Consider the following 288,358-nt stretch of genomic DNA (forward strand, 5'->3'; position numbering starts at 1 on the left):
CAAATCAGGCACCCGTCAGTCTTTTAATCTGCTCGGCAAATCGCAGATCTTCATTAAACCAAATGCCCAGATTCTTGGCAGGGCCCCCCTCAGTGAGAGGACGGGGGAAATCGAGAGGCCAAACCAATTCTATAAATTGGTTTGGAAAGTGACCATATAGTATAATTTTTCCCTCGTTGCATTTAAGCCTGGCCTGTGCCAACCAAGTAAATACGGCCGTCATTGACCTTGGTATTGTGGCCGTTTCAAAATGTGTTTTACCCCAAGTGAACAAGAGCTGGGTGTCATCGGCGTAAGCCAAGATTTTTCACCCAGCTTCTCGGCCAGGTAGATCAGAGGGGTCATATAGATGTTAAAAAGAAGTGGGCTCAATGTTGAGCCCTGTGGGACCCCCGTCTGAACTAACCTGGCCAAGGAGGAATGAGGGGGCATCCAAACTTGCTGATACTGTGAGTCCAAAAAGGACTCCAGCCAGGACCATGTAGCCCCAGTGAGGCCGATGTCCGTGAGGCGAGCCAAAAGGAGTTGATGAGGGACCGTATCAAAGGCAGCAGAGAGGTCCAATAAAATTAGTACCGCTCTGCCGCCCTCCGTCCGTACAGTCCCTGATGGCTTCCACCACTTCAACCAAGGCTGTCTCTGTGCTAAAGGAGGCCCTAAAGCCCAACTGGGCTGGGTGAAGCGCCCCAGATTCTTCAACAAAGGCGTTAAGCTGACAAATGGTCACCTTTTTGCAGACTTTAGCCAGTGCCGGGAGCAGAGAAATGGGGCGGTAGTTTGCTGCGACAAGAGGGTCTGCTGAAGGCTTTTTTAAAAGGGGCAGAAGTTTTGCTTGCTTCCACTGTCTAGGTGCCATTGCCGATTGCATTGACCAGTTCACCATGGCTGTAACTTCTGTCACTACACAGTCCGCTACTCCAGCCAAAACTCTTGCCGGACAAGGGTCCGCGGGGGAGCCTGATTTAAGAGCTTTCAGCAGAGCAAGAATGTCTGTTTGATCAGCCATAGTAAATTTGGCCAGGCAATTGCTTGGGGGAGTACCTGGCGCCTCTGCTAGAGGAAGAGTGGCAGCTGCACTTAAGGCAAATCCCTCTTCAATTAACTTAATTTCGTTAATGAAAAAGGATGAGATCTCCTCACACCAGTCTGCGGAAACCGGAATCTTTTTTTTTCCCGCTAGAGGTGACCGAAAGCTTTGGACTATAGAGAAGATCTCCTTATCATTAATCTCTGCCTTTAGAATTCTTGTTGCAAAATAAGCGCCTTTTGCAGTCTTGATTGCAGCATAGTATTCTCTTTGGACTAGGCGGAGGTCGGCTTTGGCTTGAGGAGAGTAGGCAACCCTCCAACGCCGCTCAGATTTTTTACATGCTCTCTTTAGCTCTCCAAGCGCAGGCGTATACCAGGGTTGAGATGGCAGACCGCGTTTGTGGTTTTGCGGGGCCGGTTTGGAGGTAGCCTTTATACCTCGGCTGATCCAGGCATTGAAGAGGTCAACTTGGCCCTCTAAATCACTAGCGAGAGCCATCTGGGAGTGCGTAAGGGTTTCAACCAACCCAGGGATATTAATTTTCCGTACTTGGGTGCTAGCATTGGGATAAGAGCAGATCCCTGTGACACTTTGAAGGAGAGTGGGTGTGTGTTAGATGCAGCTTTTGTATAGAAAACCTGAAAGGTGTGGCCCATCAGGATGGAGGACAACCAGGACAAAGCAGTGACCTGGAATCCCAGATGGATCAATCTTTCAATAAGGCGGCCATGGGACACAGTTTCATACCCTGGACCTAGTCTTTACAAACATCGACTTTGTTAGCTGTGATGCCCGGCGCCCCTCACGTGGACAGATCACGCATTGATCAAGTTCACGCTGGCCCACAGCCTGTCGAGTATTTTAGGTCATCCTACGGGGAGGGGAAAACAGCCTCAGCGCCAATGGAATAAGCTGTTGCTGCAGAGTTTTGAAACCGAATTCCAGGCGTTGCCCCCGCCGAAGGACCAAAATGTTTCAAGGGCCCTGAAGGGTTTCGGAGAGGGCCTAGAACATGTATTGGATACTATCTTACCTGTAAAGAGACAGGCCAGACCCAGTCGAAGCCGTCGCTCAGCCCAATGGTACTCGCTGGAACTCAAACAGGAAAAAGCTTCCTGTAAAAAGCTGGAAAGAATATGGCGACATATTAAGTCCTCACAGTTGAAGGCATCATTTAAAGCTGCACAGGTGATTTATCATCATAACCTTAAGGCAGCTAGATGTCACTTTATCGTGAGTCAGATCGAAAGGGCAGACAATTCATCCAAAGCCCTTTTCAATATTGAAAAGGACTTCACTGCTCGGCTGCCTGTAAACTGCCACCCATTGAATCGCAAGAGTTGTGCGACTCTTTGGCTGACTTTTTTTAACAGAAAATTGACAGAATATATGCCAATTTCCCAACCCAGGAACAGGGTTTCCTGCTACCGGATTGCAGGTTAGGATACCTTATGGGGCAGTTAGACTGCGCACTGGAATATTTTACCCCGATCTCCCTTCTGGAGACACAAAGAGCTTTAAAGGCGGTGAAATCAGGCTCCCCGGTAGATCTCTGCCCTCCAAAGGTTATGTCACTTCTCTCTAATATTATGGCCCCCGCCATCCAAAGCATCTTTAATCTTTCAATCCTGGAAGGTGTGGTTCCACTACCTTGGAAGGAAGCCTTTGTTCACCCCATACTTAAAAAGCCACCGTCGAACCCTCAGGAATTTATTTATTTATTTATATGCTTCTATAGCGCCTGAATAGACCCCCGAAGGGGTATCTCTGCGCTTTGCCATCCAGGGGAAACCTGCTACTGTACCCGGACAATACCAATAGATAGTGGGGGAATAAAATTAAATGCTAGAAAAGAGGTAGGTTTTCAGGGTTTTTCGAAAAGATAAGTGATCAGAACTGAGCTTTAGTGAGAGGGGGAGGGTGTTCCACAGAGCAGGCCCAGTATAGGCCAAAGCCCTACCTCCTTGACGGGCTTTTTTAATCTTGGGAACCTTGAGGAGTTGGAGATTGCTTGATCGTAGTGAGCGGCCCGGAACATAGGGTGTAAAGACTGTGCTGAGAAATTTCGGGCCTATCCCCATCAGGCATTTGTGAATTGTGCACAAGATTTTAAATTTGGTCCGCAGTCGTACTGGCAGCCAGTGCAGTTCCGTCAACAGTGGCTGGGAGGGAGTCCTGGGTGGAGCATTCATGACTAACCTCGTGGCCGTATTCTGGACCACCTGTAGTTTGTTAAATTGGCCTTCATTAGATGACAAAAGAAGGCCATTACAGTAGTCCAGTCTACTGACGACCAGAGCCTGGACCAAGGTCTTTCTGTGGTGATCTGGGAGAAAAGGAAACACCCTTCTCAACAGAGAGATAACCCCAAAACAGGTACCAGCAACCTGGTTGACATGCTCTTTAAAAGTCAGTGACTGATCAAATAACACTCCCAGATTTCTTATGGTCTGCTTGGGGATGGGGGCGGGTCCTAGTTCACCAGGCCACCAATCACTGGACCATAATGTTGCTGCTTCCCCATAAAGTACAACCTCGGTCTTGGTCACGTTGCACTGTAAGCAGTTGTTGGCCATCCATTTGGAAACTGCCCTCATTCCTTCTGCAAATGTTCTTTGTAAAGCAGGGGAGAAGGTCTTAAAGGGGAACAGAAGTTGGGTGTCATCGGCGTAGGACACCGGTATAAACCCAAACGATCTCACTAAGTCAGCCAGGGGGGCCACGTATACATTAAACAATGTGGGGCTCAAGCATGAGCCCTGTGGCACACCCCTGGTGAGCTCCCTGGCGGTGGATTTGTGGGAGCCCAATCTGACTTCCTGAGAACGACCGGAAAGAAAGCTCTCCATCCAGGACAGGGCCACACCTCCCAATCCTATCTCTCTCAGCCGGCAGAGAAGCAAATCGTGAGACACCGTGTCGAAGGCAGCGGATAAGTCCAATAGCACCAGAATCATCGACCCTCCACTGTCAAGCGTCATCCTGATGTCATTGGTGACAGCCAGTAGGGCGGATTCGGTGCTATGGTTGGGCCTAAAACCAGATTGTGAGGGATCTAGGCCATCCGCTGTCTCGATATAGTTAGAAAAATGGGTGTTCACGTGCTTCTCTGTTAACTTGCCGATGTAAGGCAGGAGAGAGATAGGTCGGAGGTTAGTTAGATCCGTCCAGGGTAGGGTCGCCTTCTTCCTAATTGGGTTTACTACCGCAGTCTTCCATTCCATGGGGAATTGGCCTTTGGCCAGGGAGGTGTTAATAACTGCCTGGATCGAGGGGCCTAAGATGGAAATTAGAGGGGCCACCATTTTAGCCGGAAGGAGGTCGTTGGGGGAGCCTGTTTTCATATGGCCAATAAGGGTTGCCAGGTTTTGATCTGTGACGGGAGGAATGACAAACAGGGAGTTTGTAGCCTGAATGCTGGATTTAGCTTGGGGAATGGATGTAGAGACCCCAGCTTTAGAGGTTAAAATTTTATCATAAATCAAATTAATTTTTTCTTCAAAGAATACAGAAATTTCGTCACAGAGTGGTTGAGAAGCATCTTCAGTACTCTCAGTAGCTGCAGGTTTAATAAAATGTTGCAAAATTTTGAACAGTTCGCGCGGACAATTTCCAGCCTCTTCCAGTTGTACGGAGAAATGAACTTTTCTGGCTAGTTTTATTTTTTTATAATATGCTGACTGAGCCTCATGAAAGGCTTTCCTGGCCTCTTCATTTTTAGATGATCTCCAAGTTTTTTCTAAACGCCTGCATTTTTGCTTTTCCTTTCTGAGATCAGCTGTATACCATTTCTCCTGTTTGGTATGGGGGAATTGCTTGTGTGGTTTGAGAGGAGCAAGGGTATCGATAGCGGTTTTTAGGGACTTATTACATTTCTCTAATGCAGACTCAGCAGTGTCTGCATCCGTGACAATCGGTTGCACCCAATGTTTGTGTAAATTGGTCACTGAGATGTTATGCCATTCTCGCCGAAGAATTGGTGGGAGCAGGGGTTTTTGTGGTCGTTTAATCGGACCAGCCAGATGAAACTCCACCAGAAAATGATCTGACCAAAAGATCTTTTTTGCAGGCAGACATCGTACTTTGGTGCTGTTAGAGAATATAAGATCAAGGGCGTGGCCACCTATGTGTGTGGTACCGTTGTTAATTATTTTAAGCCCCAGATTAGATAAGTCAGTTGTTAGGTGCATGGTTTCAGGCAATTGTGGAATATCCAAGTGTATATTGAAATCCCCAAGGAGGATAAAATCCTCCTTTGCTTTCATGTGGGGGGCAAGTGTTTCCAGAAGGAGCAGGGCAAAATCGGGGTTGGAGATAGGCGGACGGTACAAAAGGGCTCCTTTCCAGGATGTATTTCCTAGTGTGATTTTAAAAATCAGTATTTCCATCATTGGACTACATATTTTATCTAAAATAGTTGCCTTAAACATGTCCTTACATATAATTGCTAATCCACCCCCTGTTTTATTGGGCCTATCCACATGCATGATTCTGTATCCTGAGGGAACACCCAGCACAACAGCAGGTGTTGTGTGGGGTTTCATCCAGGTCTCAGTGAAAAAACAGAGATCAGGTTGTTCTGTGTGAATAAGGTCCCAAATCTGTAGTTGGTGTTTTGGCATGGAACGCACATTTAAAAGAAGGCATTTGAGTTCCGGGGGAGTTGTGGTGATAGTAGCTTTGCCCTGAATGCAGTCCTTAGTCGAGTCTGACTGAAAACGACATTGGAGGCAAGAAAAACTCCCCTCAAGCTGTTTATATTGCAGCCGTGTATCACAGCTCACCCTGGGCTGCAACAGTCGGAGGGTTTGGGGTGTGTAAGTGACGAGGTTTGTACCTTCGATATCAGGAAGCATAGTGGGATACTTTGCGACCTCCGCGCCTCTGTCTGCCTCGTCCTGTCGCGGACGGGCGCAGACGGGCAGCTCTTTGGCTGGTCTTCGGCGTGGCCCCGGCGATGCTGCGTGCGATCGCTGCGCGCTCACAGGGGGCGATGGCTAAATAGGCCCTCCAGATTGGTGCACTAGAGCGCTAACCGCACGTGGAGTGTCCCAGCAGGAAGTGACTGGCTCTCCCTGGCCCGCCCTCCGCACAACGGTACTGGTTACCGCGTCAGACCGGGGCGGGTCAGGAGAAAAGACGAGCACAGGCTTCCTTTTAGTAAGTAAATATCGTTTCCCTCCTCCTTGTAATCAGGAAAAAGGGCTATAAGGTGTAAATCACCCCAGAGTCAATATAAGTGTGGTGAAAATGCGTGTCACAGATATCAGTGCTAATATTAAAACATCGTTCGTGATTCAACAAATGTTATTTTTAAAAACGAGTATTTTTAAAAGACAGGCTATTCACTTTTACCCACCACAAGTAGGGAATGCACGGGCACAAACGCAGTAGCTTGAAAGGCTAAGCGGAGGAGAGACTCTGCCACCGCCTCACATCCGCAGCTAGCACAGATTAGGGCTCCGCCTAAATAGGCCCTCCAGATTGGTGCACTAGAGCGCTAACCGCTCGTGGAGTGTCCCAGCAGGAAGTGACTGGCTCTCCCTGGCCCGCCCTCCGCACAACGGTACTGGTTACCGCGTCAGACCGGGGCGGGTCAGGAGAAAAGACGAGCACAGGCTTCCTTTTAGTAAGTAAATATCGTTTCCCTCCTCCTTGTAATCAGGAAAAAGGGCTATAAGGTATAAATCACCCCAGAGTCAATATAAGTGTGGTGAAAATGCGTGTCACAGATATCAGTGCTAATATTAAAACATCGTTCGTGATTCAACAAATGTTATTTTTAAAAACGAGTATTTTTAAAAGACAGGCTATTCACTTTTACCCACCACAAGTAGGGAATGCACGGGCACAAACGCAGTAGCTTGAAAGGCTAAGCGGAGGAGAGACTCTGCCACCGCCTCACATCCGCGGAATTAGGTAACTATCGCCCCATTTCCCTGCTCCCTTTATTGGGGAAAATATTGGAGAGCCTTATAAATCAGCAATTAAATAGCTACCTAGAAACAAATACTATCCTTGACCATTCTCAATCTGGGTTCCGGCGGGGTTTTAGTACTGAAACTGCCTTACTGGTGGTAACAGACTCCTTGAGGATGACCATGGATGCTGGGGGTTCGGCTATCCTGGTCATGCTTGACCTCTCCGCGGCTTTTGATACTATCTCTCATGTGAAGCTCACGGAGAGGTTGAGTTCTGCAGGCATTCAGGCCGTAGCCCTGAAGTGGTTGCTGAGTTTCCTGCGGGACAGATACCAAACGGTCACCATGGGCCCTTATCAATCGAAAAAAAACACAGCTGGACAAGGGCGTGCCCCAGGGCTCCTGCCTTAGCCCCACCCTTTTTAACATCTATCTGGCACCACTGGCGAGGGTGGTGTAAGCCCTGGGGTTTGAGACGGTGTCTTACGCCGCCGACACCCAGCTGGTGTTCAACTGTGGGCCAGACGTGGTGGCCGACAGATTCCTTTTTTGCAAGGGTATGCTAGAGATCGCAAATTGGATGGCTAATAATTGCCTCTTAAACCCGAGCAAGACAGAAGTCATGCTGTTGGGAAAGGCCGATGAATCCTGGTCTTCGGACTGGTGGCCAGTACAACTGGGCTTGCCCCCCTCGCCATCTCAGAGTATGACCAATCTGGCATCAAACGTAACCGCACCCTTACAATGCAAGATCATAAATCCTCGGTGGCCAAGGCGTGTTACCATAGATTAAGATTATTTATTTATTTTACTTATTTATTTAAGTTTTGTATAGCGCTAGCTAGACCCGAAGGTATCAGTGCGCTTTACAACGGATACAAATAAGTAACAACATAACAGGAAGATCGAAGCAGGGTAGGGTGAGTATGGGAAAACATGGCAGCAAGTAAAAGTCTATACAGTGTCAGCATGAGGGCGACATGGTGGAGATCAAGGGAGAGTCATCAGGTTCTTGTTAGGACCAAAGAGATAGTGAACTATCGAAGTCATACGGTGGTTCGCATTACGGTCCAGCCCGCTCAAGAACGAAGGCTTTGAGTAGTATCTTGAATTTTAGGAAGGAGGCGGTCATCCTGATATGGGGGGATGGAGTTCCATATCTTATGGTTATATCCCGCAAAGGACCTGTTAGATCTTTTACGTTTCTGTGATTTCAGAGGTATGAGTAGTAGCGTGTTGGAGCTTCTGAGGGTCTTGGACTGACCTGCTCTCTTGAGTTTATTGGCCAGAAATTCCGGGCTTTGTGTGTGAGGCAAGCTGTGCAGAAGTTGGCTCGTAGGTTAATAGGAATCCATTTCAGGTCCTTGAGAGCCGGGGTGATGTGTTCATATTTCTTAGTTCCGGTGACCATAGCTGCTGCATTAAGGGTAGCAGTCAAAGGGCCTAGATGAGATTTGGCTGTTCCAGTCAGAGTAGCAATGCCATAGTCAATCCTGGAGAGTACCAGTACCTGAGTGGCCTGTTTCAGGTCTTTCAGGGGGAGGAACGGTTTAAGTTTGTAGAGAAGTTTCAGGTTAAGGAAAGCACTTTTGGCAGTTTTAGAGATGTGTTCTTTCATGTCCAGTTTTGGGTCAAGAGTGATCCCCAGTGATTTGACTGAGGTAGTAGGAACAAGAGGAACATTGAGGGCGTTTAAGGCTTTGAACCATTCGAGTATTTGGGGATTTTCACGTTTGCTTGAGATGAGGAGCACTTCTGTCTTTTCTTCATTAAGTTTGAGGTGGTTGGATGAGAGCCAGTGTTGGACCTCTGTGAGCGTGTCATTTAGTCTGTGGATCTCTGTGATTGAAGTGGTTTCCAGGTAGAGTTGTGTGTCGTCCGCATAGAGGTGAAAGGGGATGTTGGAGTTCCTTAGAATTATAGTGAGGGGCTCAATGTAGATGTTGAAAAGTTGTGGAGAGAGTACTGACCCCTGTGGGACTCCTCTAGTGATGGGGAGGGGGTCCGATTTGTGGCTTTTAATTTTGATAATTTGTGTGTGGTTGTTGAGAAAGGAGGCGAACTATTTGAGAACAGTTTTTTCCAAACTCGCTCTTTTCTGTAGGACATTGAGTAGTAGGTTGTGATCCACTGTGTCGAACGCTGCCAAGAGGTCTAAGAGGATAAGGAGGCTACATTGGTTGGAGTCGAGAGACATGTTTAGGTCATCCATCACATTGAGAATTGTGGTTTCTCTGCTGCAGCCCTTTCTGAACCCAGATTGGTGTGGGCCAAGAAGAATCAAGATCTCTAGGTGATGGGTTAGCTGAGATAGCACACATTTTTCCAAAATTTTCGATAAGAGCGGCAGTTTCGACACTGGTCTGAAGTTGTTCAAGACCGTAGGGTCGAGGCCAGGTTTTTTTAGGAGTGGCGTGACTTGACCTAGTTTAAGGCAGTCAGGGATGGAGCCATCGCTCAAAGAGCTGTTGATGATCTTGCCCCAGATAGGGGCTAGAGTAAGTTACAGGTCTTTCGTCAGTCTCGAGGGCAGCTGATCAAGGGAGTGGGACGAGGGATTAGCGATGGCAATTAGATCGCTTATGACTTCGGTTTGGATGGGTTGGAATGAAGACCAGCGAGTGGCTGCAGTAATTGTTCTTGAGTGGGTAGAAGCAGTAGGGCGCAAATCTGAGAGGACGGAAAGATTGCTGCAAGAACGGTCAATTGAGGCAATTTTTTCATTGAAGAAGTTAGCAAAGTCGTCGCACTGGGATTTGGACGCGGTTAAGCTGTCTGTCATAGGTATGGATGTTTGGTTTCTGATGATATTGAAGAGTTCTTTGGGGCGGTTTTTAGCCTTGTCTAGAGCAGAGCAGAAGAAGGATGACTTTTTGTTCTTGATGTGATTAAGGTAGGTTTTGCGAGCTGTTTTGAGTTGGTCCCGGTTGAGGGCAGTGGGGTTGTTTCTCCAGGATCTTTCCATGGCTCTTAGGAGTCTGCGCTCATCATTGATGGCAGTGGAGAACCAAGACCTGGAGGGAATGCTTCTGTTTTTTTTAGTTTTCTAGGTGCCAGCTGGTCCAGGATTCACTCTAGGTTGGAGTGATAGAGTGAGGTGAGATCCGTGGTTGAGAGGAGCTCTGTCGAGCTCTGGAGGAGTGAGCTGAGAGCATCTTGTAGCTTGTCAGGGGGGACTTTCGATAAGTTTCTGACCCACTTGGGGGAGGTTTGGGTGGGTGGGAGGAGAAGAGCTTTGTTGTTGATATGAAAGAGGATGGCGTGGTGGTCGGACCAGTCCACAGGGATGATGTGGTCAATTGAAATTGTCTTTTTGTCCGCAATGATTGCATCTAGGATCGCTCCTTTATGGTGTGTTTCTTCTGAGCAGTGTTGGATCATATAGTGGTCTTGTAGATGGGAGGTGAGAGATTGGATGAGCGGATTCTTTGTTGCATTCCATCTTAGGTTGAGGTCACCCAGAATTATTCTAACGTCACTGTTGAGAGCGTTTTGAGTGATCAGATCCGACAGCTGTTCGCCAAATATAGTAGCGTTGCATGGAGAGTGGTAGAGGAGAAGGCATTGGATTGGGCTGTGGTGGGGCGAATTGATGTTGACCGAGAGGCATTCAAAGGAGTTGTAGAGGGGGAAGGGAGATTCAGTAATGGAGAGATCACTTCTTGTGGATAATTGCTGTTCCGCCTCCTTAGCGTATGGGCCTGTCTTTGTGGATAAGTGAGAAGCCGGGAGGCACCAGCGTGTCCAAGATGGGAGTGGATAGGGTGTTCAGCCATGTTTCAGTGATGAAGGCTACATCTAGGTCATGGGAGAGGATAGTTTTGGCTAGTTCAGTTGCATGTTTGACGGCTGATCTGCAGTTGATGAGCATGAAGTTGATGGGGGGGTCTGCATCCGGGTTTAGGTTGACCAAAATCGCTCTAGGTAGGGATGCAAGATGGGCTGGGGGTCTGACGGTTTTTCGGTGAGGCGGGTCTCATCTCATACCAGTGATGACTTGGATCGAAGAAAGGGGTGAGGGGTGTGGGAGTAGAGTTTGTGCAGGATGGTTGGGGGGGTTTATAGGATGCGACGCAGGAGCTCACTTCCTGAGGGGAGGGAGAGGAAGAGGTTCTTCTGGGACAGTCAACTTGCGGTTCAGTCCGGGGTTCAGTAAGAGGAGGTCGAGAGGCTGGGGGGGCGTCATTCCTAATGGGAGGTTGCTGTAGATGGGGAAGTGAGGCGAGATGGGGGGGTAGCTGGAGTTTCTCTAGGGAGGAAAGGGTTTCTTTTAGTCCTAGGATCAGCGTGGCGATCTGGGCTTCAAGAAGGTCCAGGCGATGTGTCATCATGGGAGCTGGGGGGGGTAGTGAGGAGGGAGCTGGGCCTTAAGTGAGAGGGGTGAAGGGGAAGGGCCTTCGTGGGGGGAGAGAAGAGGTAGGAGGGACCGTTTCCGGTTTGTAGAGGACTGGGGAGGGAGAGGGGTAAAGGGGCGAGATGCTGTTTGGAAGGATAGTTGGGGAGGGAGGGACTGAGTCAGGATTGGGGTTCAGATGAGTGAGGGCTAGAGAGGGGGGAAGGGTTTAAGGTGAGATAATGATTGGGGGGATAGCAGGGGTGGGGGATCAGGTTCAGGTTCTGAGATCATGTGGTCAAGGAATCGGGAGGGAGGAGGGTTGCAGCCCCTTTGGGAGAGGTGGTTATCTTCGCTGAGTGGAATGGAGTACGCTAGTGTTCTGAGAGGTTGGGAGGAAGGGTGGGTGTCCAGGGGATTGGGAGATGGAAGGGAGGGAGGGGGGCAGAGTTCTGTGAGGTAGGGAGGAAGTGGAGGTGGCCATGGGGTGAGGGAAATTGAGGGATGGGGCTGGGGGAGGCGAATGGCTGGTGACATGAGTAGGCACGGGTGGTGGTGGACGAAGAGGTGAAGGAAGCCTGCTTTGTGGCTTAGGGGTTTGACTGGAGCCACTGGGAGGTAGGTGTGTGGCTGGTGAGGGTAGAGAGCAGTAGCTATCTATGGAGTGGGGAAGAGGGAGTCGAAGAACTCTAGGTTTTCATCTTTCGCCTGAATAAGAATGGTGCCATTCAGGAAAATAGTGATGGTGATATCTCCAGAGAGAGACTGTTGGTTGAGGGGAGAGATAGTTAGTTTCCAGTTATGTTCTGTGAGGGTGGTTTTTGAGACAGGGAGGAGTGAGTTATTATTATTATTATTATTAAAGGGGTTTGTAAAGCGCCTGGTGACGCCTCCTGGCGTGTCCCCGCGCTGTGGAGAGAGAGTCAAGGGAGGAAGGAGGGGAGGGGAAGCTAAAGGGCAGTTTTCTGAAAGAGGACTCATTCTTAGCTAGTCTAATGTTGATGGGAAGGGTGTTCCATTTGTTGGCCGCCAGAGAGCGGAAAGACCGACCTCCCATTCTAACTTTTTTTGTGAGCGTGGTTTTGAGCAAACCCATTCCCTTGGAACGGAGGGATCTGTTGGGCTCGTAGGGCATGGCTAAATCGGACAGATAGGATGGAGCTTTCTGATGGATAATCCTATGGCAGCAGAGAAGTGCCTTGAATAGTATTCTCTTACTGATTGGCAACCAGTGGAGGGTAGCCAGGGAGGGTCTAGAGGGTGCTCTTCAGGGAAGTCTTAACACTAATCGCGCGGCTGAGTTTTGTAAGACCTGCAGTCTTCTGATGTTTTTTTCGGAAGTACCCAGCAGCAGCACATTGCCATAGTCTATTCGGGAGGTTATAAGTGTCTGAGTCATGGTACGCCTGGAGTCTAGAGGGAGAAGATCCAGTGTACGATTGAGGGTTCTCATGACTCCAAAGCACTTTCCTACAGTTTTCTTGACATGGCTGTCGTAAGAGAGTTTGTTGTCGATCCAGACGCCTAAGTTCTTAGCTTCCTGACTGGGGGTGGGTAGTTAAAAGTGGTAGCCCATAAGTCCGTTCTTAAGGTGTGAAAAATGAAGTCCATTTTTCTTTGCCCTCTTGATGAGCAGTGGTAGGTGTCCACAATGAGTGTTTCGGGATGTTGTCTAATTAGATTCTGTTTATAGCGTTTTTTTTGGTTTGAAGGAGAGTTTTTGTGGGAAAGTTATGGTGTAGGTGTTCTGACCAAGTGGCGAAAGGAGATTCTGTAACGGGCAGGGCTGCATGACTGAACTCAAGGCCAGAGGCATCCTGGAGCAATTAGGGGCAATGGTTTGTTGATCTACTGAAGTGTCCTGGGTGGTTGGAGGATGTATGTCTAACGAGTAAGGTGCTCATCCGCGCCCTTTCCAATCTGATTGCTTTCCGAAAAGCACTCAAAACCCATCTTTTCACTGTCATCTAACCCCTCTGCTGATTCCCCCCCCCCCCCCCCCCCCTCAGGTACTGGTTAGGATCAGCGCCGGGACGCTCCGTTGCTGGGGCAGCTGTTTGCGCTTAACAAATAAATAACATAACATACCATGAGTGGAGATTGTACTTTTGCGTTGAGCTTCTTGCTTAAGGCGTGATAATTAGGTTGCTGCAGAGGCGAAGGGCAGCGATGCGGGGGTCCAGGGGAGTGTGTTTTGCTCCGAAGCTCCCTTGATCTGAGGTGATGTCCCTATTAGTGCTAGGTAGCTCTTAGCAGTGGATAAAAGAAATGGAGCTTGCATGGGGAGCGGATTGTGCCTGGAGAGTGGTCAAAGTACCCTCTGTTCGCGGCATCGGGTGTGCGTAGTACTCTAAACGTGTCAGCGGGGGCTTAGATGATGAGATTCACATCGGAATCAGAGTGTGATGTGAAATCCGGGTTGGCAGCCATGGTTGAGTTCAGGCATCCCTTTAGTAGGTGAGGGATGAGTGGGAGCTTAGTCACAGGGCGTGGGAACGTAACTGCCAATTTGATAGTTAGTTAGGTGTGTTGCGTGCTTATCTAGGATCATGATCGATACTGTGACCTTATGCCCCTATTCGGCTATAAATCCATTTATTCCCTATAGTGGCATAACCGTTCAAGTGCGATATTCAGAAAGTCATCTCTGGCCTCACACGAAAAGAGCCACATTCCAGAATAGTTTTCTCTGCCACTTCCTTTTCAACCAATTAGTGCAATGACAGAGCAGAAGTCACTATCTGAGATTCCTAGATTAACACTCCGAGTTCTTCAACAAGATAAAAACTCAGCAAACCTGGAAATCCCCGCTTGCTGTGTTTTGATTAGTAATAGAACTCTAATGAGCAACTGATAGCGATCACTTCCTAGTGACATCTTTAATTGACGTCTTATGTCCAGCAAACTTACGTCAAAACAGGCACCTGTCAGGTATAAATATTACCAACGTTGCCTTAAGCAGTTGCCTGTTGCCCGTTGCTTGATGTAGCTGCTGTATGCAAGCTGCTGATACCATTATCGCTGCTAAAGCGCGAACGATGGTGTGGTGAAACTAGGAGCTGGACAGCCGTCCCTCTGCGAAGAGCCCAGCAGATGCCAGCTGCCCGCGGACGCTGTCTCTCCTCCTTCTCCTCCTCGACGCGCTGAAGAGAGACGCTGTCTTTCTCCTGCAGAGAAATCCAGCTCCAGCGTTTCTGGTCTACCCTCGCGGGTGACTGGGATACTGAGTTTCCCCTGAAGGAGATACCAGACCTCCATCATTCTATTCAGAGGTATGGTGTTGACTAAACCCTTAGTGAGAATTCTTGAAGCAAACCTTGGCAAAACCAACTTAACTTAAAGCTACTTACTTACTCCCCTCCCAAGTATTAGGCTTAGGTCAGGTACACTGGGGTAGGCGTAGTTAGAAGCACCAGTTGAGTATTTTAGCCTAATGTATATATGAATGTATATATGTTTTATTACTTTTAAACCATTGTATGGCTAAGAAACCATATCAATGCTTTTACAGTATTATCTCGCAATACTTATCTTACTGTACATACTTTTTATAATAACAAGTCTTGCAATTGTAGCAATACATTTCTCTTGTACAAGAAGAAAGACTGTTCAATAAATGTTAACCCTTTATTGACAAACGCCCGTCTCTCTGTTCTCTACATATCGTGAAAGTAATCTGCACTAACCTGACTGAGTAAAATAGCTGTCTATTGTTTCACACGACCCTAGAGATTGACTTTGATCTGAGGAGCAAAGTTGTCATGTTGCACGGTAGTTGGAAAACTGAATCCCTTCTTGTCTGTGCCAGGGAAGCTGATCACTTCCTATTCAGTCAAGAAAGTTTCCAGTGACCTCTGAGCTAGTTGGTAACAAACCCAATTAAGTTTATCATAGTCAGTAGAGGCCTGGAAGATCCGCACTTCTACGCCGATACTACTGTTTATGTTATTCCAATGCGCAGGGCCTAGTGGGAAACTAGGAACTATACTACAGGTGGATGAGATGTCAGGTAGACGCCGTTGGGACCCAGAAGATAACCATCATACCCAAAGACTCCAGATGACTATTGTTTTAATGCCGAGTCACTGATTTGGGGGCCGGTAGGGGTGCTTCTTGGTCAGAGGCTTATTTTATTTGCAGTAATGTCCGAAGTGGTGGCCATCTTGAAGCCAGGCAGCCTTATGCAAGGGGGAAATGAGCTGGAGCTTGCATGTCGGGCAGGTAAGCGCCTGTAGAGGGGTAAATGCGCCTTCTGAACCTGGCGTCAAGCAGGGAAGTCCTTGCGTCGTGTCTAAGAGGGCCCACGTGGTGAGATTCACGATCAGAATCATCTAGAGTGTGTTGGGATGTCTGACATGGTGGCCATCTTAGGTCCAGGTATCCAGAGTCGAGGGACGAGTAGGAACTCTCCTGGAGGGCGAGTAAAGTTTATTAATAGTTGAGGAGGGAGTCGAGTGATTCGAGGGATTGCGGCGTCAGGTAGGCGCTGCTGGGGTCCAGAGGAAGGGCAGCATGAGCCGAATATGGAATATTCTCCCTTTTATCCCGATGACACACCGCAGAACGCTGACTCAGGCAACGATTATTAGTCGGTTGGACTATGGAAATGCTCTGCTTGCAGAGGTCGGTGCAACCCACATAAGAAATTTGCAGGTTGTTCAGAACACGGCCGCCAGGCTGGTTCTGAATCAACCAGCGGGCACTCCATCTTTGCCTCTGCTGAAAACCTTACACTGGCTCCCAGTCAAGCAAAGATCCTTTTTTAAAGTCTGTTGCCTGATGTTCACTGCCCTCCAGGGCCGAGGACCAATGTATCTCCAATAGAAACTGAAAAAATATGCCCCAACCACCCACTGAGGTCCAGTTCGCAACATCTACTGCATATTCCATGCATCAAGCGATGTAGGACTGGGAGCAGGGCTTTCTCCTACTTTTCCCCTAAATATTGGAACAGTCTTCCTGTGACTCTTCGAGACACCCCCTCGTATCAGGTTTTTAGGAAACATCTTAAAGCTCACTTGTATTAGCGCTAGCTTATCCGGTTCTCTGTTCTTGTGGTGGTAACTAAGGAAAAAGCGCTGAGATGCTCCCCGGTGATCCGCGCGCTATATTAAGTTGTAATAACATAACATAACATAACAAAAGCCGTGCTGAAGTCTAATAGGATGAGAGCGGCGGTGCTGCCTGTGTCCAATACCCGCCTGAGATGCTCTGTAACTCCCAGTAGACCAGATTCAGTGCTATGGTCAGCACAGAATCTAGACTGGGAGGGGTGATGGGCATTCTGGGTTTCTACAAACAAGTCGGGTCTGAGTGTTTTTTTTTAACCGGGGGTAGCACCATGGCATGCTTCCAAGCTCTAGGGAGGAATCCCTCCTTTAGTTCAGTAGTTCGACCAGGGAAGACAGAATGTGGTAAATCAGGGTGCTCAATTTAGCCGTGTGGGAGAGGATTGAGAGGAGAACCTGACTTAATGGATTGAAGCAAACCCATAAATTGCAGTAGCTCTAGAGGGCAAAGAGTGAAATTGAGCAGCAGGCTGGCTCAAAACCGGGTAAGTTTTTCTTGCACCAGAAGATAGATCAGGAGTAGGAGGTATGTTATTAATTCTGGGCTGGGACTCAGCAATGCTGGCTGAGGCCAGGGAGATTTGGATATTTGTAACTTCTTTGACAAAATAGGCTGTCAGCTCTTCATATTCGTCTTGTTACAGTGCAAGGGATGGTGCCGTTTTGCTGGCACTGGAAACGTCTTCAAACACTTTGAAAAGCATTTTTGGGTGTTTTTGGGCTTTAGAGACTTTTTCAAAGTAGAAGGAGTCAAAAGCATTTTTGCAATTTCTGTTGACTTAAAACTACTTACTTACTCCCCTCCCAAGTATTAGGCTTAGGTCAGGTACACTGGGGTAGGCGTAGTTAGAAGCACCAGTTGAGTATTTTAGCCTAATGTATATATGAATGTATATATGTTTTATTACTTTTAAACCATTGTATGGCTAAGAAACCATTCATGCTGCTCAAAGCTGATTTAAATTTTCGTTTGGTGTTATGATAATAAAATGTTTCCACTCCCTTTCAAGTCACTTGCAGTGTTTTCTTTCTTCAAAGAGAGATTGATTTTACCAAAGGGCAGATGGGTGTTGCCTAGACACAGCTTTTAATTTGGCTGGCAGGAGTGTATCAAGGGAGTTTCTAAGCCAGCTGTCGACCATGGGCCGTTCTATGTCAACCTGGTGGGTCAGTTGGGGAGAGGTACTAGGTAAGTGGGATTGGAGAGCAGGAATGTCATGTGTGGCCCAGTTCCTGACCATTATGTTAGCGCATTTTGTTGCACCGGGACAGATGGAGGAGAGGAGGGAAATGAAGAAAGGAACTGCAAAATGGTCTATTCACAGTAATGGCATAGGAAGATTGGTAGTGAGACCAGTAACATTGGTTAAAATCGGATCCAGCAAGTGGCCTTCCTTGTGTTTGGGGGTGAAGTTGATTAAATTACGGATGAGAGTGTTCAGATCTTCTCTAAATGTGTGACTTAGTTTGCAGGTGGGGTCTTCAAAATGTATGTTTAGGTCATCTATGAATGTAAAATTAGCATTTGTTTTAATGTATGGAGAAATTAGGTCAGGAATGGTTGTGCACCTATTCCCGGCGTAGCCCAAAGGTCAATAAATTAGAGAGCCAGAGGCTGCAAATTTAGGCATAAGATGAAGTGAGAAGAACAAGGATTCACAACCAGTGGAGAAAAGTTCCTCAATTTTACAGTTAAAGGTGACACAGTGAACAATAGCTGTACCATCTCCTAACTTGTCTTTTCAATCTCTTACTCATCATACTCATGTCTTACTCATCAATGATAGTTCAGTCGAGCAGTCAAGCTCTCAGTAGGCACTCATCATTTCAATGAAAGCTCATTCAAGCAATCCAGGCTCCCTGTATACACCTGACTCTACAATGATAGCTCATTCAAGCAGTCAGGTTTCCCTGTAGACACCTGACTCTCCAATAAAAGCTTAGTGACTCTACTATAATAAGTCTGTCAATTGGTCAAGGCTTACTGCATGCACTCAATGCTTCAATGATAGCTCAGTGGAGCAGACAAGCCTACCTGTACGCACCTGATTCTACAATGATTGCTCTGTCGAGCCACCTTAACTACTATACAAAGGGCTTGAGATTTAACTTAAATAAAGTTGGTTCCAAGCCCTTAAAATGGATGCTGCAGCTGAGAACCCCAAGTGCACCTTGTTTCCTATCCATAAGTTCATTGCAGATGGATTTTTAAACCCCTCATTCAAACATAGTTATAATTTCTAAAAAGTTCAAACTATAGTTTTCTAAGTTAAGAAGGTAAGAGCAGTGCGACAGTGGGGCCGGGTGAGGGGGGATTTTGACAGATGACAGCGAGGGGGAAATTATTTATTTATTTCATCCCCCTCCCACCTCCCAACCTGGCCCCACCGCCCCAGAGCTCTTACCTGCATGGGCCGCTCCTGGGGTCCTGGTTTTCATCTAACAGGGCAGCATGATTTTGGGCATTGACTCACCTAAAATGAGTTTTGATGTTTCTGTTTTCACAGTGCTAGGACAAAATGAAATCAAAAGGTAAGAGATTCTAACAAAGAAACTTTGTACAGAGTTTATTTTCTAGTGCTCATGTCCCTGCCACCCCCTATCTCTGTTTGTCCTACTTTTCACATCATCCTTCTAGTAATCTTTTGCTCTCTTGGTCCTGCACTCTATCTGCCTCCCCTCACCAATGCCCCTCCACATCTGCTGTTGAAACTCCATCTCAGATTTAGGTTGAAACTTTTAAAGCATTTATTCAAAAAAGTAATAGTGAAACACAGAGTAATAAGGGGATCTCCCTTACATCAGCAAAGGAGACAAACTCCCTGGCGAAAGGGAAGGCCCAAATATACTGTAGGAAGGTAGGATCCTTCTGCATGGTTACCCCCACTTTTTTGCCTGGTGCTATGCTGGTTTTTGACTAGTCTGACTGTGATCCTGCTAATCAGGACCCCAATCTATATACCCAGGGCATAGGTACACCAAAGGTCTCCCAAGGGCTGAAGCATGTATTATGCCACCCATGAGGAACCATTCAAAATGGAACTACAGGTCTGCCATTGTAGCCTGTGTAGGCTGGTGCTTGCAATACTTTCTAAAGATATAGGTTTTCTATATCTTGGGTCACTGCACTTAAAACCTCTAAGTCACCCCTTTAGCAGGCCTTTGCAATCCTGAATAATACAGAAAGGTGCTTAGCTGAGCTCATGAGAATTAGTATATGCCCTTCACAGTTTTCGCTAAGTCAAAGTTTATATCTTGGTACCAAGACAGAATGTGGCTAATCTCACAGACAGGAACAGCCGGTAGGTAAGAATGAAAATATGACTGCACTTAAGAACTGAGTGGGAATACTGAGTGAGCCCACTGACGGAGCAAAGAAAGTGAGCGAGGGGGTGCGGTCAAGCTCGCTGCAGGAGATGGGATGCAGAAAGCTTGGTGGCCGTGGAGAAACGCCACTGAGGGAAAACACCAGACGTAAGCGGCTATACCTGCCTGTGCCACATATTGAGCCCCTCTGCGCAGTGCTCCTGAGCCAGGTGAGAACGTTGGTTTGACAAGTCGATGTGGCAGACGCCTCAGTGAGAAGCAGCCATAGGTGCATAGGCACGAGGCACTGGCATAACAAAAAAAAGAGGACCTCCCTGCAAGGTACATAGAGGGGCCCACTCTGGGGTCAACCAGGAGCTCTCTTGGCCAGAGTGAAGTGCTGAGGGGGCCACCTGGAGCTTGGGACCCCCACAAGGCTGGGGGAGCCTGTGCTACGCCCCTGCATGGGGGGCTTCCCACCGCAGAAAGAAGTGGCCGGCGCTAGGACTATGCAACTTGTTTGCGGTTGAGCACCAACTTCACCATCATTACCACCCCCACACTTGATTGCCTCTTCAAAGTCCCAATAATTGTTGGTTGGTGTGCTAGCTGCTGCCTCCCAGCTGGCCCTCCAGCTGAGAATGAGGTTTATTGGCACTGGAAGCTTCCTCACATGAAAGACGCACACAGGGTCACTAGGATCCCAGACTCTGGACCCCAGTGCTCAGAGGCACTGCAGAGCACCGTAGAGCACAACCTATAGTGGCAGTGGGCAGCGGTGAAGGGACGCGGCCAGTATTGGGGCTGGTGCAGCCTGCATACCATATTGACACCCAACTCCTCCACCCAAACACCACAGTCGGGAGCCCAGAAGCATGCTTGTGCCACCCCACCTCCTCCCTGACAAAACTGCTAAATCAGTAAATCAACAAACCAATTACAAGATGAGCCAACAAGGATGGGGTGGGGGGGCGTTTTAGCAAGAGTCAAAAGACAAAGCTCAGGTACAGCCTCATAGATAAACCCTAAAAGGACTGAGCCTCAGGAGCTGGGGCCATGTTAACAAAAGTCTTGGATCAAAGGACCGGGAAAGAAGCCAAGTACAACAACAACAAAAGACCCACCCTAGACAAAATTCTGTTACCGATTGGTCTCAATGAATAGTCGACTGTGAAGGTCTGGGCCAGGACAACACTACAAGAGTTTACTATGAGGGCTAATAGGATAGAGCACTGACCAGCCATGCTTAACACAATCACCAGGAGTGCACCATGCAGTGTAGAAACAACAGCTCAACAGCAATGCCAACCATGCGGTTGAAGAGACTCAGAAGGTCTGGGCCTGTACAACACTACTAGAGTTTACTATAACAAGAAAGAGCATTGGCCAGCCCTTTTTAACACAGTCATAATGAGTGTACCACATATTTTAGGCACTTCAACAGCTCAACAGAATAGCCAACCATGAGGTTGGGGAGTTGAGAAGATCACCACAACAAAGTAGCAAATGAAAGAAACCACTTGCGAATGTCTGTGAAAGTGGGGTCCTTGTTGGCTAACAAAATAAATCACTGCCAAGTTCCAACTACTAAAATACGCTAGTGCTGCCCTTTACTCAACCATCACACCAATTATTGTACTGGCAATCCCATTTACACCAACCACCCTCTTTTTTTTTTTTTTAAATATTTTTTATTGAAGTCTTGGACACAGAAAAGCATAACGTTAATTAACCCGAATGTACACAGAACATCAAAAATTAGAAAGCACACATATCACCATGACAGTAAATTTGAGCAATGAAGATAAATACTGAAGGGAGATAGGGAAACACAAAGTAGAAAAGAAAAAAAAAATAAACTATTTGCCCTCAGGCTTAATTAACATCAATACAGAATGAACCCCATATTTTCTCGAACTTCCGAATCGACCCCACTCTTTGAGCATACACTTGTTCGCTGTTTCTAATTTTTTGCATTTTATAACGCCATTCATGTATGTTGGGGCAATATTGTGATCGCCAATTTTGAAGAATTAATGATCTTGCCATAGACATAGCGATATATATTTAACCAATTGCCCTTCTAGCATTATTTCAGGATCGAAACCATACAAAATCATTTTATAGTTCACAGAAATTGGGATTTCTCACTAGCTTTGCAGAAACGTGAATATATTTTCCCAGAAAGGAACAATTTTAGGACATTTAGCAACCACATGCGACCAATTAGCAGAGTCATGCTGTAAACACCTATAACAATTTGAAGAGCATTCAGGTACATGAGGAAAAATAAATTTTACATGGCCAATGTGTCCCCTGCGTGTACCCCAACGTTTAGTGTATGTGCATGTCACCCATGCATGTTACCTCTATGGCCTGCAATAATGATGCCTCTGCATTTACGTCCCACATTAGGATGCCAGTCACCAAGTCTCCCATGAAAGAAACGTTAATTTTGCACTGAGGCCCTGTGGCCCATGTGTTTGCATTGTGCACTTTTAAAAACGAGAAGAACCCATTTCTCCATTTTGTGGCTCAGCCAGAGCCAGTCTCCGAATTAAGGTTTCAGGCCTCCAGACACTCTGAGGGCTGCAGCTACGTATCCCTGACCTTGCATACTTTTGGCTAAGCCGAGAGGGGCCCAGCACGGGGTGCCAAGACAGTATTTTGCACAACAGTTATCTGCTTGCTCTACAGAATCACATTCCTGCCTGGTGAAGAAGGTAAACAGAACCCGTCTGCAGAGATAGGGCCTAGCCTTTCTGTCTCCGTTTAAGTGATTTGCAGAGCTCGCGTCCATAGAAAGCTCAAGGCCCCCACGCAATGAACGAAGAAATATATGCCCACACTGTCTCTTGGTGATGAGCGACCTTTGCTTCAGATAATACATCCCCGGACTTAAGATATCAGATAATACCAGACGTGCTGGTCGCCCTGACACTGAAGGCCTCCCTACTAGACCGAAAGTCAGCTTCCCCCAGTTACACGTCCGTTGCACGTCATGATCAAGTTGCGCACACAAGTAGAGCAAAGGTTCCTGCTGGCCATGCAACCCCCCTCCATGTATCCACCCACCTATGACTCACCTATGACTCCTCAAGTGAACGCCCTCATGCACGCCCACATGCTCTTATCTCTCTATTCTCTTGCTCTGCCTGGAGCGCTCCTCCTATATGCGGAATTGAATGTATAAATATTGTATTCTGTGAATAAAGTTTAGAAGACCCTTCCTGAACCTTAGTGGTGATGGAACCGATTCTCCCCTAACTCGAGTTATTGAAATAAAGCCCTTTTGAATCGGACACCACGGACTCTGCCTCTCATTTAATGCATGACCCTTTGTTTATTTATAGAAATTATGACAGGGTAATACTTTATTTACCACATAAATCTGGTGCCCGAACAGGGACAAATCCCCTCCCCACGCGCCGGAGATGATTCTTTCAGTCAGACTATTTTGGTGTGTATTGTGTTTTCATTACGTTGGTTTCAACATGCCACTGTTTTCGAAATTACGTCAGATAGGGACCAGGAAAGGCATACTAGAAGAGTCAGTTAACATCCCGCCTAGAGCCACACCTTGTCATTACATGTATAATAAGCACGGGCTAGATGCCATATTGTATTTAGATCTATGGGTAGATTACACGAAGGATTTAGAGGAGAAGTACAGATGGCTTGCCTCGAGAACGTGGGATTCTGAATGCATTATGAGAGTAGAGGAAGCGCTATGGAAAAAGAAATCAAGACCCTCTCAGAAAGATGCCATTGAGTTATGGCGCAAAAAAGCACATAGGAGAACAGAGAAAGAATTCAACAAAGCAGAGAGAACTAAACAAGCAGTGGAAAAAGCCAAAGAAAAAGAACTGCGGGAGGAGGGGGAACGGGTCAAAGCAGAACAGGCTGATAAAGAAATGCCGTCGTTGCTGGTATTTATCCCGTCCTCTCAGAAGAACTAGCTAGAGTGACCCCCTCAGAAACACCCCGTAGGTTGCGAACGCCACCACCTGTACCCTATAGAGTACGTAGAATAAAGCCGACAGCATCCGAGGCGTTTATTTCCTCCTATCTGGAAGAGTCCCCACCGAACTACGTAAACGCAGATTTCCCTCCGCCCCCACCAGCGGACCAGCTCCAACAGCTCCAGCAGCTCGTGAAAGACGACGTAGGGCCCGGGGCCGTAGGGGGAGGGGGGCCTACTATAGATGTAGCAATCTCTCACTGTACATACGATCCAGAACCAGGAAAGGGCTCAATGCTCGTGATTTCACTAAGACTAAGACAGGCCGTCGAATATTTGGACAAACTACCAGACATGAAAGACCACCTAGATAAAATATACCGTTTCATTAGGACGGGGGAGGGACCCGAGAGTATAGCACAGGCCATGCAAAACAGAAAGGTGGGGGTTAAGAACTACATCCTCGTTTGATTATTAACTTCCTGATCAGGGAACAAGACGAAGGAGACGGGGATGTAAAGCCTGGTCTGATAGAATGGAATGATAACATAGATGCCGGTCGGCATGATAAACAGGGACAGACAGACAGCATGACGAAGAAAATACGAAAGGAAATATTAGCAATATACAAAGTAGAGTCTGACGAGAAGAGTGGGTCATCAACGGAAGAGTTAGAAGAGGACAAGATAAATTATGTAGGCAATGCACGACGGTTTGACAGGCCCAAGTGCCTTGACTACCGTAAACAGGGGCCGGCTATAAAAGAAAGATATTCCCTTTAAAATCTATTCCAAGCTACTGAAAAAGAACTGAACCGACGGATAAAGAAGGAGCGATCTCACACCCCACACGAAATGGAGTTGGCCCAGTCAGCCACCCAGTGGGTGTCCAATTCTAATATATATAGCAATAATATAGTGGCTCAAACTTTCTTGAGCCTTCCGCCGAACGAACAGCGTTTGGCCGGTATTTACATGGTCCAACATTTATTAACGTTGTATGAGAATCAAATTTCCGATCCCGGTCATTTGTATAAATTACTGGACGACATACTTCTAGACAGATGGACAGGCCTGGGTACTGACTTAATTAACGTCATCCTGGATCAACGACATAAGTACTTAAATTTTTTGACCACATGCATGCTTCCCGCCCCATACCACGACAGAAAGCACCTATACATAGACAGACAGAACCCCCTACGAGAGGTACATCCCGTCAAAAATGCAAACAATGAGCTTCAACGGGTATATGTTTACACCCCCTTGACGAAATTAGAAATACTGGAAATGAAAAAGATGTTGCCCTGCCATGATAAAGACCCGGGGGGGTTTCACCGAGAATTAAAAGACATTCCCTGCATCGGAGATTATACGTACGCTGACATTCTGAAACTATTGAAAGTGTTATTGCCAGCAGGCATTTATGAAAAGCTTAAGGAAAAAGACTGGGAGGTGGGAGGGAAAAAGTTAAGTTGGGCAGAATTGGAAACAGAGGATAAAGACAGAGGCCCGGGGGTTGGTCTTGGTGACAAAGCTAAAGAACTACCTGAACTCCTAATACAGGTTTTGCCGAGACTATTGACTACTAAAAAGGAAGACTGGGATGCTATTTCAGCCTGTAACCAAAAACAAGACGAGGACACAAGTGACTTCTATTCTAGATTCGAGAAATGTTTTGCTATTAATAGTGGCCTTAAGCCCAGTAGCGAATCGTATCCCCATCTCTTCGTGAGCAAATTAGTAGAGAATTCCCTACCCCAGATCAAGAATAGAGTACTGAAGGTTGAGAGTACTTGGCAAGCAAACAGCCCTTCACAAATGTTGCAGATGCTACAATATCACCAGAACAGGTTTAGAGAAGAGCAGGATCAGGAAAAGAGACGCATGAAAGAGACAAAAATGAAGGTACTGGTTGCCCAAACGGTACCGGCAAACACAAACAAAATTGGCACGACACCTGTCAAGGGGAACTGTAATTATTGCAAACAGCCAGGTCACTATGTAAAGGAATGTGCTGTCCTGAAACACAATATAGCTACAGGCAAAACAAAAGAACGACCACACACACCTAGGCAAAATAGCACCCAACCGAGCATACAACAGACAATAGCGACTTTTCCACCCCCACCACCGCCTGTTCATGCCCCACCACAAATGTATCAGTACACACAGTCAGACTATCCAGAATACCAATCATTCTCATGAAACAGCCTTGAGAGGGAAGTTGGCTTGCCCCTTATTGAGGTTCCTGTAGATCAAGAGGGTCCCCATGTACATAGTCGTGTACTGGGACAGGACAGAAAGTTTCTGATTGACACAGGGGCAAGCAGAACTACCATCAGCCATGACGAGGTTCCAGGGGCACCTCTCTCGGGCTCACAGAATGTTTCCCTCAGATTTTCAGGAAAGCCTATTGTTAATGAAGTATCAAAACCAGTCTCCCTCTGGGTTGGTCCACTGTCACGTACCACAGACTTGCTACTTACTAAATCATGTCCAGAAAACGTACTTGGTATAAAGACATTAAAAGAACTAGGAGCAGTTATCTGTTGTTCTCCGGAGGGAGTGCGACTGTTCTTACGTGATTTTAAGGGACATTATGTGTTGACAGATTTTGACAACAGACTCCAGAATGTACCACAGCACCTATGGGCACAAGGTCCGACTGACGTAGGTTACAAGGACATAACACCACACCATGTCACTCTCAAAGCAGGAGTAGTACTACCACGTATACGACAATACAAGTTACCACCTGATGCCGAAGTGGCCTTATTGAAAATTATTGACGAACTATTTGCACAAGGGGTGGTGTTGGAGACTGACTCGAATGTGTGTAACTCACCTGTCATTCCTATCCTTAAACGATCAGACCCTAATGCACCACCAGTTTACAGACTAGTTATTGACCTTCGAGAATTGAATAAATGCGTAGTCCCACAATACCCAGTGGTCCCAGACATTTCTTCATTACTGACTGCTATTGATTCAGAGGCAACGTTCTTTACAGTCATTGACTTGAAGAATGCCTTTTTCAGCGTTCCAATTCATCCAGATAGCAAATATCTTTTCGGATTCAGTTTAAAAGGCTGCAGTTTTAAATTTACGAGAGCACCCCAAGGCTTCACAAAGAGTCCTAGCATTTACAGTCAAGCATTAAAAAGACAGCTGGACAGTATTAATATGCCGACCAACACTGCACTGCTCCAGTACGTAGACAACATCCTAATTACAGTTCAATCCAGGTAAAGGCATCCCGGTGGAACAAGGCGGATTTCATCCTCCTGACCACCCTTTTGAGGTCCTCCAGATGGATTATATCCAAATGGACAGATGTAGAGGTTACAAGTATGTCCTGGTAGTTGTGTGTGCACTAACTAGATGGACAGAAGCGTATCCAGTCCCAGATGATACTGCTGTGACAACCGCCAGGCAATTGGTGCGCGAATTCTTCCCTAGATACGGATTGCCCTGTGTTGTGTACTCAGACAATGGTCAGCCTTTTTCTTCTGAATTAATGAAACAAGTGTCAATTCTGTTAGGATATAACTGGAAGTTTCATTGTGTACGACACCCTGAAGCAGCAGGCCTGGTAGAAAGACATAATCAGACAATAAAGACGAAACTAGCAAAGATCTGTGCAGAAAAAGGCGTGGACTGGATGGTAGCCTTGCCGGTTGCCCTCTTTTACATGCGTATGGTAGCCCATTCCAGAACAGGCCTATCACCATATGAAGTGGTTTTCGGTAGACCGCCGAATATGTGGGGTACGCCTATGCCTAAGAAAATAACTGATGTTGACAGTAACATGCTTACAGATTACCTGGCTTCCTTGATGTCTGCACTACTCTCTTGTCGTTCACAGGTTGCCGCCGCCTTCCCTGACAACACCCAGATCAAAGAGCACGCCATAGCCCCAGGGGATTATGTCCTCGTCCGGAATTTTGATCGATCAAGCCCCCTTGAGCCGCGTTGGAAGACGCCGAAATTAGTGTTACTAACCACGAGGACAGCCATCAAGGTCGAAGGGAGAAAAGGGCGGCTCCATGCCCATCACTGCAAAAAGTACTTTGGAGACTCTGGAACTTTGGTAAAGAATAAAGACATTACAGACTTTGAGCACCCTTTGCTAGAAAAGACTCCACAGCAAGAGTACAGGTCCAAATTACAATCTAGAAAGCCAGACAGCGTTTAGTCATTTAAGTCCACTAGGTGGTGAATCGGTTAGACAAGATTTCTGACATGCATAAGATCGCGGACAATAATAGTAAAAAGAGCGAAATGAGAGAAAAATACTGCAAGATATTACGTAGTAGATGTATAGTATCTTTGATTTTTCTGTCTCTTCTGTGCATCACTATAATCTGTATCAGCTTAATACTACATGTTTTCTTTCCTCCTATTGCCTCACATATACACTCTTCCTTTAATGACACCGTAGAGCATACATTTAGTGATCTGCCACCCCATGAACTGTCATATCGACTGGCCCTGCGCAACAATACTTTTATTCGTATGTTGCACCGTTCTCATCAGACCAGCAATGCGACAGATTGCTGGGTATGTGGCCGACTCCCACCTTATCAAAAGACGAAGGGAGTTCTGCCCCTCGTCCCTTTTCCGTTCTCCCACAATGGTTCGTGCGGAGCATGGTTTGCCTTAATGTCATCATTCGACAAAAAGTCCACAGTGTACAAGGGTGACTGGATATGGGGAAACTTGAATAAAGTGATGAATGAGGTATGTTTTCCAGACGATGACGGACTCCCCCAAAGGAAGGGGACCGATCTAGAAAATGAAGAATACGAGCAAGGAAATGCTTCCCCCAGCTTTATAATGCTGAATGTTCAGCCCAAGCAACATGCAGGTCCACCGTCTATTTCAGTCCTACCAGTAAAAGGTGATTTGTGTGTTAGAAAGAAAGGATCAGTACATATGGGACACAGCAAGTGTAATGCTGTCGTCGAGTTTAATGATAAAGGAAAGTCTTCTTTCAAAGCATCTCGCCATACCTATTTCATTTGCGGTCAGACAGCCTATGTACATCTGCCCTTAGACTGGGGTGGGACATGCTATATAGCATTCCTGCTGCCATCCGTCTTTCTGGCCCCATCCCATTATCATCGAGATTCACGACTAGAGCATGTTAGACACAGGAGAGATACCGATGCCTCAGAGATTGATCAGACTGAGACCGCCTGGGAGCAATATACAGATTTCAATAAAGGATTCTTTTTCTTCATAGGTCCCGTCCAAAACAGTAAACTCATACGCATGTTAACAAGGACTCTGGAAGCAGTTGTGAATGAGACTGCATCTGCCCTGGCGAACTTGACCCAGTAGCAGTCTGCCATGCGACTTGCTGTTCTTCAGAACCGCCTTGTTCTTGACGTCATCCTGGCGGATAGGGGCGGGGCCTGTAGAGTGATCGGCTCCAGTTGCTGCGTTTTCATTCCTAATAACGCGCCATCTGTGTACGCGGCAATAACAAGGCTCCACAAGATTGCTCACGATATACATCAAGACCCAGGCACATGGACTTGGTCCAGTTGGCTCTGGGGTGTAATATCGGCATGGGGATGGAAAGTGTTGTCGTTCCTAGGAATGATACTGCTTATGATATTCGGCTGCTGTCTTTGTCTGCAGTGTGGCCATTTGCGGCCTGTGAGCGACTGCCTGTGTTCCACATCCACGTATACAAAGGATCAAGGATGAACAAATGATGCTGTATGATCAAATATACGGTCTCATGAAAATACATGTGTCCTGAAGGGTACAGTAGGGGACAAGGAGGGAATGAGGAAAAATAAATTTTACATGGCCAATGTGTCCCCTGCGTGTACCCCAACGTTTAGTGTATGTGCATTAAGCATGGGCGGAAAAAACGTTTTGCTCGCGGATTTTGCGGATTTTCGGTAAATTCGCAATCCGCGAGATTCGCGAATCTCCCGCAAAATCCGCAAATCCGCGAGCAGCGGATTTTGCTCGCACTGTTCGCGTGAGTTCGCGGCTTCCCAGTACAACTTTGCGACCCGCGAATAAGTGCAAAATTGCAGAAATACGATCTTAGCAAAACTGAAACTACTTACCAGGTTCAAAAGTTCAGGCTCATCATTAGTAGCCATTTCCTGTAGTGCTTCCTGAGGGGCCCCTCCAGAGTTCAGTTGCCAGTTGCAACTATTATGTGACCCTGCTCTTAACCTCAGAATAGTTACACATATGCCACAAAGGTCCTGAATTACAGCTAAGGGAGACAAGCAGGAGCCAGGCTGGAAGTTCAAATCCATTAATCAGCCCCTAATTCATTATTGTCAGTTGGGGCAGGGCAGGTGTTGTAACTAATTTTGCAACAATGAAAGCACTTAGCAAGTGCAAAAGATCACTAATCAGGAAGCACTAAGGAAGCAGGTGCCAGCTAAAAAAATATTCTGTGACACATTAATCAGCCCCAAATTAATTCAGGTCACTTGAGGCAGGGAAGATGTGCTTGCGTTGCCACAATAATGTACACTGACTGGACAACCAGAGGGTACTGTGATGAAACAGAGGGTGGCATGGGTGGGCCAGAGAGTGGCATGAGTAGTCAGAGAGTGGCAGTGGTGACAGAGAGTGGCAGTGATGAAGAAGAGTGTCCCAAACAGGCTGGACATGTAGAAACAACAAGTTCGCGAAACTTGCGACCCAACAGGTAAGTTCGCAATTTGCGAAATTGTACAAAACCCTCGCGAACTGGCAGAAACCCGCGCAAACACACAAAAAAAATCCGCAAATTCACGAGAATTCGCGGATTTTGCGGATTGCGAGTTCACAAATCCGCAAAATTCGCGAACGCGAGATTCGCAAAATTCCCCCATGCTTAATGTGCATGTCACCCATGCATGTTCCCTCTATGGCCTGCAATACTGATGCCTCTGCATTTACATCCCACATTAGGATGCCAGTCACCAAGTCTCCCATGAAAGAAACGCTAATTTTGCACTGAGGCCCTGTGGCCCATGTGTTTGCATTGTGCACTTTTAAAAACGAGAAGAACCCATTTCTCCATTTTGTGGCTCAGCCAGAGCTAGTCTCCGAATTAAGGTTTCAGGCCTCCAGACACTCTGAGGGCTGCAGCTACGTATCCCTGACCTCGCATACTTTTGGCTAAGCCGAGAGGGGCCCAGCACAGGGTGCCAAGACAGTATTTTGCACAACAGTTATCTGCTTGCTCTACAGAATCACATTCCTGCCTGGTGAAGAAGGTAAACAGAACCCGTCTGCAGAGATAGGGCCTAGCCTTTCTGTCTCCGTTTAAGTGATTTGCAGAGCTCGCGTCCATAGAAAGCTCAAGGCCCCCACGCAATGAACGAAGAAATATATGCCCACACTGGCTCTTGGTGATGAGCGACCTTTGCTTCAGATAATACATCCCCAGACTTAAGATATCAGATAATACCAGACGTGCTGGTCGCCCTAACACTGAAGGCCTCCCTACTAGACCGAAAGTCAGCTCCCCCCAGTTACACGTCCGTTGCACGTCATGATCAAGTTACGCACACAAGTAGGGCAAAGGTTCCGCTGGCCATGCAACCCCCCTCCATGTATCCACCCACCTATGACTCACCTATGACTCCTCAAGTGAACGCCCTCATGCACGCCCACATGCTCTTATCTCTCTTTTCTCTTGCTCTGCCTGGAGTGCTCCTCCTATATGCGGAATTGAATGTATAAATATTGTACTCTGTGAATAAAGTTTAAAAGACCCTTCCTGAACCTTAGTGGTGATGGAACCGATTCTCCCCTAACTCGAGTTATTGAAATAAAGCCCTTTTGAGTCGGACACCACAGACTCTGCCTCTTATTTAATGCATGACCCTTTTTTTATTTATAGAACTTATGACAGGGTAATACTTTATTTACCACATACAACTTATTAATTTTGACCGGGGTAAAATACAGAAGCCATTTACTGAAAAACAGCATTCTGCGCCAATTGGACCCTCTCAATGCAGAAAAATTCAACACATTAATTCTTTTCCATACGGCGGGCGTTAGTACCATGTTTTCCTGGTCTAACCATTTATTACTTGCTTTGCCACATAGATTCGGATCCCTGTTCATGGTTAAACGTCGTTTCCACTCCCCAGGCTTCCTTTCTAGTTTTGACAGAAAAAGTTCAGTGAATAGTGCATCAGGGGGGGAAAGATGTGTGGGATCTAATTGAAGCAAAACACCATGAATCAGCTTATATGAGCCCAGTAATATAAAATTGCCCTGAACCCGGGCCGTCAAATCTGACATCCTAATCCAGGTATCATTTTTAAAAAAACATCCAGTTTCCTGAACCCTATTTTCTGCCATTTTTCTACTAACTCCAAATTAATATCCACCCCAAAGAATGAAAAAACTGAGCTAATGGGAGAGAATATATTGAGAAATGAGAGAGTGTGCCTCTTTAGAAGTGCTGTGCGTCTTTTAAAAAACCAGTGCAAAGCCTTGTACTTAACTGTTTTTTGTGATTTGAAAACTTGAAGCGGTGAGGGAATCTGAGCTTCTTTACAAATCAAATCCAAGAAAAAATTGATAAAAAGTTGTTGGGTATTGTCCTTAAATCTAGTCAAAAATTGAGCCAAATAAGCATTATAATAGTCTTTCAGGTTGGGAAGAGCAAGCCCTCCTTGTTCCTTATCCTCAAATAAAGTGTGCAAAGCAATGCGTGGTGTCTTTTTAGCCCATATAAAGGAAGAAAACAAAGATTCAGCCTTAGAGAAAAATGAGCCAGGCAGAGCGCAAGAAATAGTTGAAAATAGAAAGTTGAACAGTGGAAGAACCAACATCTTAATTAGAGCAATGCGTCCCATAATAGTTAATGGTAGGGAATTCCATCTTTCAAACATTACTCGGACTTTCTGCAGCATTGGTACAAAATTCAAACTATAAAGATCAGCAAATTAAGATGAAAACCATATCCCCAAGTATCTTTTTGGTTTATTTGGTTTATTATTAATGCAAGACTTTAGGTCGGGATGAATTACAGGCTTAATGTCCCCGCACACTATAATTTCAATTTTTTTTTTATTGATCCGATATCCCCCCACAACCTTAAACTCTGCGAAAATTTGTAGGGCCTGTGCTTGACATTGTATTTCTGGCCTAATTAGCAGGATTATGTCGTCTGCGTAAAGTTTGATTTTAGGCATTAAGTTAATAGGGGGAAGTAACAGTGGAGCTTTCCTAATTGCAGTAGCTAACGGCTCTATGAAAAAAGCAAATAATATCGGGGACAGTGGGCAGCCTTGTCTAGTGCCACATTTCACCGAAACAAGTCCCACTGATTCTGTATTGATAATGATATTGGCCCTAACCCCAGAATAAAGATTCCGTATTAGATCTATTATTACATCTGGAATGCCGAAGTGCTGTAAAATAACAAAAAGTGTCTCCCATACCACCAAATCAAAGGCTTTTTCAGCATCAAATAATAAAATTAATGCTGGAATCTTTCGTGCTTCAAAGAAATCAAGAGCCTCCATCAGAAAATGAGTATTGGTCAACACCTGCCTTCCGGCAACAAAACCATTTTGATCTCCATGAATCAAATCTGCTGCAAAAGAATTAAAACGAGTGGATAATAGCTAAGTGGTTTTAATTCCACTTACACCAACCACCCTCATTCAAACAAAAGAACACATTTTTAACCAGAACACAATTTGTGACCAAGGAACACCACCAGCCCCCATACATGCCCCCATACATGAACATGTTGTCAACACATTCAATGCTCCTCTAACCAACACTTGGAAACTCTTGGCTGCCTTGATGGATCTTCAAGAAGATGCTTCCAGTGAAAGTATAATTCAAACAATAAAATTACAGAGTAAACAAAAACAAAATTTGAGCCGAGACCTTAGTAAGTGCATATACAGCCAGCACTTTCAAAAAGTCAATACTGAGCCCCCTTCAAGCCCCCTTCAAGTAGTAGATCAGCCATGAGGGGTTGTGTTGGACTTGGCGCTTTTGACAGGTTCACCCCTAAACTTTCTGCCTCTGGTGTAGGTGGTTTTAGGCCTCTGGGCACTTTAGCTGAAGTGTGTCATTAGTAATTCCTGAGTTGAGAAGTCCTGCCACCGGAGATTCGTCCGTAGCCTCGCAGGCTCCAAGTTGAAGTCCTGGTTCCCAGAAAGGGGCCCGGCTGAAGTGTGGAGAGAAGTCTCCAAGGAGCGGGGGCTCTCTTGAGAATGCTGACGGTGAAGCATGGCTGATGTCAGCTGCAAAGGAGAGAGCAGAGTGCCTGTCCCAGCAAGGAGAGAAGACCAGAGGAGTCTGGTCCCACAGCCCCGGTGAGTAGGGACTTCAGTTCTTCAGTGTTGTTGGTGCCTTCCAAGACACAGTACCAGTGCGGGCCGCTCCAACGCAAGCCACACTACTCCTAGGGCCCCCATGGAGGTCTAGTGGGCCGAGGGGTGCCCGTGCTTCTTCTGTGTGGCTATTTTTCCCTATTTTAACGTTTAGGCTAGTAAGTCCTTGGGGCATTTTTGTATGAGATAGGAGTGAGGTACACTCCACTGCCCCAACACAGTTGCACAATTGCAGACAAATTCTGCTGCATTGGCAGCTGCCCTAACATTTTGGATATAGGGCATTTGAGCCCTCTGAGAAGGCCAGCTGGCCAGGGGGACAGTTGGGTTGATAGGGCGCTAGGCACTAATGTGATGTATGTGGTGCGCAGGAAATGTGATTCATGTACTGTTATTCATGCACCTGATTTATGCCTCTACTGTGTTTTATGTTATGAAGTTTTGTGTACTGTGTTTTATGCACCGTAATTTATGCCTCTACTATGGTTTATGTTATGAGGTTTTGCATATTGTGGTTTATGCTTGTGAGGTTATCCTCTACTGTGAGTTACTCCCCTAATGTGAGGTATACTTAGGAGGTTATGGTCTAATATGTTTAAGCTTATGAGGTTGGCGCAGAATGTATTTCATGCCTAATGTGATACTGTGCATAATATGCTTTATGTTGCAGGTTAATGCTGAGTACAGTGTTTGCCAGTAATTACTGGCTGTGTTCTATGTTTATTATATGTTCTACCTTTGCTATTTTCACTCTGGGATGTTTTTGACAGTGGCCTTATTGGCCCTGTCATGTGTATATAATCCCTTGTAAATATTGCCTAGTGTCAGGTGGCACAGTCTGTATTGTGTAGCTTTAGGGTAAAGAAAGGAATGGTCCAGACATTTTGAGTCTGGATATGAATTCCTAGAGTTCTGGAGGAGGTTTGCTCAAGGCTCTGGACCTTTTCAGCCTCAAAATCATAAATGAAGAGTAGGTTGTGAGCATAAATTCCTCCTCACCAAACACATATGTGTATCCATCAATGGGTTAATTGCTTTTTCAAATGTAACACAGTACAAGTAAATTGAAGTGAAAGTAGTTTGTTTTATTAATCACTTGATTGCATCCATTTCACTCATTGTGAGTTTTTCATTAAAAGCTTTAGGAGAGAAAGAGAGAACAGCTGACACGTGTTTTGCCCTGTGTGGCAAATGAAGCCAGGGCTTTCTCAAGGCTGATCTGTGATAAGATCACAAAACATGTGATAAGGCGTGTCAGCACCAGGAAACTATCACCTGCTCTGACCTGGTGCAAAGTCGTACTACAACTTGCACCAGAAAAGAGAGCCTAGCCCAGAGCCACACTTGAAGAATAACAGATGTCATGGAGCCACAGAACATGTGTGCTGAAAACCCAAGAAGTTCACAACACTCACTGTCACCACCCCCAGGACCGCACACCCCCAGCCCCCACCCCTGGCACTCCCCACCTCCCCCGGACCAAGACACTGCACATCAACGGCACGAAAACATGAACAAAAGAACCCGCCTGATGTCGCACAATTGCAACAATCAACATACATGTGAGCACTGAAATCCAGAGTCATACAGTCACCATTGAAAGACCAAACAAAATGTCACATCCTAATTTGTCACCAAACAACTATTTTGAAGAGTCATGGCGGGGCATCCCTGGACAATCTTTGACTCACAGCCTGCAAGACAATATAAAGATAGAAGGTGTGTCAGGCACTCATCAATGAACAGGAGAGACAGAAAGAGAGAGAGAGAGAGAGAGAGAGAGAGAGAGAGAGAAAGAAAGAGAGAGCGAGACTGAACAAGGAGCGCAAGGCCAATCGAACCCTTGCCTCATGCAAACATGCTAACAGCTGCGTGTGTCTCGAAATCTGTGCACCCCAAATCACAGGCCTGACATCAAAGTCAGCACTAAGTTCACATCACATTGAAGAAATGCAAGCAGTAGTCAGACTGATATCAGGAATGGAAACCCCTCTGTCTCAACACACAAGGCTGAAGGCCAACCAAACCCCTACCTTGGTCCTGAATGCGGCTGGCACACCCTGCGTGAGATATCATATCAGCCTCTGATGACTCCCACACCACGAACTGCACTAATGAAACACCAATGTGCCTAAACACCACACACACTTTCGCTGCATGACCTATGCCTGCAAGGGATGCCCTTGACAATTAAGTTAAAAACTACCCATACATCAAAACGTAGCACACACACATATGACTCATTGCCCAGGGCTGTGGCATATCGCCCACCGAACTTCCGCCAATCTGAGGAGTGCCGGTGCCACAAACCCAACAAACACAATGGCAGGCATTCCTGGGCACATGAGCAACCCCTGTCACGAGGAACTGTACCATGCATGAATGCTGCATCGGTTGGGATCCCTATCAATCGCAGTGTTGCAAATCAATTTCCATCTGAGTTTCCATCTTGCCTACATCACCTGCGTCCAGCCCTGGTTCCACTGTTGATTATGCACATTCGAGTGGGCCATGGAAGTCTTCCCATCCAATGCAATGGTAGCTGAATTGGATTATGACCTGACAGTACAACCCTTGTTGGCCCACGAACAGGAGTGTCACTGGGATAGCCATGCATGGGAGGCACTGATCTTTGGCGTATGTGCTGGCAGTTGCGCATGGGAGATTGCACAACTCCTTGTGGGCAGGGCCTACATGAAGACGCTCCCCTATTGGGCTGTGTTGGGGATTGGGGAAACAGGGTGGACTGAGCACATCAGCCCGGACCAGCTAATGGATTGGCTCATCTTGGTGTTCCTTTAACCCAACAACTTAGTACTATTGGAACACATTGCACATCCGGATGTGCTGGCATTCATGGGCAAGTAACTGCGTTCCTGCAGCCACATCGGATTGTCACCCAGAGCAAAGGTCCCAAAACCTTGTTGCAACTAGGGGAATGCTCGCATATTCCACCCCAACAGAGGGCATGTCTTCCTTTGGCTGTATTCCAAATGCATGTGCGTGGAACTATGCGTGTGTACATACATCTGTGCAAGGTGATGCAATTCCATGGTCGAGCAGCACAGCGTTGTTTCTCAACTTTAACAATTCGGACACACTGCTGGGGGGAAAACATACACATGGCAATGCAGCATGACATGTGACCTTGTCGGACCATTTCACCTGATCACTCTCAGCAGAGCAGACAGTTGGCACAGTCTTGTGGCAGAGCACTATGCAGACCCCATGGACAGTGAGTCGTGCCCCCTCACACGGGGCACTGGGCAGACGCTAAACAACACATGACTCATCCAGCAAGGCAAGGTGGACTGAGACCGTTGCCCTCCGTAATGATTGGTGTTCAGCTCTGCCTCCCCATTTCCTGCACCTTGAAATGTTCCCATGCTGCGTGCAAGTGTCCTAAGCATGTCCCTACCTATTGTGGCTGTTGCCTTGTCCGTACTGACACGCACATGCCAATAAAGTCTATGCAACTCCGCTGGTGTCTAACTGTGACAAGTGTTTATTAGACTGACCACTTGTGTGCCACAATGAGCATCGTCCCTACACAGGGAGGGTCGGACTGACGCATGTACAATGGGGGTGCATCCCTTTTGACAGCTCCACATCTGTGACCCAGACATTGTTTTGGGATAGTTTCTGGCAGACCATTGCACTTACGTGTCTTCAGAAATGTGAGTATGGTGTCCAACCTCTGACCATGTGGAGCAATGTCATAAATCAGAACAGAATGTGTCCAATCAAATGTGTGTGAGGAGGTATGCGATGTGATGTTCTGTTGTCACAAGTGATGTAGGACACCACTCCTGGCCTGCTACCAATTTGGTTATTCCTCCACAAAGCCCTATTCAATACATGGACGTGTGCCTATGTTTTGGGGTTGTGAGATTGCTGTTAATGTACAATGGGGACACAGCTAGTACTCACCTTCACAGTCATCCAATTGGCCACGGGTCTCAGGGATAAACATGTACATTGATCACATTCACCAGGGTGTACCTACTTGTGAAATCATTGTCCCTACATCCTGCCATACTTTCATACATGAGTGAACATAGTCATGACACAGCTTTTCAAATTTTTTATTCACATTCTGGTGAATTACGGAGCTGGAGCTGTACACGGTCATCCAAGCCCAGAAGCTATGATTCTGGTCATTCTAGTCTTAGTGATCTCTCCCCTGGATTATGCCAATTCATTGTATGTTGGTATTCTGGCATGCCAACTGTGGTGGCTCCAACTAGTTCAGAACCAGGCACCAGGCTGATTTTTCATCAGCCTAAATGGCACCATGTTATCCCACTAAGGAAAAGCCTTCACTGACTTCCAGTGATTAAGCGCTGTGCTTTTAAGATGGGTTGCACCATATTTAAAACACTACATTGCAATGGTCCGGCTTTCATCTTGGCTCGTCTATGCTGATACATTCCCACTTAAGACCTTAGATCCTCCCACTTGAATTTCTTGGAAATTCCATTAGCCAAATGGAAGAAGTATGGCGGACTAAGGTCCTCAGCCCTTGCCCCGCAATTTTGGAATTCTCTCCCAGCTGAGATAAGGTCTCTGAGTTCTTTAGCCCATTTCAGAAAATAGCTAAAGACCTGGTTGTTCATTCAAGCATATACTGATTAAGCTATCTCCCTATCACTGCCTTGATCCTCATCTAAGTGCCAAGAAATCGTCGGTGTAAGTGCGCTTAACAAATGCTTTTAACATAACATAACAACATAACATGGAAGCCCAGTGGTGGCCAACCAGAGTCATTTGGGTATTGAAGAGGGAGACTGCAGTCCACAGCAGGATTGCTGTGTAATTGTCAAGCAGTGAAGATGCGGCAGTCCATGTCAGGGTCTGGCTGGATGTCACAGAGTATGCCGGGGAACAGTGGGATGAGTTATCCCAGGGCATGATGCATAGGGCTGAACCAGGGAGGAACACGCCATCTGGCAGTGATGCATGCTACTACCTCCTTCCTCACACAGTAATTACCATACACATCTTAATCCTCTGATACTTCTTATGTGTCTGGTGTGTCTGGTGTGTGTGGCGGTGTAATGGCTGCATTTTTAAGTACCACTGACACATCAGGGTGCAAAGGTGATGGTGCTGCCTCACTATGTGCGACTGACACATCAGGGTGCGAAGGTGATGTTATTTTTAATTTATACAGCGCACGGCTACTGGAAGTGTTCCTGCATCACTATGTGCCACTGGCACATCAGGGGTCGGAGATGTGTGTGTCAAAGTTCCCGCTGCAGTTATTTGGGACTTGCTTAGTGGCAGCAATGGCAAGATGATGAACTTCAGGGCATGGAAGATCCCAGCTACATCTTGCAGGTTTTCAGTCGTGGCAGCCATACTTCCAGCCTGCATCTGCTCCATGGTCTCCATTGTCCTCTGCATCTGTGCCAACTTTGTGATGTCATCGATGGTGCCTATCTGACTGGACAGTTCCTGCATCAGAGTAATCCCCCCAGCGAGGTCAGCCAAGGATTGTTGGTGAGCATGGTGTGGACAGGGCGTGTCCATAAGGGACTGTAAGTGGTCCCCGATGGGACTGAGACGTATGGCCTCGAGTTTGGCTGCCACGAGCTCGAAACCCACACTCAGCTGATCCGACCACTCCAACTGGCAACCTAACACAGAGCGTTACATTTCCATGTAGTGTCCGTGAAGGTCCTGGGAGACAGCTGTGGTTGTGTATGTTTCCTGCTGTGTGGTCTGCGCAGGTGGCGGGGTCACCTCGAGGCAGCTAGCCTGCCCTGCTCCTGGGGTTGGGCTGCGGAAGCTGTCCATTATCCATTAGACGGTATCTTGACATATGTGCAGGTTGTCCTCTACATCATCAATGATGGGGTTTGTGGTCTGCTCTGCAGTAAGTGTTGATTGTCCCTCTGCCATGTTAAGGGGAGATGCAGTTTAACAGAGTTTCCCCCTGTATGTTGACGCTTTGCAGATGTATACATACAGACTGCATGACAATGCACATTGAGACTGTTTTGATGGAGCTGGCTATTTGATGGCAGACATTGGGATTTTAAACTACATTACAGATGTGTGGTAATACCCGTACATTATCATCACACAGTGTCAGTCAATGCCAGATGTGAGTGGCCAGTTACTACGCACAAACGGAACCTGTTGTGTCCTCTGTCCTGTGGTGTAGGTGTTGCACTTTAAACCACATTGCCATCATTGCTGATGTTCTGGTAGTGATATGTGTGTGTGCTGCATTGTGGGGGAGTTGCCCCTGCAGCTCTGATTTTGTATACCCTTATCCCTTTGAGGCGATGTGCCTTAGAATTGTGTGATTTTTGGGGGCTGAAATGTTTGCGACTTGGTTCATATATGCTCCTGGACAGATTTTGTGGCCTTGTGCATTGTTTGTCTGCTGCGTGTATTGGACGGCATGGGTTGTGGGTGCACGTGAATATGCCAGAGTGTGACCTTCTCCTTTACGGATGTGATCCACACTGAACCACCTCCATGTCGATTCGTGCACCGAGTCATGTATTTTTTGGCTGCTGCCATGCTATCGGTCATGCAGTGTCACTTGCATAGTCAGTGTGGCTCACACAGCCACTGCATTTCTGTATACATCACATGTGCATGGCTCTGTTGTGTCGTTGGTGATTTGGAGGGGGCCCATATGTACACATAGTGGACAGGGGCCTACTTGGTGCTCCTATAAGGGCTGCAATGTGAAAAGGGAATAAGTATGGGTGAAATTTGCGAAATCGCGGTACGAAAGCGAATTCTTGGTCCGCAAAATCCACAAATTTGCTAATTTTTTTTGTGCGTGTTCGCGGGGCTTTTTGCGTGTTTGTGGGATTTTTTCAGCAAGGTTAACCGTGCTCGCGGACAAAAAGTCTCGTGACCAAGCCAAAAAAATCTGCAAGCTTGCGAATTGCGAATTTCTTGACAAATTTGCGCGATTCGCGGAACGCGAGTATGTCAGAAATTTGCAAATTCCGCGAGCGGTATGGATTTTACCCCCATGCTTACAAGGGTATCAGGACATGTTCCACAATCATTGTGGGTGTGCTACACATAATTGTGCATGTGTGCCATTGTGCCCATCTCCTCCTGGTGCCCCAGTCCCTGGTGGCTACTCACTCTGGCGCTGTTCGGTCAGGTCAGTTAGAGCTGTGTCCAGTCCCCAAACTCCTGCCAATGTGTTCACACTGATGACTGTTGTAGGAGAGTAGGGTCTGCTCCCTATTGTCACCCCCACTTTTTGCTGTGATACTTTGGTTTTTCGACTTTAATGTGGCTGTGGGCCTGCTAATCAGAAGCACAGCCCAGCTGTTCTCTCTCTAAATGATACCATGCACTTTAGGTACATACCAGAATGGTTACTGGGTCACCCTTGTGAGCCCCTGTATAGTGTACCATAGGTACCCAGGGCATAGGTGTACCCTAGGCCTACCAGGGGCTGCAGCATGTATTATGCCACCCCTGGGTTGCCTTCCAAACTGACACCACAGGTCTGTTTACACAGCCTGGGTAAGGTGGTGTAGTCAACTTTACATATAGACACATATACACCAATAAGTCACTCCTTTGGTAGGCCTCGACAAACCTGGAGGCAGAGTGCTTGGTTTTATGTGAGAGGGTGCTCTGGTATGAGCTGAGCCCCTCTGCAGCTTTCAGAACCATTTCCTTATAGCTGTTCAATGATGTAGCCATACCATCTACTCTTAAGTGCATTATAATACCCGCGGTTAATGCTAACTTTGGTTTGGCTTTATCAAAACATGTCGTGTAAGGTGTCAAACACTTTGGAATACTACCCCCCCCCCCGCCAGTTCTGGCAGCGGGGGTAGCATTCCACCATTCTAGAGGGAAAATACATGTATGTTACTGCTTTACCTGGTTAAAGTTAAAACAGAGCCTCAGCCTAACAAAATGGATGCTGCTGCCACAGACACAAGTCTGAGCTCCTGCTGCTGGACGAAACTCCGGCAGGGGAGGCCTGGACAATAGGTTTCCTGTCCAGAGAGTTGCTGGCACCTCCCCAGACAGGTGTTTTGTGTATTGGGGCATGGTGGGCTGCATTCAGTGAATGCATCTAGACACTGCCTGGGGCACACAAGGTGCTCGATGCATAGCCCGGTTCAAACCAGATGCTGGGGCACTCCAGGCCCCAGCTCTGACACGAAACTGGACAAAGGGAAAGGGGTGTAACCCCCCCTTCTCAGTTCCACCCATAGGAGGGACCCAGGCATGTAATCCAGCCCCTATCCTTAGTATAAGTATAGGAGCAGTGTCCCCAGGACTTCAGATTATACCGGAACAAAACTTTGATACAGAGCTCTTGGACCTTTGACATTCTATTTTGACTAGAAGATGGAAGACGTCTCCCTTGTGGTCGAGGAGTGACCACCCTGTTCAAACAGGCACACACCATCAGCAACATTGATAGTCTGCAGTTTCTAGGCTCCCGCTGGACATCCTGCATTTTGCTAACTGCACTTTTTTCCTAAAGCCTCAGTAAATGTGCATTGGGGTATGAGAAGCCTCAGCCCCGAGCATCATTTGAACCAAAGCCCAGGCCCCCACACTCCCCGAGTGACCCATGGGCACCGCCTTCACATTTGTGTTCAATGCATCTTCCCAGCTGCTTGCCCATTGGCTACTGAGCCCCCGAAGATGTCATCTTAAAACTAATTTACCTTCCATCATTTTTCCAGGCTTGCTCCAGCTTCCCTCCAAATGAGAAGCATCACAGACCTTGCTGGTCTGCAACAGAGCCAATCTCGATATCCTGCATGGATTGCCGTTGCCAAGGCTTGTTGAGTCCAATCTGGATACCGACGCTGCAGTCATCTAGATCCATCATGGGACAGCTTGAATCCAGATTCTGTACATCGCTGATGCCTCCTGGACCTCGTGGATGAAGAGACAAGCTCACCATCTTCAACTGCAAAGCACCCTACATCACCTGGTTCCTTGCTGATCACTGGCTAGTAACCCAGACTCTGTCCCCTCTGCTTTCATGTTCTTCACATCTCCGATCCACCCTTGGATCCACCCGGACACTTTTCCTCTCGTCGCCTGCAGGACTTCTTTGCAGCTCTCCATAGAAAACGACGACCAAACCTGACACGAAAAGACACCAATGCACCCGGCTTCCCTGGGTGAGGTAATTGGAGTACTCCGGTGCTCCCGTGGGTATTGACTCTTCAAGTATCCTAGTTTAAAAGAGTTCCATCCAAGTCCATCCTGAAGTGTCCTTAATCTTTAACTTTGTAACTTTTATGAACACCATAGAAAGTCAACGGGAACCCGCGCCTGTGTTTAGACACTGCACGCGATTCCCGTGGGTCTCCTACTGCCTAACAACTGTTTGATTAGTGTAGCCCCAGCAATTCTACAGACCCTAGGCCTGCTTTCTAACTCTCTCGTGGTCCTTTTACCACTTTTTTAGTATATCTTTAGTGAGGCCCCAGGGGCATAACGTATATTGTGCAACTTATTGTGTATTAACTGTGTGACTTGTATTGTATTTTTACCTCTAACCTCATAAAGAGTGCAGAGGGGTTGTGTTTAGAATAAATACATATATATTTGATATATACCTTGTGTGGTGTTCTTTCATTTGGTATTCAAGGGATTATATATGGTAAAACAACTTGCTTAACTCGCCTACTGAAGTCTTAGCCTGAAGACTGCTGGTTCATGCTACCACTAGGATAGCTTTCTATAAGGTTGACTTTACAACCATCACCAATAAGGGTCGATTGGACTGGTGCAAGGCGCCCACTAGAACTAGTGGACATCATATGCCAGGATAACTTCTCACAACGCAACGGTGGCCACCAGATGCTCCAGCTCATCCAGCTTCTCCTGCGGCGCAGGACGCCCACCTCCAGTCACGCTTTCTGCCTTCCTGTTGGTGGCGAGCTTCTCCTTGGTTTGGCTGTGCATTTCATGCCAGGGCCTGTTGACCTCCACCATTGACCTCCTCGACACACCAACTTCATTGACGTTGGTGATGATGGATTGCCATATTTTTGTTTGGGTTGCCAGTGCCGCAGTGGAGGTGACAAACAGTTGTTGATGGTGTCCTATCACCTCTGTGATGATGATCTGGTCTTTCTGAGCCCTGAACCCAGTCCTCCTCTTCCTCTTCTCCTTGCCCTTCCCCAAACACAGGGATCCTGGATTGTCTTCCGTGGGGCTTGTGGAGTTCGGGTTGTCATCTTCACTCGATCCGGGTGCATCCATGGTGCTACAGAGTTTTAATAGATTTTGGTGGGTTTTTTTTTGCTTTTATAGTGCATTTTCCCACATGACGCATGAGAATTCACAGATTTTGCTATTGCGCTTTGTGGTATCGCAACTTTTTGGCCGTTCGTGTTTCCTAGTTTATTGTTTGTCACGTTTGTTTTTATGCTGTCATTTGGCATGTTATCATGTTGTCGCCGGGTTTGGAATTGGATGTTAAGACTGTGTTATTTGCTCGCTATGGACTGTGGTATGCAAAGTTTCATTAAACTAAATTTGCAATGGTTATCACACGTTCTTGAGAATATTCCCCAAAGATATTTAAAATCGAAGGAATGTACTTAGACTGCTGAGGCAGAATACCACTCTATCTGGGGTGCCCTCTGCTAAATTTGAGACAGTCCAGTTTATCAACCCTGCATCAGGGCAATACATTGACTCAACTAAGGTAACTCGGAGATCTACCGATACAACTCAGAAAGTTTTTAATGAAAGCAAACAATTCATGAACTGAGGGATTATCATGGAAACCCTCCTTCAACTTGGGTGCCTGAACCCCTTGGGATGGAAGAGGACACTCAGCCGGAGAAACTGTTGCTCTAATCTGTGCCCGGTTCAGTCCTTAGAAATGGGAAAGCAGAATCAACAATGAAAGCAAACTAAGATAAAGGCTCAGACTCACACACCCATCCAGCAACTCAACTGCGAAGGGAGCTCTCAAGGAGCTAATGATGGTGGGTCTAGATGACAATCAATCGACATTAAGCCTGGGCAAAGCCCTACGCTACGCTCGCATAGTTTACGCAGTTTGTGCTACTTCGCACTACATGAATTGCACTTAGCACAGTGCAAACACGCATAGCGTAGCATAGTGCAGCTGTCATTTTTTGCTTGCTCGCTGTCCTCAACGTCAAGTTGGCAACCGCAAGCAAACAAAATTACATCCCGGTGAGACTTTTTCCTCATACGCAATCAGCAACATCAAGTTGCCGATCGCGGTCATGGAAAATAAGCCTTCCGGCAGGGCTTCTCAACATGGGGAGGTCAGGTTTCTCACTGCGAGTGGTTGGGTATGCTCGCGACCGCTCGTTATAAGAAACTACCAGTCCGAGTTGAGAAAGCTGCTGCTCGAGTAAAAATCTACTCAAGCAGCAGTAAAAGACAGCTCGCACTGTGCAAGATGCCATTTTTAATGATTGCACAGTGTGGACAAGCATCCGGCACTGTGCAATCATCGCGAACAGCGCACTAAGCAGTTCACGTAGCGCTACACGTACCTCGCATAGTGCGAAGTGCACTTCGCGTAGCTACACGTAGTGCTAATTCGCAAACTACGCCCATGGTTAATCGACATCCATCTTCTAATTGGGTCGACATCACATAGATTGGATTGGTTCAGAAGACACCCAAATTATCACTCAGCTCATGGAACTTCATGGTCTGAAGGATAAGCTCAAGGACCCTGGAATGCTGAGATACCTCCAACATTTACAGTCAGAGCCTTTCAGGAAACTTGGGCATCAAAGCCAAATTTAAATTGCAGGCTTCTCTCAGACCCTGATCCCTGCTGTCAAGGACTCAAAATTTAGCCATTGCAAAGGTGGTTCAGCAATATGGCCGTTGACAGCACTCAAAGTAGAGAGCAAGTTAATAACAACAGAATATGACAAATGTCAAATACTACATCCAACACTTGAAATGAGTGGGAAGTAACAGGGAATAATAAAAATAAACATCTACTTGCCACCAGCGTGGAAAGAGCGCGTGGAAAGAGCACGTTGATTTAATCGAAAAAACTAATAAAATACATCACCAAACCACATAGACCATATCCAAGCTCACCACTAATAGCGACTGGGGACTTTAACATGAAACTACTTGGCCAATCTATAAGTAACAAAGTCACCAAGGGCCAGGAAGAAAGTAGAGTGACCCTAAATAAACCCAAATAGACACAGGGAGAAAGGATCTAATGGGCAACGTCTGCTTGAAATTAGAGCACCTGAGGCTGTGGATCCTAAATGGCCATAGTAACAGGGACATTTCTCATCCTTTTCATTTCATGCTTCAAATTGAAGCTCAATGAATGACTACCCATTGGTATCACTTCCCCAACTACACCCGGTCCTCTCCTTTAAAAGTACCTTATGTCCTGAAACATGAGCGCCTTCCCCAGGAGCTCGAATTCACCATCACATCTACGGAGAAAAAGCGTACAGTTGACCCGTGCTGGGTTCATCTATTCGATCAATTTAAAAAGAATGAAACGGTCCTCTGACACTATAGGGAGCCTGGCACAGGAGCTGAATGCCACTACAAGGGTAGTGTGCCAAAACAACTAAAACGGAAAGTCAACAAGACCCTTCGAACAGTCCAACAGTCAAAACACAGAGGCCTCCTGGGCTACGATTATCTGGGATCTTAAGCAGAACAACTTGAGCATGTTCTGGAAAAGGTGAACGCTTTAAAAGTCCTCCACATGGTAGGTAAGATTTGAGCCTTCTACAAAAAGCCTGGGCTGACTTCCTCTATGCCCACTTTAATCTACAATCTGGCTCAAGCATGACCATGCATAATCCAGGGGCTGATCAGTGGGACTGCATCTAATATCTTTCTGATTAATTTCTGAGATTTCAAATCTACTCCTGATTTTGTTAGTTAGCAAATGTCTGGATATGGCAAGCTTCTTCCATTGAGGTCTCCCTCCCTGCGCCATCCTGAGCATTCATATTATTTATGTGAGAGACATGCACATCCATACTTACCGAAGGGGGGAGTGATTGACCCTCTTCCTGCTCTGCTATTTGTTTTTCTGGGGACTCAGGGAGGGCCGAGTTTTCGACCTTTCTGAAAATTCCGATATTTGTTAGGGCTGAAAATGTCTCGACACCCCAAAGCCAAGGTAGGGTTTTTTATTCCAGAGACTTAGGTACCACTTTAAAAAAGGGTTATTAGTGAGGGGTAATTTTTAGAATAGAGACCTGCAAGTCCCTCTTTTTCCGTTTTGCTCTTCTCCTTTTCAGGGTTTGCACATTCAACTTCATCAGCTTTTAGAGAGAGATTAGGCACCGTCCTACAGATATTCTTATGGGTTCTAAGTCGAGTGCCCTTCCCATTTTTCCTAGCCTTCAAACTTCTTAAATTATAACCACTATTCAGGGTGGCTTTTTCAATTCACCCCTCAATTGTAGGCTCATAGAGGCACCTTTCTGTTTTACCAGGAGAAGAGCTGGGAAAAGCACTTCTTTCCTGTCAATAGTAAATGTACCCGCTTTACCTTCCTAAACACACCTAGCAGTTTCTCCTTTCAAGAGTTTTTTTCAGGATTTCCACCTTTTATCAGTTTTTCCCCGAAAGAAGATTGCCCTACCTCCTGTATTTTCTCCTGTGCTGCCTGCACCTCCTGTGCCGAGCAATTGGCAGATTCCCCTGCTTGGGGGGGCTCTGCTGACTCCAATCCCCTCCAATCCTCCAGCGCTGACTGACTGTCTAGTTTGCAGTCACGTGGAGCACTCTCTAGCACTGCGCTTGTACTGCCTTGGCCACCTCCCTCGAAGGAGCGCTGAGCCACAGCCCTCCTGCCCCTGTCGAGCTCCCTGGCTGCCCAAGGCCAGCAGAAGTCCCGTTCGGATAATATACAGACCTCCACCATCTCACTTGCCCCTCCAGGGTCCTCACACAAATTGAGGGAACACAAAACAGTACGCCGGTGGGCTTAATATAAGCCTCTTCCTCTGTTTACAGGCAGCCTCGAGGCAGCACTCAGACCATTGCCATATACTCGCTAGAGTTCCGTAGGGAAAAACATTAAAAAAAAGGTCTCTTAGGCTTGATTCCTGCTCCCATATTCATATCCTACACGTTGCTCTACAACAAAAAGTGCACTGGGTCATGGCAATCACTCCATAAACTCTCCGTCCTCTGGGTTTTCCCCCGGTCTTCTTGCCTTACTCCCATACCTATATGATGTTATGTTCGGTATATCCCTCCTCTGTTGTATTTTGCAAAATTTTTTGTTGCAGGCAATCTTGATCAAGAGGTCACTTTTGTTCACTCGGTTTTTGTTTATTGTAGTAGTAGTTCTTTAACCTCGGGAAGTCTCCTCTAGGCTTATGCTAGGCTTAGGCTATGAGGGAGAGTGTGGAGGGTTTTCCAAGGGAGGGGCAAGGTAGAGCATGTGTGAAGACACAGGTGGGAGAGCATAGGGAAAAAATACAAAAAAATATGTGTCCTCTTTTAATGTCTTGGAACTCCAGTTGCAAGGGTTGGGGTCAAAAGCCAGGAATACAAAATGAGTATCAGTAGAGAGGCCAAGATGGAGTTATTATCTTGGAACGTTAATGGCCTTAGGGTGAGGCATAGGAGGGAAACAATTTTGCAATATATAAGGGATGCGCATGCTCAAATTATCTTCCTTCAAGAGATGCATCTAACACGTAGAGAAACAATGGAGATTTTTTTTATTTAGAAGATGGCTGCACGGATCATTAACTCATTCAAAGAGGAGTGGTGACTCTTGAAAAATCCCAGATAATCATTGAGGATAGTAGAACTGATAAGTCAGGCAGATGGGTATTAGCAAAATTGAGATGTTATAATCATTGGTACCCATTGGTAGGCTACTATGGCCCAAACTTAGATAATCCTACTCCTCTCAGTAATTTACTAATGGAACTGCTTGATTTTCCGGATCCGGTGATCTTAACGTGGTGCTAGATGACAGGTTAGATCGCTCCATGGAAAGTAGGGCAACCACTCATAATAAATCATGCTCTCTAATTGTAATTTAAAGAAAGAATTTAGGTTGGTGCAACATTTGTTGGGAAAGGCAGGGGTCTTTTAAAAGTTTCACGTTCAACAATAAAAAATATGGGCACCAATTACGAATAGATAATTTTTTGATTCATCAAGCTATAAAGGGCTATGTTAAGAATGCTAGTCATATGGGATCCCATTTGTCGGATCACTCAGCCATTTGTTTAAGTTTGGCTCCCCCAAATATGGTGTGCCAAAGGAAATTGGCATTTGACCGTACCTTGTGGTCATTTGAGGCGATGATGGAAAAATTGAGGGTGGAATAACAATGGTTTTTTGAGCAGAACTTGGACAGTGCCCCACTAGGTAGATTAATGGACTCCTATGAGGCCTTTTTAAGAGGGAGGGTAACACCTATCCAGTCATACAAAAATAAGCAATGGAGCACTGACATGTTTACCATTGAAGATCAGATCAAGCAGGAAGAACAAAAGATTCAGGATAAAGTAATAACGCAGGAGTCCGGTTTTGCTGTTATTGAGGCCCTTACAGTTGAGTTAGCAGCATCTTGGAAATAAGGATGCAAGAGAGATGGCAAGTGAGCAGAATGGCCCATTTTTACTATGGAGAAGGTTGTGGCAAGCTACTTGCTTGGAAGATAAAGAACAAACAAGTAAAGAACTTCATTAAAGAACTAAAGTTGGATGGGTTAGCAGACCTAGTTAGGTCAAGGGAAGATACAGAAGAGGCTTTGATCAATCATTTTGGAGAAGTATACTCAGAAAATGTAAATACACAGGAAGGTGAAGTGTCAGGAAGTTCCCCATAAGCTGTCTGAACCCCAAAGGGAAGAGGTGAAAAGGTAAATTTTAAACCCAGAGATTAGAAATGTTATTAAAGCCGGGAAAGCAAATAAGGCAGCAGGTGCAGATGGTATCCGGGTAGAGGTATACAAAAAACTGAACAGATTCCTGGTCCCAGTAAAGGTTAGACTGTTTACTGAGATGTTTGAAGGGGGTAAGGAAATTCCTCAGTCTTGGAAAGATGCCATGTCACTCTGATCCTCAAGGAAGATAAACCACCTAACCGTTGTGACTCTTAAAGGCCTATCTAGCTGCTTAATGCAGATGACAAGATCTTTACAAAGTAATTAGCAGATATACTGATTGGAGTATTAGACGTGTTACTACATGAGGATCAGAAAGGCTTTGTGTGTGGCAGGGGCATCAAGGAAATAACATACAATTTAATTGTTGGTGCTGATATAGCAACTACATTCAAAATACCACTAGCAGTTATTACTGTAGGTGCAAATAAAGCCTTTGTTCGAGTCAATTGGTCTTATCTGCAGGAAGTTTTACAGTTTCTAATTTGGGGGTAAACTTCTGTAGGGCAATAGCTCTTATATATAAGAATCTGGATGCTAGGGTTTTAGTGAATGTAAACATTTCCATTGCCCGCTGTCCCCCTACTTATTAATCTGTACATCGAGCCATTAGCCAAAAAGATGAGGTGTTATGAGAGCATACAACCTTTTAGTTTTCAGGAGTGGGAGAAAAAAGTAGGGCTCTATGCAGATGATTTAGTAATGTATACCTCAGAACTGAACACAGCATTGCCAATTGTGTAGGACCTGGCAGCCCAGTTAGTGTGGATCTTGGGGTATGAGATTAATGAAAACAAACCAGTTGTGATGAAGGGGAATATTGACTCACAATTGGGCTGTGTAAAGGAAGAAATTAGATATCTAGGAATTCAAATCATCCAAAAAATAAGACAGATCCCCGAAAAGAACTTCCAAAAGTTTATTAAGGCAGTAGGGAAACGTTTACTGATCTCGGCTCATCTTTCCCTAACAATTTACGGCAGAGTGAACCTAAAAAAAATTGCAATCCTTCTTGAATTTAAGCTTCTTCTGAATGTCGTAAGGCACTAGAATTGAAGAGAAAAAGCTTAGGCGCCGTATGATAAAGGAGGGCTACGACTCCCGGATTTGTCTAATTAGGCTTGGGTTATTTTATTAAAAGGAGGAAAATGCTTAATAGGTAAGCCAGATAAAGTGGATATTGGGAGAATGTTCAAGGCCATGTTATTAGATGTACAAGAGGGGAGCAGGATTTCATACATAAATATCCTGATCCCAGCTATTTTTAAAAATGTGAGGCTTAAGACTTTGCAAAGTTTTGCAATTACTTGGTATAAAATCAGGAGAGACTCTAATATAGGCTATTGCAGTGGACTGGCCCCTGTTTGGGACTCTCCGGGCTCCCCAGAATGGTCAAAGGATTGTCCTTGTTTGTCAGTTGAAAGTAGCAGGGATAAACACCTGGGGTCAATTGAAGATTGATGGAGTATTGATCTCATGGGAGGAGGCCCAGGAGATCGCGGTTGGGCAAATGTCAAAATTTAAATACCTGTAAATCAAAAGTTGGAGGCTCACGGACAGGTGAGGCGCAGGATAATCTAACGTAATAGACTCCTCAATAAAATCTGAAAGTTCTAGTGGAAAAGAGGTGGCAAGATGGTATTGGAGCTTAGTGGAGAGCTTGGATGGAGACTTTAATCTGCCAGCAACACCGTGGAAAAAAGAGCTTGCCGGGAGAGCAGTCAATAGATTTATGGCAAGTATCTTGCAACATGCTATACTCAACAGTACGGGTGTCAGGACCGGACAGGGAAATTCACTAGTTAACACTCATTGGCTTATGGCAGTGTTTAAGATTCACCTTGATTGTCATTTTAAACCAATTAAGTCCCTCTCTAAGCGATGGACTTGGCTTGTGCACAAGAATCTGTTAAGGCAATTGCAGCGGTTTTTTAAGATGGCCGCCAATGTCCCATTGCGGTTGCCGGTCTAGTGTTTTTACCGGTAACAATCGCCGCTGTGCTCGCGCTCTATCACAAGCTGAACTGCGCACTTCATCTGTGATTCCTTGTGAAGCGGCCGCGCCTTTCTCACCGGCGCTTCAATCCTGGAGTTAGCGGTTCATGAGTATTACTTAGACTCGCGAAGAGCAGTAAATTCATTGCGGCTGTGGTGAGTTCAGACTTGGTTATTTTCTGGATAATTCATTAGTAGGGAAGAGTCGTCTTCTAGAGTATAGCCTTTTTCCACATACTCACCTCAAGACTGCAGATATTGTCTGGAGCAGTAGACTTTTCCTCTGTAAGCCCTACAAGTAGTATCTTGACTCCTGCAAGAGAAGATAGATAAAAGGTATTACGCTACTTATCACCAAGAGAAGAAATATTTGAGAGACTTTAAGACTACAGTATTTTGAAGGGAACATTTTATATGACAATAATATTGAATTTCCATTAGAAGTAAATTGTCCAAGAGAAAAGACTCAAGGCAATTCTTAGTTGCTGAACCTGCAAGTAGATATATGTTATATATATATATATATATATATATATATATATATATATATATATATATATATATATATATATATATATATATATATATATATATATATATGTGTGTGTGTGTATATATATATATATATATATATATATATATATATATATATATATATATATATTCACTGAAAAACCTATGAAATTCACTGAAAAAACCATAGGTTTGACACCAGATATAGTTAGCTGGAAATTTTACTGGCATAAAACCAATGAAATTCCACGTTATAGTTAGTTGGACTCACTATAACTTGTGCATGTAATGCACTGCTGATTACATCACATATTACATTACTTATGACATGGTCAGTGACGTCACTAATGATATCACTGATGATACCATCTTTGTGACAGAGAGACTAACCTACTTGCACTCTAAAGTAACCCTTAAAACACATTTTGAAAAAAAACTAACATATAAAAAAAAGTGGACATACCTATACCAGTTACAACAACCAATTCAGTAATTCCAACATTTATATACACATCCAATAATTCAATAACAGTTCTATATATTCACTCGTATATATACTCACTGATTATATATAGTGATACAGCTATACATCCTGTTATATACCGACAGACATCCAAAAGTAAATCACACACATATTCACACTTGCAAATAAAGTAATAAACATCCATTTATTTACATAGACAGATATACACACAGTTGCACCTTACTTCTAAGTAAACTTACACTTACTTACTCTTTTAAACAATCACTTATAGAAACACATACTTATTTAAAGAGGAACTCTTTCAATCTCTCACTGTCACATATACTCACTTATATATATCAATACTTACATAAACTAGATTAAAACATATATCGTTACTGATAAACACACTAGTGAGGCAGGCATTCACTCACTAACACACACATATACACACTCAGCCATCCATACAGTCCTCCACATCGATTAAGACACTTATTTAAACATTTATTTTTACATCGACCTCTACATATACATATATAAAACATATTTATTTTTTAAAAAGACAGACATTCACTAGATGGTGTTATCAGTGATCTCATGAGTGATGTAATATGTGATGTCATCAGCAGTGCATTACATGCGCAAGTTATAGTGAGTCCAACTAACTATAACGTGGAATTTCATTGGTTTTATGTCAGTAAAATTTCCAGCTAAATATAACTGGTGTCAAACCTATGGTTTTTTCAGTGAATTTCATAGGTTTTTCAAATGCTACTTCCTAACTATAACGTGTGTAAAACCTATGGTTTTTTCAGTGAATTTCATAGTTTTTTTGAATGCTAGTTCCTAAGTATGTAATCACGTTCGTAACTAGATAGTGTCACCGCCTACACGTCCTGAGAAGCGCATGTAAAGTCATGTGACTTGAAAACAAGACTTCCAATTAGTTCTTAGTAGTTTCTGTTCTGGAATTTACATGAAGCACTCCACCCACTTTCCTCACAATCTTTTCTACTCTCAAGAGCCAACAACGTCGAGCATCTTCCGGAAAAGTTTGCTGAAATGGCTGCCGTTCTGCATTCATCTTCCGAATCAGAAGGAAATGAGCGACCACCGTTAAGAAGAAAAAAGGAATCTTTCATTTGGCAATTTTTTACTTATCCTGAAAATCAAAAGAAAGTGAATGCGCCAAAAGTAACCTGCACGATATGCAATACGGAGCTCTCAAGGGGAAATCCAAATAAAAAATATTCCTTTTCTATACACACCATGCAGCGGCATGTTCGACAAAGGCATCCTGAGCATTATGCAAAAGCATCGACAAGAGCCCTGGCCACGCTATTACCATCAGAGGTGGCCAGCACATCTTCTGGTGGACGACCTGTATCTCCATCGAGTGCTGAGATGGACTTGAGACCATATCTTGCGAAGGTGCACATGAAATGCAACGAGTGTGGAGAAATTCTTTTGTACGGAGAGCAGAGCCTCGTTCTTATTCAACTCAAAATTGAAAGTCATAAATGCCCCAAGAAAAGATACATTTCTTCACTTCACTTTCATAGTATTACATACTGAAAAATGTAGTACAAACTTTAAGAAATCGAAATCATCATACGACTTGTTTCCAAAAAAAAAGAAAAAAAAAAGTTCTTTTCAGAACTAACTATTTCTACCAAAACATGCTCCAAGAGCATCTTATGACATGTTTTTTCGCCGCTTCATTGTAGTGCGCGACCGGGTGCGCGCACCCTCCTATCGCGTACAGGACCTGACACTTGCATGTGAAGTCATGTGACTTCTAAACAACACTTCTAATTGGTTCTTGGTAGTTTCTATTCTGGAATTTACACGCAGCACTCCACCCACTTCCATCACTTTCTTTTCTACTCTCAAGAGAGAACAACGTCGAACATCTTCCCGAAGACTTCGCTACAATGGCTACCGTTCCGTATTTATCTTACGAATCTGAAGGAAATGAGCGACCACCTTTGACAAGAAAAACGGAGGCGACGCTATTACCATCAGAAGTAATCAGCACATCTTCCGGAGGACGACCTGTATCTCCATCGAGTGCTGAAATGGACTTGAGACCATATCTTGCGAACGTGCACATGAAATGCACGAACTGTGGAGAACTTCTTCTATACGGAGAGCAAAGCTTTACTCTAATTAAACACACAATTGAGAGTCATAAATGCTCCAAGAAAAGTTAAATTTCTTCACTTTATTTGGATAGTATGACATACTGAAAAATGTCGTAGCAACTTTAAGAAATCAAAAGCATCAAAACACTTGTTTCCAAAAAAAAAAAAGGTCTTTTCAGAACTAACTCTTTCCACCAAAACATGCTCTAAGAGCATATTATAAGATGTTTTTTCGCCGCTTTATTTTAGTGCGAGACCGGGTGCGCGCACCCTTCTATCGCGTACAGGACCTGACACTTGCATGTGAAGTCATGTGACTTCAAAACAACACTTCTAATTGGTTCTTGGTAGTTTCTATTCTGGAATTTACACGCAGCACTCCACCCACTTCCATCACTTTCTTTTCTACTCTCAAGAGAAAACAACGTCGAACATCTTCCCGAAGACTTCCCTGCAATGGCTACCGTTCCTCATTCATCTTCCGAATCTGAAGGAGATGAGCGACCACCTTTCACAAGAAAAACGGAGGCTACGCTATTACCATCAGAAGTAATCAGCACATCTTCCGGTGGACGACCTGTATCTCCATTGAGTGCTGAAATGGACTTGAAACCATGTCTGGCGAACGTGCACATAAAATGCAACAACTGTGGAAAACTTCTTGTATACGGAGAGCAAAGCTTTACTCTAATTAAACACAAAATTGAGAGTCATAAATGCTCCAAGAAAAGTTAAATTTCTTCACTTTATTTGGATAGTATAACATACTGAAAAATGTTGTAGCAACTTTAAGAAATCAAAAGCATCAAAACACTTGTTTCCAAAAAAAAAAAAAAGTTCTTTTCAGAACTAACTCTTTCTACCAAAACGTGCTCCAAGAACATATTATGAGATGTTTTTTCGCCACTTTCTTATAGTGCGCGACCGGGTGCACGCACCCACCTATCGCGTACAGGCGTCGAGACACGCATGTGCAGTCATGTGACTTTAAAACAACACTTCCAATTGGTTCTTACTAGTTTCTATTCTGCAATTTACACGGAACACTCCACCCACTTCCCTAGAAAACCAGTTTATCGAAAAACTTTTAAAGCCTCCTCTTATGAAATATTCGACATCAATCACATAGCAGAGTACTAAATAGCACTATATACACTCCGTCCCTTAATTATAAGAGACTTATTGCTATGTAAAAGCAACTTTTGTTTTCACGCGATAATGTGAAATGCTGAGCCTATTACATAATTTTATTTCACATATATGTTACTATTCTCCTTCGAGTACTAACACCGTAGAAAATACCACCAATAGCGGTGATATTTTTTACACCGAGAACGGGCGATTTCTATCGCTTAGAGCCCTTACAATTATAAAGTTTTATTTCCTAAGTCTCTGATCTCCAACTGTGCAACGTAGCTCCCCTGTGTGTCGTAATAAGGTCCATAAACAAAAACTACAGGGCCAGCATTATAAACATGCACAGAACCACAAAACGACAAGAGCCACCATGTTGATATATATCCTTAATATAATAAACCTCTGAGAATAAATACATATTTCCGTGGCACCCCATAACACAAATGTGGCGTCCTCTGACTCTGCTCCATTACCAAACACCGTAACTCCCCGCCCCCCTCACTTTTCACTAAACTCCGCACTCCACCCCACCCGAACCCCCTATTACAAACCCCCAACCTACCCTCCCTGCCCAAACCCACCATGAACCTCAAACCGCCCCTAGAAAACCTATAAGACACAGGATTACTAAAACTCAAGAATACGCAACAGGCAGATAATGTAAATAGTACATAAAGGCACATATTTTTTCCAAAATACTATTTAAAAACATGTTCTATTTTTTATAAATCTATCATGCATCTGACCCTCTACAACTGCTTTCAAAACGTGAACTATAAACCTCTACTTTTCATTTTCAAACCATACACTTTCATCTGACCCTCTAGAACTGCTTTCAAAACATGAACTATAAACCTCTACTTTTCATTTTCAAACCATACACTTTCAATTACATTATTTTTTTTTCCACAATTCATGTAATGTTACACACCTTTTCTAAAATACACCAGTCCCTATCATTTATAAGGATTTATTTTCAGTCTTCATCAGTGACAATTTCTTCACATATAATAGAAATTACTATAACTTTTTAAACGACAATGCTAACGCGGTAAAAATAACCCTTCATTTGCTTTCCTTTAAGAATGCACACTATGTACCCCACGCATGCGTTTCCTAATCTTTGTATTTGGCAGCGAATACCGACCTTGAATCGGAAGACATGAACAAGACCGCCATTGTCACATTTAAAACTGAACGTTGCATCTGCTCACACACATATCTTTCACTAAGCTAACATTCACAGAAAAGAGCATTGATGTAAAAAAAAAATTAACCTTGCTTTACAACTCCCTCAAATCACTCCCTTATTTTTTAACGCATCCTCCAGTTCAAAAAAAGCTACTTTTTTGATAACCACTAAGCAATATATAAGTGACTAGACTCCTAGAAAATGTATCAAGTCATTATGCTCCTCTCCACTGCATAGCCGGCGACCTAATTCTGTGGAGTTGCTATACAACCGGCAGTGCTGTGCCGTTTCCTGTACCATCTTTGGAAATTCAAAATGGATGTCCCTCCTGCCTTCGCAAACGAACCGGACTACTTGGAACTATTTCGACAGAGAATGCTTCTGTACTACGGCACCTTACCACTCTCAACTTTGAATACTTCATATCGATTATCATTTCGATATTCGTATTTCACCTGTGTGCAGCCTGCATTTCATTGCCTGAGCTGTGATTTCACGTGGGCCCTGGATTTATGTCTCTGCAATTTGGTACCTCCTGAACCGAATTACAATCACCTCATGAATCCGTTACTTGATCATGAACAGCTTTGTTACAACGGAGGGTTTATGGCCTTTGCAGCGATACAAGGAGTTCTGGGTCATTGGAATATATTCGCAGCTGCGCAAGATTTCCTAACAGAGAGCTACATCGAAAACCCACCGAGCTGCCCTATGATGGTAAAAGACGCCCCAATAATGACAGATCATGAATGCTCCTTTCATCTTCTCAATTGGATGGCTGACATGTTTTCAGATGATAACAATGATTTCATGTTAGAGGCACTTGCTGCATACTTTGCCTACACAATGGACGGTTAACTCTTTCCTAACAGCGAGCTACATCGAAAACCCACCGAGCTGCCCTCTGATAATAAAAGAGGCTCCGATTTTAACAGATCATGAGTACTGCTGTACTCTTTTCCATTGGATAGCTGACATACTTTCAAATGATAAAACTGATTTCCTGTTACAAGCAGAAGCTACGTATTTTGCCTAAACAATGCTTCAATAACTCTCAAACAAGCCATTGACGTTCTCATTTCCTTTTGGTTTTCTATATTCTTCACGTTCTTTTCCATATTTTCTTTTGAAGAACAGACCTATTTGCTTTACTAACAGTGGACATTATGATTTCGTGTTGTTTGACAGCTGATTCATAAAGTAATGATGTATAACCACTTGCATTTTCATATATCGTTCCTAAACTGAAAGGCCAGAGACCTTCTTCCATTTATTAAAATATAATATACTTCCTTATAAGACTGTACAATGTTTTTTTCAACTATATTCATTTTTCTTCAACTATAGCGTTTGTATTCCATGTACTACTGACAATACCAATTACTGTGTTTTTTGCAATTTCTGTACTCATATTACATAATGATTTGCCTTTAAAACAGTACATTTCTAAATAAACATTTCAAATATTCACGGTTTCTCTTTTAATCCATAATCTCAACTGAAATGATTTCATATTGAAAAACTATTCATGGGTTCCACATAACCTTAACTGTAGTCACTGAGGACCTTATTTATGAAGACCTTCCTCCGCCAGTGCCTCATTTTTTAAAATGGGAAAAAGTAACGCACCGGTGGCGCAAGGCCTTCATAAATAAAGTCCAGAATGTTTTCTTTTCTCGACCTCACTTATTGATACTAGAACCTGCAAGCCAATTACGGCCCGTGAACTCTTTCTTAGTAGGTCGCGCACCGTAAAGACAGTTATACCACTGTTAACATTTTTTTTTCTGTTACTAAGCACCGACACAGTTCCGCTTCACTCAGAGTTAATCACTGCTCCCACGCTTCTACAGGCCAGACGCTATGTCGTATTTCTCTCCTTATCACCCTTTCATCTCCACAATAACAAACAGTTGTCCGCCTGCCACCAGAGAACAGACTCAGAGGCACCAAAGAGTGAACCCATCACCAACTGCCATCTCCGGCTGTTTCCATGGTTACACCTCATTCTGCACCTTGCTGAAGGCACAGGTCAAAAGTTCATGTCTTAACGTTCTACAACAAACTAAGAACACTATTTTCCCTCCAGAAACACCTACCAATACACAGCTCTGTTACATATCTTGTTTTTTCACACCCAATAGTACTTTTCGTTTAACATAAACATTAACCTGTTCAATCTCCACTTGTTACAATCAACCAATCATTTTTATTTTTTAAACCACACCCAGCCTCTTCCTTTTTCTTATTTAGAATTTCAACTTCTAACTACCATTCCACTTCCAGAACCCATCGGAGGACGACTACAAATCCCTTGAAAATGAAGGTCTGGCTAATAGGACACAGTTATATTCACTGGAGTGAAAAATATGCAGTAAGCAGACGAATTTGCAACCTCAGCTTACCAAATGTACACATAACATGGATTTCCAAAAGAGGATTGAAATGTCACCAATTGATTCCATTGGTGAAAACTTTTATGCATCTCCCAGAACCAGATCTTATAATTCTGCACTGTGGTGGGAACGATCTAGGCACAATCACTGGGGTAGGTCTGGAAATGCTTCTAACAATTGATGACACTTTTTCCTCGATCTGCCTTGGTATATTCCAATATATGCCAAAGACAGAAATGGAATTGGTCCAATCAACATTGTGCACAATTTGAAAAAGCAAGGAGACATGTAAATAAATCTGTTTCTGCGTTCCTCAGAGATTATAGCATGGGTTCTATTTACCACAACAACTTGCGATACCTCATGCAAGACGTCTATAGGAGAGACGGTGTTCATTTCACGAATTAGGGAAACAGAATCTTCCTCTGCAACATCAGGCTCTGCATCGGTACTTACTTATAAATGCAGAAAACACTCAAGTAACACAAGGGCTCTTTTCAGAGCCACCTTATATCTAAGCACTCAAACTTCTGATTTATCTCCATTTTCACACTCTTGTAAATAGGTATGCGCGACCGGGTGCGCGCACCCCGTATTTTTTTTCGAGGAAAAATTATATCTTTTCGCGTTTAAGGGCATTACTGCACACCCCGAGAAAAGCTACGCAGCAAAACAATCTCTAAATTCTCCCCTTTCCATGTTTCAACGCTTTTTTTTTTCGAGGAAAAATTATATCTTTTCGCGTTTAAGGGCATTACTGCACACCCCGAGAAAAGCTACGCAGCAAAACAATCTCTAACTTCTCCCCTTTCCATGTTTCAACGCTTTGAAATGAACAATATATTTACTCGCAGTGACAAAATGGCGGACAAAACTTCCTGATTTCCTTCTAATCGAACGTTAACAGACGTCACGCAGCCCAAAAAAATTCCGCTCACGCGCAGCCGTTTGGGTGCGCGCACGTGTGCGCGCCTATAGATATATAATTGAGTTTAACTTTAATTTTCTCAACAACTACTGAACGGATTTACACCATTCCAAAAAAAGCGTAATCTGCGAACAAGACTCTACAGTTTTGGTAAATTTCTTATAAATCCATTCAGCCGTTCGACCTGTAGCCGAGTCTAAAGGTCCTATGGAAAATAACATGGAGAAAACACGTTTTGGGACCCCCCTTATATCTCAGCCCCCACTTGACCAATCCCCCCCAAACTTTCAGGGAAGGAGCGCAGCGGACCGAGCCATCTTCTTTGAGAAATTCGCAAAGACTCATCCACCAGGGCCAAAGTTATTCCAAATAGAATGTTGAGGATTTCCTATGGAAACTAGGTCCTAACTATAACTACCTACTGGCGACCGCCAGTAGGTAATATATATATATATATATATATATATATATATATATATATATATATATATATATATATTACCTACTAGCGGTCGCCAGTAGGTAGTTATAGTTAGGACCTAGTTTCCATAGGACAGACGTCACGCAACAAAATTCCGCTCGCGCGCGCAGCCGTTTGGGTGCGCGCACATGTGCGCGCTTATAGATATATAATTGACTTTAACTTTAATTTCCTCAGCAACTACTGAACGGATTTACACCATTCCAAAAAAAGCGTAATCTGCGAGCCGGACTGTACAGGTTTGCCAAATTTCTTATAAATCCATTCACCCGTTCGACCTGTAGCCGAGTCTAAAGGTCCTATGGAAAATAACATGGAGAAAACACGTTTTGGGACCCCCCTTTTATCTCAGCCCCCACTTGACCAATCCCCCCCAAACTTTTAGGGAAGGAGCGCAGCGGACCGAGCCATCTTCTTTGAGAAATCTTCTTTGAGAAATTCGCTAAGATTCTTCAACAAGGGCTGATTTCAAAGCGTTGGAATATGGAAAGGGGAGAAGGTAGAGATTGTTTTGCTGCGTAGGTTTTCTCAGGGTGTGCAGTAAGGCCCTTAAAGGCAAAAATATATATATATATTTTTTTTTTAAAGTTGCGTAGTGCGCGCACTCGGTCGCGCACACCTTTTTACAAGAGTGTGAAAATGGAGATAAATCAGAAGTTTGAGTGCTTAGATATAAGGTGGCTCTGAAAAGAGCCATTGTGTTAATTGAGTGTTTTCTGCATTTATAAGTAAGTACCGATGCAGAGCCTGATGTTGCAGAGGAAGATTCTGTTTCCCTCATTCGTGAAATGAACACCGTCTCTCCTATAGACGTCTTGCATGTGGTATCGCAAGTTGTTGTGGTAAATAGAACCCATGCTATAATCTCTGAGGAACGCGGAAACAGATTTATTTACATGTCTCCTTGCTTTCTCAAATTGTGCACAATGGTGATTGGACCAATTCCATTTCTGTCTTTGGCATATATTGGAATATACCAAGGCAGATCGAGGAAAAAGTGTCATCAATTGTCGAAAGGTGTCTTTTAGAAGCATTTCCAGACCTACCCCAGTGATTGTGCCTAGATCGTTTCCACCACAGTGCACAATTATAAGGTCTGGTTCTGGGAGATGCATAAAAGTTTTCACCAATGGAATCAATTTGGAAATCCATGTTATGTGTACATTTGGTAAGCTGAGGTTGCAAATTCGTCTGCTTACTGCATATTTTTCACTCCAGTGAATATAACTGTGTCCTATTAGCCAGACCTTCATTTTCAAGGGATTTGTAGTCGTCCTCCGATCGGTTCTGGAAGTGGAATGGTAGTTAGAAGTTAAAATTCTAAATAAAGAAAAAGGAAGAGGCTGGGTGTGGTTTAAAAAATAAAAATGATTGGTTGATTGTAAGAAGTGGAGATTGAACAGTACGTTGCATGTTAATGTTTATGTTAAACGAAAAGTACTATTGGGTGTGAAAAAAAAAAGACATGTAACAGAGCTGTGGATTGTCAGGTGTTTCTGGAGGGAAAACTGTGTTGTTACTTTGTTGTAGAATGTTGAGATATGAACTTTTGACCTGTGCCTTCAGCCAGGTGCAGAATGAGGTGTTACCATGGAAACAGCCAGAGATGGCAGTGGGTGATGGGTGACTTTTATGTGACATTGAAAATATTGTGAGGGAGAACCAACTGAAATGTAATTGCTTACGTTACGTGCTCCGCATTGCTTCCGGGAAGCTGCGCTTCGCGCCTCGCGCACCGGAGCACTCCCGGGTGCGCTAACGCGGTGCGTCATATGACGGATTACGCAAGAACGCGATACGTCGTTGGGGCTCCACCGGAACTGATCGAATTGGTAGTCTACAGTGTTTCTGGATGTTTCAGACTGAAGCTGGCGTCAGCATGAGAGCACCCCGTGGCTACGTCGTGGCCATTCCGCGAGCAATCATGGAAGTCGCTCCCCACCGGAAGTCTGCAGGAGTTGGGGGCCTCGGTGACTCTTGTAGAATCTTCAAGGCTGACGGGACGCTTTTGGGAATGGGGCTCATGCCCTAGCAGTTAAGCGTCCGAGTTCCAGGGTTGCCCAGAGCCATCCTTGCAGGCCAGGCCCAAGTCTGTGGAGCCGACCGCCATTTCCTGAGCTCCGTGGCAGCCGCCTGTCGCTGTATCGGAAGAGTGGGTGCAATTCAGCCGGATGGCGGGTGAGACGGTGTAAATGTGATGGTTGGACCAGGGCACCGCAGGACGTGTCTTCAGGTCAAACGGATTGTGGGACAAGGTCCAGAATGGAAGAGGCATCAAAAGGCAAGAAGTTCCGCCTGACCCCGGGAGCCGGCCGCCTATGTCGGGGGCGATCTTAGGCCATACCAGGGGAACAAGACTTGGGGAGGGGGCAGGAGCCAAGCGCCCCCTCCGAGTCCGCGTTTCTTGGACCCTGAAGTATGGCACTCAACATTCAGAACTTATGACATTTGTGCAAGGCAGGGACATCGAAGCCTCTCAGGGACCAAGTATATCCAGAGTCCTTCCTACAGAAGGTGGTGGGGGTGGCGGCATTAGCAAGGCATCCCCCCACACAACTTGTCGGACCCTGAAGTATGGCTCTCAACATCCAGAACTTATGACATTTGTGCAAGGCAGGGACATCGAAGCCTCTCAGGGACCAGGGATATCCAGAGTCCTTCCTACAGAAGGTGGTGGGGGTGGCGGCATTAGCAAGGCATCCCCCCACACAACTTGTCGGACATGACCTCTGGATGTACTGGGTGTTCAATTTCAGAATTGAAACTACTAAGAAGCAATTAGAAGTGTTGTTTTCATGTTGCAGTAGGTTCCATGTAAATAGTTATTTAATAAAACGTTTTATCCTGTTACTTTGCTGGTGTGTTGTATATATTTATAATATTTGCATAGTGTTTGTCGTTATTTTGGGCGGGGTGGGTGGCGGAGCCGAGCTGTCTTGCAGCCATCATGGCGTCAAGCTCAGTTCCTCTCTCTAGTTTCATGTTTTTTCTAACGATTTATATGTTATAGTTTGCTAGCACGATACAGCGGATAGTCCGCATTTTATATATATGTCCTTTTTATTAGGGGGGTCCTCCGGTGGAGTCGGACGATCTACCTCTAATAAACGGTCTGGGTTGAACCAACTACCAACAAACGGGGCAGAGATAGGCATGACGGGTTACAAAGGGGACAAAAGTGTGCACTACCTATCCTTCACTATCTGCAAAAACTATATAGAGTATTGCAACTTTATGCTTATTTGTGAACAGAGAATGACCCAAAGAGAACCAATTTCGAACAATCATAGGCTATTGGCAGTGGGCAGAGAGGCCATGATACAGAAAATGGCTGTTACTTACGTGCATGATGGGGCCTAAAAGGGACTAGATGGCATGGCCACTGTTTCGCGACTTTCACTTTACTTTTAACAATGGCTGTGGTGAACATAAATGAACGCCGCTTATGTATACCTAATTTTAGTCATTTTCCACAAAAAAGCTTTTGATATTTGCTATTAAAAAACCAAAGAAAAACACTGAAAAAACCATAGGTTATAGACCATATATAATTAAATATCTGAAGTCCATCTCTGCACTCCATGGAGATACAGGTCGTCGATCAGAAGATGTGCTGGCCACCTCTAATGGTAATAGCGTGGCCAGGGCTCTTGTCGTTGCCTCTGCAAATTGCAGAGGGTGCACTTGTTTGACATGCCGCACCATGGTATGTATGGAAAAGAAATATTTTTTTGCTGGATTTCTTCTTGAGAGAACCAAGTCACATATCGTGCAGGTTACTTTTGGTGCATTCACTTTCTTTTGATCTTCAGGATAAGTGAAAAATTGCCAGATGAAAGATTTATTTTTTCTTCTTAAAGGTAGTCGATCATTTTGATCAGATTCGGAAGATGAATGAGATACGGTAGCCATTTCACCAAAGTCTTCCGAAAGATGTAGGACGTTGTTGTCTTTTGAGAGTAGAAAAGATAGTGAGGGAAGTGGGTGGAGTGCTGCGTGTAAATTCCAGAATTGAAACTATTAAGAACCAATTGAAAGTGTTGTTTTCATGTTGCAGTAGGCTGCCATGTAAATAGTTATTTAATAAAACGTTTTACCCTGTTACTTTGCTGGTGTGTTGTGTATCTTTATAATATTTGTCGTTATTTTGGGTGGGGTGGGCGGCGGAGCCGAGCTGTCTTGCAGCCATCATGGCGTCGAGCTCGGTTTCTCTCACTAGTTTCATATTTCTCATGAGGGGTTGTTCCTAATTTTTCTATTTTAGTGAGGTCAAAAAAAGATCTCATCAGTGGCCTACTGATTTTGCTCGATTCCTTTTGTTTTTTCTAATGATTTATATGTTATAGTTTGCTAGCACGATACAGCGGCTAGTCCGCATTTTATATATATGTCCTTTTTATTAGGGGTGTCTTCCGGTGGAGTCGGACGATCTACCTCTAATAAACGGTCCGGGTTGAACCAACTACCATCATGATTTTGTATATCTTCTGAGCTGGATTTAAGCGCACAATTGTTAAAGTATGAAACGTTTTATATTTCTAAAAAAAATACCAAGGTGTGTACATCCGGTAACGCACAAAAGTTTAAAAAGACATTCGGCTCCATTTACTGAAAAGTTTCATAAGAATAAAAAAGAAGTCTAGGTACAGTCTCTTTGACGTACTATAAGTTCTTTGAGGGGTGTATGAAGAAATTCAATAAGTTCAAATCGCAAGGTTTTTACGAAATATATAGGCCTGTGCGTGCACTCGGTCGCGCACGAAAGCCTGGAAATGCGATATCCATTTTATTGACAACTGTTGCCGAGAGTGCGCACACCGGGTCGCGCACGAAAGTTTAGTAAGGCTATTTTTATTTACAGACAAATTTTAATGTGTTTAAAAAAAGGCAAGGTACAGACTTTCGAATTCTGTATTGCTTTACAAGGAGTCTCTATGCAACTTGAACAGTGAAGAAAACGGCTTGTTTTTGAAAAAAATATTGCCAGAAATTTATTGCCAAAAGTATAGGTTGCATACACGACATTTTTCTGAATTAGCATTTTAAAAACCAATGAAATTCACAGAAAAAGACATAGGTTTTACACACGTTATAGTTAGGAAGTAGCATTTAAAAAACCTGTGAAATTCACTGAAAAAACCATAGGTTTGACACATGTTATAGTTAGCTGGAAATTTTACTGACATAAAACCAATGAAATTCCACGTTATAGTTAGTTGGACTCACTATAACTTGCACGTGCAATGCACTGCTGATGACGTCACATATTACATCACTCATGACATGGTCAGTGACATCACTGATGACACCATCCTTGTGACATAGTGACAGACCTCCACACACACTTCCACCTTACTCCTATTGAAAATTACACATATTTATTCTCTTAAACAATCACTTATAGAAACACATACTTATTTAAACAGGAACTCTTTCAATCTCTTACTCTCACATATACTCACTTATATACATCAATATTCACATATACTAGATTAAAACATATGTCGTTACTGATAAAGACACTAGTGAGACAGTCATTCACTCACTAACAAACACATATACGCACTCATCCACCCATACAGTCCTGCACATATGCTGTCTTCAAAACACATACAAACAGAGAGTCAGTCAATCATGCATCTATGTGCTAAGTAATACCCCCACCAAACCATATAGACACTCATACTGATACTAAGAGAAACATCTAATAACCCATATACATACGCATGTAGCTACTTACCAACACATGTAGCCACTTATACACAAAGTGAAACACTAATATATATATTTAAATATTTAAACATTACTCACTAATATTTATTTTTCAGAAAGACACATATTCACTGGATGGTGTCATCAGTGATGTCATGAGTGATGTCACTGACCATGTCATGAGTGATGTAATATGTGATGTCATCAGCAGTGCATTGCACGCGCAAGTTATAGTGAGTCCAACTAACTATAACGTGGAATTTCATTGGTTTTATGTCAGTAAAATTTCCAGCTAACTATAGCATGTGTCAAACCTATGGTTTTTTCAGTGAATTTCATAGGTTTTTTAAATGCTACTTCCTAACTATAACGTGTGTAAAACCTATGGTTTTTTCTGTGAATATATATATATATATATATATATATATATATATATATATATTCACTGAAAAAACCATAGGTTTCACACCAGTTATAGTTAGGAATTAGCATTTAAAAAACCTATTAAATTCACTGAAAAAACCATAGGTTTCACACCAGTTATAGTTAGCTGGAAATTTTACTGACATAAAACCATTGAAATTCCCACGTTATAGTTAGTCGGACTCACTATAACTTGCGCGTGCAATGCACTGCTGATGACATCACATATTACATCACTCATGACATGGTCAGTGACATCACTCATGACATCACAGCACGCGCAAGTTATAGTGAGTCCGACTAACTATAACGTGGGAATTTCAATGGTTTTATGTCAGTAAAATTTCCAGCTAACTATAACTGGTGTGAAACCTATGGTTTTTTCAGTGAATTTAATAGGTTTTTTAAATGCTAATTCCTAACTATAACTGGTGTGAAACCTATGGTTTTTTCAGTGAATTTCATAGGTTTTTTAAATGCTAATTTCTAACTATAAGTGGTGTGAAACCTATGGTTTTTTCAGTGAATTTCAAAGGTTTTTTAAATGCTAATTCCTAACTATAACTGGTGTGAAACCTATGGTTTTTTCAGTGAATTTCATAGGTTTTTTAAATGCTAATTTCTAACTATAACTGGTGTGAAACCTATGGTTTTTTCAGTGAATTTCATAGGTTTTTTTAATGCTAATTCCTAACTTTTTATACATACTCATACCTATGTGTTTTTTAGTGAATTGCTAAAGTATGTTTTTGTAAAAATGAACACTATAATGTATATTGAGATAATATTTTTAATTTAATTTTTTTTTTTTTATATTTCACTTTGGTGCGCTTTCGGTGCGCGCACCGGTGCGCGTCCCGTCAGCGCACTAACAAAAAAAAAAGAAAAAAAAAATGAAGCAGGGACTGTGTACTAGATAGTAAGACAGATAAAAAGTGTAAAAGGAAGTAACTGAGAAAAGAAAAATGAATAAGGGAGCAAAAGAAAGAAGAAATAGGAAGAAGACTAAAGCAGAGGTTAAGGGAGAATGTAAATGGATGTTGAAAGTAAAAAGAAGGACAGTTAAGTATGGGAATGTCAGGTAGTGACGGAATCAGAGAAAAAGAATAGCAGTGATTGAGGGAAAGTAAATATCAGTGAATATAAGTAAAGAGGGGTGAAAGAGGGTACATGTAAGTGAATAAGGGTAACACATGGGGAGTAATAGAGAGAAAGAAGAGAGAGAGTAAAAGAAGGACTGTCACAAAGGGAATAAGTGAACCAGTAAAAAAGGTAAGTGAAGGAGTGTGCATAGGCAGAAGTACTGAAAGAAATTGAATGTGGTAGGAAGTAAACATGGAACAAAAGAATAAGTGAGGGAAGCAAAGTAAGGAAATAGGTGTGCGGTAGGGTGACAGAAAAATAGTGAAAATAAAACAAAAGGTGATAACAAAAAACATTTTACAAACACACTTACCATATAATCAATGCAAATTTGTATCTGTGAAAGATAAAGGAAAAAACATGTTATAATTACATAAAAATGTATAATAAAATAGAAGAAACAGTTCATGAGGTTTAAAAATCTACAAAAGTTTACTTAGAAATGAAGCAATAGTGAAGGATACAAAAACAGAAAGAAAGTAATGTAGAAAGAAAAAAAAAGGAAAAAGAAATAGTTAGAGAACAAATTCAAAAAATACAAAAAAGATACTAAAAGAATGTAAAATATTAAAACAAAATGAGTAAAGATAAGAAACTAAAAGAAAAATGATTGAAAAGGAGAGAAGTCAGATTGATAAACTATAAATAAAATAGAGGAATAGAAGATGATTGAGAGTGAGTGAAGGGAAGTCACAGAGTGAAGGGATGAAAGAAATGAAGTTATTATAGAACGATGGATAAAACAGGAGTGAGAGAGTAAGTACACAGAAAGACAAAAGGAAGAACTAACTGAACTACAGTACAATGAGTGTGAAAGAAAAAAAAATGGAGAAAGAGAAAGAGTGTTAGGAAACTAAAGCAGTGGTACTAAGAGAATATGAAAAAGATAAAAAGTGGTGGAAGGAACAGAGGAAATGCAGATAGTTCCTATCAGATTAAGAAGTTGTGAATGAAGTGCAGTAAAGAAACAGCGATGAAAAAAGAGTGTAAATTAGTAAAGAGAGGCAAATAAGGGTGAAAAAGAAAATGAGTGTATAACAATGTGAACACAATATAAATTACACAATGCAAACTACACAATAACTTCTACAATATGTTACATTATTTATTTTTGCTGTTCTCAGAATATATTGAATTCCACTTAAATTAGTGAGTTCAAAGTCTTCATCATATAACAGCGGGAAAAAAAAAACACAATCTAAAAGATTGTGTTTAAAAAAACCCATTCAAACATACATCTCATATATGTACACTAATCTTTGATTCACTTACTTTTCCATGAGGCCAAATAGAAGATAGTGAAGGTCCTTTTGGTGGAAAAAAAGTCTGCTGTTCCTTATAAGTTCCATTTCATCGACTTCCTATGAAAAAAGATCTAAGAACATCATACCATACACAATCCTCACGGCCAATTTGTGTCTGATATATCAGTATTTTTTACTTTGAGATCCACTTAAAGTATCTACATGAGATAAATAATTTAAAATATTAGATTAACTAACTAACTAACTAACTTTTATTAACTATTCCCGTCTTCAAAGGTCAATTCCCTTTACTAAAACTTTGGTTTTAAAAACACTAGATAAGAATTTGTAGAGTCATAAGGCAAACGTTGTTTATAAGTTAAATGAGAATCATTGCAGTAACTCCATCCATTTTCAGATTTTAAGTAGCATGTATAATGTCCTGAGGTGGTCGAAGATCCATCATGATAAATAATAGCTTCAGTTGTAAAGGTCCTTCCAGAAATTGATAACTGAAAAGCCACAAAATTTTTGATAGAAGTTGTCAATTTAGTTCCATCAGGTCTACATCGTTGGAAAACTAAAATAATATACTGCCCATACCTTTGTATAAATAATGTGGACAGCATTGTACAGTTACATTGGGTACACACCATATTATGATCTGCTGCTTTAACTAGATTTTTAAAAGACACTGATTTACAGTCTGGTAATGTCAAATATATAAATCTTTCAGTGTCTATTCTACTAGTACTTGATAAACTACAATTGTGGCAGTCATGCTGCCATTGATAAGAAAGACTGAAAAGATTATCTACATCTACACCTTCATCTTCCAAAACACCAAACATATACATTAAAAATTCCTGACAATCCTGCTGAATGTTCTGTGAAAATTTATCTTGACCAGAACACAAATCTAAAATATTTCGAATTTCTGTTACACTTTCTATTTGTGCTGTAACACTGCTACATTTCTGAAACACAGAATTCAATAAACCACACAATCTTTGATCCCGATTTTCAACAATCTGTTCTTGTAAACTTTTAAGAAAAAAAACAACATTAACCACTACATTAGCATAGCAGTTGACACCAGAACTATTTTCAAACTGAAATCCAACAACATTTTCTCCACAATTCTTTTTCTTCCTGTTTTCAATTACAGTTTTCTCTACTTTTTGTCTTTTTGCAACTACCTCACTACAATTATCCTCATTTCTTCTTTTTCGGCCTACCACACGTTTTTCAAACAGAGGATATTGAGGCAAATGTGGAGCATACTCTCTTCTTAACCTATTGTATTCTTTAACACAATCTAGATCTGCAGAAATCTTTGTCTCATCACACGCAATCAAGCACAATCCTGATAAAGTTCTGACTCGAGATAATGCCACATATGCCATACCCTCTTTAAACACAGATCTTCCAATGTTCACCAAAGCACTATCTACACTTAAACCTTGAGATTTATGAATTGTCACCGCATACGCCAAACAAACAGGAAACTGTTTTCGGCGAACATATAAGTCTTTTACAAGTAAAAATCTAGCAGAACAACGACTTATTTGTTGTACTTGTTCAATGCCATCAAATTTTATTTTTAAAAATTCAATTCCATCTCTATTTCTGTAATTCACAAAATCAACAACATAACCCATTGCTCCATTTACCAGACCGCTTTCAACATTTAAATTCCTTCTCAAAATGATACGACAATTTAAACACACATTCAGAGTCTTTTCAAAACCAGCTGTTTTTGAAATACTTTTCTCCAATGAATGCAATTTAGTTTTCAAATTTTCTGACAAAACAATTGTTGCACCCATATGCTCTATTTTATCTATTGCTTCCAGTTTCACAATCTCTTCATTTTCTAAGTCTAACATTTTTTGGTTGAAGATGGAACATTCTTGCAGAGTTGGCATCAAACATATCCCAGATTTCTTCTCAGTCATTTTTTTAAAAATATTCTCTGGAAGAATGTTTTCATTTGGATACAAATTTGAAATTAATCGACTATGCAAAGCTTTTTTCCCTTTCTCAGTCATTTTTCCAATTCTTACATCTTGTAGAATATTTTTATAATCTTCATCCTTGGCCTGTCGCATATTTTGAAGCAGTTCAGCATATTTAAAATTTAGCCATATATTAACATTTCCAATGCTTCCAAGGGACTTCCTGGTATCTTCATGCGTGAGCATTTTAAACACTGGTTGTCCTTTTACTGGAGTCAACTGCAATAGATCTCCAAAAACAATAATGTGTTTTCCTCCAAATAACACATCATAGTCTGTTTTAAGAATTTCTTGCATTCTCAAATGCACAAAAGCAAGCATTAGATTTGAGACCATGCTTACTTCATCTATGATAAGAAGTTTCATTTTCTTCAAGACTCTTGAAACTTCAGAACACGCATCTCCAGATAGCTTGTTGTAATGCAATTTATTATCATGTTCAACTGGCAGCATCAATAAACGATGTAGAGTAATCCCTATAATGTTATGTGCTGCCAGACCAGTTGGAGCAGTTACAACACAAGACAGTGGTGAATCAGTCCTTTTCTGCAGATAACTTGCAACGGCTTTAATTAGAAAACTTTTTCCTGTCCCCGCTTCTCCACTTACATACAGTCGGACAGGGTCAAATAATATACATGAGCACTCTTTTTTCTCATGTCTGAATCCATGTTCAATCTGCTCTGTGACTTCATCATATATCTTTTTCTGCTCAATGTTTAGTTGCTTTACCAAATCTTCTAAGTTAACTCCATCCTCTTGAGCTTGTTCCATAGCTCTTTCCACCTCATCCATGGCAGTGGCAGCTTCATTTTGGATAATTGGTCCTCCAAGTGGATCCTGGCTCAATGAAGTAGAACTCTGACTATCTTGAGAACTGTTTCTAGCTATCTCTTCAGCAATTGTGGTTTCTTGCTCCATTTCTTCATTCAACATTTGCAGATAATTTAGAAAAATAGGACATTCTATGGTATCCTTAGTTGCATTAAAAGAGTCTTCATAACAGAGAAAATCTCCAAGTAGTTCCTCTTCTGTACGCCATGGCTTAAAGAGTTGCAAAAGAGCTAAATAGTAAAATTCTCTTTTGTCTGGAACTTCACAACTCAATTTTCGATGATTAATCAAATGGCCTTTTTTCTGCTTCACTAGACATCCTTCATAGCCAATGAGTGCATATTTTCCATTATTGATATCTTCTGTGATGTTCCTCTTATAACTGTAGTTTTGAAGAACTTCATACAAACATGTGTTCTCAAGGTGAGTACTTCTATTTGGATAGTATGTATCCAACATATTTGTCTTCAAAATATCTGTACTGTTTGGTTCTTTTTCCGCCAAATATTCAATTTCTTGTACAGATTTCAAAACTCGGTTTCGTGTTGCAGCAAGACCAAGACTCACCCAAATGATTGTTCTTGATTTGGCATAGAGACTTGCTGATGATAACCGATCAGAACATTCATATGCTCCAATTTCTCGATGCGACAACATCTTCAGACTGAAACTGTATAATTTCTTGCTTAGACTCTTTTCATGTGAAATGTCCTCCCACATTTCCTTCAGTTCTGTCTTTTCTTTTTTGGTGATGTAAGATGTCACATATCGAGCCACAGCAATAGAGTTGTCAGCAACGAACTGAATATCCATGTTAGCATTCCACATGGACAAAATCACTGGGTTGTAATCGTTGATGTACTTAGATTCTTCATTTCTTTTCAAATTATATGTGTTTTTGGGAGATTTCCTCGTCACAGTATGTCGTAGAGATGACATCAAATTATTTACTCTTCCCTTAGAAATCACTGGTCGAGGAAATGCAAAACGACATTTCGTGTAGTACTTTTCCTTGTTTTTAAATTTTCGACGACAGTACTTTCCACAACGATGAGATTAAAAACGTAAAACTTGTTGCCTTAAATTGTTTTCTTCAGTAGATTTTGGAACAGCACATGTTGAATACTCTTCAATGAAACTCATCACTGTTTCATCTGAATCTGATCCAAATTTGGGTGCATCTTTAATCCACAACAACATATGTATATGAGGAGCACCTCTCGCTTGATATTCCTTCCTCCAAAAGAAATCCAAAACCTCTCCAAGGGGAGGATTTTTTTTGTTGGTAATAAAAGACATCATAGCTTCAACTCTATGATTAAAATATCTGCAAACATTCACTGGATCTAAAGAACACAGTTCTCCTGGTGTTTTCAATTCTATATTTGGTATGTTTTCATTTGCCTCTCGTAGAAATTGAAGTAAATCATCCCATGCATACTCAGCACAGCTAAGAGTGAGGAACCATGTAGGAGTTCCTAAGTTTCTTAGCATACATTTCAATTCTCCATGACGACGAAACCAATACTCGTTGGTTCCACGTTGACATGCCATGAGATTGATTAGCTGAGATTCCAAAATACTGTCTTGCAGATTAACTTTCTCCATAAAGTCCCTTGCACAAACATTCTGCAAATGAGGTCCACTTTTTAATATATGATTAACTGCATAAGAAAGCCCAGACAAATCACTTTCAAACAGTAGATGAAATAAATATGGAATGCATTGACAAAACCTTGGATCTTCTGCATATAATCTTAGAGTCCGGTATTCAGCTGCAGGAATTTGAACTGGTCGATCATCATATCGTCCACCACAACCTGTTGGAAATAATTGTGGAAAACAACGAGCTTCCAAACTTTCTTCCCATACACTAATGGGACTTCCTTTTGCTGCTTTCATTTGAAACAAGTCAATTGCATTTCCCATTACTTCTTTGGAATGCAAAGGATGAACAGTATAATGTTCATATATTTCTTCAGTTCTAGACACATCAACTTTTTCAATTTGACCAACTGAAGAATCACTATCTTCTTCTGTAGCTGTTTCCTCTACTCCAACACTTACATTTTTGTAGTACTCATTGTTTCTGACTAAATACAACGTTGCCTTCTTGACTTTTTTAACATCCACTAAATCTTGCCAAATTGTTTTACTCTTTGTTGGAACCCCATTAACTAGAATAACTAAAGGATCTTCTTCTACTCTTTCTACACCAATTGTATTAATATTTTTCTTTACATCTAGAGGCAAATAAACAACTCTTCCCTTTAATCCTCTCAGTAAATCTGATGGAGGCAATTTCCCTGTCTTAGGCTCCATGCGTACAATAGCCTGAAAAGGATGGACACATTGAATCAAAATAGATTCATAAGTATTTAGATCCATCAATTCAGAAGGAATATCTATCAACTGAAGATTATTATAAACTGCTCTTGCAGGCATTCTATTTTCATTAAATTTTTTCAAACAATAATTGCAAATACGCTGATCCAAACTCAAATCAAAAGAATTTTCCACCAACAAATAACTTACAAAATCCTCCCATTCACTATTATTTTCCAATTCACTTTTTGCATATAAATCAACTAACCTAGTCTGAATTTTATAATGAGTCCGTCGACAACACACACAAGTTAAATTAGGCCTCTCACTTGATTTCACCTTAAACTTGATAATTTCCTCATCAAACTTTTCAATACTTGAAATTTGTCCATTATCTTCTGCATTACCATCCATTACTATATCTATTTCTACACTGTCCTCTTTGTTCCCAAAATAACAAAACTCAATTTCTTCACAAATAGTCTTCACATCCACTTCAGATCCATGCAAAAGAGCACTATTTAACTGTTTAAGCTTAAGTGCAGGACTTTTTGCATAATACAACTTCCTCACTAATTTCCTTACGTTATTATGATGCACTGCTAACATCCTAAAATGATGAAAAACACTCCGACAAACTTTTCTAGAAAGACATGCTAGTGAATGCCCTTGCAAACCTGTGCTTTCTCTCACTCTGCAAGGATCTAACTCTTGCAGGATCTTCATTTTTTGTTTGAGACTTTTTTTACTATATGTACGTAAGAAATTTCGAAGCAAATCAATTGATTCCTGTCGCACACTACAAATACTACTGCATTTCCATGTGTACACTGGACCCTTAGTACGTCTCCCTAAAACTTCATCAGCTAACACCTCTTCTGCATCTCTAGATACAAGTTTCTCTTTTTCCATCACACAACCATCTTTCACTTCATATCCTCGACCACTGGTGTCAACTGCATGCACCAAATCATTTTCCTGAAAGTAACTCTCCTCATTAAAAAAAGGCTCAGAACTTGAACTATGCATCCATTCACCAGAAAATACTTCACAAAAATTACTCCGATTAATAATTCTTTTCCATCTACTGTTCGATTTGAAAACATCCATTGCCTTATTAAGTATCCTAATTCTATTGATTATTAAAATAAATAATTTTTTCTTAACTTCAAAAGCCTGATCAACAATCTTTTCTACACTTTTCTTTTTCTTGTAAAAAGCAGCTTTTAGTTTACTTTTCTTATCATTTTTTAGCAAATTTAAAACTACCCTATTGCGAAACATTCGCCTACGAATGTCCCTAAAAACATTTAACCTTCTATTGCTAACCATTCTCTTCTCTCCTGGTCCAATGGAAACATTTTTTGTGGGCTTCTCTTTCCTTTTTAGATTTGTTGACTTTTTCTGTATATTCACATTAGCAATTTCATTTTTTTTCCTACGACATATGTTGCGAAGAAAGGACTTAATTGGCTTACCAGAAGCTTTTCTGGTGTTTTTTGAAGTACTTGTTGAAGAGGATTCCATAAAGTCTGTTGTTGATGTTCTCCTTTTCCGTATGGTATTTTTGATATTTCTTTGCCTTGAAGGCATTTTTGCTTCCTTTTCAGAAGTTGATTTGAATCTGTTGTTCTGTTAAAAAAACACATTAAAGACCACTATTAGCAAACAACAAAGTAATGTTAAAAGGCAAACAATATAAACAATAAATTGCAACATATTTAAGTTTATACAATAGCAACTCATGGCTTTATTTTTAAAGGCCTTGCGCCACCAGTGCGTCACTTATTACCCATGTTTAAAGTGATGCATCAGCTGCACATGGCATTCATAAATAAGAGCCAAATGCAAATACCAATCAATTGCACCCAAAAATCGATTTTTGAATAACATGTAAGAAACACTGCGCAGAACCTAAGTACAACCACTCAATATCATCAAAAAAAGTCAGGCCTTATTTATGAAAGCCTTGCGCCACCAGTGCGTCACTTATTAGCCATGTTTAAAGTTATGCACTAGCTGCAAAAGGCAATCATAAAAAAGAGCCAAATGCAAATACCAATCAATTGCACCCAAAAATCGATTTTTGAATAACATGTAAGAAACACTGCGCAGAACCTAAGTACAACCACTCAATATCATCAAACAAAGTCAGGGCCTAATTTATAAAGGCCTTGCGCCACCAGTGCGTCACTTATTACCCATGTTTAAAGTGATGCACTAGCTGCACATGGCATTCATAAATAAGGGCCAAATGCAAATACCAATCAATTTCACCCAAAAATCGATTTCTGAATAACATGTAAGAAACACTGCGCAGAACCTATGTACAACCACTCAATATCATCAAACAAAGTCAGGGCCTTATTTATGAAAGCCTTGCGCCACCAGTGCGTCACTTATTACCCATGTTTAAAGTAATGCATCAGCTGCACATGGCATTCATAAATAAGGGCCAAATGCAAATACCAATCAATTGCACCCAAAAATCGATTTTTCAATAACATGTAAGAAACACTGCGCAGAACCTATGTACAACCACTCAATATCATCAAACAAAGTCAGGGTCTGATTTATAAAGGCCTTGCGCCACCAGTGCGTCACTTATTACCCATGTTTAAAGTGATGCACTAGCTGCACATGGCATTCATAAATAAGGGCCAAATGCAAATAGCAATCAATTGCACCCAAAAATCGATTTTTGAATAACATGTAAGAAACACTGCGCAGAACCTAAGTACAACCACTCAATATCATCAAACAAAGTCAGGGTCTGATTTATAAAGGCCTTGCGCCACCAGTGCATCACTTATTACCCATGTTTAAAGTTATGCATCAGCTGCACATGGCATTCATAAATAAGGGCCAAATGCAAATACCAATCAATTGCACCCAAAAATCGATTTTTGAATAACATGTAAGAAACACTGCGCAGAACCTATGTACAACCACTCAATATCATCAAACAAAGTCAGGGTCTGATTTATAAAGGCCTTGCGCCACCAGTGCATCACTTATTACCCATGTTTAAAGTGATGCATCAGCTGCACATGGCATTCATAAATAAGGGCCAAATACAAATAACACTCAATTGCACCAAAAAATCGATTTTTGAATAACATGTAAGAAACACTGCGCAGAACCTAAGTACAACCACTCAATATCATCAAACAAAGTCAGGGCCTGATTTATAAAGGCCTTGCGCCACCAGTGCGTCACTTATTACTCATGTTTAAAGTGATGCACTAGCTGCACATGGCATTCATAAATAAGGGCCAAATGCAAATACCAATCAATTTCACCCAAAAATCGATTTCTGAATAACATGTAAGAAACACTGCGCAGAACCTATGTACAACCACTCAATATCATCAAACAAAGTCAGGGTCTGATTTATGAAAGCCTTGCGCCACCAATGCGTCACTTATTACCCATGTTTAAAGTAATGTATCAACTGCACATGGCATTCATAAATAAGAGCCAAATGCATATACCAATCAATTGCACCCAAAAATCAATTTTTGAATAACATGTAAGAAACACTGCGCAGAACCTATGTACAACCACTCAATATCATCAAACAAAGTCAGGGTCTGATTTATAAAGGCCTTGCGCCACCAGTGTATCACTTATTACCCATGTTTAAAGTGATGCATCAGCTGCACATGGCATTCATAAATAAGGGCCAAATGCAAATACCAATCAATTGCACCCAAAAATCGATTTTTGAATAACATGTAAGAAACACTGCGCAGAACCTATGTACAACCACTCAATATCATCAAACAAAGTCAGGGCCTTATTTATGAAAGCCTTGCGCCACCAGTGCATCACTTATTACCCATGTTTAAAGTCATGCATCAGCTGCACATGGCAATCATAAATAAGGGCCAAATACATATACCAATCAATTGCACCCAAAAATCGATTTTTGAATAACATGTAAGAAACACTGCGCAGAACCTATGTACAACCACTCAATATCATCAAACAAAGTCAGGGTCTGATTTATAAATGCCTTGCGCCACCAGTGCATCACTTATTACCCATGTTTAAAGTGATGCATCAGCTGCACATGGCATTCATAAATAAGGGCCAAATGCATATACCAATCAATTGCACCCAAAAATCGATTTTTGAATAACATGTAAGAAACACTGCACAGAACCTATGTACAACCACTCAATATCATCAAACAAGGTCAGGGTCTGATTTATAAATGCCTTGCGCCACCAGTGCATCACTTATTACCCATGTTTAAAGTGATGCATCAGCTGCACATGGCATTCATAAATAAGGGCCAAATGCATATACCAATCAATTGCACCCAAAAATCGATTTTTGAATAACATATAAGAAACACTGCGCAGAACCTAAGTACAACCACTCAATATCATCAAACAAAGTCAGGGTCTGATTTATAAAGGCCTTGCGCCACCAGTGCATCACTTATTACCCATGTTTAAAGTGATGCATCAGCTGCACATGGCATTCATAAATAAGGGCCAAATGCATATACCAATCAATTGCACCAAAAAATCGATTTTTGAATAACATGTAAGAAACACTTCGCAGAACCTATGTACAACCACTCAATATCATCAAACAAAGCCAGGGTCTGATTTATAAAGGCCTTGCGCCACCAGTGCATCACTTATTACCCATGTTTAAAGTGATGCATCAGCTGCACATGGCATTCATAAATAAGGGCCAAATGCATATACCAATCAATTGCACCCAAAAATCGATTTTTGAATAACATGTAAGAAACACTGCGCAGAACCTATGTACAACCACTCAATATCATCAAACAAAGTCAGGGTCTGATTTATAAAGGCCTTGCGCCACCAGTGCATCACTTATTACCCATGTTTAAAGTGATGCATCAGCTGCACATGGCATTCATAAATAAGGGCCAAATGCATATACCAATCAATTGCACCCAAAAATCGATTTTTGAATAACATGTAAGAAACACTGCGCAGAACCTATGTACAACCACTCAATATCATCAAACAAAGTCAGGGTCTGATTTATAAAGGCCTTGCGCCACCAGTGCATCACTTATTACCCATGTTTAAAGTGATGCATCAGCTGCACATGGCATTCATAAATAAGGGCCAAATGCATATACCAATCAATTGCACCCAAAAATCGATTTTTGAATAACATGTAAGAAACACTGCGCAGAACCTAAGTACAACCACTCAATATCATCAAACAAAGTCAGGGTCTGATTTATAAAGGCCTTGCGCCACCAGTGCGTCACTTATTACCCATGTTTAAAGTCATGCATCAGCTGCATAAGGCAATCATAAAAAAGGGCCAAATGAAAATACCAATCAATTGCACCCAAAAATCGATTTTTGAATAACATGTAAGAAACACTGTGCAGAACCTATGTACAACCACTCAATATCATCAAACAAAGTCAGGGTCTGATTTATAAAGGCCTTGCGCCACCAGTGCATCACTTATTACCCATGTTTAAAGTAAAGCATCAGCTGCACATGGCATTCATAAATAAGGGCCAAATGCATATACCAATCAATTGAACCCAAAAATCGATTTTTGAATAACATGTAAGAAACACTGCGCAGAACCTAAGTACAACCACTCAATATCATCAAACAAAGTCAGGGCCTGATTTATAAAGGCCTTGCGCCACCAGTGTGTCACTTATTACCCATGTTTAAAGTGATGCACTAGCTGCACATGGCAATCATAAAAAAAAGCCAAATAAAAATACAATTCATTTGCACCCAAAATCGATTTTTGAATAACATGTAAGAAACACTGCGCAGGACTTATATACTAACATACAATTTCACTTCTAAAACATAACTATCTGCTTCCAAATATTCTCCATAGAGCAAATAAATCTCTATCTAAATTAAATGAATCATTACTTACCTTTACAAATGCTTTTGGAGATTGAAAACAGTGTCAGACACACACACCAATTTTTCTTTAGCAGAGGAAAAGGTGTGCTCTCAATACACTGAAACCAAGACTGGCATAGAAAATCTCTATCTTTGTACACATATGCCTTAATTCAACCAATGAAAACTCTTCCCTCACTATTTTCAAACCAACACCCATCCCCCTCTCAAACCTTTCTATCTGTTACCATAGCAACTCCCTCCTAACTGAACTGTAAGGTTCAAAAGTTTATCTTACAATGTTGCAAATTAACTCAGCAAGGATGTTTGACCTCTCAATACAGCAGCCTATACAGGGTATTTTTGCTTTTGGTGACTTTTTTTAAACCATTCAAATTGCTTCTTTCACACAACATAACCATGCACCCTAACTTTCAGTTTTCAACTATCTGAATCCACCAATCATTGCTTGTGATTCAAGAGCAGAGAAACTCCACAATTATTTTTTTGTAAACTCCTACTGTTCCAACTGCCATTTCATTCCCACACTTCATCTGACTGGACCAGAACCTTCTCACATCATGTACTCTGCTTGGATTATTGGACATAGCTACATCCACTGGGCTCAAAGGTATGCAGCTAGCAGAAATTTTCATAACCTTGATTTATCAAATGTGGAAATCAAGTGGATTGGCCACAGAGGATTAAAATGTCACCAATTGATACCATTGGTGAAAACCTTTTTGCATCTGCCAGAACCTGACCTGTTAATTGTGCACTGTGGAGGTAATGATTTGGGCACATTAACTGGAGTAGGTCTGGAAATGCTTTTAAAGGACACCTTTCATCAATTGATGATACTTTTTCCCCACACTGCCTTGGTATATTCCAATATATGCCAAAGACAGAAATGGAACTGGTCCAACCAATTTGGTCCACAATTTGAGAAAGCACGGAAACATGTAAATAAATCTGTTTCTGCTTACATGAGAGACTATGGAATGGGTTCAATATACAATAATAACTTGCGTTACAACATGCAAGACATCTACAGAGGAGATGGAGTGCACTTCTCAGATGAGGGGAATAGAATATTCCTCCTGAATTTAAGAATGTGTATTGGAACCTACTTGTAGGTACCTAAATCAACCACAGAACCCAAAAGCTCTTCTCAGAGCTACCCTACCTCTGATCATTCAAAGCGTTTATTTTTTTTCTAACTTTTTTCACTATTTTTCACCAAAGTACGCTTTCGGGTACGCTTAAGGGTGCGCGCACCGGGCGCTCCCCCCGTGGAAAAGTAATTTTTTTTTTTTTTTTTAAACGTTTATGAGCCTCCTAAGCCCCCCTCAGAAAACCTAGAGGGTCAAGAAGTCTCTACAGTGCCCCCTTCTACCCATACCGAACATTGTTTACCCTCCATCTTGTGTCTCGATTGTACCGAAACACAAAATGGAGGACTCCCGTAACGCTGCCGGTGCGCGTAAAGGAGCGCGCACCGGTAAGCGCTCGATAAAAAAAGGTGGGAAATTAATTTACGGAAAACCCAATGGAGACACTTTCATCAAATATAGAATACGCCCTACTACATAGCAGTCCCTACCATTTGCCCAAATTTGGTGAAATTCCATTGAGACATTTAGGCTACAGGCCTGTCTAAATATCCTGAGGTAAATTACATGACAAAAACACACTTGTAATGTTAGAATTTACAACCAATTAAAAAGTATCTTTCATTTTCTACGATTATTTCCTGACGTTTGATTGGTTAAGTACAAGAATATATATAAAAGAAGAGAGGGAAACACAGCCATTTTGACTACTGCTTCCAGAAGTACATTTGAAAACAAATTTCACTGACAACTTCAACTGATTTCTCTAAGGTAAGTTCTAATTATGGAAGTATATTGTACACTTTAAGTTAATTTCTGAAAAAATATTCTGTTAGTGATATGCTATCCCTCTTTAATAGTTAGAGATAGAGATAGACTTCTCTGTAATAGTTATGGATTGAGTTAGGCTTCTCTGGTATACAGTACCCTAACTCTACTAATATAGTTAATTTGTATGCAATTTTCAGAAAGAAAATGGAAGGAGAAAATCAGGCAAATGATACTTCTATCAAAGTAAAGGTGGAAAAACCAGAAGATCAAAAAAAAGAAGTTGATTTCATGGATGACTCTTTGGATGAACAGTTTATAGAATGTTTGGAAGAAATGGAATCATGTACATATAATTATGAGGAAATTCCGGACAATATTATGTTAGAAATTTTATTAAATTATGAAAAAGAATCAGAGGAATAAATTTATCTTTAATAATTTCAAATTGTTTCAGACAATATTCTTTTTTATATGTAATTCATAAAGTATTACCAAAAATGTTTAAAATATAAAGTGAGACTTATAGTATACTGTTCAACTATTTTTCTGTTACATAGTAAGTTTACTCATAGTTACTACCTTTCTCCCACTATATTATCTCATATGAATATTTTACACCTCATTTTCATAAGTGAGCAGGATAGACTACTCATGATCCCCTAGAAATTCTCAGGGAGTGCTTAAAAGATCTGTTTCTCCTTTCCAGACAGACTATGTTATGAATTCCATATACCACAAAAACATACAATAACAACATGCAAGATATCTACAGAGCAGATGGTGTACATTAAATGAAAGTCTCTGCATTGGTACCTACATGTAGGTACTTACATAAAATAAAAAAAAACAATTAATAAACATACAATTTTTTAAAGTGATTATTTTTCCATAGTACCCTCCTTGGAGCGCTTCCCGGTGCGCGCACCGGGCGCTTCCCCCGCGAAAAACGCAAAAAAAAATTTTTTTTTTGAGGCCCCGCGGGGCCCTTTAATGGCCCCCATATCAAACCTAGGGGGTCAGGGGGGGTCTACCCTGCCCCCTTATAGTCAATTCCCCCCTTTGTTTTTGCCACCTCTTATGACTAGATTTTACCGATAGACAAGATGGCGGCCGCTCCGGACTGTTTAGAATGTTTACAGACAACTGAGAGCCAATCAGCTTTCTGCGCGCAAGTCGCGTGGCGCGCCTGGAGCGCTCACCGGTGCGCGCACCGGTGAGCGGCTACAGATATATATATTTTTTTGAACGTTAATTTCTCAAAATCCACTGAAGCACATATCTTGAGACATAGCAAAGGCACATCGGGCTACCAGTCCCTACAATTTTGCCAAGTTTGGTGGAAATCCATTCAGCCGTTCGGGCTAAAAGTGAAATCGACCGCCCTATGGAAATTAACATGGGGAAAACGCGTTTTGGGACCCCCCTTTTATCTCGGCCCCCGCTTGACGAATCCCCCCCAAACTTTCAAGGAAGGACCGGAGCTCGACGAGGCCATTTTCAGGAAATTTTCAGGCAGATTCGTCAACCGGTGCCAAAGTTATTCCAAATAGAATTTTGAGATTTAACATTGAAAAAAATCCTAACTATAACTACCTACTGGCGACCGCCAGTAGGTAATATATATATATATATATATATATATATATATATATATATATATATATATATATATAAAAATATATATAAAGATACTTACCACCTTTAATGAAACGCTTCATTCTTGCTTTGGAAATTATCACTGAATTCCACTAGTGTGAGAGTTTCAAGCCTGCATGGAAAAAGAAATAAAGACAATTACTACAGGGTTCGATAAGGTATAATTAAGATCAAGGAAAAACATATAAATGTTCTGTTAAGAGAAGTATGCAAACTAACCTTTTGTACATGTATTACCTAGAACTGTCACATTGAAGAATTCAATCGCTGACACCTTGTAACAGACATCAAGAGAACAGCTAGCCACACAGCTAGTCAGTGTGGGTCGTAGAAATAAGCTTGTGAGTAGTTTACTGGAAGTAGTATTAAGTTGTTGTTTCTCACAGAAAGAAGACACAAGAAAAGTGAGATTCAGTCTAGCTGAAAGAAGACGTGGCGTGTTTCTCTTTATCCCATTCCCCTTTCCCCCTCCTTGCTGTCGGGATCTTTAGACCTCGGCATCTTGGTAGGGGGTTAGCGGAATTTGCATCTGCTCCTACGGAAGACAAGTACTGGAAAGACAGGTAGTCGACAACAGGCTGCAAATTTAAGGCAGAACCACCTCTTTTGTCTCCATAGGGTTTATTGGACACCATACAAGCTGGAAAAATTTACGAAAGGTGTCATACCGAGATGTCCGAAGTGTGGGGAAGAGAAAAGTAACGATAAACATATGTTCTTGGATTGCCCGGTGCTACGAGATTTTTGGTGGGATGTGAGTAATACGATATTTTTAGTACTTGAAGAACGAATCCAGGTAAGCATATCCCTTTTTTGGGGGGAGATTCCAGTTAATTATGAAACACTATCTAAAAACACAGGAAAATGTATCTTCTACTTAATACTGCCTGCCCGTAGAGAAATTTGTAAGCATTGGATTAAAGCTATGCCCCCAAACAAAGTAGAATGTCTAGCTTCTATAAAATATGCAGTTAAGATGGACAGAGCAGTAAAGTTCAGGCGCAACAATTTCTGGCTCCCCTTTGAGAACTGGATAACCCTATTGTAATTGTAAACAACTATAGTCCTATGATTAGGCCTTCATACCACGTTGCTTGAATACCCCGGTGGTGGCCTTGAGAGGGTCAGGTCGATTGAATGGCTTCCTATGGTCGGAGTAATAGAAGCAAGGTATAGAGTGACCTGTCTTAGGTCAAAATACAAAAGGGCTCCAGACGGTGCTATATTCAGGGAGACCCCAGAGTTTTGCTTCCTTATTCCTTTTGTGGACGTAGGCTGATGAGGACAAAAAAAAAGGAAAGCTGCTTTCTCCTCCAAATTGATTGCATGTACTTTATGTACACTCCAGATTGGTTTCTGGGATACCCTTATTTGTCCCTAGTGTATGGTATATATGTACCCAGGGCAAAGGTACCTCAGAGGCCTCCCAGGGGCTGTATCATGTACTGTGCCACCCTTGAGAGACTATTCAAACTGACACCACAGGTCTTCTACCACAGCCTGTGTAAGGTGGTGCACGCCCCGCTTACTTAGATATAGGTTCACTATATCAATCGTAATCACTGCACATATAAATCTATCATATAGGTTCACTATATCTATCCTAATCATTGCACATATAAACCTAATAGACAACCCTATTGTAGGCCTTATCAATCCTGAAGGCAGGGTGATGGGTTTTATGTGAGAGGGTGCCCCTGCATGAGCAGAGCCCTTCTTCAGCCTTCAGAACCTATTATCTGGGGATGTTTGTGTTGCAGCCAAACCATATACTTATTTAAGTGCATTAAACCTTGCGGTAAATGCTAACTTTAAAACGGCTGCTTGGTAACATGTCGTGTTTGGTGTCAAACACCTTGGAATCATACCTCTCCGTCAGTAACTGGTGGGGGAGGCATGATTCCACCCTCTTAAAGGGACATGTGCGACACACTGGTACACCCAGTACCAGCTTTCTCGACCTGGGCATCACAAAATGGAGGCTGCCAGCCACAGACACGAGTCTTCCCTCATGCTGCTGGGACAAGCTTGAGCAGTGGGAGGCTTGACAAAAGGTTTCATGTCACAAGGAGGTGTGACCACCTCCCACACAGGATTTAGTGTATTGGGGCTTGGTGGTTGCACTCTGAGAGTGCCTGATAGTCTGCACTGGGGGCACATTTCGTGTCCCTGTGCATAGTCCAATTCAAAATGGTTGCAGGAGCCATTTGCTCCTGCTCTGGTGTGAAAATGGACAAGCACCCCTCTGTCCTGACCGTCTTATAGGTGGGTCCCCAGAGTTTGTCCCACCCCTTCCTTGGGTATAAAGTAGGAACCCTGACTACCGGACTTTAGATTTTTCCTGGACTAAACTCTGCAAGCAGAAACCAAGTCCTTTGACGATCTACACTATACTGGATGACTGAAGAATTTCCCTTGCAGTAAAGGAGTTACTCACCTGCGAAGCATCTGACCGGTTTGCATCTACCAAGCTCCTGAGGACTGCGAAGATTTCTGCAACACAGAGGTGGGTTCCTGAGTGTCGCTGAGGTTGATCTCCCTTCTCAGCAATTCTGAGACCAGTAACCCTTTGTGGGGACCATGCAAGCCGAAATCCTGTGCACCGTGTACTTTTGCAGCAGCATAGGTTTTTTGGCAATCCCTTAGGTGGTGCTTTGGGATACTTGTAGTCCTGACCCCGAGCAGCAATTGCACTGAAAATTTCCGGTCTACACTCCATGAGTGTTCCGTGGGCTGGTATTTTGTGATTCAGCTCAAGGTCTCTTCACGATCCCTGGTCTGTTGGCCTCTGGGTCCCTGTGACGGTAACTTTGAACTTCCTTGGGCTTTCCTGGTTTCTCCAGATGTGCCTGGACTCTCCATAGCTCAGAGAGTCCCAAGGGCCTTGCTGGTCCTCACCAAAGCTTTTTTCCTCTGCCCATGTGGGTTGCAGTTACCAAGGCTTGTTGGAGCTCAATCTGGACACTGACCCCCTCCCCCCCCCCTCACCCCCCAGCACGCAACATCCTTTCTGGGACAGCTCACCTCCAGACTTAAGTTTTTTGTTGACATCTCCTGGTCCCCGTGGCTGCAGAGTCATGCATCGTACTTCTCACCTGAAGCACCTGACACAGTAGAAATGTGTCTCTGATGCCCCATTGTCACTCTAAAGTGATCCAGACTCTATCCTCTCTGTTTTCGGCTTCTTCTCAACTCGGATCTAGGCTTGGATTCCACCAGATGCTTTTCATCTTCCCGTCAGCAGCACTTCTTTGAGTCACGCCATTGAAAACGACAAAGGTTTCTGACATCACTTGATACCTATGCACCCGGCTTCCCTGGGATAGGTAACACAGGCCCCCGTGGTACTCAGAAGTGTGCTGGCCTTAGAACCTTCTATGTTACAAAGGATTTGCTTGAAGTCCTCTCCGAAGTGGACTTAATCTTTAATTTTCCTACTGCAACTTTCCCTGGAGCTCGCGTCTGTGTTTTGACACTGCACCTGTCCTCCGTGGGTCCCCTCTGTCACTATTTTGGGTGGTTCCTTGGGGTTCCAGCAATTCTATGTGCTCTAGGCACTGTTTCAAGTTAAGTCATGGTTGTTATGCCACTTTCTTAGTATATGGTTTGCTCTCCCCCTGGAGCCCACTGGGTATTGTGCTATTGTTAGAAATGGGATTTCCGATTGGCTAAGGCTTGCACCAAAGCCAGGCAGAAACCACCACTCTAGTCAGGGCAAGGGAGTTACACGCCAAAGATAACCCCTGCTCACCCTTTAGGTAACGTGACACAAGCAGTAAGGTTAATCCCAGGCCCCCCACAAAAGGAACTCCACACAAGGTTATATAGAAAAATAGCCTTTGTATTTTACCAAACACATTAGATAATAAACACACAATTTACACTGAGCCACTGGCACGGGCGGAATTTACAGGGGATTATAAACATGGGACAGGGCCACATGAACCACTGTCAGGAATAGCACTTGGTAGAAATTAGCACTTAGAACATAGTATAATTTGTAGCACCAACTAGCAAATGTAGAACACAACCAGTAACCACTAGTAACAGGTAGGTACACACTACGCAACTCTAACCACCTTAGGCATATATCACGCAGGGACACAACCTCACTAGTTGCCAGCAAGACAGGAAAGGTCCAAGGATTCTAAGGTTTAAACAACGCTTTGATAAGCTGCTTTTGTAGGCGAATGAAGACACACTTGAAGCTCTGGACCTCTTGAGCTTCATACAAAGATGCAAGTTTGAAAGGTGGAGAGTGTGTACTCCATGAGGGATCACAATTGTACTTGTTAGGATTAATATCCGTTCTTTCAAGACGTCATACAAAGGACAGAGCTATTCCAGGTTGCAGTGTAACATCCCACCTGGGATTCAACCCATAGATCAACCCGCAGACGGAGTACTGGGACTGCACTCTCAGCCTTACAAACTTACAGAAGAACTCGGGCTCCTCGAGTATTGAACTTTTTGTATCTTGGATATTGTCAAAATTGGAAACAGTAATAATTTACGCTGTATATGAGGAAATAGCCTTGAGAAAGCCCCGGCGCAATTCGCCAATAGGGGGCGAAACACGTGTCGGCTGTCCATGTCTTAATAAAAAATAATAAAGATGTTACACTGCAACCTGGAATAGCTCTGTCCTTTGTATGACGTCTTGAAAGAACGGATATTAATCCTAACAAGTACAATTGTGATCCCTCATGGAGTACACACTTTCCACCTTTCAAACAACCTCACTAGTATAACTATACTAGGAAACACAACCTCCAAAGCATAAAAATACATTTAGGGGTATAGGCAAAAAGCATTGCATAAATCACATTAGGTAAGTATCACCTTTGCACCAAAAAGTACACAGAACTAACCCCAGGCCAAACTGGCCTTTCAGGGGCTCACAGGCCTATTGTCCAGAATGTCTGGGCTGGCTGCGCAGGCAGCCAAAGAAGATCTGCAAGGGCCTAAACGAAGCAGCTGCCCATTAAGTGCTGGGCAGCTGTAGGACTGTGCCTGGCACCAGCGTGCCTCCTGGCTCTCCTGTGGGGCTCAATGAAACAGCAGTGCCCTTAGGAGCCTCGTGGGCTCTCAGCAATAATGTCACCACACTGGGGGAGCGGCCCGCTGCCAACTGGGGCCGCTCTACCCTTTGAAAATGCCCCGGTGATCGTTGGAGCCCGACATGCTCCAAATAACAATGCCTCCGTTCATGTTGGAGTCCCGCTCGGGGGACTCACGAAATAATGGCCCCCTGGAGCCTCTCGTTGGCTAGAAGAAATGCCCCCGTTTTTGGAGTCCCGCTCGGGGGACTCAAAATAGCCAAATGTCCCCTTGAAGTTGCGATCAAAGGGGGAGCGGCCCACTGCCTCCCGGGGCCGCTCTCTAGCCAAAGAGAATGCCTCTCATGGCGCGGGACAGTCTCCCTTGGTACAGGAGCGCGGGTGGGCTCCAGTCCGCTTCCTGTCGGCACTGGCAGCCCCGTCCACGTCCTTGGCGGTGCTGCCTGGCTTTCTGCAGAGTCCGGGCTGCGACGATGAGCTCGGGGAGCTCGGGGAAAGCTTCCTTGGTTGCCTAGCAGCATCTCCTGCTAGGACCAATAACAGGGCGGCAAGATGATGACGCAGGCAGACTCTTCGTCTGCGGTGGTGATTTTATCGAGGCGCAATCCGGGGTAGGTTCCTGGTTTGAATTAACATATAAAGGGTGGTGGGCACCCGCTAGGCACGGCAACGACACAAAGTCCCTGGCAGGGTAAATGTAATTTGTACGTGTAAAGCGCACTAATACCCCAACTGGGGTGTCCTGACGCTGTAACGCATACCGCTGTAGAACCCTTCCTGGCTTTTCCCTGTGAAATGTCCACTCCTGTGCACCCCCAAGGTAAAGCCAGGCATCCGAGCGCTGTTGGGGCCGTTGTGGAGATTAAGAAAGCTATTGCCCAGAGTTGCAGAGTAGGACCCATGATTAGAATAGGCACCGAGGCGAGAATTATCAGGTCTGAAGAGATTGAGCCCAAGACTCACCGAGGCGGGAATTGAACCCTGGTCCCAGGCCAGACCTCTGCATCAGGGTCTGCCGCTCTAACGATTGAGCCATACTTCTCCACTTCTCCATGGGGTGGGCACCCGTTATGGATCTCGAAATCGGCAAATAAGCGGAGTGGGCTCCCGCTCTGAAAAATAAGCAAAAGGAGGATCCCCACGCCGGGGAATCCCTTGAGTTAGGGATCGCCGCACCAGCGGCGCAACGCACTATTTTTGGAGGGGGAGGCCAGCACTCCCCTGGCACTGGCAGGCCACAGAAGTCCCAAAAGTCTAGGGACAAAGTCTTTTAGGAATGAAGGTGGGGCCAAGGCTGGGCCCAGGGGCCAGCTCACAGGACCCTCCAGGCAGGGAGGCAGTCCTCAGTGGGGGTCCTCCTGGTGCCCAGCAGCAGCAGGCTCCCCTCAAGTTGGGATCAGGAAGAACATTTTGCAAGGGGTCACAGCCCCTTTTTATACACATAAATCCTTTGTCTTAGGGTGCAGTTTGGAGGAAGATCAGTCGCAGCTGGTTTTGGAGCACTCTGTTGGGCTCTGCCGCTCACCCCATTCACTGGCCAGGCTTGGGACATCAGACACACCACAGGGGGCAGAGCCAGCATTGTGTAGGGAAAGCCCAGCACTATTCTGGTCCCAGGTGCAGCTCCTCCATGTCATTAACATGCAGATCTCCCCATTCACCACCGGGGCAGACCTATCTTGGAGCCAGGCACACTAGCCAGCTCCAGCCAATCACAGGCCAGACATGGAATTCACCTTTACTACACAGACAGGCCAACTTCTAGAAGTGGCACTTCAACACTAGACACATTAAAGCCATACACATCGTCGTGCAGCATTCACTCTCACGAGTTTGCACATACCAAACTCGAGCCTGCACTCCCCACACATCAGGAACTACCATGGACACACATACTCCCCATGCATTTCTATGGGAGGGCAGGCCTATCTCACAACATGCACTCAGAGAGCACACAAACTTTACACTGGGACACAGTGGTAAAGTGCGCAAAAGCCCAAAAACAACCAACACCAGGTCACATATCAAATCAAAAAGTTTAGGGGTGGACCTGCCAGAAGGGCCAAGTCCAACAGCTATTTACTGTCGTCTTCTTTGTGTGTTTTGAGCTCTAATCTTATAAAGAGGTTAGTAGAGATTGGATCCTTTGAACACATGAGACCAAACTTTAGATAAGTGCAGTCATCATTGCCTTGTACCCTGAATGGTCTAAGGTTAGTAGAGAGTGTTTAGTAATAAATACATATATTTTACATATCTCTTGTGTGGTTCTCCTTTCATTTGGTTATTCAGTGGGTTCTAATCTGGTAAAACAAGCTGCTTTACATTCCTTCAAGACTTAGCCTGAAGGCTGCTCACCACAGCCACCACTAGGATATGTTTCAATAAAGGTTGTCTTTAACCTATCACCTCTAAGGGGTTTTTTGGACTGGTGCAAGGTGCCCACTATAAGTAGTGAACAGCATATGCCAGGCCAAATTCTCACATACATTGTCTACTTATTACCAGAGGCTGTTCTCCTTACATACCTGCTAGGGCCCAGTGTTCTCCTAACTTGAGAAACTACAACCTTACATGCATGCTTGGGCACAGTGCCTACGTATTCCCCGGAATTGTTCTTGTTCCATGCTTGCTAGGGTACAGTGCCCACAATTTAAAGGACACTGACCCCGGGGACACACTACCTATATAAGCCGTAGTCCATTGAATTTTGTCAGGCCTCTCAGAGCTGCTTTATAGGTGCCTGGAAGTCTTGTTTAGAAGGAGCTAGATTTGCAACTGAGAGTATCGATACTAGCAGAAGAGGAAGAAACTGCGAATAAGTGTGTTTTTTTTTTAAGAATTCACAGCCTTAAGTGTTTACCCCAGGATCAGCACACTAAATCTTGCCACTTCCCGGGCCCTGCACTTTGCACAACTCACAAGCCGACCCACTTTGTTGTCTGGCAGAGGGGTTGGGCCAGAACAATCCATCTCCTTTTTTCTCTCAGCATGTACAAGTGCTGCCTGAGGTGAATTCGATTCTACCACATCACCCGCAGTCACACCGCCCTGTGGTTTTTGAAGAAACATTAGTGAACGGAGCTCTGCACAGCACGCTGCAGCCATGGCCGCCGCAGACCCCAGGGCCGGCCTCCAGGAGGAATCCACCTGCTCCATCTGCGCTGACCTCTACACTGACCCCGTGACCCTGGACTGCGGACACAGCTTCTGCCTGTCCTGCTTCGACACATTCAAGGGTAAAGAGGACCTGGAGAAAGCCTGCCCGGAATGCAGGCAGCGCTTTGACCCAGAAAAGGAAATGAAACCGAATAAGAGACTAGCAAACATAGCGAAGATGATGAAAGAACTGCAGATAGCGCCTGGAAGCCTGCGTGAGGCGCACGGGGAGAAGCTGCAGCTCCTCTGTGAACCCGATGGTGAACTCCCGTGTAAGGACAGTAGAGAGTCCCGGGCACACAGAGAGCACCGTGTGATCCCCGTGCAGGAAGCCGAGCAGGAGCACACGGTAAGAGGGCTGGAGGCAGCGTCAAGAAACCCTCACGGGTGATTGTGTGCTTTACTAATACAAATAACGTAAAGCTGTTATTTTGAGTGCACACTTGCTTAAAGTTTACTAACGCATGAACATTATTATACATTCACACCTATGTGAAATGCACTGCTTTTTTTCTATCCGTATAGTATATTGGACAACATGACTCAACCATCACTTTACTTTCCCTGTGTCTACCATAGAATGAATGTGTCCTTGTGTAACATAACTGGTGCTCGTGTAAAGCGTTCCCATGCAGTATGGTCGAGTTGACGCTATACAAATCTGCAAAAAAATAAAAATAAAAAAAACAGTGTCAGATTCCCAGGGTCTTCTTACGGTGACTAACTGGCAAGGGTGAAAATTCAGGACGGTAAGTGTAAAAATTCAGGACAAGGGTCAAAATTCAAGACAAAAATCCCGGACAGAAGGTCAAAATTCAGGAAAAGGCTTTTACAGACACATCAGAGGAAGTTGTTTGATAGTACAAAGTTAGTAAATAGACAACCACTTAAGTACAAGTCAAAATAAGTTCATATTCGGTGGAGCTAATCATGCACTTTACGGTTTTTCAGTGTGCGCGCAGCTTTGAGCAACTGTGCAGAACTTTCTGTGGTATTTCATATGATAATAATGTATTTACATGGTTACTGTGCTGGGCTGTCCATTCATATATTTTGCTTACAACTCATGGTCCTGAGAAGGCATGTTTGGTGAGAGAAGTGACCGGGAAGATCTGATCAGATAGACTTTGTTCCTAGCATCTCACATCTGAGATGTAAAGCGGCACGCATAGGTGAACTAAAGGGAGGATTGCTCTAATGAATCCACTATAGGGAATGCATTATGGGTGTTTCAGCAAGTGAAACTTAAAGTAGGGAATACGACTTTGCTTATGGGCGCTTTGCAGAGAGTTGGTTTTTCATAGTGTGGCGGCATCTGACCCCTGACAAACGTGACTTGAGGTTCTTCTCTAATTTGCATCTGACATATATGTGCATAAATTATTTTTTTATATTGCATAACTTATTACAAAATGACCTTTCTTCTGTCTTTCAGCCTAAACAATCATGCAGTGGTTTAAGTAGATTTTAACTTGTCAAAATTACTCCCCCCACTCAATAGACAAGTCAGTGCAGTGGCCCTCAGAGATCAGTTGATGACTGGCAAGATTCGGGAGGCTCTTTTCTATTATTTTTAGGAAAACACCACACCGGAGGTCAGCTGGCATGCCTTTTGGAACCCCACAAAAGGGGTTATAGGATGTGAGTCGATCGCAAGCAGAAAAAAACTGAACTAGGAGAGAAGTCAGTCATCTTAAGGCCCAACATAAACTTGACATTTCCCTAAGCACATACAGGGATGGATCTAAGGAAAACCAGGGGTGAATTGGAGCTGGTGGTTCTTCAAGAGGTGGCCAAAAACTTCTGTTCATTAAACAAATATTATGCAAACGACTATAAGGCCAATAGGCTTTAATCTCATGAGCTTCACCAACTCCACACTAGAAATTTGATTTAGGAAATAAACTACATGGAAGGGAAAATCCACACAAAAACCTAGGACATCTGTGTGTAGAATATTATCACTTCCCGTTTTTGGTACCAGGCATAAACCTTTGCAGTAGTTAACTTAGTTTCTCATTGCTCAAATGGGTGAACCTTCTGATATTTATGTGTTCCCCTTGTCTTCATTGCTTGATTTTTCTCGCGATAAATTGAATGCCATTAGAGAAGTGAGAAGCGCCAAAAGTGCAGTGAAAAATGCTATATAAAAAAAATCAACGTATTATTATGGGTTCTCTAGTAAAGCAAATTTTACTAGCTTCCTTTTCAGGGTTGTAGGATGCTATATTTTTTTATTGGACGTAAACAATAAGTATGGTGTTGCATCTTAAATACATGGGCTTTCACACCGCTCTACTTCTTGTGCCCGACCAGTAAAATGAATCACATACAAAAACGAACATGCAGGCATTATTTTTTCAGATCACTCGGGCGACAAAAAAAACATATGTGACACAGCATGTAATGCCATTGCTATCTGGTCCATGAGAGAGATTTAGCAATAGAAATGTTTTGGATCGATATATTTACTGGTATAGTGGATACACATCTTGTTTTAGTTTCTGAATGTCATCGATTTCGGTTAAAGGGAACCGTGGTTGTTAGTGATAACTATGAACATCCCAAATCTGTGAAGCTGATTTTTTTGTGAATATCTCTTAATGTACAAGAGAGATTGTTTACAGCTCAGTTTTTGCATTGCGCTTTTGCTAGGCTCTCTCTTTACAGGGATGTAAAATGCCGTCGTACTACTACAAAGGAACAGATCAGAACAATTCAAAAAACGTTGCATCATTAATCAGCTTCTGACTCATTGGGACCCCTCAAAGCACGGATAAGTATCATCACTATTCGTAAGGTGTTAGATGCCCCTTTCGTGCCTCCTCCTCCTTCCAAGTTGAAATGTGTCCCACAGTGCGTAATTCGGAAGGGAAACACATATGTTTCTTTGGGACGTTAAACCTTGCAGTCGCAAACCCTGGTACTTTTCAAATTGCCCATTTGTGACCTGATTAACGGCAGTTTAATTATATTTTACACCCCCTTTACTTCACTTTAAAAGCTTGAAAGATTTCTTCTACACATTCTTCAAAAATGGTCTCAATTTTATTTATAATGAAGTTCTCAGTGTCACTCATAGTCATTGAAATGCACTCATAATTACTCTAAAATCACGAAAATGTCACACACGGCAATCTGAAACCCTGGCAGCTATGTGGAGGAGCCAGAGGTCCGTGGACTTTGCAGACCGGACAAGGGCTGCAGAAAAAGCTCTGGGAATACTCTCCTGCTGTTTAATGACAGCCCTGCAGGCATTTAAACGTCCTCCATTAGCATTTCTAAAGACGAAAAACACGTCTTTAGAAATGCATTTGGAGACGCAGCAGCATCACCACGAGCAGCTCTTCAGGAGCTCCAGTAAAGTATTTACTGAATGCTCGGAATTCTATGTAGTGCGCGCTGACTGTAGGTGTCTGCGCGGAGGGAAACCTAGGTGTGCGCTATTGCGCAGGTTAGAGGGAACCATGTATACAGTTAACAATATATTGGAGCAAAAGCCTACATCTGCCACCATGAAGCAGCGAAGCAGAACATGACACACAATATGACAATACACACAATAAGATTCCGACCCTATGGGGAAGGGGGCTACTATGAAAGTGGTGCACGCCGTAATCTAGCAGTAGGACAGCAGACTGCTTTCAAGGTCACGGGATTCACGACACTTACAAGCAGACTGCTTTTAAACTATTGACTCAATGGGACCTCTCTCCCGCCCGGCTACCTGCCATCATAGGGGCTCGGAGCTCTGCTGGAAGGGTTGTGGGAATAGAGGAACATGTATACATATGTGGTAGTGCTGCCTGCATATTCAGAGAAATTGGGGGTAGGGGGGGAGACTCTGGACCACTTTTGCCAGATCCTGGACACTCAGCTCCCACTCAACCCGCTAGTTCTATATTTGGGTGATCCCCTGGGGACTCAACGCCTGTGGGTAAGTTAATTTCTCAGCCGCTAATTAATTTTCATTGGCACTGGCATGGAAGCAACAGGTGTGCAACCAGTACAATGTGGTGGAATACGATTTGGTCTATTTATGCTATGGAAAAACTGTCATCCATTATTCATGATTCATGGATGAAATTTCATACAGTGTGGGAATCCTGTGCAACCCATATGGCAAGGGACAGAGGGTTTGATATTTTGGTCGCTCATCCTCCTGAACTCATTTTCAGTGCCAGCACCCTGATGGTTGCGATGGAGACCTTCACATCATCCTGAGGACACCCCTATAGTTGGCCAAACGTGGTGGGATAGAGAAGGGTGAAGGGGTAGATTGAAAGGTTGGCAGCCTGTATAGAAACTATTGGGGATGGGCAGATTATGTGTTTTCTAAGAGTTATGTACTATGGGTCTGCTGTTGCATATGCGTCCTCTCGATGGCCAATAGTAATAGGATGGTGTGTTTCATTTGTGTGGACAAAATCTAATAAACCTTTTGTAAAAAAAAAAATATATGTATATCACACCCCAGAAGTGTGAAGATGTTATTAAACATGGTGCTGATGATGAAGTCTCCGGGCGGGAGAAAGACCTGCTCTGTGAAGTGGAAGCACCAGCAGCAATACTGATCCTTTGGATCACTGAAATAATATCGAGAGACAGAATATCGACTTGCAAAAATATCGTTGACAAAATATCAACAGACAGAATATCCAGTTTGTATCTACAAATAGGTAAGTACAAAAATATTGAGTATAAAATATCGTTTACAAAAATATAGTTTATAAAAATATCGACTTTATTAAAAACAGTGTTAAATTAAATTAATTTTAAAATGTAATTACTAAAATATACTTAAAAAAACTTAAATTAGCTTATAATAATTAAATAATTCATGAAAAGAATAACAGCATTTTTTACAATCATATTTGTTAAAACATATATATAGTCACATAATATAATTAAATAATATCCAATATTATTACCAAACGATAGCAGAAGTGTAAAAGTTACTATTCCCACTCCAAAGAGTACAAGCGTAGGGAAAGCGCTGGATAGCGTAGGGGTTAAAATTTCTATTCCCACTCCAAAGAGTGCAACAGTAGAGAAAGTGTTGGATAGCGTAGGGGTTAAAATTACTATTCCCACTCCAGTGGGTGTAACAGTAGGGAAAGCGTTGGATAGCGTAAGGTTTAAAATTAGTATTCCCACTCCAGAGAATACAACATTAGGGAAAGTAAATACTTCATATATTATTTAAAAATTTATAAATGAATATCTATTAATAATTAATTAAAACTAATTAAAAAATGTATAAAATATAATCATTAATATATTAAATTTACTAATTAACAATAATTATTCAATTGATCACCTATTAATACTAATTAATTAAGAAATAACAATTAATTATTTAATAATTAAAAAATGTTTAACAATTATTTCAAATTAAATAAATTTAAAATAAATGTAATTATTTAATTAATTATTAATGAATTACTTCCCACCCTATTCACCTATAAACCCACAACCCGCTACAGAAAATAAATTATTAAAATTAACATATTTAACAATTAATCAATTGCATTGAGTTAATTGGCAAATAAAATCTTTATATTTACCCATAAATACTTAATTAATATGTAATCCTAAATAAATACCAACAAATAATTTTACATATTTAATTAATTATAATTTAATTACTTCACACCCAATTCCCCTATAAACTCACAACCCGCTACAGATTAATAAATTAGTAAAATGTACATAATTACCAATTAATTGATTAATTAAAATTATTTACCAATTAAAATTTTATTAATTAACAAATATAAATTATTTAACAATTAATTAAAATGTTCTATCAATAAATAAATTTACATATTTATTAATTATAATTAAATTACTTCCCACCCTATTCCCCTATAAACCCACAACCCGCTACAGAATTAAATTATCCAATAATTATAAAAAAAAATCATTATTAAAAATGAATTATAACATAAATACACACTTTTCACACATATTATAACATAAAAGTACACTATAAAAAATTAGATATTATTAAAAAATCGATATTTTTAACTATCTATATTATATACTTCGATATTTTAACTTTCTATATTTTTAACAGTCGATATTACATCACTCACCTTAAAAACGATATTTTGGTTATCTATATTCTGTCCTGTCGATATTTTGTCCAGTCTATCCTTAAAACTCGATATTATGTCCAGTCGATATTTTTGAGTTGATATTATGTCTGTGCACCGATCCTTTATCACTACTGAGACACAGCTATCAGCTGCATCCAGACTGGATCTTGCCTCTGATTGGTGATGACATCCAGTGATTATCAGAAGTATCATCGAAGGGTCCTCCATTAATAGAAAGTGGTGTCTAAACACATATTTCATATCTGATTATGTCTGCCATAAATGCCATTCGGCGTTTTTCCTACTCTGTACCCTTCATTCTTTAGTCTTTTTTACCACACCAGGCACTATCTCACCTGACACCACTGGGCAGGTAAGGGTGCATCATTCATGCAGAGGCTGTATGCATGATCCGGGCTCTGTGCACCACTCCTGTCTGACTCTGGGCTTTTGCATCATCAGACATCTCACCGAATGCTTTCCAGGTACTTTAACTGTCACAGAATATTAGTTGCCTAGCCATCCCCTAAGAAGTGATACAACACGTCACTACTTTGAAGCCGCCAGACTCAGAGGTTCACATCTGGACAAAGCTCACACTACACTTTAAGATGGTTTGTACACCAACTCAACACACTGCACTTCATATATGTGTATAGCTTAAACTACACTTTACTCTAGGATGCTATGTACATCAGCTCATCACACTACAGTTCACTCCTGAGTAGGGCTCACACTCCAAACTACACTAGGATGTTGTATAATATAGTTACTCATGAAGGGTTGGCAGGTACTGTTGTATTTTGGTGTCACAAAATAAAACCTTGTGTAATAGATTGTATTTTTGGGGTTTATTCCATGTTATTGTCCTCTAAATTTGGCAGCTTATTTCAATACCGATATAGTCGTAACCGGTCATTGAGTTTTGAGTATTATTACACTATCCGAGTTGCAATCCTTTGACCACTGTAGAAAAGACAGAGACCACCAGAAGTCTTGGAAGAAGATATTCTTTAATAAGCAGTATACTCCAGGGACCCCATCTGCCACAGCACCCTATGGTTTCACTCCAGCCATCAAATTCTCAGTCTGAGCATCAACATTCTCAGCTGGAGTGGTCATACACGGTCTAATTACACATTGCAAATTCCACATAATTTGCACATGTTACACATCTACCCCACTATAGTAATTAAACAAGATAAACTGCGCAAATCTTTCACAACGAAAGTGAGTGACAAGGTAACAAATAATATATACATTCCTGTAGTAACAACTAATGTATACATCCCTTCATATACAAACGGTAAGGATGGCAAAATAATTTTGCACAATATCTTGTAAGCGAGCAGGCTTTTTACACACCCACAAACTCTTCCTCTTAGATGAAAAAGTATCCCCTCTGTCTTCAGTCGCAGCTGGACTTCTCCCTTTCACAGATGGCATATCCTGCAATACCTTGGAGCAATTTCCATAACCAACACTTTTCTTCCCAGGATCCACACCAGTAACAGTCTTCCATAACACAACTCTACCAAGATTCCAAATGTGATAATCCTCTGTTTTCACATTAGGGAAGAGCTATGTAACGCTTATGGGTTGTCTGAACTTATCTCTTTCCTTGGAATTTTTATCTTCACCCAATCACCCATTCCAACCTTTGTACTCTTTACAGCCGTCCTGCACCAAATCCTTTCTTCCTTTTACACAAAACACTAATCCCCATCATTATTCATCTGTCACTTTCATGTTTAATTCTGTCAACCACAGTCACTCCTTTTTTAACTTTCTCTTTAAACTTGTTCACTGCAAGCAGACTTTGATTACCTTGTTAAATTGCGCGATCATACTGTTTGCTTCGGTATGATACTGAGCAGTCTTCATATACTGAATACCTCTTTCTACCAAAAGCTTTTTCATCACCTTTGAGGTTGGTTGGAACCCATGTAAGTCAGCCAGGAAACACTTATCTCAAATAACTTCCAAAATTAACATAACATCATGAGTCTCCACAGAATATACTACCTTAGCTTCAGGTCACCTTGAGTAGATGTCAATGCATGTTATCACAAATTTCTCACTAACTGACACCTTAATAGGACCATCAATGTAAAGCTCTAAATCAATCCAATAGACCAGTAGCCAAATCTCGTATGATCATTGATTGTGTCCTACATTTCAGCACCTTTTCACATTTCCTACACTCAAAACAATCACAAACAACCCTCTCAATCAAGATGTCCATTCCTGGCCACCAGTAACTTTCCCTTATTCTCTCCTTAGTCTTCGAAATTCCGGGATGACTTTCATGAACCCTCCCAAACAAACGCATTCTTACACTCTCAGATGGGATTAACATTCCTACTGTCATCACCAGACCATCTTACAAAGAGAGTTCATCCTTCACTTGCCAGAACCCCCTAAGCTCATCACACCCTTTTTCTCTTCCAGAATATCCATCCTTTGTCCTGCATATCACATTTTCAGCTGTGCATCCCCTTCCAATTCATCCTTCCAATCCTCCTCCTGGACAACACCATCCAAGCCCAAACAGACACTGACAGGCTCATCTCCAAGTTCATCTTCCATGTCACGACCACCGTCCTCACCATTCTCATCCTCACATAATCTTAAACAACATTCAGCAATTATGTTCATCACACTAGGTACATATGAAACCATGAACTCAAATTCTTGCAAGGCTACCACCCATCTTCCTATTCTGCTAGATAAAGCATTGATACCTTTTTTGCAACTCAGACAATGGTTTGTGATCCATTTTAATACAAAAAATGCCACCTCCCAAAAAATGCCTTCAGTCTCCTTGTGCCCCAATTTACCGGCAAAGTCTCTTTTTCGTTTACTGAATAATTCTGTTCAGCACCACGTAATGATCTAGAAAAGAACAAAATTGTGGTTACCTTTCCCGCAAAGACCTGTTCAAGAACTGCACAATCAATGAGGAGAAACCCACTGCCTAAGACATTATTTTAAGGAAAACCAATACATCAAGGATAAAGCACATAAACAGCATTGTCACATCCCCTCGGAGTGCAGGTACAGTGTGGTAAGGGCGCAAAGGGCAACAAATACTAAGGACACTGATGATCTGAGACCATGCTTATTAGAACAAATATATCAACTTTATTATAACAGTTCTCAAGGTACAAAAAGCAATAATTACTATACATTTAATAACTATTCCACGATATACAATGTACATTCAAAGAGACCCAGGCGCAACACACATACACAGAACCCACTCGTACTCTCATCCAGAGTCATACTCATTCCTTCAAGCATGCACAAAACTTACACGTGGTCCACTGCATCAAAAACCATTGATCTCACCCAGTGGATCTTTAACAATGTAGTACATAAGATAAACCACAAAATGCTGTATAGTGCACATATGGCATCATACATTCACCCTTTCACTATATTATTCCATTGCGCAAGAGAGAGTTTTTCCTAAGGCTTCATGTGAACCTCAGAGGAGGCCACGACTAAGTAGTGTTGGAGGAGACATACAGACCAGAAGACCGCAGCCACAAAACGTGTTTCAGTAAACAACCTAGCATGTGGGTCACACCTTCTTCAGGGCACAGTAGAAATGGGATGCAAAATGAGGGTGCCTGAGAAACCTATGAGGGAAAGATAATAAAGCTAAGTTGTGTTAATAAATACAAAGGATGAGCAACACTGCCATCAAGAAGAGGGGGGTGGACATGCAAAAAATGTAATGGGATAGATAAAAGTTGTAATAGGATGGCTAAATAAGGTGGAGCGGAGACGTGCATAGGATACGGCAAGGAAACCTTACATCCCCTAACTCTAAGAGGAGTTTCTGCTGACCAACAGAGTGGCCCAGTGTGAATGAAGTTAAAAAGTGTTGAAAAACACACACCAACATGCAGACACCCGTAGACTGGTGAAGGCCTATTGAAGAACTGCACCTAGTCCCGTTGCACTAGTGTCTGCTCTCAGCATTGTCTTTGCATCTGTTATGTTATGTTATGTTATAATTGCTTTTGTAGAGCGCACGGCTACTCAAAAAGAGTGTCCCGGCGCTTTTTAAAAAGGAGGGCTGCGGTCTACTAACATAACACGTTAAAAGAAAAAATATCACAGATAAAAAGAACAGAACAAGCAAAAAGGCCTACTGGGTGAACAGCCAGGTTTTGAGGCCTTTTCTAAAAGCTAATAAGCTGGTAGCTCCCCGAAGTATAAGAGGCAGAGAATTCCAAAGCTGTGGCGCCAGTAGTCCAAAGGAGCGACCTCCCCGGCGCGCTCTCTTCACTCGTGGGACAGTCGCTAAAAACAGGGATTCTGACCTCAGAGAACGAGCCGGCCGATAGAAGGCAAGTCTCTTTTGTAGATACTTAGCTCCCGTCGCATGAAGGGCCTTGTATGTCAAGGTCAAAGCCTTAAAGGCAATCCGCTTGCGGATTGGGAGCCAATGCAGGGTCTGCAGTAAGCCCGCTGCACTAGCACGTTTATTCAGGCCATAGATCGCTCTCGCCGTCGCATTCTGCACAACTTGGAGCCGCTGTAGCAGGTACTCTGGCAGACCCAGGTACAGAACGTTTGAATAATCTAACCTAGAGCCTATCAGGGCCTGCACAGTCAGCTTCCTGTGCTCCTCCGACAGGAGGGGAAGAAACCTCCGCAGCATCCTAAGGAGGCCGAAGCAGGTGCCCGACAACCCCAGGATCTGGGACTTCATAGTCAACCCCTTGTCCATCTTGACTCCCAAGTTCTTAGCCATTTGGGATGAACAAGTGGGGGGGAACATACCAATAGGCCACCATGCCTGCCAGTCTGGTTCCGTGTCACACCCAAAGGTGGCTGGTTGGAAACTTCTCAAATTTGCAGCATCCAAGAATCCTTCTTCAACTGCACACATTTATTGACACATTCCTCTGGTCATTCAAATGTGACACCTTTCTTTAATAACTTCTGCATACTATTGCATCCTTCAGCAAAATGTCACTAATTCATCTTGGAACCGGTAGTTGGCATGTCATTATTAACATTGACTAAACTTCCCTTAGGTCGAATCCCGTCAGTGGAAATCAAGTGTCCCAAGTATTCAGTTTCAGAAACCTCTAACTTATATTTTTCGTGTTTCAAGGTAAGACCACTATCACTCAACATCTTCTATACATCACACAGTCTGGAATCATGCTCACTCAAGGTCTTCACATACGGGAAACAGCCATTACAACGCAACTAAAACAACGCACTACCATAACAACAAAACTTTTACAACGCAGGATCCATTACAACGCATGCCATTACAACCCAGCTGCTATTACAACGCATGCCATTACAACGTAAGTATGGGTGAGTATTTAATTAAATTTACCCCCTACACCATCCAACACTTACCCTACTATTACGCCCCCTTGGAGTTAGAATAGTAATTTTAAACCCTACACTATCCAACACCTACCCTACTATTACACACCCCTGGAGTTAGAATAGTAATTTTAACTCCTACACTATCCAACACTTACACTACTATTACATTCCCATTAATTAAAAAAAAAATACTTACCCTTACTTACGTTGTAATGGCATGCATTGTAATAGCAGCTGCGTTGTAATGGCATGCGTTGTAATGAATCCTGCGTTGTAAAAGTTTCATTGTAATGGTATGCGTTGTGAATGTATGCGTTGTAACGTCATACATCCTTCCATACACCAGCACGTGATCTTGGTAAATTTTCACTCTGTCAATGCCAATCAACAGCCATTCACTGACCTCTGGAACACGGAAGAGGCAGAAATTAATGCAAATGGCATATACATATACTTATATGTCCCAAATGGCACCTCCTTATAGAGATATCTGATGATATGCAGAAGTTAGGTCCAAAGAAGTAAACCATTTTGCCCTCTCCAAACAACATAACATCTCTGTAATACATGGCAATGGCATTGATCTGTCACCACTGCCTTGTTTAATTTCCTCAAGACCACACAGAGCCAAGCCTCTCCACTTTCCTTTCAAGCCATGACCACAGAAGAAACTCATTATGCTGCCTCAATCTCTTGTGTGACCATACTTTCTAAAAGTTTCTCGTTCCTTCTTCTTTGACTCCTTAATCATTAGAAGCATACTTCTCAATTTGCGGACCTTAGGACTCAGACCAGACGTAAGTTTAATACAATGCACATAATTCTTTAGATGACATAGCTCATTCCTGAAGACATGAGAAAGCAGCTTTTCGTAGTTACTTTTTTCAGAGACGGTGCACACATTAGCTTCGGAAACATTTTGCTTGAGAACCCATCAACTCCTCAATATTACCGGAGGGAACTCCTTTTTGATCAAGATACACCGACATTTCCTCTGGTGAAACCAACTGATTAAAGAATTACCCTTAACAGACACATACATGTTGGACGGAATAACTCTGTCTTTCAACTCCACAAAAATACCCCATCAACTTGATGAGTTGTCCACCAAATTCTTTAGGTGTAATGTTGGGTTTTAATAACTTCACCACACCATTTACATCACACCTTTCAGATTATCCTCGAAGAACTTCCTGGGAATCAGTATGATCTTCACCACCTTGAGTGGACCTTCACCTTTCTGCTCCACTATTTGTAAAACAAATTCATCAGATTCATCATCTAAATTGTAAAGCACTTCACTCACACCCTTAGTTTTTCTTTTCTCAGATCTGCAGCAAGATTAGAAGTACCCTTTTCCCCACACATTTTACATAAAGCATTCCAACCAGGACAATCTCTGAAATTGAACACATGGCCCATATTACTACATCTAAAAAACATGATATGAAGCTTCTTGTTTGACCATATTTCTTACTTGCTACCAACAAACTGTTTCAAGATGGAAATCCCAGTAACTTTTGATTTCACAACCTGAACATCTCCTGTCTCTCTTCGCCACCTTTATGGTTCCTGATAACCTTCACATACGCTTGCAAATGTTCACAAGACATCGCCGTGGTTTCTACCTCATTAGGAGTGGGGTTATCGTTCAGCCATAATCCTCCGTTGCTTGATCCAAAACACAGCCGAACATGGATTGATCACATGGTCTTTCGTCCAATGTAGAACCAAAATGACACATCAAAACAAGTTTCCTGAAGGCTGAAATATAAGCTTCCACTGATTCTCTAACATACTTGTTTCTTCTTTTGAAGTGAACACTCCAAAATAGTGCTCAATTTAGGCAAATATTACAGATCAAGCTTTTTATACACATTGTTGTGTAGTTCCCACGAATCCATAGAACCTGTGTATTTTTGGGACAAAATAAACTTTAGGTGAGGCATCATGACTGATTCTGAGCACCCCCTTAGGGTATGTTGGCCTAGAGACCAGTTAGCATACAGCATCACCGTAAGCCCCCCTAACGTTACCAGGGAGCAAATGGTTTCTGGCCACCACTGAACATGACAACCCTGAACCCTCAGGGATCCTGGTAACAGATCCGAACCTTTTGTTCAGTCACCCGTGCTTACTTGTGCTCAGAGAAATATACAGAGAATACACAGTGGAAGGTTTTCAATATATTTATTAAACCAACGTTATTCCAGTATAGAATACATATGCTGCAATAATCAGTAGACAGAGCAGAGGAAAATGATTACAAGCACCAAAAGGGTGAATAGTAGATATAGTTCTACCATGGTGCTAAAACAGTATGTATGTGCAGACATATAAACAATGCAGTAATCAGGCATATTCCTACTATGCTAACCCTACTCTGTGAATACCTAGAGTGTGTGTGGATGTGAAGCCAAAAATATTACAGAGAGATGATCCAACCCCATTACCTGGCGGGAGAGAATGTAGGAGCCCGTCTTTGTCACAAACTTGACACCTCTTCATGGAGATGTCAGACCTCTGCGTGGTGAAGTCTCAACATGCAGGGACCCTTGGTGTCAGCTGAAGTGCCTCCTCTGCAAATCTTTTGGGCTACACATAATTTATAATCCAAAGCATCCTTGTGATGTGCGCATAGATTAGCAATGTTATGGATATGTAGATAGTCCTTTCATCCCGTGGATGAAGATAGAACAACATTTGTACATGGTGTATCAAGAGGCCTTGTGCAAGGCATCTTGTGGCATCTTGCATATCTTATTTTAATCCCAGCCACCTTCTTTTTGAATTGAGGTGTGGGAGTCTTTGGTTTGTGCTCCTTTTTAAGGATGTAGTTTGAAGTACAATGTGTTTCCTTTTAAGCCTTCACATGCTCTTGTGATCAGTTCTCCTCGCTCTGAACATGCATCGGATGAATCCTGAAAAAAACAAGAGTAACGTGTATCAGTATCCTGTTACCTGTCAGGCTTTCTAATGTTATCATGGTTTCTTAAAATATATTTCATGTCAGTGGTTTCCTGTTGACGAGACCCACCCCATGATTGTGTCTTGTTTTGTTTATTTTATTGTTTATTGTCACATTTTTTCTTAGAAGAATCAGGTGCTTGCTTGGAGTTTTCCTTTTCAGAATTACTCTCAACCTGTGGTTTCCCAGGTCTGGCTCCCAAATTATCCCTGCCTAGTGTGTCATAGGTTTCTTTGATAATCTTATGCAATTCCCTCTCCTGTTGTGCAGGAGAAAACTCCTTCAGGCATTGGTGTATAGCCAATGCTGCTTCTTCCCCATTATCTAATTTAACATAATGGCCGATGCCAAAGCAAAATTGCCATTAGTTTCATCCCCAAGTCCAGGGCAGGTGTTGCCCGATACTCATTCTGTACATGTTTCAGTACTTCAGGTAAAACTGTTATTTAAGGGGTACCATGAGTTCTGATGTAAACATCAGTGAAGACTGTACCCCAAGTGGCACAATCTTCCACCAGGGGAGCAATACCAATCGACAAGCAAATTGTTAACATTCTGAGTTTGTCCTGCAGGCCCGTATGGGGAAAAGCTGCTTCAAGCTGGCTTTTTGTGATACAGTCGTCACTGTAGGGAGTTGACACTCCCTTTTCCTTTGTGTGGTTTCACACCAGTGCGGGAGCCAAAGGCTCCAGAACTGGCCAAAACTGGTTCATGCAAGAAGGGCACCAAATGTGCCCTTCAATGCTGTCTGGTGGTGCTCAGAAGTGCCCCACCCTACTTATTTATAACGGAGAGGTGGCTACACCTCTCCTTCAAAGGAAATCCTTTGTTCAGCTTCTCTGCCCAAGTTAAACTCATCAGTTTTGGGGCAGAACACTATCTAGAGTCGGCAGCAGCACAGGCTGAGAGGCAGATCCTGTATGGCTACATAGGTAGGTATTTAGGGGTCTTCTAAGAAGCCCCACAGTACATGGTATCATTCAAATTTCACAGGATTTGTTGTAGTTGTATGATTCCAACATGTTTGATTCCAAAGGTTTCAGGGCAGTTTCAGGGCAGCTATTATGTAGTTGGACATTTTGACTTGCCAGAGCACCACTTATAAGGCTCAGAGAATTGTGATCCGGGTTTGTAGGGGTACCTATGTTCGTGTTGGGGTACCCACACACTTAGAATCATGCACTTTTCCCTTGGACGGAAGGGCCTACCTTATGGATATCTTATAGCTTAAAAGTGCAGTCCCTTGGATATAAGGAAAGCCTTATATCCAAAGGGAAAGGTGCATGCTCCATTTCACGCAGACTGCAATAGCAGATCTCAGACACAGTTTGCTGGGGGGTCCTATGGGTGGCGTAGTACATGCTGCAGCCCGTATGAGTCCCTTGGTGTACTAATACCTCAGTACCATAAACTAAGAACTTACAATGGTACACAAGTATGCCAATTGTGGGGTGTACAAAGTATTTACCATGGAATTTAGAGGAGAGAGCACTGCCACTTGGGGCCTGGTTAGCAGGATCCGAGTGAACCACAGTCAAAACATGCTGACACCAGGCAAAAAAGTGGGGGTATCTATGTCAGAAAGCTCCTACTTTCCTACATAACCCCGTCCCAAATAAAAGAAGATAAGACTAATCTTTCCCCGTTGAGTCTTTATTTTCTAAGTGGACATATCTGGAAAGTCCATCTGCGTTGGCATGGTTACTCCCAGGTTCCACTGAAAAGTCCTTCCCTGTAGGTAAAGAACCACCTGAAAAGTTTGGTGTTTTCACCATTCATCTGTTTAGCCATAAGAGGGGCTTTTGGTCTGGAATGAAAACCAGTACTTGGCATGTTGACTCCAGACCCTGTTGGTCTCAGGAAACTCTGCACATTGCACTTTGCATCAGACCCCCAGAGGAATCGAAGGAGGGGCCGCTTTACGCTTCAAAACCAATGGGGAGGACCCGCAGTGCGAGAAACCAGCACTTGGCACTTTAACTATGGACCGTGTTGGTCTCAGCAAACTCTGCTCCTTGCACTTTGCATCAGACACTTAGAGGAATCGGAGGAGGGGTTGCTTGACGCTGCAAAACTAACGCAGAGGTCCCGCAGCCTAGGACGTACACAGACTATGCCCGGGCTTGGCCTAGACCGAATGAGGCAGGGCTGGGCCATACTATTGACATCTTTTCCTAAGGATTAATACACTCTAGGGTGAGTCTACATAAATATTGCAGCATTGATTGGTTTGCTAGCCAGCCTGCTGTTTTATTTATATCATATTGGGGCATTTATAAACTATAGGGGAACAGTTAATATCAATTAACAAAGAGTCTGTTCAGATACCTCAGTAACTTAAAGTACATTGTGCAGTCCCAGGGCCTTCGATTTTTAACAAACTGTGTTTTCAACAGACCGTGGTTGGATGTATGTCGTTACAACGCATACTTTTACTCCGCATACCATTACAACGCGGTTTTTACAACGCATACCATTACAACGCATAGCGCTTTGAGGTGCTGGATAGTGGTAAGTATAATTTACTATTCTAACTCCAGTCCCCGTGGACCCTAGGGAAGGTGTTGGATAGTAAATTAAACTTACCTCCTATCCTAGAGCGCCCCCCAGCGCAATGCGTTGTAATGTCATGCGTTGTAATGCCTGCGTTGTAATGGTAGTGCGGAGTAAAAGTTGCGTTGTAACGGGTGTATACCGTATCCGGGGGGTTCATACCCACACACCTTACTTTGAAATAGTGTAAGTCCTACATTTGTTCAGGTTAGATTAAGGAGGAATAAAGAAACAATGGGCAAAAGAAAAGGAGAAAGCATGTTAAAGGCGGCAGGAGGGACACATAATTCCATAATGAAGTATTTATTAGGAGCCATGGGAGCAATAGAAAGAAAAATCCACACAGTAGAAGTAACGTTAAATCAAGGCATCAAGGCAGGAGAGGGAGCTATATTACCTAAACATCCAGAGGGTTTAGGCACGAGGCCCTCACTCCCTAATGATATAAGAAAATCAAACTCAATAGTTTATGTTAATGGGTGTGTGCGGGACGTGTTATTAAACCCATGTGTCCGATCAGGAACACAAAACCCAGCCTCCCTCAAAGCGCCCGATAAATCCTGAGGCATCCTTAGAGACCCTAGGTAAAGATACACACACAATTAGGCATAATGTGCCAGGGGAAAAAATAGAAAGAAAGCTAATAACAACAAGTCTAAATCCGATAAGGGGGGAAGGGCAATCAGTTTTAGCTACTGACAAAAACAATCATAATGATACTATAACAAAATCTCTCTTAAAATATATGGTCTTCAAAAAATATTTGCTGATGCTCTAGAGAATGTATTGATAAGGGTAACAGCTATTGAAAACATTTTGAGGAAAATAACTAATGACTGTCTTGATAATGCCACTACAAATACATCGATTCAGGTAGCAGGTTCAATTAAGGATTCTTTGCCTCACCAGGTTGACCATTTACCTCACAGAGCTCCTATTATCGAGCTATATGCTAATCAAGGCTTACCAAAGCGCCATAACAACAGACAAACTATGATAGGCTGTAGTCCATCAATAGAATCTGGAAGTAATAAGGACTGGCCATAGCCCTAACTCTATAGGGGTAATCACCCAACCAGATTCCCTCAAAATTCCGACCATAGGTCCCTCCCTTCTAATCAAGCAAAACGAGGAGGGCATTAGGCTGGATTTGTCTCCGGAGGCCACTTCATATATCATTGTCTTGACGAACGTTCCTCAAATTTCATCACAGTCATATGAAACATGGGAAGCGCTAAGAATTAAGGCTCTCTTTTGGCTCCGCAATAAGACCGTGCTAGCAGAGGCTCTATTTGGATATTTTTAAATGGCAAGAAGAGTTGGGTGGGGAGAAGGGATATATCCTCCCAGGTGTTTGCATTGTTTTGACCTTCAGGACACCACAATTGATACATGACATTCTCTGAAGATTGGGTATCGACTGTGTTATGACCAGGGACATTAATGTTTTGGCTCTTGGATACTTTTATCCCCCTCTGAATCATACACACACGAAACCTAAAGCGAGGGGTTCTTTTGGCGTTCCATTGAATCCACCTGGTATATCCACGTGCGATAAATTTGGTATACTCCTCTCATTAGAAGACAATGACCGACTCAACATTTTAGGTACTGCTGCTGAAGCAAAGACAATCACTGGTTTGAAACAAACCAACTATGACTCTGTGGAACTTCCTATTGAAATTACGCAAGTAATAAACAATGCAAATAGCCCTTGTTCCCCCGCTACTTTAGGCCACAAGCTGATCAAATTACCAGTACAGGTCCGGTTAGCAATAGCACTATATCGAATATTCAAGGGAAAGGAAGGAATGATAAAAACATCGCTTGCCCATCCTATTATCCCAAACTATCAGATGATTACTATATAGGCACAGCTAAGGAAAAAATCTGAAAGTGGGATAGTAACCCCTGGGAGAGGATAGTAGAGGTTTATGCAGAATCCTATTTTGGAACGTGGAAGGTCTGCATGCTAAACTCCCCAATCCTGCTTGGACTAATTTTATAAAAGCGTATTATCTATTATGCTTTCAGGAAACCTGGGTGGATAGCGCGTTGCACATCAACAGCTATAAAACATTCCACATTCGGCGGTACTAACAAGTCACGGTTGGAAGAAGGGAGGTTAATCTATTTATGTTTCTTATAGGTTGATTGTTAAAAAATTAAAATTTACAGGCTCAAACTCGCTTTACCAGGTATTAAAATTGCACATTGACAACACACATTGTACCGTCCTTTTGAATTTTTATAATAACTGCTCCAAAGAACAGACAGATGTGGTTCTGAAACAATTACAGAAGGATATGAAAGTTGAGATTAAATAAGATATCTGTCCAATCTGGGGAGTGGACTTTAACACAGAATTATACTCATTTTTTGCATTCTTAATTTGGGGACCTATTAAATGCCATTAAGTACTCTGTAGATATGGGTTTTGCCAATGAATTATGCTCACCTCTGGTAGCATTTAGCTGAACTTTCAATGGACGGGGGTTGTGTTCCATTATTGATTATGTCCTTGTGTCTAATAAATATTCAAGTAGATTTTTTTAATTTTAAAGAACACAGCATTGCTTTTAGCGACCATTTCCCTCTTAGAATTATTTTAGAATAACCAACTAACTTGTGAAATAGAAAAGTTAATACTAAACATCTAGTACAGGACATCACTATTGATAAACGTAATGGATACTCTATTTTTAAAGGTCTGGAGTGGATTCTTTATCATTTACCAAGACACTTCTAATGCATTGTGAATCTGATATCACAGTTTGCCTCGATGAGGCTGCTGCTGACTCTTATATTCTTAACACCTTTTTAAGTATATCTTTGGTGATTAAGAAAAATGTATCTGTAGAACGCAAAACAAAACACATTGTTAAGATGGCCCGGTATGATACCAACAGCTCTAAAGCCCATGCGGCTTTGAAAAACATTCTTCAAAAACCTATCAGAGACCAGCCAAAAATTAGGCTGGCCACAAAGGCATATAGAGCCTCGCTTAAAGACCGCAAGGAGACCATTAGAACAGAAGCATGGCGGGCCCTCCAATCAGCATCAGAATTAAAAGACAACATAGGCTTTTGGAAGGTTGTGAATGCCCCTTCTTTGGCTCCTAAAAGTATACCCTCCATTGAGATAAGTATTAGTGAGGATCAATGGGTGACACATTTTTCCAAGCTATAATCTAACAGCGGGAATGATCTCTGTCATCATGATTCGGGAACTGGGTCCTTGAATTTTCTCCCTATAGACATGAATTTTACTGTGGAAGAAGTTATAGATGCAATTAACGCAAGCAGGGGAAGGAAAGCTCCCGGCCCTGCCATAGTTCCTGTGGATTTATATAAATCTAATCTCTTCCTATGGGGCACACTGTTAACGTCCATTTTAAAAGCCTGCTGTAAGCAGGAATTTATCCCCACCTGTTCTGAGTCAATTCTTGTACTCATTTTTAAAAAAGGAGATCGCAATGACCCGGTATGTTACAGAACAATTTCACTTCTGGATGCATTTGTGAAAGTGGCCAAACAAATTATTTTAAATAGATTGTAGACATGGGCTGAGGAGATGGGTATAATTACAGAACTGCAATACAATTACTGACAGGAACTAGGCACTATTGAACAAGGCCTAAATTTAAACTTAATCTGGGGCAAATTCATTCAAGCTAAACACAGAAATGTTGTCCTATCAAGATGCGCCGGCCGGAGTTCGATATGGAAGCGCAGGGGAGTGTAGTCACAAATTTCCTATTAGAAAGGGGGTAAGGCAGGGGTGTGTGTTGGCCCCCTTTCTTTTAATTTTGTACATAAACGGCTTGGGCGCAGTATTATCCAAGGAATGGCTGGACACCCCTCAAATCGGTAATCACCAAATCGCAGCGCTACTATATGCAGAAGATGCTGTCCTATTATCCCGCCCTCAAATAGGGCTGCAAAGAGTTGTCACTAGTTTTGTAACTTTTCAGTCAAATCTGGACCTCTAGATTAACATTACGAAAACATATGTAATGAAATGCGGCAAGAATAGTGCAAAGTGATGAGATGTTTTTATTAACAACAAAAACCTTGAATTTACTAATTACTTTTCATACCTGGGAATTGTTTTTGACAAAAGGTGTTCCTGGGTAAACGCTATAACATCAAGGAAATTGTTATTTGCAAAAGCTACTGCAGCTTTGGTGAACTTTGCCAGGAAGTTGGGAAAATGATCTATTGTAGATTTGATAAAAACTTAAAATGCTAAATGTATTTCATTAGCCATATATGGAGCCGGAATTTGGGGCATCGCACATGTACAACCTTTACAGTCAGTGGAGAACGTATTTTTAAGGTATCTTTCAGCGGTCCCTAATAGTACGACCACATACATCTGCCACAGAGAACTAGAAATGCCATATCTATCAGATATAATCAAAATACAGCTGGTCTTAATATGGCACAGGATTTGGTCAGGCACCTTCACTGGCCTCAACCGTGAAGTGATAAACGACTGCCACATATTTCAAGGGGAGTCACGTATCCCATGGCTTACTTATGTTAAAAATCTTGTTGCTGCTATGGGATGCTCAGTATACTTTCTAACCTGGTCAACATTGCTATAGTGCGTTTTGTTGTTTCCCCTATGTGGGAAGGGTATTCCCAGACGTGGGTCCTGTGCTCACTATGCCACTGGAGTCAAGCTATCCTGGCTGATGACTGCTATTAGCCTGAAACCGGTCCTAGGATGCTTGATTCCGGTCCAGGGAAGACATGGCTTGGCAGTTCAGGCTGGACTGTTCACATGAGGCACAGGGTCAAGACTGATTTGCATATGGCCATGTCTGAACTGGGGTGGCCTGGTGAGCAAAATAACGATGTATTAAACCCAGATCTGTGACTGGGGGTGAATGTTTTGCCAATGTGTAACATTCCGTCCATCATCTTGTGTGTTTTGCTATAGTTCCATATAGTTCCAAGGAAAGTCTTGAAAACTACCTGTATGGATCTTCTGGGGAATAACAGACTCTCTCAAACAATAATCAAACCATCTGTTGGAGAGAATCAACTGTAACTAACACAACCAGGAATTCAACCTCATCTTGTAAGTGTGAAGGGGAGGTATCATAGGATGTTGGTAACTAGCTTCCACTTAGACATTTTTTCATAGAATGATTGTGTAACCAAATATGAATGACTGGTCCTGATTTCTAGATCCTTGTCCTTGTTATAATATTTCCATCCAGTCCACCACACATGCTTTGTTTTTCTGTAAATGTTATACTTTTTTATGGAAAAGATGGATTCTGCCAATTCTAAAGCGGATGGACTTGATACAATGTTTTTTAAACTCAAACTTTTAGATGAAGACATTTTTACTGATTGCCTATTAAAATTCTTAAAAGGTGTGATTAGAACTAGAAGATCAATGTAAGCACCCTTATTTTAATTGCTACATGATTTTATCTTAATTCCATTGTATTTATGTTTTTTAAATATATTTGATGTGATGAACTTATTAACATGTTTGATACTCTCAAATTCTGTATGCCAATGGACATTCAAGATATGAATTGTATTGGTCGTGCTGCAAGGGGGGTGCTGCATTGGCCCCGGAATTTGTTTTCTGCAAGGATCTTTACTTTTGACTTCAGACCCCACGCCTCGCGGCCCCCGCTCCGCAGGAGTCGCTCGCCATCCAGGGAGTCATGGTGTCTGCTGCTCATAGGACCTAAGCCTGAAACCAATGAGGCCTGTAGCGGGACTGCGAGGACCAGCGGGCAGTGCATCTAACTCACCACAGCTGGTCATCTTCCCGCCTTCTATCTGAGCATTCAAATCGGGGGCTGGACTCTGCTTCCCTGTGTGTCGCGCTGCAAGGGGTGTGCTGCATTGGCCCCGGACTTTGTTTTCTGCAAGGATCTTTACTTTTGACTTCAGACCCCACGCCTCACGGCCCCCGCTCCGTGGGAGCTGCTCGCCATCCAGGGAGTCCCGGTGTCTGCTGCTCATAGGACCTAAGCCTAAAACCAACGAGGCCCGTAGCGGGACTGCGAGGACCAGCGGGCAGTGCGTCTAACTCGCCACAGCTGGTCATCTTCCCACCTCCTATGTGAGCATTCAAATGAGGGGCTGGACTTCCCTGTGTGTCGTGCTGCAAGGGGTGTGCTGCATTGGCCCCAGACTTTGTTTTCCGCAAGGATCTTTACTTTTGGCTTCAGACCCCACGCCTCGCGGCCCCCGCTCCGTGGGAGCTGCTCACCATCCAGGGAGTCCCGGTGTCTGCTGCTCATAGGACCTAAGCCTAAAACAAACGAGGCCCGTAGCGGGACTGCGAGGACCAGCGGGCAGTGCGTCTAACTCGCCACAGCTGGTCATCTTCCCGCCTCCTATCTGAGCATTCAAATTGGGTGCTGGACTCTGCTTCCCTGTGTGTCGCGCTGCAAGGGGTGTGTTCCCCCTTCTACAAAGCTACACCCCCATATCCGGCCCGCGGGACGCGCACGGATGCGCCCGGGGGAAGCCTGGCCCAAGGGCGGGCCCGTTTTTGCCCGTTCCTGACCGGTCGGGACCGGACCGGGCCCACCCTCTTGATTCAGGCATAGTAAATCTATTACTAACTTTGTGAACCATGTCTGGGCGCGAACTGAGGAGAAAGTCTTCAATTGTTGGAGGTTCAATTGTGGGAGGTATGGAATTTTTTTTAATTAGTGCTAACTCCCTAATTGAAACTGAAATCTCTGTCTTGGAAAAACGTTTGTCACAGGAAATCACAGTAAATAAAAGATCCTCCCTGGGAGAAATTGCTAATGCCAAAACGCCAGATAGGAATCTGGATACCGCCATTCCAGTGCCTTGTTTAGCAGAGCAAGACATTACTTCTGGAGTAGAGGAGCATGATTCGCAGGACTTGGACATTCTAGTTAATGAAATCTTGCCCGAAATTAATTTAATCCTTGATAATCATGTAATTACACCTTCTGACCCCAGGGACATCATTAATAGCACCCTGCCTCAAGGGCCCAAAGAAGGGGCTTTCCCTAAAAGGAAACGGGTCTATAACAAGAAAGATGGGAGTAAAGCTAAAATAGCAAAGCGGCAGAGCAATAGCAATCCATCAGCTTGGCCAATGGTGGGGCTAAAAGAATCTGCGAATGGGTTGGTTGATTTAACTATGCCCGCCCCCCCCCCTGTTATCCATCCGCGGACCCAGCCCGTCAACAATTTGTCCATTGAAAGCCTGGGAGTGCTATTTAAATCTATTTCATTCCCCTTAGAAGCTACAATGGAACAAATTGAACTTAGATTGGCAAATATTGAGAAAGCTACATCTGCTTTATTAGCAAATTCAAGTATGGCCAACAAGCCGGGCGATGCTGTACCCTTAATCCCTGCATGTCAGACTGGGGGGACATTATCCTCTGTAGATGGTGGAGCGCCCATTCCTAATTGTAGACCGCCTGGTCCACCAGGCTTTAATCCTGTACATCAGGCACCCCCTAAGCAGACTCCTGCCCCCTTGCCCAGAGGTAGTGTTAACCAGGGGAATGCTGATGTTTGTTACCTTGCACCGCCAGCGTTAATAAAAGAGTGTAGAGTTAAAAGACCCCGACTACCAGACCTCCCACCTGAAGCTAATCGTTTTATGGTGGTTTTGGCGGCCGCCCCTGCTTTAGAAGAGGGAGAAGGAGAATCTTTTAGCTCGCTAAAAAATAAGGTTGTCAGATGGCTTAACTTGTCTAATGAAATTATTAAGGTAAGGTTGCCCTGGTTGGGTAAGACAGCTACGACCATAAATGGGGACTGCATAACAGTCAATTTTATAGACCCCCAAACTGTCTCCCATATTTGTGCTGGTTTTATTAGGTCATTTGACTCCACCATCCAGACACTGCCTTTGTCCTTCTTTTTCCCCCCTAACTGTATGGCCTACGGAGGAGGCATGGACGATTGGACAAGGGTTGACCTTAGGGGAAGAAACAGAAGATTTGACGGCAGACTAGCCCCAATGCCAACCCACGTTCCCTTTTGCGATTTTAATCGCTTTAGTTGTCTTGATGCAGTAGACTGACTGCCTCCTGTTGCCCAGTTGCCACCCATGGGAGGAACCCCAGACTTGAATAAAGAAGTACTGGTGGGAAGTATTGACCTATTATGTGGACCATCTGCCAACGGCTGTAGTTCATCCGGAGACAAATTACCAGTTCGTCTCCATTACTCCCTTGTGTGATAACCCTGTGGAGCACCCGCTAATGACCTTAGTTCAATCAAGGACAAGCTGTGATAAACAATCCTATAGTTCAGAGGCCCTTTCAAAAAAGGCACCCCCTTTTTATGCCCACAAGGGAGTTTATAGGAGTGGAGGACGGCCATTATGGTACTGGATATAAGCTAGTAAGCTGGAATATTGGCGAAAAAAGGAAGAGACTCTTGGTTGGAGGGAGTCTGTTATTAATTACGACATACTCTGCCTCCAAGAGACGTGGTCTACGGTAGAGATACATTTTGATGGATATGTGTCTTATAACTGTTTGGCGCAGGAATCAACCATGGGCAGGGCTAAAGGTTGGCTGGTGATTTTATTGTCTTTGAACTTTCCGGTTCGAGTTAAATCCCATACCATCATTGGATTCCATTCACAAGTGCTTTGGTTGCTGCAAAGTGGGGGTCAAAACATTCTGCTAATTAACCATTATATTAATGTGTTTGACTCCTCTTGCTCCACAGTTGTTAATGAACTCGAGACTGCAGTTGATAAAATTTGTAGGGCCAACCCTGTCCCTTTTGATATCATTGGGGGGGGACGAGGGGGGGGGATTTCAATATCTTTACGTGCCCCTTCTCCTTTATGAATGTCTGTGGTTTTGATGGGGCTAGAGGAGAGGACCGGGCCCACTTTGTTCACACCCCATATGGAGAGTCTCCCAATATACTTATGCTCAAATTAAATCTGTTAATTCATCAGCCGGCAAATGATAGCAATGGCAACCCTGCCCTACCTTCATAGGGAGGAACTCAGCCTCTGTCATTGACTATTTGTTGGTCTCTGTAAATATCAGCTTTCTCTGCGCTGTTCCGGAAATTGTCGATTTGGCCCTTAGTGACCATAATGGCATTACTATGTTTACATCAGTTTGGGGGAGGAAGGCTCAACCCGCCCGAAGGACTGTTGCCGAAATAATTCCCTGTAGACAGAACGGCATCATGATTAAATGGTGCGAGGATAATTCAGAAAAGTTGCTGACTAAAATCGTGGCAGCTAGTCTTCAGGAGTTACAGCGCTGCCTAGATGTTAATATTAGCGCATTATGTATTCTTGCTGACTTTGAGAAATTAAATGAAATAATTAAAAGGACTTTAACTATCACCAAGGCCAGTAGCACTAGGGTGACTGTAGGCTGGTTTGGCGGGGACGGCACAAAGTCTTTACGAGAATTAAAGAAAGCCCTCTCAAGCTGTCCTAGTGTTAGGGAAGTTCTTAAATCTCTTAGGGCAACCTATAAAAACCATCTGAAATGCAGGAAGCAAGAGTTAAGGGAGGAAGCTTGGGACAATCTCTCGAAAGCGGCAGAGCTCAGTGACAGTAAGCTTTTTTGGAATACTGTAAATAGCCCCTTCCTTCAGAAAGAGAAATTCCCGGTATTATCTGCCCAGGTCAGTGAGGAAAGCTGGGTTTTGTACTTCACTGGTATTTTTAACCCGGGCGGGGAAGATTCCACATGTTCTGGGGCCGTAGTCCTCGGCCCAAATTTACCCCTTAATATCACAACACTAGAGGTAGATAATGCTATCCAGAATAGCAAAGGAGGGAAGGCCCCTGGACCTGACGGGGTGCCGGTCGACCGGTATACAGCGGACTCATTGTTATGGGGCCCTCTTTTGACCCAGGTTTTTAATGTGGCAGTTAAGGAATGCACCCCATCAACATGGGGCGAGTCCATAATGATACCAATTTACAAGAAGGGAGACAGAAGCGAGGCTAAGAACTATCGCCCTATCTCCCTTTTAGACTCATCCCTGAAAATAATGAGCAGGGTGCTCTTGTTGCGACTGGAGGAGTGGGCAGAGGCTAATTGTATCCTTGCGGATTCCCAATTTGGGTTCCGCAAGGGCCTCAGTACCATCGAGCAATGTATTAACTTAGATCTAATTATTAGTAAATACACCCGCGCCAAGCAGGGCTCGTTATTCCTCTGTTTTGCGAACCTCACCAGCGCATTTGATCTGGTGGACCATGCTTTATTGTGGACCACATTACTAGATCTGGGCACCCGTGCTGCAATTATTTATTTTTTGGCTAGATTGTAGAGTAAGTTGTCAGCCCAGATTCGAGTTGGCCAAGCGGGGGAATGTACCAATAACATCAAGGTCAAATCAGGTATTAGGCAAGGCTGTGTCCTTGCCCCACTCCTTTTCTCCCTTTTTATTAATGCCATGGATTCCGAATTGAAATTTGTTAATGCTGATGCACCTCTCGTTGAGGGCCAAGCAATCCCCGTACTGCTTTACGAAGATGACACAGTCCTATTATCTAGAACACCGGTCGGTCTGCAGAGATTAATGGACAGTTTTTTTGATTTTATTAAGGGGAGGAAACTAAAAATTAATACCTCGAAAACTTTTATTATGGCTTGTGGGAAGAAGGTAAGGAAGTTAAGATCTTTCCAGTTTGAGGATCAAAAAATCGAAGTGGTGGACAAATTCTGTTATTTAGGCATTACTTTTAGTAGCAGTGGGACGTGGACACAGGAGATACTTAATATTAAGGCTTAGATGGGCAAGGGTGCTTTTGGTGTTTTTAAATTTCCCTCTAAAATAGGAAGTTGTCGTATATATGACATGTTGCGTGTATACCGACATAGATGTGCTCCAGTGGCACTCTATGGTTTGGGTGTTTGGGGACACTGACGCCATGGGGACTTGCAAGTGGCGGAAAATGACTTTTTAAAGTGGCTTCTTTGTCTCCCAACCCCAGCCTCTAATGAGCTGGTTCATCATGAAGTTGGGCTGGAATTTTTGACTGATCGAATAGGATTGAGACCACTATTGGCCTGAGATCTATCTGGGCCAAGGACGAAACTGGTTTCACTAGGAGAATCATTAACAACTGCCTCCATTTGGATAAATATAGTCTGATCCCATGGCTTAAATACGTTGTAACATTATTTCGAGACGTGTTTGATTTGGCTGTTTTTGTGGACCCAGCTAGCGCCACTGATATTTCAAAACAGGAGCTTAAACATGTCTATCTGGGGGCTAAAGCAAAATTGCGTAGTGAAGCCAGCTGCCTGTTTGTAACACATCAATTTTATCATTCTAATAACCTGGCATGCTATGGCTTTTCGAAGTATTTAAAAGTGGTCACTGTGAGAAGTTCGCCTGGTATATAATGCTCACTAATTCTAGTGATCACTTTGTAACATGCCAAGCAACCCTTATGATGATTGGTTGTAAGTCAACCTTATAGACCAGTTATCCTAGTGGTAACATGGATAAAGCAGTCTTAGGCTAAACTCTGAAAGGCATGTGAAACCAGCTGTATTACCATACACAACCCCCTTGAATACCAAATGAAAGGACACCACACAGATATATATTGAAAATATATATAGATTTATTAACTAAAAGTATCCCCTGGACTCTTTATGAGCACAGAAGCACAAGCGTTAAACACAAGACAGTTTAAAATACACAAAAGTTGCACAATATGGATAAGCCCTCGGGCCACCTAAACCATATACTAAGAAAGTGGTATAAGAGATACCAATCAGAAAGGAAACAGGCCTAGGGCCTTGGGAATCGCTGGAGCTATACGAGACTAGCAGTGACTAAGTCGGGAAAGGCCAGCGGGACTCGGGTGCAGTGTTTAAAGTGCACGCACTCACCAATGCAAAGTCTATGGTGCATAAAAAGTACAAAGTTAGTTAGTTCGGAACCTTCCGAGTGACCTATAAAGCTGAAAATTGAGACACAGGCCCTAGAGGTGTGTACCAGTGTAGGAACACCGGCGGAGCTGAGTTACCTCACCCACAGGAAGCGGGTGCATAGGGTCGAAGTAGTGTCGGGTTTCGTCACGCTGGTCGATGGTGCTTGGAGCTGAAGATGCTGCAGGCGGCTCGATGTGAAGAGTTACGGTGGATCCAATGTCTGACAAAATATCGAAGTCACAATTATGGATATACAAAATTTCGGAACCAAAATATCGATGACAAAAATATCGGAATCCTATCCCTAACAAGGTAAGTACAAATATATCGAAAAAAATATATAGAATGACAAAAATATCGTTTTTTGTAAAATATAGTTTTTTTAATATAAAATAATTATGTAATATTAACAAAAATATACTTATAAATGTAATAAACTTATTTAAAAATGTACTATAATAGTTAAAATTAATACATAATTTAATACAAATTAATATTAATAAATATATAATACATAATAGCGTAGGGGTAAAAATTACTATTCCTACTCCAGAGAGTGCAACAGTAGGGAAAGTGTTGGATAGCGTAGGGGTAAAAATTACTATTTCAACTCCAGAGAGTGCAACAGTAGGGAAAGCGTTGGATAGCGTAGGGGTAAAAATTACTATTCCCACTCCAGAGAGTGCAACAGTAGGGAAAGTGTTGGATAGCATAGGGGTAACAATTACTATTCCCACTCCAGAGAACGCAACGGTAGGGAAAGTGTTGGATAGCGTAGGGTTAAAAATTACTATTCCAACTCCAGAGAGTGCAACAGTAGGGAAAGTGTTGGATAGCGTAGGGGTAAAAATTACTATTCCCACTCCAGAGAGTGCAACAGTAGGGAAAGTGTTGGATAGCGTAGGGGTAACAATTACTATTCCCACTCCAGAGAGTGCAACAGTAGGGAAAGTGTTGAATAGCGTAGGGGTAAAAATTACTATTCCCACTCCAGAGAGTGCAACAGTAGGGAAAGTGTTGGATAGCGTAGGGGTAACAATTACTATTCCCACTCCAGAGAGTGCAACAGTAGGGAAAGCGTTGGATAGCGTAGGGGTAACAATTACTATTCCAACTATAATGCAACAGTACACCCATACCCCGCTACAAAACATATTTATCAATTATTCAATTAATTAAAATTAAATAAAAAATTCTCAATTAATTAATTAATAATTCCTACTAATTAATTATTAATGTAACATAATTAAATTACTCCCACCCTATTTCCCTATGAACCCATAACCCGCTACAGAACATATTTATCCATTAATCAATTAATTACAATTAATCAAAAATTATTCTCAATTAATTAATTAATATTTCATACTAATTTATCATTAATTTACCATATTTAAATTACTTCCCACCCTATTCCCCTATAAACCCATAACCCGCTACAGAACATATTTATCAATTAATCAAATAATTAAAATTAATTAAATATTATTCTCAATTAATTAATTAATAATTCCTACTAATTAATAATTAATTTAACATAATTAAATTACTTCCCACCCTATTCCCCTATAAACCCATAACCCGCTACAGAACATATTTATCAATTAATCAATTAATTAAAATTAATTAAAAATTATTCTCAATTAATTAATTAATAATTCCTACTAATTAATAATTAATTTAACATAATTAAATTACTTCCCACCCTATTCCCCTATAAACCTACAACCCGCTACAGTACTAAAACACAACTTTTAATTAAATTACATTCAAAATACATGATAAAACATAATAAATACTATATAATATACACACAATTTATTTAAAAATCGATATTAGTAACATCGAAATTATTTACTTCGATATTACTAATATCGATATTAAAAGTGTCGATATTACTAACCTTCTATATTATGTCCCTTCGATATTTAAACTTCAATATAATTGTATATCGAAATTTAAAACTCAATATTTTGTCTGTGTACCGCTGCAGGCGGCTCGATGTGAAGAGTTCCGGTGGATCCAAGGGTGGATCTGAAGTTGTGAAGACCTGAAAGCAGAGGGGACAATGTTCAAAGTCACTAGCCAGTGACTACCGTGGAACCAGATTGGAACCAGGCGATGTCGGGTGCAAACAGCCGTTGAGGTGTAGCTTCTCTCTGCAGCCACGTGGACACCGGGGGTCGAGGACGTCCATGAGTCGAGGACGTCCAGGAGTCGGTCACAAGCTGTCCCACGCAGGTTTCTCGCTGTTGGCGGTATCGGCAACTTGATTGTAGCAAACAGGCCTTGGCTAATGCAAGCCACGCAGGAATCGAGAAAGGCTTGTTACTCAGACCAGCAAGGTCTGAGCATGGGGCTCCTTTTCACAGGAGCTAGGGCAAGTCTGGAGCAACCAGACCCACAGTGTAGTTTGTAGTTGTAGTCACCAAGATGGCCGCTGACCACGTGGCTAGTGGCCGGGATGGCGCATCGAGTGGCACAATGCAAAAGGGCCCCACGCAGATCGTGGAGAGGCTGTGGGGCTGATCTTCAGTGCAAGGGCTGCTCGGTGGTGGGGGTTCTCAGTCCCCAAAGCACAACATCGAGGATCCCTCTGGTGCTGCGCTGCCAGCTCTTCGGGTGTCTTCCAAGAAGTCCGGTCCCACATCTATCTGTGACTCCACGGGTCCCTTCTTTGCAGGGACTGTGGATCGGGCTGTGAGAAGTCTGGGAGTCTGGGTCTTGTCAGGCTCTGCGCTCGGGCTCCGGCGGCGGCAAAGCAGACGTCGATTTGCTGGTTTGTACCTGTGTTCACAGGGTGGCCACTCCTAGGCCACAAGGGAGATTCTCTTCAGTCTTCTGAGCAGGAGAAAGTCGAAGTCCAGTCTTCTTCCTTGTTTAAAGTTGATTTCAGGATGATCTGCTGTGCAATGGCACTGCTCCCACTCTTATTTCCAATCTGAGGGGTGGATCACCTACTAGGTCCCTCCTCTGGGAGGAACCAGGAAGGGGGGCGGTTACACCCCCTTTCCTTTGTCCAGCTCCTTGCCAGGCCTGGGTCTGGAAAGTCCCAGGACCAGTTTGGACTGGCTTATGCACGGGGACACCTTGTGTGCCCCGGGCATGTCTCAATCTATTCAGCCCTGTCCTACCCAATACACAAAACCCTGTCTGGGGTGGTGCTCGCACCTCCCAAGGCAGGAAACCCTTTGTCCAAGCCTCCCTCGCTGGAAGGACTCCCAGCAGCAGGAGGTCAGACTTGTGTCTGTGGTGGCGGCATCCATTTTGTGATGCTGAGGCTCTGGTTAACTTTAACCGGGGTTAAGGCTACACACATGTCGTGTCCTTCTAGAAGGGTGGAATGCTATCCCCGTCGACAGAACTGTCGAGGGGATAGTATTCCAATTCGTAGGACACCTTACTCGACATGTTTTGATAAAGCCAAACCAAAGATAGCATATAACCGCGAGGATTATAATGCACTTAAGAGTATATGGTATGGCAGTATCCCGGAACAGCTTAGGTAATGGTTCCCGACAGCTGCAGACAGGCTCAGCTCATGCTAGAGCACCATCTCACATATTTCCAAGCACTCTGCCTCCAGGATTGATGAGGCCTTCCATAGGAGTGGCTGATAGGAACATATGTGTCCAGTTTAAGGTCAGATATAGGGATACTATATCTAAGTAAGAGGTGATTACACCAACTTACCCCAGCTGAGTGATCAGCCAGTTGTGTCAAATATGGAGGCCAGGCCAAAGGGTGGCACAATACATGCTGCAGCCCCTGGTAGGCCTTGGAAACACCTATGCCCTGGGTACCTAGGGTACACTGTTATAGGGGCCAATAAGGTGAACCAGTTCCAATTCGTAATGCACCTAGAGTGCCTTGGCAGTAATTTAGAGAGAGAACAGCAGGCTGTGGGTCTGATTAGCATACCACAGCCACATTAAGTCATAAACCAGTGAAGCAAAAAGCAAAAATTTGGGGTGACCATAGGATAGCAGAACCCCCCCCAAACGCAGGGACATTAGACTAACCTTGACCAGTTGTGTCTTCATGTTCTAAGTGGAAGTACCTGGAGAGACCATCTGCGTTGCCATGGTCAGTCCCTGGGCGGTGCCCCACTGTAAAGTCCATCCCCTGTAGGGAAATGGACCACCTGAGTAGTTTGGGGTTTTCACCCTTCATCTGTTGAAGCCATAAGAGGGGCTTATGGTCGGTCTGAATCTTGAAGTGAGTGCCAGTATGGTCTCAACTTCTTCAGGGCCCACACCACAGCAAAGGCCTCCCTCTCAATAGCTGACCAACGTTTCTCTTTGGGGGTCAGCCTTCTTCTAATAAAAGCAATGGGCTGGTCCTGGCCATCTACATTAAGCTGTGAAAGCACTGTTCCCACTCCCAACTCAGAAGCATCTGTTTGGACAATGAACTCTCTTGAGTAGTCAGGACTCTTCAGGATAGGTGATGAGCACATGGCCTTCTTCAGGTCATTAAATGCTTTTTGACAGATTTCTGTCCACTGAACCTTTTTGGGCATCTTCTTAGATGTCAGATCATTAAGAGGAGTCACAATGGGCCCATAGTTCTTAACAAACTTCCTGTAGTTCCCAGTCAGGCCCAAGAAAGCTCTGACCTGAGTCTGGGTGGTTGGAGGGGACCAGTCCTTAATGGTCTGGATCTTACTCTCCAGTGGTTGAACTTGGCCTCCACCTACAAGGTGGCCCTGGTATACAACCTTGCTCTGCCCTATCTGGCACTTTGTTGCGGAGAAGTGTGGCTCAGGGGTTGGAGGCGGCAGACCCGGAAGCTGAGATCGGCCCTGGACCAGGGTTCAATTCCCCGCCTCGGCGGGTCTTGGGCTCAAAAATTCCACGGACTCGATAATTCTCGCTCCGGTGCCTTCTCAACTCACGGGTTCACACTCTGCGACTCTGGGCAATAGCTTGCTTAATCTCCACAACAGCCCCTCGCGGCGGGATGCCTGGCTTTCACCCTGTGGATACCCTGCTGGGGTTATCTCACAGGGGAATACCAGGACGGGTTCCCTAAGCAAGCGCCGGGAAACCCTTTGTGGGTAGCTGTGCGCTATATAAGCTCAAATACATTTACATTACATTTACATTGATAGTGAAGCCTGCCTTCTGCAGAGCCTCAAGCACTTCCTTCAGGTGGACCAGGTGGAGCTAAAGACAGCAATATCATCCAGATATGGTGCGCAAACGTCATTCAACCCAGTGAGGACTTGATTCACCAACCTTTGGAAGGTGGCAGGTGCATTTTTCAAACCAAAGGGCATTACCACAAATGGATAATGCCCACTAGGGGTAGAAAATGCTGTCTTGGCTTTAGACTCCTCAGCTAACCTGATTTGCCAGTAGCCAGCTGTCAAGTCAAATGTGCTCAAATATTTGGCAGAAGCCAACTTGTCAATGAGCTCATCTGCCCTTGGAATAGGGTGTGCATCTGTCCTGTTGATAGCATTGAGTCCTCTGTAATCCACACAGAACCTCATCTCTCTCTTGCCATCTTTGGTGTGAGGTTTGGGGACCAGAACCACTGGGCTAGCCCAGGGGCTCTCTGAAGGCTCAATGACACCTAATTCCGGCATCTTTTGCACCTCAGTTTTTGTACAGTCCCTGACATGATCAGGTTGCCTGTAAATCTTGCTCTTTACAGGAAGACTGTCACCAGTGTCCACCACATGGGTACACCAGTTAGTCTGACTGGGTGTCAATGAAAACATATGCCTGTATGCCTGCGGAACTTGTCTACAGTCATTTTGATGATGTTCAGTGAGGCTGCCATCCAAGCCCACACCATCAACTGAGCCATCCTCAGTGAGCAGGTCTGGGAGAGGGTCACTCTCTTCCTCCTGTCCCTCATCTGTAGCCATGAGCAAGCCCATGTCTGCCCTGCTGACATATGCCTTTAGTCTGTTGACATGGAGCACCCAGTGGGGGCTCCTGGGAGTTCCTAGGTGCAACAAGTAGATAACATCTCCCTTCTTCTCCAGAATTGTATGGGGTCCAGACCATTTGTCCTGGAGTGCTGCTGGGGCCACTGGCTCCAACACCCATACCTTCTGTCCAGGCTGAAACTCAACCAGGACAGCCTTTTGGTCATGCCAAGCTTTCTGTAATTCTTGGCTAGCCTCAAGGTTTTTGGATGCCTTTTCCATGTACTCTGTCATCCTGGAACGGAGACCAAGTACATAGTACACTATGTCCTGTTTAGGCTTTTTGAGAGGTAACTCCCATCCTTCCTTCACCAGACATATGGGTCCTCTTACAGGGTGCATAAATAACAATTCAAAGGGGCTGAAGCCAACCCCCTTTTGAGGGACCTCTCTGTAAGCAAACAAAAGGCAGGATAGAAGGATGTCCCATCTCCGCCTGAGCTTTTCAGGTAATCCTTTGATCATACCCTTTAGGGTCTTGTTAAATCTTTCAACAAGCCCATTACATTGTGGATGGTAAGGAGTGGTGAACTTGTAGTTGACACCACATTCCTTCCACATAGCTGTAAAATATCCTGACATGAAGTTGGTACCTCTGTCAGATATTACTTCCTTAGGAAACCCCACTCTGGAGAAAACTCCAAGTAAGGCACTGGCCACAACAAGAGCTGTTGTGGTCCTAAGTGGAATTGCCTCTGGGTACCTGGTGGCATGGTCCACCGCCACCAGTATGAATCTGTGCCCAGATGCTGTAGGGGGATCCATTGGACCTACAATATCAATCCCCACTCTTTCAAAGGGAACCCCCACCACAGGTAGTGGTATCAGGGGGGCCTTTGTGGTGCCACCTGCTTTACCACTGGCTTGGCAAGTTTCACAGGAGCAACAAAACTCCTTGGTGTCTTCAGACATGTGAGGCCAGTGAAAGTGAGGGACAAGCCTGTCCCAGGTCTTATTCTGGCCTAAGTGTCCTGCTAAAGGAATATCATGGGCCAAGGTGAGAAGGAAACCCCTAAATTGCAGAGGTATAACCAACCTCCTGGTTGCACCAGGCTTGGGGTCTCTACCCTCTGTGTAAAGGAGTCCTTCATCCCAATAAACTTTATGGGCACCTTGAGCATTTCCAGCAGCCTCAGCAGCAGCCTGCTGTCTGAGGGGTTCAAGAGAAGGACAGGTTAACTGAGCCTGCCCCAAGTCTGCCCTAGAAGGTCCCCCTGTCCCCAGAAACTCAACCTGATCAGGTTCAAGTTCTTCAGAGACAGTTCCTTCAGGGGTCTCAAGACCAGCTTCCTGTGAAGCTTAATCCTCACTTGTAGGCAGTTGGGAAGGCACAGCCTTAACCCTCCTGTTCTTCTTCTTGGAAGGTGCTTGGTCCATTGTTCCAGGATCCAAGACCTGAGGTTCATAGAGGCACTTTTTGGCCTGTGACCTGGTCACAGCAAGGACATGTGATGATATCCCTAACATCTCTGCATGAGTCCTGTACTCAACTTCTGACCATAGAGAGTTCTCCAGGTCATTGCCCAACAAACATTCAACTGGGAGATCAGCACTAACCACAACTCTTTTTAGGCCAGTTACCCCTCCCCAGGAAAAGTTAACAAGTGCCACACTATGTGTAGTAGTGACATTGCTGGCATTGGTCACCAGGTAATTATCACCTAGCATGTATTGTCCAGGGTCCACAAAGTTAGGTGTCACCATTGTGACACTGGCACATGTGTCCCTGTAAGCTTGAGCCACTTGGTTATTAATCAAAGGTGTCTGTCTGTATTTGCCCAGGTTACTGGGACTTATGTCAGGGGTCAAATCTATGTCCCCTTCACAAATCAGAACAGCCTGTGTAAGGGTTCTGACTAGGTCAGAATCTCCTTCAGTTCCCAAGGTGATACCCACTACCCCCTTTGTTTGTGGACCAGCACTGCTAGCTGTACTAGTGGGTGCAGGTGCCTTAGGGGCTGCAGTGCTGGGGGCTCCACCCTCTTTACACTCACTTGTCCAGTGAGAGGTGTTTTTACAAGTTTTACACCAGGGTTTCTTCTGACCTTCTTTCTTCTTTTTCTTGGAAGTTTGGGACCCACCATCTGTATCATTTTGGGGCCCTGTTGAAGACTTCTGGTCTTTAGCTTTCTGCTCCCCACCCTTCTGGTCTGTTTTTTTCTGGTCACCACCCTGGTTCTGGTTCTGGTTCTTTTGCTTAACTCCGGTTCTAACCCATTTATCTGCCCTCTTTCCCAATTCTTGGGGAGAGGTCAAATCTGAGTCAACCAAATGTTGATGCAACTGCTGGTTCTGACAATTATTTAAAATTTGTTCTCTCATCAGCAAATTATACAATCCTTCATATTCTGTAACTTTGCTTCCCAGCAACCATCCCTCCAGAGCCTAAGTGGCACACTCAACAAATTCAGACCAGTCCTAAGTCTGTGTCTTCTGGGTATCTCTGAACATTAACCTGTACTGTTCAGTGGTTAAGCCTAACACATCAATCAGAGCACTCTTCAGGACCAGGTAGTTTCTAGAATCCCCATCACTAACTGTGAGGAGTCTGTCTCGGCCTCTACCTTCAAAGGAGAGCCACAAGATTGCTGCCCACTGCTCCTGAGGGATCTGCTGTACTCTGCAGGCTCTCTCCAATGCAGTTATCCATTTGTGGATATCATCCCCAGCTTTGTAGGGGGGCACAATCTTACTCAGGTTTCTGTTATCAAAAGACCTGTCTTTATCCTTGTGGATATTGCTGCCACCAGTGGGTTCTATTACCCCACTCTCTCTAGGCTGTCTTGCTCTAGCAAGTTTCTCTTGGGCCAGGGCAACCTCTAACTCTTGTCTCTGGATCCTCAATTCAGCCTCTCTCATTTTGGCCTCATGTTCCCTTCTCTGAGGGCTAGTCATCTCCCTTCTGGAGTGACCATGAGAACCTCTAGAAGCATGGGAGTTGTTAGAGTCACCTGAGTGAGTCCTTCTCCTCCTAGGCTTCTGGTTAAGTCCACCTGGGGGTCTGAATGGGTTGTTACCAGATTCAGCCCCAAATAGGCTTAAGTTAGCCTGGTTCAGTCTACTGACCAGTACCTGACTATTTCTGTCATCATCTGACTCACTGCTCCCCCCTTCTGTCTCTTCTTCCTCTTCCTCCTCCTCATCTGTCTGAGGTGCTCCAGTGATGGGGGCTTCCTCATCTATCAGGACTATAGGGACAGGGGCTTCTGCAGTGTCATCCTCAGAAGGATGGCCTCCTTCAGCATTCCCTGTGGGGTCTGCCTTAGAGGTCTTTAGAGTCTCAGACTGGAAGCTCTCTCTGAGGTGGTCTGTAGTAGGGGAAGGCCCTGTCTTCAGACCCCTTAAGACACAAAGCTGTCTTAATTCCTTAAAGGAAAAAATAGCAAATTTGGATGGTGCCCTTGGAGGGTCACTCTCACCAGAGACATTCCCAGTGGAACCCTTTGCTCCAAACATTGTTCTAGTGTGGGTGGATGTGTTGCAATCTACCTACACTGGTGTTTACCTACTAAACGTAGTTGTAGTTAGGGTGTGCTACTCCCTTTCCTCTACAACAACTAAGTTCAGTAGAACTTAAGTATACTAGTCTTGTTCTATATGTACCTAGCAGGTACCTGTATGATCTTTCAAATGATAATCTCAAAGATTGTAATGGTAAAACAACAGCAAGGCCATGTATCAAGAGGGAGCGAGAGGACCAGATAGCTAGCCCGTATCCCCGTATTTTATATAATTTAATCAAATAGAGGCTAGCTGAGGTGAAGGGGAAGGGGGTTGTTTAAACAGTATTCTAGTTTAAAGGTATACGTGACTCAGTTTTGTTTTGTCAGACGGTTATGGCACCTGGTAGGTGTGCTCATGAAGCCCTCACCCACCAACCTAGTTGGTGGCATGCTTCATCATCGGGCCCACCCAGTGACACCTAACATGTCCCGGGTGTGCTACGACGCCTGGAGACAGCGGAGCAGGTATATCACTGTGTGTGCGGTGAAGAATGTTTTGAATGTGAGTTTAAAACGGCTTGGTGGGGGTCCCAGTACCCGAAGGTAGGACAGACTTTAATACCTGGGCCTCCGTCAGCGGTTAAAAATAAGGCAGGTGGACGTTAGAGGCGAGTTACGACCTCCCACGTCCTTGGTACGTCAACATGTTTCAGCCAGTGCCTTATGGATATGCTGGCTTTCTTCAGGACGATTAAAAAGTGTGTGTGATTAAAACTAGTGGGCGTGTGATACAGACTATGTGTCTACACGCCCTAAAGTGTATCTATGTGTGAGAGGGGGGGATTCCCTTCTCAAGACCACGCTAGTTTTAAGGAATTGTTCTTCAAGGTTATTGAAGAGGCAAAGTAGTTGATCAGGATTACAGACCAGAGCTTGCTGTGGACCTGCAATGCCTTCTTCTCAGATCCCAATCCGCTGCTCACCAATGTGAGAAGTTGGCCTGGTATATAATGCTCAATAATTCTAGTGATCACTTTGTACCATGCAAGCAACCCTTATGATGATTGGTTGTAAGTCACCCTTATAGACCAGTTATCCTAGTGGTAACGTGGACAAAGCAGTCTTAGGCTAAACTCTGAAAGGCATGTGAAGCCAGCTGTATTACCATACACAACCCCCTTGAATACCAAATGAAAGGACACCACACAGATATATATTGAAAATATATATAGATTTATTAACTAAAAGTATCCCCTGGACTCTTTATGAGCACAAAAGCACAAACGTTAAACACAAGACAGTTTAAAATACACAAAAGTTGCACAATATGGATGAGCCCTCGGGGACACCTAAACCATATACTAAGAAAGTGGTATAAGAGATACCAATCAGAAAGGAAACAGGCCTAAGGCCTTGGGAATCGCTGGAGCTATTCGAGACTAGCAGTGATTAAGTCGGGAAAGGCCCGCGGGACTCGGGTGCAGTGTTTAAAGTGCACGCACTCACCAATGCAAAGTCTATGGTGCGTAAAAAGTACAAAGTTAGTTAGTTCGGAACCTTCCGAGTGACCTATAAAGCTGAAACTTGAGACACAGGCCCTAGAGGTGTGTACCAGTGTAGGAACACTGGCAGAGCTGAGTTACCTCACCCACAGGAAGCGGGTGCATAGGGTCGAAGTAGTGTCGGGTTTCGTCACGCTGGTCGATGGTGCTTGGAGCTGAAGATGCTGCAGGCGGCTCGATGTGAAGAGTTACGGTGGATCCAAGGGTGGATCTGAAGTTGTGAAGACCTGAAAGCAGAGGGGACAATGTTCAAAGTCACTAGCCAGTGACTACCGTGGAACGAGAAACATCATTTTCAACGAAGGCTTTTCTACGCGTGACGTTTACTACGAGGCACTTACCTCGCAAACGTCTTTTCCACGCGTATGCCTTCAACGACAGTCTTTGCCACGCATATACGTTCTGGCTAGGGGGATTGGGGGGTCGGCTGGGGGAGGGGCTGGGGGGGGCCTGGGGAGGTCTCCCCCCCAGAAATAAACAAAGGAGCGGGTTAATTAAATAAAAAAAAACGCACTTCAGTACCAACGAGGTAAAAGGAAAGTGCCTCCCCCAAAGACGTGCCGTTACGTCAAAATAGCAGTCCTTTTTTAATTTTGGCAGACGTGTTTTGATGCTTGTTTCGATGGTGGATGGAAGTACGGGCTGCTGGTGAAAGACAGGAAGGTGTCAGGTAAGAAAATAATCTTTATTATTTGTGTTTAATGGAAGTTAAAATGCGTGGTGTAATCCATCGTTGCAAATTCCAGCGTGGTAAAGCCACTTGCGAACTAAAATTCGCGTGGTATTGCCATGCGTGGAACTTGTATTCGTGGTAACATCATATATTCCCGTGGAACCAGATTGGAACCAGGCGATGTTGGGTGCAAACAGGCGTTGAGGTGTAGCTTCTCTCTGCAGCCATGTGGACACCGGGGGTTGAGGACGTCCAGGAGTCGGTCATGAGCTGTCCCACGCAGGCTTCTCGCTATTGGCGGTGTCGGCAACTTGATTGTAGCAAACAGGCCTTGGTTAATGCAAGCCACGCAGGAATCGAGAAAGGCTTGTTACTCGGACCAGCAAGGTCTGAGCAGGGGCTCCTTTTCACAGGATCTAGGGCAAATCTGGAGCAACCAGACCCGCAGTGTAGTTCATAGTCGCCAAGATGGCCTGCTGACCACGTGGCTAGTGGCTGGGATGGTGCGTCGAGTGGTACAATGCAAAAGGGCCCCACGCAGATCGTGGAGATGCTGTGGGGCTGATCTTTGGTGCAAAGGCTGCTCGGTGGTGGGGGTTCTCAGTCCCCAAAGCACAACGTCGAAGATGCCTCTGGTGCTGCGCTGTCAGCTCTTCGGGTGTCTTCCAAGAAGTCTGGTCCCACGTCTCTCAGTGCCTCCACGGGTCTCTTCTTTGGAGGGAGTGTGGATCGGGCTGTGAGAAGTCTGGGAGTCTGGGTCTTGTCAGGCTCTGCGGTCGGGCTCCGGCGGGAGGCGGCAGCAAAGCAGACATCGATTCGCTGGTTGGTACGTGTGTTCACAGGGTGGCCACTCCTAGGCCACATTGGAGATTCTCTTCAGTCTTCTGAGCAGCAGAATGTCGAAGTCCAGTCTTCTTTGTTTAAAGTTGATTTCAGGATGATCTGCTGTGCAATGGCACTGCTCCCACTCTTATTCCCAATCTGAGGGGTGGATCACCTACTAGGTCCCTCCTCTGGGAGGAACCAGGAAGGTGGGCGGTTACACCCCCTTTCCTTTGTCCAGCTCCTCGCCAGGCCTGGGTCTGGAAAGTCCCAGGACCGGTTTGGACTGGCTTATGCACGGGGACACCTTGTGTGCCCCGGGCATGTCTCAATCTATTCAGCCCTGTCCTACCCAATACACAAAACCCTGTCTGGGGTGGTGCTCGCACCTCCTAAGGCAGGAAACCCTTTGGCCAAGCCTCCCTCGCTGGAAGGACTCCCAGCAGCAGGAGGTCAGACTTGTGTTTGTGGTGGATGCATCCATTTTGTGATGCTGAGGCTCTGGTTAACTTTAACCGGGGTTAAGGCTACACACATGTCGTGTCCCTCTAGAAGGGTGGAATGCTATCCCCGTCAACAGAACTGTCGAGGGGATAGTATTCCAATTCGTATGACACCTTACTCGACATGTTTTTATAAAGCCAAACCAAAGATAGCATATAACCGCGAGGATTATAATGCACTTAAGAGTATATGGTATGGCAGTATCCCGGAACAGCTTAGGGAGTGGTTCCCAACAGCTGCAGACAGGCTCAGCTCATGCTAGAGCACCATCTCACATATTTCCAAGCACTCTGCCTCCAGGATTGATGAGGCCTTCCATAGGAGTGGCTGATAGGAACATATGTGTCCAGTTTAAGGTCAGATATATGAATACTATATCTAAGTAAGAGGTGATTACACCAACTTACCCCAGCTGAGTGATCAGCCAGTTGTGTCAAATATGGAGGCCAGGCCAGGGGTGGCACAATACATGCTGCAGCCCCTGGTAGGCCTTGGAAACACCTATGCCCTGGGTACCTAGGGTACACTGTTACAGGGGCCAATAAGGTGAACCAGTTCCAATTCGTAATGCACCTAGAGTGCATTGGCAGTAATTTAGAGAGAGAACAGCAGGCTGTGGGTCTGATTAGCAGGCCCACAGCCACATTAAGTCATAAACCAGTGAAGCAAAAAGCAAAAATTTGGGGTGACCATAGGATAGCAGACCCTACTCTCCTACAGTCACTAAGCAATATCACCAGTATGTCCTTACCAGACTAAGATTAGGTATTGTTCATAATCTGGTGGCTTTTCCCCTGACTAATAAGCATACGTCGTGCCCCTGTCCATGTGACAGGACTTCGAAGCAGAGCACTGTGCACGTTTTGCTTATTTGTCCTTTGTACTTGTATCTCCGTATTACCTACCTTAAACCTCTTTTTAAAAAATACTCTGTGTCAACTGTTAAAACTGCCATGAGGTTTTTATTTGCACTTGATGTACCGGATGTGTGTTTTTTTACAGCGACATTTATTTTGAAATCCGTGTCTGCTAGGAAAAGTATGGACTTTACAACCCAACTGTGAATGTACCATTTCCCGTAAAATTAGCTGCTATTGTCCACTTGTTACCTCTCCCTTCTTTGTGATTGTAATGAATTTTTATCTTTACATTTTACAGTTGTTGAGTTTAAGTTTAAGTTTAAATCACTTCTAAAGCGCATGTACACCTGACAGTTTCATGGCGCTGTGGTTCACTAAGCCTCAATTAGCAGGAAAGGGGCCAGGAGGCAGGAGGGGACTCATTGAGGGGAGGCTTGTGAGAAGAGAAGAGTTTTTAATGCTTTTCGGAACAGAGGATATTGGGTGGAGGACCTAAGTTGAAATGGAAGTGAATTCCAGAAAGTAGGGGCAATGGTGGAGAATTTGGAGCCACCCTATTTCTTTCGACGAAACCGGGGGACAGCCAGCAGGTGTTGGGAAGATGATCGTAATTCTCTGGCCGGGGTATAGGACTTTATCTCAGAGGAGATAAAGGCCGGGGCGGATCCTGAATAAGCCTGAAAGGTAATGCAACCCATCTTGAACAGTCAGCGTTCGCGAATAGGGAGCCAATGCAGGGATTTCAAGAGCGGAGTGACATGATGTGACTTGGCCAACTTATAGACTAGTCGAGCGGCCTGGTTCTGCACCAGTTGGAGCCGTCGAACACTGTAGGCGGGCATACCACAGTAAAGGGCGTTGCCGTAGTCTAATTTAGACCTCCATTTTTTGAAGGGCGAAAATAAGAGGGGCAATATAGAGATTGGAAAGTAGTGGGGAAAGGGAGGAACCCTGGGGAACCCCACATGGAACCTTACAGGGCTCAGCCGAGAACTCACCCAGCCGCACTGCTTGGGTGCGGTCCCTCAGGAAGGAGGATAGCCAGACCAGGGCTACTCCACCGACCTCGACCGCCCCGACACGGGAGAGTAAGATGGAGTGGTCCACTGTGTCGAAGCCGGCGGACAGGTCGAGGAGGACCAGGGCCTGGGGACGATTGGTGTCCATACCTTCTCTAAGGTAGTCAAGCACGGAAAGCGCTACAGACTCGGTGGAGTGAGCAGGCCGGAATCCGGCCTGATGGGGGGCTAAAACCTGGTTTTCTTCCACAAATGATGTAAGGGCTCTAGTTACATGCCGTTCCAACACTTTACCTAAGAAGGGAAGTAAGGAAATTGGTCAGAAATTGGCAGGAGCAGAGGGGTAGGCACCAGGTTTTTTTAGGATGGGAAGAATAATGGATGTTTTAAGGATTGGAGGAACAACGCCCTGAGATAGGGAGCAGTTAAGAAAAGCGAGTGGGGGTAGCACACAAGTTGTGAAAATGAGCCTGAGGATGTGAGGAGGGCAGGGGTCTAAACGGGAACCTGATTTAACCAAAGGTAGGAGAGAGAGAAGAAATTATTCTGTTAAGAGGGGGAATTAATCAAAACGAGCCTTAGCAGAAGGGCTAGGGGGATTGTGGAAAGAGGGAGATGGGGGAGGAATATTAACTTTGATTTTTTTAATTTTATCCAGAAAATAAATATTCAGTGAATCGCATAGGGATTGTGATGGGGGAGGTTTAAGAGTGGTTCTGTCGGCGAAGGCAAGATTGTGGTTGATGGAAAATATTTCTTTAGCCTGGTTATCAGCGGCTTAAATTTTTTAGGAGAAATATTCCGTTTTGGTAGATAAAATAGTTTTTTTATATTGGGACAGGAGAGAGGTGTAGTGTGTTTTAAGGTTAGGACAGTATTGGCGTCTCCAGGCACGTTCGACATGGCAAACTGAGAGTTTCAGTGCCTTAAGTTCGTCACTGAACCAGCGGTTAGAGTCGTGAGGCCGTTTGGAAGAGACTCGTCGAAGGGGGGCAATCGAGTCGCAGCCTGACACGAGCCATGAGTTGATAGATTCAGCTTGAGTTGTAAGCGGTAATCCAAATAAATCTGGACAAAGGGGGAGGAGTGTGGAGACCACTAAGGATGTGTCAATCCGGCCCCAAGAACGTGCCCAGATATTTTTGGGAAGTGGGGGCTTAGAGGTTGAGTCAAGGGGTAACGAGAAAGAAATCAAAAAGTGATCAGACCAAGGACAAGGGGAAATAGAGAGGGACATAATAGGGCAGTTCAGAGACCAGATCTGGTCAAGGGTGTGTCCCTGAGTATGGGTGGGGGAGTGAACATAGGAATTAAAGTTAAGAGAACGAAGGGTGTCAGAAAATTCTTTGGAAGTGGCACATTCAGCTGGGTCTGAGGGCCAAAAATTAAAATCGCCTAGCACCATGATGGAAGAGTTGTTAACCGCTAGGGTGGCCACCAGGTCTTGGAACCCGGGGAAGAAAGGCTTGGGAAGGTTGGGGGGGGCGATACATGAGTAGACAAGTAAGGGGGACTTTGAAAGAGAGACAGCGGATTACTGAAAATCCGAGGTGCCAATAGGGGGGAAAGTGAGAGGCTGGAAGAGAAGTTCCTTCCGAGCAATCAAAGCGACGCCCCCGCTCACTTTATCTGAGGATCGGTCGGCTCGGAGCACGTAATAGGTGGCAGGGAGAGCCGCTAATAGGGAAGGGAGAGAACTATCGCGAAACCAGGTCTCTAAGAGAACAGAGAGCTCATGATAGTGCTTAACAGCGGATGGCGTGTTAAGGTAATAGATGGAAAGAGAAGCAAGTGAGGGTGCAGTCGGGTGCTCCGGGCAGGGGGCAGGAGAGAGCAATGGGGGAAGGGATGGGGGGAGCGGAAAGGGTGAGGATGTGGAGGCTGTCCCAAGCTGTTAATATGAGAAGTCACAGAGTCATTAATCGGCCAAAGGCCTTGAAGACTGAGGAGTTGGGCCGGCGTGTAGTGTAGTGTCTTGATGGGGCAGGGGGGTGGCCCTTGGTCCGGTCGGTCGCGGACGGGCGCAGACGGGCTTCCCTTAGGCGCGCCTTCGGCGCGCAATCGTCGCGCCCGCTGCGCTCGTCCGCTGCGCTTCCGGTAGGGCCACATACTATATGCAAGTGGAAGAAAGGGTTGGGAGGGGGTGTGGCCGGCGCAGGTGGGCGTGTCCTGCTGGTCGCAGAAATGGCAGCAATGATAACAAAACACCTCACCCGCTGCAGCGCTAAATCTGCTGTGCCGGGGTGTCTATGCCAACAGAGAATTAACTGCGCCAAGATCGGTGAGTGAGTTGTTTAAAAACACAAAGAAGTACCATTTTTTTATAGTAGCAAAAGATCGCTACTCCCGGCTGTGCCTCAGGACCAATAGGTGAACTGGGTGGCGCTCGTAGTCAGCGCTATATGTAGGCTTGCTGAAGGGGCGTGGCCGGCGCAGGTGGGTGTGTCCTGCTGGTCACGGAAATGGCGGCAATGATAACAAAACACCTCACCCGCTGCAGCGCTTAATCCGCTGTGCGGGGGTGTCTATGCCACAAGAGAATTAACTGCGTTATGTATGCTGATGTATTTTTTTGTGTGCTTTTATGATTGTTTTTTTTAACTGATCGAATGAAGCTTTTGAAATGAAAATGAAGTGTATTCCTTTTATGTATTGTGCTTTTATGATTTAAGGGTTTAAATCAAATAAAGCTTGTTTTGAATTTGAATTTTGAAGTGAGTGCCAAACAGGTATGGCCTCAGCTTGTTGAAGGCTCACACTACAGCAAAGGCCTCCCTGTCAATAGCTGACCAACTTTTATCTCTGGGTTCAACTTTCAGCTGTTAAAAGCTATTGGTTGATCCTGGCCCTCTTCATTTAGTCATGACAGTATTGCTCCTATTCCTATCTCATAGGCATCTGTCTGGACAATACATTGTTCGGAGAAGTCAGGACTCTGCAAAATGGGAGTTGAGCACATGGCCTTTTCAGGGCATCGAAGAACTCTTGAGAGCTACCTGTCCAAAACTAACTAAGGCATCTTTTCAGAGGTGAGGACATTAAGGGGAGACACAATGGACCTATATCGATTACCAAATATTCTGTAGTACCCAGTCAGGTCCAGAAAAGGTCTGACCTGATTCTGGCTAGTGGGTGCAACCCAACCCACAATGTTTTGAATTTTGTTCTCCGAAGGTTGAACTTGGCATCCACCTACGAGGTGAAACAAGTGTACAACTTTTGTCTGTCCTATCTGGCACTTACTGGCCTTGATAGTGAGGCCTTCCTTCTGCAAGGCCTCAAGTACATTCCTAAGGTTGACCAGATGATCCTGCCAAGTAGAGCTAAAGACAGCTATATCATCTAGATATGCTGAACTAAAATCTTCCAGGCCTGAGAGAACTTAGGTTTAGGTTTGTTTATTGTACAGTTAATAAAAACTCACAATTATAAAACGTTCACATTTTAAAAAAGTTGGTGTCTTCATTAAAACTAATAAAGTGCAGTAGTTCAAACGTAAAATGTCTCAGCTATTGTTGTATATGAGTCTGTGGAGTTTTCGTGTCCTTACTGCTTCCACTTCGATGACCGTGGTAGCCAGGGGTGTTTGTTTTGTTGTTATTTGACTTCTGCTAGAGAAGACCCTCTGGTTTTTTCGTTTAGTCTTTTGGCCACTATCTCAAAGTATTTTGTTATTCTGCAGTTTAGCTGAGTTTCATCAGGGTTAAAACAGAGCATCACGGCCTGCCTGCAGCTCGTTATGCCTTTCTGGTTCCATAATATTCGTAGCAGTGAGCGCCTTATGTCCAGGAGTTTTGTGCACATGCAGATTATATGTATAAGGTCCTCCTTCGCAGAAAGACAGAGACGGCATTGATCTGCGGGGTTTTCCCTTGCCCATGGTGCCAGGTGCGGAGCTATAGGAATTCTGCCCATGCGCATGGTAAGAAACTTCTTTTTTGTCTTTTGTGTGAGGCCCATCATTAGGTAGTCTTGTGGTTTTAGAGCGCTGTAACCTTTCAGCACCGCCCAGCCGTGCGCTCTCTTAGCTAGGGTGGCTTGGTCCTCGATTAATGAAACCATCTTAGTGACTTTTGACACCACTTTTTTGAAGGTACGAGGGTCAGTTGCCGACTCCCATAGGTCTGTGAGTCCTAAGACCTTCAGTGAGTCCATTAAGTAGGTCCTTGCAGGTGAGTTGTCTCTAATCGATAGTTCCATCCATAGATGGGCGTTTAAGGACCCTTGGTCCGCATCTCTGATTTTCTGCCAGCTTTTTAGGTATGCGCCTCTTCTCTCGACCGCTTGTATCTGCAGGCAGAATTCTAGCCGAATTTGTGCTGGAGATGAGTTGTTGGGGAGATGGAGTATTGCCCTGTATGCTCGACTGATGGTATTGTCTAGTGTTGTTGCGTCTTTCCCTCTCATGGCCTTGCTGCCGTAGGTGAGCATGGGCTGTAAGCGAGCTTTTATTACCTGTAGGAGAGGGCCCAGGGTCCGGTCTGGGAGTACTTTCTGCAAGGGTCTTATCGATCGATGGAATGTCGTACCCTTTCGGCGAATGGCATCTAGTTGTTGTTTGAAGGAGCCATTGCCGTCTATTATGACTCCTAGGTATTTGTAGGAGGTTACCTGGTCTAACCTCTGTCCGTTCAGGAACCATGCAGGTTTCCGTTTTTTTTGGTAGTTTATTGTCATTACTTTTGTTTTGTTTAAATTGATAGTTAATGAGTTGGTTTTTGAAAATGCATTGGTTTTATTGAGGAGATGTTGAAGACCGATAGGGGACCGACTGATGAGGACTAGGTCGTCAGCATATAGAAGATTTGAAAGCGTGATGTTGCCTAGTCTTGGGGCGTGGGATTTGACTGTCTCCAGGTCGTCGGGGAGGTCTGCGAGAAAAAGGTTAAACATCGTGGGGGCTAGGACGCAGCCCTGATTCAGGCCTTTACTGGTCTTGATTTGTCTCGAAAGATGCGTGCCAGAACCTAACTTGATCCTGACCCAGGTGTCGGTATATAGCATTATCAGCTGTTGTAAAAGTGGGCCTGGAATTCCCCATCTGTCCAACTTCCGCCAGAGTTTTTGCCGATCCACATGGTCGAACGCGGCACTGTAGTCTATGAAGCACGTGAAGAGTGCCCCCTTAGAGGTTTTTTCAGCGTCGGACAGAAGGGTTAGCGCCATGATGTTGGTTGAGGTGCACTGGCCGCTGCGGAATCCAGATTGGGTTGCTGCGATGATGTTTTTTCCTGTTGCCCAAGATGTTAATTCCTCCAAAATGAGGCCTGCATAGTATTTGGCCTCTGTATCGATGAGGGTAATAAGACGATAACTACTTGGGTCGTTCTTGGCTCCCTTTTTGTAGATTGGGCTAATTATTGAGCCTCTCCAGGATATTGGTATGCTGGCCGTTCCTCTTATTGCGTGAAATACTGGTGTCAGAGTATTGCACCAGAAGGCTGGGTCTTGCTTGTATAGGATCGGCGGTATCCCATTGGGACCGGGGGCCCCCTGGAGTTTGCCTTTCAAGATTAGTTTCCTTAACCTATCTGGGTTGATCTGGGGTAATATTTCTTCTCGGTGCGCGATTGGGTCCAGTATGGGTGAATGACCTCTAGCCACGACTGGGTTTTGGTCCTCGATTGGTTTAGACCTGCCGGCTTGGTTCTCTTTGTGGGGGAGTGTGCCCAGTTTGTCGAGGCTCTGATACCCTGCGTCTGACCTCTCTCCCCCTGTTGGCTTGATCACTGCTAGGTCCGCTGTGTTAAAGTGAGCTGATAGATGAGTAGCCCAGTCAGATTCGGAGATGTTAGAGTCAATGCCTTTGTGGCCTGGTTGTTGGAGGCTGTGGATGATCTTCCAGAAGCCGGACCTATTCTTCTGTTTGGAGTTATGGAGGATTTTTGCCCAAAGGTCCTCATTTAGTTGCCTTTTTCTTTCCCAAGTCTTCTTTTTTAGCAGTGCTTTTAGGTTGCGAAGGTGCTTTTGGGTGCCCTCGATGTTAGGATGTTTTCGGAGTTCTTTGAGGGTCTTTTTTATTTCTTTCTTTATGTTTTTTGTCTCTGCAGTTGTTATTTTGCCGTATGTGATCCTGGCGATGTTATTGCCTTTTTGGGTTTTTATCTCTGTTGCGTGTTTGACTCCTATTTCCGTGACGAATCGAGCCCAGGCGTCGAGGGGTTTTTTGTTTGAGCTGAATGTCTGATGTAAGATTATTTTCGCGCTATTTAGGAGTTTCTCGGGCTCGGTGGGTTTACATCTTATTCTTCTGTAGTTGATGGTGTGTTCTGTAGCAAAATATCTTCTTGGAACTGCTTTATTCACGCTGGTCAATTCAAGAGTGGATTCTAATGGCAGGTGGTCGCTTTGGGTGCTGTATCCTATCTTGAACGAGCTTATCTTCTCGTACAGTGGGAGAGATACGAGCATGAAGTCGAGGTGTGAAAAGGTGTTTGATGAGAAATAAGTCGGTGCTGGAGGAATGTCCTCAGTGAGTCGTCCGTTGAGCACTCTCAGGTTTAATTGCTCGAGATCTTGTACAAACTGGGTTGCGGTTTTGGTGTATCTATTTCGGGGGGGGGAGAGATTGGCTTGGGATTTTCCAGATGGTTTCCATTTCCTTTGTCATATTGTCCGTGGTTTTTTCTCTGAAAAGGTTAAGGTTAAAATCTCCTGCCACAAGTACGTTTTCCATGTCCCCCTCGGCCATGAGCCTTGTCAGTTCTTTGATGAGTTCACTTGACCCTGATTTTTTGTGCTTCGGATGGATGTATGTGTTTATGACGTGTAGCTGTTGAATGACCTGTTCGTTTTTAACTGCAAATGATATACACTGTATTCTGTTTGGTGGGGTGATGTTTGCTCTTTTTGTTTCCGTTGCACCAATGGTAGGTATTGAGGAGAGTATTGCGAGTCCTCCTGAGCATCGGCCATAATGAGAGCCTCTGGTTGCCGGATGGGTCAGGGTTGTATAGCCTTGTAAAGGGATGTCATTTGGTTCCCATGTTTCCTGAAGTAGGATCAGCTCAAAACTGTTTAAGTAATTTTGTGTGTCTGGGTCATCCAGTTTGGTTGAGAAACCATTAATGTTCCAACTGCATATTTTGATTTTAGTGAGGGTGGCCGTTGGGTCGGGTGCTAAGGGTGGCACTTTTTGTCAGTTGGAGTCACCTCCAGGTATAGTTCGTGTGATTTTAAGACTGCGTGATGTTGTTTGCTGAGTGGAGGGCTTGTGAGATAGCGGCGAATATTTGTCAAACCCTGGTGAATGACTAAGCGCTCCTTTTAGTATTGATTTGACCGGTTGGGTGAGTTCTTGATTCCTTTCTTCAAGGAGCAGAGTGGGGTAGGGTGGCTTTTTTTCTGCTTCGAGTCTGATTCCCCACTGTGAAAAAATGGGAGATTCTTCCATAATTAGGTTTCCTACCTCCCTTGATGACCATGTGGTCTTTGTTGTTTCATTTCCTTGTGGGTTGAGGGTTGATTGAAATTCGAGTGTTAGCAGATCGGTGGTTTTTATGTTTTTTAGTTTCTCGATTGAATTAATGAGCTTTAAAATGTTGCCCCTGTTTAGAGTGTCCACTCTTCCTCTGGAGATGAATTCTGGAATGAATAAGATTGTGTCCGAGTCGTTTTCCCCCAGGGGGGATGTTTGCTGGTGCTTTTGTTGCTCGGTTTGGGTGTTACCGTGTGGTTTATGAATGTACGCTGTTGTTGTTCTGCTATTCAATGTCACACCCTCCGGTTCCTCCTTTATCTGGCTGCTTAACGAGATGTCGGCACTTATTGATCGGCGGTTCTGTGTTGTATCACTGGTGCCGGTCTCATGTTTGTTACAGGTGCATTTTTCTGAGGAGTTTTTTGATGTAGCTTTGGTTTGGGTTGGGTTGGGGTCCTCTCCGGGCTGTCTGCTTGCTTTCGGGGTTGATTGGGTTGTTACCGCTTGATAGGCCTGTTGCTCTTTTTGTTCCTGTCCTGGTGGGTATCCGGTTGTCGGTTTAAATGATTGGCCGACAGGGTTCTGTTCTAAGTAGGGGCTGGGGGTCTCTTTTAGAAGTGCAAAGGATCCTATTCCTACTTTTGTTGGTGTCTTTGTATGTAATGAAATTATGGGTGGTAATGGGAGATTTATAGGTTCCTTGTGGTGCTTGCTGTCACCTGGCTGCTCCTTGTCCCTTGGTCTGGTGAGTTGACTGTGCTCTTCTCTACTTTTCAATTCTGTTGTTTTCTTGTTCCAGCCCTTTCTTTTTTGCTTACGTCGGGCCCGTGCGTTAGGTGGAATTTCCAGTTCTTCAACTTGTCCTCTTTTGAAGATGTTCCGAGGCTGTTCTTCAGGTGAGCTTGTTATGGGTGGGGGCAGGCACCACTGCGTGATTGTTTTTATTTTGTGTGGTTCTTTGCTGTTTACTGTTGCCCCTTTGAGATGAGTGTTGTGGTGCCATCTCGTTGGTGATGGGGATTTCGCTGAAATTGGTTTTGTTGCTGACTTATCATACCTTTCGATTATTGAGGGCGGTTTTGTGATATTTGTTTTTATGTCCTCCAGAAGGTTTCCCAACATCGTTGGTAGAGATGATAGTTTGTCTATGATTGGGGAGCAGATGCAGTTGGTTCTTTCAATTTGAATAAGGTTAGCTGACTCCTGTCCTCTTTTTATTAGTCCGTTAAGGTCAGCTAGTTTTCTGTCGATCCCCATAGTGGCCTCTGCTAAGCTTTGTAGGACTGACAATTGTAGATCGAGTTTATCTGATTGATACTGAAGTGCCATTGAGGTTAGCTGTGCTGTATTGAGTAGGGTTGCCCAGAAGAGGTTGGGGGGATCTCTGGTCCCCTCTGTTGGGAGATGGGAGTTTTCTTCGCTGTTGCCATTGGTGGGTCCTGTGACGTTGTATGTTGCCACTAACTCGCTCCATTCTTGAGATACCAGGAAAGACATGTCCCTATCTGGGGAGTTTTGGTCCCCTCTTACTGTGTGTGGTGGCGGGTTTGCAGGGTCAGGTTTTGGTCCCGGTGTGTCGGGGGCCGCAGTGTGGTTTTGAGTTATTTGTGCTGTATGGGCGATGGGTGCTAGTGGAGGTACTGATTCTTGAGTTGTTGGTACTTCTGCCGCCCCTTGGTGTGTGTGAGGGGAGGAATTATTTGGAGATAGGTGTTTTTTGTTGCTATCCGGCCCCAAGGGCCCTGGCAGCTCTGACAGGTGTTTCCTTGATGTGTCCTCCTTTAGTGAGGGACTTATTTGGATTGTTTCCGCATAACGTCCATCACTACTTCCCTTAATTGGTTCCTCTGATAGGGGGGCTTGGCTGGTGGCGCCTTCTAGTGACTCCTGCCTGCTGGTTTCTATTACCCCATTGTACCCTCTGCCTGCTTCGCCTGCTTCACCTCCTGCGTAGTTCATTTGTTCCCTTTGGGTTGGAGCATTGTGAGTATCTGCTTCTGAGTAGCTCGTAGTTTGTGAAAAGGCGTTATTTGCCTTGGCGGGTTGTAGTGGGGATTTGGAGGCCTGTTATGGAGTCATTCGAGGAGAAGATGACATTTCCTGGATTTTTTAGGAAGGCAAATTTTGTGTAGATTTTCGGCTGAAAATTGTGTTTTGTCTCTGTTTGCTGACCCGCAACATTGAGTAATTGGTGAGTGTTTTTCCTTTTGTTACTTCTGGGTTGTTCTGGAAGTTGGATTTGGCTGTGATTATTGTCCTTATCGGATTGTTGACAGCCGGTTTGCGGAACGTCGTTTATGGTAGTGTTGAATTCATTCCTTGTTGTTTTGTCTTTTTCTTTTTTACTGTTGGTAGCTCGCTTATTTTTTTCCGGTGATGCTGAGCTCGTAGTTGTGTTGTTTCTTTTTCTTTTGGCTGGTTGCTTTGTTGGAGGTTTCCGTTCCCTGCCCGACCTCATGGTAATCCCGTGAGTTCCCTCCTGGGGCGCAGGAAGTCACTCTGTCTCTCTGTGTCTCCGTGTCTTTGGCGCCGAGACTGTGGTGCTCCTGCTTCTGCTGCTATGGGCCGGTGTTCTGGTGCCCTTTGGCGCTGCAACGGTTTTGCGTGAGTTGCAGCGTTACAGGCTTCTCGGGCTTCTTTCCTGCTGGTCTGAGACGCTTGTTATTGGTGGGCTGTTTGCGTAGTGTTGTGAGGGCTGTTGACTGTGGTCTATTGGCTTCACCAGCAGCCGATTGCAATGCTTCACAATGCTTCACGTGTTCAGCCTAGGGGAGGTGGGGCAGAGGAGACTATTACAGGTGCCTGCCGCTGGGAGCCTCAGCTTCCAACCTCCTGCTGTTGTTACCTCGCCCCCTCTCACTGTTCTTTGCTGGCTTCTCTCGCGCTCGCTGTCTGGTAGGCGCTTTTAAGGGGGGAGTGTGGTGGGGTGCGGGAGGAGAGTGAGGATGGAGGTAAAGGAAAAAGTTATTGAGTACTCACTCTCTCCACCGTGGTTGCGCTCGCTCGCCGCTGCCAGTGGTCGTCAGGTTGGTCCCCCGGACGATTTCCAAAAATTCCCTGGAACTCCAAATCCAAGTTGTACTCTCAGCCGCCCGCCTTTATTCGCGGGCAGATAGGTTGTGTTAGCTCTGCACTTAATGTTGGCTGCTGTTTTAAATGGCAGATAGCAGATGGTGCTCAGCTACTCTGCTTCGTTGAAATTCCCGGTCAGTCCCCTTCTGTGGCTCTCTGCTGCTCTGCTACTCACGCTCGCGCTGGCTCTGTTGCTGCCTGGATTGCTGTCTGTCTCGGTTTACACGCCTCTTGCTTTACATGGCTCGAGATTCTCAGCCAGAGAAGGAGAGCTGAGGCAGGGCGCAGGGCAGGTATACCAGGCTGGGCTGCTGGCTGCTGGCTACTAAACGCAGGCTGCCTCGAGCTCGTACCTGCTCCTTCGCTGCCTGGCGCTTGCCGCTTACTGTAAGCTTGCTGGGAGCTGGAAGCCAGGCCAACTGTCTGAGCTTTCTCCGGGTGTCCCGAGCCCCCAGGTTCGCGAGGTGAAGGCTCCCTGTCACTTGCTCAGTGAGCTGCGAGAGCCTGGGCGCAGGGTGCCAAGTTTCCACTTCCCCTCTCAGTGTTTTCTTCGGCCTCGGCCTCGGCAGCAAAAAGGCAGCAAAACGGCCCGGCGAAACGGCCAGGGGTGCAGCGTGCAGCGTGGACGCGGACGAAGCGTCAGTTCAATCCTGCTGGCGTTCCTACCATCCCATCTTGCTGAGCACCGGGAGCACCGGGAGCCTTTACCGGGTTACGGGGGAGCCGGTGGTGGCCAGTCCGGGCCGGGAAAGACCTTGAGGGAACACCGAGCGAGGGTTCTTCTCGCTGCTGCCGAGTGTGCAACTGGCGTTCTGTTCGCTTCAGGAGCTGCTTCTCTGCTTCTCTGCTGCCTGAGAGAACTTGATTCACCAACCTCTGAAACGTGGCAGGTGCATTTTTCAAACCAAAGATTATTACAGTAAACTGCAAGTGCCCTCCAGGGGTTGATAATTCTGTCTTAGGTTTTGCAGCATCTGTGAGTCTGATTGGCCAATAGCATATAGTCAGGTCAAAAGTGATGAGATGCCTGTTAGTAGACAGATCATCTATACATTCATCTGCCCTATGGATAGGATGGGGATCAGTCATAGTGACTGCATTGAGACCTCTGTAGTCTACATAAAACATAATTTCTCTCTTTACACCCGGGGAGTGAGTTTGTGGCACAAGGACTCCTGGACTGGCCCTAGGGCTATCTGATAGCTCAGTGACCCCCAACTCCAGTCTCTTGTGGACCCCTGTCCTGATGCCATCTCTGACATGGTCAGGGTGCGTGTAGATTTTACTCTTGATAGGCAGACTGTCGCCTGTGTCCACCTCATGTGCATATCAGGTAGTCTGACTGAGTGTCAGGAAAAAGAGTTCAGGGAACTGACTGAGAACATGTCTGCAGTCAGGTTTCTGTTGGACAGTCAGGCTGTCTGTCAAGACTTCTTCATAAACTGAGCCATAAACTGGATTGTGTGAGAGGAGATCAAGGAGAGGGTCACGTTCTTCCTCCTGTCCCTCATCAGTAGCCATGACCAAGCTTATGTCAGGTGGTACACGTGAAGCACCCTGTGGGGGCTTCTAGGAATAGCCAGGTCAACCGAATAGGTCACCGCGAATTTCTTTTCTAGGATGGTATGGGGTCCTCTCCACTTGTCTTGGAGTGCTCCTGTTGCCATAGGCTCCAAACCCATGCTTTCTGCCTTGGCTGGTAAACAGTCAGAATAATATGTTGTTTATGCCACAGCTTCTGAAGTTGTTGGCTGGCTGTGAGAAGTTGGCCCGATATGCAGCGTTCGCTATTCTAGCGACCGCTATGTATCGTTCCAAACGACCCTTATGGTGATTGGTTGTAAGTCAACCTATAGACCAGCTATCCTAGTAGCGTGGATACGAGCAGTCTAAGGCTAAAGACTCGAGAGGGCGCGTTAAGCCAGCTGTTTACCACACATGTACCCCTTGAACACCAAGTGAAAGGACACCACACAAGTGTTATGAAAAATAAACAGGATATTTATTAAGATTCACAACAGCCCTGGACTCTTTATGAGGACAGGGTACTAAGCACAAACCAAATCTCTTAGGAAAATACTTCAAGTGCACAATTAAAACAAGTGTCCGAGGACACGGAAAGTTTAGAGGTCTCGGGCGGACCCGATAAGGCAAGTCGGAAGCGAGGGACTCGGGACCCTAGAGTAAAGAGGCTATGCAGGCACCGAAATGCCGAGTTACCTAGCCACGAGGGCTGCGGCTGCACAAGTCTTACAGGCGTCGGGGTCTTCGCTGACGAGCCAGGAGCCGGAAGAAAAGGAGTTGCTGGCCGGCGACCAGTGATGAATAGTTCGTAAAGATCCAAGCCTGGATCAGAGATCGTTGACACCTGAAAGCAGAGGGGACCAAGTTCGTACTACTAGCCAGTAGTCAGAGGGTACCAGGAGGGCACCGGTTGGCCGTCACCTCGACCAGGTGAGTGGGCGACGCTAGGCTCTGCAGTCTCACGGACCAGGAGGCGTTGTCGGCGACCAGGATGGAGGTGCGAGCTGTCCCACGAAGGATGATGCTGTCGGCGTCGCTGGGCCCAGGATTGGGGCAACAAGCCTTGGCAAATCTCAGGGCCACGTGGTGGGCCTAAGATGGCGTCTTGAATGGACCAGGAGGGTCCGGGATGCTTCTCGCAAAGATGGAAGCAAGGGCCAGTCTGGAGCAACCAGACCAGCAGTGTTGATTGTCGGATGTCGTCACAGAAGGGCACAAGCCAGCGGCTAGTGACCAGACAACGTGCTGAGCAGCGAGCAGAAGGGCCCCACGCAGATCGTGGAGATGCTGGGAGACTGCACTTCGGTGCTGGAGCGGCTCAGGGTCGGGGCTTCTCGGACCCCAGAGCACTCACCAGAGAATTACTTCGATGGTCGTGCTGGTTAAGAAAGCGTGCAGGTTTTGATGATGGCCGGTCCCTCGAGGTCTCGTCGCACCCACAGATCACAGCTGAGCTGATGACGTGGGTAGAGGTCAGAGGTGCCAGGGAAGCCGGTTCTCGTCGAGCTGGGCCGTCGGATCCTTGAGGAAGGACTTGCAGCAAACCGTAGAGTTCTTAGATGGTGCCCGCTGATGCAGGGTGACTACTCCTTAGTCACAAGGGAGAAATCTTGAGAAGAGTCTTGAATGTCCTTTCGTAGAAAGTAGTTCTTGATTCAAAGATGATCTAATTTGGAAGGGTCCCCGCTCCGGCCTTTATCCTAAAGAAAGGGGTGGGTACATGACTAGGTCCTGCCCTAAGGGTGGGACCAGGAAGGGGGGTAGTTACACCCCTCTCCCCTGCCGGACTTTCCCCAGGCCAGGGCTGGCGCCCCTGGAACTGGTTCTGACCGGCAGATGCGTAGTGAGCACCGGGGTGCCACTCCGCAGTCACCTTCTCGCAAAAGCCCTACCTACCCAGAATACACAAACCCTGTCTGGGACGGTGCGAACACCGCCCTCGACAGGAAACCCTTTGTCCAAGCGCTCCTCGCTGGAAGGACTCCCAGCAGCAGGAGGTCAGACTCGTGTCTGTGGTGGCAGCATCCATTTTGTGGAACTGAGGCTTTAGTTAACTTTAACCGGGGTTCATAGTTACGTACATGTCGTGTCCCTCTAGGAGGGCGGAATGCTAACCTCGTCGCCAGAATGGGTGAGAGGGCAGCATCCCGATTCGTATGACACCTTACTCGACATGTCTTGATAACGCGACACCGAAGTTACCGATGTGGTGCGCGTTATCATGGAACAGCCATTGGGTCTTTGCTCCGCAAGCTGCAACCGGCTCGGCTCGGGCCAGAGCACAGTTCACACGAGCCCACGCACTCTGCCTTCAGGATTGTCAAGGCCTGCCATAGGAGTGACTGATAGGAACTCGGGTGTCCATTGTATGGTTAGATATAGAGCTACTATACCTATAGCAAAGGGTGATTACACGACTCCGCCCCAGCTGTCATGCAGCCAGTTGTGTCAAATTTGGGAGGCCAGCCAGGGGTGGCATAATACATGCTGCAGCCCCTGGCGGCCCTGGGTACACCTATGCCCTGAGTTACAGGGTCTGATAAGGTGGCCCAGTACCAATTGGTAAATGCACCTAGGGTACATATCGTAATTTAGAAAGAGAACATCCAGGCTGTGGGTCTGATTAGCAGGCCCACAGCCAGAGAAAGTCGTAAACCAGTGAAACAAAAGCAAAAAATCTGGGTGATCATAGGATTGCAGACCCTACTCTCCTACATGACCCCCCCCCCAAACGTCGGAACAATAAGCTAACCTTGACCAGGTGAGTCTTCTTGTTCTAAGTGGAAATATCTGGAGAGCCCATCGGCATTGCCATGATCAGTACCAGGTCTATGTTCCACTGTAAAGTCCATCCCCTGTAGGGAAATGGACCACCTAAGCAGTTTGGGGTTTTCACCCTTCATCTGATTTAGCCACAAGAGGGGCTTATGGTCGGTCTGAATCTTGAAGTGAGTGCCAAACAAGTATGGCCTCAGCTTCTTCAGGGCCCAAACCACAGCAAAGGCCTCCCTCTCAATAGCTGACCAATTCTTCTCTCTAGGGGCCAGCCTTCTGCTTATAAAAGCAATGGGCTGGTCTTGACCATCAAAATTCAGTTGAGAAAGTACAGCTCCCACACCCAACTCAGAAGCGTCTGTTTGGACAATGAATGGTTTGGAGTAGTCTGGACTCTTAAGGATAGGCGCCGTGCACATGGCCTGCTTTAGGTCATCGAATGCTTTTTGACAGCTCGCTGTCCACTGAACCTTTTTTGGCATTTTCTTACTTGTCAGTTTGTTTAATGGTGTCACGATGGAACCATAGTTCCTGACAAACTTTCGGTAGTATCCAGTCAGGCCCAAGAAAGCTCGAACCTGAGTCTGGGTGGTTGGAGGAGCCCAGTCCCTGATTGACTGTATCTTGCTCTCCAGTGGCTGAACCTGGCCTCCACCTACAAGGTGGCCCAGGTATACAACCTGTGTCTGCCCTATCTGGCACTTGGTGGCCTTGATAGTGAGGCCTGCTGCTTGCAGAGCCTCTAACACTTTCCGCAGGTGGACCAGGTGATCCTCCCAGGTGGAGCTAAAGACAGCAATATCGTCTAGATATGCCGCACAGAAGTCATCCAGCCCAGTAAGGACTTGATTCACCAACCTTTGGAAGGTGGCAGGTGCATTTTTCAGACCGAAGGGCATCACCACGAACTGATAATGCCCACCAGGGGTTGAAAATGCGGTCTTAGGCTTGGCGTCCTCAGCTAACCTGATTTGCCAATACCCAGCTGTCAGGTCAAACGTACTTAAGTAGTTGGCCGAAGCCAATCTATCGATAAGCTCGTCTGCCCTTGGTATTGGGTGGGCGTCAGTCTTAGTGACTGCATTGAGACCCCTGTAGTCTACGCAGAACCTCATCTCTTTCTTACCGCCCGGGGTGTGAGGTTTCGGCACTAGAACTACGGGACTAGCCCAAGGGCTATCCGAGGGTTCAATGACTCCCAGCTCCAACATTTTCTGCACTTCGCTCTTGATGCAGTCTCTAACGTGATCAGGCTGCCGGTAGATTTTACTCTTGACGGGCAAGCTGTCACCAGTGTCAACCTCATGGGTGCACCAATTGGTCTGACTGGGTGTTAGAGAAAACATATGTCTGAAAGACTGAAGAACCTGTTTACAGTCTTTCTGTTGATGTTCGGAGAGGCTGCCACAAAAGACAACACCATCTACCGATCCATCGTCAGGATTCTGAGTGAGCAGGTCGGGGAGAGGGTCACTCTCCTCCTCCTGTCCCTCATCTAGGGCCATGAGCAAACTCATGTCCTTCCTGTCGACATATGCCTTGAGCCTGTTGACATGAAGCACCCTGTGGGGGCTCCGGGGAGTTCCCAGGTCGACCAGGTAGGTGACCTCTCCCTTTTTCTCCAGGATGGTGTAGGGCCCGGACCATTTGTCCTTGAGTGCTGCTGGGGCCACTGGCTCCAACACCCACACCTTCTGTCCGGGCTGGTAAACAGTCAAGACAGCCTTTTGGTCATGCCAAGCTTTTTGGAGTTCTTGGCTGGCCTTAAGGTTTTCAGATGCCTTCTCCATGTATTCAGCCATCCGCGAGCGGAGGCCAAGCACATAGTCCACTATGTTGGCTGCAGGCTTTTTGAGAGGTCTCTCCCATCCTTCCTTCACCAAACACAGGGGTCCTCTTACAGGATGTCCGTACAAAAGTTCAAAAGGGCTGTAGCCAACCCCCTTCTGTGGGACTTCTCTGTAGGCGAACAAGAGGCAGGGGATCAGGACGTCCCATCTACGCCGAAGCTTTTCCGGTAGTCCATGAATCATCCCTTTCAAGGTCTTGTTGAATCTCTCAACAAGCCCATTGCATTGTGGATGATAGGGTGTAGTGAACTTGTAGTTGACACCACATTCCTTCCACATAGCAGTTAAGTAGCTCGACATAAAGTTTGCACCTCTGTCGGAGACGACCTCCTTAGGGAAGCCCACTCTGGAGCATACTCCAACTAGGGCTCTTGCCACAACATGTGCTGTAGTGGTCCTAAGGGGAATAGCTTCAGGATACCTGGTGGCATGATCCACTACCACCAGTATAAACTTGTGCCCTGATGCTGTTGGTGGTTCCATGGGACCGACGATGTCGATCCCCACCCGTTCAAAGGGCACCCCCACCACAGGCATTGGTATAAGGGGGGCCTTTGTCGTGCCACCTGACTTACCACTGGCTTGGCAAGTGACACAGGAGCGGAAAAACTCCTTGGTATCTTCGTTCATATGAGGCCAGTGAAAGTGTGAGACAAGCCTGTCCCACGTCTTCGTCTGGCCTAAGTGACCTGCTAAGGGAATCTCGTGGGCCAAGGTAAGTAGGAAACCTCGCTGAGACAAGGGTACAACCAGCCTCCTGGTCATGCCAGGCTTTGGGTCTCTTGCCTCAGTGTACAGGAGTCCGTCTTCCCAGTATACCTTGTGGGTACCTGTGGCGTTCCCAGCAGCCTCAGCAGCAGCCTGCTGTCTGAGGGGTTCAAGAGAAGGGCAGTCTAACTGGTCCTTCCCTAGGTCTTCCCTTGAGGGTCCCCCTGAACCCAAGAATTCAACTTGATCAAGTTCGAATTCCCTAGGCTCAGTTTCCCTCAATTCCTGTAGGTCAGCCTCCTCTGAGACTTGATCCACGACCTGGGGCAAGGGGGAAGGCGCAGCCTTAACCCTACTGCTCTTTTTCTTGGGAGGTGTCTGGTCCGTTGTTCCAGGATCCAGCACCTGTTCAGTGGGGCATTTCCTGACCTGTGACCTGGTCACAGCGAACACATGTGCTGGCAAACCTAACATTTCCATGTGAGTCCGGTGCTCCACTTCCGACCATTGTGATGACTCCAAATCATTGCCCAACAAACAATCCACTGGGAGGTCTGAACTAACTACAACCTTCTTTTGGCCAGTTACCCCTCCCCAGGAGAAAGCTACAATTGCCATACTGTGATTGGTAGTGACATTGCTTGCATTGGTCACCAGGAATTCTGTACCTGGCATGATCTGTCCAGGGTCCACAAAGTTAGGCGTCACCATGGTGACACTGGCACAAGTGTCCCTATAGGCCTGAGCCATTTTTCCATTTATGAAAGGCGTCTGTCTGTATTTGCCCAAAGTATTGGGACTTATGTCAGGGGACACGTCCACGTCCCCTGTACTGACAAGGACAGCCTGAGTGAGTGTGCCAACTAAGTTGTCACGCCCCTCAGAACCCAGGGTTAACCCTACTAAACCCTTGGGAGGCGCACTACCACTGCTGACTGTACTAGGGGGCACAGGTGCCTTAGGGGCTGCAGCGGCAGGAGTCTGCCCTCCTCCTTTCTTGGTGCACTCACTAAACCAGTGAGATTTACTTTTGCAGTACTGGCACCATCTTTTGGATTGGCCTTCTTTCTTCTTTTGGGGAGCCTGACCCCCACCCTCTTTGGGTTGTTGAGGACCTGTCGAAGACTTCTGGTCATTTTGTTCCCCCTTAGAATCTTTACCCTTCTGGTCTGCTTTCTTCTGACCACCTTGATTCAGGCCCTGGTTCTGTTTAACTCTCGTACGAACCCATCTGTCTGCCTTCTTTCCCAATTCTTGGGGCGAGGTCAGATCCGAGTCGACAAGATGCTGATGCAACAACTAGTTCTGAAAATTGTTTAAAATTTGTTCTCTCATCATCAAATTATACAATCCTTTGTAATCAGTAACCTTACTGCCCAGCAACCAGCCCTCAAAAGCCTTAATGGCACAATCGACAAAGTCAGACCAGTCTTGAGACTGCGTTTTCTGGGTATCCCTGAACAGCACCCTGTACTGCTCAGTGGTTAGGCCAAACCCTTCAACGAGTGTATTTTTCAAGACTTGGTAATTGTTACCATCCTCTACCCTTGTGGTGAGGAGCTTGTCTCTACCTTTACCTTCAAAGGAGAGCCACAAGATAGCTGCCCACTGACTCTGGGGAACACCTTGCACAGTGCAGGCCCTCTCCAAAGCAGTAATCCATTTGTGGATGTCGTCCCCTTGTTTAAAGGGGGGCACTATCTTACCAAGGTGTTTCGTATCAAAACTCCTTTCCCTATTGCTAGATACATTGCTGCCACCAGTGGGGACTACCCCACTTAACTGTTGCTCTCTAGCAAAGGCAAGCCTTTCTTTGGCCAGGGCAAGTTCTTCCCTTTCAATCCTCAGATTAGCTGCCCTTTCCTTAGCTTCGTACACTCTCCTCTGAGGGGACGTCATCCCTCTTTGAGAAGAGTTGTGAGAGCCATTGGTTTGAAGGGATCTGCCAGAGTCTCTTGACAGAGATCGGGCTCGTCCATTCCCAATGTTAAGATGACCTGACAGTAGCCCTGGGGGTTCCCCAGTACCACTATCATGTTTGCTTAAGTTGGACCGGGTTAGTCTACTGACTTCTACCTGTCCCTTGTCTGCCTCATTCTCAGAGAGATCCTCATCCTCATCCTCCTCCACATTCTCATTCTCGGCTGAGAGGAGGATTAGGTCAGGGTCACCTCTGGTTCCCTCGAGGGGAGGCATGTCTCCTTCTGGATTAGAATGGCTAAGAAGCTTCTCAGCCTTTCTGGCATCATAAGTCTCGAGGAGACCAATCAGAAAGGAGGTGGTGGGGTTAGCCCCTTGCTTAATCTTCCTAGAGTTACATACCTGTCGTAACTCGCGGAAGCTAAGCACAGTATATCTTGAAGGGATGACCTGTGGAGGGTCAACTGACACAAGGGGAGACTCAGAGTTTCCTCCTTTGTCCGACATACTGTTTCTAGTGTGGTGTAAGTGATGCACCTACCTACACTATGTGTTTACCTACTGATCCCTTGCTAAGAGTTGCAGCCAAGGTGTGCTAAGCCTTGAGGAGCTACAACAGCTGGTTCAGTAGAACTCAGAGTATTCTAAGCTTTAGTTATATGTACTAACAGTACTTATGCGATCTTTCAACAAGATATTCTTAGGATACGTGTGGTAAAACAACAGCAAGCTCAAATCCCAACCGCTGCTCACCAATGTGAGAAGTTGGCCCGATATGCAGCGTTCGCTATTCTAGCGACCGCTATGTATCGTTCCAAACGACCCTTATGGTGATTGGTTGTAAGTCAACCTATAGACCAGCTATCCTAGTAGCGTGGATACGAGCAGTCTAAGGCTAAAGACTCGAGAGGGCGCGTTAAGCCAGCTGTTTACCACACATGTACCCCTTGAACACCAAGTGAAAGGACACCACACAAGTGTTATGAAAAATAAACAGGATATTTATTAAGATTCACAACAGCCCTGGACTCTTTATGAGGACAGGGTACTAAGCACAAACCAAATCTCTTAGGAAAATACTTCAAGTGCACAATTAAAACAAGTGTCCGAGGACACGGAAAGTTTAGAGGTCTCGGGCGGACCCGATAAGGCAAGTCGGAAGCGAGGGACTCGGGACCCTAGAGTAAAGAGGCTATGCAGGCACCGAAATGCCGAGTTACCTAGCCACGAGGGCTGCGGCTGCACAAGTCTTACAGGCGTCGGGGTCTTCGCTGACGAGCCAGGAGCCGGAAGAAAAGGAGTTGCTGGCCGGCGACCAGTGATGAATAGTTCGTAAAGATCCAAGCCTGGATCAGAGATCGTTGACACCTGAAAGCAGAGGGGACCAAGTTCGTACTACTAGCCAGTAGTCAGAGGGTACCAGGAGGGCACCGGTTGGCCGTCACCTCGACCAGGTGAGTGGGCGACGCTAGGCTCTGCAGTCTCACGGACCAGGAGGCGTTGTCGGCGACCAGGATGGAGGTGCGAGCTGTCCCACGAAGGATGATGCTGTCGGCGTCGCTGGGCCCAGGATTGGGGCAACAAGCCTTGGCAAATCTCAGGGCCACGTGGTGGGCCTAAGATGGCGTCTTGAATGGACCAGGAGGGTCCGGGATGCTTCTCGCAAAGATGGAAGCAAGGGCCAGTCTGGAGCAACCAGACCAGCAGTGTTGATTGTCGGATGTCATCACAGAAGGGCACAAGCCAGCGGCTAGTGACCAGACAACGTGCTGAGCAGCGAGCAGAAGGGCCCCACGCAGATCGTGGAGATGCTGGGAGACTGCACTTCGGTGCTGGAGCGGCTCAGGGTCGGGGCTTCTCGGACCCCAGAGCACTCACCAGAGAATTACTTCGATGGTCGTGCTGGTTAAGAAAGCGTGCAGGTTTTGATGATGGCCGGTCCCTCGAGGTCTCGTCGCACCCACAGATCACAGCTGAGCTGATGACGTGGGTAGAGGTCAGAGGTGCCAGGGAAGCCGGTTCTCGTCGAGCTGGGCCGTCGGATCCTTGAGGAAGGACTTGCAGCAAACCGTAGAGTTCTTAGATGGTGCCCGCTGATGCAGGGTGACTACTCCTTAGTCACAAGGGAGAAATCTTGAGAAGAGTCTCGAATGTCCTTTCGTAGAAAGTAGTTCTTGATTCAAAGATGATCTAATTTGGAAGGGTCCCCGCTCCGGCCTTTATCCTAAAGAAAGGGGTGGGTACATGACTAGGTCCTGCCCTAAGGGTGGGACCAGGAAGGGGGGTAGTTACACCCCTCTCCCCTGCCGGACTTTCCCCAGGCCAGGGCTGGCGCCCCTGGAACTGGTTCTGACCGGCAGATGCGTAGTGAGCACCGGGGTGCCACTCCGCAGTCACCTTCTCGCAAAAGCCCTACCTACCCAGAATACACAAACCCTGTCTGGGACGGTTCGAACACCGCCCTCGACAGGAAACCCTTTGTCCAAGCGCTCCTCGCTGGAAGGACTCCCAGCAGCAGGAGGTCAGACTCGTGTCTGTGGTGGCAGCATCCATTTTGTGGAACTGAGGCTTTAGTTAACTTTAACCGGGGTTCACAGTTACGTACATGTCGTGTCCCTCTAGAAGGGCGGAATGCTAACCTCGTCGCCAGAATGGGTGAGAGGGCAGCATCCCGATTCGTATGACACCTTACTCAACATGTCTTGATAACGCGACACCGAAGTTACCGATGTGGTGCGCGTTATCATGGAACAGCCATTGGGTCTTTGCTCCGCAAGCTGCAACCGGCTCGGCTCGGGCCAGAGCACAGTTCACACGAGCCCACGCACTCTGCCTTCAGGATTGTCAAGGCCTGCCATAGGAGTGACTGATAGGAACTCGGGTGTCCATTGTATGGTTAGATATAGAGCTACTATACCTATAGCAAAGGGTGATTACACGACTCCGCCCCAGCTGTCATGCAGCCAGTTGTGTCAAATTTGGGAGGCCAGCCAGGGGTGGCATAATACATGCTGCAGCCCCTGGCGGCCCTGGGTACACCTATGCCCTGAGTTACAGGGTCTGATAAGGTGGCCCAGTACCAATTGGTAAATGCACCTAGGGTACATATCGTAATTTAGAAAGAGAACAGCCAGGCTGTGGGTCTGATTAGCAGGCCCACAGCCAGAGAAAGTCATAAACCAGTGAAACAAAAGCAAAAAATCTGGGTGATCATAGGATTGCAGACCCTACTCTCCTACACTGGCTTCCAGGTTTTTGGTGGCCTTCTTTATGTACTCACCTATGTGTGAACGTAGGCCTAGCACAAAATCCACAAAGTCCTGCTTGGGAGGTTTGAGAGACTACTCCCATCCCTCCTTCAATAGAGAAGCTGGACCCCTAAAAGGATTTCCAATTAGATGTTCAAATGGGCTGTAGCCCACCCCATTCGGTGGAAACTCTCTGTAGGTAAAAAGAAGGCAAGGTAATAGGATATTCCATCTCCTCCTGAGCTTGTCATATAGTCCCATTATCCTACCTCTAAGGGTTTTGTTGAACCTTTTAACTAACCCGTCATTCTGTGATGGCAAGGTTTTGTACATTTATTATTCACCCCACATTCCTTTCGCAAGGCCTTCAGGTAGACAGACATGACGTTTGCACCTCTGTCTGACACCAACTCCTCAGTAAGGCCCACTCTGGAAAAAATTCCTTAGAGGGCCTTGGCCACTGCAGGAGCTGTGGTGGTCCTAATGGGAATAGCTTTTGGCTTTCTGGTCACATGGCCCACCAGGATATAAGTGTTCCCGGAGGCTGTAGGAGGGTCCAAGGGACAAACAAAGTCAATCCATACCCTTTCAAAGGGTACCCCAACCCCTGGCTTGGCAAGTGACACAGGAGCAACAAAACTCCATGGTATATTCAGATATATGGGTCTAGTGAAAGTGTGAGCCAAGACTCTCCCAAGTCTTGCTTTGCCCAAGATGCACAGCAAGGGGAATGTCATGTGCTAGGGTCAAGAGGAACTCTCTAAACGTCTGCCAGATTCGTGGCCTGTGTGCTAGTCATCACAAATACATTCTCAGAAATTGCAAGTATGGCTGCATGAGTCATTGACTCCACCGCAGCTCATACTGACTGTGAGAAGGTGACCTGGTCCATACTGTCCACTCTTTAAAATGGGCACCTTGCACCAGTCCAAACAATCCTTATGGTGATTTAGGATGTCGAAGATAACCTTAGAAAGCTTTAATGAAACCCAGTGGTAGTTAGGAGGTTTGAGAGCCACCCTACCCGGGGATACCGTGGTACCAGAGTTACCTACCTATCTCAGGTGCAAAGGTCTGAAGTTGGGTCGGAAACTGCAGACGATCTCAATGGAGGACTCTGAAGAAGAGCCACTGCTGGGAAGAAGAAAAGTGTCCGCTGGAATCCAAAGGTTGATTCTTGATGAAGAGTACCTGAAAGCAAAGGGGACAGAGTATGGTTTACTCAGGAGTGACCAGGATCACAGTAGACGAATGCCCACCAATGTCGGGTGCTTCAGGTGCGCTGGTAGGGTTCTTGACTCTGCAGCCACAGGGACCAGTAGATGTCAAGGACAACCAGGAGCTAGATGCAAGCTGTCTCATAAAAAATGTCAAGTGCTGAGGGGGTGGGTGTCCGGCGGGAGCACCAATAAGCCTTGGAAGCAGCAACACACACAGAAGGGGAGTGAAGGGGATGAAGGTTACAGTTCGGACCAGCAAGGTCCAGGAAACTCACCAAACACAGGTGAGTCAGGGCAGGCCTGGAGCAAACAATGGAGCCCAAGATAAGCGTGTTGACCTCCAAGAGGACTCATAGGCCGGAGGCACAGGAGTCGTGAAGGGACCTTGAGCCATTTCACAAAGCATCAGCCCACAGAGTACTCAGTGCGAGGAGGCCAGAGTTCTTTGTAAGAAATGGTGCTAGAGTTAGGGGCTACTCGGAGCCCAGTGCACTTGTTTGGGAAGTGCCAAAAAGCATATGCACTTGCAAAAGTACGTGGAGCACAGGGGTATTGCAGCCCCCAGAATGGATTCTGACCTCAAACTTGGTAAGAGGGCAGCTCGGACCTCGAGGAATGTAGAATCCCACCTCCTGAGTACCTGGAGCCTTCGGAGTCTGTAGGAGCTTGGGAGCTGCAGACCGGTCAATTGTGATGTGGTGCCTGCGGTTGCAGGGGAGGATTCCTTCACTCCAAAAGAGATTTCTTCAGTTATCCTTGATGCTCCACAGGTCCTGCATGGTGCCTGTATGGTGCACAGGCACAGACAATGCTTCAGACTGAGAGGGAGATGAAGTCGGGCCCAAACAAAGTCCACAGTGTCCAGACGGTTGCAGTTCAGTGGTTTCTTGTTCAGAATCTTGTCCACGTCGAATAACGTGTGTATTTTGTACAGCGCATGTTCCCCTTTTGTACCTACGGGAGAGGGTTGGACAAATGTAGGGGACACTCCCAGGGGAGGGTCTGGAGAGTGAGGAGGTTACTCCCACGTCCTTTGTTTAGTTTCATGCCAGAGCAGGAGCCAAGGTCTCCCCGGACTGGTTTGAACTGGACCATGCACAGGGACACCAAATGGGCCCCTCATGCAGACTTGCGGTCAGTGGCAAGCGTACCCACCCAGGCCAAATACAAGCCTGGGAGGTTCTCACATCTCCCTGTGACAGGATGAGTATTGTTCTGCCTTCCCCTGCTCGAGTTTGGCTCAGCAGCAGGAGGGCAGAAATGTGTCCCTGGTCGGCAGCATCCATTTTGGGCTGCCCGGTACTAGAAGGCTAGTACCGGGAACACCATGGACCTCACAAAGCTCGTTTCTGAGGGGTGGAATCATACCTCCCACACCGATTACCACAATGTTTTATACCAAACAAATAGGGTTACTTTTAGCCATTTTAAGAGTTGGTCATCACGCGGTCGCATAATACTACTCTATATGTCGAAAATGGCTGTAGCATTTACAACACGGGAGAATGGGCTCAGTAGGTAGCAGGGGTGTCCTGCTCATGCAGTAGCACCCTCTCGCTTAGAACTAAGCACTCTGCCTTCAGGTTTGTCAAGGCCCGCTATGGAGGTGACTTATAGGTTTTAAGTGTAGTGACCCTTAGATATAGTAAACCTATATCTTAGTAAGTGGTGTATGCGCCAGCGTACACAGGCTGCAGTGACAGGCATGTAGGTTCCATTTTTCATGGCCTCTCATGAGTGACATAATACATGCTTCAGCTTCATGGGAGGCCTCTGGGGTACCTATGCTCTGGGTACATGGGTACCATATCATAGGGACTGACAGGGTACCCCAGTATCCAATCTGGAGTGTAGCTAAGTACATGACATAACCGTTTATGGAGAAAACAGATAGACTGGGGCCCTGATTAGCAGGATCCCAGTCAGAGTAGTCAAAAACAGTATCACATTAAGCAAAAAGTGGGGGTGACCATAAGAAGCAGATCCTACTTTCCTACACTGATGTTTCTAAAAATTGCCCAAAAGACACTCTACAGGTCTGTTAGAGGATACCATAACCTTTTTAGGGCAGTAACTTCTTCCCCACCTCCAGCTGAGATTCATATTTAAAAATATATATATATTGTTGTTAGTAAAAACAGAAGAAATTAATAGGTAGGAATCACATAATTCATCGCAATACTTAATCCATTCATATAAAAAACTAAAAAATAGATTTGATCAAATATAAATATGTATATCAAATATAAATTTAGATATGGGCTTAACCTTTCTTCCCTCTCCAAATTTGAGAAAATGTAACTATAGGCCCTGCTCTTTTAGGCGTATAATTTTTCTTTTACTTCAATTCAGGACATCTTAAATCACCATTGACAAAAGGTTGGTGGCTCTGGGACTTTGAATTTTTGGAAAATTAATGACTTGGCAACTACAGATGCTATAAATATAAACTGTTGCTGTCTAAAAGCTAAGTTCAGTGTATCAACCATTCCAAAAAGGACACTTTTGGGTTTGGGGGTTAAAACAATTAGAAGCTTTTCGCTAAGCCAATGAAAGATTTGCTCCCAGAATTCAGTTAGAGTCGAGCAAGAAAAGCAGATATGGAGCCAGTCCCCATTAGAACAACTACATCTAAAACATGACCCCGAAATAGAAGAGTACATTTTATGAAGCTGGAGCATAATAAAGTTGCCACTTACTTAAAAATGCATGCGTCTAAAATTGGCTCCCTTATAGCTTTATGTTCCCAAACATTATACAATCTCCAGGATTGCAAGTCTAGCCTGCAACCTGTAGCATTTGCCATTTTTTTAGTGATTGCGGCACAACTTTTGTACGTAACTGTTCTTGTAAGATCTGGTACCAATGCCCTACCCCTCTAGTCTCCTTCACATAGTAGCCAAGACTTATCAGATTTGCTAAAGCATCTTTGGGGAATTGGGCCTGCCTTCTAAAGTTGCAAATTTGGTAAAAAGAAAAAAGTAATGTGGATGAAAGTCCAGGCTTAGATTTTAGCTGATCCCAAGATTTCATTACCCCTTCAACAAGGAAATCACTAAAATAATGTAGCCCTGCTATCTCCCAAGTTGTTGTACTTTTGTTGCTTATGTGGAGACTTATCTCACTACTATGTGCCATCAGAATTTCGAGATGAAAGGAGCTAAACTGGTACAATACCTTCAATTGGTAGAATCTAACCGAAATAACATTGAGACATCTTATATCTGCTGCGCTTGGGATTTCTGGGACTCTTAATAAATAGGACAAGCTAAATGCCATTTTATAGCAGCATTTATTTAAGATAAAAGTTGTCTCCAGAATCGCATATTGACATTGATCTTGTGCACCAATCACAAAAATGCTGCCTGGTAATATTTTTTTTTATGGGGGAGTGAAAAGATAGTTGTAGAGTCTCTAGTTTTGTGTGAGGATTCTTGCCTGACCAGACACATTTTCGCAGCATTTGATATACCTAAAAAAGATTATTGTGGGACTTTATGTTAATGTTATGTTATGTTAATAAAATATTTCTAGAGCGCACTATCACCGATTGGTTGCTTGGCGCTATGATCAGCAATAACATGAACATCGAAGGAAGAGGATTATGGGAATGCTTGTCTGAATAGCCAGGTCTTCAAGGCTTTCCGGAAGGAGAGGAGATCTTGACAATTCCGGATCTCCAACGGAAGAGAGTTCCACAAGCGGGGGGCAAGGGTGGCAAACCTGCGGCCTCCTGCACGCTTTAAGTTGAAAGAAGGCGACTGCAGGAGGTTCTGGTGGAGTGAGCGAAGGTTGCGGGACGGGGTGTATTTGGAAATCAGGTTGTTGATGAATAATGGGCTTTTGTAGTGTAAGGACTTGAAGATTATGCAGCCAGTTTTGAAGGCACATCGCTGGGCCACAGGGAGCCAGTGGAGTTTCCTAAGGAGGGGGGTGGCTGCCTGGCGCCTCGGTTGGTTCAGAATTAACCTTGCGGCATGATTCTGTGCCATCTGGAGTCGCTTCATTAGGTAGTTGGGAAGACCTAGGTAGATGGCGTTGGCGTAGTCCAGATGGGACAATACAGTAGCGATCACCACCTGGGTGAGTGCCTCGGGTGTGAGCAGTCGGCGTACCTTCCGGATTTTCTTCAGTTGGAAGAAACACTTGGAGACCACTTGACCAACTTGGGTTTTGAGAGATAAGTCACGGTCCACAGTGACTCCTAGTGTTTTGGCTGACGCGGAAGGTGTTGGGGCTTGGCCTAGTTCGGGAGGCCAGTAATGCGGGCCCCAGAACTTGCTGCTTTCACCGGTCAGGACTAGTTCCGTTTTCCCCGGATTTAATTTAAGCTGGTTCTGGTCCATTCAGGTTTTGATGAAACTCATTGTGGACTGGAAGTGCCATATGGAGTCTTCAGTATTGTCGATGGTGAACAGCAGCTGTAAATCGTCTGCATAGTTGAAGACTCTCACCTGATTGTCTCTCAAGGTCTGGATCAGAGGGAGTATGTACAGGTTAAATAGGTGAGGAGACAGGGAGGAGCCCTGTGGCACTCCACAGGTGATGGCCTGTTTTGTGCCCATTAAGTCACCAAGGCGCAGAGTTTGGTTGCGGCCAGTCAAGAAGGATCTCAGCCAGCCGGCTGCAAGATCCCTGACGCCGGCTTGTTCGACACGGTCGACCAAGATGTTGTGGTCGACCGTGTCAAAAGCGGCCGAGAGGTCTAGGAGCACCAGGGCTTGTGGAGAGCGTCTGTCCGCACAGTCGCGCAGGGTGTCCAGAACTGTCGTGACTACTGCTTCGGTAGAGTGAGTAGGCCGAAAGCCTGCCTGATGGGGGTCGAAGCAGGAGGATTCCTCGAGGAAATTAGATAAACATTTGGCCACATGTGCCTCAAGGACTTTTGCCAGGTAGGGCAACAGTGAGATCGGGCGAAAGTTGGCCTTGCAGGCTGGGTCAGCCCCCGTTTTTTTTAGAAGTGGGATGACTATGGCTTCTTTGAAAGCTGTAGGGACTAGACCAAGAGTCAAGGGTTTGTTCAAAATTGTAAGGGCAGGAGCTGGGTGGGTCAGGAAACACTCTTTTAAGATGTGGGGCGGGCAGCTATCAGAATGGGCGCCGGATTTTACTCTAGATGGGAGTTCTCGAAATTGGTCCTGGGTGATGGGTGGGAAACTGCTCAGGATACAATGGTTAGGCTTAATTGACATGCCAGAAGTAAGTGGGCACACTGGTTGGGGAATGCTGGCTTTGATGTCATGTATTTTGTAGTACTTTAAGTAGTACATTTGAAAAAATTAAAAGAAATAGTGGGGGAATCATCATTTTCATCTCAGCATCTCTCCTTATTATGGATATTGGTAGGGCCTGCCACTACTTTAGGAGGTTCCTAGCTTTAAAAAGTGTTTGTTAGTAGTAGAATTGATATAGCTGCTAATAGTCATATGACACATATATTCCAAAGTATCTAATTGAGCCAGTCTTACAAACCTGGTAGGATTTGGTCTGAAAAAACAAAAAGTAAAACCTCAGACTTTGAATGATTAATCCTATATCGCCCCAAGTCCAAAAACAGTTATATTTTCTTGAAAGTTTTCGAGATATTTTGCTTATTTGCTGCCAAGTACAAAATGATATTGTACGCGAACAGTTTGAGTTTAGGAGCTACTAATAGGGTGCCGTAATTTGTGAATCTTGCTGTGATAGGGATGCTAATTGTTCTATATATAATGCAAAAAACACTGGTGACATTGGGCACCCTTGCCTAGTCCCTTATCTAATTTGTAGTGGCTCAGCAGTGTGAGAATTAATTATAATCTTAGCCTCCACTTTGCTATATAAGTTCTGCAAAACATTTACAAATTGCAAAGGAAAATTTAATTTTCCACTGAACAACAAATTGGAGGCTTTTTCAGCATCAATCATGATGATTGCGCCTTCTGTCTTTTTATTAGTGTAGTAGTCAATTGCCTGTATTACAAAGTTGGTGTTGGTTGCCATATTTCTACTTGGCAAAAAAAATAACTGATCTCTGTGTACCACTTCTTGCATGGAAATAGATATTCTAGCTGCCATAATTTCTGTGAAGATCTTATAAACACAATTGAGCAAACTAAATGGAGGATATTTGGTGGTTTGCCTTTTTTGATAAAGCTTATTATAACTGCTTCAAAAAAAGTCGAGGCACTTGGCATCCTTCTAGAATAGCATTAAATAGTTGTATTAAAATGTTCTCTAAATGAGGCATAAATACCTTGTACAATTCAGCTGGGAATCCATCACAGCCACATGCTTTCCCATTAAGAGAACATTTTATGGCCCCTTTGATTTCATCAATTGTGATAGGTGCGACTAAGTGAGCTTGCTGGGCCCTATTGAGTTTTGGTATATCTATAACCCTAAGAAAATCTTCTATAGAGACCGTAGATGGTAGTGATGAGCACGAACATAGTGTCTTATAGTGGGAGACGAAGTGGATCAGCAACTGCGCAGACGACCTCGCCCCACTGAGGACCCCGCCCAGCAGACCCAGCAGCAAGAAAGCATCCTGGTTCACCGACAAACTCAAGAGCTCCAAGAAGAACTGCCGAGCTCTCGAGAAAGCATGGAGAAGAGACCCAACACCGGACAACATGACCACCCTCAAGCTCGCCACTCGAAAACACCATCAACTGATTTGCGCCACCAAGAAAACAGCATTCAAGGAAAGACTGGACAACAACGCACACAACAGCAAGGAACTCTTCAACATCGTGAAAGAGCTCTCCAACCCCAACGCCGGAATCAACAACATCACCCCATCACAAGACCTCTGCAACTCCCTTGCCTCCTACTTCCACAACAAGATCGCTGACATACACAACAGCTTCAGCACACAACCAACGCTCCCCACGACCGCACCAACGCCCCCCACCACCACCCTCAGCGCCTGGACCCCAATCAACACCGAAGACACCATCCGCACGATAAACTCCATCCACTTCGGATCTCCAACCGACCACTGCCCTCACCACGTCTTCAACAAAGCCGACGCCGCCATCGCACCCCAGCTACGGGACATCATCAACGCCTCCTTCGGCACCGCAACCTTCCCTGAGAGCTGGAAGCACGCCAAACTCAGCGCTCTACTAAAGAAACCAACAGCAGACCCCACCGAACTCAAGAACTACCGCCCAATCTCGCTCCTCCCGTTTCCAGCTAAAGTCATCGAGAAGACAGTCAACAAGCAGCTGGCCGCCTTCCTCGAGACAAATGGATCCCTCGACCCCTCACAGTCGGGCTTCAGGGCCAACCACAGCACCGAGACCGCCCTCATCGAGGCCACCGATGACATCTGTGCCCTGCTTGACAACGGAGAAACAGCGGCCCTCATCCTCCAAGACCTCTCCGCGGCATTCGACACTGTCTGCCACCGCACCCTAGTGCAACGCCTCAGGAACGTCGGAATCCAGGAGAAGGCACTGGAATGGATCATCTCCTTCCTCGCTGGAAGAACACAGAGAGTCCGCCTACCCCCGTTCAGGTCAGAGGCCACCAAAGTCATCTACGGCGTTCCTAAAGGCTCCTCGCTCAGCCCCACCCTCTTCAATGCCTACATGAGCCCCCTTGCGGCCATCGCACGCCAACACAACCTCAACATCATCTCCTACGCCGACGACACACAGCTGATTCTCTCTCTGACCAACGACCCGCCACCGCCAGAGCCGACCTACACGAAGGGATGAAACACGTAGCCAAATGGATGATGACCAGCCGCCTGAAACTGAACTCAGACAAGACGGAAGTTCTCATCCTGGGCTCCTCGCCCTCCGCCTGGGACGACTCCTGGTGGCCACCCGCCCTGGGCTCCGCACCCAAACCAACAGACCACGCACGCAACCTGGGCTTCATCCTGGACTCCTCCCTCTCCATGACCAGACAAGTCAATGCCGTCTCCTCGTCTTGTTTCAACATCCTGCGCATGCTACGTGAGATCTTCCGGTGGATCCCCACGGAGACCAGGAAGACAGTCACCCAGGCCCTCGTCACCAGCCGTCTAGACTACAGCAACGCCCTCTGCGCCAGAACCACCGCCAAGCTCCAGAAGAGACTCCAGCAAATCCAGAACGCCTCAGCAAGACTCATCCTCGACATCCCCAGACGAAGCCACATCTCCAGACACCTGAGAGACCTGCACTGGCTCCCGGTCAATAAGAGAATCACCTTCCGCCTCCTCACCCACGTACACAAAGCCCTGCACAACCAAGACCCGAGTTACCTCAACAGCCGCCTCAACTTCTACGCTCCCACACACCACCTTTGATCGACCAGCCACGCCCTCGCCGCCGTCCCCCGCATCCGAAGAGCCACTACAGGAGGAAGATCCTTCTCCCACCTGGCCGCCAAGACTTGGAACTCCCTCCCGACCCACCTCCGCCTGACCCAAGACCACCTCGCCTTCAGGAAGCAGCTCAAGACCTGGCTGTTCGAGCAGTAGCGGACCCCCCCCTCCCCAAGCGCCTTGAGACCCTCCGGGTGAGTAGTGCGCTTTATAAATGCTATGATTGATTGATTGATTGATTGGAGACATAGAGTGCATCAACATCAGCCCCTTGGTTAACTAACTGATGTCTATTATTATCTGATGGATTTAATAATAGCATTGTTACGTCTCTTTTTATTAGACCAGGCAGGAAATTTTCTGGCATGCTCATTTTCTTCATAAGGCTTATGAAAGCATGTATTCTGGTTGACAATGGTCTGAGAATCAAAATAATTTTTTAGATCCTGTCTGGCTTTATCTACTCTAGATTTCGATGCTTGAGAATCATCAATTATGTATCTCTGAACTGCTTGATCTAGATCGCGCTGTGGGTTCAAAACAGTATTCTTCTTTTTTTTATACGTTTGCCTTGTATGAAATTACCCCACCCCTAATGTAGGCCTTACAGGCTTCCCATATGGATAAATAGGAAGCGGATTCCTTATTTCTTTCTAGAAACGCCTTAATCTTGACTCCACACTTTGCAGGTTGAACTGTTACTGCTTTGTATTCCCTGGCTCATCCCTCTCTCTAACCTTCCTTTCCGTTCCTGTTTTCCATTTTTACTGATTTTTACAGATAAATACAGACAGAAAGAAAGTGTTTTCTTTTCTGTAATTATTTTTAAATGTGGATAAAAACGGAATTAGGTGCTTTTTGTGTGATTCTAAATACACTTTGCCATGAATACCAGGCCAATAACTGTGTGGACTGATAGGTCAGGGGGATAAAAAAGAAAGTTTTAGTAAAGAGGCTTAAACAGCAGTAGAAATGCACAAAGCTGATAATGTACTGTGCATATTTTCATATAGGTGCATTGATTTATCTTCTGCGGGTGTTTATATCACTGAAACCTGGTAAGTATTTAAGCATGACTGCATATTTATTGGTTAAATAAATGTCGAAATATACCAGTTTCAGCTTTATTTTATTCACAAAAACCATAATAATTATGGATAAATACAGATAAAGTTAACAAAAAATAATATGGATAAATACAGACGGAAATGTCAAAAAAATAAATACCATAAAACCTGGAGCTCTACTTATAATCTGTACTTGGTATGCCCTGCCACCCACTTCCCTCCACCTCTTGGTATATGCCAATATGTAGTGTTTGCCCCCAGCCTCCTTCATTGCTACCATGCAATCTGCAGTGTGCTCAATTCCAAAAGCTATCTCTATGGCCTGTTTGAGATCTGGGTTGGCGACTAAGCGCCTCTCCTGTATTTTAGTGTTGTTGGTGCATCTGACCAACTGATCTCTAATGACCCTTCAAAGCTGCAACATAAGTTTTAACTTTCTCATTCTTGCCCTGTTCCCTAGAAACAAACTTGTGTCTTTCTAACACAACATTAATAGTTTTACCAAAATGCTTTTCTAGTCTGTTAATTTTGACTGGTTACACATTGTCAACATCGTCGCTATCTTCATCTGCTTCTGCAGATGCCGAAATGTTATCATAGGTTTTGCGGCCTTCAATACCTAAGTTATGAAGTAGGGTATGTCGTTTACGCAGGGAGGAGAATCTCTTCCCACCAATTACGATTAGGAATGACTGCATCAGTCCAACCCATTGTTTCCATGACAAAAACGGATCCCCCACTTAATTGTGGAAAGGGGGTGGTTGAGACATATTTGTAGGGGCCATATTTATCTATGCCTTGCCAGAATGACATAAATGGAAGGACAATGTGGAAAAAAAACCAAAAAATAAAACACGACTACTGGGTTGACCACTGCAGAGGCTGGCTCCCACACTATGCAAGCACAGGCTGTTCCTGTCAGCATGAGGTGGAAGCGGTGCTGAGGGATGGACTCTGTGGTGAAAAACTCTTCTGTGCCTGTAAGCATGAGGCAGGCGGCTAAACAGCTGTGAAAACTGGAGTTGAAAAGCCAGGTAAAGTGCAATATCAGCTGTGCCTGTCAGCGAGTAGAAGGCGGAGACAGGCGTGTTGGTTGACGGTGATATAGCACTGTAATGGGGCCAAGAGACTAGGAAAACTAGCGTAAAATGCAGCATCAGCTGTGCCTGTCAGCGTGTAGTTGGCGGAAACAGGCATGTGGAGAATGCTTGACGATGAAAAGGCAGAAGGGTTAAGGTCACCCACCTCCTCACCCAGCAACGCCTACTGACGCGTGTGAGAATGTGAACAGTCTAGTTGTTGGGATGGGAGGAGTTATGGGGTTGGAGGAAGAGGAGGGGCCAGCGTAGGAACGAGTTAGTTAGAGTCGGGACAGGGAGCAGTAAGGAGCAGATGAATAAAGCTCTTGATAAAAGAAGTTAGTGTCTGTCATCATTTGATCCAGGACACTACAAGGCTTTCCCTGTACTGCCCTGCCTCAGGAAGCTGATGCTTTGGAAGACGGAAGCCAGCAGAGCAAAGGAAAAAGGAGCGCCGGAGCCTGCCGATCCTGTGAGGAGGCAAAGTTCCAGGGGGGGCCCGTTCCTATGTCAGCGACGGTAAGCTTCAACTCTGCTACGTACTGTGCTGCGGAGACCAGCCCCCTCACACTACGATGCTACCACAGAAATGGCACCACAAGGGGAGACAGGCTTCGACACCCCACAGCAGTTTGCCTCTGTTTCTCTCAGTGGATTCTCTCCAACAGGGGTGCGCTTTCCTTCTCAAACAGCGGCTACATACAAGGATAATCACACCCAACAGACAATGGCTCCTCAAGGGGAGACTGGCTTCCACACACCGCAGCAGTTTGCCTCAGTTTGCCTCAGTGAAAGCTCCCCAACGGTGGTGCGCTCTCTTTCTCAAACAGTGGCACAACGCAAGTATAATCACACCTCACAGACAACAGTCCAAAATCGAAACATTTTTGGGTACTTTACTACACTTTGAAAACATGAAATATGTCCCCACAACTGCAGCGGACCTACCATCCTCTCTGACCCTCTCTCACAGCAATAGGTACCGATGCACAACTTAAGAGTGCCAACTCGGTGATGAGTGCAGCAAGCACAAGGACTCTGAAATACAGACAGCAATCTGGATACAATGATCAGCACAAGTGGTAGCATCAACTTGTGGTAAGATAAGTATTCACTAATTTTAACGTATTAGGGTTGTATGTATCAGCTGTCACTGGATTTCGTTTTGCGGGTGATGCTGAACTGTCCCCAGATGGTTGTTCGTCGCCAGTGTTACAAAAAGGAGAACAAAGTGCTGTAAGGTGAAGAGTCTTCTTTATTCGTTCCTTTCACCATCATCCGTTCCAGTCAGCTGGAGTCAGCTGTGGATTGTTCATCACACTACAGACTGGCATATACCAAGAGGTGGAGGGAAGGGGTATGGCGGGGCATACTAAGTACAGATTATAACAGATTGTCCATGAGATTGTCTTAAAACTCCTCATGGCCATGTCAAGTGACAGAGCCAGTAGTACTACGTACCTTTTGCTCTTCTTCTGCATGGTCATCCTCCAAACCAAGGCCTTCCTCCTCCAGTGGCCTTCCATGACTCTGTAGTTCATCTTGGAGGAGTAACACCATAAGAAAAAAACAAGTGAGGTTACTACCTGTTTTACGTCTCCTAGCTGTGATCCTAAGGGCACAGTACCCAGAATCCTGAGTCTGACTAGAATCCCCAGTAGTGGAAATTGTGCCAGTGTATCGTAGTGAACCCTACTCCAGCAATCTAAACTTCCAAAGATTTTAGAGAAAGGGCTATGCTAGACCCTTGGCACATTACCTTTAATAATGTCTTAACTATCAAGTATGGTGAATTCACAAAAGGCAGTGGTGGTTTCTTATGGAAGCCTTATTAATGACGAAGTGGTAAATCAAATGTATTTATTTATTTATTTATTTCGCGATTTCTAAAGCGCCTGGTGACCCGTAGGCATCCCCGCGCTATTATGCAAGCCTTTATCCCACCACTGCCACGAATATTGGAGACCGGCTCAGTATATATTGTCCACCTATGATGAGGCAATGTGCACTGAGTCCAGGCAACCCTTAGTGATAGTGTTTAGGTCCCTGATACCCAAAACACTCAAGGGGTGGCTGTGGAAAGCAGCTAAGGCTTCTTCAGGAGGGTATAACGCAGGTGCATTTATCACTTAGTCAGCCAGTAAGCCTTCACACAAGAAAGAACCATGCCAGGTGTGAATAAAATTACTTTGTATTTATTAGCACTTACTAGACACTAACCTGGTATATTTCCTCTATAGAGATATCAAATAGACACAAGAAATACTTAGAAGCAGGTAAGTAGCGTAGGAAAATACACGCGCCCGAATGGGGTGCCAGACCATTTCAATAAAATAGTGGCATGTAAAATGGTTACCAAAGTGGACTAATACCAGAGAAAGAGGACCCCAGGGGAAGTACAGATTCACCTAAGGTGAGTAGGCTGGGACCCCAAGGCGCCCAGGTGCAGAGTGATTACACAGGGTCAGACATCCATGGAAAACACAGGTTAAGTTACGGTTGGAGTTTTGCGGTTCTAGGACCCTTCCCAAAGGACCCCAAAGGAACCACTTGAATCAAGGAAGACTGAAGAGTCACCCCACCTGTGAATACCCATAAAAACAAGATACTTATACCAGGGAGCCCCTGTTTAGAGGGGCAAAGTGGTGTCGGAACCGCTCGTTGAAGCCAATGGAGGATCGTGGAAGATCAGCCACTAAGTCTTGTGGACCAGGGAGGAGGAACCAGGACATGTAATCCAGATGAAAATAACCTGAAAGTAGAGGTAGCAGAGTCCGAACCATCTGAACATGATCAGGAGGCACAGTAGCACAATACAACCACTTGGCAGAGGTTCTTGCTAAGGCATGTTTCAGTTGAAGTAGCAGCAATGGAGACCAGGCAATGTTGCAGGAACACATCAGCCATCCACAAGCTGTCCTACACCAGTTGATGTGTGCAGTAAGGATAACCAATAAGCCTTAGCAAATGCAAATAACGGTTTGCGTGAGAAGATGCTTTGTTGCAGACCAGCAAGGTCTGTAGTACTAACCTAGCAAGGGTAATGCATAGCCATCGCTCAGCATGTAGGAGGCCTAGCAGGAATTGATAAAACTACCTTGAGGACCTGCTGGCAGCAGGCACAGGGAGTTGCAGGAAAGCCTCAGCAGTACAGAGGAGATTAAGTTCAATAAACCAGAATATGCAGACAATATGTTGTACTTGGAGATGAGCAATTCTGGAGGCTCGAGCTTCTTGGAATTTGAAGATCTTTTGTAAAGAGAGCAATAAACCTTGGCAACGGCAAACTGAAGCTGTGCACAGTGTGGCGTTTCATGTCAGCTGGAGAGGGAATACAGTCACCTAAGATCAAAGGGAGATTGGTTAGGTTTCTGGAGAGCCAACAAATCATCACTTGTGTTGCAGAGACGGGTGATCTCCATACGACAACAGGATCAGTAAATCGCTGAGGTGCCTTGCCTTTTCCCCTCTTTTTGAGTGCTTTTTCCTTGCTTTTCCCTCATTTTCACTGTCTTCTCCTTGCTCTTCCCTCATTTATACTGCTTTCTCCTTGCTTTTTCATTCTTATCTTCAACTGATCTGAGCAAGAACCTAGATCCTAGACACCCTCACGGGTGATTAGCTGCACTCTACAAATCCAAGTTGATTGATTGATTGATTGACTGATGTAGTGCTGTGCAGTACATGTGCAATAAGACCATTGCTAAGTGATTGTGTGCATGCGAGAACTATAGTACATGACAGGTGGCATGTTGTGCAGTGCATGCATGTTGAGTGTGTGTGTTTGCAAATAGCACACAAGGGCACAATATAGGAAGGATATATTACATGGCAGTGCACACAGTGTGAGGCCTGCCTGGGGAAGATATGAGGAGGAGGGGATCCGCCCAGACCGATTTTGTGAATTGCTGCATTCCTGTGAGCACAATTGAGGAAGGGAGAGCCCTATGATTCAGTGATAGATCACAAGGATATGTCCTAGACACATCTCCGAGGCTAGGTGAGCACAGACAAGACACTGCATATTGAGGCCCTGCCGATACACAGACATACCCGCCCATGTGAATTGCTTTCACCCAGACTGCCCCATCTGCGACTTTAACCTGTACCCGTAAACCGGGTCGGAATTATCACCGGTTCTTCGAAGAACGGACTACCCTATTATCAGTCCTGAAGAGTCACAGGTATTGTCCTGTTGACGAAATACGTGTCAGCTGGCATTGTTTTCAGAATATCATCTACATAAAACAACTTTCATTGAACTATTATTGTTGACTTTCATTGAAATACATTATTGTACCTAAACTGTATACTCTATACGTGTGCCCAGGACTTGTTATAGGAGGCATACATTACTTGGCAGTGCACACAGTGAGCCCTGTGATTCAGTGATAGATCACAAGGATATGGCCTAGACACATCTAAGGAAGAAGATGGGACTAATAAGTATGTCACTGTGGCAGATACCCGAGTGTGAACTCTGGCCACTCCCATGGCCCGTATTGTGATGGGTATATCAGCTCTGAAGTCCCTCCTGCTGTAAAAGATAGTCTTCCAAAAGGACAAAGAGAGAGAAAAGTGTACACTTCAAAAAAAGAAGGACCCCAACATAAAACTTTAAAGACCAGACCCGTAGTCACATTTGGTATCAGGAAATAGAGTATAAGAAGGGGCAGTTGAGACCACAACATTTGTCATCTGCCAAGCAGTCAAATGGGTTTGGTGAAGAGGGAAACACTGCAAGACTTCTTCCTGTGACCAGGACTGGGGCCAAGGCCTGATAGCCTCCCTGCTGGGTGATGGGAAATCACCTAGGGAAACCTAGACCACTTGCCCTGGAGCCTGGAGCACCAGTATCTTCCTGCTTGCCAAACCAGTGTGCCCTGTGAGGAAAAGCAGAACACTAGAGGGAGAGGGGTCGAGTTGGGAGCCCTACCTAGAGGACTCACGGTGAGAGGTGTAAGGAGTTGGCTATGCACTAATCTGTTTGTTGCGCATGTGTAGGAGTGAATTGGTGACCTGTGTATGCCAGTGAGTGTTGCTGTATACTGTGCTCTGCATAGAGTGCTGTAGGCGGAGAGCCAAGCCCATCCTACCTAGTTGCAAAGACCCTGTATGCCAGGGGGGCCACCAAAGAAGTAAATGTGCCAACAAAGTACCAAGACTTATGTGAGTCCCAACGGTGACTCCATATAGTTGGAGGGGCCACTCTGGTAAAGGTAATTGCACAGGAGAGATCTATGCCCCGCCAGTGCATACAAAAGCAACTCTGTATGCCTTGATGGGCTGCCGGTACTGAATATTCCAAAATTGGAACATCGCCCAGGAAAACTGAAGCTGCGACCTGGGGGTTGAAATTGAGCACCAAGACCGGCCCCCTGACTCATCCTGTGGACTCCGGAGGACGCTGAGAGGACTTCGCTCCATCTCAGGGGCCAAGTCACGAGCATGAAGATCAACCGTTGTCTCCCCATATTGGATGAATCTAAAATTACTATGGCAATGGACATTTGAGGCACTTGCTGTTGTGGTAGGCTACACTGCTGAGGACCGAGCCTGCACCCGCTGGGTGCTGCTGCATGTCCTGTGATAAACCCGACTCCGTTGAACAGGATCAGAGGATTGCAAGTGCCCACAGTCGAGGCATCAGGTGAAACACTGAATGCTTCCGTGCTGCTGGATCGTGTGAAACCTGAATTGAGCCCTGGGGGACTCACTGCTGATTGTGCTGTAACACCATTGACATGTTGGACTATTTCCTAGCAGTCAAAGGGGACTCTTGAGTAAGATATTTTTATCTATTTACAAACACAATTTTATCAGTCAACTCCATGTAAGCATACCCCCTACTGAAAAAGTGTACATGAACAAACAAAAAATTGTGAGAAGGTGAGAAAGTCGCTCACGTGACCCTCACCAGAGGAGCTGCTGTTAGGTTCTTACCAGTTCGCCCACATTTCTCATCAAGAAAGAGGTGAGGGCAATAATATGTGTATGTCAAAAGAGACCCCGTAATGGGCATAAGGATAAAGTATTTCTCCAGATAAAATTAAGTTAAGACTCATATGTACCAGGTTCCAATTTTATTCCAAATTGAGAGCCTACTCGAGGTCGAAATTCATCTCACTGTATTCCAACTTTTATATTAGGAGTTACAGGTGGTAGCCATTCCAATAAAGCTCAGTAGACAGGTAGATGCAGTATATTAACAGCAACGGAGTGGGCAGGTGGGGGACTGATGGTTGAAGGAAGCACCCTCTGACACGGTGGGAAGCTGGCATGATTGCCCTTGGCTACCACCTGTCAATTTTTGTATAAAAGTTGGAGTCCAGTGAGGTGAATTTCGACCTCGAGCCCTGATGAAATTGCCGCAACAGAACACATGCAATGAAACATGTTGGCCCATCTTTAAATGGTCTGCAACATGCAGTTTGTTTTTAAACTTTGAATAGGCTCACAATTTTGAATAAAATTGGAACCTGGTACATGTGAGTCTTAACTCAATTTTATCTTATGCACATTACGGGGTCTCTTTTAACAAACAGACATTATTGTCCTCACCTCTTTCTTTCAGACTGGACACTATTCTTTTTTTTTCTACTGGTGAGAAAGTTACTGATGATGAGAAATGTGGGCAAACTGGTGAGAACCTATCAGCAGCTCCTCTGGTGAAGCGCACGCGAGGGACTTTCTCACCTTCACACACTTTTTTTATGTTTATATACACCATTTGTATGGGCTCCTGTGGGTGGCAGAGTACAAGCTGCAGCCAAAAGGAGTCCCTTGTCGTACCAATGCGCTGGTTACCTCAGGACCATATATAGTAGGGGGCATGTTTAAATGGAGTTCACTGAGAAACGTGTATTTGTAAATATATCAATATAATACTCTGGGAATTTGGGACTGGATAAGACTGGTAATTGGTTGCAACCAGCAGCTGGGTTGAGGTAGCAGCCCCCCACCAACAGTTCTACAAAGAAAATTGGACTTTGCCCTTTTCAATCAGGTCTTTTTGTTTATTGTTACTTGTGAGTGGAGGGCGACCATTTTCCCTCTTGAGATCCTTATTGTGGTTGACTCTTGAGTAAGGCCTACTAATAAGCATTCCCTGGATGCAACCACCAGTGAATCGATAATAACCCTGGCCACATTGCAAGGAAGAGGGTGGGACAGGCAGTTGCCAGAAGTACACTAGGGCCTCGACCTCAAGAACATTGTTTTGTTACTTACCAATGCTGTATACTTCTTTAGATGCACAGATTTATCATATAAAAATAATTATTAGACTAGATATTCATTTCTTGACATTAATAAGTGCACTTTAAGTTATGAGTCGTGTTCACTAACCTGTATCTATACTTCCCCTTAAGGAAGCCTTTGACTGCTCGCCCACAGCTACTACTGACTACTGAGAGACATGGACAGAAGGGGTACTTTGCCCAGTTGCTCAGCATGCATAGCAGGTTGTGCCAAGAAACTACAGGAGTAAAAGACCTCAGCCTCAACGGTTCGGCCAAATAGCCTCTGTATGCCCAGAGGCTCTCTGAAAGGGGCTCTGACGGATGCTGTTCAAGTTCAACAAATTCTCTGGGAGTACTTAGAGCCACTTTTTTTAAATGAAAGCACCATGGTATAGTAAACAAAAGTGCTCTTTCCAAGGTGCTGGCTCTGCCCAGTTCTAGTCTTGCAGCTTGTATGGTTAGACTTGTTCTAACAGTAGCAAGAGACTTAAGGGGCTCTGTTAGAAATGGGGTTCTCTAGTTGGCAGTGGCTGGCCACTGTCCAAGTAGGGATTTTTCTTCCTAAGTCAGAGTAAGGGGGCTACACACCCTTTGATAACCCCTGCTCAACCCTGTGGTAACGTAGCACGAGCAGCTAGGCTTATCTCAGAGGCAGTGTGTGAAGCATGTATGATCATACACAGTAACACAGTGAAGAACACTACAAAGGGACACCACACAAGTAGTTATAAAAAATAAGTATCTTTATATATAACCTTAACACAAGACCAATAAAATTAAAAAGCCACAATACTGTAAAATAGGATTATTCTTGAACTGCTGTAAAAATAGTTCAAAGGTTGCAAATAGGAGTTCAGGTCAATGCAGTGGTCTCTGCGACTCTTTTACTTACAAAGAACCTGGATTTCGTAGCAAAACAAACAAAATGTTGCAAATTAACTGTAGGAGTGATTTTCCTCATGCGAGGCCGGTGATGCCTTGAATCCTTGCCGCAAGGGAGGATGATGATCTATCTGCAGATGCATGTGGGACACATCGACAAACTTCTTCACGCAAGGCCAGCGATGTGTTGAATCCTTACCGCAAGGGAGGATGATGCGCCGAGCCTGTTGCGTGTGCGACCTTGTAGCGATGAAAAGAAATGGCGCTCTGCGAGGGAGCGATGCTCCGGGTGTAATGTAATGAAAATGGCGGACGCAGGGCGCCCACACTGCGATGTTGTGATGTGATGATCTCGATGCGAGGATCCGGGGTTACCGAGCACTCGAAAAGCCTGCAAACGTGCGATGCGATTATCTTTGGGTGTTAGTGAGCACTTTGAGGCCCGCAAGCGCGCAATGCGAGGATCTTTGGGCTTGCAAGTGGTCGGCGGCAGCAGCGCGGTCATTTTTCTTATGCACTTTTGCTGCGGCGGCTCACAAATGGGGGTTAGCGACGATTTCAGCACTCTCTTCTCTGTAGTAGAACTAGAGGCCTTGGAAGTCACAGGGGCCTCACCTGCAGATAGAAATCATCACTGGGAGGAATCAGGAGGCTGCTCGGGCAGTCAGATGTGCCTGTGACTACAGCAGGAGGCTAGCTGTCTTCTAGCCTGTGGGTGATTGCTTTAGCAAGGTAAAATACAAGTTCTCTCAAAGTCCTTTTCCATCTTCTTCCAAGTCCAGGGGAAACTACTGCAGGCCAATCCAAGAAACAGCACACAAGCGCCAAGACAGTCTTCTACTGCAGAGTCCTTCAGTTACACGGACAGAGGTTTTTCTTGACATCCAGGAGCAATACAAAAATCCGGGTTTGGGCACAGATATTTATACCCCAAAAGTCTTTGTTTGTTCTCAAAAGTCTCTAGTCACTGAACCCAGCCAGAACCAGTTCTGCTCAGGCCTGGAGCACTTTATTTACCAGGCTGCATCCTTCCTTTCAGAAAGAGGGGGTCTGTCCTCAGACGCACAGTAGGCGGTGGAGCCAGCATTCACCTTGCCAGGTAGAGCCCTATTCAGGTCAAGGAGCTACCCCTTCCCAATACTCAACACAGATCTCTCTATTCAACCCAGGTTTGACTCAGCCTGCCTTGCCCTTTTAAACCCAGACAGCTAATAGACATAACAGCAGAGCACACTGGAAGGCTTAGGCACGAAAATACCTACTTTTTAAAAGTGGTATTTTCTAACACAGAATGTAAAAACCAACTTCACTAAAAGATTATTTTATCATTCTGAGATCAGGCATTCCAAATTCAAATTTCTACCATGTTCCCTCAGTCAGTTAGGATTATAAGATGTAATAATCAAACTGCACATTCCAGCCTATGGAGAACAGGTAGCCTTGCAGTAGCGAAAAACAAAATGGGGTGTATTTCACTACCAGGACATGCTATACATATCAAGCCATGTCCTAACTTACACACACAATGCACCCTGACACAGGGGTGACTGATATGAGGCCAAGGGAAGGTTTAGGGCCTGGGAAGTGTGGGCACTTCACCGCCAAGATGGCAGTTCTGGATTGCACACAGACACTGCAGTGGCAGGTCTGAGGTACACTTTACAAGCTGCTTCTGTGGGTGGCACAAACCAGCGCTGCAGGCCCACCAGCAGCATTTGGGTTACAGCCCTGGGCACACACAGGCCACACTACTAGGGACTAACAGGTAAACCAAATACGCCAATCAGGGATATACCAATTCACAGTCATATTTACACAGGGAGAGCATATGCATTTTAGCATTTTTCAGCAGGGGTAAAGTGCCCAGAGTCATAAAACCAACAACAACAGGTCAGAAAAAATACAAGAGGAAGGCAAAAAGTTTAGTGATGACCCTGCAAAAATGCTCTTGTATGGAATTGAATGTCCTCCTGTAGATAAACAAGGATTTTGGATAAGGCACTGAGTAAGAACCTTAGGCCCCATTCACAAAAGTAATCTAAGTCAAAATCCTAACTTTACGACTTTTGGTATTCAAAAAGGGCATTTCCGAGTATTAAAATTAGAAATCCTAACTTTACTACTCCTAAGTGCCCTTTGTGAATACCGAAAGTCGTAAAGTTAGGATTTTGTCTTACTTAAATTTAAGTTTTGGACTTAAAATCTTAATTTTACAACTTTCTGTATTCACAAAGGGCATTTAGGAGTAGTAAAGGTAGGTTTCGTAACTGTACTACTAAATGCCATTTGTGATTACCAAAAGTTGACAAGTTAGGATTTTGTCACAGATCACTTTTGTGAATGGGGCCTAAGGTTCTTACTCAGTGCCTTATCCAAAATCCTTGTTTATCTACAGGAGGACATTCAATTCCATAAAAGAGCATTAGAACATTTTTGGCATAATATACTTCAAACATAGACACTAGTTGTTTATCTAACATACCCTCACTTATTTCAAGTAATGCAGACGTTTTCGCAGGCTATGCCATTTGATTTCAGAAATTCAACATCATCAAGCATTAATAACTCAGAAAATCACAGCCTGTACTGTCATCTGCTCTCCTTCAGTATTTAAAGGCTCTGCTTACTTGTGGGCCCATGTGGGATATCACAAACAGTGCTGTGTCATGTGGCCTTGGTTAGAATACAACAGACTGTGTGTGTTGAGGTGTGAGATCTATACCCTAGTGTCTCATTGAGTGAGATTCTTGCATGTGTTTAACTTAACTTGAATTTCACAACTTATATTAAACCTAAAATGCTGCCAGAATCTAAAAACTGTTGTACAAACTAATGTTTTTCTGCCTTTTCTTCTGTTTTGCAGGATGTTAGAAGCACGCTGAACAGGTAAGGTTGATTTATTGTCTTCCTCTTAGTGTGTGAGGAGGTGGTCTGGCTGCTGTGTGGAAATGTCAGAGCTGAACTCACATAAATCCACTCTGCTACCAAAGCAATACTATTGCATAACATTTTATTTTGTAGGTCATCTCATGGCTACTCTCCTGTCTTTTCGAAATTCTCCTAACAGTGTTTAGGCCCCCCGGCTTGCTCACAAAACATCCATAGTCTTGAATTTTTTTTTATTTCTAAGAAATAGTTCTCAAAAACACAACCTTTAGACTTCTCAAGCGCCTAGTCTTATGAAAATACCTCCCGAGCCCAGGAAAACGCTCATGTATCTATAAATAGCACCATTGTCCACAGAAACTTCCTAAAGATTTCCACAACACCAGAGTACTCAAAACCTCTTTCATTAATTTTCTGACACACCTGCCAAACCTCAAATGTCCCTCTAGTGCTTTGAAACATAATAGGAATTGTCTAACAACCACATCCTCTCCTAAACCTGTCCCAGCCTTTAGAAAAGAGTAGAGGGCTACAGCTCTGGTTTCTACCCTAGTTTAAGAAACATACATAAGGTAGTGTCTGTGCCTATCTGAGTGGGGGTGGCCCTAGTTTCCAGAGTTCAATTACTGATAAAATAAAAGTGGGCCCAAGCTTCAAATGTTTTCTGGGTAGTTAGCAATTATATGAAAGCAACTAATTCTGAGATAATGAAGGGGGTTAATAGAGATATGTACTTCAATTGAAGCAAATTTATGAAGTTACTGAGTTACAATATTATAATTCATTGAGGGCCCAAATCACAAATATAAACTTACGCCAACAGTCCAAGTTTACTACTTTCGGTATTCAAAAAAGTAAGTGATGAGTAGTATTTTCATGTCCGCACTCGGACGGAGAATCCGCACACGGGCCGGAATCTCTGTACTTGTGGCGCAATCTCTGCCACAAGTGTGGAGATTCCACTTCGCACCGACAGTGGAATCTCCACTTCTGCCCAAGTGCAGAAACTCCACCCTGAGTGCGGACGAAAAGATACTACACATAGCTTACCTTTGAGAATACTGAATATCGTAAAATTTAACTTTTGTTCTAAGTCAATCTTTGTGAATTGGGCCCTTAATATTCAGGCTTAATGTTGCACATTCAGAAGTTTATGCATAATGGTACATAACACACAGATGCTGTATGTTCAGGTGGCAGTACCGAAACATTTTTCTCCCACTTGTGAATAACACTAAGGCTTTCCCAAACCAAATGTTTTAAAGCAGTAATTAAAATTTGAATCTAACCTCGACTTCTATGATCATGTCTTTGCCTACCACATTTGTAATGGACAGCACATCAAGCCATCAGTTTTAGCTCCAGTGAGTATTTCCAAAAAGAAAAATAAGAAGTGTATGGAGTACAGCACTCACTGAAAGAAGAGACAACATAAAATGGACATTGATTATTTCAATAGTCATTCTATAAAAATTAAACTTCATACTTTCTCTTCATTTTTAGATTTAGGTCCTTTAATATAGATAATGATTCCTCTGAATGATTTCTTAATTTTTGCCTACTTTTATTTGAACTCAATATTTAGTAATATTCCTGCGGCCCTCAATGGGCTCTTCCAGTCCTCTTAAACCCAACTTGGTTCCTCAGATCTGATTTTGGTGGTAAGAAACGTTTCTTCATTCCTAATGATTTCCCTTCAGTCAACAGCATCCTCAGGGGTCAGCCTCAAACAAATCCTTGAACCTTTGAAAGGTTTCAGAACCCTCCCTTCTGGCAACCGAGATGGTGAGGAAGAGATGAAGACAGGAAATACTCAGGATAAAAGAGGAGGCGAAAAGAGAAAGAGGGGTAGAGCAAGAGAAAAATATAGTTGAACAGTAAGGGAAAAAGAAGGAGGGAGAAATTATCAGAGAGATAGAGAGGAGGCGAGTGAAAGAGGTACAGACAGGAATTAGAGAGGGACGTATCTGCTTGCTATTGGCACCATTTTACTTTGGAGCTGCCCTGAAGTGACTATATAGTACACATGGTTTTGAATAATCTGAAATCAGTTTGGGTCCTAACTTATGAGCACAAAGAAATAAATAGAAGAAAAGTGGAGGCTCCTTCTTAGGAAGTTGTTAAAGGCAGCTATTTAAAGGTAGTCAAACTAAAGGTCCTAGACTTGAAATGTGACATCCACAAACAGAATTTGCAGCAGGGTCCAAAGTGCAGGACTTCAAAGACCTCATGGTGCTGGACTTCGAAGACTCCAAGGTGTAGAACCCCAGAATGACCAAGGTGCAGGACCTCAGAAACTCCAAGGTGCAGCTAAGAATCTCTAAGTTTCAGGACCTCAGAGACTCTAAGGTGAAGGACCTCAGATATCCCAAGGTCCAGGAGCTCAGGTCAAAGCCTCCAATTTGCAGGTTTCGATACATTCTGAGGTAGAACTTCAGTGAGTCCAGTGTGCAGGGTTCTAGTGATTCAAAGTTCCAGGGATCCAGAGATTCAATTTGCAGAATCCCAGAGACTCTAAAATGCACGACTTAAATGAGTCCAATGTTTAGTCAGTTTGAGTGGTCAAGGTACATACCTTCAGTTTTTCAAAGGTACAAGGAAAAAAGTGAATCCAAGGTACAAGAATTCAGAGATTCCAAGGTGCAGAACTAGAGATTCCAAGGAACGTGAGTCTAGACATTCCATGCAGAAGAAATTCAAGGATTTAAAGTTACACGTTTTCTGGGGTATAGAAATGCAAGTCGTTTAGCGATTCTAAGGTTTGTTGATCCAGAGATTCCACAGTAGTGGGTTTAAAGGATCCCAAGGAGGTTTGTAATTTCAGGTTAAAGGCTTTCAAAGACAGGGGGCAGGATTCAAGATTTAACAGGCATTTATAATCAGCACTACTGAGATACTCCTGTGCAGAACGTTGAGGGAGAGGGAGAAAGCATGAGAGAGAAAGAGAGCCAGAGACACAGAAACATAGAGAGTGAGACAGACAGACACATGAGGTCATGAGCGTAAGTAGAAGATCAGGAGATTTATATAGAGAGTAAAAGAGAGAGAGAGAGATAGTTTGTGTGTGATTATCTGCCTTTGAGTTACCAATAACTGTGAGAGAAAGAGACAGACAAACCAAGAGTGTTAGTGAGAAAGAAAGGGAGAAAGTGTGTGTGTTTATGTTTGTAGTTGCAAAAAAACAGTTGATGGACATAATGCAGAACAATGTCATACAGTCACCCCAGTACCGAGATCTGGGCCTAAATTCATTGTTTTTTTGCTCACCATGCCGTTCCAGTCTGAACCCAGCCATATGCAAATCAGTCTTGACCTTGTGCCTAATGGGAGTAGTCTAGCCCGAACTGCCAAGCCAAGTCCTCCCTGGACTGAAAATAAGCATCCTAGGACTGGTTTCAGGGTTTCACCCTTCTTCAGTCAGGATAGCTTAATTCCAGTGGCATTGAGAGCACAGGACCTCCGTCTGAGCATACCCTTCCCACTCGCGGTGACATTGCAACAAAAAAAAACAGTAGATAGACAGAATGCAGAACAATGTCATACATTCCCCCCAGTACAGAGATTTATGCCTAAATCCATTGTTTCTTTGCTCACCATGCCCATTCTAATTTGAACCCAGTGATATGCAAATCAGTCTTGACCCTCTGCCTCATGGTAACAGTCCTGCCCAAACTGCCAAGCCAGGTCCTCCCTGGACTGGAAACAAGCATCCTAGGAACAGTTTTGGGGGTTCACCCCTCTTTAGCCAGGATAGCTTGATTCCAGTGGCATGAAGAGCACGGGACCCTCGTCTGGGCATACCCTTCCCACTCGGGGTGACATTGAAAAAAAAGAAAACGTTGTTGGACAGAATGCAGATTAATGTCATACATTCAACCTAGTACAGAGATCTAGGCCTAAATCCATCATGTCTTTGCCCACCATGCCATTCCAATTTGAACCCAGCCATAAGCAAATCAGTCTTGACCCTGTGCCTCATGGGAACAGTCCAGCCTGGACTGCCAAGCCAGGTCCTCCCTGGACTGAAAACAAGCATCCTAGAACCAGTTCCGGGGTTTCTCCCCTCTTCAGCCAGGATAGCTTGATTCCAGTGACATGGAGCACACGGAAAAACACTCACCCAGAGTTGTATGAGTGTCTTTCTTTATAATAAGAGGCATGTTCACAGTTACCTTTGGAATCCCTGGAACTTTCTGAAAGAGAGGGAGAAAGTGCTAGAAAGAGAGAGAGAAACACAAAGGGATGTGAGAGAAGGAGAGAGACTGATAGAGATAATCAGATAAATAAACAAAACTGGAGATGAAGAGAGAGAGTGGTTGTGTGTATTGGTAGCTGAGTTTTTCACTGATTCCTCTGAGGTCCCAAAGCTTGTACTATCATGTACTAATCCCAGCAAGGTTTTGAGCAGAGGGGCATTCAAAGTATAAGGGATAGTTTTGATACCCCTAGAGCTGCTGGTGTGTGTGTGTGTGTGGGGGGGGGGGGTGGTAAGACATGCGAAGTGTTGTCCTGCACGAGCTCCTGTGACAACAGTATTTTATTTCTAATAACATAATATATGTGCTGTTTGTGAGAAGTTGGAATGGCATATGATGTCCACTATTCTAGTGGGCACCTTGCACCAGTCCAAATGACCCTCATTGATGCTAGGTTTAAAGACAACCTATATAGAAAGCTATCCTAGTGGTGGCTGTGGAGAGCAGCCTTCAGGCTAAGTCTTGAAGGAATGTAAAGCAGCTTGTTTTACCAGTCTATAATCTCATGAATGACCAAATGAAAGGAGAACCACACCAGGTATATATATATATATATAAAATATATGTATTTATTCTAAACACATCCCTCTAGACCCTTTATGAGGCTAGAGGCAAAAGTACATTCAGTAAACTTATTTTGTACAAAGTAAATTAGCACAATATATGTTGAGCCCTAGGAGCGTACCTAAGCATATATTAAGAACATGGTATAAGAATCACAAATGACATAGATACAAGGCCTAGAGCCTTTAGAACCGCTAGGGTCACCAGGACCACCCAAGGTAGTGACACAGGAGACCCACGGTGGATGCGTGCAGTGTCTAAATACAGCCACAAATCACCATTAACTTCTAGGGGTAAAGTCGCGGTTAGAATTTGAAAGATTAAGGACACTTAGAAGAGGACTTGGAGCAAACCCCTTTAGAACTAGGAGGTTCTAGAGTCATCAGAGTACCGGAGTACTTGAGTTACCTCACCCAGGGAAGCCAGGTGCAAAGGTGTCTTTTCGTGTTGGGTTTCGTCGTCGATTTCAATGGAGAGCTGCTGCAAAGTGCTGCTGGCGTCCAATTGGAAAGTGTCCGGATGGATCCGAGGGTGGATCGGAGATGTGAAGAACCTGAAAGCAGAGAGGACAGTGTCTGGGTCACTTGCCATTGACCAGGAAGGGGATGAGAAGATTCTCACCGATGTCGGGTGATTTCAGGTGCAGAAGGTGAAGCTTGACTCTTCAGCCATGAGGACAAGGAGGTGTCAAGGCAACCAGGAGCTGGATTAGAGCTATCCCGCAAAAGATGTGGAGTGGTGCTGTGTCAATATCCGGATTGGTCCCAACAAACCTTGGCAACAGCACCCCATGCAGAAAGCAAAGATTGGCTTTGGTGCAGACCAGCAAGGTCTGAGGGACTCACCTCTTGGTAGGGAGTCAGGGCACATCTGGAGCAACCAGGGAAGCCCAAAGGAAAGAAGAGTTACTTTCGTGGGGACCCACCAGTCGAAGGACCAGGGATCGGGAAGGGGCCTCGAGCAGAAATGCCAGAAGCAGGCTCACGGAACACTCGTAGATGTCAGGTGAATCAAGTCACTCTTACCTGAAAGGCTCTGTAGTCTTACCTGTAAGGTGCTTGACGGGTTTTGCAGAGACGCTATGAGCCAAACTCCCTGAAACCTATCCTACCTCTTGTGGTCTGTAGAATTACGCCACAAGATGCTGGATAGCTAAGAGGGAGAGTGGCCGGATATGACGCTAATGTGAGTTCTTGTAGTCGACCTGCAAAGCAACAAGCTCACCTTTAGTATCTTGTCTATAACTGGAATAGCACTCTCCTACTTTTACTCTTTTGACCTTTTTCTAATTTTAAGTTTCCTACCTGCGATCTACTAAGAGAGGCTTCGCGTCCTGGAAGTGGTGTTGGGATTGAACAGGTTAGCAGAGATGATGAAGAGATGAAGTTCTTGTTGTTAATCTCAGCGTAGCATCCACATCACTACAAAGATACAATTGGCACAATTATATCAATTCTACTAAAAAGATTTTAAACTAACTTCCTATCTTCTTGCACTTACTTTGTTGCTAACTATAATGTCTTTCACCACTCCCACGTTTTTTCAGATGTCTTTGATTTCCTGCTTTAAAATCTGTGAGAACATGCACGTAGCAGAAAACAGGAAAATATACATACAGAGAATACTATAACCTATATTACAATGAACACATTAGTCCGAATGGCTTTCTTCCATTAATTCCCCTCTTGAATTCAGAAGGAATGTTCCAAAAATTGTCCTTTCCAAAAAAGCGAGTTGCTAGCGTTGGGCGCCTATGAAGAAAAGAGTTTGTACTTAGCTTTCTTTATATCGTTGCTGCATTGGTCTGTATGGCTCCTTCAAACGAGTTTCTCCAAGCTGCTACCTTTGAAAGATTCCTGAAGGTCTTCCGAGGATGCGCGATGTTTCTCCGAACAAGGCTGGAAGGCTAAGCGCTTTCCAGAAGCTCGGGTGTGGTTTTTATAGCTGAACCACACCCAAACGTCGGGACGCATGCGTGCCATCTGACGCTGGACTTCTCTCCTTGCGCTGAGAGAAAAAGTAAACAAACGCGTCTTTCCCGCTTTCAGCTGAAGCGGAGCACACGCGTCTTTCCAGCTTTCAGCTGAAACGGAGCACACGCGTCTTTCCAAGTGTCTGTCGAGTGAATATTTTACAAGTTTAAACATGACGAAGTATACCGCCAAGAGTCACTGCATATCAACAAACTATAACAAGCTTACACCGCCAAGAGTCACAAGAGAAAATACGTGTAAACATAAAATGAAGCATGCACTTTTAAATCACATTAAACATCATAATAAACGTATCTTTCACATATACACAAGGCGTGCTGGATGCACGGGACAGGGGTGGGTTTCATAACAGAGTATGGCTCTGATTTTAAAAGTGCGTGTTGCAGGTTTTTTCCTCTATGGAGATTGAGGAGGCTGTGAGTGTGGTTTCATGACAGTACCCCCCTCGTAGAATCCCTCCTAACACTGTAGGAACTGGTTTGGGCTTGTCAGGGTATTTAGTATGAAACACTTTCAGAATTTTAGGAGCATTTTGTAGATTCACCAAAGGTTCCCAAGTTCTTTCCTCGGGACCGTAACCTTTCCAATCAACTAGGTAATATAATTTTTCTTTTACCCTTTTGGAATCCAAAACAGCTTTTACTTCAAATTCTGGAACTCCATCAATATCTATAGCTGGAGGATGTTCAAGACTTCTGGTTCCTGGATTACAGGGTTTTATCAAAGAGATGTGGAATACAGTATGAATGCGAAACCTATCAGGTAACTTTAATTTCACACAAACTGGGTTGATCACTCTTTCTATAGGAAAGGGGCCAATGAACCTGGGGCGGAAAGTTCTGTGACATTTCTACCTAAGGTTTTTAGTTGCCAACCAAACCTGGTCTCCTACAGAATACTGTGGTGACTTAGAACGATGTTTGTCAGCATACAACTTTTGAGTTTCTTTTGCTTGTGCCAGGTGTTGTTGTGCTTCTTGTTGAATACCAACTAGATCTTTTACATAATCAGACACTGCTGGAACTAAGGTTGAACCTAAATCTGATCCTAGTATCTCCTTAGGATGATAACCAAATGTGCAAAAGAATGGGGACATACCAATAGAGGAGTGATCAGCATTATTGTATGCGAATTCTGCGGCCCAAAGAATTTCTGACCAATCCTGATCATGAGTGACTAACATGCATCTTAACAGCTGTTCAACAGTTTGATTTGTGCGCTCTGTTAACCCATCAGTTTGTGGATGGTAACTTGTAGAAGTACGAACTTCCATATTCAAAGCCTTCCCCAAATTACGCCAAAAATGGGAAATAAACTGTGGACCTCTATCTGAAATCAAAACTGATGGTATTCCATGTAACTTTACTACCTCTTTCATGAATACTTGAGTTAATTCAAAAGCTGAGGGAAGTTTAGTGAGAGGTATGAAATGAGCATAGTGAGTGAAATGATCTACTACCGTGAGTATCGTAGTGTAGCCTGACTTGGAGCGAGGTAATTCAACGATAAAATCTAACGACACTGTGTGCCAGGGTTGAGGTGGTAAAGTTAACCTTAACAGGAAACCACTAGGAGCATGATGTACCGGCTTGTTCTGACTACAAACAGTACAAGTGTCCACATAAAGTTGTATGTCTTTATACAATGAAGGCCACCAAAACTTTCTCTTAATCAACTGGTACATCTTTGTTACCCCAGGATGTATAGACAAAGAAGTATCATGATACAACTGTAAAACTCGTTTCTGAAGAGGTTCAATAGGTACAAACACCTGATTATTCATGTATAACACATTTTCTTTCCACTGTAACAATGGATAGGCTTTATTCCATTCTTCCTTCATTTGTGATTGAAAAACTTCCTCAAGATCTAACACTACATCAGAGTCTACAAGGCCTACAAGAAAACGTTCGGCAGGAATGATCGGAATTACAGGCTCTTGTTTTATGTTCATATCATCACTACCTCCGATTCTTGATAAAGCATCCGCTTTATTGTTTTCTTTTCCAGGACGATAGGTGATGATAAAGTCGAAATCATTGAAAAACAAAGTCCATCTTAACTGTCGAGCTGATAAAGCCTTTACTGATTTAAGTGACTGTAGGTTTCTATGGTCTGTGTAAATAGTCACAGGATGTCTGGCCCATAGCAAGTAGTGTCGCCATTCTTTGAAGACAGCTTTTATGGCTAGTAATTCTCTATCTGCTATGGCATAGTTTTGTTCTGTGGGATTTAATTTTCTAGAGTAAAAAGCAACTGGATGCATTTGACCAGTACTCGTACTTCTTTGGGAAAGAATACCTCCAATAGCAAATTGAGAAGCATCAGCCTCTACAATAAATGGTTGAGAAGGATCTGGGTATTTTAGAATAGGAGCTGTTGTAAATTGAGTCTTCAATTTCTGAAAAGCTGTTTCAGCTTCTGCGTCCCATGCAAATTTTGTGTTTTTTCTCAGTAATTTTGTAATCGGGGTGATGATTTTTGAGAAATCCTTAATGAATCGCCTATAGAAATTTGCGAATCCCAAAAAGCTTTGGATTTGTTTTACACTGTTTGGGATTGGCCAATCAATTATGGCTTGCACTTTCTTTTGATCCATTTCTATGCCAGAAGGACTGAGGATGTACCCCAAGAAATCCACGGTGGTAACATGAAACAAACTTTTCTCTAATTTACCGAATAAAGAATTCTGCAAAAGCTGTTTCAAAATGGCTCGTACTTGCTTCACATGCTCAGAAATATTTTTGGAGTAAATGAGGATATCATCTATATAGACGATACAACATACATCAAGAAATTCTCGTAATACCTCATTGATGAAGAATTGAAAAGCTGCTGGAGCGTTGCAGAGTCCGAAGGGCATGACTTGATACTCATAAAGCCCAAACTTGGTGCGGAAAGCAGTTTTCCACTCATCACCCTCCCGGACTCTCACAAGGTGATATGCTCCTCGTAAATCTAGCTTTGTATATACTGTTGCATCTTTAATCTGGTCAAGTAAAGTTGGAATCAAGGGCAATGGATACCTATTCTTGACAGTCATGTTGTTAATTGCGCGATAATCGATGCAAGGGCGCAATTCTCCCCCTTTCTTTGGTATAAAAAATAAAGGGGAAGAGACTGGAGACTGAGAATGTCTGATAAAACCGTTTGCAAGATATTCATCCAAATATACCCGGAGATGTTCATTTTCTTTCTCTGTAAGGGCATAGATTCTACTACATGGTAATGTGGCTCCAGGAATAAGATCAATTTGACAATCATAATCCCTATGCGGTGGTAAGGTATTGGCCCTTGTTTTGTCGAATACATCCAGTAGATCATGATAGTCTTCTGGAACCCCTGTGATTGTTAGTACACTCTGAATCATTCTAGGGAAATTATAGCCCTGAACTATGAGTTCTGTACCTGGATATTGCCGGAAACATCTTGCATGACAGTAATCTGATTTGAAGAGAATGGTCCTATTAACCCAGTCAATATAAGGGTTGTGGAGTACTAACCAAGGAATACCCAAGATTAAACCAAACTGAGGGGCGTCAATAATATCAAAGGTTATGTCCTCACTATGTTCAAGTTCAAGTTCAAAAGACCTTTATTCGAATTTGATAAAATTCATAAAAGTAACGAACACACCAAAGACATATATACACATAATACAAAACAGTTAAATAAATAACATTCCATAGTAACAAAGCAATTCATACAGTGGTTAAGCAATGAATTTCATTATCTTATAAAGTTTTAGCAGTAGTAACTTTATGACTGAGTCTGATTTCAAGGACTTTCCATAGTCTTACGTGCACGTATGGCTAGTCTTAAAAAAGTGCAAGTGCGAAATGTCAGTTCATCAGTGTCCAAGGTGAGCAGCAGCATATAGGATTCCTGAAGTGTGAGAGGTCTGAATTTTCTAAAATATGGGGTTAAAAGCCATTTGGTATATCTCACATAAAATTTGCAGAAAAACAGAAAGTGCAAATCATCTTGAGTGCTTGTACCGTTACAAGGGCAGGGGGTAAGATCTATATGATGTTGATACCCCAGAGGAAAAGACAGCAAAAATTTCACAGTTCCTGCCCTCAGACGAAACAGTAGAGATCGCTCCCAATTTGACATAGGGAGTGAGAGGTAGGGTGGCATGATTTGCATACAGAGACCGTTGCCAATATATTTTTTGACCCCTGATTTCTGTAACTCAATTCCAAGCCGTTCATTGCGGTAAAGTGCGTAAAGTGCCTTTTGGACCTCAAATTTATCCTTTAATTCAATAGCCGTTGGCTCAGTAAACAAAATGCCTTTGCTAATTTCATTAAATATTTTAAAAACTTCTTTAAACCAGGGGATCTGCATGCCGTTTTCACAATTAAGGCAGTCCTTAATGATGTTTTGCGTAAGGACAGCAGCCTCGTTTCTCCAGATTCTGATCCAAAAGCGTGCTGGTCTTGCTTTAATAAAGTCATTTATGAAGGGGAGGTTAAGTTCGTTATGGCAGATGAAATTGGAAGAGGAGATCGGTGCTCCCAGCAATTTTCTGCAAAAACGGTTTTCCTCTCTTTGGATACTAATGCTGCTGGCCGATCCCCAAACTTCGGCTCCATACGTGGCAACAGGGGAACACTGTAGTTTAAAAATTTTAACAATGGCTTTTGTGGCGCCGATTTTCTTAGGGCGGGGGAGACTCAGAACAGAATTGTTGGCTTTCGAGAACTTGCTCGTGGCGTGGGCCACATGCCCACTCCACGAGCCGTTCGCAGCGAAAACCAACCCCAGATAAGGGAACTTATGGACAGATTCGAGTTTATCTGTTCCAATTCGAATTGTGCCGAGTTTCCTTTTGCCCGGCCCACAGGACATAATAAAAGACTTTTTAAAATTAACTTTCAGATCCAGTCCCTCCATAAAATTTACAAAACTATGTACAAGCAGACGTAGAGCATTAGGTGTACGTGCCATAAGGACAGCGTCGTCTGCATATACAAGTACGGGTAGGGGGTTTCCTAAAATAGTTGGGACATCAGGGGTAGCTCTCTTTAAATAGTTGGACAGGCCATTAATATAAATGATAAACAGCAGGGGTGCTAAAACACACCCCTGTCTCACCCCCCTCCCTATCTTAATGGCTCCCGATACCTCTCCGCCCATCCCAATACGTACCCGTGCTTTCAGGTCAGTATGGAGATAGGCTAAGAATCTAACAAGAGTGGCATCAAGACCGTTTGACAGGAGAGTTAACCATAGCTTGGATCTGTTCACAAGATCGAATGCGGATGAAAGATCCATAAAAGCTAGGTAGACGGGGGATGAGCGAGCAATGCAGTATTTGTCGATTATCAGTTTTAAATTTAGGCATTGCTCGACTGTTCCTACCCCGCTCCTGAACCCCATCTGGCAGGGATCTAAAAAGTCAGAATCAGATGCCCATTCCAATACCCTGTTATAAATTATTCGTCCTAATATTTTTAGAGTATTATCCAGGAGGGAAATCGGGCGATAATTTGCTGGGTCTGATCTGTCTCCCTTTTTGTAAATGGGGACGATGATACTAGTAGCCCAGGTGGCAGGCATGGCTACATGTGGGAGACTGTTAAAAATGTTTAAGAGTATTGGTGTCCAAAGAGTAGCATTAAATTTAATGATATCAATAGGGAGGCCGTCCGGCCCGGGCGCTTTGTTACCTAGGCTCTCTTTGATGGCTTTCCTGACTTCTAGGTCCGAGATCTCTAAGCCTTCTGTTTGGTTCATGTTAGGGAGAGGTTGCTCATCAGAGGGGGCGGCATAAATATTAGAAAAAGGGGTCTCCCAGGCTGCACTGGTTATATTGCAGCTGATTTTAGTAAGCTCTTTGCCCATTTCCCTCGTTCTCCTGACTGCCGACCAAAATGGGGCGCTGCCACCCAGATTGGCGCTGATAACCAGCTTATCCCAGTGATCGGAGAGCAAATTTGCCTTCCTTTTCGATATTTTGTCTTTATAGTTTTTCCTGGCAGCTCGAACTACATCCTTACACCTGGGTTTAGCAGAGAGGGCCTTTCTTAACTCTCTATTGGCCACGGAGCAAGATGTATCAAACCACCGTGGCTCTTTGTGTTCAATAGGGAGTGGGACCGACAGGAGAATTTTTATATTTGAGCATAAAGCTTCATAATCTGTAATCAATTTTTCATTATTTGTGCTTGGGGAGGACAGGCATTTCAGTAAATCAGGATGTGCCTCCTGGATCGTGTCTATGATGGCCCCACAATCAATTCCCCTCCATTTAAGGCGAAGGCCGTCGATTGAGGGTGTAATGTCCCTTGCCCCATTTAAATTCATGAAAATCGGACTGGGTGTGAAGTTAAAAATAGCTAACAATGGATTATGATCACTGAAGGACGTTTGCACCACAGAAGATTTAATTAAACAGTCCGATAACACAGGTGATGTAAAAATGTAATCGATAATTGAACCGTTATCCCTGCCCTTAAATGTGGGGGCATAGGGAAAATTCATATCATACCCTACACTCATTACATCAACAAGATTAAAATCAGAAAGTTTGCTGATCAGTTCCATACCCCTGCGGTCATTACAGTGATCAAAATTAGTAGATCCATAGTTCTCTATTAGTTTTACATTAAAATCTCCCCCGATCAGAATACTAGTCTTAGTGTCTACTGACAGGGAACAATCAATCATGTTTAAAACTTTAGATAGAGCAACAAAATTTTTGTTCGGTACACCATAAAAATCATTATTGTAAAAATTGATTAAATAAATTGTGGTCTTTGATTTCAATTTGTATTCCAAAATTTGAATATTGGGATTGACAAGGTTATCTAACTTCAAATCATTAATTATACCGCCTGCCAAAATTCTGATCCCCATGAAAAGACCACCCACTGCTCGGCCAAAACTAGGTTTTACTGATGTTAGGCTGAAACAGTGGTAGCCTTCAATATACAAGTTATCAGCAGCCCAAGTTTCTTGGAACATAAGTATGTCTACATCATTGATTAGTTCGATCCAAGCAGGGTCCAAGAGCTTAGATTCTAAACCTGCAACATTCCAGCTTAGGATTGATAGGCCGTGTTTGAACCCCTGTTTGATGGATGTACTCCCAATATTCCCATTATCATGATTAGATGATTCGTTAGAAATGGCCGGGATGCTATCAGACAATATAATTTCTGTAACTGCAGTTTCGACGTCGAGCGATACAGCTGGAATTGTGGCACCCTCTAGGTTACAGACTTTTGCATTTTTGCACATTTCTTTATTGAGGGATGTACTCAGTCAATCCTGTTCGTCTAATGATGAAAGATAATCGAACCGATTGAAAGTAGGGATGTTGTACAATGGCCTAGCTTCAGTCATCTGTGCAAACTGAAACGGATTAGGGATTGGGTAAGACCTATCCCTATAATTGCTCTGATGCATAGATGGGGCTTGAAAGTGCTGAGGATGATTGGAGTTTAGGATTGGCATTGGTGGTTGTGGATGCCAATTATAATTATTGGAATAGGCGGCATTTGGGTTCTGATTTTGAACAAAAAGGGGTGATTTGATCCTTGCTCCAAAATTCATATCCTGATGCGAATTAGTGGGGAAATTGTTTTTGTTGGGGAAGTTGGCCGTGGCTTGTTCTGGAGGTATCAGGTGTCGGTAGAAATATCCTAAGGGGAGGAGCGTGGTGTTAAATTCCCAGGGCGATGGTAGAGGGGCATTGGCTAGTGTTTTCTCTGCCCAATGTGGTTTTCTAAAGCTGATAGTGACACAGTCGCCCTCAAATTTTTTCCTAAGTGGTCCAATCCAACCCACTCGCTGTGTGTTAATAATCTCCCTTGCACCATCAATAGGGTAATTGCAGTTAGCAATTAACCAGTGCAGGGTTTTGTTTTTCAGTGATATGGGATTTTCATCCTGATCCTGTCTTAGTTTGGTGACATTTACTAACACTAGTACATATGCACCGCATTCCGGTGGGAGGTTAATGCGGGCAGGAACTTGTCTGGGTGTTTTTGGGATGGGTTGGGTCGAGATAGGATTGCTTGTTGAAATTGGAGGGTGGCCTGTGGTGCTCACATTTGGGGGTTTAGTATTAGTGAAGGTATTGGTACCAGAATCCTTCCTTTTATCTGCAGGTTCGCTATTAGTGTACGGTGTTACTGCTTTTTGTTTGGAAGTTGGGCCGTTGGCCAATGCAACAGGTGCAGCTTTGTGTGCGTTATTTGGGATAGTTGAAGGTACTTGTGAAATATTTGTGTTATTTGTTTTATTTGTTTTGGTACCTGCTATTTTGGTGGGGTTGCTGTTATTCGAACTTGTTGCAGGGCCTTCCTTTAGGAAATTCTTAAGAGGGCTACTCAATTCATCTAGTTGTTTTTCTAATCGAGCAAGCCTATTTTCAATTGGGGATAGATAAATACTTAATAGTTCCCCCAGTCTTTCCAGCAGGGGGTCATATGCCTTATCTGTGTTAGTGTTCATTGTTCTGCCCTGCTGAACAATTTCGCTATCGTCCCTCTGAGATATTACCGTGACCCTAGGTGTGTTATGGTTAGTGTTAGGGACAGAGTTTGTGTTTTTCCCAGATTTCCTTTGTGCTCGGCCATATTTCCTGACCATGGTGACCCGGGGCTTGGGTGCATGTAACTTCAATTTTTGAACTGCCCCCTCTCGCCTACCTCTCGCTTGCCTGGTGTTATCAGCAGATTTCACTTTGGGAGAGGGATTAATGAGTAGGTCAGGGGTTTTTTCCAGGTCTGTGCTAATATCAGTGTCTGAGTCTAGCAGGGGAATGGTGGCTGAAAGGTTAACCTCGCTGGGGATGGTGTGGATGTCAGCGCAAACATCAAGTAGGGGTCTGATGTTATTAGGCATAGCTTGTGCAGGTGTGGTGGTGGTAGCAATAAGGCCAAGTGAGGAACGTTTGGCATGCGCCAGATCTTGAGATACCCTGCGTTCTAAAAGGCTAATGCCCTGATTGATGGCGTCATTGGCCTTCGTTATAAAAAGGTCAATGGGGCCAGTCACAGCAGCAGCTGTTCTGCTGCGGGTGCCTCTTGGGGACATGCTGACAATTACTAGTCCCTATACTGCGATTTGGGTTACTACGCGGAACAACAGACACAAACGTCAATAACACCTGGCAAAAAGGCAGATAGTCCCAACAATAATTTCTGTAACCACAGTTCCCAAATGAAGGTTGGCCAGTGAAAAGTACCTTAGAGTAGAGACGAAATGGAGTGGCCCCGTCCCGTCCTTCTTGTGCCTCTGAGGGCCACAGAGGGCCCGCCCTTTGCCCGGGCTTCGCCCCGGGCACTCCCCGCGCGCGACTCGCGGGGCGAGAGGTGTTGCACTCCTTTTACGCGCCTCCGGGCGCTCTGCTCGCGTCACGGCCGCCGGGGCACCTGGGAATTGTGGTTCCCTGCCCGCTCGGCGCCGTCGGTCAGGAGATGGGTGGTCGTTGCGCCGTTTCCCTCACGGCGGTGCTGATGCACAGGACTGGCTGCCCAGAGATGGTGGGTTTGACAAGCCGTTTCCCTCACGGCGCTGCTCTCTGCCTGTGAATGCCCCGATGCACGCTCGGCGCTGCACTCCTTTTACGCGCCTCCGGGCGCTCTGCTCGCGTCACGGCCGCCGGGGCACCTGGGAATTGTGGTTCCCTGCCCGCTCGGCGCCGTCAGTCAGGAGATGGGTGGTCGTTGCGCCGTTTCCCTCAAGGCGGTGCTGATGCACAGGACTGGCTGCCCAGAGATGGTGGGTTTGACAAGCCTTTTCCCTCACGGCGCTGCTCTCTGCCTGTGAATGTTTAGTTGCACATATCATAGTCAAGATCTCGGTGTTGTGTAGTATTGGACCTGATGTCAATTCTTTTCCATCCACGGCCCTGACTATTTCTGGAGACTTTTTCTCAGTTCTTTGCAACCCTAACTTCTCAAATAATTGAGTGTCGATAAAATTGCCTGTGGCTCCTGAATCTATTAAGGCATCCACAGACCATGAGCGAGTGTTGTCTAATTGTGATTGGAGTAGAACTCTCATACTGAGATGACTATGTGAGATGGTTGGAGCATTTGAGGCCAAACTAAGTTGCTTACCCGATAAACTGAACTCCCGATCTACCGAGTTTACAAGTTTTCCGACTGTGATATTGTGTTAACTTCAGCTGACTTTGCTTTTGGTCTTGTGGGTCGGGTTGGGCACTCCTTAACAAAGTGTCCTGATTTTCCACAATACATACATTGGTTCAATTTCCTTCTCTTCTCTCTTTCATCTTTAGACAAAGGCCCTCTGACAGTCCCTATTTGCATTGGTTCAATTGGATCTGGTCTAGGCGTGGACTCATGTTTAAGATTTGTTTTGTCTTTTGATAAGAAAATTTTGAAATCTGTCTTTCCTTTTTCTCCCTTCCTTTCTATTATGCGATGATTTAGTTTAACTACCAGATCAATAAATTCCTCACAGTCAGTGGGGGGATCAAGAATTTGTGTGACCATATCTTTCAAATCGTCCCTCAACCCCCTATAGAACAAGGACACTCGTTTGTCTTCTGGCCATTCTGCTTCTATCACTAATCTATTAAAGGAAGAGATATAATGTAAAAGATCTGAGGACCCTTGTTTCAAACTTAGCAGTTCATAATCAGCGGACTGCACAAAGACGTGTTTGGCGAATAATTTTTTCATGGTGTTTTTAAAACGCCTTAGATCATACAAAACTGCATCATTTCTTTCTACATAAGGTACAGACCAAAGAGCTGCTTCGCCACCCAAATAAGAAAGGATAAAAGCTACTTTCGCTGAATCATCAGGGAATGCTGTGGGTTTGGCTACGAAATGTAGGTGACATTAATTTAGAAATATAGCAAACTTGTTGCAGTCACCATAAAATCTCTCTGGTGGTGCTAGGGGCACAGGAACAGGAGTAACCACCTGAATTTGGGTATTTGCAGTAGGGGAACTAGATGTGTTACCACTATACAAAGTCTGCATTGAAGGTTGAAAGGTTGCTGGCCTAATAGGAGAAGTCCAAGAGGTTCTAGAAGTTTGCAAATTAGTTTGTAGTTCAGAAACATCCCTACGTAGTTCTGCATTTTCGTGTCTTAACTCAGCTAACATAGCTGCTATGTCTTGAAGAGACACCTGATCTTGATCTGTTTAGTCCATAGCGTCTGGGCAAAACTTTGTCCGTGGGCTTAGCCTTCTGTCAGGTGAATCAAGTCACTCTTACCTGAAAGGCTCTGTAGTCTTACCTGTAAGGTGCTTGACGGGTTTTGCAGAGACGCTATGAGCCAAACTCCCTGAAACCTATCCTACCTCTTGTTGTCTGTAGAATTACGCGCCAAGATGCTGGATAGCTAAGAGGGAGAGTGGCCGGATCTGACGCTAATGTGAGTTCTTGTAGTCGACCTGCAAAGCAACAAGCTCACCTTTAGTATCTTGTCTATAACTGGAATAGCACTCTCCTACTTTTACTCTTTTGACCTTTTTCTAATTTTAAGTTTCCTACCTGCGATCTACTAAGAGAGGCTTCGCGTCCTGGAAGTGGTGTTGGGGTTGAACAGGTTAGCAGAGATGATGAAGAGATGAAGTTCTTGTTGTTAATCTCAGCGTAGCATCCACATCACCACAAAGATACAATTGGCACAATTATATCAATTCTACTAAAAAGATTTTAAACTAACTTCCTATCTTCTTGCACTTACTTTGTTGCTAACTATAATGTCTTTCACCACTCCCACGTTTTTTCAGATGTCTTTGATTTCCTGCTTTAAAATCTGTGAGAACATGCATGTAGCAGAAAACAGGAAAATATACATACAGAGAATACTATAACCTATATTACAATGAACACATTAGTCCGAATGGCTTTCTTCCATTAATTCCCCTCTTGAATTCAGAAGGAATGTTCCAAAAATTGTCCTTTCCAAAAAAGCGAGTTGGTAGCGTTGGGCGCCTATGAAGAAAAGAGTTTGTACTTGGCTTTCTTTATATCGTTGCTGCATTGTTCTGTATTGCTCCTTCAAACAAGTTTCTCCAAGCTGCTACCTTTGAAAGATTCCTGAAGGTCTTCCGAGGATGCGCGATGTTTCTCCGAACAAGGCTGGAAGGCTAAGCGCTTTCCAGAAGCTCGGGTGTGGTTTTTATAGCTGAACCACACCCAAACGTCGGGACGCATGCGTGCCATCTGACGCTGGACTTCTCTCCTTGCGCTGAGAGAAAAAGTAAACAAACGCGTCTTTCCCGCTTTCAGCTGAAGCGGAGCACACGCGTCTTTCCAGCTTTCAGCTGAAACGAAGCACACGCGTCTTTCCAAGTGTCTGTAGAGTGAATATTTTACAAGTTTAAACATGACGAAGTATACCGCCAAGAGTCACTGCATATCAACAAACTATAACTAGCTTACACCGCCAAGAGTCACAAGGGAAAATACGTGTAAACATAAAATGAAGCATGCACTTTTAAATCACATTAAACATTATAATAAACGTATCTTTCACATATACACAAGGCGTGCTGGATGCACGGGACAGGGGTGGGTTTCATAACAGAGTATGGCTCTGATTTTAAAAGTGCGTGTTGCAGGTTTTTTCCTCTATGGAGATTGAGGAGGCTGTGAGTGTGGTTTCATGACAGTAGAGTGTAGGCCCACAATCTTTGGAGCAGAAGGGGTTGGTGGCAACTTCCTCCCGCGCTCTTTTTCGTGGCTAAGGTGATTTCATTTAGCTGCGCCTGAAGTTGGATGCATTTTAAACTTAGTGTGAACGCTGTAATTTTAACTGTGTAGGGGACATTTTAATTCTTTTTGGATCATTGATAACAAACTCGTGCTTCTCAGCGCCAAGTCCTACCTGGAAAGTGCTTGCCTGAACTCAGTGACCTGGCCTACCCGCCGTGGTCCGACGCGGTAACTAGTACCGTTGCGCGGAGGGTGTGGTAGGTAGAGTCAGGCATTTCCGACTTGGAGGGTTAGTGCTCTAGCCTGCAGGGGAGAATCTTGCATAAATACCGCTTGGACCGGCGGTGGCGTTGCTAGCAGAGGGGGTCGGTGGCAGCTTCCTCCCGCGCTCGTTTTTGTGACTAAGGTGATTTCATTTAGCTGCTCCTGAAGTTGGATGCATTTTAAACTTAGTGTGAACGCTGTAATTTTAACTGTGTAGGGGACATTTTAATTCTTTTTGGTTCATTTATAATAAATTCGCGCTTCTCAGCGCTAAGTCCTACCTGGAAGGTGCTTGCCTGAAGTCAGTGAGCTGGCCTACCCGCCCTGGTCCGACGCAGTAACTAGTACCGTTGCGCGGAGGGCTTGATAGGTAGAGTCATGCACTTCCGGCTTGGAGGGTTAGCGCTCTAGCCTGCAGGGGCGAATCCTGCATAAATTCCACATGCCCCAGCGACCGCGCAGTGGACGCCTGCAGCGGGCGCGCCAAAGGCAAGCCCGTCTGCACAGTCCGCGGCCGGCCGGGGCCCGGGGCCAAAACCCCTGGAGGAGCTCAGGTGGGATTGGGATATACTCGGCAAGAGCTGATTGATTTACGCATAGGCACAGGGTTGGATTGTAGCCACAGTTTGGATCCTAAGGTAGGAGTGTAGTCACTGTGGTTACATGCTCAGCCAGTGTGCTCGCACAACAGGAACTACCAGGGAGCTCAGGTGTGCTCTGCTTATCTGTAGGTCACTTAAGAAGTATACTATGGATGTACGCGATCTATTGTGGGATAGTAAATTGGACTTTCTCTTCCTAACAGAAACCTGGTTAGACGGGGAGTCGGATCCTGAAGTTTTGGATGCCTTCCCCAGGGGTATGAGATATGCAGACAGGACAGATCCTGTGGCGGGGGGTAGGGATCGCAGTGATCCACAGGGGCAACATTAAATGTAGCATGGAGCCTGCAAGTATATCATACAGCGACACAGGTGCTTTCTTCAAAATAACTTCCAGCAATTATATTATTAAAGGATTTCTGGTGTACAGACCCCCAGGAGGCCGTAGTCAATTTTCTGTCAGCCTGATACAGAATTTAGTGTCTCCTGCCATGCGCAACCTCACATTTTTATTGCTGGGTGATTTTAATTTGCATTTTGATGATGTGGCAAATACTGTGGCCCGAGAGGTCCGTCAAGATTTACTTACTATGCAATTGGCGTTACAGTCTGAGTCACCCACACACCGGCTAGGACACTTGCTGGACCCAATATTTTGCAACTGGGAAGGCATTGAGATTGATCCTCCGGTTCTGTTGGTGAGGAAAGATCACTCTTTGGTGCCTTTCCGTATCAAGTATGTGAGGGGCAGTAAACCTGGGAAAGGGAGTGACACCAATAAGAGACAGCGAAAATGGGCTAAGTTCTCCCCTGAAAATTTTGGTGCTAGTCTGGTTCAGGGGGTCCCCCTGAAGGGTTGGGCACTACTATCGATGGGGCATGCGATGCCCTTGACCACCGCATTCAGATGGCCTTAGACAATACGGCCCCCTGGTCTAGCATTGTCCCCACGCGGCGTAGTAAGCCCGCAGTTTGGTTTAATGTGGAATTAAAAGTAGCCAAGACAGCTTGCAAGCGCATGGAAAGATCCTGGAGAAAGGTTTATCTGCCGGCTACTGAAAGGCCGTATAAAGCTAACCTTAAGGGATATCATGCCTTGATAAGGAAAACTCACTCGGCCTCATTTACTGAGCGGATGGATAAAGCGGAGTGCTCAGCTAAGGAACTCTTTGTGGTTTATAAAGAGGTATCCTCATTGGCCTCAGTTGGAGAACAGGTGGTGTCCTCTGTGCAATCCTGCAACCAGATAGCTGAATTCTTCTACAAAAAAGTGCAGGACATTTACTCCACTTTCCCTATCGAAGCCAGGGCCGCTTCTAGTGGTGAATTGATGCTGGAGGAGGGATTTTTGGAGAAGGACAGCCTGAGGGCTTTTTCGGTCCCGGATGAGGAGCTGTTAAGTAAAGTACCTAGGGGGGCGAAATCGGGATCCCCCAGAGATCCGGCTCCGGCCAAAATCTTGAGAGGAAACATGTATATGTTTGCACCTTATGTCAGGCACCTATTTTTTATTTGTGGTTTTTATAGAGCGCAACACTCATCCCGAGGGATATCACGACGCTTATGCAGATAGCAACTACTGATGGCGGATGCTAAAAAGCTAGAGTTTGGGGAAGAGGTGGGTTTTCAGTTTTTTTCGAAACTGGGAATAGCTTGTGGTATGTCTCCGGTCGGTGGGGAGCTTATTCCACCTTTTTGCTGCCAAATAGGAAAAAGAGCGACTACCTGTTCTAACTTTGCAGATACGTTTTGTCTTGGGCAAAGCTGATTGGCCAAAGTGTAGGTTCCTAGTGGGAACATAAAATTCAATCTTCCCTTGGAGAATTGTGGGTCCAGTTTTGTGTAGAGCCCTATGGGCATGGCTAAGCAATTTAAAGGCAGCCCTCTGACGCATCGGTAGCCAATAGAGTGTCTTTAAGCATTCCGATGCCGAGTCTAGTTTGTCCTTATTGCAGATGAGTTTAGCCGCCAGATTTTGCAAAACCTGCAGGTGAGAGAACAGATGTTCATTCATCCCTACAAACAGCGCATTGCTGTAGTCCAGGCGGCTAACCAGTAGGGCCTGTGTGACTGAGCGTCTGCACTCCAGGGGTATCCATGGGAATATCCTGGCTAGGAGTTTTAAAATGGCAAAGCCCTTGCCGCAAAGGGATCGGACATGATCCTTCATGGACAAGACATCGTCCATGATAATTCCCAGGTTCCTGGCATGTTGCTTAGGAATAGGGGCCAAATCCAGTGAAGGTGGCCACCATGTGGCATCCCATACACGTTTGGCACCACCGAATAGCAGAATCTCTGACTTACCTGCATTCAGCTTTAGGCAGTGGTCATGCATCCACTCGGCCATTTTGGAGAGGCAGTCATGTAGCTTGGTTTTAGTTATATCAGGCCCTTCATCCATGTTCACCATCAGCTGCGTGTCATCCGCATAAGAGCAGATGCTGATTCCCCCCTTCCTTCCAATGTCGGCAAGATATGACATATAGACATTGAAAAGTGTGGGGCTCAGTGAGGCGCCCTGGGGGACCCTGCAGCTGATGGGAATGGGCCTGGAATGGAACTGACCCATATGTACTGCCTGAGTACGGTTGCTCAGGAAGGACTGTAGCCAGTTCAATGCCGTGGATTGAACTCCTTTACTCTGAAGTATGTTCAACAGGCAGTTGTGAGATACCGTGTCGAATGCCGCTGATAGGTCGAGCAGTATCAGCGCCACCGCTCCACCTTGATCGGTGGAGGATCTGATACTGTCCGACACTGAAAGCAGCGTTGCCTCGGTACTGTTATTGGCTCGAAAACCAGTCTGGGAAGAATCCAGAAGGGAGTTACTTTCTAAGTACCTGGTCAGTTGTGCATTCACCAATTTCTCTAAAACTTTAAAGAGGTAAGGAAGCTGGGAGATTGGTCTATAATTCTCTGGGTTGAGAATGTCAGATCCCACCTTCTTCAGAAGGGGGGTTACAGAGGCATGCTTCCAGACATCAGGGAAGATGGCAGTACTTAAAGATTTATTAAGGAGTTGTGTGATCAGAGGGCAGAGCGTGGACGCAACTCTTGAGAACACGAGTGGAGGCAGGGGTCCAGAGGGGAGCCGGCTTTCACTGTGGTCAGGGCTGCTAGGACCTCATCCTCAGCGAGTGGTTCGAAGCCGGTTAAGCGGGGTGCATTTCCTTGGTCTAGTGGGGCAGTGAGGACTTCGGATGGTGTCACAGTCTTGGATGGGTTATCAGAGTTGCTCTGGGTATGTTGGGGAGTGAAGGTAGAGTAAATTCCCTTGATTTTTTCAGAAAAGGTGTTAATGCGTTCACATGCCTCGACCGAACGGGTGAGTGTTTGTGAGGTATTGGATGGTTTGCTCAGCTCCTTCACTATTTTAAACAGTTCCTTTGCCGAGTTACTGTTTTCCTGAATGCGCTGAGCGAAATAGTCCTTCTTTGCATTTTTGATAGCCAAAATATACTGCCTCCGTTTATGGACATAGTCTAGTCTGGCTTCACTGGCTTTAGACTGTCTCCAGAGATGTTCAGATTTTTGACATTCCTTTTTAAAGGTTTTAAGGTGAGGAGTATACCATTTTTCTGTTGTAGGTTTTTTCTGGTTTCCCGCATCAGGGCTAATTTGTCTAGTGTTCGCAGTATTCCAGTATTTAGAAGGGCAACGTCATTGTAGACAGGGGAGCCATCCACTAATTTAACATTAGCCTCTTGGAATTGTTTCTCAAAGTTGGATTCATTGATTAGCCTCCAAGCTCGTTTGGAAATCTGAGGTACTACCTTAGATTTCAAGGATTTACCGAGAAGGTCAAATGAGAAGGATATAAGGGAATGGTCCGACCAGGATAGGGGATGGACCTCTCTTATGTTGGTGGATTCTATGTTAGTGAATAGTAGGTCTAGTGTATGACCAGCTATATGCGTGGGGCCCACTACCCACTGTTTGAGATTAAGAATCCCCATATCATATTCCAGCTAGGAAGTGCCTGGGGCATCCACTATCTCATAGTGGATGCTAAAGTCACCAACAATTAGATAGTTTTTATGTTTTAGACAAAGTGGCAGAAGTTGATTCAGTAGTTTGGCACTAAGACTAACTTGTTGTCCAGGAGGGTTGTATATAACTGCACCAGCGAGGATGGTAGGACCCTCATAAAGTACTTTAAAAGGTAGGGTCTGATGCTCAGTGTGGGTAATTGTTGGTTCGAAAAGGCATGTTAAGTGATCCCTAAATATCACAGCGACCCCCCCTCCTTTTTTACCAGATCTGTCTAGCGTAATGATTTTATAATTAGGGGGGAGAGCGCTGGCTATATCCGGAGCATTAGTATCGGATAGCCAGGTTTCCGTAATGTAAACTAGGTCAGGGGTCTTTGATGTGAGCAAGTCCCAAATATCCGGAGCATATCTAGGTAGGGATATAGCGTTAAAATATAGACAGTTCAGGGACAGATGGTTTCTAACATGAGTTGTGTGATGGTCTGATGAGTATTGACCCATACTGGACCAACGACAGGTGCGGCAGGAAATTGGTCCATAAGATAATCCTGGCCCCGTTTGGGTACATAGGATAGCTTTATGACACTTTCTATCTTCACGAAGGGCGAGCAACTCACTGCGGGAGTAGCAGATAGATGGGGACGATTTTTGAGTACAACCCACAGGGGGTATGGCCCCTGGCCCCGGCCGGTCGTGGACGGGCGCAGACAGGCTTGCCTTAGGCGCGCCCGCTGCGCTCGTCTGCTGCGCGACCGGAAGATGCACATTTTTTATACGGGAAGAGAAATGGTGGCGGGGGCGTGGCCTCTCAAGAAGGGGCGTGGCCTGTGTGCTCAGTGGGAATGGCGGCAATGAGGTTTGTAGTTTGTCCCGCAGCAGCCCGAAAATCCGCTGCGCGGGTTTGCCAAGAGCATGTTGGAGCCCTGAGCAGAGTGCAGGAGTGAGGACAGATACGGTTAAAATACATTATATTTGTGACACTCAAAGTTTTAAAAAAGGTTCGTGCAATCCTACTCCCGGCTTCCGCCTCAGGAGAGTTAGCTATCTGAGTGGCGTTCGTAGTCAGCGTCCTCAAGTAGAGGCGGCGGGGGGCGTGGCCTCTCAAGAAGGGGCGTGGCCTGTGTGCTCAGCGGGAATGGCGGCAATGAGGTTTGTAGTTTGTCCCGCAGCAGCGCGAAAATCCGCTGCGCGGGTTTGCCAAAAGCATGTTGGAGCCCTGAGCAGAGTGCAGGAGTGAGGACAGATATGGTTAAAATACAATATATTTGTGACACTCAAAGTTTTAAAAAGGGTTTGTGCAATCCTACTTCCGGCTTCCGCCTCAGGAGAGTTAGCTATCGGAGTGGCACTCGTAGTCAGCATCCTCAAGTAGTGGCAGCGGGGGGCGTGGCCTCTCAATAAGGGGCGTGGCCTGTGTGCTCAGTGGGAATGGCGGCAATGAGGTTTGCAGTTTGTCCAGCAGCAGCGCGAAAATCCGCTGCGCGGGTTTGCCAAGAGCGTGATGGAGCCCTGATCTGACGTTATCCTTCGAAGCTGGTAGGGTGCCGACATCTTGGAAACAGGCAGTGGTGCTCCCTCTCAAGAAAAAGCCACAGATTAGTATAACACAATTGAGTAATCTGCGGCCTATCTCACTCCTTCCTTATTTTGCCAAAATAGCCGAGAAACTGGTTAACCAACAACTCTAGGCACACATTGAAGCGCACAGGCTCCTACATCCCTCCCAGGCGGGTTTCCGTGCATGTCACTCTACTTAGTCCGCCCTTCTCTTTTCGACAGAAGCTCTGCGGAAACATGCAGATGAGGGTCAGACAGCGGCACTGATTCTCCTTGACCTTAGTGCTGCGTTCGACACTGTTGCACATCACACCTTGCTGCAGTGTCTGAGGAGGGGTGGAGTGACTGAGAAGGCATGGACATGGTTGGAATCTTTCCTTTATGACCGCAGCTTTTATGTTGAGCAGGGCCCTCATAGGTCGGAGACCTTTGACCTTAAGCCAGGGTTCTAGCCTCAGCCCTACCCTGTTCAATCTTTATGTGGCACCTGTGGCCTCAATAACCGAACAGTATGGGGTGGAGGTGGTAACCTATGCCGACGATAGGATGGATGTCCGACAACTGCCTCAGATTGAATGGGGACAAAACAGAGGTGGTTATTGTTGGCAAGTCCTCATCTGTTTGGACCTCGGCTTGGTGGCCTCATACTCTGGGCCCCCTACCTTCTCCTAAGGACCAGGTTAAGGACATCGGTATTTGGATTGACTCCAAAATTTCTTTTGATTATCATACCCAGCGTGTTGCCGGGATGTGTTTTGGTATTCTCCGCTGTCTAAGAAAGACTCTTGATTTGCTCCCCATGTCCGCTAGGAGGGTCCTGGTCCATGCCCTGGTCACTTCCAGGCTGGACTATGGGAATGCCCCCTTTTTGGGAGCAAATGCTAGGTGTCTCCAGAGACTGCAGCGTATCCAGAATGCTGCAGCGCGTCTGGTGCTGCTGCTGCCCAGGAGACCTTCTTCTAAAGGGGCCTTGGGGGCATGGCATTGGCTTCCCATCAAGGAACGTATCCAGTTTAAAACTCTCTGTGTCAGCCATAGGATCGTTCAGGGGAAGGGCTCTGGCTTTTTGCGCATCCTGCTTACACCGTATACACCAACTCGGCTCTTGCGGTCTCAGGGTGCGGGCTTGATGTACGTCCCCAGGTTCAGCAGGGCTAGAATGGGGGGAAGATCCTTCCGTTCCCTGGCTGCCCGTAGATGGAACACTCTTCCAGTCAGGCTCAGTGCAGAGACTTCGGAGATGGTGTTCCGGAGGGAACTTAAAACTTTTTTGTTCCCTAAGTTTTAATTGCTGCCTGTCCAGGGTTACTGTTCGAATGATGCTTAGACCACGTATTGCGTGGGGACACACTGGTAAGTGTAACCAGGTGCTTTATAAGCTCAGTATTATTATGTTGCTCGGGGCTTGGACTACAAGTAGCCCAATGCACACTTCGGGAAAGCTTGAGAAGTTGATGCACTTGCAAATGTGCACGTTGCCCAGGAGTGTCGGTCCCACGTCACTTGTGAGGGCTGCGGGTCTCAGCTTTACTGGGATCTCGTGTCAGCCTCTGCAAAGTCTGGAAGTCCATGTCCTGAGTCACAAATACTTCGGGGTCTGGTGGGAGCCTCGGAAATGCAGAGTGGCAAGATGCTTCTTGGTGCCTGTTTGAACAGGGGAGTCACTCCTTGACCCCAAGGGAGATTCTTCCACCTTCTAGTCGTGTAGAATGTTGAAGTGCCAGGATATATGTTGCAGAGTTTCGTCTTGGTGTAATCTCAAGTCCTAAGGACTGGGATACCATACTTTTACTAAGCAAGGGGGTTGGACATATTCTAGGGACCCACCAATGGGTGGGTCTGGGAGAAGGGTGGTTACACCCCTTTCCCTTTTTCCAGTTTCGCACCAGAGCAGGGGCTGAGTTTCCCTGCAACAGGTTTGAACTGGGGTATGCACAGGGACACCAAGTGTGCCCCCAGGACTGTCTAAAAAGTATTCTCTGAATGCACTCACAGAGCCCCAATACACTAAAGCTTATCTGGGAGATGGGTACACCTCCCTGTGACAGGAAACCTATTGTCCAGGCCTCCCCTGCTGGAGTTTCATCCAGCAGCAGGAGGTCTGACTTGTGTCTGTGGCTGCAGCATCCACTCTTTTTAACTATTACCGGTTAGGTCAGTGTGGGCATTCTCTCTATCTAGAAGGGTGGAATTTTACCCCCACAGCCAGGACTGGCAGGGGGAGTGGTAGGATTCAAAGTATTTGACACCAAACACAAAATAGTTCCATGCAGCCATTCCCAAGTTAGCATTTACCGCACATTAATAATGCACTTAAGAGGATATGGTCTGGCTGCATCACAGAACTGCCTCAGAGAATAGATTCCGAAATCTGCAGAGGGGTCCTGCTCATGCATGCGTACCCTCTCACACAAAACCAAGCACTCTGACTTCAGGATTGATAAGGCCTGCCATAAGGGTGACTAATAGGCTTATATGTGTCAGTGATTAAAGGTAGATATAGGTAACCTATATCTTAGTAAGGGGTGCATGCAGCACCGTACCCAGGCTGCAGTGACAGACCTGTGGTGCCATTTTGGAAGGCTTCCCAGGGGTTGCATAATACATGATTCAGCCCCTGGTAGGCCTCTTGGGTACCTATGCCCTTAGTAACAAGGGTACCTTGTACTAGGGACTCACAAAGGTAACCCAGTAACCAATCTGGAGTGTACCTAAAGTGCATGCCATCATTCTAGAGAGGAAGCATCTAGGCTGGGGTCCTGAATAGCAGGGCCCCAGCCAAACTAAAGTAAAAAAAATGTGAATCACCAGCAAAAAGTTTGGGTAACCTTAGTAAGCAGATCCTACTCTCCTACACTGTTCTTTTTCAGATCCTGTAGCCTTTGAGTGTTTTTGAGCACTAAAATAATTTCTGTGTCCTTCCAGGTGTGAGATGGTGAACTTTCATTGTCCAGAGCAGGAAGTGACGAAAAAAAAAGAAAAAGAAGCAAATATTGAAATTGTAAAAACTCAGAAACTAGAAAAGGAGATGACTAAATATAAAGGTAAGTTGACGTAAGCTGAATACATTTATATTTTGAAACTCACACTGATACAACAGGGACAACAGGTACCAAATTCACTTTCCCACAGATCTTTAAAAAGACCCCTTCTAAGTCCAGAGCCTCTTGCTGGGGCCCAAGTCAGTAGTCACTGAAAATTACTAACAATTCAAGGGGGTCGCTTCAGAGAACAGCTCAAACATGAACACAATTATAGTAAAGTGTGTTTGATCCTGTAGTCTGTATATACTGCAGTACAATCCTACCGCATCTACTGTCTTGGGGGGGTTACTGGAACTTTGGGCCCTGTGTGTTTGATCCCGGAGCCTGTAAATGCTGCAGCACAGTCCTCTCACTGGGAGAAGCTGCATAGGGTGAACCTATATTCAGAAGCAGTACTGCTGTATTTCTTATACTACAGTGTGCTGTGTAATATAGTCAATCTCTAGTGTAGTGCACTGTGTAGTGCAGTGTGATGTCTGACACTTTTTAGTACAGTGGGTGTTTTACACTGTGTGCACTGTATACAGTCTGGTGCTGCATCTAGGACAGCCTAGTTATGTGTTTGCTGTCAAGTACAGTGTGATTTTTAATGCCTATTGATATTGTATGCTCTGTAGTGTTTTCTTAGTTAAATCACGGAGTTAGGTCCTGGGAAATGCAGTTGGTTGGACCATATAAATATAAGTAGACAAAAAGTACCAACTACACACTTCTTTTTCAGACCTCTAAATTGAGGAAAAAACAAACTAATCTTACTTATAGTTTGTAAGGTACCCTTTATTTATACCTCTTTATTTTATAGTTTCATTACTTTGATATACTCATACGCAAGAAAAAACACACTATACAATTTGTACTTTCTAACATAAATACAATACACTTAGGACACTTTACACATAAAAAACATCTATATACAATTCATATCCAATTTTTACCTACAAACAACAAATTCTCATAGGGTGTTTTTAATATCACCACAATAGGACAAAGTCGCGTTTTTATGAAGGTTCAATCGACAACAAATTCATACGAAAACAAGCTCAATGCACCACAACAAAATTCATTCGTGTATGGGACAGCTAATGTCGATTCTCTTAAATTTGCCGACGCGTTTCGAACACAATGACACCAATTTTTGGGTTCTCCTCAGGGCTCTGTCTCATGTGTTTGTCTGTTCTCCAGTTGTCACCGGACCTGCTGCACCACACATAAGATTTTTCACGGCCAGGGTCCCCATATCTTGAAGGAACTTTGCACCGCCTATGTTCCAAAGCGAGAATTGCTCTCTGCTGACCACTATCTGCTGTGCGCTCCACGGGTTTGCTGATGTAGAGGAGGGGGTCGTTCTTTCAAAGCTCAGGCCCCTGAACTATGGAATTCAATCCCACTGGCTGCCCGCAGCATTCACAATCATTGGGCATTCAGAAAACTGATTAAAACTTGGCTTTTGTCATCCATCCTGCATCATTTTTTCAGGTCACCAGTCCGCTAGCGCTGGGGCACCCTGTTGCTGTGGCAGCCATGCGCTTTTTAAATGACCCTAACATAACATAACATAACATAACATAACAAACATATGTACAAAAAAGCAATATATTGTGCTGTTACTAGTGGTAATATATTGTGGGAAGGTAAGGTAACTGGCGTAGGACAAACATACAAAAAATGCACCTGATAAGTAGACTTGAAAATGGTGTAGCTATGGGGAGTATAGGTAAAGGGTGGAAAAAAATACCATATAAGTACAGTGTAAGCATTGTTTATGCAATTCCAAAGAAAACAAGATAACAGAATCTATATGAAAAGGTGTTGTTTGTTATTGCCTTTTGTTAAGATAAACACATGAAAATTATTTTACATTTTTCAAATGAGCATTTGACCATTTGTGCACATAAGTGAAAGAAGTGCACTTAAATTGAGATCATTGTTTTATTGAGATGGTCAAGTTTTTATGACAGGTTTCTCCTATTTAATTTTGCACTGCACATTTTTTGTTTATTATTGCGAAAACATATACATGAACATAAACTCTGAAAAAATAATGAGCATATAGTAAATATTTGTACTTCCATTGTCATTGTGTTACTTATGGTTTACAATGTTTCTTTTTTGAAACAGTACACTGAGACATTTTAAATTACTGTGCTATATACTTTGGTTTTAATGTTGTAACAAATACTGTATTTTTTCAAGGCATTTTTATGGTAAGTCCCGCTGCTGTTGCACTATTGAAATCATATCCTAGTGCCTGCTAGATAACCGCACTTTGCCTGTTTTGAGAATCTGCAGTTGATGTTCTTTATATTATATAAGAACGAAAATACAGGAGGCTGTTTAAACTATTTTGGAGAACTCAAACCCTGTTTTAGTAATTATTAAGCTAAAATACCATGTGTTAAAAGTATGCAAATAAATATGAATGCATTTTACATCCGCTGAAAGCTGAATGGCAAACTACTCACTATTAGGAAATAACTCTTGCTTCAGTTTATACAGTATCACTCAATTACCATGTTGCTTATTCATATATGCAACTGAAAATACAGCAAACGACATAACATGTTTTTGGTGGTAGAACAAAACAATCTGCACAGTAAAGGCCAATCTGAAAAAGAGTTTTACCACCTACCTGCTTACTGAGACTAAATGATCAGTGTTGAACTCCCAACAAAGAAGAAAAGAACAGGTTTTTTCATTTAAAAGTATTCTAAAATATTAGATACCTTCCAAAACAAACAGCAACGCAAATCCCATAGTCACAAACGCTCTCAAGGGGTTGCTGTGGGGAGCAGTTAAGACTTATCCAGAGGGTTTAAAGCAGGTGCATTTATGGCAGTCAGTAAGCCTTGACACAGGAAAGTACCACACAAGTATTTCCCAAAAATATTTTAGTATTTATTATCAGAACACTATGAACTAACTTGGTATATCCCCAACCAGGAGATATTAAACACACTCAAAAAATACATCAAAAGCAGGTAAGTAGTATAGAAAAACACACGTGTCCCTATGGGGGCTCAAACTGTAGGAGAGTAGGTCTGCTTCCTATGGTGAGCCACACGTTTTGCTGTGATTTTCTGTTGTTTTAACTTTAGACTAGCTGTGGCCCTGCTAATCAGGACCACAGCCTAGCTGTTCTCTCTCCAAATTGTAACCATGTACTTTAGGTACATACCAGATTGGGTATTGGGTCGACCTTTTTGAGTCCCTGTATAGTGTACCATAGGTATGCAGGGCCTAGGTGCATCCAAGGCCTACCAGGGGCTGAAGCATGCATTATGCCACCCCTGGCTGGCCCTCCAAACTGAGCCCACAGGTCTGTTCACACAGCCTGGGTAAGGTAGTGTAATCACCCCTTACTTAGATATAATATACCTATATCTACCTATATATATATAGACATCTATACACCTATAAGTCACTCCTATGGTAGGCCTCGACCATCCTGGAGGCAGAGTGCTTGGTTTTATGTGAGAGGGTGCCCTAGCATGAGCTGAGCCCCTCTGCAGCTTTCGGAACCATCTCCTTATAGCTCTTGGCTTTATCAAGACATGTGCTGTAAGGTGTCAAACACTTTGGAATATTACCCCCCACCAGTCCTGGCGGCGGGGTTAGCATTCCACTCTTCTAGAGGGAGAAGACATGTAGTTACTGTGAAATCTGGTTAAAGTTAAACAGACCCCCAGCATCACAAAACGGATGCTGCTGCCACAGACACAAGTCTGACCTCCTGCTGCTGGATGAACCAACAGCAGGTATTGGGGCAAGGAAGGCTACATTCAGAAATGCTTTTCCAGACACTGCCAGGGGCACACAAGGTGCACCATGCATAGCCCGGTTCAAACCAGTTGCTGGGGCACTCCAGCCCCGCTCTGGCACAAAACTGGACAAAGGGAAAGGGGTGTAACCACCCCCTTCTCAGGTCCACCCTGGTGCATTAGGGTACAAGAAGCCTCAACCCCGAGCACCATTTGCACCAAAGCACAGGCCCCTACACTCCATAAGTGTCCTGAGGGCCCTGCTTTTGCTTTTGAGCTCGACGCATCTTACAGGTTCATTGCCTGTTGGCTACTGAGCCCCCTGAAGACTTTTCTTTCAACTTTACTTGCTTGACTGGTTCCTCCAGGCTTGCTCCAGCTTCCCATCAAAGGAGAAGCGCCACAGACCTTGCTGGTCTGCAACACAGCCAATCTTGACATCCTGTGTGGTTTGAGTTTTCCAAGGCTTGTTGGGTCTAATCTGGATACCAACACTGCAGTCAACTAGATCCCTCACGGGACAGCTCGAATCCAGCACCTGGTCATCGTCAATGCCTCCTGGACCTCATGGCTGAAGAGACAAACTCACCTTCTTGACCTTCAAGCACCTGACATCGCCTGGTTCCTTCCTGGTACATTCCTGGTCACTGGCTAGTGACCCAGACTCTGTACCCTCTGCTTTCAGGTTCTTCAGATCTTCGATCCACCCTTGGATCCACCCAGACACTTTTCCACTGGTCGCCTGCAGCACTTCTTTGCAGATCTCCATTGAAAACGATGACGAAACCCGACACAAAAAGGCACCCATGCACCCAGCTACCCTGGGTGAGGTAACACAAGTACTCCGGTGCTCCCATGGGTCTTGACTCTCAAAGTGTCCTAGTTTAAAAGGGTTCCATCCTAGTCCATCCGGAAGTGTCCTTAAATTGTACTTTCGTAACTTCTTCGTTTCCCATAGAAAGTCAATGTTAACCCGCGGCTGTGTTTAGACACTGCACGCGTCTCCCGTGGGCCTCCAACTTCCTAACCTTTGGTTGTTTAGATAGCCCCTGTGATTCTACAGGCCTGCTTTCTATTCCAGACGTGGTTCTTATACCACTATTTTAGTATGTGGTTCATGAGGCCCCTAGGGCATTACTGTATACTGTACAACTTATTGTATGCTAACTGAGAATGTTGTATTGTACTTTGACCTCTGACCTCATAAAGAGTGCAGAGGAGTTGTGTTTAGATTAAATACATATATATTTGTTATATACCTTGTGTGGTGTCTTTTCATTTGGTATTCAAGGGATTATCATTGGTAAAACAACTAGCTTCACATCCTCTCTAAAGTCTTAGCCTATTGACTGCTGGTCCATGCTACCATTAGGATAGCTTTCTATAAGGTTGAATTTACAACCACCATCAATAAGGGTCAATTAGACTGGTGCAAGGTGCCCACTAGAACTATTATGCCAGGCTAACTTCTCACACAAACCATATACTAAGAAAATAGGATGTGAGGTTAAGTACCAAAATGAGACTGATACCCATGGATAGAGAAGCCCAGGGATAGCCCGGAACCACCAAAGGTGAGTAGCTAGGGACCTCAAGGCGCCTGGCTGCAGAGTGGTTACATCGGGTCAAACATCCATTTGATAACACAGAGTAAGTCGAGGTTGGTATTTTATTGTTTCAGGACCCTGCCCAAAGGTTGCTGGGGACACCAATCGGATTAGTGAAGGTTGGAGAGCCACCCTACTAGTGAATACCCAGGAAACCAGGATACCTACACTAGGAGGCCGAGGTGCATAGCAACAAAGTGGTGGAGGAACAGTCCATTGAAGACAATGGAGGATCTTGGAAGTCTGGGAGCTACATCGACTCGTGGACCAGGACGATGGAACCCAAACAAAAATTCTGGATGAGAAGTACATGAAAGCAGAGGGGGCACAGTCCAAACCACCTGGAGATGTCTAGGAGGAGCAGGAGCACAATCCACCCCTTGTCAGAGGTACCTGCTGTAGCACGATGGTGTTGATGAAGCAGCTGTGGTGCCCAAGCAGTGATGCAGGAGCATAGGAGCCATCCATGAGCTGTTGCATGATGGATGAAGAATGCAGGAGGGTCAATGGCAGGAAGGATGACCAACAAGCCTTGGCAACCACAACAGTCGGGTCAGAGGAAAATATTCTTGGTTGCAGCCCAGCAAGGTCTGAGGGAAGAAGCCAGGGAATAAGCCAGCAAAGGTAAGTCAAGGCCAGCCCTCAGCATGCAGGAGAGCCAACTGGTATTGTTGGAGCACTCTCAAGGACCCTCTGGCAGCAGGCACAGGGAGTTGCAGGGAAGCCTCAGTAGCACATGGAAGATCGAGACCCACAGTGCAGAGGATGCAGGCAGGATCGAGTTTTTAGAGTTGTGCAATGCTGGATGGTGGGGCTTCTAGGAATTTGAAGATCTTAAGTGAGACGATTCAACATGCAGACTTTCAGGCACTCTCAGAGTGCACCCACTCAGTGTGAGAAGTTGGCCTGACATATGCTGTCCACTATTCTAGTGGGCACCTTGCACCAGTCCAAATGACCCTGATTGATGGTAGGTTAATGACAACCTTAATAGAATGTTATCCTAGTGGTAGCTGTGGAGAGCAGCCTTCAGGCTTAGTCTTGAAGGAATGTAAATCAGCTTGTTTCACCAGTCTATAATCTCGTGAACGACCAAATGAAAGGAGAACCACAACAGGTATATATATAAAATATATGTATTTATTCTAAACAGATCCCTCTAGTCCCTTTATGAGGCTAGAGGCAAAAGTACATTCAGTAAACTTAATTAGCACACAGTAAATTAGCACAATATACATTGAGCCCTAGGGGCGTACCAAACCATATATTAAGAAAGTGGTATAAGAACCATGACTGACATAGATACAAGGCCTAGAGCCTTTAGAATTGCTGGGGCCACCAGGAACCACCCAAGGTAGTGACACAGGGAACCCACAGGGGACGTGTGCAGTGTCCAAACACAGCTGTGAATCACCATTGACTTCTACGGGGAAAGTCGCAGTTGGAAATTCAAGGATAAAGGACACTTAGAAAAGGACTTGGAGCAAACCCCTTTAGAACTAAGAGGTTCTAGAGTCAACACCCACGGGAGCACCAGAGTACTCGACTTACCTCACCCCGGGAAGCTGGATTTCTGCTGCAAATTGCTGCGGGCGTCCAAGTAGAAAGTGTGCAGGTGGATCCAAGCCTGGATCAAGGATGAGAAGAAACTGAAAGCAGAGGGGACAGAGTCTGGTCACTTGCCAGTGACCAGGAAGGCGATGAGCGGATGCCCACCGATGTCGGGTGATTTCAGGTGAAGAAGGTGAAGCTTGACTATTCAGTCACGAGGACCAGGAGGCGTCAACAATAACCAAGTTCTGGATTCGAGCTGTCCCATGTTGACCAGGAGGCGTCAACAATAACCAAGTACTGGATTCAAGCTGTCCCATAAAGGATGTCGAGTGCTGCGCTGTTAGTTTCCAAAATGGACCCAACAAGCCTTGGCAACAGCAACCCACGCAGAAAGCAGAGATTGGTCGGTGCAGACCAGCAAGGTCTGAGGGACTCACCACATCATTGGGGAGTCAGGGCACATCTGGAGCTACCAGGGAAGCCCAAATGACAAAGAGTTACCTTCGTGGGGACCCACCAGTTGACGGAAAAGGGATTGAACACTTGTGGAGTGTAGGCCCACAATCTTCAGTGCAGATGGTGCTCGGGGCTTGGACTACAAATAGCCCAATGTACAACTTCTGGAAAGCTCGGGAAGTTGATGCACTTGCAAATGTGGACGGTGTCCAGGAGTTCCGGTTCCACGTCAATTGTGAGGGCTGCGTGTCTCAGCTTTGCTGGGATCTCATGTCGACTTCTGAGAAGTCTGGAAGTCTGTGTCCTGAGTCACAAATACTTCGACATCCGATGGGAGCTTTGGAAATTCAGACCACCAAGATGCTTCTTTGGTGCCTGTTTGAACAGGGAAGTCACTCTGATGCTGTGACCCAGTGGCAGTAAGTTCGTGTCTGCTGTTGCTGTGCGCGAAGGCCCTCTTTATATTTTGCCCTTTGAGTACAAAAGCGACATTTTAAAATTGCTATTTTAAAATTGTATTTTGCACTGACCTTACTTCGCTGGTCCCTGCTCCTCGAGTCCCTATCCGGCACGGCCTAGTGCCGCTTGAACCGGCGGCCTGACGGAGTAGCAGGCGCCATCTTGGATCGGGGCACAGTTGCAGCCCAGGTCAGCGCTGCAGTCTTCGCGCCCCTCCCCTATTTAAGAGCTCCCTTTGCACGCGCACAGTGGATGCTGTGACCCGGTGACAGTGGGTTTGCGTCTTCTGTTGCTGTGCGCAAAGGCCCTCTTTATCTTTTGCCCTTTGAGTAGAAAAGCGGCATTTTAAACTTGCTAATTTGAAATTGTATTTCACACTGACCTTACTTCGCTGGTCCCTGTTCCCCGAGTCCCGATCCGGCACGGCTGAGTGCCGCTTGAACCGGCGGGCTGACGGGGTAGCGGGCGCCGCCTTGGATCGGGGCACAGACGCTGCCCAAGGTCAGCGCTGCAGACCTCGCGTTCCTCACCTATTTAAGAGCTCCCTTTGCACGCGCACAGTGGATGCTGAGACCCGGTGGCAGTAAGTTCGTGTCTGCTGTTGCTGTGCGCGAAGGCCCTCTTTATATTTTGCCCTTTGAGTACAAAAGCGACATTTTAAAATTGCTATTTTAAAATTGTATTTTGCACTGACCTTACTTCGCTGGTCCCTGCTCCCCGAGTCCCGATCCGGCACGGCTCAGTGCCGCTTGAACCGGCGGGCTGACGGGGTAGCGGGCGTCATCTTGGATCGGGGCACAGACTCTGCAGTCCTCGCGCCCCTCCCCTATTTAAAGACCTCCCCACGCGCAGCAGACACACGCAGCGGGCGCGCCAAAGGCGCGCCAAAGGCAAGCCCGTCTGCTACCGTCCGCGGCCGGCCGGGTCTAGGGGCACCCCACTCTGTTCAATTTTTATCTTACTCGTCAGCTCAGCTCCGATCCTTGCAGGGCTCGTGGCCACTGGCAGATTCCACCATTGCCAACATTTCCAAACTCGGCATTACGCCGATCTCTCCCACTTCCTGCACTTTTGCCCCGCTCCCTCCCCCTTCATTCTGTGGTAAATATTTGATTTACCGTCTTAATTTCTATGCAGGTAAGTACTTAATCAATAATAACTCAACCGGGAAGAAAGACGCAGAGTCCGTGGTGTTAGAGTTCTTAGGGGTTTTATTCCTCAAAAAGGAATGGTCATGACCGGATATCTGGTTCCTGCCACCACTGGGGGTGCAGGAAGGGATAGAGCAATATTTTATTGACAAGACATAGCTTATATACTTAAGTTACATTATAGAAACCAATACAGTAGGCGTAACAGCTGAGAGAAACAAGATAAAACACACACGTGGTACTGATACGTAATTAGAAGGCGTGAACTAGGCGTGAACATAGAGGTGTGTGCTAGAAACGTCACATGTAAGTGTCATAAAGGGGTGGCAACAAAAAGCAGAATCTTGCAATGTCAGCAGAAATCTGAAGCTTGGATGCGAGCGCAGCTGCATGACGTGTGATTGACGTGAAGCTGGAGGGTGCTGGGAACTTGACATTTAAACTAACGGAAAGAGACAGAAGTCTGGCATGTCAGATCAACTTGTGCTTCTATCATATCTGATATCTGACGTTTAGGAACTGAGCTATCTAGACGGAAAGGTCTCTGGGGCAGAAGCTATTCTATACTGACTGTGAGTGCGTGTATAAGCGCCTAAGTGTCTGCATGAGAAGCGTGGGGGCATGGGCCTTCCATGGGAGCATGGTAACAGAGGCTATGAATTACTTGCACGGAGACAGTGAGGCCGGGCCCTTTTGCTCTGCAGCTGGGGGAATGTTTACTTAAACTAGTAGGCAGGAATGCATTTTCGAGGAGCGGAACAGATAATTCGAAGGTTGTATTCAGTCTTGGCAGGCAGCAGGCTGAGCTAAGCGCGGTGGGCCGCGCTGGAAGTAAGGCAGATGTTACGGGTACAGAGGCAGCCTGGGCTGAGGCTTTCAGAGTCAGAAGGCAAGAAAAAAAGGCTCGATGGCAGAATTCAGGGCCTACTTCGCCAGAGCTGAAAAACGTGTAAAGTACACCACAAAAAGACGTTGGCACGGCATACTTGGAAACTGAATATTCAACCCATTCATGGTGGGTCTGAAAGAGGACATGTTAACGTTGGACGCAAATGTATTTGCGTCTTCATAGCTGGCACAGGAGGGAAGTTACATGCACTTTAAGCTGGTACATGGAGACGGTGGGGTACACGATAGGGAACATAACTTGACCAAAAATTTATATTTCCTCATTCCCTCCTTGTTCCCTACGGACCCTTCATGATATATCGATCCTCATGAATCGATCAGTCTGTTCTTGTAACATCATTTGCTTGTCTTTCTTCCTTTGGCTGTTTGAAAGAAAACTGGAATGTTCAATGCATGATGTGGCACACAGTCCACAAATCGCTGGCCCACACTGTAGGCACAGGCAGCAACGGAATACTATGACAAGGCCAATACCTAGGAAGGATAGGATCTTCCATCCCCAAGCGGTCAACGTTGTCCAGAACCAATCGGACCAAGTCCAGGTGCCTGGATTCTGATGTATCAAACTTGCAATCTTATGAAGACGTGTAATAGCTTTGTATACAGATGGCGCGTTTTCTGGAATGAAAACACAGCAACTTGACCCGATGACCTTACAAGCTCCACCTCTATCTGCCAAGATGACGTCAATAACAAGAAGATTTTGAAGGACAACAATCCGCATAGCAGACTGCTCCTCTGTTAAGTTACCTAGGGCGGAGGCAGTTTCATGTACTACTGCTTCGAGTGTTCTAGTTAATCTACGTATTAATTTACTGTTTTGGACGGGGCCTGTGAAAAAAAAGAATCCTTTATTGAAGTCTGTGTATTGCTCCCATGCCGTTTCAGTATAGTCGACAATCGGGAGGTCTCTTCGGAATCTACTGTTTATTAGATTTGTATTTCTATGATAATCAGGAGGAGCCAGGAAAACAGGGGGCAGAAGGAAAGCAATGTAACAGGTACCATCCCAATCTGGAGGTAAGCGTATGTATGCGGTATGACCACAAACAAAGTAGGAATGACGTGTAGCTCGAAATGAGGACCTACCCTCATCAGTGAATTCGACCACAGTAGTACATTTACTATGACCTAAGTGTACTGAACCCTTCTTTCTAACACAAAGATGACCAGTGACTGGTAATACTGACATAGCGGGGAGAGTGGGTGCAGCTTCGGACTCAATAGTAAGAATCATAAGGTTAACTGTGTAATTACCTAATCCATATACTTCGTTTTCTAGATCAGTTCCTATTCTAACAGATCATCCACTTCCATCAGGGTAACAGACGTCGAACAGAACTGAATTCAGGTTTCCCCAAATCCAGCCCCCCTCGCTGGTAACAGCAATATCAGAATCTAAAGAATTGATCAATCTACTCCATGCACCACAGGAGCCATTGTGAGTGAACGGGTACGGAAAGAGGGGCAGAACTCCCTTGTATTTCTGATGGGGAGGGAGTCGGCCACATATCCAACAGTTTGTAGCGTTGCTGGTCTGATGGGAGTGATGTAACATGCTAATGAATGTGTTGTTGCGCAGCGCAAGTCTGTAAGACAGTTCGTGAAGCGGTAATGTACTAAAAGAATGTTCAGCAGAAACATTGTAAACAGATTGTTCACGCTTGAAGATAGGGTAGTATATGGGAAGCAATATACTCGCCACAATAATCAGAAGACTTAGAAAAAACATAATCAATAATGTCACTATACAGTGACTGCGGAGTGATTTGCAATATGCATGTTTCTTGAATTGTCTCTCTCTCTCTCTATCTCGATCTAGGGGATACATGTCAGAAACTATTTAACCGATTCACCTAGGGGAGGACTTAAACAATTAAACTGTCTGACTTGCTAGATCGAAGTTTCAGTTTATACTCCTCTTGGGGAGTTTTCTCTCGTTCGGGAACTTTAAAGTCACTAGGCTCAATACAGTCTTTGGAGGGGGTGGACGAGTCCGGGTCTGGTTTCAGTTCGTTGCACCTTTTAATATGGCTCGTATGTATCCACCCCTTTCTGCCTTCCACTTTTATTGCTGTCCTCGTAGTAAGAAGGACGGTCTTCGGCTCTTTCCAGCGGGGCTCCAGCGGACTTTTCCTGTCAAAGTTCCTTATTAGGACGGTGTCACCTGGACGGACATCATGCGGCTTTACATCAGTATTGTCAGGGAAGGCTGCAGCAACCTGTGAACGACATGATTGGAGTGCAGACATCAAGGAGGCAAGGTAATCTGTCAACATATTACAATCGACATCAGTAATTTTCTTAGGCATGGGCGTCCCCCACATATTCGGTGGTCTGCCAAAGACCACTTCGTACGGGGATAGTCCTGATCTCGAATGGGCAACCATTCTCATGTAGAATAATGCAACTGGAAGGGCGACTATCCAGTCGACCCCTTTCTCTTTACAAACTTTGGCAAGGCGGGTCTTTAGTGTCTGGTTATGCCTTTCTACAAGGCCTGCGGCTTCGGGATGTCGGACACAATGGAATCTCCACTGATATCCTAGCAGAAGGGAGACATGCTTCATGAGTTCGGATGAGAACGGCTGTCCGTTATCTGAGTACACGACACGAGGCAAGCCGTATCGTGGGAAGAATTCTCGAACCAGCTGCCTGGCAGTGGTCGGGGCAGTGTAATCTGAGACTGGATATGCTTCGGTCCAACGGGAAAGTGCACAAACAACTACGAGGACATATTTGAATCCTCGACAACGGTCCATCTGGATATAATCCATCTGGAGGACTTCAAAAGGGTGATCGGGAGGATGGAATCCACCTTGCTCTACAGGAACGCTTTTACCTGGATTGAACTGACAACAGATCATGCAAGTATGCACTTTCTGTTTTGCTGCTGCTCGTAAGTGTTTGTTATACCAGAGATTCTGTAAACTGTCTAACATAGCTTTCTCTCCTAGATGTGCCGGACTATGTGCTGTATTTATCATGATTTGAACCATTGAGTCGGGGAGAAACCATGTAGATTTTCCCTTCGTGACCCATCCTTGATCTGTCTGAATCCCTCCTAGTTCAGTCCATTTCTTTATTTCATCTGAAGGGGCATGTGTCTGGATATCGATTACATCTAGGGTGGGATCCCTGACTGTCATACATTGTGTTGGTACTATTGTCTTTGTCACATCAGTAGTCTGGGTGTGAGTCAATGCTGTATGTTTTGCTGTCTGGTCTGCCAGGTCATTACCGTGGGAAACAGAATCTGTAACTTTAGTATGTGCTTTACACTTCATGACGGAAATGCCCGAGGGCAGATGTATCGCTTCTAACAGTGCTTGGATGAGGGGACCGTGTTGGATCTTGGCACCATGAGAGGTCAAGAAACCTCGTTCTTGCCATAACATTCCGAAGTCGTGTACAACTCCGAACGCATAACGGGAATCAGTGTATATGTTAACATTTCTGTTCTTGGCTAGTATACAAGCTCGGGTCAGAGCAATGAGCTCCGCCGCTTGAGCAGACAGTGTGTCAATACGATGTGTTTCTTTAACTTCAGTTTCAGTGGTCACTGCATACGCGGCCACTAATTCTCCTGTACTTGTTCTCATGCATGAACCGTCCACATAAAGTGTCAGGTCTGGATTTGTCAGTGGGACATCTGTTAAGTCTCGTCGAGGCTTTGTTACTGCATTAATGATCTCTATGCAATCATGCGGGGCTGGATCTGTCATAATTGTAGGTAACAATGTTGCGGGGTTCAGAATGCTACAGCGTCTGATTTCTATGTGTGGCTGGAAGAGCGTCAATTCATAACCTGTCAGTCGTGCTATAGTCAAGTGCTGAGTCTGGGTTCTGTTTAAAAGAACCTCTACAGAATGTGGAACTTGTACTGTTAATGGATGTCCTAAAACAATTGAGTCGCTCTGTCTGATTGCTAGCGCTGTTGCTGCTACTGACTTCAAGCACGCAGGGAGTGCCTGGGCTACTGAATCCAATGTACTTGAAAAATAAGCGCAAGGCTTATGTGAACCTGCTTGATCTTGAGTGAGGACAGACAACGCTGTACCCTCACGTTCTGTAACAAAAAGTGTAAAAGGTTTGCTGTAACATGGTGTCGCTAGAACTGGTGCTTGACATAAAGCTTTCTTTAATTCTTCAAAAGCCTGTGTATGTTCCTGAGTCTAAGGAAGGACAGTCGAAGCCGCTGCCTCCTGTGTTGTTAACTGAATGAGTGGTTTGGCTAGAAATGCATACTGGGGAATCCATTGTCTGCAGTACGAGGTGAGGCCTATAAAGGCCCGCACTTCCTTTTGTGTCTGGGGTTGTGGCATATTTACAATTAACTGAATGCGATCGGGAGTGAGCTGTCTCCCCACTTTGGACAGCAAGTGACCCAAGTACACAACTTGCTGAACACAGAATTGTAGCTTCGAAGAAGACACCTTGTGTCCCTTGTCGGCCAAAAAATGTAAAACTGTCAGTGATGCTTGTTCACATTCGGGTTCACTTCGTGCGGTGATCAGCAGATCATCGACGTATTGCAGTAAAGCGGTGTTAACTGGCATTATGATACAATCAAGTTGTCTTTTCAGTGCTTGACTATAGATGCTGGGGCTTTCTGTGAATCCTTGAGGTGCGCGTGAAAATTTGAAACTTCGTCCATTTAAACTGAATCCGAAGAGATATTGGCTCTCTGGATCAATAGGTACACTGAAGAAGGCGTTCTTGAGGTCAATTACAGTAAAGAACGTTGCTTCTGAATCAATAGCAGTCAATAAGGATGAGATGTTGGGAACCACGGGGTACTGTGGAATAATGCATTTATTCAGTTCTCTTAAATCAATCACCAGCCGATATACTGGCGGTGCATTGGGATCAGTACGTTTAAGAATCGGAATGATAGGGGAATTACAGATATTGGAGTCGGTTTCTACGACCACTCCTTGGGCAATGAGCTCTTCAATGATTTCCAGTAAAGCCACTACAGCATCGGGTGGTAACTTGTATTGTCTGATTCTAGGTAAAACAACACCTGATTTGAGTGTAACACAGTATGGTGTAATGTGCATACAACCTACATCAGTTGGGCCTTTTGCCCACAAGTGATCTGGTACATTTTTCAATCTGACATCAAACTCTCGTAACACATAATGACCCTTAAAGTCTCTTAAGAAAAGTCTAACTCCTTCCGGAGAGCAACATATAACAGCTCCTAGAGCCTTCAATGTCTTTATTCCTAACAAGTTTTCTGGACATGATTTCGTCAGTAACAGGTCTGTAACACGTGATAATGGACCCACAGCCAGGGGGACGGGTTTCGATACCTCATTTACAATCGGCTGTCCTGAAAAACCAAGGGAAACATTCTGTGAGCCTGAGAGGGGTGCCCCTGGGACTTCATCATGGCTGATTGTGGTGCAACTTGCCCCTGTGTCAATTAAAAACTTTCTGTCTTTTCCCAATACTTGACTGTGTACATAAGGACCCTCTTGATCTACAGGAATCTCAATAAGAGGCAAGCCACCCTCCCTCTCTAGGCTGTTTCATGTGTATCGTGGATAATCGGGATAATCAGATTGGGCATACTGGTACATCTGTTGCGAAACTTGCTGAGTCGCGGCAATGGGCTGTGGCTGTGACTGTGACTGTGACTGTCTCTGTGGTACCGCTACTGTCTGTGCTGTATGTGGTGACACATGCATAGGCTGTGTATTCTGCATGGGCTGTATATTCTGTGAAGACTGATGCTGACTATGATCTTGTCTAGGCGGGTGCGGTCTTTCTTTAGTTTTACCTGTCGATATATTATGTTTCAGGACTGGGCATTCATGTACGTAGTGACCTGGCTGCTTGCAATAGTTGCATGTCCCTTTAACGGGAGCTGTGGCGTGACCTGTCTGGGTCGTACCCCTTCTCTGGCCGTCGGCTGGAACCGACTGGGCTACTAACATTTTCATTTTCGTGTCTTTCATGCGTTTCTGTTCCTGATCCTGTTCTTCTCTAATTCTGTTCTGATGATATTGTAACATCTGTAACATCTGTGATGGCGTATTTGTCTGCCATGTACTCTCAACCTTGTATACACGGTTTTTAACCGCTAACAGGGAATTCTCCACTAACTTTGATACAAAAAGATGCGGGTTTAAGACCACTATTAATAATGAAACATTTCTCGAATCTTGAATAGAAGTCACTAGTGTCTTCATCGGGTTTCTGTTTACATGCTGAGATTGCGTCCCAATCTTCCTTTTTAGTTGTCAGTAATCTTGGCAGAACCTGTACTATCAAACCTGGTAATGCTTTAGTTTTCTCCCCAAGGCCTAGCCCTGGGGTACGTTTTTCCTCCTCGTCTTCTATTTCTGCCCATACAATCTTTTTGTCTCCCACTTCCCATTCTTTTTCCTTGAGTTTCTCGTAGATGCCCGTGGGCAGCAGTACCTTTAACATTTTCATGATATCTTCATATGTGTAATCCCCCATCAATAACATGTCTTTAAGTTCTCTGTGAAAACCTGCAGGGTCTTTATCATGACAGGGTACTAGTTTCTTCATTTCCAATAGTTCTAACTTGGTCAGGGGTGTGTGTACATACACACGTTTCAGATTATTATCGGTACCCATGACTGGATGTACTTCTCGTAAGGGGTTCTGACTTTCAAGGCCATGCAGACGCTCCATATGGTACATTTTTCTTTCTGGGGACGGAGCGGGAACATATTCGGAGCTTACAAAAGTGTTATATCTATGTCGTTGTTCTAGAATTATTTGTATTAACTTGGTACTTAGGCCTCTCCATCTAACCATGAGTAGTGCTTCTAACGTATCGTGTAAGGGACCTGGATCAGAATGTTGATTTCTGTATAACGTGAGGAGGTGCTGAATCATGTATACACCTGCTAATTTCTGCTCGTCTGGGGATAGGTTCAGGAATGTCTGCGCTACTGTGTCATCATTGTAGATGTTCGGATTGTCAGCCCATAGTACTGCTGACCGGGCTAGTTCTTGTTCATCCATAGAATTGAGTACATGGTACCCTATTCGTTCTCGAAGCCTTTTATCAGTCTCCTGGAACTGATGTTCAGGAGAATTCGGTTTTGTTATGCCAGAGAGAAAGACTCTCTTGCTTTCTGGACGAATGCCTTTCCTAAGGTAAGTTCCCTTACCTACATAAGCTATCGTATCTGTAGTCTTTTCGTGTTCTTCAGGTTCTTCCTCCTCCTCAGAGGAGGCATTCTCTTTCTCTTTTTTGTGTATTTCTATTACTGTTTTTCTTATTTTTCTGTACATACTGGCTATGCAACCTCCTTTGTCATGTTTTCCTTCAGATATATTTTGACCCCACTTGTTGAGTCCATCTAATTCATCCTGTTCTGTCTCAGGCCTGTCTCGTTCTCTTATTAGGCAATTTATGAAAAAGCGTAATATATATGCTTGAGTGTCAACTTTCTGATGTGCCATGGCCTCCTTAATACTGTCAGGGTCTTCCCCAGTTCGGACAAAATTATATATTCTATCTAGGTACTCTTTCATTCCTGCGAATAATATTAGGTAATCTGTAGCTTGTCGTAAGCGTAGCGATGCTATCTTTATTCTATCGTCTTTGCCGGGTACTGGATCATATCTGCAAACTGAAAGCGGTTCTTTGAGTATGTCGAGGCGGGGTGATTTGAACGTAAAAGGATTCTGCATATCCCTAAGGTGTAATCTGTGTGTTGGTGGCGGGGTCTGGTAACCCCCGGTCGCACCTCCTGAGGCGGAGGCTTGGGCATTATCTCTCCGTGGAGTCTGTATGTGTACTTGAACTTGTCTTTTAGTAGGATCAGGTAGAAGCGGATTCGGTAGATTAATTTTGAGTGGGGGAAGTGGTGGAGGTGGAGGAGCGACAGGCTGTCGAACGGGAAAACCTGGTTGCGGTAATGGCGGGATATGGTCTGGAGGCGGGTTGCCACCCCCGTCACCGTCAGTAGGCGGGACGTGGACAGGTAGATTGGTGTAAGCGGGAGCTACATCTTCTAGATAGGAATTCAGAAATATGTCTTTAGTGGTTCTGTGAGTTACTTTAGTTGGAACCAATGGTGGCGGTAGATTTTTCGGCGTTTCTGAAGTGGCTTCAGGCGAACCCTCGGCCACAAGATACATGCCATTTACAAGGTTGTTTCGTGCGCGGTCTATTTGCTCTGATTTTACTCGGATCCCCTCAGTAACTAATTCGTTTTCTTGGGCTTTATCTGATTCTTTAAGTCTGTCTTCTCTACGGAGTGCTTTTTCAGCACACTTTTGTGATTCCTTACGCCAAAATTCTATGGCGTCTTTCTGAGATTGTCTGGCTTTCTTTTTCCATAGCGCTTCTTCTACCTTCATGATGCACTCGGCATCCCATGTTCCGGTAACGGGCCATCTGTGTCTTTCGTCTAGATGCTTAGTATAATCGGCCCATAAATCTAGATACAATATGGCATCTATGCCATGCTTCTGATACATGAAATTTCCAGGAGTGTCCCTAGGGGGGATAGGAATTTCTTCCTCTAGTATCCCTTTCCTAGTTCCTATCTGCTTTAACTTATTGAAAAACAGCATCTTGTTTACTTAGTACTGAATGCTCGATCCTTGCTACTTAATTCTGAATACAGCTAGTTACACAAGAACACAATAATGCACATTAAAAACAGTCACTCATACCACGACATTAATTACATGGAAAGACATTTGAAACATATAAGACTACCCCGTATACTGGATGTACTGCTAAACAGCACAGATACACTGCTGAAAACAGTGCAAGAGCTTGAATCATCGGATATACTGCTAAACAGTACAGATACACTGTCTAAAACAGTGCAGACCGGACTTGTGTACCCAAACCCGTCTAGATACGTCCCAGCAATGGTACTCACCAGGAAGCACGGAAAACAGAAGGCCTCGGAAAACTCGACTGGACTGGACCGGACTCGACTCGACTCGACACATGGATACTTCGGAAAACTGGTGGGCCTCTTGACACCTCGGACCTTGCTTCTTTCGGCTAGGCTCTGGTCGGGATCCTCCGCACTCCTCACCGCCTCGTCTGGGTGCTGATTGCAGTCTTCGTCACCTCCGTGGGCCAGAGGGAGATACAGGAAATCCTGCCGGTACGCGTAGTTTCCGTCTAACTGATGGCAGGGGACAGAGTTTGCAACGCACCAACCGGCGCGTGGGGTGGGGGAGGGGTCCCTATTCGGGCGCCAGAATAATGTGGTAAATATTTGATTTACCGTCTTAATTTCTATGCAGGTAAGTACTTAATCAATAATAACTCAACCGGGAAGAAAGACGCAGAGTCCGTGGTGTTAGAGTTCTTAGGGGTTTTATTCCTCAAAAAGGAATGGTCATGACCGGATATCTGGTTCCTGCCACCACTGGGGGTGCAGGAAGGGATAGAGCAATATTTTATTGACAAGACATAGCTTATATACTTAAGTTACATTATAGAAACCAATACAGTAGGCGTAACAGCTGAGAGAAACAAGATAAAACACACACGTGGTACTGATACGTAATTAGAAGGCGTAAACTAGGCGTGAACATAGAGGTGTGTGCTAGAAACGTCACATGTAAGTGTCATAAAGGGGTGGCAACAAAAAGCAGAATCTTGCAATGTCAGCAGAAATCTGAAGCTTGGATGCGCGCGCAGCTGCATGACGTGTGATTGACGTGAAGCTGGAGGGTGCTGGGAACTTGACATTTAAACTAACGGAAAGAGACAGAAGTCTGGCATGTCAGATCAACTTGTGCTTCTATCATATCTGATATCTGATGTTTAGGAACTGAGCTATCTAGACGGAAAGGTCTCTGGGGCAGAAGCTATTCTATACTGACTGTGAGTGCGTGTATAAGCGCCTAAGTGTCTGCATGAGAAGCGTGGGGGCATGGGCCTTCCATGGGAGCATGGTAACAGAGGCTATGAATTACTTGCACGGAGACAGTGAGGCCGGGCCCTTTTGCTCTGCAGCTGGGGGAATGTTTACTTAAACTAGTAGGCAGGAATGCATTTTCGAGGAGCGGAACAGATAATTCGAAGGTTGTATTCAGTCTTGGCAGGCAGCAGGCTGAGCTAAGCGCGGTGGGCCGCGCTGGAAGTAAGGCAGAGGTTACGGGTACAGAGGCAGCCTGGGCTGAGGCTTTCAGAGTCAGAAGGCAAGAAAAAAAGGCTCGATGGCAGAATTCAGGGCCTACTTCGCCAGAGCTGAAAAACGTGTAAAGTACACCACAAAAAGACGTTGGCACGGCATACTTGGAAACTGAATATTCAACCCATTCATGGTGGGTCTGAAAGAGGACATGTTAACGTTGGACGCAATTGTATTTGCGTCTTCATAGCTGGCACAGGAGGGAAGTTACATGCACTTTAAGCTGGCACATGGAGACGGTGGGGTACACGATAGGGAACATAACTTGACCAAAAATGTATATTTCCTCAATTCCACCAGAGCCGCACCCTTGACCCTGTGCGACCCCTGCAATTTCTGTTTTCCTTTTGAACACTAGATCTGCGGTCAAGCGCTATCTTGAACTCTTTGTCCTGCTTGACACGCATAAACTGGACCTTTTGTTTCTCACAGAGACTTGGTTTTGTCCGGATTCCCTCCCAACTCTTTTAGCTGCCCTCCCCTCCTCTTATTATGCTCTCCCCGCTGACCGACCGGCCGGAAAGGCTGGTGGCGGCGTTGCCCTGATTGTCCGCTCGGGTCTTAATTTTCAGTTATTTTCAGCCCCCCCATCACAGCGGTCGACTATCTAGTCGTTCGCTCCTCTTCCTTCCTAACACCTCTTACCTGCCTGCTTATGTATCGCCCCCCTCAACAAATCCCGCACTTTATTCCTGCCGTCCAGGACCTGCTGGCTACCCTGGCGGTGAACAATTCCTCTATCCTTGTGCTGGGTGATTTTAATTTTCACTGCGATCATGCTAACCAGGACCCCAGCCCAGTGGCAGTGCTCTATCCTCTAAAATCCATGGCATTTTTTGTGGACCCACAATTGGCATACTGAGGTACCACTGTAAGTCCCTAGTATATGGTACTGGGCATTGGTACAGCCAGTGTATTGACACACCAGGTGTCTTCTATGGGCTGCAGCATGCATTATGGCACCCATGGGAGCCTATGCAAAATGTCTCTGCAGAGCTGCCATTGCAGTCTGCGTGAAATGTTGCTTGCACATTTCACTTTGGATATAAGTTATCCCTTATATACAGGTAAGTGAACCTTTAACCTATAAGTCACCCCTAAAGTAAGCCCTTCAGTCTAAGGGCAGGGTACTTGGTTCTAAAAGTGTGGGCACCCCTGCATGAGCAGAGACACCCCTACCAATCCGGGACTCCATTCTCGGGACAGCCATTGTAAGGTATGCAATAGACACTGGTAAGTCGAGATGTCCAACTACGAAATTGCTGCCCCAAACCTGGCCATGTTTCGCATCAAACATGCTGGAATCATGCAACTACCCCAATTAAAGTGCTAGTTGCATGATACCATGTACTGAGGGGCTTGTACGAGGACCCCCAAATACCAACCTGTGTAGCCTAACTGGGTCTGACTGCTAGCCCAGGGTGCTGTCGACCCTACACAGTGTTCTGCCCCCTTGCTAATGAGCTTAACTTGGGTAGGGGGAGCTGAACAATGGATTTCCTGCAAAGGAGAGGCATAACCACCTCTCCTTTAGAATTTGGTTGGGTGGGGGCACTTCCGAGTGCCACCAGACTGCATTGAAGGGCACATTGTGTGCCCTCCTTGCAAAAACAAGTTTTGCCCAATTCAGGAGCCCTCGGCTCCCACTCTCGTGTCAATCTACACAAAGTACAGGGAAGTGTCCACCCCCCACCCAGCTCCACCCTAGGGAGAAGCCCAGAGCTCCTCCAGTAGTACACTTGATTCTGTCATGTTGAATATTTGTGTGGATCTGTGTGTGACCTGTATGTGGCCTGTATATGACCTGTATGTGACTTGTGTGTGAACTGTGTTTGTGACCTGTTTGTGTAACCTGTGTGTGAACTGTGTGGATCTGTGTGTGACCTGTATGTGACTTGTGTGTAACCTGTGCTCTCTTCTTTTCACAGGTGCTTCTGAAGAGCTGAGGGTTGTCCTGGTCGGGAAGACGGGAGCGGGGAAAAGTGCAACAGGAAACACCATCCTCGGGAAGAGCAAGTTCACCTCCAAAGCCTCTTCAAATGCAGTGACAAGTAAATTCAAGAAAAAGTCTTGTCTAAGAAACGGACAAAACATCGTAGTCGTCGACACTCCTGGACTGTTTGACCCCTTAGTTTCAAATTCAGTAGTTGCTCAGGAGATCGCTAAATGCGTGGTCAAGTCGGCCCCCGGCCCCCATGCCATTGTCCTGGTGATCAGGGCCGGTCGCTTCACCAAAGAAGAGGCCAGGGCCGTCGAAGACATCCAGACCCTGTTCGGAGAAGAGGCCACGGGGTACATGCTGGTTCTCTTTACACGAATGGATGACTTGCAAGCGGCTAAAATTACACTGGAAGACTACATCCAAACCACGGATATCGGCGTGGAAGATCCCGGGATGAGAGCGGTCATTGAGCGCTGCAGGGGCCGCTACCTGGGCTTCAACAACCGGGCTCAAAGGGAGGAGCGGGAGCAGCAGGTGCAGGCGCTGATCTCAATGATCCAGGGCATGGTGGAGGAGAACGGGGGCTCCTGCTACACGAATGAGATGTTTCTGAAGGCCGGGGTGGAGGTCCGTAGAAGGGAGAGAGAGATCAGGGATGAAAGGCGCAGAGCTGGGCGGAGTGATGAAGAGCTGCCGACTCCCCACCAAGAGGCCAAGAAGAGGGTCATACGACATGCAATGAAGAACTTAAAGCTAGACGTGACAGATAAGCTAAGTGACATCAAAGCGTCATTGAACCAGATATTCAAACACCCCGAAAACAGCGATGAACATAGAAAATGAAACAACAGCTTCAGAACTACGGGATGACGCGTTCTTACTTTCACTGAGAAACATCTTGGGCTCACACTTATTCTCTGCTACACTCGCACCTATTCTCTGCTACACTCAGACTTATTCACTGCTACACTCATACCTATTCTCTGCTACACTCACACTTATTCTCTGCTACACTTGCACTTATTCTCTGCTACACTCGCATTTATTCTCTGCTACACTCGCACCTATTCTCTGCTACACTTGCACTTATTCTCTGCTACACTCACACTTATTCTCTGCTACACTCTCACTTATTCTCTGCTACACTCACACTTATTCTCTGCTACACTTGCACTTATTCACTGCTACACTCGCACTTATTCACTGCCACTTGCACTTATTCTCTGCTAAACTCTTACTTATTCTCTGCTATACTTTTACTTATTCACTGTTACACTCGCACTTGCTCTCTGTTACACTCGCACTTATTCTCTGCTACACTCAAACTTATTCTCTGCTACAATCACACTTATTCACTGCCACACTCGTACTTATTCACTGCCACACACACTTATTCTCTGCTACACTCGCACTTTTTCTCTGCTACACTTGCACTTATTCACCGCTACACTCGCACTTATTCTTAACTACACTCGCACCTATTCTATGCTACACTTGCCCATATTGACTGCTACGCTCGCACGTATTCTCTGCTACACTTACACTTATTCACTGCTACACTCGCACTTAACTCTGCTACACTTGCACGTATTCTCAGCTAAAATTGCACATATTCTCTGCTATACTTGCACTTATCACTGCAACACTCGCACGCATTCTCTGCTATACTCACACTTATTCACTGCTACACTCGGACCTATTCTCTGCTATACTCGCATTTATTCTCTGCTACACTCGCGCTCATTCTCTGCTACACTTGCACTTATTCTCTGCTACACTTGCACTTATTCAATGCTACACTCATACTCATTCACTGCCACACTCGCACTTATTCACTGCCACACTCGCACTTATTCTCTGCTACACTCAAACTTATTCTCTGCTACACTCACAATGATTCACTGTCATACTCGCACTTATTCACTGCCACACTCACACTTATTCACTGATGCACATGTACCTATACACTGCTACACTCACACTTATTCTCTGCTACACTCACACTTTTTCTCTACTACACTTGCACTTATTCACTGCTACACTCGCACTTATTCTTTGCTACACTCGCACTTATTCTCTGCTACACTTGCACTTATTCACTGCTACACTCGCACGTATTCTCTGCTACACTCATACTTATTCTCTGCTACACTCGCACTTATTCTCTACTACACTTACACTTATTCACTGCTACACTCGCACTCATTCTCTGCTACACTTGCCCGTATTCACTGCTATACTCGCACGTATTCTCTGCTACACACACTTAGTCACTGCTACACTCGAAATTAATCTCTGCTACACGTGCACATGTTCACTGTTACACTCAAAATTATTCTCTGCTACACTAGTATGTATTCTCTGCTACACTCACACGTATTCTCTGCTACACTCACACTTATTCTCTGCTTCACTTGCACTTATTCACTGGTACACTTGCACGTATTCTCTGCTACAATACCTTTATTCCCTGCTGCACTCGCACTTATTCACTGCTACACTCACACGTAGTCTCTGCTACACTCGCACTTATTCACTGTTAAACTCGCAATTATTCACTTCTATGCTCACACTTATTCTCTGCTACACTCACACTTATTCTCTGCTACACTTCCGCTACACTAGCACTTATTACCTGCTACACTTGCAATTATTCACAGCTACTCTTTCACTTATTCACTGCTACACTTGCACATATTAACTGATAAACTTGCACATAGTCTCTGCTACACTCACACTTATTCTCTGCTACACTTGTACTTATTCACTGCTACTCTTGGACGTATTCACTGCTACACTTGCACATGTTCACTACTACACTTGCACTTATTCTCAGCTTCACTCACACTTATTCTCTGCTACACTTGCCCGTATTCTCTGCTACACTCGCACTTATTCTCTGCTACATTTGCACTTATTCACTGCTACACTCGCACGTATTCTCTGCTACACACACTTGTTCACTGCTACACTCGGACTAAATCTCTGCTACACGTGCACATGTTCACTGCTATGCTCGAACTTATTCACTGCCACACTCGCACTTATTCTCTGCTAAACTCTTACTTATTCTCTGCTACACTTGCACTTATTCACTGTTACACTCGCACTTGTTCTCTGCTACACTCGCAATTATTCTCTGCTACACTCACACTTATTCTCTGCTACAATCACACTTATTCACTGCCACACTCGTACTTATTCACTGCCACACTCACACTTATTCACTGCTACACTTGTACCTATACACTGCTACACTCACACTTATTCTCTGCTACACTAGCACTTTTTCTCTGCTACACTTGCACTTATTCTTTGCTACACTTGCACTTATTCTTTGCTACACTTGCACCTATTCTATGCTACACTTGCACGTATTCACTGCTACGCTCGCACGTATTCTCTGCTACACTCACTCTTATTCTCCCCTACACTCGCACGTATTCTCTGCTACATTTGCACTTATTCTCTGCTACACTTGCACTTATTCACTGCTACACTCACACTCATTCTCTGCTACACTTGCCCGTATTCTCTGATTTACTCTCACTTATTCTCTGCTACACTTGCACTTATTCACTTCTACACTCGCACTTAATTCTGCTACACTTGCACGTATTCTCTGCTACAGTCATCCTTATTCTCTGCTACACTTGCACTTATCACTGCTACACTCGCATGTATTCTCTGCTATACTCACACGTATTCACTGCTACACTCTGACCTATTCTCTGCTATACTCGCATTTATTCTCTGCTACACTCGCACTCATTCTCTGCTACACTCACACTTATTCCCGGCTACACTCAGACTTATTCACTGCTACACTCATACCTATTCTCTGATAAATTTGCACTTATTCTCTGATAAATTTGCACTTATTCTCTGCTACACTTGCACTTATTCTCTTCTACACTCACACTTATTCTCTGCTACACTCGCACCTATTCTTTGCTACACTCACACTTATTCTCTGCTACACTTGCACTTATTCACTGCTACACTCACACTTTTTCACTGCCACACTCGCACTTGTTCACTGCCACACTTGCACTTATTCTCTGCTACACTCAAACTTATATGGCTGAGATACCCGCCACCCCCTCTCAACACACTCCCCAAGGATGGGAAACTGGAAACCGTTCTTGAACTTTTGGAAGTCGGGAAGGGAGTTACCCTTCCCGGCCGTATTTATTAAAATATGAAACAAAATTAAAACATTAAAATAACAGTTTCATAATATGTACAATTTCATTACCACATTGCGATGTTTGGCTAACCTTAACATATCCTCTAATACAAAGGTTCTCCTAGCCGAACTAACATCCTACAAAACATTTACTTGAAATTTTGAAATTGTACATCCTAACGTTTAAGGGCCAACGGCAAGGTCGTAACCGGTGTCAAGATCCCTAACCCAGACATATCCCCCTCCCTTGTGAGGGGCGGCACGGAGGCATACCTCAAGTGCAAAACCAATTTCCCTTGACTTGACGGGGGCCCCAGTAAAACTCGACGCCACTTAAAGGTCGTACGAGGCTCGTGTGAGGTATCTAGAAGGTAGCGTAGACCCCCCCCCACACCCCACACAACTTACCACATCTGCCGTCGCAGACGTCCTGGCCCCGGGAAATTCCCCAGGAGGGGGCTATAACCCCTCCTACCCATGAAGGGGCCTTGACCGCCTTCCCTTTCCTTTCGGCGACCCATCCTTAGAAGGGACCGCCTCCCCGTTGAGGGGCCAATGGCCACCTCCCCCGAGCGCCCCCATCCGTAATGGGTAACGCCCACTCATAGGGATCTTCCAATTATTGCTCACCGATCATGACCTTACCGCCCGACCAAAATAAATACGACAATGCTAACTAAATACTAAATGACTATATCTAACCAACAGTAGCAACAACAACTTTATTCAAACACATGCGTACTGATGAACACTAAAGCAGAATTACTTTATTTGCAAAACATAACACAAATCGACCATTCTTTATTGCATACTCAAAATCTTCACGATAATACCACAACCTGTAAACGAAAATGACAGTTATCCCTCAAATTTTATTAAAACCACTCGCTGTCTTCAGGGGCTGGTGGGTGGGTCAAAATTGGCTCTTCGTTCCGTCTCGAGCTCACGTGCAGCGAGGAGGTGCAGCTTCAGAGCACAGGAACAAGAGGATGCCGTCTGGTCTTGTTTCTCCTTATATCCGTCTTCAGGGCGGGCGTAAACCCGCCCCTGCCTGCCCCAAGGGCGTGGCCAGCCGCGTTAGTGTCTAGGCCAACCCACTCGAGGGCGGGAAAAGGCGCGCCCCGGCTACGCCGCTTCGGGCATACCAGCCGAGACTCGCCTCCCGCCCAAGATGGCTTCCTGGGGGGATCGTGGTACTCTGCCATACGTTCGGGGGGACCGATTGGTCGCCCCTTGCCATATGGCTGAGATACCCGCCACCCCCTCTCAACACACTCCCCAAGGATGAGAAACTGGAAACCGTACTTGAACTTTTGGAAGTCGGGAAGGGAGTTACCCTTCCCGGCCGTATTTATTAAAATATGAAACAAAATTAAAACATTAAAATAACAGTTTCATAATATGTACAATTTCATTACCACATTGCGATGTTTGGCTAACCTTAACATATCCTCTAATACAAAGGTTCTCCTAGCCGAACTAACATTCTACAAAACATTTACTTGAAATTTTGAAATTGTACATCCTAACGTTTAAGGGCCAACGGCAAGGTCGTAACCGGTGTCAAGATCCCTAACCCAGACATATCCCCCTCCCTTGTGAGGGGCGGCACGGAGGCATACCTCAAGTGCAAAACCAATTTCCCTTGACTTGACGGGGGCCCCAGTAAAACTCGATGCCACTTAAAGGTCGTACGAGGCTCGTGTGAGGTATCTAGAAGGTAGCGTAGACCCCCCCCACACCCCACACAACTTACCACATCTGCCGTCGCAGACGTCCTGGCCCCGGGAAATTCCCCAGGAGGGGGCTATAACCCCTCCTACCCATGAAGGGGCCTTGACCGCCTTCCCTTTCCTTTCGGCGACCCATCCTTAGAAGGGACCGCCTCCCCGTTGAGGGGCCAATGGCCACCTCCCCCGAGCACCCCCATGCGTAATGGGTAACGCCCACTCATAGGGATCTTCCAATTATTGCTCACCGATCATGACCTTACCGCCACAGGTCCGGATAGTTGACCGGCTATCCGGACCCCCCACCAAACTCCTATCTAAAGGTCATGTTTCAACATCTTTAGCCACGCTATGAAGTCTCCTATGAGTAACTCATTCCCCACCCGAGACAAATGAACACCGTCCCCCAAATACATACTGTCATCATTAATACACCCATGCGAAATAGAATGCAGTGCATTGGACCGGAACAACCTACTCACTTTGTTATTAATTTTTCTCACCGAGTGATTTAAAGCAGAAACAGAAATAGCCCCCCGCCACACTTTTCGTGGGATCATATGGGACCACGCAATTGTGCACCCTGGAACTCTCCTCGCTAACCAACTTACAGTGGAAAGCATCGCCTCCAGGAGAAGTCGTCTACCAGTGGTGACCAAATCATTGCCCCCAAGATGTACTATGACTACAGACGGCGGTGACCTCGTCCGCCCTAGCAAACCCTCGAAAAATGATTGAAACTGGTCAATACAGAGACCGCCCTTTCCGTAGAAGGACACACTGTACCCGTATTCCCCAGCCATGTGCACCATGTCACCTGCCTTGAATACGTCCGCGGCACGCCTCACGTATGAGTGGCCCACGACCCACACCTCCGTTTTCACAGCCGGTGATGTCTGACCGCTGTCCCGGTGTTGGGTCGACTGCATAGTCCGCCCCGCCTCGTAAGCTCGCGTAACTGAAAACCAAACAAAACAAGAAGCGTGAGTACATCATTACAGCTTCACAACATGTGCAAACGCACATACTTTTTATAACAATTGGAGGACCAACGCCCCACACGTTTAACTTGTTCTACATTCAGACCCCTGGCTGTAGCCTCTGTAGCAGCCCCTATCCGAAAGGAATGGGTCCCAAACTCGCCCGGGTTCAAGCCCGCAGCTGTAATTGACATCGCAAGCACCCGCTGAAACTGAAACCTTGTCAGTGGGGTGGCGTCCGCGTGTCTCAACAAGGTCCCCCCCCATGATGCCACCCTTCGTGTCAAATAATCCTCTAAACACTTCACTGGGCACATGGACGACCCGGGAATCCTGCGTATAATTATGCAGTCGCCCATCCCGCTTTGATCGGTCTTGGACCTTACAAACGAGACAGTCATCGTCTCCCCTCTGATTTGAACGTGCTCTGCGCACAGCCCTCCCGTAACATCCTGCTTGTTCCTCGCCACTAATTCGCTTACCCGCATAGCTCCATGAAATGCCAGCGTAAAAGCGGCTCGGAATAACACTGTCTCAAAGTGAGATGAACATGTTGTAGGGAGTCTGGATAATAACTGGGCCAACCTATCCAAACCTATCGGGCGCCTCTCGTCTACTCTGCGACCCTCAAGGCGTTGCCACCCTCGTAGCGCTTTTTGTACAACGAAAGACGCTGTCGGGTCCTGTATCCCATGAGCCCTAGCAACAAAGGAAATGGCAGCCCGAATGCCTCTGGGCCGTGGCCACCGATTTCCTTGCCAGATGTAAAGACATCAGAAAGTTCACTACCCATTCCTCCTGACCCCAAAGCTCCTCTCTAGCAGTCCCCAAAAAGGCTAAATAGGATTGGAACGCCCCTTCATATGCCTTCCTCGTCCTGGGTGCTAAACTCTCTCCCACGAGGTTACGAAGTTCGGGGCACCGAGAGACCAGAGAGCTTCGGGGAAGGGTGCTGGCTCCGGGTCCGCTGTGGGAAGAAAACCCCAGAAGGCCTGCATACGAAAACGAGAAAGGGCATCAGCCGCCTGGTTCATTATCCCCGGGACATGTCTTGCTTTGAATAGCACATTCAATTGCATACACAATAATACGATTTCCTTGAGCAGTCTCAAAATCCATTTGCATCGTGCTGCCTGGCTATTGATACACTCAACCACGGTCATATTGTCAGACCAAAATACCACAGAGTGATCTCTGAACCCTTCAGGCCACGTTCTCAGGGCCACCAAAATGGGGAAGAGTTCCAGGAAGGCAATGTTACTTGTCAATCCACTGTCGCGCCACCATGCCGGCCATTTTTGTGCAGACCATCGAGTACCGAAAATGGCACCAAAACCTATACTCCCTGCCGAATCTGTCCACAGTCCCAGCTCCTCAGAGGACACAGCTGGTTTATTCCAGACGACTCGACCATTGAAATCTGCCAGAAATGCCAACCAAATGCGCATGTCCTGGCGGACCTCGGCCGAGAGCCTTGTGCGATGATGGCCCTCCTTCAGTCCGACCATGGCTTGAGCGATCGAACGGGAAAAGGGGCGGGCCATTGGGATGACTCTCAGGGCAAAATTCAACTGCCCCACTAACTGCTGTAACTGATGCAGCTTAACCTTAGCTTCACTCATACACATTTGCAGGGATGCCCTGAACTTTAACACTTTATCACCTGGTAAACGGAAACAACCTTCTCCGGAGTCTAACTCGATCCCCAGAAACTCGAGGCAAGTCGAAGGACCCACCGTCTTACCTGGTGCCAATGGCACGCCAAACTGATTCATTAAAACACAAAATGCAGCCAAAGCTTGCCCACATTCCGGATCCCCGGCTGCCCCCAGGAACAAAAAATCATCGAGATAATGCATCACATGTTGGAAACCCGTCTTCTTAGTGAAGACCCATTGTAGGAAACTACTGAATTTCTCGAAATAGGCACAAGAAATAGAGCAACCCATCGGCATACACCTATCCATGTAGTACTGACCCTGAAACATGAAACCCAGGAGACGCTGATCGTCTGGATGTACCGGGAGCAACCGGAACGCTGACTCGATATCAGATTTTGCCATCAGCGCACCGGGCCCCAGGCGATTCAAAATGGCTACGGCCTCATCGAAAGATGCGTACCGTACCGAACACATTTCCGGGTCTATCGCTTCGTTAACGGAAAGACCACGTGGGGCTGACAAATTATGTATCAGCCGAAACTCACCCGGGTCCTTCTTGGGGACCACTCCTAAAGGCGAACAAACAAAGTTAGCCACCGGGGGTACACTAAACGGACCGGCGACTCGACCTCGAGTAACCTCCTTCCGGATCTTTTCCTGTACCACGGTCGTATGCTGCAAGACCGACATCTGATTTTTGCATTTTTCCACACCCTGAAAGTCCCCCACTGGGATGCGGAAACCATACGAAAACCCATTCCGCAACACCCCAGCAGAAGCACGATCCGGGTATTCACTGAGCCAGGGAATCATCGCCAGGGTATCAATCGGGGTAGGTAAAGGCGCCCCTCGGACTATGTTAGACCTGTTTGGCACCTCCTCTACCCCCGTTATCACCCGTTTTGGCTCTGCACGTGGACTCAGGATGGGATGATTGCCCACACCCACTACATTCGTGTCTAAATTTGCACGATCCCTGGGGCCTAGTACATTTACCCCTGTTAAAGTTCCAACAAACCCCCTTTTTACCTGCATTACCGGTAGGCCTTGAGTGATTGTCGGTACCCGTACCTGATCGAAAGGGCGTCCCCGCATACTGACGGGAGGATTCGCCCATAGTACTCCCTACTAATGGCACTTTCAACATACCAGTATCCTTCATTTTGGACCAGGACACAGAATCATAACAATCCCAAGTTAAGTTTTTATCATGTTCTTTCGCTTTTCTGAAAAGATTATCATAGCAAAACCAATGATTACCCTCGTGTGATACTGAGTACCCCATGATCCGTGACTGATAACTCGGCAATTCGGGTAGCAATTCGGGCCTCCGTTCTCCCAAGATCGATGTGAAAATCCCCCACGCCTTGCCCCAATTGCCAATGTTTTCATTAACCTTAAAGGCGGCCATCTTTGCGCGCCAAACACTCGGATGCATGAGGTCCTTCTGACTTTTAACATGCTCCATCTCATAATGATCAGTAAGCAACGAGAAGATGTTTACATATTCCCCTGCCCATATCTTTTCTTTAATAGCTAAAGGGACATGCTGACCCAACCTCTCCCTTCGAGAGGGTGCCGACTCTTCCCTCGCAATCGGCAATGGCCGCTTACCTGAACCGGACGCTGTCTCTGCGACTAAAACCGTCCCCTGTTGCTTCTCTACGGCCGTGACCGGCGTGGACACCCTCGCTGCTTCTCGAGTTTCCCGCAGTTGCTTCATTAACACCTGCGCATCGACAGCCGTAGCGCCCTCGCTACCTTTACCCAACCACGCTGCTAATTGTGCTGCCAGCTCGGGCGGCATATCTTCCCCGGACACGGGGGTGACCACCACGGGAATCGGATTCCCTTCCTCCGGCACAGGAGTGGGTGCTTCGAGCGGGACACAGGGACCCGGGATATCTCCCCCAGCTGCTCCCCTCCTGGGCCTCTTGCCTTTTCCTCCCGGGGCCGTTCCCTCCAAAGGACGTTTCGGGCCCCCTTCCTCATTTTTATCCATTCGCTTCTTCAGGTCGGTCACCTCTTTCATGAGAACACGCAGCATCTGGTCGGTAGTCATTCGCTTTCCCGCCTTCTTCGGCATTCTCCAGCAGATTATCTAGAAAACAAACAAGAGGATTACAACGCTCAAAATTGGCTCTTCGTTCCGTCTCGAGCTCACGTGCAGCGAGGAGGTGCAGCTTCAGAGCACAGGAACAAGAGGATGCCATCTGGTCTTGTTTCTCCTTATATCCGTCTTCAGGGCGGGCGTAAACCCGCCCCTGCCTGCCCCAAGGGCGTGGCCAGCCGCGTTAGTGTCTAGGCCAACCCACTCGAGGGCGGGAAAAGGCGCGCCCCGGCTACGCCGCTTCGGGCATACCAGCCGAGACTCGCCTCCCGCCCAAGATGGCTTCCCGGGGGGATCGTGGTACTCTGCCATACGTTCGGGGGGACCGATTGGTCGCCCCTTGCCATTCTCTGCTACACTCACACTTACTCACTGTCATACTCGCACTTATTCACTGCCACACTCACACGTATTCACTGATACACATGTACCTATACACTGCTACACTCACACTAATTCTCTGCTACACTCACACTTTTTCTCTGCTACACTTGCACTTATTCACTTCTACACTCGCACTTAACTCTGCTACACTTGCACATATTCTCTGCTAATATTGCACTTATTCTCTGCTACACTTGCACTTATCACTGCTACACTCGCACATATTCTCTGCTACACTCACACTTTATCTCTACTATACTTGCACTTATTCACCGCTACACTCACACTTATTCTTTGCTACACTCGCACTTATTCTCTGCTACACTTGCATTTTTATTCACTGCTACACTCGCACATGTTTACTTCTACACTTGCACTTATTCTCGGCTTCACTAACACTTATTCTCTGCTACACTTGCACTTATTCACTGCTACACTCGCACGTATTCTCTGCTACACACACTTATTCACTGCTACACTCGGACTTAATCTCTGCTACACGTGCACATGTTCACTGTTACACTCGAAATTATTCTCTGCTACACTAGCATTTATTCTCTCCTTCACTTGCACTTCTTGACTGTTACACTCGCTCTTATTCACTGCTACACTAGCACGTATTCTCTTCTACAATCACCCTTATTCACTGCTACACTCACACTTATTCACTGCTACACTCACACGTAGTCTTTGCTACACTCGCACTTATTCACTGTTACACTCGCAATTATTCACTGCTATACTCACACTTATTCTCTGCTACACTGGCACTTATTCTCTGCTACACTCACACTTATTCACTGCTACACTCACACTTATTCTCTGCTACACTCACACTTATTCTCTGCTACACTCACACTTATTCTCTGCTACACTTCCGCTACACTAGCACTTATTACCTGCTACACTTGCAATTATTCACAGCTACTCTTGCACTTATTCTCTGCTACAATCACACTTATTTACTGCCACACTGGTACCTATTCACTGCCACACTCACACTTATTCTCTGCTACACCTATACTTATTCACTGCTACTCTTGGACATATTCACTGCTACACTTGCACATGTTCACTACTACACTTGCACTTATTCTGGGCTTCACTCACACTTATTCTCTGCTACACTTGTCCGTATTCTCTGCTATACTCGCACTTATTCTCTGCTACACTTGCACTTATTCACTGCTACACTCGCACGTATTCTCTGCTACACGCACTTATTCACTGCTACACTCGGACTTAATCTCTGCTACACGTGTACATGTTCACTGTTACACTCGCAATTATTCTCTGCTACACTAGCATTTATTCTCTGCGTCAGTTGCACTTATTCACTGCTACACTCGCACTTATTCTCTGCTACACTCACACTTATTCTCTGTTACACTCACACTTATTCTCTGCTACACTCACGCTTATTCTCTGCTACACTAGCACTTATTACCTGCTACACTTGCAATTATTCACAGCGACACTCACACTTATTCACTGCTACACTCACACTTATTCACTGCTACACTCACAATTATTCTCTGCTACACTCACACTTATTCTCTGCTACACTCACACTTATTCTCTGCTACACTCACGCTTATTCTCTGCTACACTAGCACTTATTACCTGCTACACTTGCAATTATTCACAGCTACTCTTGCACTTATTCACTGCTACACTTGCACATATTCACTGATAAACTTGCACGTAGTCTCTGCTACACTCACACTTATTCTCTGCTACACTTGTACTTATTCACTGCTACTCTTGGACGTATTCACTGTTACACTTGCACATGTTCACTACTACACTTGCACTTATTCTCGGCTTCACTCACACTTATTCTCTGCTACACTCGCACTTATTCACTGCTACACTTGCACTTATTCACTGTTACACTCACACGTATTCTTTTCTACACTCGCACTTATTTTTAGCTATACTCACACTTATTCTCTACTACACTCACACTTATTCTCTGCTACACTTGCACTTATTCACTGCTACACTCGCACTTATTCTTATATGAGACCCTTCCTACATGAATTCATGTATGTAATGTAAACATCTGAGACAGTTTCCTCATTAATGCCTTTATGTAATATAAACATCTTAGACCGTACCCGCATTAATGCCTGTATGTGATGTAAACACCTTAGACCCTCTGCGTATTAATGCCTCTATGTAACATCAACATTTGAGACCCTCTGTGAATTAATGCCTGTATGTAAACATCTGAGACCCTCTTTGCATTAACTCCTGTATGTAATATAAACATCTGAGACCTTCTGCACATTAATGCCTGTATGTAAACATCTGAGACTCTCCACACATTAACAACTATATGTAAACATCTGAGTTCTTCTGTGTATTAACGCCTGTATATAATCATCTCAGTCCCTCTGCGTAATAACGCCTGTATGTAATGTAAACATCCGAGACCCTCTGCATTAATGCCTGTAGAATTGTAAGCATCTGAAACCTTCCACAAGTTAATACTTTTATGTAATGTAAACATCTGAGACCCTCTGCGCATTATTGGTTGTATGTAATGTAAACATCTGAGACCCTTTGCGCAGTAATTCCTGTATGCAATGTAAACATCTGAGACCCTTTCAGCATTAATGCCTGTATGAAATCATCTGAGCCCCACTGCACATTAACACCTATATGTACTGTAAACATTTGAGACCTTCCGCGCATTAATGCCTGTATGTAAACATCTGAGACTCTCCACGCATTAACACCAATATGTTAACTTCTGAGACCCTCTGCGTATTAACCCCTGTATGTAATGTAAACATCTGAGACCTTCAGTGCATGAATGCCTGTATGTAAATATCTGAGACTCTCATCACATTAACACCGGTATGTAATGTAAACATCTGATACTCTCCGTGCATTAACGGCTGTATGTAATGTAAACATCTGAGACCCTCTACGCATAAATGCCTGCCTGGTAATCTTAACATCTGAGAACCTTTGCAAATTAATACTTGTATGTAATGTAAACATATGAGACCCTTGGCGCAGGAATGCCTGTATGCAACAGAAACATCTGAGAAAATCTGCTCTTTAATGCCTGTATGTAATGTAAACATCTGAGACATTCCGCACATTAATGCCTTTATGTAAAGATCTGAAACTCTCAACGCATTAACACCTATATGTAAACATCTGTGACCCTCTACTTATTAACGCCTGTATGTAAACATATGAGACTCTCTGCACGTTAACACTTATGTAAACATCTGAGACTCTCCTCGCATTAAAGTCTGTAGGTAAACATCTGATATCCTCTGCGCATTAATGTTTGTATGTAATGTAAACCTCTGAGACCCCGCATACATGGCTCTGTAGCTCTCTACTAGTAACACACACACACTCGATGTAAAATGGTTTCTGCACATCTGCAGCATGTCACAATCCTTTAGCAGCAGCCCCTGGTCCAGATATTAGCCTTGCAATAACAGTGTTACTTGTAAATGCTCCTTGAAGCTACGTCAGCTCTACATGGAATAAACCAGAAAAGAAGCATTTACAGCGCAGCCACTAACATAAATGCACAAGGTAAAGAATCTCCATAATAAAATAGTATTTCAACATCAAAGTGTAATGCTGAAGTATCCTGTGTAGGTTCTAGCCTCTGGGTGCGTATCAGTGAGAGTGGAGGAGTACTGCATTTATGAAATGGACAATTTACAGAAGAAAAGCCCTTGGTCTTCTCTTCCGAACAACTAATGCTCAGCATAAGAGCATCTTAGGAATCGGCACCAGAAACTGTCCATAGGAAAAAAAGAGTGTTACCAGGAACCGGTCTCTAAGCACATAAATAAATGCAATTTTACAAGTAATGAGTGAAATAACAGTCTTATGGTGTGAGGGCTGTCCTCCTTCACTGTCTGAAGTCTCAGGTAGGAAACAGCCCTGTCAGCACCAACCTGGACCGATTCACCTCACCTCCAACTGGAGGTCAGCCCTTGGCCATGCAGCATCAATGAAAGTCACTCAAGGGTGCATGTTACTGGTGCTTACACAAAACGACACCTCTAATTACTTGTATGTGTTTGTGCAGACACACTTTGTCCGTGTCTGCGTATCTGTGTGTTGAGGTGCTCCACAAACACAGGAGCAAAGTATTACATGAAGGGGCAGGTGACGATGCTCTGGGCTGGGGGGCTGGTGAGGATGCTTGGGGCTGGTGACTAACTAAAAAGGCCGAAGATGAAGCAATAGCCATAAGGTAGAAGGATAGGGGGAGCCATAAATGGTATTGATTTGGGACCAAACTAATAGCCAAAAACGAGAGAGAGAGGGGCAATCAAATAGCATATGTTGTAGATCTGCTGAGGGATATTTACAAGACCAGCAAGCGGTGGAAAAGTCAGAAAAAAAGAGACTAATTTCGTTGGGGTGAAGAGGAGGCATTTGTAGATAAAATAGAGAGTCTGACAGGTATCAGCTGCTCTTGACGTTTTATGAATTTTTAACCATAATTTGTCCCAAAAAGGGGTGGGCCAATATTCAGAAAGATCCATTTCCCAGGCCAATTCAGACTTCACTTTGACCCTGTCAGTGGAGAAAAACAAAGTTCTATATAGAGAAGAAGCCGATGTAGTAATAGATATTAAAGGGAAAAGATTAGAACAACTGAGAGGTACATTGGGGTCAGGTGATAAGGCAGGAGATATCGTGAAAGAGGAGGAAGGAGTGAGTCATACTGAGATTTACAAGAAGAGGGTAAAGAGAATTTTAATTGAAGATCTAATAAGGATAAAGGGATAATATTAAATACCAGTTGCAAAATCCAGAGTAAACCCTTGAGACTCCAAGTTTTCGAATAGATAGTTTGACCTTTAATACATAGTGAGTGATTGTGACAGATAGGTTGTTGATCTAATGAGATAGAAGAAGGATGAGAGGAAAGAAGAAGAGGAATCAATAATTTACGAGTATGGGAGATTACAAGGGGACGGAAAGAAGAGACATTATTAGTAAAGGTAAGAGCTCCCTTGAACTGGAAAGGAGCTATAAAATGTTCTTCAATTTTCAACCAAAGAGGAGGGTGAACACATTGATCTGGAGAAAGCCATCTAGAGGACTGACTCGGAGAAAAAGCATAATGGTATGATTTGAAATCAGGAAATTTGAGGCCACCAGAGATTTGGTCTGCTTTAAGAGCACTAAGAGCTATTCGGGGAGGATTGTATGATATTACAACGCGGGCTTTTACCCCGCGTGCCATTACGATGCTGTTTTTACAACAACTTGTGCTGCAAGTGCTGGATAGTGGAATAGTTTAATTTTCTATTCCAACTCCAGCCCACGTTACAGTAGGGAAGGTGTTGGAATAGAAAATTAAACTATTCCTTTTCTAACAGTGCCCTCCACTCGCTCCTCCTCACGGACAGAGTGGTCGCTCCCTGTGCTCCTGGCTGCAACCTGGTATCGTAGCGCCGCTCTGCTGAAGGATCTCTGCCATAACTGAAATTGTCTTTGCCTGCTGTGTGCTAGCGCTTTGCCTTATTAGCGCTATAGATATTGATTTTGGCTGTGCATCGTATTGATTTTGGCTGGGCATCGTAGCGCCGCTCTGCTGAAGGATCTCTGTCATAAATTGTCTTCGCTTGCTGTGTGCTAGCGCTTTACCTTATTAGCGCTATAGATATTGATTTTGGCTGTGTATTTACTCTGTCTGCGCGCCTGCCAATAGCGCTCCGCTCTGCTCCTCCCCCCGCCTCCATTTTGTTTATTTGTTGTCCTCCTCGTGTGCCCGACCCGCCTCCCAGCTGAGACGCCCTCCCACTAACCTTAATACAGCGCTGCTCGGCTGTAAACGCTGTGACTCACTCCTCCTCACGGACAGAGTGGTCGCTCCCTGTGCTCCTGGCTGCAACCTGGTATCGTAGCGCCGCTCTGCTGAAGGATCTCTGCCATAACTGAAATTGTCTTCGCCTGCTGTGTGCTAGCGCTTTGCCTTATTAGCGCTATAGATATTGATTTTGGCTGTGTATCGTATTGATTTTGGCTGGGCATCGTAGCGCCGCTCTGCTGAAGGATCTCTGTCATAAATTGTCTTCGCCTGCTGTGTGCTAGCGCTTTGCCTTATTAGCGCTATAGATATTGATTTTGGCTGTGTATTTACTCTGTCTGCGCGCCTGCCAATAGCGCTCCGCTCTGCTCCTCCCCCCGCCTCCATTTTGTTTATTTGTTGTCCTCCTCGTGTGCCCGACCCGCCTCCCAGCTGAGACGCCCTCGCCCCTCCCCCTTCACTATCCATATATGACAGATGTTTTTGCGCGCAGCGTTCACGCGCAGCGACCGCGCCCAACCCGCGCCGAAGGTGCGCCAAAGGTAAGCCCGTCTACGCCCGTCCGCGCCTGGACCGCGCCCAGTGCCAGACCCCCTGCCCCTCACGCCGCCCATCCCCCCCGCATTACCTACGACGCCGCCTCCCTCCTAGCCCTTAACCCCGGTCGCGCCCCCACCTGCGTCCAAGCCGCTCCTGGACACACCCATGGACCTTTCTCCTGCTACTCCTGCAAATTCAGCGGCACTGACAACATCTCCGCTACGACCACACCACAGATTCCCGACCCCAACCACCTACAATGCATCCTTCTCAACACCCGATCGGTGCACAGGCACGCCATTGACCTATGGAACATACTAGACACCTTCTCTCCAGACGTCGCCTTCCTTACGGAAACATGGATGAATGCTTCCTCCGCACCAGACATCACCATTTCCATCCCTGAAGACTATAAGATCACCCGCAAAGACCGTACCAGCCACACAGGAGGAGGAATCGCTATCGTCCATAAGAAATCTATCCGCATCTCAACCAGCTCTGACGCCAACCTCGCCAACTCCGAACACCTTCACTTCCAGATCCACATCGACCCCAAAACAACACTCAGAGGCACTCTCCTCTACAGACCACCAGGACCCCGCGCAAAATTCAGTGAAGACATCACGGACTTCATCTCTCCACACGCGCTCCCCTCCAAAGACTATATTCTTCTGGGAGACCTCAACTTTCACCTTGAAAAGATAAACGACCACAACACCGCCACCCTCGTGGACAACCTCGCCAACCTCGGACTTAAACAACTAGTCACTTCCCCCACCCACATCGCAGGTCACACACTCGACCCCATCTTCACATCCAGCAATCATGTCTCCTTCAGTCACACTACGGATCTCCTATGGACCGACCACAGCTGCGTTCACTTCACCTACAACAAGCCGAAACCCATCAACCACTCCCAACCTACCCTGCAAAGAAACTGGAACAAAATCACCACGGACCAAATCTCCGCATCGCTCCTTCGAAACTCCCCAGCCCTCTCTTCTAACGCCAACAAAGCCGCCGCCAACCTCACCCTATGGTTATCCAACACCGCCGACACCTTAGCTCCACTGAAAAAACGTCAAAGCAAACCTGGCAGCAAGAAAGCCTCATGGTTCAACGATGATCTTAAGAAGTCCAAGAAACTCTGCCGCTCCCTTGAAAAGGCCTGGAAAAAAGACCCAACCACCAGCACCAAGGACGCCTTCAAAAGCGCCACCCGCACTCACCACCAACTGATCCGAAAAGCCAAGAAAACAGCATTCAAGGATCGACTTGACAACAACGCCCACAACAGCAAGGAACTTTTCAACATTGTCAAGGAATTTTCCAATCCCTCGGCCAACTCCAACAACATCACCCCCTCTCAAACCCTCTGCGACTCCCTAGCCTCTTTTTTCCACAACAAGATTGCAGACATCCACAACAGCTTTGACAACCAACCCGGAAACCAACCCACCCTACCATCTGCTGACCATCTTCCCCCCGTGAACACCCTTAACGCCTGGAACCCAATCTCCACTGAGGACACCATCCGCCTGATGAATTCCATCCACTCAGGATCCCCCACAGACCCATGCCCTCACCACATCTTCAACAAAGCAGACTCCGTCATAGCACCGCACATCCGAGATGCCATCAACTGCTCCTTCAACTCCGTTACCTTCCCAGAAGACTGGAAACACGCTGAACTCACCGCCCTTCTGAAAAAACCAACAGCGGACCCCACCGAACTCAAAAATTACCGCCCCATCTCGCTTCTTCCATTCCCGGCCAAAGTCATCGAGAAAGCCGTCAACAACCAGCTTGCCGCCTTCCTCGAAGCCAACAAATCCCTCGACCCCTCACAATCTGGCTTCCGAGCAAAACACAGCACTGAGACCGCCCTCATCGCAGCAACAGACGACATTCGAACTCTACTGGACAATGGAGACACAGTCGCCCTCATCCTCCTCGACCTCTCTGCAGCATTCGATACAGTCTGCCACAGCACCCTTCTACAACGCCTCAATAACATCGGAATTCAAGGAAAAGCACTTGAATGGATCACCTCGTTCCTCACCGGAAGAACCCAGAGAGTCCGCCTTCCTCCATTCAAGTCCGAGGCCTCTGAAGTCATCTGCGGCGTACCTCAAGGATCCTCACTCAGTCCCACCCTCTTCAACGTATACATGAGCCCCCTCGCGGCCATCGCACGCCAACACAACCTCAACATCATCTCTTACGCGGACGACACTCAACTGATCCTTTCCCTCACCAATGACCCCAGCACAGCCAAAACTAACCTACACGAAGGAATGAAAGAAGTTGCCGAATGGATGAAACAAAGCCGTCTGAAACTGAACTCAGACAAAACAGAAGTCCTCATCTTAGGTACCTCCCCCTCCGCGTGGGACGACTCCTGGTGGCCGGAAGCCCTCGGAAAAGCACCCATCCCGACAGACCACGCACGGAACCTTGGAGTCATCCTGGATTCTTCACTCTCAATGAACAGACAAGTCAGCGCCGTATCCTCTTCCTGCTTCAACATTCTTCGCATGCTCAGAAAAACATTTCGCTGGATCCCCTCCGAAACAAGGAAAACAGTCACCCACGCTCTGGTCACGAGCCGACTGGACTACGGAAACACCCTCTACGCAGGTACCACCGCTAAACTCCAGAAGAAACTCCAACGAATCCAAAACGCCTCAGCCAGGCTCATATTAGACATCCCACACAACGAACACATCTCTGGTCACCTTAAAGACCTCCACTGGCTACCCGTCAATAAGAGAATCACTTTCCGACTGCTTACCCACGCACACAAATCACTCTACGACATCGGACCAGATTGCCTCAACTCTCGACTGTCCTTCTACACCCCCTCCCGCCAACTACGTTCTTCCAGCCAAGCCCTCGCCACTGTACCTCGCATCAACAAGACCACCATGGGAGGCAGATCCTTTTCATACCTGGCTGCTAAAACATGGAACTCACTCCCCGCGTACCTTCGCCTCACCCAGAACCACCTAGCGTTCAGAAAGCAGCATAAAACGTGGATATTTGACAAATAATCCTCCTCCCCTTCCTAAGCGCCTTGAAACCCTCTGGGTATGTAGTGCGCTATACAAATTTTATGACTTGACTTGACTCCAGCACAAGTCGTTGAAATGACTTGCGTTGAAAAAGCAACATCGTAATGGCAGCGTGTGGTAATGCCCGCGTTGTGATGGCTGCTCACCTTCGAGGAGGTTTATTCTTCCATAGGAATTTGTTTAATATTGAATCAATGTTTTTGAAATAAAAACCAGGAATTTTCATTGGGATGATAGATAAAATATATGGAATAAGGGGGAGAGCATCATCTTAATAGAATCTAGGTGAACCCACCAGGAGGGAAAAAGTGGATGCCATCTGTCAATAGATGTAGAGAGTGTTTATCAAAGTTCTCTTTTAAGGTATCTGGAATAGTGGGAGAAAACCATAATCCTAAGTATTACATTTTATAGGATTTCCAAGACAAGCCAGTAGAGATAAAATCTTGTTTCAAACAAATAATATTTAAAGTAAGAACTTCACATTTATCCGAATTAAGACAATATCCAGATAATTTAGCGAAAGTATCGACTTGAGAAAGGAAAGCTGGAAGAGAAGTAGTGGGATTCGAACAATATAGAAGGATGTCATCAGCATAAACATACATTTTTAAATGGGCATTATCAATTTTAAAACCAGTAATCCTGTCATCCAATCTAATTTTCATTAAAAAAGGCTCTAAAGCAATTATAAATAAAAGAGGAGATAAGGAGAAACCTTGACTGACTCCTCTGAAAAGAGCAAAATAGTCAGAGGAATTCCCATTAACAAAAATAGAGGCCTTAGGACCAGAATATAATAGTGAAATAAGAGAAATTAATTTATCAGAAAACCCAAACCATTTAAGTACTTGAAACATAAAATCCCAACCAATCATGTCAAATGCTTTCTCAGCATCTAACGCTATCGCAGCAATAGTATAATCTAGGGAGGAAGCTTTACTTAAGATTTTAAAGAAAACTCTGGAATTATCTGAGGATAAGCGAACTTTGACAAATCCTGATTGTTCCAGGCTAATAATATTGGGTAAAATGGGGTCAATACGAAGAGCAAGGATCTTTGCAAAAATCTTATAATATAAATTAACTATCGAGATAGGAAGGTGATTTTTACAAAAAGAGCGATCTGTATTATCTTTGGGAATGAAACAGATTACGGCGTCTTGAAAAGATCCAGAGGAAGAACCTTCTGTAATAAAAAATGTGTAGAGTAATAAGAGATGGTGAAGTAATAGAGAAGCAAAATGGGTATAGAATTCAATGGTAAAACCGTCCGGACCAGGCGCTTTACCCCTTTTCAGAACCGATACTGACTGCATGTTTAATTTCGGATAAAGTGATATCTAATTCTAGTGGGGCAAAATCAGTATCATGAGTAGGAGGATAATTTATTATTTGAAAGAAAGAGGAGAGTTCTATATAGGATGGTTATTGCTCGGGTGTTTACAAATTTTTATAGAAAGAAACAGATTCATTTAAAATATCAGTATCTTTAAAGAGAAAATCCCCAACAGTGTTACGTGTGAATTCAATTTTAGTCCGTTCCAGACGAATTTTTAAGTAATTTGCAAGTAGTTTGCCCATCTTATTCTGGCCTCCGTAATAACGGGCACTGTTTTTTAAAAAATAAGAGGATGCAGCTTCGGTAGATGATTTATTACAAGACATTTTTGCCTCAATAAGGCTTTTTAAGGAATTTTTAGGATTTGAGCGATAATAATCATATTCAAGTTTCTTAATTTTTGCTAATAATTGAGCATTTTTGGCTTCAAAACGTCTTTTTTGTGAAACAAAATTGATTATAAAACCTCTAGCTGCAGCCTTAAAAGACTCCCAAATCATTACTGGAGAGTAGTCTGGAGTGGAGTTAATAGAAAAGAATTCAGAAGCAAAAGAGGTGCATTGGCCAGTGAAATTGGGATCTGATAATAGCGTATTATTGAAACGCCATCTACCGGCATTGGAGGAAAAAGGTAGCCGATCAAAATCAACATAAACTGGACCATGATCTGATTTTAGGATGGAACCCATCTCGGCGAAACAAGTTGAGACAGGGGTTTATTGAGAAAAAGATAATCTATTCTGGATTGAAAGGTATGGGGTAGAGAGTAAAAGGTATATTCCTGTAAATCTGGGTTATAGAGTCTCCAAATGTCAATTTAACCTTTGCATCGTATAGCAGAGGTAAACTGTGAGTGTATCTTGGTATTAGAGAATTTCACATAGGAATGTCTATTTAAAATAGGGTATATAATCTGGTTACAATCACCCCGAAAGATAACATAATTCTCATCAAACATAAGAAGTTAATCAGACATTTGAATCCAAAACGTATTATCAATATAAACTGGTGCATAAACATTGAATAATACTAAAGGGATATGATTAATAAGCAATTTAAGTGGCGTGTCTGTAATAGGGACCAGGTGAGTGCATGCCCATATTTACTTATGCACCAATATTTAACACCAGTGGCCCTCGTCCATCGGTCACCACAGCACCAACTTCCAGTTAACCCCACAGTTCCAGACCATCATTCTCAGCTGGGGGCCTGTAGTGCATGCTTTGTCAATGCAGCTGATCCTGGCTGGGCCCTGCATGCATCAGCATGTGTTGCCAGTGAGGTTGAGGTTTTCAATGTACTTTCCACCAGCGGTTCAACAGACCTCCACTGCCCTTAGCACTAACTGCTCCAGCTGCCTCACATCAATCCTTTTGTTGCCCTAAGACGGCTGTAGGCCCTTTTGCTGTCGGATTCAATTTCCTATTCCCACTACAGTTTGTGCACATTAGAGCAAGCGTTGAACTTCGGAGGGGTCAAATTTAATATTCCAGTTACAGTCTGTGCAACAGTAAGGAAAATGTTTGACTTCAGAGGGGTAAAAGTTACTAATCGCACTCTAGTCTGTGTAACAGTAGGGAAGGGGTTGTACTTCTGAGGGATCAAATGCAGTATTCCCACACCACTCTGTGCAACTGTTAAGAATGTGCTGGACTTCAAAGGGATTAAATTGACTAGTCCCACTCCAGTTTGTGCAACAGCAAAAAAAACATTAGATTTTGCCGGGATTACATTTAATATTACTATTCTAGTTTGTTCAACAGTAGGGAAAGTGTACGACTTCTCAGGGGTAAAATGCACTAGTACCACTCTACTCTGTGCAACAGTAGGGAAAGCTGATGTACTTCTGAGGGAATAAATGTTCTATTCCCACTCCACACAGTGCTACAGTAAAAAATTTGACAATTCAGACTGCGCAACAGCAGGGAAAGTAATCAAATTCTCAGGGGTTACATTTACTATTCCCACTCTAGTCTGTGCAACAGTAGGGAAAGTGACGAACTATGGAGGGGCAAAATTAACTATTTCTACTCCAGTCTGTGCATCAGTAGAGACACCATTGGATTTTTAGGGAGTAGCATTTCTATTCCTACTCCAGTCTGCGCAACCGTAGGGAAAGCGTTGGCCTTTGAAGGGGTTGTATTTAGTATTAGCACTCCAGTGTGTGCAACCATAAAGAAAGCTTTCGACTTCGAAATGGTTAAGTTTAATATTCACAATCCGGTCAGTGCAACAGTAGGGAAAACATTAGACATTGGAGGGGTGAAAATTACTATTCCCACTCTAGTCTGTACAACAGTAGTGAAAGCTTTGGACTAAGGAGGGGTAACATGTACTACTCCCACTCCAGTCTGCCTAACAGTAGGGAAAGTGTTGGACTTCTTAGGGATTAAATTCACTATTCCCACTCCAGTGTGTTGAAGAGTAGAGAGTGCATTGGACTTCAAAGATATAAAATGTACTGTTCACACTCCAGTCTGTGCAACAGTAGAGAAAGCATTGGACTTTGGACGGGGTTACATTTACTATTCCCAGTCCAGTTTCAGCAACAGTAAGGAATGCGTTGGAGTTGAAAGGGGTAAGGTTTTCTATTGCCACACCTGTCTGTTCAGTTCTTGGGAAAGCATTGGACTACAGATGGGTAAAAATAACAATCACCTCTCAAGTTATTGCAAAGTAGGGAAAGTGTTGGTCTCAAGAGGGATAAAAATTACTATTCCCTCCACAGTCTGTGCAACAGTAGGAAAAGGGTGGGCCCTTGGAGGGGTAAATTGTACTATTATCACTTAACAATAGGGAAAACATTGGACTTTGTATCTGTAAAATGTACTATTCCTACTTCAGTCTGTGTAACAGTAGGGGAAGTGTTGTACTATGGGAGGGTAAAATGTACTTTTCCTACACCAGTCTCTGCAACAATAGCATTGTACTTTGGAGGGGTTACATTTACTATTCCCAATGCATTCTGTGAAATAGTAAGGAAGAGTTGTACTTCGCAGGGTTACATTTACTATCAACACTCTAGTCTGTACAACAGTAAAGAAACCTTTATACTTGAAAGGGATTACATTTACTGTTATCAGTTTTGTCAGTTTTGTCTGTGCAAAAGTAGGAAAGCTTTGGACTTTAAAATGATTACATCACAATTCCCACTCATGTCTGTGCAGCAGTAGGGAAAGCTTTGGACTAAATACAGATAGAATTTACTATTCCCACTCCAGTCTTTCTAACAGTAGGGAACTCTAAGGAATTAAATGTACTCTTTCCACTCCAGTCTGTGCAACAGTAAAGAGCGCATTAGACTTCAAAATTATTAAATGTACTATTCCTACTACAGTCAGTGCAACCGTAAGGAAAGAGGCAGACTTTGGGGGAAATACTTTTGCTAATCTCACTCCAGTCTGTGCTACAGTAGGGAACACAATGTACTTCAAAAGGGGTTACATGTACTATTCCCACACAGTTTGTGCGACCCTAGGGAACGCATTGGACTTCTGAGTGGCAAAATCTACCATTTCCACTCCTGTCTGTGCAACTGTTGGGAAAGCGTTGGACTATGGAGGGGGTAAACATTTCTATAACCACTCCAGTCAGTTGGTGTTAGGAGGGCTGCACATTACCATTCCCTCTCCAGTGCGTGCAACATTAGGGAAAGTGATGGGTTGTGGAGAGGTAAAATGTACTATTCGCACTCCAGTCAGTTCATCAGTAAAGAGAGTGTTGGACTTTAAAGAGATTCAATTTACTATTCCCACTACAGGCTATGCAACAGTAGGAAAAATATTGGTCTTAGGAAAGGGTTATGTTTACTATTCCCACTCCAGTTTGAGCAACACTAAGGAAAGCATTAGAATTTGAAGGAGTAAAATGTAGTATTCCCACTCCTGTCTGTGAACCAGTTGGAAAAGCATTGAACTACAGAGGGGTAAAAATTATTATACTCACTCCATTTAAGGCAAAGTAGAGAAAGCATTGGTGCCAGGAGGGGTAAATAATACTATTCCCTCTCCAATGAGTGCAACTGTAGGGGAAGTGATAGGTTGTGGAGGGATAACATGTAATATTCGCACTCCAATACGTGTAACATTAGGGAAAGCATTGTCTTAGGAGGGATTTAATTTACTATTCCCAGCCCAGTCTGTGCAAAAGTAGGGAAAGCGTTGTTCTTGAGGGAGGCAAAATATACTACTCCCACTCCAGTCTATGCAACAGTAGAGGAAGCATCAGACTTCAGAGGGATTAAATTTGAATATTTCCACAAAGGTCTGTACAACGGTAAAGAAAACGCTGACGTCAAAGGAATTAGATTTACTATTCCCACTACAGGCGGTGAAAAAGCAGGGAAAGCGTTGCCACTCCAGTCTGTGCAATGGTAGTTAAAACATTGGACTTCAGATAGATAAAATGTACTATTCCCACCACAGTCTGTGCATCAGTAGGGAAAGTGTTGGACTAAGAAGGGGTATAATTTGCAATTCCCATTCCGGTCTGTGCCAACAGTAAAGAACGCATTGGACTTCAAAGGGATTAAATTTACTATTTCTGCATCAGTAGAGTAAAGGGTTTGACATCAGAGGGGTTACATTTACTACTACCATTTCATGCTATGCAACACTGGGGAAAGCGTTAGACTTTGTAGGTGAAAAAGATTCTATTCTCACTCCAGTCTGTACAACAGTATGTGAAGTGTTGGACTACGGAGTGGGTAATTTGGCTGTTCCCACTGCAATCTGTGCAACAGTAGGGAACGCGTTGGACTACTAAGGGGTTAAATTTACTATTCATACTCCAGTCTGTGCAACAATAAAAAACATGCTATCTTCAAAGGAATTAAGTTCACTATTCCCACTCCAGTTGGTGCATCAGCACGGAAAACGTTGCAATTCAGAGGGTTTGCATTTACTATTACCACTCCTACCTGTGCTCCAGTAGTTAAAGCTAGGGACTTAGGAGGGTTACAATTTAATATTTCCACTCCTGTCTGTGCAACTGTTGGGAAAGCGTTGGACTTCAGATGGGTAAAATGTATTATTCCTACTCCATTAGTCTCTGCAACAATAGGGAAAGTGTCGGACTACGTAGGGAATACATTTACTATTTCCACACCAGTCTGTACAACAGTAAAGACTGCATTGACTTAAAAGGAATTAATTTTACTGTTCCCAGTCCAGTCATTGCAGCAGCAGTGAAAATATTGGTGCTTCAAAGGGATTACATTTACTATTTCCACTCCACTCTGTGCAACAATAGTTGAAGCGCTGTACTTCACTAGACGGGTAAATTTGCTGATCTCACCACTTTTTTATTGTGCATCAGTACGTAAAGTATTGGTCTATGGAGGGATAACATTTACTGTTCTTAGTCCAGTCTGTGCATCAGTAAAGAACACGTTGTACTTCAATGGGATGAATTAACTATTCCCTCTCCATTCTGTGGAACAGTAGGAAAAGCATTCAACTTTGTTGAGTTAAATTTACTATTCTCACTCCATTCTGTGTTACAGTAGGGAAAGTGTTAGACTACTAAGTGGTTACATTTACTGTTCCCATTGCAATCTGTGCAACAGTAGGGAACGCGTGGACTTCTATGAGGTTACATTTACTATTCCCACTCTGGTCTGTGCAAAAGTAAACACATAATTGGACGTAAAAGGGATTACATTTACTATTTTCTCTTTTGTCTGAGTAAAAGTAGCAAAATGGTTACATTTAGTATTCCCACTCCTGTCTTTGCAACAATAGTGAAAGTGTTGGACTTTGGAGGGGTAACATTTACCATTCCCACTCCAGTCTGTGCAACATTAGGGAAATCTTTGGACTAAGGAGGGGTAAAATGTACTATTTCCATGCCTGTCCATGTAACTGTTGCAAAAGCATTGGACTACGGAGAGGTAAAAATTACTATTCCCACTCCAGTTTGTGCAACACTTAGTAAAAGTGATAGAACACGATTCACAGAACTAACTTACGACAATATCCTAAACTTACTACCATTTTGGTATTCACAGAAGGCACATACTCAATTTGGTATTCACAGAAGGCACTTACTCATTTCGATATTCACAGCAGTTAGGAGTCCTAACTTTAGGACTCCTAAATGCCTTCTGTGAATAACAAAAGTCCTAAAGTTAGGATTTTTTCCCAGTTAAGGAGTACTGAGAAACTGCGAAAAATCCTAACTTTACGACGTTTGGTATTCACAGAAGGCATTTAGGAGTCCTAAAGTTACAAGTTCTAACTTTACTACTCCTAAACTGAGAAAAATCCTAACTTTAAGACTTTTGGTATTCACAGAAGGCATTTAGGAGTCCAAAAGTTAGGACTCTTAACTTTACTAATCCTATACTGAGAAAAATCCTAACTTTAAGACTTTCAGTGTTCACAGAAGGTATTTAGGTGTCGTAAAGATAGGACTCATAACTTCTGTGAATACTAAATGAGTAAGTGTCTTCTGTGAATACCAAAATGAGCAAGTGCCTTCTGTGAATACCAAAATGGTAGTAAGTTTAGGATTTTGTCTTAAGTTAGTTCTGTGAATCGGGACCTTGGACTTTGGAAGGGTAATATGTACTATTATTATAAACAAAAAATGTGTGAGAGAGTCTAGGGGGCAATATTTAAAGACCAGATAACCTCTACACCTCTAAGCATAAACCTGTACGACTGCAAAGAGGGAATCGGTCTGTTCTAATGTGACAGGAAAGTGTCCAATGTAAGGACACACCCAGTTCACCAGTTGAATATAGCCTGTCCAATACCTGGCTTGAGACAAGTTTCCATCAGCCCACCCATTTGGCGGAACTTCGTCATCTGGAAAGCTTAGAGAAAGGTTACATGTAGCCGATGTTTCTCCAAGGCTTACATGCATGGGTACAGGGCCACATACTCTCAGAACTTCTCAGCCATAGTAATTTGTCCAAGAGATATGGACACTGATGACGTGCAGTGCAAACGAAAAAGGTGTGTGAATTAAAAATGACTAGAAGGACAAAAATATGTTTATTAGGGATTGTCCTACTGTCATATGATTAAAACCGCCTGATAGAATGGAAAAATAAATCTATCTTATGGCAACGAGTGGGGTCAACATGTTTCAGCCGTATAGCTACCTTGCTCGTATTTCTTCAGGACTTAGTAAACATAATATGCTACTGCAAAAAGAATATTGTAAATTGTGGTGAAAAAATTATCTGATTAAATTATCAGTAGAAAGTAGATCAGTGGTATATTACCACCCTACCAGACATGTATCCCAGGTATATGTCGATGATAAACTAAATCTTCATTCCCAGCTTTATGTGGGAGTAAGCCTCACCTCACCCGGCACACTGCTCGGTGGCTGGGGCCCCGCTCTGTCCGTCGGTACCCCCTTGATGTGTGTGAGTCGTGTGGGAGGTGATATGTACTATTGCCACTTCAATCTCTGCAACTGTTGGAAAAGAATTATACCAAGCAGGGGTCAAAATTACCATTCTCATCCCAGTCAGTGCAAAAATAAAGAAAGTATTGGTGTCAGGAGTGTTGAAAATTACTATTTCTTCTCCATTCTCTGCAAAAGTAGGAAAAATAATCAGTACCATTTTCTATTCCCAATCCAGTCACTGAAAAAGTAACACAAGTTTTGGATTGCAGAGACATACAATTTACTATTCCCCCTCTAGTCTGTGCAACAGTAGGGATAGTGATGATTTTGGTGGGATTTCATTTACTAGTCTCACTCTACTCTGTGAAACAGTAGGGTAAGCATTGGATTTCAGAGGTGTGAAAAGTTGGCCTGGTATGTGCCGTCCACTAATTAAAGTGGGCACCTTGCACCAGTCCAAACAACCCTTATGGAAATTAGGTTAAAGATAACCTTATGGAAAGCTATCCAAGTGGTACCTATGGAGAGCAGCCTTCAGACTTAGTCTTTAAGGAATGTTAAGCAGCTTGTTTTACCAGAATGCCACCTATTAGTATTAGTTAAATGAGAGGGAAACCACAGAGTCATTATAAAAATATGTATTGATTAATATAACACTCTCTAGCATCCTCTACATGAGGATATAACATAAAGCACACAACACTTTAACAAAGAAACAATCGTAAGTAGCACAATACGAGTCAAGTCAAGAAAATGTCTAGGAAGTGTAGAATCGCTGGGACCCCAAGGAACTACCTAAGGTGAGTACGAAGGGACCCCACAGAAGATGGGTGCACAGTGAGAACACAACCATGTTCTCGGTACAACTCTATGGGAGAGTCGTGATTGAAGTTTTAAAAATTAAGGACCCTTTCCAGTGGATTACAGGGAAACCCTTTCTTTTTTTTTTTTTTTTGAAAATCTTTTTATTAGCAAAGTTGGAGAGCAACAACAGAATATAGGAGGGAAACCCTTTCAAACTTAGAAGTTTTGAGAATCACCCCCACCCGTTGATACCATAGTATCAGAGTTACCTATCCCAGGGAAGCTGGGTGCATAGGTCTAAAGTGGTGTCAGAAACCATTGTCGTTCTTAATGGGAGACTTCTAGCTAATGCCACTGCTTGATCTAGTGTGTTCCAACTCTGCCCTGTCTGCTATTGACCCCGTTCAGGTCACCTGGTCCGATCATTATCTGATCCGGTTCTCCTAGACCATAGGGAAATCGACGGGCCTGTTAGTCATGGCCCAAAGTAAGTCGGTTCGGAAGATTGACATTCCAGCCCTTTCTAAGGCCCTCTTACTCTACTGCCCGCCGGCAGGCTCGGGTCTTGACGGAGCGGTTGAGAGTTTCACCTCCTGGATCAGCCAAGGGGTTGACTCTGCCTCAAAAACTCCGATCAAATAAACGACTGAGAAAATTTCCATCTAAACCCTGGTATTCGGATTCTCTTAGGGTCCTCAAATTAGGTTGCAAAAAACTTGAACATCGCGGGAGTCGGGAGTACTGCCCCTTGGCCAAAACGGCTCTCCGTAAAGCCCAGAGCAACTACTACGCAGCCATCAGGGAGGCGAAGAGTAGTTTTTACGTGAAGCAGATTGCCAAGGCCAATAGTAAGGAGATTTTCACCATTGTTAGAAGCTTTCTAACTCCTTGCGCTGAACAATCAGTCCTTCCAGCCTCATCACAATGGTGCGAGGAGCTGTCATCCTTCTTTGTTGAAAAAATACAGGCTATTCAAGACAGCCTGGAGATGGGTCTCCGAGAGCCCAGGTATTTCTCCTCTCTGCTCCACTCAGTCCCCACCCCCTCAGTATCTTCATTTACAAAGCTTATGCCCATAGCTGGGTCTAATACATTGGCCATTCTTGGATCTCTCAAGTCGGGCTCCCCAACTGATCCTTGCCCAGCTAGAGTCTTGGCTGGGGTGGCTGAGGTAATCTTTCCAGAGGTTAATACAATTATGAATCTTTCTCTACAGGCTGCCACTGTACCCGTGGCTTGGAAACAGAATAGGTTTTTGCCACTTTTAAAAAAACCTCCTTGGATCCGCTTAAACCCACCAGCTAACGCCCCCTTTCTCTCCTCCCGGCATGGTCCAAGGTTCGACAGCGTGAGGCATATGTGGAAGCATTCAGTGTTTTACACCCGGCGCAATCTGCCTTTAGGGCATCATATAGCACGGAGGCTGCACTGGTGGAAATGGCTGAGGCGATTAGGGAATGTCTGGAAGCGGGCGGCAGAGCAGCTTTGTTGCTGCTCGATCTCTCTGCCGCCTTCGATACGGTGCCCCGCCAACTACTTCTCACTCGGCTCTCAGACATTGGCATTGTGCGCCCGGCCTGGGACTGGCTAAAATCTTTCTTGTAAGTACACACCCAACTGGTCTGGATGCCACCTATTTCATCGGCTGCCAGGATGGTATCTACAGGAGTTTCACAGGGTTCCACTTTGAGCCCTTTGCTCTTTAATATTTATCTGGCTCTGCTGATCTTTTTGGCGGAGGAGCTGGGAGCAAAAATAATAGCCTATGCCGATGATGCCCAGCTGCTTTTTACCTGGAAAGACTCTGATGTGTCGACCGAAGGGGCCCAGAAATGTCTTGCGTTGTTGTTTCAGTGGCTGGCACTTGCTCAACTGAAGTGCAATGAGGACAAGTCGGAGGTCCTTTTGTATTTTCAGTTCCTCCCTGCCTTTAGAGAATCTTTGTAGCCTCCTGACTTTGCCTAACCAAATTCTGTGGGCACCACAGCCAAGAATTTGGTGGTATGGTTTGGAGAAGACCTTAGTTTCTCGACGCAAATTAAGAAAGTCACCGGAGTGTGCTTTGGCACTCTTAGATCTCTAAGAAGATTCTTCCCTCTGCTTCCCAGGCCTGCTAAGGAAACAGTCGCTTGAGCCCTTATCCTCTCTCGTATCGACTACGCCAATGCTCTGTACATCGGCATTTCAGGCTATCCGGTTAAAAAATTGCAGACCATACAGAATGCCGTGGCGAGACTTCTGTTTAATATCTCCAGAAGATCAAGCGTAAGACAGCACCTGCGAGATATACCCTGGCTCCTTGTTGCACGCAGAGTACAACTCAAAGCTCTCACTCTGGCCCACAGAGCCCTGCACGGCCTTGGTCCAATGAACCTTATGAAGCGTTTTGCTTTCTATGCTCCAAGCAGGGCGCTGCGCTCAGCCTCCCAACGCCGGCTGGTGACTCCCAGATTCCGTTGGACGCGGCTTGGTGGTCAGTCCCTCTCTGTGAAACCAGCTAAAGCTTGGAATTCTCTCCCCCTGGAATTACGCGACATCCAGGACTTTAGGTTATTTAAAACACTACTCAAAACTTTCTTCTTTAACCTTCCAGTCTAAACTCCTCTGCTTCGCCAGCTCACGGTAACTTTGCGTGCCAGGATACTCTCGAGTAATTGTGCGCGATATAAAACTTCTATAACATAAGATAACACTGCTGGAATGAAGAAGAATGTCCGGTGGAGCCCACATGTGGATTCTTGATGGAAGGAACCTGAAAGCAGATGGTACAGAGTCTGGGTCACTCAGGATTTACCAGGGGCTCGGGAGACGAATGCCCACTGATGTCGGGTGCTTCAGGTGCGATGAACGGGTACTTGACACTTAAGCTGCAGGGACCAGGAGATGTCTAAGACAACCAGGAGCCTGATACAAGCTGTCACATGAAGAATTTCAAGTGCTGAGAGGTCGGTGTCTGGTGGGAGCACCAAAAAGCCTTGGCAACAACAACCCATAAAGTAAGTCAAGATTGGTTACGGTCTGGCCCAGCAAGGACCAGGAGACTCACCACAGCAATGGGAGACAGTGCAGGCCTGGAGCAACCGGGAGATTGCAATAAAAGCAGTGTTGTCCTCAGGAGGAACCACAGGCTGGAGGCAAAAGTGTTGCAATGGGACCTCAAGCAGTTTCACCAAGCAATGGCTTGCAGGGCACAGAGTGTGAGGAGGCTGGAGTCCTTGATAAGAAATGGGCACAGAGGTATAGGCTATCAACAGCCTAATGCACAAGACTCTACAGGAGCTCTGGATCAGCAGACTGGTCAGTTGCGTTATGGTGCCTGCGAATGTAGGGGAGTGACTCCTACACCCCAAGGGAGATGCTTCAGTTGTCCTTGATGCCCAGAGGGTCCTGCGCGGAGCCTGTAGGATGCAAAGACACAGATGAGGCTTTGGACGGAGTGGGAGACTAAGTTGGGCCCATTCGAAGTCCAGTGTGTCCAGACGGTCGAAGGACAGTTGTTTCTTGTTCAGTACCTTGTCCACGTCGAATTCATGGCCCTATAGCAAGGTAAGCCCTTTTGTACCCACGTGAGAGAGTTGGACAGATTCAGGGGACCCTCCCTGGGGAGGGTCAAGACACGGGGAGGATCTTCCTTTGTCCAGTTTTGCGATAGAGCAGGAGCCAATGTCTCCTAGAATTGGTTTAAGCTGGACTATGCAAAGGGACACCAAGTGTGCCCCTCGTGCCGACTTTCTGGCACCCGTCCCCAATACAGTAAATCCTGTCTGGGAGGTGTTCACACCTCCCTGTGACAGGATGCCTATTGTTCTGCCTCCCACAGCTTGAGCTTGGCTCAGCAGCAGGAGGCAAGACATGTGTCTCTGGTCAGCAGAAACCATTTTGTGCTCTCTGGATCGAGAAGGCTGTAGAGAGGTTCTGCTCATGGTAGAATGGTTCTGCTCATGCAGGGGCACCCTCTCACATAAAACTCAGCACCCTACCTTCAGGATTGTTAAGGCCTGCTATGCAGATGACTGAATAGTTTGAAGTGTAGTGACGTATAGATATCGTAAACCTATATCTTTCGTAAGTGGTGCAAGCACCAGCTTACACAGGCTGCGATGGTCTCTCATGGGTGGCATAATACATGATTCAGCTCATGAAAGGCCTCTGGGGTACTGCGTTGACTCTAGCAACCCTAACACTGGAGTAGGAATAGTAAATCTTACGCCAACTTTTTGCACTACTGTTTTTGACTAGAATAGTGCCTTCAGCAAAAAGTGGGGGTAACCATATGAAGCAGATCCTACTTTCCTACAAGAGGTAACATTTACTATAGCCACTCCATTTGGTGCAACATTAGGGAAAGGGTTGAGTTGCAGAGGGGTTAAATTGACTGTACCCACTCCAAACGGTACAACATTACGCACAGCATTGTCTTCAGAGGGATTTACTTTACTATTCCCTCTCCAGTCTGTGCAACACTAGGTAAAGCGTCTGACTTCAGGGCAGTAACAGTTACTATTCCCACCCCAGTATCTGATGTGGAACAGTAAGGAAAGCTCTGGACTTCGAATGGATTACATTTACTATTTCCACACCAATCTGTACAACAGTAGGGAAAGTGTTGGACTTTGGAGTGATAAAATGTACTATTCCCTATCCAGTCTGTGCAACAGTAGGGAAACTTTGCACTAAGGAGAAGTAAAATTAACTTTTTACAGTCCTGCTTGTGCAACTGTTGGGAAACAGTTGTACTTCAGAGGGGTAACAATGACTAATCCTACTCCAGTCAGTCCAATAGTAAGGAAAACATTGCTGTCAGGAGCCGTACAAATGAGCATTCGCTCTCCAGTCTCTGCAAAAGTAGGGAAAGTGATGGGTTGAGGAGGCGTAAAATATACCATTACCACTCCAGTAACAGTAAGGAAAGTGTCAGATGTCCGAGGGGTAAAATGTACTCCAGTCTGTGCAACACTAGGGAACGCTTTGGCCCCTGTGTGATTTAATTTACTATTCCAACTCCATTCTGTGCAACAATAGGGAAAGCTTCAGACTTCGAAGGGAAGGAATTTACTATTTCCACACCTATCTGAGCAACATTAAAAAATACGTTGACTTCAAAGGAATTTAAATTACTATTCCCACTCTAGTTTTTGCAACAGTAAGAAAAGTGTTGGTTTGGCGAGGGGTAACATTTAATATTCCCACTCTGTAGAGGTAGCGACACTCCCATGTACTGAAGTGTGGGATATACTTCTTGTTCTCGGAGTGCAGTGTTTTTAAGCAGTGGTGCTCAAATGTGCATTATGTTGTATATTGGGAGACACAGTGTGCAGTACTATAGGCAGTGGTGCACAAATGTGCATTGTGTTGTACATTGGGAAGTATTGCGAAGTTCTTACTATTGGCTTTGACATGCCCTCATGCCATCTTGAATTCTGACTCTGTCTAGCTTTAGCTTTTGCAGACACAGGCAGGCCCCCAGATTACTCAAGTTGTCTAGGCTATTCAATGTCAAGGTTTTTTGTTTTCTGTACTGGTGGATACTTTTGTACGCTTCATTTAGATAAGGGTCTTAATCATGTGAGGGCCTAGAAGGAATGTGAGAACTTTGGAATGCTTGCATGGAGAGTGGACAACTCCAGTAAGTTTCCTTGGTGCAGAGGAGGGGCTCTCTTAACCTCTAGTGTGCTTGAAGAGGATGTACCATGTTACAACGCATACCATTACAACTACCTACCGTTACAACGCGACCATTACAACGCATACCATTACAATGCATAGCGCTTTGGGGTGCTGGATAGTGGTAAGTATAATTTACTATTCTAACTCCAGTCCCCGTGGACCCTAGGGAAGGTGTTGGATAGTAAATTATACTTATTCCCTATCCTAGAGCGCCCCCCAGCGCAATGCGTTGTAATGGTATGCGCTGTAAAAGTCGCGTTGTAACAGTATTGCGTTGTAACAAATGCGTTGTAACAGGTGTATACCGCTTGAAGAATATAAAGCTGTGGTTAGTTGACTTGTAGACTGGTATTTGGAGACTGAATGGGGACGTACACGTCTACTTCAGCAACAGATCTCATTTTTGCCGAGTCTCTTGACCCCTGCTGTGAATCTCCCAGTCTGGAGTGGGCAGAGAAGAAGTTTGCAGCTGGTGATGTGTTATATTTTTGATTATTGACATTGTGATGTGTGACTGTTTGAGTGCATATTCATGTCTCCAGGGGTTATAATCAACTGAGGTGTTCTCATTGTGATGTGTGAGTGCCTGTGTTCACACCCAAGTCTTCAATGGTTGTATTCATCTGATGTATTTAGTGTATATATCTTTTTGATTTCTTGCTGCGGACGTCCATATTATTAACCCCTTGGATTTCATTTCATATTATTATACACTCATTTAATAGTTGCATTTGGCTACTTATAAGTGCGTTAATATTGCTTGCACATATATATACACGCACACACACATATATATATATATATATATATTCACTGAAAAAACCATAGGTTTCACACCAGTTATAGTTACCTTGAAATTTTACTGACATAAAACCATTGAAATTCCCACGTTATTGTTAGTTGGACTCAATATAACTTGAGCTTGAAATATTACTGACATAAAACCATTGAAATTCCCACGTTATTGTTAGTTGGACTCAATATAACTTGAGCGTGTAATGCACTGCTGATGACATCACATATTACATCACTCATGACATGGTCAGTGACATCACTGACCATCATATCTATGTGTTTTTTAGTGAATTTCTAAGGTTATTTATTAGCAAATGTCTATAGCTAAGAAAGGTATTTTTTCTAAAAATGAATCCTATATTGTATATTAATATAATATATTTTTTTTAAAGTATATTCATTTTTTTTAATGTTTTACCCTGGAGCGCTCCCGGTGCGCGTACCGGTGAGTGCACTGGTGAGCGCAGTACATCGGCGCGCCCCGGTGCACGTACCGGGGCGCGTCCCGTTGGCGCACCCAAAAAACAGCGGTGTAAAGAGAAAGAGAGCTAGAGGGAGGAACACAGAGGGACTGTGTAATAGATAGTTTAACTGAGAAAAGGTATAAGCGGAAGTAACTGAGAAAAGGAAAATGAATAAGGGAGCAAAAGAAGAGAAGAAAGAGGAAGAAGACTAAAGCAGAGGTTCTGGGATAATGTGAATGGGTGAGGAAAGTAAAAGGAAGGAGAGTAAAGGATGGGGAATGACAGGTAGTGACGGAAAAAGAGAAAAAGAACAGCGGTGACGGAGGGAAAGAAAATAGCAGTGAGTGTAAGTAAAGAGGAGTGAAAGAGGGTGGATAAAAGTGAATAAGGGTAAGACATGGGGAGTGACAGAAAGAAAGAACAGAGAGAGTAAAGGAAGGAGTGTCAGAAAGTGACTAAGTGAACCAGAAAAAAAAGGAAAGTGAGGAAGTGTGGTTGAGCAGGGGCACTGAAAGAAGTTTAATGTGGCAGGAAAGTAAGGAACAGAGAAGTAAACATGGAGGATAAGAATAAGTGAGGGAAGCAGAGTAAGGAAACAGGGGTGAGGTAGGGTGAGAGAAAAGTAGTGAGGTTAAAGCAAAGGGTGATGACAAACTACATTTTGTAGTCACACTTACCATATAATTAATGAAAATGTAATTGCATGTTTAAACTACACTTTGTATCTGTGAAAGACAAAAGAAAAAACAAGTTTCAATTAGTTAAATATATATTGTAAAATAGAAGAAACAGGTCAAGAGGTATAAAATCAAAAAAGTGTACTAAGAAATAAAGCAAGAGTGAAGGATACAGAAACAGAAATAAAGTAATGTAGAAAGACAAAAAAGAGGGAAAAAGAAATAGAAGAAGAACAAACTACTGAAGATAAGTAAGATACTAAAAGAATGTGAGATACCAAAACAAAATCAGGAAAGAGAAGAAGTAAAAGGAAAATGAGTGAAAGGGAAAGGGAAAGGAGTCTAAATGAGGATCCATTTATAAGAAAGAGGAATGGAAGATGACTGAGAGTGAGTGAAGGGGAGTCACACAGTGAAGGGATGAAAGGAAAGAGGTTAATATAGAACGATCGAGGAAAAAGGAGTGAGGAAGTAAGTACACAGAAAGACAAAGGGAAGGACTGAGTGAACTGCAGTACAATGAGTGTAGAAAGGAAAAAGAGTAAAGGAGCAAAAGAAGGAAAGAGAGGGGAAGAGAACGTAAGCAGTGGTACTGAGAGAATGTGGTAAAGTTGAAAAGTGGTGCAAGGGAGAGAGGAAATGCAGACAGTTGAAATTGGATTGAGGAGTTGTGAAAGAAGTGGAGTAAAGGAACAGCGATGAAACAAAGTGAAAGAAAGGCAGTGTAAGTGAGTAAAGAGAGCTGAATAAGGGTGGAAAAAGGAAAATGAGTGTGAGACAATGGTAATACAATATAAATTACACAATGCAAACTATAGAATGACTTATACAATATGTCACATTGTTTATTTTTGCTGTTCTCAGAATATATTGAATTTCACTTAAAACAGTGAGTTCAAACTCTTCATCATATAACAGCGGAAAAAAAAACGATCTAAAAGATTGTGTTTAAAAAAAACCATATAAACTCACAAATCATATATGTACACTAATCTTTGATTCACTTACTTTTCCTTGAGGCCAAATAGTAGATAGTTAAGGTTCTTTTGGTAGAAAAAAAGTCTGCTGTTCTCTAAAGCTTCCATTTCATCGATTTCCTATGAAAAAACATCTCAGAACATCTGAAATAATTCTCAACGTTTTCATTTTCCTCCTTGTGTTAAGTTATGACTTATTACATTTACTATTTTCTCTTTTGTCTGAGTAAAAGTAGCAAAATGGTTACATTTAGTATTCCCACTCCTGTCTTTGCAACAATAGTGAAAGTGTTGGACTTTGGAGGGGTAACATTTACCATTCCCACTCCAGTCTGTGCAACATTAGGGAAATCTTTGGACTAAGGAGGGGTAAAATGTACTATTTCCATGCCTGTCCATGTAACTGTTGCAAAAGCATTGGACTACGGAGAGGTAAAAATTACTATTCCCACTCCAGTTTGTGCAACACTTAGTAAAAGTGATAGAACACGATTCACAGAACTAACTTACGACAATATCCTAAACTTACTACCATTTTGGTATTCACAGAAGGCACATACTCAATTTGGTATTCACAGAAGGCACTTACTGAGAAAAATCCTAACTTTAAGACTTTCAGTGTTCACAGAAGGTATTTAGGTGTCGTAAAGATAGGACTCATAACTTCTGTGAATACTAAATGAGTAAGTGTCTTCTGTGAATACCAAAATGAGCAAGTGCCTTCTGTGAATACCAAAATGGTAGTAAGTTTAGGATTTTGTCTTAAGTTAGTTCTGTGAATCGGGACCTTGGACTTTGGAAGGGTAATATGTACTATTATTATAAACAAAAAATGTGTGAGAGAGTCTAGGGGGCAATATTTAAAGACCAGATAACCTCTACACCTCTAAGCATAAACCTGTACGACTGCAAAGAGGGAATCGGTCTGTTCTAATGTGACAGGAAAGTGTCCAATGTAAGGACACACCCAGTTCACCAGTTGAATATAGCCTGTCCAATACCTGGCTTGAGACAAGTTTCCATCAGCCCACCCATTTGGCGGAACTTCGTCATCTGGAAAGCTTAGAGAAAGGTTACATGTAGCCGATGTTTCTCCAAGGCTTACATGCATGGGTACAGGGCCACATACTCTCAGAACTTCTCAGCCATAGTAATTTGTCCAAGAGATATGGACACTGATGACGTGCAGTGCAAACGAAAAAGGTGTGTGAATTAAAAATGACTAGAAGGACAAAAATATGTTTATTAGGGATTGTCCTACTGTCATATGATTAAAACCGCCTGATAGAATGGAAAAATAAATCTATCTTATGGCAACGAGTGGGGTCAACATGTTTCAGCCGTATAGCTACCTTGCTCGTATTTCTTCAGGACTTAGTAAACATAATATGCTACTGCAAAAAGAATATTGTAAATTGTGGTGAAAAAATTATCTGATTAAATTATCAGTAGAAAGTAGATCAGTGGTATATTACCACCCTACCAGACATGTATCCCAGGTATATGTCGATGATAAACTAAATCTTCATTCCCAGCTTTATGTGGGAGTAAGCCTCACCTCACCCGGCACACTGCTCGGTGGCTGGGGCCCCGCTCTGTCCGTCGGTACCCCCTTGATGTGTGTGAGTCGTGTGGGAGGTGATATGTACTATTGCCACTTCAATCTCTGCAACTGTTGGAAAAGAATTATACCAAGCAGGGGTCAAAATTACCATTCTCATCCCAGTCAGTGCAAAAATAAAGAAAGTATTGGTGTCAGGAGTGTTGAAAATTACTATTTCTTCTCCATTCTCTGCAAAAGTAGGAAAAATAATCAGTACCATTTTCTATTCCCAATCCAGTCACTGAAAAAGTAACACAAGTTTTGGATTGCAGAGACATACAATTTACTATTCCCCCTCTAGTCTGTGCAACAGTAGGGATAGTGATGATTTTGGTGGGATTTCATTTACTAGTCTCACTCTACTCTGTGAAACAGTAGGGTAAGCATTGGATTTCAGAGGTGTGAAAAGTTGGCCTGGTATGTGCCGTCCACTAATTAAAGTGGGCACCTTGCACCAGTCCAAACAACCCTTATGGAAATTAGGTTAAAGATAACCTTATGGAAAGCTATCCAAGTGGTACCTATGGAGAGCAGCCTTCAGACTTAGTCTTTAAGGAATGTTAAGCAGCTTGTTTTACCAGAATGCCACCTATTAGTATTAGTTAAATGAGAGGGAAACCACAGAGTCATTATAAAAATATGTATTGATTAATATAACACTCTCTAGCATCCTCTACATGAGGATATAACATAAAGCACACAACACTTTAACAAAGAAACAATCGTAAGTAGCACAATACGAGTCAAGTCAAGAAAATGTCTAGGAAGTGTAGAATCGCTGGGACCCCAAGGAACTACCTAAGGTGAGTACGAAGGGACCCCACAGAAGATGGGTGCACAGTGAGAACACAACCATGTTCTCGGTACAACTCTATGGGAGAGTCGTGATTGAAGTTTTAAAAATTAAGGACCCTTTCCAGTGGATTACAGGGAAACCCTTTCTTTTTTTTTTTTTTTTGAAAATCTTTTTATTAGCAAAGTTGGAGAGCAACAACAGAATATAGGAGGGAAACCCTTTCAAACTTAGAAGTTTTGAGAATCACCCCCACCCGTTGATACCATAGTATCAGAGTTACCTATCCCAGGGAAGCTGGGTGCATAGGTCTAAAGTGGTGTCAGAAACCATTGTCGTTCTTAATGGGAGACTTCTAGCTAATGCCACTGCTTGATCTAGTGTGTTCCAACTCTGCCCTGTCTGCTATTGACCCCGTTCAGGTCACCTGGTCCGATCATTATCTGATCCGGTTCTCCTAGACCATAGGGAAATCGACGGGCCTGTTAGTCATGGCCCAAAGTAAGTCGGTTCGGAAGATTGACATTCCAGCCCTTTCTAAGGCCCTCTTACTCTACTGCCCGCCGGCAGGCTCGGGTCTTGACGGAGCGGTTGAGAGTTTCACCTCCTGGATCAGCCAAGGGGTTGACTCTGCCTCAAAAACTCCGATCAAATAAACGACTGAGAAAATTTCCATCTAAACCCTGGTATTCGGATTCTCTTAGGGTCCTCAAATTAGGTTGCAAAAAACTTGAACATCGCGGGAGTCGGGAGTACTGCCCCTTGGCCAAAACGGCTCTCCGTAAAGCCCAGAGCAACTACTACGCAGCCATCAGGGAGGCGAAGAGTAGTTTTTACGTGAAGCAGATTGCCAAGGCCAATAGTAAGGAGATTTTCACCATTGTTAGAAGCTTTCTAACTCCTTGCGCTGAACAATCAGTCCTTCCAGCCTCATCACAATGGTGCGAGGAGCTGTCATCCTTCTTTGTTGAAAAAATACAGGCTATTCAAGACAGCCTGGAGATGGGTCTCCGAGAGCCCAGGTATTTCTCCTCTCTGCTCCACTCAGTCCCCACCCCCTCAGTATCTTCATTTACAAAGCTTATGCCCATAGCTGGGTCTAATACATTGGCCATTCTTGGATCTCTCAAGTCGGGCTCCCCAACTGATCCTTGCCCAGCTAGAGTCTTGGCTGGGGTGGCTGAGGTAATCTTTCCAGAGGTTAATACAATTATGAATCTTTCTCTACAGGCTGCCACTGTACCCGTGGCTTGGAAACAGAATAGGTTTTTGCCACTTTTAAAAAAACCTCCTTGGATCCGCTTAAACCCACCAGCTAACGCCCCCTTTCTCTCCTCCCGGCACGGTCCAAGGTTCGACAGCGTGAGGCATATGTGGAAGCATTCAGTGTTTTACACCCGGCGCAATCTGCCTTTAGGGCATCATATAGCACGGAGGCTGCACTGGTGGAAATGGCTGAGGCGATTAGGGAATGTCTGGAAGCGGGCGGCAGAGCAGCTTTGTTGCTGCTCGATCTCTCTGCCGCCTTCGATACGGTGCCCCGCCAACTACTTCTCACTCGGCTCTCAGACATTGGCATTGTGCGCCCGGCCTGGGACTGGCTAAAATCTTTCTTGTAAGTACACACCCAACTGGTCTGGATGCCACCTATTTCATCGGCTGCCAGGATGGTATCTACAGGAGTTTCACAGGGTTCCACTTTGAGCCCTTTGCTCTTTAATATTTATCTGGCTCTGCTGATCTTTTTGGCGGAGGAGCTGGGAGCAAAAATAATAGCCTATGCCGATGATGCCCAGCTGCTTTTTACCTGGAAAGACTCTGATGTGTCGACCGAAGGGGCCCAGAAATGTCTTGCGTTGTTGTTTCAGTGGCTGGCACTTGCTCAACTGAAGTGCAATGAGGACAAGTCGGAGGTCCTTTTGTATTTTCAGTTCCTCCCTGCCTTTAGAGAATCTTTGTAGCCTCCTGACTTTGCCTAACCAAATTCTGTGGGCACCACAGCCAAGAATTTGGTGGTATGGTTTGGAGAAGACCTTAGTTTCTCGACGCAAATTAAGAAAGTCACCGGAGTGTGCTTTGGCACTCTTAGATCTCTAAGAAGATTCTTCCCTCTGCTTCCCAGGCCTGCTAAGGAAACAGTCGCTTGAGCCCTTATCCTCTCTCGTATCGACTACGCCAATGCTCTGTACATCGGCATTTCAGGCTATCTGGTTAAAAAATTGCAGACCATACAGAATGCCGTGGCGAGACTTCTGTTTAATATCTCCAGAAGATCAAGCGTAAGACAGCACCTGCGAGATATACCCTGGCTCCTTGTTGCACGCAGAGTACAACTCAAAGCTCTCACTCTGGCCCACAGAGCCCTGCACGGCCTTGGTCCAATGAACCTTATGAAGCGTTTTGCTTTCTATGCTCCAAGCAGGGCGCTGCGCTCAGCCTCCCAACGCCGGCTGGTGACTCCCAGATTCCGTTGGACGCGGCTTGGTGGTCAGTCCCTCTCTGTGAAACCAGCTAAAGCTTGGAATTCTCTCCCCCTGGAATTACGCGACATCCAGGACTTTAGGTTATTTAAAACACTACTCAAAACTTTCTTCTTTAACCTTCCAGTCTAAACTCCTCTGCTTCGCCAGCTCACGGTAACTTTGCGTGCCAGGATACTCTCGAGTAATTGTGCGCGATATAAAACTTCTATAACATAAGATAACACTGCTGGAATGAAGAAGAATGTCCGGTGGAGCCCACATGTGGATTCTTGATGGAAGGAACCTGAAAGCAGATGGTACAGAGTCTGGGTCACTCAGGATTTACCAGGGGCTCGGGAGACGAATGCCCACTGATGTCGGGTGCTTCAGGTGCGATGAACGGGTACTTGACACTTAAGCTGCAGGGACCAGGAGATGTCTAAGACAACCAGGAGCCTGATACAAGCTGTCACATGAAGAATTTCAAGTGCTGAGAGGTCGGTGTCTGGTGGGAGCACCAAAAAGCCTTGGCAACAACAACCCATAAAGTAAGTCAAGATTGGTTACGGTCTGGCCCAGCAAGGACCAGGAGACTCACCACAGCAATGGGAGACAGTGCAGGCCTGGAGCAACCGGGAGATTGCAATAAAAGCAGTGTTGTCCTCAGGAGGAACCACAGGCTGGAGGCAAAAGTGTTGCAATGGGACCTCAAGCAGTTTCACCAAGCAATGGCTTGCAGGGCACAGAGTGTGAGGAGGCTGGAGTCCTTGATAAGAAATGGGCACAGAGGTATAGGCTATCAACAGCCTAATGCACAAGACTCTACAGGAGCTCTGGATCAGCAGACTGGTCAGTTGCGTTATGGTGCCTGCGAATGTAGGGGAGTGACTCCTACACCCCAAGGGAGATGCTTCAGTTGTCCTTGATGCCCAGAGGGTCCTGCGCGGAGCCTGTAGGATGCAAAGACACAGATGAGGCTTTGGACGGAGTGGGAGACTAAGTTGGGCCCATTCGAAGTCCAGTGTGTCCAGACGGTCGAAGGACAGTTGTTTCTTGTTCAGTACCTTGTCCACGTCGAATTCATGGCCCTATAGCAAGGTAAGCCCTTTTGTACCCACGTGAGAGAGTTGGACAGATTCAGGGGACCCTCCCTGGGGAGGGTCAAGACACGGGGAGGATCTTCCTTTGTCCAGTTTTGCGATAGAGCAGGAGCCAATGTCTCCTAGAATTGGTTTAAGCTGGACTATGCAAAGGGACACCAAGTGTGCCCCTCGTGCCGACTTTCTGGCACCCGTCCCCAATACAGTAAATCCTGTCTGGGAGGTGTTCACACCTCCCTGTGACAGGATGCCTATTGTTCTGCCTCCCACAGCTTGAGCTTGGCTCAGCAGCAGGAGGCAAGACATGTGTCTCTGGTCAGCAGAAACCATTTTGTGCTCTCTGGATCGAGAAGGCTGTAGAGAGGTTCTGCTCATGGTAGAATGGTTCTGCTCATGCAGGGGCACCCTCTCACATAAAACTCAGCACCCTACCTTCAGGATTGTTAAGGCCTGCTATGCAGATGACTGAATAGTTTGAAGTGTAGTGACGTATAGATATCGTAAACCTATATCTTTCGTAAGTGGTGCAAGCACCAGCTTACACAGGCTGCGATGGTCTCTCATGGGTGGCATAATACATGATTCAGCTCATGAAAGGCCTCTGGGGTACTGCGTTGACTCTAGCAACCCTAACACTGGAGTAGGAATAGTAAATCTTACGCCAACTTTTTGCACTACTGTTTTTGACTAGAATAGTGCCTTCAGCAAAAAGTGGGGGTAACCATATGAAGCAGATCCTACTTTCCTACAAGAGGTAACATTTACTATAGCCACTCCATTTGGTGCAACATTAGGGAAAGGGTTGAGTTGCAGAGGGGTTAAATTGACTGTACCCACTCCAAACGGTACAACATTACGCACAGCATTGTCTTCAGAGGGATTTACTTTACTATTCCCTCTCCAGTCTGTGCAACACTAGGTAAAGCGTCTGACTTCAGGGCAGTAACAGTTACTATTCCCACCCCAGTATCTGATGTGGAACAGTAAGGAAAGCTCTGGACTTCGAATGGATTACATTTACTATTTCCACACCAATCTGTACAACAGTAGGGAAAGTGTTGGACTTTGGAGTGATAAAATGTACTATTCCCTATCCAGTCTGTGCAACAGTAGGGAAACTTTGCACTAAGGAGAAGTAAAATTAACTTTTTACAGTCCTGCTTGTGCAACTGTTGGGAAACAGTTGTACTTCAGAGGGGTAACAATGACTAATCCTACTCCAGTCAGTCCAATAGTAAGGAAAACATTGCTGTCAGGAGCCGTACAAATGAGCATTCGCTCTCCAGTCTCTGCAAAAGTAGGGAAAGTGATGGGTTGAGGAGGCGTAAAATATACCATTACCACTCCAGTAACAGTAAGGAAAGTGTCAGATGTCCGAGGGGTAAAATGTACTCCAGTCTGTGCAACACTAGGGAACGCTTTGGCCCCTGTGTGATTTAATTTACTATTCCAACTCCATTCTGTGCAACAATAGGGAAAGCTTCAGACTTCGAAGGGAAGGAATTTACTATTTCCACACCTATCTGAGCAACATTAAAAAATACGTTGACTTCAAAGGAATTTAAATTACTATTCCCACTCTAGTTTTTGCAACAGTAAGAAAAGTGTTGGTTTGGCGAGGGGTAACATTTAATATTCCCACTCTGTAGAGGTAGCGACACTCCCATGTACTGAAGTGTGGGATATACTTCTTGTTCTCGGAGTGCAGTGTTTTTAAGCAGTGGTGCTCAAATGTGCATTATGTTGTATATTGGGAGACACAGTGTGCAGTACTATAGGCAGTGGTGCACAAATGTGCATTGTGTTGTACATTGGGAAGTATTGCGAAGTTCTTACTATTGGCTTTGACATGCCCTCATGCCATCTTGAATTCTGACTCTGTCTAGCTTTAGCTTTTGCAGACACAGGCAGGCCCCCAGATTACTCAAGTTGTCTAGGCTATTCAATGTCAAGGTTTTTTGTTTTCTGTACTGGTGGATACTTTTGTACGCTTCATTTAGATAAGGGTCTTAATCATGTGAGGGCCTAGAAGGAATGTGAGAACTTTGGAATGCTTGCATGGAGAGTGGACAACTCCAGTAAGTTTCCTTGGTGCAGAGGAGGGGCTCTCTTAACCTCTAGTGTGCTTGAAGAGGATGTACCATGTTACAACGCATACCATTACAACTACCTACCGTTACAACGCGACCATTACAACGCATACCATTACAATGCATAGCGCTTTGGGGTGCTGGATAGTGGTAAGTATAATTTACTATTCTAACTCCAGTCCCCGTGGACCCTAGGGAAGGTGTTGGATAGTAAATTATACTTATTCCCTATCCTAGAGCGCCCCCCAGCGCAATGCGTTGTAATGGTATGCGCTGTAAAAGTCGCGTTGTAACAGTATTGCGTTGTAACAAATGCGTTGTAACAGGTGTATACCGCTTGAAGAATATAAAGCTGGGGTTAGTTGACTTGTAGACTGGTATTTGGAGACTGAATGGGGACGTACACGTCTACTTCAGCAACAGATCTCATTTTTGCCGAGTCTCTTGACCCCTGCTGTGAATCTCCCAGTCTGGAGTGGGCAGAGAAGAAGTTTGCAGCTGGTGATGTGTTATATTTTTGATTATTGACATTGTGATGTGTGACTGTTTGAGTGCATATTCATGTCTCCAGGGGTTATAATCAACTGAGGTGTTCTCATTGTGATGTGTGAGTGCCTGTGTTCACACCCAAGTCTTCAATGGTTGTATTCATCTGATGTATTTAGTGTATATATCTTTTTGATTTCTTGCTGCGGACGTCCATATTATTAACCCCTTGGATTTCATTTCATATTATTATACACTCATTTAATAGTTGCATTTGGCTACTTATAAGTGCGTTAATATTGCTTGCACATATATATACACGCACACACACATATATATATATATATATATATTCACTGAAAAAACCATAGGTTTCACACCAGTTATAGTTACCTTGAAATTTTACTGACATAAAACCATTGAAATTCCCACGTTATTGTTAGTTGGACTCAATATAACTTGAGCTTGAAATATTACTGACATAAAACCATTGAAATTCCCACGTTATTGTTAGTTGGACTCAATATAACTTGAGCGTGTAATGCACTGCTGATGACATCACATATTACATCACTCATGACATGGTCAGTGACATCACTGACCATCATATCTATGTGTTTTTTAGTGAATTTCTAAGGTTATTTATTAGCAAATGTCTATAGCTAAGAAAGGTATTTTTTCTAAAAATGAATCCTATATTGTATATTAATATAATATATTTTTTTTAAAGTATATTCATTTTTTTTAATGTTTTACCCTGGAGCGCTCCCGGTGCGCGTACCGGTGAGTGCACTGGTGAGCGCAGTACATCGGCGCGCCCCGGTGCACGTACCGGGGCGCGTCCCGTTGGCGCACCCAAAAAACAGCGGTGTAAAGAGAAAGAGAGCTAGAGGGAGGAACACAGAGGGACTGTGTAATAGATAGTAAAACTGAGAAAAGGTATAAGAGGAAGTAACTGAGAAAAGGAAAATGAATAAGGGAGCAAAAGAAGAGAAGAAAGAGGAAGAAGACTAAAGCAGAGGTTCTGGGATAATGTGAATGGGTGAGGAAAGTAAAAGGAAGGAGAGTAAAGGATGGGGAATGACAGGTAGTGACGGAAAAAGAGAAAAAGAACAGCGGTGACGGAGGGAAAGAAAATAGCAGTGAGTGTAAGTAAAGAGGAGTGAAAGAGGGTGGATAAAAGTGAATAAGGGTAAGACATGGGGAGTGACAGAAAGAAAGAACAGAGAGAGTAAAGGAAGGAGTGTCAGAAAGTGACTAAGTGAACCAGAAAAAAAAGGAAAGTGAGGAAGTGTGGTTGAGCAGGGGCACTGAAAGAAGTTTAATGTGGCAGGAAAGTAAGGAACAGAGAAGTAAACATGGAGGATAAGAATAAGTGAGGGAAGCAGAGTAAGGAAACAGGGGTGAGGTAGGGTGAGAGAAAAGTAGTGAGGTTAAAGCAAAGGGTGATGACAAACTACATTTTGTAGTCACACTTACCATATAATTAATGAAAATGTAATTGCATGTTTAAACTACACTTTGTATCTGTGAAAGACAAAAGAAAAAACAAGTTTCAATTAGTTAAATATATATTGTAAAATAGAAGAAACAGGTCAAGAGGTATAAAATCAAAAAAGTGTACTAAGAAATAAAGCAAGAGTGAAGGATACAGAAACAGAAATAAAGTAATGTAGAAAGACAAAAAAGAGGGAAAAAGAAATAGAAGAAGAACAAACTACTGAAGATAAGTAAGATACTAAAAGAATGTGAGATACCAAAACAAAATCAGGAAAGAGAAGAAGTAAAAGGAAAATGAGTGAAAGGGAAAGGGAAAGGAGTCTAAATGAGGATCCATTTATAAGAAAGAGGAATGGAAGATGACTGAGAGTGAGTGAAGGGGAGTCACACAGTGAAGGGATGAAAGGAAAGAGGTTAATATAGAACGATCGAGGAAAAAGGAGTGAGGAAGTAAGTACACAGAAAGACAAAGGGAAGGACTGAGTGAACTGCAGTACAATGAGTGTAGAAAGGAAAAAGAGTAAAGGAGCAAAAGAAGGAAAGAGAGGGGAAGAGAACGTAAGCAGTGGTACTGAGAGAATGTGGTAAAGTTGAAAAGTGGTGCAAGGGAGAGAGGAAATGCAGACAGTTGAAATTGGATTGAGGAGTTGTGAAAGAAGTGGAGTAAAGGAACAGCGATGAAACAAAGTGAAAGAAAGGCAGTGTAAGTGAGTAAAGAGAGCTGAATAAGGGTGGAAAAAGGAAAATGAGTGTGAGACAATGGTAATACAATATAAATTACACAATGCAAACTATAGAATGACTTATACAATATGTCACATTGTTTATTTTTGCTGTTCTCAGAATATATTGAATTTCACTTAAAACAGTGAGTTCAAACTCTTCATCATATAACAGCGGAAAAAAAAACGATCTAAAAGATTGTGTTTAAAAAAAACCATATAAACTCACAAATCATATATGTACACTAATCTTTGATTCACTTACTTTTCCTTGAGGCCAAATAGTAGATAGTTAAGGTTCTTTTGGTAGAAAAAAAGTCTGCTGTTCTCTAAAGCTTCCATTTCATCGATTTCCTATGAAAAAACATCTCAGAACATCTGAAATAATTCTCAACGTTTTCATTTTCCTCCTTGTGTTAAGTTATGACTTATTACTCATACCTTGAATTTTCCTTACGGCCAAATAGTGTCAGATATATGAGTATATTTTGAATTTTGTCTAATTAAACTCTGAAATTACAGTTTACCCGAAGTTTTCAAAAAAAAGCTCATATGACATTTTCACAATGTTATAAAATTCATATTCCCTTTTTTGATCACTCATGTTCAACATTTCCTATAAAACTGATATCACTTACTATGAGATCCACCTACAGTACCTATATGAGATAAATATTTTTAAACATTAGACTAACTAACTAACTAACTTTTATTAACTACTCCCGTCTTCAAAGGCCAATTACCTTTACTAAAACTTTGGTTTTAAAAACACTAGGTAAGAATTTTTAAAGTCATAAGGCAAACGTTGTTTATAAGTCAAATGAGAATCATTGCAGTAACTCCAACCTTTTTGACATTTTAAGTAGCATGTATAATATCCTGATGTTGTCGAAGGACTGTCATGATAAATAATAGCTACAGTTGTAAAGGTTCTTCCTGAAATTGATAACTGAGAAGCCACAACATTTTTGATACAAGTTGTCAATTTAGTTCCATCAGGTCTACATCGTTGGAAAACTAATATGATATATTGACCATAACTTTGTATAAATAATGTGGACAGCATTGGACACTTACATTGGTTACACACCATATTATGATCTGCTGCTTTAACTAGATTATTAAATGACACTGATTTACAGTCTGGTAAAGTCAAACATATAAATCTTTCAGTGTCTATTATAGTAGTACTTGTTGACCTACAGTTGTGGCAGTCATGCTGCCATTGATAAGAAAGGCTAAAAAGATTTTCTTCATCTTTCAAAACACCAAACATATACATTAAAAATTCCTGAAAATCCTGCTGAATGTTCTCTGAAAATTTATCTTGACCAGAACACATGTCTAAAATATTTTGCATTTCTGTTACACTTTCTATTTTTGCTCTATCACTGCTACAATTCTCAAACACAGAATTCAATAAACCACACAATCTTTGATCTCGATTTTCAACAATCTGTTCTTGTAAAGTTTGAAGAAAAAAAACAACATTAACCACTACATTAGCATGGCAGTTGACACCAGAACTGTTTTTAAACTGAAATCCAACAACATTTTCATTAGAATCCTTTTTCTTTCTGTTTTGAATTACATTTTCATCTACTTTTTGTCTTTTTGCTACTACCTCACTGCAATTATTCTCATTTCTTCTTTTTCGGCCTACCACATATTTTTCAAACAGAGGATATTGAGGCAAATGTGGAGCATACTCTCTTCTTAACCTATTGTATTCTTTAACACAATCTAGATCTGCACAAATCTTTGTCTCATCACACTCAATCAAGTACAATCCTGATAAAGTTCTGACTTGTGATAATGCCACATATGCCATACCCTCTTTAAACACAGATCTTCCAATGTTCACCAAAGCACTATCTACATTTAAACCTTGAGATTTGTGAATTGTCACTGTATATGCCAAACAAACAGGAAACTGTTTTCGGCGAACATATAAGTCGTTTACAAGCAAAAATCTAGCAGAACAATGACTGATTTGTTGTACTTGTTCAATGCCATCAAAGGTTATTTTTAAAAATTCAATTCCATCTCTATTTCTATAAGTCACAAAATCAACAACATAACCCATTGCTCTATTTACCAGACCTCTTTCAACATTTAAATTCCTTCTCAAAATGATATGACAATTTAAACACACATTCAGAGTCTTTTCAAAACCAGCTGTTTTAGAAATACTTTTTTCTAATGAATCCAATTTTGTTTTCAAATTTTCTGACAAAACAATTGTTGCACCCATATGCTCGATTTTATCTATTGCTTCCAGTTTCACAATTTCTTCATTTTCTAACTTTAACATTTTGTTGTTGAAGATGGAACATTCTTGCAGAGTTGGTATCAAACATATCCCAGATTTCTTCTCAGTCATTTTTAAAAAAATATTCTCTGGAAGAATGTTTTCATTTGGATAGAAATTTGAAATTAATCGAGCATGTAAAGCTTCTTTCCCAAGCTCACTTACTTTTCCGATTCTTACATCTTGTAGAATATTGTTATAATCTTCATCCTTTGCCTGTCGCATATTTTGAAGCAGTTCAGCATATTTAAAATGTAACCATATATTAACGTTTCCAATGCTTCCAAGGGACTTCCTGGTATCTTCATGCGTAAGCATTTTAAACACTGGTTGTCCTTTTACTGGAGTCAACTGCAGTAGATCTCCAAAAACAATAATGTGTTTTCCTCCAAATAACACATCATACTCTGTTCTAAGAATTTCTTGCATTCTCAAATGCACAAAAGCAAGCATTAGATTTGAGACCATGCTTACTTCATCAAGTTTCATTTTCTTCAAGACTCTGGAAACTTCAGAACACGCATCTCCAGATAGCTTGTTGTAATTCAATTTATTATCATGCTCAACTGGCAGCATCAGTAAACGATGTAGAATAATCCCTTTAATGTTATGTGCTGCCAGTCCAGTTGGAGCAGTTACAACACAAGACAGCGGTGATTCAGTCCTTTTCTGCAAATAAGTTGCAATGGCTATAATCAGAAAACTTTTTCCTGTTCCCGCTTCTCCACTTATGTAGTGTCGAACAGGCTTAAATGATGTACATGAGCACACTTTTTTCTCATGTCTGAATCCATGTTCAATCTGTTCTGTGATTCGTCATATATCTTTTTCTGCTTAACGTTTAGTTGCTTTACCAAATCTTTTAAGTTAACTACATCCTCTTGAACTTGTTCCATAGCTCTTTCCACCTCATCCATGGCAGTTGCAGCTTCAATTTGGATAATTGGTCCTCCTAGTGGATCCCGACTCAATGAAGTAGAACTCTGACTGTCTTGAGAACTGTCTCTAGCAATCTCTTCAGCAATTGTGGTTTCTTGCTCTATTTCTTCGTTCAACATTTGCAGATAATTTGGAAAAACAAGACATTCTATGGTATCCTTGGTTGCATTAAAAGAGTCTTCATAACAGAGAAAATCTCCAAGTAGTTCCTCTTCTGTACGCCATGGCTTAAAGAGTTGCAAAAGAGCTAAATAGTAAAATTCTCTTTTGTCTGGAGCTTCGCAACTCAATTTTCGATGATTAATCAAATGGCCTTTTCTCTGCTTCACTAGACATCCTTCATACCCAATGACAGCATATTTTCCATTATTGATATATTCTGTGATGTTCCTCTTATAACTGTAGTTTTACAGAACTTCATACAAACAAGTGTTCTCAAGGTGAGTACTTCGAATTTGGATAGTATGTATCCAACATGTTTATCTTCAAAATATCTGTACTGTTTGGTTCTTTCTCCGCCAAATATTCAATTTCTTGTACAGATTTCAAAACTCAGTTTTGTGTTGCAGCAAGACCTAGACTCACCCAAATGATTGTTCTTGATTTGGCATAGAGACTTGCTGATGATAACCGATCAGAACATTCATATGCTCCAATTTCTCGATGCGACAACATCTTCAGACTGAAACTATATAATTTTTTACTTATACTCTTTTCATGTGAAATGTCTGCCCACATTTCCTTCAGTTCAGTCTTTTCTTTTTTTGTGATGTAAGATGTCACATATCGAGCCACAGCAATAGAGTTGTCAGCAACGAACTGAATATCCATGTAAGCATTCCACATGGATAAAATGACTGGGTTGTAGTCGTTGATATACTTGGACTCTTCGTTTCTGTTTAAATTGTATATATTTTTGGGTGATTTCCTTGTCACAGTATGTCGCAGAGAAGACATCAAATTATTTACTCTTACTTTAGAAATCACTGGTCGGGGAAACGCGAAACGATATTTCGTGAAGAATTTCTCCTTGTTTTTAAATTTTCGACGACAGTACTTTCCACAACGATGAGATTGAAAATGTAAAACTTGTTGCCTTAAACTGTTTTCTTCAGTAGTTTTCGGAACACCACATGTTGAATATTCTTCAATGAAACTCATCACTGTGTCATCCGAACCAGTTCACAATTTGGGTGCATCTTTAATCCATAACAACATATGTATACGAGGAGCACCTCTGGCTTGATATTCCATCCTCCAACAGAAATCCAAAACCTCTCCAAGGGGATGATTTTTTTTGTTGGTAATAAAAGACATCATAGCTTCAAATCTATGATTAAAATATCTGCAAACATTCACTGGATCCAAAGAACACAGTTCTCCAGGTGTTTTCAATTCTATATTTTGTATGTTTCCATTTGCCTCTCGTACAAATTGAAGTAAGTCGTCCCATGCATACTCAGCACAGCTAAGAGTGAGCAACCATGTAGGAGTTCCTAAGTTTCTTAGCATACATTTCAATTCCCCATGACGACGGAACCAATACTCGTTTGTTCCACACTGACATGCCATGAGATTGATTAGCTGAGATTCCAAAATACTGTCTTGCAGATTGACTCTCTCCATAAAGTCCCTCGGCGAAACATTTTGCAGATGAGCTCCACTTTTCAGTATATGATTAACTGCATAAGAAAGCCCAGACAAATCACTTTCATACAGTAGATGAAACAAATACAGAATGCATTGATGAAACCTAGGATCTTCAGCAAATAATCTTAAAGTCTGGTATTCAGCTGCAGGAATTTGAACTGGTCGATCGTCACATTGTCTACCTCGACCAGTTGGAAATAACTGTGGAAAACAACAAGCTTCCAAACTTTCTTTCCATACACTAATAGGACTTCCTTTTGCTGCTTTCATTTGAAACAAGTCAATTGCATTCCCCATTACTTCTTTGGAATGCAAAGGATGAACAGTATAATGTTCATATATTTCTTCACTTCTAGACACATCAACTTTTTCAATGTGGCCAACTGAACAATCACTGTCTTCTTCTGTAGCTGTTTCCTCTGCTCAACACTTATATCTTTATAGCACACATTGTTTTTGACCAAATACAATGTTGCCTTTTTGACTTTCCTAACATCCACTAAATTTTGCCAGATTTTCTTACACTTTGTCGGACCCCCATTAACTAGAATAACCAGAGGATCCTCTTCTACTCTTTCTTCACCAATTGTATCAATATTTTTCTTGACAACGGCAAATAAACAACTCTTCCCTTTAATCCTCTTTGTAAATCTGTAGGAGGTAATTTCCCTATCTTAGGCTCCATGCGAACAATAGCTTGAAAAGGATGGACACATTGAATCAAAATTGATTCATAAGTATTTAAATCAATCAATTCAGAAGGAATATCTATCAACTGAAAATTATTATGAGCAGCTCTAGCAGGCATTCTATTTTCATTTCATTTTTTCAAACAATAATTACAAATATGCTGATCAAAACTGAAATCAAAAGAATTTTCCACCAACAAATAACTTACAAAATCCTTCCATTCACTATTATTTTCCAATTCACATTTTGCATATAAATCAACTAACCTAGTTTGAATCTTATAATGAGTCCGTCGACAACACACACAAGTTAAAATAGGCCTTTCACTTGATTTCACCTTAAACTTGGTAATTTCCTCGTCAAATTTTTCTGTACTTGAAATCTGTACATTGTCTTCAACATTACCATCAATTACTATATCCATTTCTACACTGTCCTCTTTGTTCCCAAAATAACAAAACTCAATTTCTTCACAAATAGTCTTCACATCTACTTCAGATCCATGCAAAAGAGCACTGTTTAACTGTTTAAGCTTAAGTGCTGGACTTTTTGCATAACACAACCTTCTCACTAATTTCCTCACCTCATTATGATGCACTGCTAACATCCTGAAATGATGAAAAACACTCTGACATATTTTTCTAGAAAGACAAGCCAGTGAATGCCCAAGCACACCTGTGTTTTCTCTCACTCTGCAAGGATCTAACTCTTGCAAGATCTTCACTTTCTGTTTTACACTTTTCTTACTATATGTACGTGAGAAATTTCGAAGCAAATCAATTGAATCCTGTCGCACACTACAAATACTACTGCACTTCCATGTGTACACTGGACCCTTAGTATGTCTCCCTAAAACTTCATCAGCTAACACCTCTTCTGCATCTCTAGACACAATTTTCTCTTTTTCCATCACACAACCATCTTTCACCTCATATGCTCGACCACTGGTGTCAACTGCATGCACCAAATCATTTTCCTGAAAGTAACTCTCCTCATTAAAAAATGGCTCAGAACTTGAGCTATGCATCCATTCTCCAGAAAATACTTCACAAAAATTAGTCTGATTAATTATTCTTTTCCATCTACTGTTTGATTTGAAAACATCAATTGCCTTATTGATTATCCTAATTCTATTGATTACTAAAATAAATAATGTTTTCTTAACTTCTAAAGCCTGAT

General features: G+C 44.4%; 1 protein-coding gene across 1 annotated transcript; it reads left to right on the top strand.

The window, feature by feature from the left end:
• Positions 1 to 92,368: 92,368 nt before the first annotated feature.
• LOC147725117 (GTPase IMAP family member 7-like) lies at positions 92,369 to 233,111 on the top strand. Its single transcript, XM_086967111.1, has 6 exons — positions 92,369 to 92,655; positions 92,707 to 92,770; positions 140,403 to 140,428; positions 159,129 to 159,136; positions 163,927 to 163,944; positions 232,255 to 233,111. Exons 1-6 carry the CDS (start codon positions 92,369 to 92,371, stop codon positions 233,109 to 233,111), a joined length of 1,260 nt encoding a protein of 419 aa, XP_086823237.1.
• The last annotated feature ends 55,247 nt before the right edge of the window (positions 233,112 to 288,358 follow it).

This window comes from Lissotriton vulgaris, chromosome 4_1, assembly GCF_964263255.1.
Source record: "Lissotriton vulgaris chromosome 4_1, aLisVul1.2, whole genome shotgun sequence".
NCBI lineage: Eukaryota > Metazoa > Chordata > Amphibia > Caudata > Salamandridae > Lissotriton > Lissotriton vulgaris.

Excerpts from the sequence above, each read along its gene's own strand:
- LOC147725117 (XM_086967111.1), top strand. The coding sequence starts at position 92,369 with ATGGCCGCCGCAGACCCCAGGGCCGGCCTCCAGGAGGAATCCACCTGC. Across the intron at positions 92,656-92,706 it reads CGTGAGGCGCACGGGGAGAA|AGAGTCCCGGGCACACAGAG; the intron begins GCTGCAGCTCCT and ends TAAGGACAGTAG. Across the intron at positions 92,771-140,402 it reads AAGCCGAGCAGGAGCACACG|GTATGCGCCTCTTCTCTCGA; the intron begins GTAAGAGGGCTG and ends CCAGCTTTTTAG.